This window comes from Buteo buteo, chromosome 23, assembly GCF_964188355.1.
Source record: "Buteo buteo chromosome 23, bButBut1.hap1.1, whole genome shotgun sequence".
NCBI classification, from domain to species: Eukaryota; Metazoa; Chordata; class Aves; order Accipitriformes; family Accipitridae; genus Buteo; species Buteo buteo.
This window is the reverse complement of record NC_134193.1, coordinates 2,206,865-2,459,551: the sequence shown is the minus strand read 5'-3', so window position 1 is coordinate 2,459,551 and position 252,687 is coordinate 2,206,865. Positions and strand designations below refer to the sequence as shown.

The 252,687-nt window shown below is 49.7% G+C and overlaps 12 protein-coding genes across 33 annotated transcripts; 7 read left to right on the top strand and 5 right to left on the bottom strand.

Moving 5' to 3' along the window:
* The first annotated feature begins 14,512 nt into the window (after positions 1 to 14,512).
* MAPKAPK2 (MAPK activated protein kinase 2) lies at positions 14,513 to 42,316 on the top strand. The gene is made up of 10 exons (XM_075055067.1): positions 14,513 to 14,980; positions 35,778 to 35,917; positions 37,616 to 37,680; positions 38,456 to 38,535; positions 38,644 to 38,770; positions 39,183 to 39,258; positions 39,435 to 39,559; positions 39,866 to 39,951; positions 40,327 to 40,407; positions 40,706 to 42,316. The coding sequence occupies exons 1-10, from the start codon at positions 14,732 to 14,734 to the stop codon at positions 40,847 to 40,849; spliced, it is 1,173 nt and encodes a 390-aa protein (XP_074911168.1). The 5' UTR covers positions 14,513 to 14,731; the 3' UTR covers positions 40,850 to 42,316.
* Positions 42,317 to 59,054: 16,738 nt separating this feature from the next.
* Positions 59,055 to 62,568, bottom strand: IL10 (interleukin 10). Its single transcript, XM_075055092.1, has 5 exons — positions 62,410 to 62,568; positions 60,961 to 61,023; positions 60,505 to 60,657; positions 59,698 to 59,763; positions 59,055 to 59,384 (listed from the first exon to the last, which is right to left on the bottom strand). Exons 1-5 carry the CDS (start codon positions 62,566 to 62,568, stop codon positions 59,292 to 59,294), a joined length of 534 nt encoding a protein of 177 aa, XP_074911193.1. The 3' UTR covers positions 59,055 to 59,291.
* Positions 62,569 to 78,446: 15,878 nt separating this feature from the next.
* LOC142043922 (interleukin-20-like) lies at positions 78,447 to 80,468 on the top strand. Its single transcript, XM_075055741.1, has 5 exons — positions 78,447 to 78,626; positions 78,737 to 78,802; positions 79,616 to 79,768; positions 80,175 to 80,249; positions 80,357 to 80,468. Exons 1-5 carry the CDS (start codon positions 78,447 to 78,449, stop codon positions 80,432 to 80,434), a joined length of 552 nt encoding a protein of 183 aa, XP_074911842.1. The 3' UTR covers positions 80,435 to 80,468.
* A 3,975-nt stretch (positions 80,469 to 84,443) lies between these two features.
* On the bottom strand, positions 84,444 to 99,747 carry PIGR (polymeric immunoglobulin receptor). 2 transcript variants are annotated; one of them, XM_075054889.1, is made up of 11 exons: positions 99,548 to 99,747; positions 92,097 to 92,192; positions 91,525 to 91,857; positions 90,553 to 90,882; positions 89,613 to 89,933; positions 88,826 to 89,140; positions 87,765 to 87,897; positions 87,126 to 87,241; positions 86,664 to 86,789; positions 86,485 to 86,543; positions 84,444 to 85,554 (listed from the first exon to the last, which is right to left on the bottom strand). In XM_075054889.1, the coding sequence occupies exons 2-11, from the start codon at positions 92,176 to 92,178 to the stop codon at positions 85,429 to 85,431; spliced, it is 1,941 nt and encodes a 646-aa protein (XP_074910990.1). In that variant the 5' UTR covers positions 92,179 to 92,192; positions 99,548 to 99,747; the 3' UTR covers positions 84,444 to 85,428. The 2 variants fall into 2 exon arrangements, with proteins under 2 accessions (XP_074910990.1, XP_074910991.1); XM_075054890.1 differs by having other exon boundaries at positions 87,765 to 87,891.
* A 2,290-nt stretch (positions 99,748 to 102,037) lies between these two features.
* On the bottom strand, positions 102,038 to 107,455 carry LOC142043571 (uncharacterized). 2 transcript variants are annotated; one of them, XM_075054891.1, is made up of 7 exons: positions 107,357 to 107,455; positions 106,930 to 107,259; positions 106,077 to 106,293; positions 104,613 to 104,725; positions 103,793 to 103,931; positions 103,324 to 103,369; positions 102,038 to 102,284 (listed from the first exon to the last, which is right to left on the bottom strand). In XM_075054891.1, the coding sequence occupies exons 1-7, from the start codon at positions 107,379 to 107,381 to the stop codon at positions 102,246 to 102,248; spliced, it is 909 nt and encodes a 302-aa protein (XP_074910992.1). In that variant the 5' UTR covers positions 107,382 to 107,455; the 3' UTR covers positions 102,038 to 102,245. The 2 variants fall into 2 exon arrangements, with proteins under 2 accessions (XP_074910992.1, XP_074910993.1); XM_075054892.1 differs by having other exon boundaries at positions 106,077 to 106,281.
* A 15,396-nt stretch (positions 107,456 to 122,851) lies between these two features.
* Positions 122,852 to 133,728, bottom strand: C23H1orf116 (chromosome 23 C1orf116 homolog). 6 transcript variants are annotated; one of them, XM_075055763.1, is made up of 5 exons: positions 130,732 to 130,793; positions 130,260 to 130,452; positions 127,097 to 127,227; positions 125,581 to 125,758; positions 122,857 to 125,064 (listed from the first exon to the last, which is right to left on the bottom strand). In XM_075055763.1, exons 3-5 carry the CDS (start codon positions 127,181 to 127,183, stop codon positions 123,848 to 123,850), a joined length of 1,482 nt encoding a protein of 493 aa, XP_074911864.1. In that variant the 5' UTR covers positions 127,184 to 127,227; positions 130,260 to 130,452; positions 130,732 to 130,793; the 3' UTR covers positions 122,857 to 123,847. The 6 variants fall into 6 exon arrangements, with proteins under 6 accessions (XP_074911862.1, XP_074911864.1, XP_074911867.1 ...); XM_075055761.1 differs by lacking the exons at positions 130,260 to 130,452; positions 130,732 to 130,793 and adding an exon at positions 133,509 to 133,728 and having other exon boundaries at positions 122,852 to 125,064; XM_075055766.1 differs by lacking the exons at positions 130,260 to 130,452; positions 130,732 to 130,793 and adding an exon at positions 131,443 to 131,642.
* An 824-nt stretch (positions 133,729 to 134,552) lies between these two features.
* YOD1 (YOD1 deubiquitinase) lies at positions 134,553 to 139,803 on the bottom strand. The gene is given in 3 exon segments (XM_075055768.1): positions 134,553 to 138,771; positions 139,304 to 139,706; positions 139,708 to 139,803. Coding segments are annotated over 3 exon segments (1,206 nt in total). The 3' UTR covers positions 134,553 to 138,064.
* On the top strand, positions 139,700 to 156,668 carry PFKFB2 (6-phosphofructo-2-kinase/fructose-2,6-biphosphatase 2). 12 transcript variants are annotated; one of them, XR_012654160.1, is made up of 15 exons: positions 139,700 to 139,911; positions 140,612 to 140,737; positions 140,859 to 140,955; positions 141,335 to 141,401; positions 141,555 to 141,629; positions 141,763 to 141,819; positions 142,307 to 142,431; positions 142,805 to 143,012; positions 143,213 to 143,359; positions 143,940 to 144,044; positions 144,701 to 144,830; positions 145,665 to 145,727; positions 146,299 to 146,372; positions 153,335 to 153,445; positions 156,059 to 156,668. XR_012654160.1 is itself a non-coding variant. In XM_075055756.1 (15 exons), exons 1-15 carry the CDS (start codon positions 139,836 to 139,838, stop codon positions 150,733 to 150,735), a joined length of 1,431 nt encoding a protein of 476 aa, XP_074911857.1. In that variant the 5' UTR covers positions 139,700 to 139,835; the 3' UTR covers positions 150,736 to 153,306. The 12 variants fall into 12 exon arrangements, 7 of the variants coding, with proteins under 7 accessions (XP_074911857.1, XP_074911861.1, XP_074911860.1 ...); XM_075055756.1 differs by lacking the exons at positions 153,335 to 153,445; positions 156,059 to 156,668 and adding exons at positions 149,969 to 149,991; positions 150,678 to 153,306; XM_075055755.1 differs by lacking the exons at positions 139,700 to 139,911; positions 153,335 to 153,445; positions 156,059 to 156,668 and adding exons at positions 148,164 to 148,343; positions 149,969 to 149,991; positions 150,678 to 153,306 and having other exon boundaries at positions 139,995 to 140,737.
* A 2,254-nt stretch (positions 156,669 to 158,922) lies between these two features.
* On the top strand, positions 158,923 to 248,379 carry CR1 (complement C3b/C4b receptor 1 (Knops blood group)). Its single transcript, XM_075055942.1, has 78 exons — positions 158,923 to 159,949; positions 160,468 to 160,662; positions 161,190 to 161,289; positions 161,836 to 161,921; positions 162,335 to 162,547; positions 163,141 to 163,323; positions 163,888 to 164,076; positions 164,544 to 164,735; positions 165,745 to 165,927; positions 166,282 to 166,470; positions 166,841 to 167,020; positions 167,167 to 167,336; positions 167,541 to 167,691; positions 177,118 to 177,306; positions 177,828 to 178,019; positions 178,662 to 178,761; positions 180,472 to 180,554; positions 181,054 to 181,248; positions 181,463 to 181,522; positions 181,641 to 181,769; positions 181,879 to 182,067; positions 182,392 to 182,475; positions 198,212 to 198,475; positions 198,611 to 198,796; positions 199,558 to 199,654; positions 200,390 to 200,472; positions 201,436 to 201,630; positions 202,059 to 202,241; positions 203,944 to 204,129; positions 204,266 to 204,359; positions 204,728 to 204,813; positions 205,469 to 205,900; positions 211,540 to 211,722; positions 212,419 to 212,601; positions 212,771 to 212,950; positions 213,145 to 213,327; positions 213,976 to 214,158; positions 214,331 to 214,510; positions 214,705 to 214,887; positions 215,152 to 215,376; positions 215,674 to 215,865; positions 216,120 to 216,219; positions 216,556 to 216,641; positions 217,612 to 217,806; positions 218,202 to 218,381; positions 218,486 to 218,677; positions 218,849 to 218,948; positions 219,131 to 219,216; positions 219,787 to 219,981; positions 220,216 to 220,398; positions 220,748 to 220,927; positions 221,462 to 221,644; positions 221,796 to 221,978; positions 222,166 to 222,348; positions 222,951 to 223,142; positions 223,316 to 223,415; positions 224,106 to 224,197; positions 224,429 to 224,623; positions 225,003 to 225,185; positions 225,371 to 225,553; positions 225,705 to 225,887; positions 226,174 to 226,356; positions 226,611 to 226,802; positions 227,055 to 227,154; positions 227,717 to 227,802; positions 228,556 to 228,775; positions 235,303 to 235,559; positions 236,673 to 236,864; positions 237,074 to 237,170; positions 237,825 to 237,910; positions 238,310 to 238,516; positions 239,307 to 239,489; positions 240,438 to 240,626; positions 241,249 to 241,440; positions 241,769 to 241,795; positions 242,494 to 242,560; positions 244,402 to 244,507; positions 246,442 to 248,379. Exons 1-77 carry the CDS (start codon positions 159,865 to 159,867, stop codon positions 244,490 to 244,492), a joined length of 12,378 nt encoding a protein of 4,125 aa, XP_074912043.1. The 5' UTR covers positions 158,923 to 159,864; the 3' UTR covers positions 244,493 to 244,507; positions 246,442 to 248,379.
* Positions 168,990 to 174,841, top strand: LOC142043975 (membrane cofactor protein-like). Its single transcript, XM_075055895.1, has 8 exons — positions 168,990 to 169,075; positions 170,777 to 170,956; positions 171,464 to 171,643; positions 172,147 to 172,329; positions 172,907 to 173,095; positions 173,411 to 173,590; positions 174,128 to 174,327; positions 174,580 to 174,841. Exons 1-8 carry the CDS (start codon positions 169,000 to 169,002, stop codon positions 174,739 to 174,741), a joined length of 1,350 nt encoding a protein of 449 aa, XP_074911996.1. The 5' UTR covers positions 168,990 to 168,999; the 3' UTR covers positions 174,742 to 174,841.
* LOC142043973 (uncharacterized) lies at positions 185,546 to 197,011 on the top strand. 2 transcript variants are annotated; one of them, XM_075055893.1, is made up of 15 exons: positions 186,050 to 187,948; positions 188,352 to 188,543; positions 189,197 to 189,388; positions 189,625 to 189,721; positions 189,890 to 189,975; positions 190,414 to 190,605; positions 191,199 to 191,270; positions 191,854 to 191,880; positions 192,562 to 192,625; positions 192,806 to 192,916; positions 193,184 to 193,375; positions 193,655 to 193,750; positions 195,019 to 195,135; positions 196,031 to 196,220; positions 196,391 to 197,011. In XM_075055893.1, the coding sequence occupies exons 1-15, from the start codon at positions 187,630 to 187,632 to the stop codon at positions 196,409 to 196,411; spliced, it is 1,968 nt and encodes a 655-aa protein (XP_074911994.1). In that variant the 5' UTR covers positions 186,050 to 187,629; the 3' UTR covers positions 196,412 to 197,011. The 2 variants fall into 2 exon arrangements, with proteins under 2 accessions (XP_074911995.1, XP_074911994.1); XM_075055894.1 differs by lacking the exons at positions 195,019 to 195,135; positions 196,031 to 196,220; positions 196,391 to 197,011 and adding exons at positions 194,658 to 194,799; positions 194,927 to 194,991 and having other exon boundaries at positions 185,546 to 187,948.
* LOC142043976 (complement receptor type 2-like) lies at positions 228,792 to 234,664 on the top strand. 3 transcript variants are annotated; one of them, XM_075055898.1, is made up of 9 exons: positions 228,792 to 229,208; positions 229,372 to 229,554; positions 230,482 to 230,664; positions 230,970 to 231,152; positions 232,815 to 232,994; positions 233,231 to 233,260; positions 233,425 to 233,500; positions 233,773 to 233,857; positions 234,550 to 234,664. In XM_075055898.1, exons 1-8 carry the CDS (start codon positions 229,091 to 229,093, stop codon positions 233,852 to 233,854), a joined length of 1,035 nt encoding a protein of 344 aa, XP_074911999.1. In that variant the 5' UTR covers positions 228,792 to 229,090; the 3' UTR covers positions 233,855 to 233,857; positions 234,550 to 234,664. The 3 variants fall into 3 exon arrangements, with proteins under 3 accessions (XP_074911999.1, XP_074912000.1, XP_074911997.1); XM_075055899.1 differs by lacking the exon at positions 234,550 to 234,664 and having other exon boundaries at positions 229,375 to 229,554; positions 233,773 to 234,359; XM_075055896.1 differs by lacking the exon at positions 234,550 to 234,664 and having other exon boundaries at positions 233,773 to 234,359.
* Positions 248,380 to 252,687: the final 4,308 nt, after the last annotated feature.

Here is a 252,687-nt window from a genome sequence, read left to right as displayed (position 1 = left end):
GTTTTTATACTTAGTGCTTATCAGAGATACTACTTGATTTTTTTTTTTAATTAACTTGAGAAGGGTTTGGGGAAATGTATACACTTCACACTTCCCATAAAAGAGCCCTTATGTGTTCTAAAACTCCACGGATATCTTACAGTTTTTTGACTCCCACCGTAACATGTAAAATCCTTGGGTCATCAGAGCAGTCTTGGATAGGTGAACATTGTCCCTGTACTCAGAGGGTGCAGTGACTTTAATCCAAATACAGTTCTTGCAGACAGGCTAACTAGGTCAGTAAGTCTGTGTTGCTAAAAGAATAACCCGTGTTCCCTATACATAGTACTGTGCCTTATTATTTTACCAGCCTACATCTGTCTCGGTGCAATCAAATTACTATTCAGGGTTTCTTATACATTGCAGGTATTCATAATAAATGTCAACATCTAAAGAATTTACAGGTTAGCCTTTTTATTATAAATATTGTGATGAGATGTAATATGGTGGAGAATGTAGAAAACATTTAAGGTGCATGTGGATATAACTCTCTGTGAAGGAACACTTTGGAAATAAGTCAGTCTCAAACTATGTATCTAAATGTAATGAACAGATATTTCCTAAAGTTGTATTTCAGTTCATTTTTAAAAGAAAATAAATACGTAATTTTCTTTAGCAACAGACTGTGCAAATTCCTAAAAGTGCTTGATTTAAAAAAAAAAAAAAAGTATTAATTATTTCCAGATGGTGTGACTTACCTTGTATTGCCAGACACTACCTTCTGTGGCATCTAACTAGAGATGAGTAAAAAATTTTCAGACTCTATGTGAATAGATGATTTCAGTGTGTCTATGCTAAACGTGATGAATGCTCTGAGAAATGTTCTTCTCATTAACGGTGCTGTAATTAGAACATATCGACGTTTTGCCATGACATTCTTCAGTTGTCACTTTCTTATTCAGCCCACTGGCGATCTTTTTAAAGCCCAGAATCCTGCTTATCCCTAGGCTGAAAGGAGAAATCCAGTAATAGCCACTTAAGGAAGATTTGCTTTTATTAGAAACCTATAAATGGGTAACCTACTGTACACAAGTGAATAGTGGAATAGTTTGAAGATGAAATCATGCTGCAATAAAAAGGTCTCTAGCTATGACCTATATGATTAAACAATGCATGTTACATGCAGAAAGTTTGCAGACAACACCGAGTGAATTTTTAATTTACTTGTTTTAATGTGGGTGAATGGCAAATATTTGATTAAAAAAAGTTTACAGTGTGAAAACAGTAACAAGTATGTACACGCAGACGTTTAAGTGTTCTTTGAATGTCTTTGTTTATAGTATATGTGTATACGTACGTGTAGCTATGTAGCCTGCAGGCCCAGTGCCTGCTCAGCCTGCCGTGGTTACTGATTTCCATGGGACAGTCTGTATGAGGGTTTTGTATGACTGAGTGGCATTTTCTCAGGCACAGCACCTCATTAAAAAAAAAAAAAAAGCTTATCTTGCCAACAATGCTTGTTGATGTAATCTGATAAGGTGTTGTATCACAAATTCTGTGTGATAGAGAGAATCACTGCTCTGGAGTTTGGAGCTGGACAGTGTGCTGTTGTAAAGAGAAGTGCTGCTTAATGCCAGCTAAGGAACTGGGGAATCCGATACTAAACCTGTATGCACATAATTCTGCCAGTCTAAATTATGCTGAGGGATGTCAATATAAAATCTGCATTTCTGCACAAAGAGTCAGACGGTGGGGCAGAAGCCTGGAGTCTGGCCTGTTGTTGCTCACGTGGTATCTTCCATCCATTATTAATTATTGCTGTTCATTAATTGGTGTGGTTTCTTGAAGGAAAAATTAATCAGGAGATTCTTGAATCATTTTGACAGGCAGAAGAAGAAGAAATTTACTTGCATTTAGCAATATTCCTTTTGGTTTGCTGGGTTTAACTTTTCAACCTTTGCATAGTAAGAGGGCGATGCCATTCCACATAGCAGATTCATTTAGCACAAAGTGCTTTAAAGAGCAGCTGCATCAGTCTAGCAAATGAGTTGTTGCTTGGTACAAATTTGTCCAGCTTAATTTTTGCCTGCTGACACCTTAAAGACACAGACTGAGGGCTTTTTTTAAGCTGCCTATCTAATTTATACTTGTAAGCCAAGACTTTTCAATGGTGGCTAGCTGTTACGGAGCTTCAAATTTGGGTCTTCTGCTTGCTACGTTTTAAAGGGACCTGATTTTTCTGAAAATAAGAGCCAAGAACTTCCTAGGGCCATTCCAAAGGGCCTCAAAATTACCAGACTGAAAACTTGGGATGTATCTTCTAGTAACAGTAATGGTATAAATGACTAACGATGCCTGGGCTCGCCATGTGCAGGATGTTGCCATGCTCTCCCTTCCAGAGGAGTGCAGCACCTGACCCTGCTGCGTATGCAGGGTTATAAGACAGTACCGAACACATCAGGCTGTTAAGCTAAATCTGCCAGTAGTCCTTACGCTCACCGGGCTGGAGCGAAGGGGAAGGATGTTTGTAGACTTTCCTTCCAAGAGGCGAGGCCGCTGGGTGTCCAGCGACAAGGAGCCTGTTCGAGGTCCTCGGCTGGGCTGGGCTGCATCTCCTGCTTGCGCTGGCGACGATGAGCAGCCTGGCAGGCGCTTTAGGGAGCCCTCGAGTAAATTGTCTGCTGGAACGGGTGGTATCAACGAAACGTCAGTCTGTAAGGGGAGTCTTTGCTGAGCTCTGTTTTCGATTCTTACGCACGCGCGCTGTTCTTACGGGTGTGGGTCAGCGTGTGGCTCAAGGCTGTGTGGACCAAAGAGGTGAATTTTGCCCATAATTAGGTTTTCTTTAAGCATCAGCTAGCAAGCTAGTGCTAGTCTTCATATGATTCGTGTAATCCTTTTTATAAACTAAGTTCTTTGCTGCACAGATGATATGAATGAATGGCAGGCAGCGTTGGGTTTGTTTTCTTTCCTCTTGTCAAATTAGCCTAACAGGCTTTACAAATGCTTTTTAGGACAACCACATGCACAGATGCTCAGAAGTGTCTTTTCCTCTGAAGATCATTTTCTTCTCTTCACATGAATTGCATGTTCTTCGAACAAAGCACATATGACGTACACTAAATGTTTTTCTGTGGTACCACTTCTGTCTCTCCCCAGCGTTTATGCAGACATCATAAATGTGCAGGGATATACTTCATGCAGTTGCAGCCAGCAGCAGCAATCTGTGCCCCAAGGCATCTGTGAAGTCTGAACTTACAAGAAGTCAAAGGAGGGTTTGGGATCTGGCGCTCTGCTCCACTCCAGCACTGCAGGGAGATGGGGTCATCGGCGCGAGCACTCCACAGCTTTTCCCTTGCCTCTCGCGGCAGGGGTTTAAATGAACCGTCCCTTAAGTGTGCTTCAGCTTCTGTGCTTTGTCTGCAGGGATGAAACAGTTGCCTGATTTAAGTCTGCCCATTCTTAACTGCTGAGAGGAGCTTTCTAAAGATGACAGAGAGTCAGCCCCAGCTTCTTGCTGAGGAGTGGAGCCATGTAAGGATTTGCATTCCTCCCGCTAGCTTGGAAACTCTGATATTTGCCTTTACCAGTGGAGGAGAGGCGTATCGGAGAGAATTGTTTTCTTGGGCAAGTGGGTTGTAGGTAAGAAGGCAGAGACCATGATTATAATAATTAAGAGTAATTAAGCATAGCTGAGAAGGGATTGAAAGAAATAAAGCACATGCCTGATTAGCCCACAGAATTTATTGTTGGAGGCTGTTGTAAAGACCAGTGACATTGTTTCTAAAACAGGTTGAATTTAATATGAAGTTCTTCACAATTTTAATTGCATTGCGAGAATACCTTGGATGCGCTGCGTCAGAGAAGGGTGCTGTTGAGCCAGGGGATCCCCAGATGAGAAATAATGCAGCCAGTTCTTGCCCTGGGCAGTTTCTGGCTGCAGGGAGGCTGCTGTGGACATGTGTCCCTGGAAATGCAAGAAGTCATAACCAAGGAGGAGCTGGGAGGGTGGACCATTGCACTCGGCTGGTGGCCTTCGAGGGCTGTGCGGCGGGAGGCCATGTGGAAGAAGGTCTTGTAGGGCAGGAAAAAGAATTGGAAAAATAGGATTTCCACTCTGCCCCACTCAGCAGGAGCTTCAGCAGCTCACGCTGCTTGTTCTGGCGTGGGAAAAGGATAAGGAGAGGACAAAAGAAGTATTTTACTCAATACTATCACAGGTCTGACCGATAATGCCCAAGGTCCTCATTCACGTCCTGCACTGCCCGGGGCGGCGCAATGCAGTAATATCTTCCAAGCCTGCGTGCGTGCCCATCTTCTGTCCAGCCACTGCCATAACGCTGGGTGACAGTAGCACCAATAATGTTAATGATAGAAGCTGCCAGCCTCTCCAGCAGGTGTTGATGATGGATGGCATAAATGAAATCATATTTGAAGTGTGGGCAGCCAGCTGTAAAGTCATCAAACAGGAAAGGTCATGCAAGTAATTTACACCAGAAGTTCTCTGCTCTCAAAGCCATAAGCACAGAATAAATATGTGCAAGCAAGCAGAGAGGGATATTTTTTTTGTCTGAGGCTGAATCTCTTGAGACATGAGCCATATATCCCCTGTATATCCCCTTCACAATTCCCTTCATTGCTGTTGCCCTGTGGGGAGCTCAGGGAGTAACAAGCCTTTGGCATAGTTTGGTCTTGATGACATGATGAAGCTCTTGTCTGAAATGGGATAGAAAGGGGCTGGAGACGGGCAGCCCCAGAGCTCGTGTAGCTCCTCGGCTGCTGCCTCAAGGCTTGAGCTTCTGAAGGTCCTGAAGAAGTGTGCTGCCCACCTTTTGCTCCATGCCAATAGGATTTAGGTGCTTAATTTCTTCTTTAGATGTAGATAAATGTGGAAACAAGGGGGGCGGTTTAAGATGTTTTTGCCTCTTTGCTGGAGGTGCCCCGCAGCCCCGCACAGCCTCCACGCGGGAGACAGGGCACTGGGAGGGAATAACCGTGCTTTCCAACACTTTCCACATACTTATACACTGATGATCTTCAAAAATGCCTCTTTAATCCAGTCACTTCTAGGGGCACAGGGAGGACCGGGCTGGGCACGCTGGCTGTGCCGGCTGCGGCTCCTGCTGGTCCCTGAATTGCTGGGGAAGGCAGGAGAGTGTGTGTGTTTGGGGGGGGGTGAGTATGGGGAAGCTGCTGGTTATTTTGGGAGGTGCAAGAGGGGAGCAAACAGCCCAGCTTTCATTTTCCAGCCAGCTGGTGCTGATTCAGGATGTTTTTTGCAGCGACAATTGCGTGGAGCTGAGCCACCGAGGGCTTGGTTACATGTTCTGGCTGCAGTTATATGTGCAGCAGCATTTTACCTCCCTCATCGTCTTATTTCTCGCTGCGTGGGACACTGGTGGTGCTTTTAGGAGGAGCAATAAAATGGCAGGAGGGTAAGAGAAAGCCAAGACCTCCAAGTTGGATTTTCTTCTTCTTTTCCCCAGTCCAGTGGGATCACATGCTTTGCTCTAACTATTTCCAGACCCCTCTTCAGCACTTGCTGGACTAAGCATGAGCCTTTGACACATCCCCATGTGATGGGAAATGCACAAGAATGACAGAAACTTTCATAAATATTCTTTGATGATTCTTTTTTTTTTTCCTATTAAACTAAAACCAGAGCTCCATGCATTGTTCACACTGTTAGGTCCAATTACACGCGGCAGATAGGGCAGCCTTTACGAAATGCTTTCTCAGGTTCTGGTCTTGCTCCGTGGCCCTTTCTACGAACGGGCAACATTACAGAAAGATGCTTTACTTTCCCATAGGACCACAACAAACGCAGGTTTTGGTGGACCCAATTTCAGGCGTGCCCCCCCCCCCCCCCTTTCCTTTCCCTGTCTCTGACCGCCTTGATGCCGTTTGCAGCGTTCTTCCTCCGTGGCACTGCTGAGGGATTAAGCACCGCCAGCAGCAGGGATGGCAGCCGTGGGAGATGGGAGGTTTGTCCCTGCTCTGCCCGCAGCCGCGGGGTGACCTTGTGCTCCGCTCGCCCGCCCGCAGCTCACGCAGGAAACCGCAGCCCTGCGAGAGCTGCCCCGAGCAGCAGAGCAGAGGGGCCCTACGCTTGCGAGAGGGTTATCTTCTTATTTTGCAGGCAACTGGTTTGGTCTCATTTATCAGGGCATCTGCCTCATTTTCTGTCTGCCGGCCGTGGTGCTTGCTCCTTCCACCCGGATCCTGCCACCGCGGGGGGTGCGTTGGCACACTGCTCAGTCCTGAGCCTGAAGTCAGTCTGAAGAAGCCCAAGGACTCCCTTTCCCTGTCCGTAAGGTGGGCATAACAGCTGGAAAGGGACTAGAACTCAGCAATGTAGGTGATGTCTTCTGAACATCGGCGTGCAGCCTCGTTCAAGCCTGTATCTGCATCCCGCTAGCTCTGTTTTGTGCTACATGCAGCATCTCCCAGTGTACGCCAGCATCCAAAAGCCTGTGGTACATGAAAGGGCAATGCAGGTGCTGCTGGGGCCAGTGAGTCCAGACCTGCATGGAAACACCCCCGCTGCCGCTTGCAGCACAGGGAGAGTCCGGGACACAGCCTGGGGAGCTCACATCCTAAGCAAAACCCTTTTGAATTGTAAACAAATCTCTTCCACGCAAATAAATAAATATTTCTGGCATCAAATAAATAAAAAAAAAATATATACACCTCACCTAGCTCCTGTTGCTATTTTTTTCAGTTGCTACACAAACAGTTTTATTTCTGGCCTGCACCGCATGCCAGGTCCCAGCCTGCTGCAATGTAATCTCGTGTTATTGGTTTAAGCACGCCGGGGCGGATACGGCGGTTTCAGAGCAAAGCCCTTCCAGCACGGCCCCCGGCAGCTGCTCGGCCTGACCCTGGGCACTTTTAGCCTGTTGCTCGGTGGCCCAAGTGTTTTTCCACCATCCGCAGAAACCCAGATAAAGCCCTGTCAGCACCCCGCTGCCGCCAGCACCCGTGCGGGAAGGCGAAGGGGAGAGGTGAGGGCTGAACCAGCGGGGTGGGAGGCTCAAGGTGAGCCACCGCCAGCCTCTTGCATTGCCCCCCCCGGCCCCTGACCCCGGCCATGCCCAGAGCGGGGGCTGCGGGGGTCCCTGCACCCCGGCTGCGGCTCTTCGCACCGGTGCTGACCCTCAGCTCTTTGGCCGCTCTGTGCTTTACGCTGAGGCATCGCTCACAACCCCTCTCGGCCACCTTTTTGTGGGGTTCAGGGCATCACACAATTTTTATTTTCTCATGGGTTGCATTCCCCTTTCCCCCCTCCCTGCAGGCAGGGCAGGCAGCGCTCGTGGCTGCCTGGGGTTCAGTGAGGTCCAGCTGCTGATTATTGGGAATTAATGGTGTTAATTGCAATGGAAGAAGCTTCCCTCCAGCAGTGCTAGTGCTCCCTCCTAGCAGGGAGTAACTGCTGCTGCGGAGGGCCGAGGACTGAGTCTCCGCTTGCTCTGCAGCTGATCCCTGTGAGCCCTTCAGCGCTTCGCTTCGGGCTCTGCTCGCAGGTAAGCTGGGCTCCCAACAGCGAGCCTTCGGCAGGTGAAAAAGTCAAGCAGTGGGGTGTAAAAAGCTGTTCCGTGTGGGATGCGTAACTGCCCAGGTTTGTACGGAAACCTGCAGAGAGCAGTCGCCGTCACGTGTGTGGGGCGTTTTTAGGTTATAGCTAGCTAGCACTGCCTTCGTTTGCTGTACAAGGCACCTGGAGAGGCTGTGTCAAAAAACACAGAGGGCAAACTCTGCCCTGAGGACCCTGCGCTCCTGTTAGAGCAACCGCTGGGCTGAGAGGCAGCCACGGGAGCAGAAAGAGCCACCCCGGTGTGCCCATCCTGTTAGCAGGGGCTGGGCTGAACTGGGAGCATCTGCGGGGTCCCCCCTGGCACACGGTGCCTGCCCTGACACAGAGACACTGGTGAAAATCGTCTCCTCCAGCCCACACAGGTTCTTCAGGCCAGGGAAGACTGCAAGTGGTGGCACATGGGCCGCATATGTTCCTCTGGATTAGGGCCAGCCCAGGAGCTATTTATGCTAATGAAGCTAATCTCTGTAATCTCGTCACACAAATGCCTCTTCTCTGCTGGCAGACCGGCGGGGATTTGGGTTATATGTGGATGCCAGCAGATGTAAGTGCACTGGGAGGTGGCACGGAGAGGAGGCACATCTGCAGCTCATGGGGGCCCCTCTCCCACGCTCTGCTCCGGGGGTCTCGCCCCATCGTCCCTCCGCAGCGCGGGGTGAGATGCTGTCCCAGGAAAATGCACCTCCGGATGCTCGGTTTAAAAGCAAGCCCCTTTGCCCCAGCCCAGTGCCTGTAACCCCTGCGTGCCGCCGTTCCTCTGGCCTTGCGCCCGTCCCATGTCCTTTTCCAGGTTATGCCATGTTTTTCACCCTTCCCGCTGGTACCCCCAAGGCGATCGCGAAGTTTCTGGGCGATCCTGCAGCGCGTCTTCCCATGGCTCACCTGCCCTTGGCTGATGGGCTCAGGCTGGGGGGCAAGACTGGGGAGACTGTCGGTCCATCTCTGGGTCTGGTTCAGCCTATTTCCTTCTGTCGGGCTTCTGGCAATCTTTGCAGGTCACAAATATTGCTGGCTGGGCCCCTGCGAGGGGTCTCTGTGCCGTGCAGGAGCACACGGTTGCTTCTGACCTTAGAAGTCTGACCCGCTCCAATGCCACCTCTTGCTGACGAGGAGCTGAGTCTGTTCAAGTTCATCCGAGTTATTCTGCACTCAAAGAGAAGCCTCTGGGCTCCCTATCTCTGCTCCAGAGCTGCCCATTAAATTGCATATAGCTATGAGTGATGTGGAGGCAGGAGGCAGGATCTGCCTTCCCGCCTGTCATCGAGGTGGCAGGCGGCGAAGCAGACAGCTCTGTCCTACAAAACGTGACACGTTTGCCTGGAGACCCCCAGGGACCACGGTGGCTGTGCAGGGACCCAGGAGCTGCAGAGAACTGGGTGCCTCTCCGATGGGATCCCTGGCACATGAGGGACCCATTTTTAATCAAATGATCAGAGGCTCTCTGTCTGATCGCTGAGCTGAAATCCCATCCTCTCTCCATCGTGGCATTGCTGTGGATTTTCTTAGAAAATAAATAAAATAAATCTGCATTTAGAAAAAGTGATGCGAGGGCTAGACATGAGATGCTGGTTGCTCCTTACTCCGAGGCCACAGGGTTGCTCTGCTGCTCAGATGTGCCTTAGGCAAGAACTAATATTTGCTTGCAAGCTCAGTTTTCCCTTGTGTGGGATCTGTGGTTTTGCTTGTCAGTTGGACTACATCCCTTTCAAAGCAAATTATTTTAGAAGATCTATATTTCTGTATTTCTGAGTAGCGGTTTTTGTGACTGTAAGTTAAGGAAGTACATTTGGCATCATCTTGTGGGCGATGAATCAGGATACAGTTTCCAGGTGGAAAAATCACCCTGTGTTGAGAAAAGCAGCGTAACAGGTCAGGGCTGGGGGCTTTTATGTATTTTTAATGTGCTCTTCCCTTGGGCTGAATGCTCCCTCAGGCAGCGGGGACGCTGCCCGAGGTGGGCGCGTGTAAGATGCACCCATGGCACGATGGTCTGTCCCGGGGGTCTCGCTGGGTGCTGGTCCGGAGTCCAGCGACCGTGGGGTGTGCTTCCTCCCCTGCGCTGCGTGTAGGGGTGGCCGACCGGCCAGGGAATGGGGAGGAAAATCCTCGTATGCATCAGTCAGACAGATATAATCCTGACCAATATTTCCTGACATGTCTTGCAATTATGGGCTCTGTGTGTCAGCTAGAGTATGTCCAGCGGGAAGGGTTTGCGGAGCCGTCCCGCTCAGGTATGCGAGCAACGCCGGAGCCTGCCGGGTGTTAATCTGCCGAGGGGAAGCCCAGCCCTGGAGCTGCTGCCTCGTCCCACCATGTGCCAAGGGGCCTTTCTCCTTCTCCTGCCACAGAAGGGTGGTGCCAGTGGGGAATATCCCTGGCAAGGGACTGATATTGCCAGCCAGAAACATCCCCTGCTCTGACAGGGTTAGGAGAGGGGTCTCCATCTAAATGCTACTGCTCAGGCTTGTCTCGAGACAAGCAAATGAAGGGTGAAATGGAAAAAAAATTCATGGTTACTTTTTGGGTAATAAATCCAGGTTATAATAGCTCCTTTCATCCTAAAGGATCCCACAGTGCTTTATAAATAGATATGCAAACCATGCACAAGGATCACTTCCAAGCACCGAGATGCAGCCGCTTCCTGGGAGAGCGGAGCAGCTGGTCGGAGCAGAGCTGGAGCTCCCGGAGCGATGGAGCCTGGTGCAAAGCAACTGGGAGAGCTGGGCTGGCTGCTCAGAGCACAGCGGGGCAGCGGCTCCTCGCATCCCACCACGTCTGCACGGAGCTCGTCTCCCTTGCCGACATAGAGAACTACACTACGCTCCCTTTGCATGGCAAAAATCTTGCAGTGTCATACTTGCAGTGCTACCTCCCGTCCTTATTCCAATCCTCCTCTTGCTTTACGAATGACATTAACAGCTGTAATGGGGATTAACAATATCTTTCCAATTCAATTACCCCTATCCTAAAAGCATGCGGGATTATTTAAAGGTATTATCATTTTTTAAGTGGGATAGCTTTTCGCCAGCCTTGTGCTCATACAAATCTACCCAGAGAGAACAGGATGCATACAGCCTTAATGATCATTACCCTAATCTTCATGGTCTATTTTTCCTGGTTACTCTGTTATAATCAAATAACAATCTAGTTTATTACTTGCCAGGGAAAGTGCGTTAGCAGATCAGCCACTTGTGTCATGTAGATGTAAAGGCTGAGCCTGCTGCTGGCCATTGCTTTTTCCTCTAATGGAGTCGGGAGTGGAAGGAGGGAAAAATCACTTCCCCTTCACATCCAGATGAATTTCCTCGTGGCTGAGGAGTGGAGGCCACTGCTGCTGGGTTTGGTGTTCGTAGGGGGTTGTTTGTTTGTTTGGTGTTTGTTGTTGTTGTTTGGTGTTTGGGGGGGGTTAATTTGTTTTGGGTTTTTTGGGGGGGAGGGTTTTTTGGGTTGTGGGTGTTTTTTTTTGTTTTTTGTTTTTTGGTTTTTTTTTTTAATCAGCAAAGGCTGAAGCAGCCGGATATGGTGGGCTGTGCAGAAGAGGTTGCTCCTGTGGTGGGCCCCGTATGGTGGTTCTTCCTCTGCCATGCAAAGCTGCGTGATGTGCTGGGAGGGGAGTGGGTGGATGGCAGGGGATCTGGCTGCGCTCCACACTTGCATCCCTCTGCCTCTGAAAGATCACGGGGGAGATGGATACCTCGGTGCTTCTGGGCCACATTTTAATCGGTTAATGGAGAACCTGGAAATAGGTCCCCAAATCTGAGGACTAGCCTGTTTCTAGCCCGTCTGCAGGATTAGGAGAAAGTGTTTGGCTGTGAATATGTGTGCCGGCGGCTGGGTGCTGCTCACCTCGGTGCTTCCACGTCCAGCCCAGACGGTCTGCAAAGCGTTTGGCAGGTCCTGCACAATAAATCACGCCGTTGGCCTCCTTCCTAGTAGGCCTGGGGAGCTGCCCTGGGAAGGGATGAACAGGGCGGCTTTGCAACCCGGAGAGATTTTCTCTTGTCTTGGGATGGGGGCAGAGACGCTGGGGGAGAGCAACCGGCCACGCAGCCCACCGGGACGGGGTCCCCCTTTTTTTTTTTTTTTTTTGGGGGGGGGGGGGGGGAAGACACGGGTGAGGGGTCCATCTGGATCCCACCCTGCCCCGGGGCTGCGAAGGGACGGGGACCCCAAACCTGCCGGCTGCCTCCCGGGAGGGCTCCGTCCCGCGGTCCACGCACCTTGCAAAAGTGGGTGTTGGTGCTGGGGGGGAGCGCAGCGAGGGAGAAGCGGCCGGACCCCCCCCCGGGGGTGGACAGCGGCCCCGCCGGGCTCCGCGGGGGCCGGGGGCCACCTCGTGGCGGCGGCGGGACGCGGTTCGGAGGGACGAGGTTTGCAGTCTGCTGGGTGTCCTCGCCTCAACACCCCCCCAGGGGTCACACCACCCCCACACGGGTGTCCCCCCGCCCCCCCCCCCCAGGCTGGACAAGCACACGGGGTGCCCCGGCTTTTTTTTTGGGGGGGGGGGTACACGAGGGCTGCCCTGGCCGGCACCTCTATGGGAGCGGGGAGCCCCCCCCTCCCGTCGGATGAGTCAATGGAAGAAGTTTCCATGAGAAACTTGGGACCCCGAAGCGTGCCTCCGCGGGAGTGGTGTTTATCTTCGAAATAGCTGCAGGGTCGGGTTACAAAGCAAATCTGAGCGAAACGAAAGGAAACGGAGGAGCGAAATGGGTCAGTCGCTTCCCTTTGACCAGATTCCTCCGTAAAGAAAAACTGGGGCTTAAAGGCTCATTTCCCCAGACGTGCCGAGACGAGCCCAAGTAAGGGGAGGCAAATGCTGGGAAAACCCCACAGAGTGCACTGGCAGCTTTAAAGCATCTTTGATCCGTGATCCGTCCTTACAGGGTACATTGGATCTAACTCTGAGCCCCCCCAAAGCCCCTTGTTAATTGGGGTGAAGGATGCAGGATCAGATTCTGGGAAGTGCTGCGAGTCCCAGCATTAATCCGCTTTCCCAGTAGGAAATTTTCCTGCTGCAAATGCTTACACCACGATGTGCCAGGAGCAGGCGAAGGCCTCCCGCTGCTCAGCGGCTTTCGTGGGGGAAATTCGGGACCCGCAGCTCGACAAGAGTTTTATTTATAAAGCTGCCAGCGCCTGGTGTAGGTTTACTCACTCTCCCATCTGGTGACTATCGCTGCCACCTCCCGACAGACGCTCTGTCTCTTGCTGCTAATGACGTACTTTGATTAGCTGGATCCGCTGCTTCACCCAGCTATTGATCAGTCTCTGGTTAAAAACTGGCTTTTGAAAAGCGTGAGCTGGCTTTTTTTAACAGGTGGGGTGGTTTTCTTGGCTTGACTAAAAAATCTGAGAGGGTGTTATTGATCACAGGAGGTGCTGGGATGGCAGACAAGGACTAGATGCCTCCTGCTCCGGTGCAGGCAGCTCTGCCTGTGTGTAGGGACCGGCAGAGATGATGGTTTGCCCTTCTCTGTCCTGCCCTTCTCTGTCCTGCCCCTTTCAGGCTCTGGATTCTGCTTTCTTCCGGTGGCAGCTGCTTGTTGAGGACTTGGTGTGGGTCTTATGTACCGTGGGCCTGGCGTTCCCTCTCCTGAATGCTGCGGTCATTTTATTTTGCTATCGCTTTCCTTTAGACAGAAGAGGGAAGTCCCACTTCCATGCCTTGCTCTGTCCTTGTGACACCAGTGAAACTGCTGACATGAGTGCAGATGGAGATGGTGGTTTCTCACCAGGACCCTCCATCAGGGCATCTCAGAGGGGCTTCCAGAGCTCTTCGTGGTTCACAGGGAGACTGGAGCCCGTGCGTGGCTTGGGGCTGGGGCTGCCTGTCGCTTCGCAGCCCCGTGAACGCGATCCGCAGGGCCTGGGAGCGTGTCCTGCCCCTCACTGCCCTGGCGGCATGTCAGCCCCTCGGCTGTGGCACGCAGGGTGGGCTCGTGTGCGGGGCTGGACGCCTACCGCCCGCCAAAAAGCAGCGGCTGGGCCTCTGGAGATTGCTCTAGGCTCTGCCGTTTGCTCCTGGTGTGGCTTTGGGCATGTTTCTTCATTTCTCTTCCCCAGGGCGCACTCACTGCTTTTTGTGGTACAGCTGGGTAAGAGAGGGATGAATGTCAAAACCCACGTGTTCTTTACTTGGAAAACAGGGATTATCAATGTTAAGCGGGCTGTGCTTTTTGTGTCCGTAAATGAAAAGTCTTGATTTCCCATTGTGCTCCAGCTGGAGAAATGTTCACTGGATTTTGCAGGATGCCGGGCAGCTCAACGGCACGTTGCACGTCGGCGTGGATCCCTTCTCCCTTAGCCTTGTCAGCGTCTTTATTGGATTCTGGCCTGAGCATGGAAATAGGGGCTAATTTGTTAGGGTCAGGAGGGCCTTTACTCTTTTTGGACTGGTTTCTCACCCCCTGCCTTGGCCCTGGTGCCTGTGGGGGTGTCGACACCTCTCGTCTTCCCGGGCATCGCTTATGGATGGAGGTACCGGTGTGTGGGCACCGGCAGAGCCACCCCGTCACCTTAGGGATGCTTTGGGGGCACCGGGAAGACGACAGACGCGTTAACCGGGGGTCACTGCGGGGGGGTGTGACTGGGAACGCCACGACCTGTTGACATCCCACCGCTGGTTCCAGGACACCCACCGGTTCTGGGGCAGGCGGCTGAGACCCGCACCCCACCGGGGCCGGGGGCTCGCCCCCCCCCGGCGATGTCCCGCAGCCCCTTTCAAGCACTAAGCCCCCCCCTCGCCAGCCCCTTCAGAACCGCAAGAACCCCCCTCCTTCATTCCGCAACCCCCCCGGGGGAAGCGGCGCGGCCGAGCCCCCCCCCCCCCCCAGCCCCGGCGGGCGCAGGCCCGGTGCCCGCCCCGCCCCGTCCCTCCCCCGGCGGCCGGGGCCGGCCGCGGCGAGGCGCTGACATCAGAGCCGGGCCGGGAGGAGGAGGAGGAGGAGGAGGAAGGAAGGAAGGAGGAGTCGCCGCCGCACCGGAGCGATCGCTCTTCTCGGGGCCGGCGCGCACCGGCGGGGGGCGGCGGCGGCGGCGACGCTGCTTCACCCCCCCCCCCCGCCCGCCTCCCGCCTCCATACCCGCTCCCCCCCGTTCCCCTTCTCCCCAGCCGAGAGTCCCGGAGCCCGGCCGGCGCGGCCCGCCCGCCCCGCCATGCTCTCCGGGGCTCCGCCGCCGCCCGCCGCCTTCCCCAACCCGCCGCCGCCTCAACCCCCGCCGCCCCCGCCGCCCGCCGCTCCCCCCCACGGGCCGCCGCCGTTCCCGGGGAAGGGAGGCCTGCAGATCCGGAAGAATGCCATCACGGACGACTACAAGGTCACCACGCAAGTGCTGGGGCTGGGCATCAACGGGAAAGTTTTGGAGATCTTCAGTAAGAAGAGCGGGGAGAAGTTCGCTCTCAAGGTGAGAAGTTGGGGGAAAGGGTTTTTTTTTTGGGGGGGGCTGCCCGCCCGCCCGCCGCGGTGGTGGAGGTGGGAACCGGGGGACCGGACGGACGGGCGGGCGGCTCCGGGCTGCCCCCGCCCCGGCGGCGGGCTGCGGAAGGGGCAGGAGGAGCGGGCAGAGCCGGCGCTGCCTGACAGTGATGGAAGATGTCTGCTGCGGGGGGGGGGGACGGCGGGGGGGCCGGGAAAACGGGCAGCGACAGCGGGAACCGGCGGCGGCGGAGCCGGGCGGGACAATGGAGCCGGCAGCTGCCCGTCCGTCTGTCCCGCCGGGCTTTAATTTTATTTATTTATTTGTTTTTTCCCCCCATTAAGAGCACCGAGACGTGGCTTTCCGGCTTTCTAATGTGAAACGAAGCAAAATGACATCTCGGTAGTGTGTCTGGGGGGGTTCGGAGCTGAGAGGGGCCCTCGGCCTGGCCGGTGTCACTCCCGGGGGGTTCACATCTCAGGATGCGGGGTCCACGTCTCAGAACGCGGGCTTCACCCAGTGGGGTCCATGTCTCAGAACGTGGGGTTCACCCAGCGGGGTCCGTGTCTCAGAATGTGGGGTCCATATCTCAGAACGTGGGGTTCACCCAGGGGGGTCCACATCTCGGGGCACAGGGTCCGCATCTCAGAACACGGGGTTCGTGTCTCGGAATGTGGGGTCCACCCCACGGGGTCCGCATCTTGGGATGCGGGGTTTGTGTCTCAGAATGCAAGGTTCACCCCATGGGGTTTGTATCTCAAAATGCGTGGTCTGCGTCTCGGAACATGGGGTTCATGTCTTGGAACGTGGGGTCCACGTCTTGGAGTGCCGGGTTTGTGTCTCAGAACACAGGGTTCACCCCGTGGGGTTTGTATCTCAGAACACGCGGTCTGCATCTCAGAACACGGGGTTCATGTCTCGGAACGCGGGGTCCACCCCGCAGGGTCCACGTCTTGGGACGTGATGTTTGTGTCTCAGAACGCGGGGTTCACCCCATGGGGTTTGCATCTCAGAACGCGAGGTCCGTGTCTTGGAACGCGGGGTTCATGTCTCGGAACACAGGGTTCATCCCGTGGGGGTCTGCGTCTCGGAACGTGGGGTTCACGTCTCAGAACGCGGGGATCCCTGTGCGGAGCCGCTCGTAGCACTTTGCGTAAACGCAGGCAGCTGCCCGGGTGTCCCTGTTTGATGGCAGGTCTCTCCTGGCTCCAGCCGTACGGAGCAGCGTGTAATACCGAGCGGCTGTCATCCCCCAGCTTCAGACAGGGAATATTTCATTGTTATTGTATTTACTCATCGTCCGTAACTTGCTTCTCTTTGAAAGACGCGTAGATAAATAGCGGCTGCAAAGGTGTATTTTAGCACACGCTAGGTGATGCGATGGTTTCCTTGTTTTCAAATGAGCTTTTTGAGGGAAGCGTGTCTCCCATGCCGGGGGGACTTGGGGAAGTTTGAATGGATTCACGACACGCCGAGCGCGGCGCTGGGTGACGCGGGTACAGGCAGTCTGCTCGGCGGGAGCGCCGTGTTCTCTAGCATCGATGCAATTTGCGCCCACGCGTGAGCTGTTCAAACCCACGGCGTTACCCTGAGAACTGCAAAGGCTAAAAAAACCCCACCTAAATCCGTAACCCCCACCGCTTTTGTTTTTAGTGCTGCCCATCTGTTGGTATCTGGGATTCCTAACCTGAATGAATGAATGAATGAGGGGCTTTGGAGGCACGAGTCGCGCCGCAGGGGTGGCGGGGTCAGCAAGGGACGGTGCTGAACGCCTGTGATTAAGTGTGTGGGGGGGTCAGTCGAGCAATAAAAGTTTGACTTTTCCTTCAGAAACGCAGGCATTTCTCGTGAGCCGCACCGCGTCGTACTCCAAGACGACATGTATTGTCATCTCGTTTGGCTGAAAATTAGTGAAAACCTCTTCTGTTTTGACAGACGGGCTCCTCCTCGCTTCTGCAGTTGACTCGCGTGTTTAAAGTGCAGATTCCAGCACTTCCCTTTTGCGCCCCTGAAAGGGGAAGGATGGCACGAGGAGACCGACCGCCGGCGGTTCCCCTCTGCCCCGGCACGGGTGGGATGGTGGGGGCCTGGGGTTGGTGCCGTCACCCTGCCCGGACCAGAGCGCGGGGCAGCCGCTGGGGTCAGGATTTGGTGCCGTGAGTCGTGTCGGTTCCTTAGCCGGGTTGAAAAGCATCCTGGAGCGCGGGACTTTGCGTTGTAACGTAGGAGGGAGGTGCAGAGTGTCTGCGCGGCTCTCGGAGGGTGAGGTGTATTCGATGCTGAATCGCTGTTTTGGAAAAGCGTTGGTCGTTTTCCCTGTCCCCTGTCCCGGCCTCTTCACACATCCCTGCCGGGGGGAGAAGAGTTCAGCTGAGTGGTTGGACGCATCTCTGGCTCTTCAAAGAGCGGCACAGCTGCTGCTGTGATTCCTTCCAGCACCTCGAAAACTGCTACGCTGTGAGTTTGGGCTCTTAGACGAGCCGGCGCGTACCTGGCTTGCCCTGGTGAGCGTGAGTTACAGGCTTGGGTTATTTGGTTACGGTATTTGGACTGAACTGCCGAGCCCAAATGTGGTGGGGGTGATGCCTTAGACGCGATGCGTGCTGACTTCATCCCCTCCTCTGGTACGCAGCTGGGATAACGCCTCTGTTGGAGACCTGCGGAGAGGTATTTGGATCCGAATTACTCATGGACTGCATCAGTGTGGAAAGATGACCTAAAGCAGGATCCGCAGAAGTGATTGCATCGAGTTGTCATGTTTCAGATGATGCTTAAAAGAATCCTGATGGCCCATCGCCAGAAGCCACAGCTGAAATCTCTCTGTGCTGCCTGCTTTGGTTGTGCAGCAAACCTTTCCATTTGGAACATTGCTCTTTACATTTACTATTCCAAAATCTTGTTTAATAATGCAAACCTCCACTGGAGGGAAACAGTTGTGTTTCTCCCTGACATTAACGGTGTCTTCTGGTTACCTTGTGCTTCCTCTTGGATTATGAGCAACTATTATGTTGTTAAACCTCTTTCTTGCAAACTGAGAGATGCATTTAGGTTAGGGTTTTACTGAGAGTCACTTTGCTTAAGAGAACTTTTCAGTGCTCCAGGAGAGTTTGAGCTTGGAGACAGTGTTCCAGCAGCAGTGAAAATGTTACAGCCAATTTTCTCCTCCTTCCAGTCCAATAGTCCGTGGCCGAGACGCATCATTAAATAAAATGGTGCTGCGTGCGAGTTAATGGATGGTAGTTTGGTTTGCTGTGTAGTACCTAGGTGAAAACAGGAGATATTCCTTGACTTTTCTTATAGATCATTATTGTTTATTTTGCAGTTTCCCACCCCCAATTTTATTTTATGTTTTGGTACCAAGCAATACCTGAAGTGTGGCATCCCTGAATTATCTGGTGGGAAGCAGGCCACCGACAGTCCCGCTCACCCGTGACCTGACTCTGTTTGATGCGTGGTGATTTACTGCAGGGTGGGACTATGAAGTCCGTGGAGAGGTGATGAATGGAACTGAAATGCGAGGTTTAGGTGTTTTCTCACCCCTTTCTTCCTTGTGCCTTGGTGTGATTTATTATTAGGCAAAATTAGGCTTGTAATTTCTGTAAAGCCTGCTGTATGTAGGTCATGGTTGACCTGACTTGGCGTTGTTCGTTGTGGTCAGGCTGTTGGCATTAGTGACGCAGGCTGCGACAGTGGGGCTGGGAGCGAGGTCTGTCTCGCCTACTGCAAATTCCACTTTTAAGACTAATCTTTAGGCAAGATACTGGGTAGATGGCTGGCTGCCTGAATTTGGTGAGGAAATCACAGGTAAGCCAGACCGGAGAGTGGGGACTAGTAATGGCAGGTGGCCAGTTTTTCTCCATCATGCACGTCACTCGATAGAGCTCTTTGTGGAGCAGGTTTCCCTTAAAACAAATTAACAAACCTCACTCCTAACCCCGACTTCAAAGCAGGAAATCCTCACCTGGATTGGTGAGCTTTGGAAGAGCTTCCCAGGGCGGTGAAGGCTGCTTGCAAACTTGCCCCCTCTCTGGCAGCCCTGTTTCTGGAGCATCCTCGGTGCTTTGGGGCGCGTTTGCGAAACACTCTCAGTCTCGCTCTCAGCCTCATCAGATAATCTGTGAGCGATGGTTCCTCTGATGGAGAAGGAGGAAGGAGGCCAGTACTTTTGCAGTTTATTATTCTTCCAAGATACCTGGCATGGAAATAGGGCAGGCATCTTGTAGCTGATAACTGAGCGGCTTTGTGGATGAGCGTGTTCGTGTAGCTGGTGGCCTCGTGCTCTCTCTGCCGTCATGGCTTGGGTGTTTTACAGAGATGTTTAGAGGAGCAAAGCACCCTGTTTCCCATGGCTTCCTGCAGCTTCATTTGAGACCAAATGCTTTGTCCCCCAGAACATCCAGCTGGAAAAATAACTCCTAAGTGATGGAGTGGATGAAGATCCTGGGCTCATGCTCCTGGGAAACAGCTCTCTGTGTGTCTGCTGTACTTCTGCTCCTCTCTCAGTGGGGGGATTTCTTTTTTTTTTTTTTTTTTTTTTTAACTCTGCCATGTATTTTATATAATCAGAAATGTCTTTGCTGTGGCATTCTGTGCAAGCCGTGGTTGAAAAGCTGTGGAAGTGTAGTGACATCATTGGGGCTTTTCCAAGGCAGTGGTTTATTATCTCATTGACCAAAGGAGTCTACTGACTTGGGGTTTGAGTTTGTTTAAACAATTTAGGATTTGCCATAATCTCTCCTAAATACATTACATGTTCTGAGCAGTCAAACCTACGACTGAGATGGACTGATAACGGCCTGGGAGCAGGGACTTGGTTTTTCCTTTGGCACGTGCTCAGCAAGTGGCAGGGCTCTTAATAATAATCTGATGCCATCAGCCATAGGTCTTGCAAAAGAAGATCAGTATTTCCCACGTTTTCAGAGGTGGGGAACTGAGATGCAGTGATTTACTGAAGGTCTTGCAGCCCATCAGAAGCGGTACCGGGCTTAGGAGCTGAGCTACTTGCTCCGGGATGAATCCTTCACGGGCAGCAGGACAAAAATACAGCCCCTGCGTGTGTGATTTCACAGCTGAATGCAGCCAGGTAAAACGATTATTTTATTATTCACACTGAGCTCCCGCTGGTCTTCAGCGAGGTTTCTGCCATCTGCCAGCGCACACGTCAGGAAAGCCCCATGTATAGGACAGGGCTCGTCTGCCGGGCTGCGGAGGTGCTGGCTCTGCCTCGGGGGAGCGAGCGGTGCAGAGCAGGCGCTGAGCTTTATCAGACACATGCTGCCTATTCCAAAGCATTTAAAGCAGTGTATAAATAATAATTTGAAGCTGTGCAGACTGAGCACCAGGTCTTCTAGCGCATTTGCTGGGCGATGGGTAGGCACCAGTCATGAAAACTCCCAGAAAGTTCCGCCTGGGAAGCCTGAAAGAGCAGATTGGTGACTCCTCTATTCCCAGAAACCTCCAGGATGTGGTCTGGGATCTGATGGGATGGATGAACTCCGGATGGGCGATGCCGGGCTTGCAGGACGGTGCAGGTACATGGGAGGCATCCGGAGGAGTGGCTGGGTCGGAAGCGGCACGGAGAGCAGAGCGGCTCTGGGTTTGGCGTCTGGCATCTCCTGAGCCTTCGTGGTGGGCTCGTGTGCCCCACACCGGGGTGGTCCGAGGGCTTTGCAGCAGAGGCAGTAGCTGATGCTGTTTTAAAACCCATCCCTTCGCTGGAGTTTGCGCTGTCTGCTGAGAAACGGGGAGGAAAGAGCCCTCCTTCACGAAGAACCCCTTTCCTCCTGCTAGCTCCCAACGTCACCGGCTTCCCGACCTGCAGACGGCCCTCGCTCGGCCGCCCGCTGCAGAAGTCAGGCTCCTCTCCAAGCACAACTGGCCCCGCGCGTCTGGCCTCAAGTTGCAGCATTCAGGCAGCATGACCTCACCTCCTGGTTTCCAAGAATAACGTGCTGCCTCCCCTCCGCCGCACCGGGGCTGTCTGCAGCGGGCGAGGGCGGCTGCCGCAGCCCGCCACGGGCTGGTTCTTGGGACCCCGCTTTTGCCAGATGCCCCCAGGCAGCCCCGTGTGTGCCCCGCGCCGTTCGGCTCCTCTGCCCTTTTTGTGGGGAGGGGTGCGGGCAGCAGAGACGGGGATGGAACTGGGAGAGGGTCTTCGGGACCCGGCTGAGCGCGCCGGCGGGTTTTGGAGGAGGGAGGGTTTGGGGGGGTGGATCCGTGAGGACCAGGGCAATCCCTCCCCACCGGCTCCAGAGGCTGGTACGGGAACGCAGCTTTGCCTGACCTCTCCCCAAGAAACCCGTTTCGAGCCTGGGCGGTCATGTTGAGTCAGCGTTTCAGCGTGGTCCAGAGCTGTTGAGCATCGTGGTCATCTCTGGTGGTGACATTGGCGTTGGGTTTTCAAAGCCCCTGTGACCTGTATCCCACTGAAAGTGGGTCCCGTCCCCTCCATGGATGCCCCTCGTCTTTCATGGCTGCAGGATGCTAAGATATATTCTTCTTTCAGCTCTGGCTGGCACGAGGACTGTGTGCGTGACCGGTGCCCGGAGGCTCATTTTTGAGAAGGTTCTCGTCTCAGCGGCCGATTCCCCTACGGAGATGGACGGGGAGCAGCGCGCGGGGGTTAGAGCAGGGCACGCAGGAGCAAGTCTGAATGCAGAGAGCTTTAACAGCCTTTTAAGCTGTTGTTTCATTGTACCTCGTGGCTGAGTCATTTCAAAGATTTCAGCCTTTTAAGATCTTACCAATTTGAGGTAGGGCTTATAGCAACTGGCGGGTTTAATGGTTGCATTAACTTGCTGTTTCCTTTGTGGCCTCAGGAAGGGACTAACGGCCACGAGTCTCTGCGTGTTGGTAGATCCCCCCTGACCCGAGAGGACCTGAAACACGAATATTGCTGGAGATGCTGTGGGCCACAAAAATGTCATTTGGGTAGGGTGGTGGGACGGTACTTGCTGTCAGGAGGGGGATACAGGATGGTGTGCCAGTGTGGCTCCTCTCTGAGCGCTGCTGGGAGCACGTGGAGCTCTGCTGTGTCCGTCTTTGGTCTGATGCTGCGGGGGAGGACGATGGCATCTTCCCGTGAATTAAGGTGTTACGTCAGCACGCTGCTTTGCTGTGACAAAATATGCTCTCCCAGCGGAGAGGGCAGGTGAGCACGCTGGCTCAAGCGGTCTGCAGCTGGCACAGCGTTTGCCGTCATATGTAATGAGATTATTTAAGCCATTGGCGTCAGGGCTGCATGTGATTATGTGCCTGGCTGTCCAGCGAGCTGTAGCCTAAACTAGAGATAAAGTTCAAAACGCAAACTCAGATCTGAATGTTCCTGGGGCGCCCAGCCAGGCTGGGACTTTGCAGCTCTGCCCTTGCTAGATATCCTTACCTGGTTTGGGCTATAGATTCGGGATCAGTGGAGGGATGGACTCCTTTCCTTCGTCATCATAATTAACTTTGCTGCCTTGCTTTGTGCCCCTGGCTGCAGCCACCTCCCCTGGGTGCCCCTCTTCGGTTCAACCTCTCCCTGGCCCCAGAAGAGGGGGGTAAGTCGGGCTCGGGGTCGTCATTGCCATACGCCTCTCACGCTGGAACGGGCTAAATCTGTGTAACGGCACGTCGGGACTCTGTGCCGTCCCTGTCCCAAGGGCTGCAGCACCTCCTGGGTTTCTGTGGGGCAGACACGGGTGGGAGCATCTTCTGCTGAGCGTTCAGAAATGGAGCGGCCGCTCTGCCCGTCTGCTGTCCTCCCGGCGTCCTCTGGCCCTGGTACGCGGCACCGAGCTAGGGCAGCCTCTCGGAAGGCTCCTTTGGACCTCCTGCCAAATGTGTGTTTTCGGGGAAATGCGGCTGGAACACAAGCTGAGGCTGCTGTGGAAATTTGGCAGCGCGTCCCGTCAGCCTGCAATTCCAGTAGCCGCAGCTCGTCGCTCCTCGCGCCCATAGGTGTGGGTGGGAGCCGGGTACCAGTGGCACCGCCCCGGGGTATCTCGGCTGGGCTGGGGGGAAAGCAGATGGAATTGGATCCAAACAAACCAGAAAGTATGCGTGTTACCCTCAACCTAATTTAACAAAAATAATGAATAAAATAAAAAGCGAGGGGGAGGTGGTCTGGTAGCAGGGATATGTTTTTATTTTCAGTAGTAATGACAGCCTTATTGCATCTACCAGCTGAGCGTTGAAGAACAATTTTAACTTCTTGTCTTTCCGCTTGTTTTAGCAAAAAGTAGGGGCTGTGCTGGCTCTCAGGCGGTGCCGCTGTGGGTGTCGGCAACTTGTCATCTGCAGAGTGCTGGCTCCCGTAGCCACCGCTTTCCGATACGGCCAGGCTGCAGGAGTCATCGTCGACTCTAACAGCCTCCTCTGGCCAGCCCGGTTCCCTCCGGGCTCTGGTGTGACTCTCTCTTCCTCTTCAGCCATTTCGCAACCTCGCTGCCCATTGCGCTGGGCAGATTGCTGAGAAAACCCGGGCGGCTCTTGCCCAAGTAGCTCTGCCGCGGTGCTGGGAAGGGCGGGCTTGCCAGGAAGTTTAAACCCAGGTTATCTGCTGGAAGTCACGGGAGCCCGCGAATCCGGTGGTTTTGGGTGGGTAGCTCCCGTGCCGCTGGCAGAGCAGCGTCGACGCGGGGGCACGGCTGTTTTGGGGAGTTTTGGGGGTGTTGCAGCCCTTGGCTGGGCACCTGCCTGGGCTCCGGGAGAGGACATCTTCCTCCTTGCTGTCCCAGGAGCTTGGAAAAGGCTTGCAGAGACCTGTGCTTTTGTCCTCAGTGCTTTTCCCTGCAAGGAACAACCCTGTTCCTGGAGTGAGGGGCTCTGCGTTTGTGTTGGAGCGGGACTGCTGACATCTCCCTCTTCGTCTCCAATCCCACCCTGCTTATTCCACTTCGGGGTTGAAACTCCCAGTATCTTTTGTTGTAAGGAAGAGTTGCTGATAAAGAACAACTCTCTGCCGGGATGCGCGATGCTCTGTGGGTGGTGGGACTCAGCAGGGAAGCACTCCAGGTCCTTGGGGGTTTTTGGAAGTGTCCTGATGCTCCTATTCCCCAGCTCCTCGCTGCTGGAGGAGACGACCGGCCCGGCCTCGGATGCATGTCGTTAGAGATGCAAATAGTGGCCTGATGAAGCCTGGGTGAGTAAGATGCTGGGGAGTTTATGAACGGATTAAAATGTGGTCTTTGCATGCTGCTGAGCAGCAGCTCCGGCGCCTGCGGGGCAGGAGGGCTGGGAGCTGGAGCTGCTCGCCGGGAGCTCCGGAGCAGGTCTACGGCTCGTGCCCTCCGCCGCTGTCTGGAAGAGTTCACAGAAGATGACGTCCTCGGTGGGCAGTGCTTTTGGCTGATATTCCTGTTTCTGGACTTCAACTCGAGGAGCTACAGGGCAGGGAGGGTTCCAGCCCTGTGGGGTCCAGCTAACGAGAGCAAGGAGAGTTTTCTGGCTGTTCTCGGTGTAGCCAGTTAACTCTGTTTTGCCGGGCTCTGGCAATAAGGGCAGCGTGGGCTTGGCAGGTCAAGCACCTCTGGCTTTTACCAAAACATCCTTTTCACATTTCTTTCTCCCCAAAGACTGCACTGAAACAACCAGAACGTCACTGGAAGGAGGGTTTGGCTGGGACCTGGTGGTGTTGCCTCGAGGGTTTTAGTGACTTAACTCCAAACTAGCGATGAACATCTGGCTGTTGTACCCACCTCAAATCCAAACCCTCCCAGCAGCCTTGGAAAGAGCCTTAAACCTCATTGCGAAAGAGGTGGGGGGCAATGCAATGGGGGTGCCATCCATACAGGCTGCTGAAGACTTAATTTCTCTCTCTCCCTTAGGAAACGGAGGCTCTGGTGACTCCAGGCGTTGCTCCAGCCTCTGTGGGGCCGCAGGGGCTGTGGTGATGCCAGCGCTGCTGCTTACCAGTGTGCTCCAGTCTGCTGGAGGGATCGTACTGGGAAACGTGGGGGCTACTGGAGCCCTCGGGTGGGCGGGCGGCCGAGCCGTACAAAGGTTGGCCTGTCTGCTCTTTGGCTCCCCCCAGCCCTAAGCCCTTTTTGTGAATAAGTGGGATTGAAAAAGCTTAAATTCATACAAAGCAGGACCCAGGAGCCCCCAGCTTCCCCCTGCCACCCTGTGCCCTGGGGCTGCCTCTGCTCCCCCGGCGGCTCCGATTAATGCTGCCCTGGGGTGAGCTGGTGACTGTAAAGCTGTCTGTCGGGTGAGGTTTCTTTTTAAAGGCTGGGTATGGGATGCCCAAGAGGAACAGCCTGGCTTGCCAGGGGAGCAGCAGTAGCTGCAGGAGTAGGGTTTTTTTTTTTGTTAGTTTGTTTAAATGTCCCTGCTTTTATCCTTTCATCCGCTTTCTGTTCTAATCTAATGGGCAAAATGCGTCCAAAGCGCTTGCTTTCTGTTGTACTTGGTAAGAAATCAAGGAGCCTGCTGGTAAACACTGTCTAGCAATGGGGTACTGGGCATCCGTGGGAGGATCAGCAAACCTTTCCCAGAGCGCGTGTGTTTTTGCTGTATATTGAAAAGATGCGAGAGCGTGAAAGCTCTGCTATGGACCCCTTCCTCTGTGCTGTTGTCTGTTGGGCAGGACCTTTTAATGGGAGATACTGGCATTTCCCTCTTGGTAACACCAAGGGGCTGAAGGCAGGTTTCTCCTCCGATGGTGTTTTCGGAGGCACGTGCACCCCGGCACTTCGTGATGAGTTTTGCACGCTTGTTGGCTGAGTTGAGGTATTTTGAGGTTACGGTGCTGACCAAGACGCTGGTGGTCTGGGCTCCATCCGGACTTCACCAAACCTCCTGGGCTCTGGGGCTGCGCGGCTGCTGCCAACAGATGCCACAGAGGCTCTCGGGGCTGCCCAAAGCCTGCAGGGAGCTAATAATAGCCACCGTGTCCTGAGAGCTTTAACGAGGTGCTAGCAGGATGCAAAGAAGGTTGTGGGTTTGGTTTGTTTTTTTTTTTTTTAAAATAGAAGTGCAACTGTGTTTTCCTCCCAGCTGAAGGAGGCTCAGGATGGCTGGTGCAGGGGGAAGAGGGGCTGGTGGAGGAGGAGCACCCTGCTCAGGCTTGCGGGGTGGCAGGAGGCTCTCGGCCTTTCATTGCATTGCTTCAAGGCCCAGGATTTCCCCTAAAATACTAACTGCTGTGGTGGGTAAAGTGGGAGCGCGTGACCATAGGTAGTGTCGGGTCTCGAGTCTGGAGCGTTGCTTGGCTCTTAACCCAGGTGGGTTCATTGCAAACGGGTGGTCGCACCAGCTCTTCGGCAGGTCCTGTTAAGCGCTGAAGATGCATAACAGCCGTGTGATGGGAGGAGGAGGAGGAGGAGGAGAGCAGCCTGCGGTGCAGGGACAGGCGAGTGAGAGAGAGCCGGGAGCAGCTCTGCCTGGGGGTGATGGTGGAGGAGAGGGTGGTGGGTGACTCGTACCCCCGAACGGCTCTTAACCACCCAGCAGGGTGCAATCCTCCCCTTTCCCTCTGCCTCTTCCTTAGCATCCCTTCTCGTTAACGGGTCTTGCTGTGGGTCAGCTGCAGCAGCCCCTCTCCCGGCCCCGTGCATGCCCAGGGGTGGGCTCGTTGCACCCTGCTGCATCGGAGCTGGCTGCACTGGAGGTTTTATACCTGTTGTGCCATGTCGGAGGTGGAGGGAGCAGCACCGGGAGGAGGGCGGTTGGTGGCTGCGGAGCCCCTGCCTTGCCGAGCACTTGCGTAGGCAAAGGCGAGTGACGAAATCCCCGTGTCGCTCCCGTCCTGGCCTTCCCCTGCACAAAACAAACCCCGCTGTCGACAAAAGCGGCGGCCACCCAGCGCGGGAACTGTTTTATCTCGCGCAGGGAAGAGCCGCAGTCCCCGGCAGCCTCCAAACCGCTTTGGACGTCGTGCCTGGTGCGGGTTCACCGTGCAGGAGCGCGATGCCAACCCCTTAGACTGGCACCGCTCGGGTGCCTCCGAGGTTTCGTGTCGTGGGTCCCGACTGCTGGGGGATGCTCCTCTCCGCAGGGATCGCCCGGCGAAGGCAGACCTGCTGCCTGCGGGGCACCGCGGCCGGGTTGTGCATCCCTGGCTTCATCTCAGGAAGGTGTTTGCTGTGCCCTGGTGTTGACAAAGCCCGTGACGGGGGTGAAACTCTATTAAGTAAACATCTGGGGAAAGGACAGAATGACGCAAAACGCGCTGTTGTCGCCGAGCTTTGAGGGCGCGTAAATGAAACCCTCCTCAGGCTTGGTGCTGGTGGAGGAAATGCATCCCGAGGCCGTACAGCTTCCAGCGCCGGGGGGGGAATGGTGCTTCCAGAGTGCTTGCCCTCGATGCGGCTTTGTCTTTTGGTTTGGGTTTTTTTCTTATTTAAATATATATATATATTTTAATAGATACTTATTTACACAGCTCTAAGATCTGTGTTGAAAGGCAGCAGGCGGGATCGCTGGGCTGGAAGGGGGTGGCAGCTGTCCGTCTGTCCCACGGAGGGTCCTGCGCATGGCTGAGCCCCGAGAAACTTCATTTTTGTGCAGAGCATGAACCCAGGAGCTGCTGGGAAGCGGCGGGTGTTTGTGGGGCTTCTGGCAGGGCTTCACGGCTCCTCCGCTCGCAGGTGTGGGTCTGGGCGGTCTGAGCCTCTCCCCTAAATCACTTCCAGCTTAAAAGTAAGGAATGGGTGGGCATGTCTAAAAATAAAAGCAGTTCTGGGATGTAGGTGTGGAGGATCCCCTCCCGAGCTGTCCCTGGGGCCAGAGGTAATGGCGAGGTCGGGCAGGGTTGTCCCCAGGATTGCTGTGAAGCTGATGGAGCAAGGGACCCAAAAAGATGCTTCGAGCACCCGGTGCCCTCCGTGGGCTGTGTGGCGGAGGCTGAGCCGGTCCCTCTGACCTGCGAGGGAAAGCCCCCAGCCACGGTGCAGAGGGCTGGCGGACACGGCACCGTACCGTGCCTGGGAGCGAGGATTCCAGCGTGACGATAAGGGCTTTTTTCAAGCTGTGCCTGCAGGAGGGAAGTGCAAAGGACATAGGTCAGCACCGAGTTAATGGTTTACATTAGTGTTTACTCCTGTATTAATCGCGCCTGCGCATATCAACCACTTCCTATCATAAAAGCACATATGCGTGCTTTTTCCGTTCACGAGCTCACCAGCTCCGGTCGGAAATCTGGCAAGGGATGGGGTTTGGGGAGGGGTGGGAGGAGGAGCTGACCCCAGCCCTGAAGCTTTGTGAGGAGGCAGCAATAAAGGGGTTTGTGTGTGGAGCAGATCCGCTGGCCGCAGCCGTGTCTCACATGAAGATATCCGCCCCTCCTGGGGTTTCTTATTTTCCTTTTACTTTGTATTGTGTGGATAAAAGGCCCCGGTGGCTGCAGCGTGTCCTTGGTGGGGGCTGCAGTGGAGGTGCGGGGAGATGCAGTGGTTTATTTTGCAGAGAGGGGTCCCTGAGCATCCCCCCACCCCGGAGCAGCTGCCTCCTTTCTCCACTCGGATCTCCCAGCCCGGCATCACCGTGGCTCCCGGTGGGAAGCGACATCTCGGATGCCCGTAGGAAGGGACGGGCTGGGCTGGGGCGTTTTGGCCGTGACGCCCCCCTTCCTCGCTGGATTCACGAGGAGGTCCTGGCCAGGGTGATGGCTCCATTGCTCCGGCCAGGTCTGCTCCTTGGGACATCCCAGGGTGTCCCCCTGCGTGACAGGACCATCACTAGTGCCTGGGCTGAGATTTTGGCTCCTCACGCCAGCCCCGGTGCCTCCTGGAGAGACGAGCATCGCGCGGGTCACCAACACCCAGTGCTGCTGCTGATGTACAGGGAGAAGGATGATCCCCAAAACAAAAACCTGGGACTGAATGGGTCCCTAAATTTGCTTTTCTTGGATAAGTGAGGCCGAAACTATTTATTTCTCTTCATTAAACACCAGCTCCAGCCTGCTGCCATGAGTCAGCGGGGATGCTTCGTGCTGCCGCCTTGTTGCCATTTACCTGCTTTGACTTTTCCCACGAGTTTCGCAGCCCCCTCCCGCCCGCTGCCTCCCCGTCCCCTCCCTACGCCCTCGTCCCCGATGTCCCCACCACGCTGGTGGCCCTCAGCATCCAGGGCACCGCTCCTGGTACCCGCTTTGGAGCTTCATCTCCTTGAAATCAACGTGCCAAGAATATTTTTTGCTGCTGGGCGATGGGCTCTGCGAAGCGGGGCTGCCTGGGGGGCAGCGCCCCGATTGCGTGGGGGGGCACGGGCCCCTGGCAGGTGGCTCTTATTTAAACCCGGGCCTCTCTTCTGCTCTTTGCCTTTGTGTGCCTGGAGAGGCTTTTGTTGCAGCCTGAAAAGGCTGAATAGCTGCAGCATCTGTCGCGGGGCGAAGAAAGGCTCAGCAGATGCCCTGGGGAACGGGGGGAACTGCGGGGTGGGGGGTCCCGAGCATCCCCCGGTGGGCATGGACCCCCGTGGGAGCTGTGGGCAGGGGAGCGGGCAGCACACGGGGCACGGAGGGTTGTGCAAGCATTGGGTCTCCTTGTGAAAGCGTGGTGCAATAGCCACCTCTTCCCTCGCCCCGTTTCCATCCTCTGCCCCATTGCAAAATCACCCGCAGGAGCAGGGACGAGGCTGCCCGCTCCGACATCTGCCTCCGTGAGCGTGCAAGCAGCTTCTGGGGGGGTTTTTAGTTCGCCCCTCGCGCGTGCAGCCTCTTCACGCCTGGCTTATTGCTTGTCTTGGGCCACACGGTGGAAAAGCTTTCCCTGCGCCTGCCGCGGTGGCTCCGGGTCTTCCTCCGAGCGCTCCAATAATTCAGACTCGGAGAATGCGGCCAAGCAGCTCGAGCGTGTGTGTCAGTTCGTGTTTGCTCGGCCTGAGTTGCGTCTCCAGTCTTGCTCCCCGTTTGTAGCTCTGTCTCATCTGAATAATTCTCTCTCGCTGGGACGCTTTTTCCAGCCTCTCCATCCTCCCCGAGGCAAGCGAATGTGGAGGATGACCTTTTGTTCGCAGCAGTGGGGGATGAAGCCGCTAATGCACGGAGCCTGCCCAAACTGATGGCATCAGCCGCCATCCCTCCAGAAGGCTGGTACTGTCCTCTCGCCTTGCAAACCGTGAGGCTTGGATGAAGCCATCTCCACCAGGGATCAGCAGCCACCCTTCTAAATAAATAGTCACCCCGGCACGGCAGGCTGGGGCACGCTGCGGGACCCACGCGCCGCTCCTCCTCCAGACGTGTCACCTCTGCTCTCCGGCTTTCCCTGGGCAAAACAAACGTGAGGATGAGGCTTTTGCCTGCTCTCTTGCAGCTTAAAGGTCTTCAAGCAGGGACCGACTGTGTCTCCATGTGCATGGGCAGAGCAGAAATGATCCCCAGCTTAGGAAAGTTCCTTTGCCTCTGAGCGCTGCTGGTCGTAGTGGATGTAAGCAGCGGGGATGGGGTTAATGTAAAGGTTTATATAAGAGCCACGATAATGTGGGGGAGGTTTCCCGAGCTGCACCTTTCTTTGTTACTGCATTGTGACCAAACCACAAATTTCCCTGCATTTGGTAACGTAATTCTTCTTACAGGCTTTGGAACTCGTGATTTTATTTCTCTTCTGGAGTTCGTAAGCAGTAAAAGTGGAACAAAGCTTTCCTGCTTCCATGCCCTTCTGCTGCTTGCTCCCTCCCAAGAGGCTGGAGCAGCTTCGGGACTGTGGGGCGATTAACCTGGGGGCTCCCCAAATGCACTGGCATTAAAGGCAGAAAAAAGACACGTGGGCGATGATCAGCTTAATGCAGGTCCCCCGGCACTGTGCCTCGTCGGGCGGGCGCTGGGGACCGGCAGCAGGGTGCGGGGGGCGAGGGGGCTTTGCCTTCCTGGCGCTGCGAGGTGGGAACAGCATGTGCAAAGCATCCAGCACCGGCTCGACAAATGTGTTAAGCAGCCGATGCCAGTTGGCAACCAGTTCGCATGGAAAGATTAGAAGAGGCAAATCTTTTGAAGAGATACCTTTTTGCTTTATTAGGAAAAAATGCTCCTTGCCCTGTGCTAGCCCGGCCCGGTGAACCCAGGTGTGCAACACAGGCAGGGGAACCTCTGCTTTGCTTCCCTGCTGATAACTTGGGAGGATGATAGCCTGCCTTTCTTCACTGTAGGTTTATTTTTATTGCAACTTAAGAAGAGTTTATTTTAACCCCCGTGGCGCAGATGGGTCCCGAGGGGAGCTCCTTGGGGTGGCGTGGGGCATGGGCACGCTCCTGCGGGTCCTGTTGCAGGCGGTCATCCGAGGGGTGGCCGCTGCACAGGCAAGGCATGCAGCGGGTGCTGCTCTGCTGGGAACCGAGGTGAATCGGGTCTGATCAAAATACATGGGGAAATAAAAATACCCTGCCTGCAAGAGCAGCTGGAGCGCCTGGGGTGAGCGTGGAGCCAGAGCAAAGAGGGGCAGCCCTGGAAAATGAACAGCTTGGCGTGCCGGTATGTGCCTGATCCTCAGTTTTCATGGAAATTGCCCGTGGGAGGTGAGTTTTCCCTTGCAAGCTCTTGGACAGGGATAACTTGCCAGTCTGAGCGATCGCGGTCTGTTCTCACGGCTCGCCGAGGGGCAGCACCCGTTTGGGGCTGCGGTGGCACCCACGGCGAGTAGCAGTGGGATGGGGTCATTTGGGGTGTCCTGCCGTGCCGGTGGAGGAGGGAGTTTCCTTTATGGACCTGCCACGATTCATGGCACGGCATCCCGGGAGGAGGAGGTGAGGCTGAACCAAGTGATGCCTGAGGACAACACGTGGGCAAGGGAACGTGAGCGCGGGTGGCTCCAGCCCCCTTGTTTTCTCCAGCATCTTCCTTCATTTGAGCTGAAGCTCATTTTCGATGACCCAGTAGAGCGACAGGGCTGGCTGGAGCCCGCTCGGTTTGCAGCCCTGCTTCTTGCACTGCAAAGGCAGCTTGCCGGGGTTTGGGTTAGGTGCGTGGGTGATGCCCACCTGCAGACGCCCCGACGAGCTGTTTTGTTTTCAGGAGCCGCTTCCAGGGTTTGTCTTTGAAAGGTGGTGAAAAGCTTAGAGCTGCTGCAGGAGCCCGGGAAGAGCCTTTGCTGCTGGGGGGGTCCCGAGCACGTAGGGGCTGGGCTGTGCCGTCCACTGACGGGGCCGGTTTCGGAGCCCTCAGCTTGAGGGTTTTAGTGAAGCTAATGAGTGTGTTTAGCTTTGCACGTAACTAATTTCTCTCGCAGCGTGTGATGGCTCCTGGGGCATCTGGGCTGAGCCAAGGCACAGGATGGCAGCAAGTGCCGTCTGCCAAAATCTCGGAGGTGTCAAGCTGCTGTAAGGAGAGCTGAAATACGGCTGAAACGCAGCTGAAATCTGAGTTTCCTCCCTAATTGCGATGAGGGTGGAGCGGCCCTTTTCCCTGCTCTCCCTCCTTTCCTGCGGGTAGGTGTCCCAGTGGGAAGCGGAGACGGGACGGTGCAGGGCCCTGGGGTGGCACAGCATTCCTGGTTGTCCCCTGTCCCGTGTAGCGCCGAAGGGATACCTGGCCACGGAATTGCTCTCTGACGACGAGAGGAGGTTCGGAGACCTGTGCTGGCTGCAACCACCGTAAAGGGAAATGCACGCCAACTCCTCCGTGCCCGAGACCCGGTTTTGGTCGGAGGGGGTGGCTGAGCCCCCTCTGCAGCGCTGCCCTTGGCCGGGGACACTTGTGTAACTCGGGGATCCGGTTACTGCCCGCTGCGGTGCCCGGGCTGCTGGGCTCAGCTGCTGCCTCGGTGCCGGAGCTCTCCGCTCCGGGGAGAGCGAGCAGGTAGTGCATCTGGAATGACGAAGACTTTGGCCTCCAAGGAGCCCTCCCTTGGAAGGGAAACGGGAGATAACAGAGAGGGAAAAGCTGAACTGAGAGCAGCGGTGGGCTGTCAGGGGTTTCTAGCAGGTTGTCCGTCTGCTGCCGTTTCCCCTCTGCGAAGGGTTAAGTCTGGTTGCGTTCCGGATTACTGCGGTTGCAAAATCTCCGACTTCTGAAGCCGGTGGGAGGGGACAGTGTCCCCACGCTGGTACCCTCGCCTGGGGTGGGATGGGGGCACTTCACCCTTGCTGAACCTCAGGGAAACCCAGGGTGCTTTTCCCATCCCAGCCTCCTCGCCGCAAGCCAAGAAATATAAATCTTGTTGCAGTCATAGGCTGCCCTGGATACCGGAGCTAAATTAGGGACTTGGGCAGCGTTCCCACACACCCCCAAATACGTTCGATGTGGAGTTCCCGTGACCGGAGCGATGCCCGTCACGCCAGGACATCACCCACCGGTGGTTTCACTGCTGACTGTGGTCAAGGAGGGAGCGGGAGGGAAAGTCGTCGGCTGCGGGAGCTGTCGGCTGCCGCCGAAAGAAGGGAAACCGGTGGAAGTGGTGCCGTGCCCGGACCAAGAGCAAACGGCGCTTTCCCACCCCGGCGCCGTGCTCCGTACATCCCCGGCTGCACGGGACGCTGGGGGCCAGCGCTTGGTGCCGCGGGCAGGATGGAGGTTGTGTGGGTGCGATGGGTGATGCCAGGCTTGTGGGTTGCTTCTACCGTGGTTTGGGTATCGCCGTGTCCCTCCTGCATCCCCCCGCGGTGGTAATGGCCACCCCCACAGAGCCTCATTGCATCCAGCCTTCAGCTCCCCGTCACACCGCTGTCACCTGCCACCGGGAACATTTCCTAAATAGACCAAATCGTTCTCTTAACGAGGTTTAATCTGCTCCGCTCCCAGCCGGGTGAGCAGCCCCTCCATCCCATCGCTGGCGGGGGAGCGGAGGGAGGCCGGCTGGTGGTGCGGCTGAATTGCAGCCAGCGTGTTTTGAGAGCGCTGGGGCGGTTGTTTGCTCGCCTGCAGGTGCCTGAGTACAAAAGCAAACGTCAGGGCTGTGCTGGTACAGGTAATCGAGGCTGCTGCCTCCTAGTTCATTAGGTACACAATTAAGCTCCTCTAAAAGCACTCTGAGTGACCTCTAAAAAAAATTGGATGTGTATTTCTGTACATCTCCTGTTTGTCTTGTGTAGAATGATGTTAACTATCTGCTTCCTGCTGTTCAATTTTTCCCAGCGCGTAATTACAAATTGTTTTTTTCTCTCCAGCTTCCTGGCTCCCCACGCCAGGCTCTTCGGAGCGGAGCTGCAAATAGCCAAGCTTTCATCCAGGCCCCTTCCCCGCCTGCGCGGCTGCTGGGGGGGCTGGCACTGCGCTTGCTTACGGCTTTGGCATTAGCAGGATCTGTTTTTTAGGGTAATTAAGTAACAGAGGAGCGAGGAGGGGCTGTCCCACCTCCTGCCCTGTCTTCCTTTCGCCCCAAGGCTGTCGGTGCAAATGATGTAGAACGGTTGTGCAAAGGGTGGCTTGGCCGCTTTGGTCTTCACGGAGCTTCCAGACGGTTTGGTGCCAGAAGCCGCCCCGTACCCCATCCACCAGCGCGGGTTTCCTCTGCTCCGGGAAGCAGGAGAGCCGAGGAGGTGGGAGAGGTGTGACCAAAACCCCCGTAACGGGGTTACGGGTGGGTGGCTGAAGCGCGCATCCCATTTATCCCTTTCCCTGTGGCAAAGGGCAAGCGCTGTTGCAGGCAGGAATGCAAATTGCCGTTATTCTGCCAGGGCTCACGCGAGCGCCGTCAGCGAGCGTTTCATTTATAAACAGGCAGTGTGCATCTTTTGGGGCTGCAGCAAGCGTTAATCCTTGTTCTTGTGAAATCCCTCCTGGGGCAGAGGGGTCCTTGCCGTGCGCTGGGCACCGTTTCGGGTCCTGCCAGGCCAGCGAAGCATCCCGGGGGCTGATGCTCTGCCGCTCGTCAGCTGGGCACTCGCCTTCACCCAGCAGCCCCGGGAGCTCAGCCGGGAGAGGGCAGAGGGGCAAAAAGTACATTTCTGTGTCTGTCTTGGTAAAATGCCCAAACCCGCTGTTTCCCGCTGATGCACACGGGGGTGGGATGCCTTTCCACGTGCCCCTGCTCGCTGCTGCACCGAGGTGCAGACCTGCTCCGGGGAGTTTTGCTGAGCCCGGCCCCAAGAGCTGCCGGAGACAGGAAGGAAAATGAACTATGCTCAAGATAGACACGTTTGTTGCTCTATATTTAGGAGTATAATAATTAAGGCTGGTTGTTTATCCTGACAAACATGGTAATTAATAGTCTGTGGCAGACGAGCAAATCCTTCCTGCACCTGGGAACTGTGAGTTGTCTCTGGGAAGGGCAGGGGCCTCATTAAAGAGCTGCTGCCGCTTGTGAGAAAAGCTGCTATTTTGGGAACATCTGGCTGTTTGCTCTGTCCCCTCCCCAGGCACAAGTGGCTGGGCGCCGGTGGCTTCCGATGCCGTGGTGAAGGTGCTTTTGTGCCCAACCTGTGCGTAAGGGCACAGAGCAGGGGGGTCCCGCCAGCCCCCCGGAGCGGAAGGCTGGTGAATGGGAGGTGGTGGGTGGGCAGCGCTGGCAGGGGACTGCGGAGAGGGGAGCGAGGATGCTTGGTGGCACCCAGGGGTGCAGTGGTGTAGGTACTAGCGCGCAGAAGCTTGCTCATAAATGCAGTAGGAGGTCTTGCTGGCTGGTGGCACGGGCTGGCTGGGCACCGGGGGAAGCATCTCAGAGGGCAGGGAGGTGGCAGGCAGCCGGGATAAACTTTTACCAACCTTGGAAAAGGAGGGCAAGAAGTTTATGAGAGCGGGCGGCTTCGCGCTGTTCCCACTAGATGGGGATGGAGGCATTGCACAGAGCGCGCCGGAGCTCGCCCGCGGAGAGCACCCGCTTGGCCTTCGCCCTCGCGTCTTCTCTGGGTGGGCACCGTGCCGGGGGGGGTATCACGACCCGGCTCCTCTTGGTGGGGAGGCTGGGGGCTGATGGGGGTCTCGCTTCTCTCGCAGATGTTGCAGGACTGCCCGAAGGCCCGCAGGGAAGTGGAGCTGCACTGGAGGGCGTCGCAATGCGCGCACATCGTCCGCATCATGGACGTCTACGAGAACCTCTACCAGGGGAGGAAATGTCTGCTCATCGTCATGGAGTGGTGAGTTCCCATCGGCACCGCTTGCGGGTGGGCTCTCCCCGCAGGAGCACCCGCAGCCCCGCGGGGCGGTGGGGTGATGCCAAAAAGGGGGGGACGAGCACCTTCCTGCACCCCTGCCGGGGTGCTGGGGACCCCGGGGAGATGCGGTGCCGGGGGATGCAGCCTGCGAGCCGCAGGGATGCGAGCCCTGGAAGGGATGCTGCGCTGCTGGCGTTGGAGGGATGGCGGGAGCTGTGCTGGCTCTGAGTCATTCTGAAAACTCGCTTGGCTGTTGAGAGGCTTCAGGCCTGTGGTTCTCGCTGCAGATAGATCATAACCAAACTCGCTCTGGCCATTGAAAGTCGGGGTAGGCAGCGGGTTCCTGGCACCCCGGCAGCCTGCGGTGAGGTCTGCTGGGCAGCGCGCAGCCAAGCCGAGCTGATGCATCTCTCGACGCCGTTGCACCTCTTGCAGCGGCAGTTGAGCGGCTCTGATTTGGGTAGATGTTTGATATAACCTGGGGAGGAGGAGGAATGAAGGGGAAAGTATTGAAACCACATCCCAACCGCAGCTGTGATTTGATGCAGCTTCCTTGCCAAAACCTCTCCTCTGGCAAGCCGGTAGGTTGCCTGGGGGGGCAGCGGGTGCAAGGACTGCCACGAACAGCACCGGGGCAGGCGGCACGGCAGCCGCCCGAGCGGCTCTTGTGTGGGAAGAGGCTTCTGAGAACCGCGCTAGGACGCTGGGCAGCCGGGGATGGGAAAGGTTTGTGCGGCACGTCTGCTTGCGTGGGAAGAAAGCGGTAGCTGAATGGTAGGAAACGAGTCCCCGGGGCAGCGACAGCTCCCTGCAGCGCGTCTCTGCGACGGGTCCCTGCTGTCCGAGGGATGCTCTGGGTGTAACGTCCTACACGAAGCGGCGTTTGACTCTCAGTATGAGCACGGTGTGTCTCCTCGCAAGCTCCGTGCGGCGGTTGGCCTCGGTGGCTGCGCGGTATCTGTATTGCAGATGTCCAGCGAATGTCAAGGGCGCTGGCTGGAGATGCTATCGGCGCCGGGAAAACCAGAAGCCGTTTCTGCTCGAGTTAGATAAGGCAGGGGCAGGAAGCACCGTTATCCCTGATCCCACCCCTGATCTCTCTGGGAGCCGAGTTTTTCCTTAGGGTACCGGGGAGCCTTTGGCTGGGGAGGGAACCGCGCCAAGGTTTCCATGGTCCTTCTCCAACACCTTGCGTGAGAGCTTGCTCTGCTGCAGGGGGATTCAGGCTCTGCCTCCCCCGTCCCATCGGTGAGCCCATCTCGGCGCCGCTGACACCTCGCCCGTGCCGCGATCTTTGCTCAGCACTTCTGCGCGGGGTTAGCGTGCCGGCGAGGTGGTTGGCTTGCGAACTAAATGAGGTCAGGCGCGCTGGGAGCGCTCTCTCCACGTTCGAGCCACGTTTGCTGTCTTTACTGTAAATGTGTTTCTGTGGGCTGGTGGGGAGACCACGTCCGCTTGCACCCGGCATCTCCGCCCCCAGCACGAAGCCTCTGCCCTGCTCATTTCTGGAAGGAGGAGGCTCTGTCACCCAGAAGCACTGACCCAAGGGCTTGGGTGAGGAAGGGGTTCGTTTCTTGCTGAGCTCGTGCAGCTCCTGGCTGAGCATCGGAGGTTTCGGTACCACTTGCGCCCGTGTGAGACGGATGCCGCAGCATCTCACGCCGCGTGCTTCTCTTCCAGCTTGGACGGCGGGGAGCTCTTCAGCCGAATTCAAGACAGGGGAGACCAGGCCTTCACAGAACGGGGTACGGAGCCTGCGGGGACCTGGGGTTTCGTCTTTGGATGATGTCTTGATGTTTATAGGAGTGTCTTTGGTCCAGCTCATTCCCTCAATTGCTCTTTTGAATCCTCAGCAGGGCTTTGCACTTGGGGAATGAGGAATGTGAGTGCGAGTATCCCTGCTTTTCACACTCACTTGAGAGCAGGGTTAGGGAATGTTTTCTCAGCTGCCCCTGCACCCCATCCATCCTGCTCCAGCACAGGCAGGAGCTTCAGCGACCTTCAGAAACACCCACCTCCCTCCAAAAATGAAGTCCAGGGGCTGTGGTTCTCATAGATCTCATTAATCTCATCCCCTCTGCTCCTGTGGCTGGGAAAAGTGCCTGTACAACCTAAATCCTGAGCCCATCGCCCTTTGGCTTCCCACCCTATGGGGAAAGCCTTCCCAGCTGGTTTCCCTGCAGATTTGGGGTCCCTAGTGGTGCTGGGGGCTGGGTCAGCCCCCCCACCCCAAAGTGAGCCCCAGCTTGGGGCTTGTGTGGTTGGGTATTGGGGTCGGAGGCTGGAACCTGCCCCATCCTTTCTCCTGGGAGCTTCTCTCCCGTTTGCTGCAGGCTCCTGACCTGGAGATGGGTCCCGGGGGGGCCCTGCTTGGAAAGGGGATTTCAGGTAGAGGAAACCCCTTTGGCCTCAGCCAGGCTCTTTGGCCCCTGGTTTGAAGAGTAACCCAAGGAGTAGTGCTCATTGTAACTTGCTTATAAGGGCTTCTGATTTTTTTTTTTTTTTTTTTTTCTGCTTCAGAGGCTTCAGAGATAATGAAGAGCATCGGGGAAGCCATCCAGTACCTGCACTCAATCAACATTGCACACCGGGATGTGAAGGTACCGTGCTGCACGCTCGCCCGGCGGTGCTGAGCCCTGCTTGGCCCGTGGCAGTGCCGAGGCTGCTCCGGCTTTTCGGCTCACTACTTCTTCCCTGTGTTTTCACAGCCGGAAAACCTCTTGTACACCTCCAAAAGGCCCAATGCTGTGCTAAAGCTCACGGACTTTGGCTTTGCTAAAGAAACCACCACGCACAACTCCTTGGCCACTCCGTGCTACACGCCGTACTACGTGGGTAAGTGGCTGTGGGGGGGGGTCTGAGCAACTCCCGTCCGGGGTGCTTGGGACTGGGGGCTGGTTTGGGTGCGGGTGGGTGCTGTGGTTCGCCGCTCGTTGGTGCGGTGCAGGACGGGCTGCTCGGAGCAGGGTGTCGGCGTGCGCAAGCCAATATGTTTCCTACCCGTGCTGCAGCCTCCCTGGCGTTGTGCTCGGGGCTGCGAGGCAGCACCTCCCTGCACCAATCCTGCCTCTGCTGCCTGCACCGCCGTGCCGAAACCCGCGCAGCAGCAGCGCTCGCGCTGCCCTGAGCAGGGCTGCCGAGACGGCACGGAGCTGCGGGCAGCTCTTTGACCACTCCATGGGATGGTCAGATCCCTCTCGCCTGGTGCTGCCGCTTTGACTCGGGATTGTGTTTCTTTCTTTACCAGCCCCGGAGGTGCTGGGTCCGGAGAAGTACGACAAGTCCTGTGACATGTGGTCCCTCGGCGTCATCATGTACATTCTGTGAGTCTGACGGGTCCCTCTCCATCCCGCCGGGCTCAGAAGGGGGGGATGCAGCTCTCGGGCTCGTCTGCGGGCTAACGGGGCTGAGTCTTCCCCAGCTGCACTGCTCCTGCTCCTGGCACTGCCCAGTGCTGCCGGGGCGACGCGCTGACTGTCCGCTCCCTCTCCCGGTGCAGGCTCTGCGGGTACCCCCCCTTCTACTCCAACCACGGCCTGGCCATCTCGCCCGGCATGAAGAAGCGAATCCGAATGGGCCAGTACGAGTTTCCCAATCCCGAATGGTCCGAAGTGTCGGAGGAAGGTAAACGCGGTCCCCGTGACAGCTTGTCCCTGGGCTGAGGTCTCCCGTTGGGGTCAGCCCTGCGTCCGGCAGCGCTGCGAGGGCTGGGGGAAGCCTGGGCACGTCATGGCTCGTCCCTCGGTGAGGCGGCAGCTTCGCCTCTTTGCTCAAGAGGCTTTTGCTGAAGGGTTTGATCAGGGTGAGCTCTGCGGCACGCAGGGGACGGGAGGCGCGTGCAGGCTGTTTTGGGGCTGCTGGCTCAGGTTGGAGTGTGGGGAGAACCCCCCTGGGACCTGCTAATGCCCAGCCCTCCGCGCATCCTTCCAGTTAAGCAGCTGATCCGCAACCTGCTGAAGACAGACCCGACCCAGCGCATGACGATAACGGAGTTCATGAACCACCCTTGGATCATGGTGAGTGCAGGGTTGATTGGGATGGGGATGGGGATGGGGATGAGGAGGGGATGGGGATGGGGATGAGGAGGGGATGGGGATGAGGAGGGGATGGGGATGGGGATGAGGAGGGGATGGGGATGGGGATTGAGGATGGGGATGGGGATGGGGATTGAGGATGGGGATGGGGATGGGGATTGAGGATGGGGATGGGGATGGGGATTGAGGATGGGGATGGGGATGGGGATTGAGGATGAGGATGAGGATGGGGATGGGGATTGAGGATGAGGATGGGGATGGGGATTGAGGATGAGGATGGGGATGGGGATTGAGGATGAGGATGGGATGAGGATGGGATGCCTGCAGCTCCCAGCTCACACTCTGCTCTCTCGGCAGCAATCCATGCAGGTGCCCCAGACCCCGCTGCACACCAGTCGTGTGCTGAAAGAGGAGAAGGATCTGTGGGAGGATGTGAAGGTAAAAACCTCCCTCCATTGCTGTCTGAAATGTTCTGCACCCCGGGTGCCATCTGGGGACGCTTCTGCCTTCTCATTGCAAACCGGGCTAATTCGGGCTCGCTGCGAGGGTGCTGGCTCCTGGGGAGATCTGTGCTTGGGAAGAGGCTGGAAAAATTGGCAGTGGGACACGGCCCCTGCTGCAATTTGTTCCCATGGGGGCTTGGAGGGGGACAGCTGCCCTGGGGGTCCCGGGGGGCTGGGGGCTGTGCCGGCGCAGGGGCTTTGCTGACGGCGCTGCCTGTGCCTCCTGCCCGCAGGAGGAGATGACGAGCGCGCTGGCCACCATGCGAGTGGACTACGAACAAATCAAGATCAAGAAAATCGAAGATTCCTCAAACCCTTTACTGATGAAGAGGCGGAAGAAAGCAAACCCCACCGAGCCTGCCACGCTCCCCCACTGAGGGTGCCCCGCGCCCACCGGCCCTTGAGAAAGCAATAACTATATATATATATTTTTTAAGAAAAAAAGACAAAAAGAGACAGACTGTTATATCAAGCGCATGGAATTCAGACATTTATACCAGACTAGTTATTTTTAGCTACTCACCTGTGTTTCTGGCCTTTCCGGAGCAGGCAGTAAAATCCCCCCGTCAGATCCACACGCTGCGGCCGGGGGTTTCGTCCTGTAGGTGAATGCCGCCGATAATTGGATTTTTTTTTTTTTTCTTTTGTGAAACAGTTTTGATTTTTATTTTTTTTTTTCCTTCCTTCCAAAGACATGGAAATTCCTGTGGTGACCTTTTTAGGGTATATAACGTATAAATATTTTTTAAAAACTACTGTAGAGCTGAAACCCAGACAGCCTGTTCCCTGCGTGGATGCTGGCTAGAGATGGGCTTTGGGCTGGGGAGTGGGTTGCGGGGGGGGGGAGGCGGGGAAGGAGAGCTGCCTTCTCCCCCATCCCGCCGTGCGTGGCAGGGCTGGCGTGGGGGGGGGGTCCCCGTGGCTGCCGTGCTTCGCTGGCCAGGAAAACCGCTGCTTTTAAAGCACGGTAGCCAAAAAAATCCCCCCCCCCCCACCCCTCCCTGACCTGGAAGCCTCGGCTTTACCCAGCGGCGCGCAGGGCTCCCCGCCAGCGCCGTCTGTGTCGCTGTCTGTCTGTACGTGGGGTGTGTGTCGTGTCCGTGGGTGCGGAGCTGCTCGTGGGTCGTGTGTCCCCCCCCCCAGCCCGCCGTGGCCACCGCAGCCTGTACCTGTGCCTGGAATCCGGTTCTGACCTCAGGGGTGGGCAAAGGGGGGGGGACACGAGCAGGAGGCCAGTGCCCCCCGTATCCCCCCCCCCAGTTCTGCAGGGACGTGGGGAAAAGATGCTCCCCTGCTGCCTCCCCCCCCCCGTCACTCCCGCAGCCCCCAATTCTGGGGGAGATGCTGTGCTGGGGCGTCCCCGGGGAAAAGCGGGTGGCATGGGGAGGGGGTGGAGATGGCGGGGGGCCCGGGACGGCAGCATTGCCCCCTCCCTGGCCGGGGCTGGGGGTTGTGCTGCTGCCCCCCCCCCAACCCTGCCTTGGCTCCTGCTGAGGGGGCTGCTCCTGCCGCCAGCTCCTGGGGGGGGTTGGGAGCGATCCTCCGCTCCCCAGGAGCAGGACGGCTGCTCTGAAGTCTTTAGTCCATGAATTATTATTATTATTATTATTTGTCACGATGTTTCACTGCGTTAAATGTGTTTGAATGGGGAAAAAAAAAATTTTTAAGGCAATGTTTAGTTTTTAGGTGATCTTTGAGACACTGTATGGAATTTTAATTTGTTTTAAAAACCGGTTTTTATCCCCCCCCTCCTTTTTTTTTTTTTTTTATGTTTGTCTGTTGGCTTATACTAATCTTCCCGGTCTGCTCTTCAGTCCTTTGGATTAAAGACACTTAATGCGTCACCCCAGTCTCTCCTCCTTGCTTGCGTGGCTGTGAAGAAACACCCCGTTGCTCCAGGCTGGGCAGCCGCTCTCCTGATTTCTCAAAATCACTCTTTTTTCCACCAAACCAGCTGAGCTCCCCCAGGTTGTTCTCTGGGGACACAGCATTTCAGTCCTCGCAAATTCCCTTGGCTTGGGGACAGTCACTCGAGATCTAGTGGCCACGTCTATCCCGGTTGCTGCAAATAGTTTTCTCCCCAGTATGTGTGTCTCCTCCCGGGCTGGGGCTCTGGGGACGTGGGACGATGTGGGACGATGTGGGACGTTGTGATGGGATGTGGGACGTTGTGATGGGATGTGGTGGGACGTTGTGATGGGATGTGGTGGGACGTTGTGATGGGATGTGGTGGGACGTTGTGGGACGTGGTGGGATGTTGTGGGACGTGGTGGGACGTCGTGGGATGCGGGTGCTGCGCCTGGGTGCCGGCAGGGGGAACTGCGCATCCGACATCGTGGCCCGGCTGTGGGTACTGGGACACGCGTGGCCCTTGGGGACTGGGGCTGCCACCGGCCGTGCCACCGGTCCCCGCTGTCCCCTCTGCGCCGGCAGCCCCAGGGCGCGCAGCGGGTGCCGCGCTGGGGTTTAGGGCTGCTGGGAGCTGCTGCTCGGACCAGCGCCGGCTGCAGTGTCTGCAGGAGAGGAGGAAGTGGTGAGATCCCCAGATGCCTTCCTCATCCTCATCACCCTCCTCCTCCTGCTCTTGTTGGTGTTGACGCAGTGGAGGGGCTGCCGGGGTGGGCAGCGCAGGGGGGTGCGGGGGCCACAGAGGGACAGGAACGGGTCCGGTTGGGTTGTTTGAGTCCAAACCATCGTTTCTCCACTTCCCGCACGTGCGGCTTTTCCCTGGGGGACTCGGGGCCGGGCTGGGGACCCCCGAGCATCCCCCCCCGGGGTGAGTTTGCAGCCCCTGAGCTGAGCGCTGGGCAGGTCGGGAGTACGGGAGCGCTGCCCACGGGCTTTGCCAAACCACAGAGCAGGAAGGCTCCGAGCGTGCGATACAAAGGGCTTTATCTGATTATTTGTTTCATTATTTCACGCTTGGAGCCGGGTTAGTTTTCTTTTCGCTCCGACCGATGGAGCTGTGTTTTCTGACAGCGCTGGCGGAACGAGCCTTGCCAGAGCTGCTGAAACCTCTCCGCTGAGCCGGCTGCGGGTTTTTGCTTCGCCTGCAGCACCCGGGTACCTCCGAACCGCACGAGATCCCTGGGGCGAAGCGGCTGCTGGTTCTGCTCCGGCACGTCCTGGGATGGGGCAGTAAGTGCTGGGGATGGGGACGGGGGGAGGGTAGCGGGGGGTCTCCCAGCCTTTCCTTCCCCTCTGGAAAGGGTCCCGGTGTTCCAGGTGCCTCTGGGCCTTTTGGGGATGTAGAAGTGTGGGGTGGGATGCGCGCCCCACAGCGCAGGTTGGCTGCAGGCAGGCTGTGGCGCGGACGATGCAGGTTTTTGGACCAGCGTGGTGAGCCGGAGGAGGGTGCCCCAATGCCGTCTCCCCCCCCCCTCCAGTTACTGGGGGCTCCTTTGCTCAAACCACATCTTCAGCCCTGACTCTCACGCCGCCTCTTGCTGGGTTTAATGGGATCGATGGGATGCAAGAGGCTCTCCTCGCCCCACCTGCAGGAGTGCCCGGAGGTATTTTCAATCCACATCTGGGTGAAATTCAGCCTGAATCTGCTCCAACACTCACTGCTGTGCCGTCGGGTCTGGAGAGCTGCACCAGACCACAGGGCTGTGCCCGGCTCTTTGTGCGGGACCCCCACCACTAACAGCAGAAGAGGGCTGATCCTGGGGGCTTCCCCGGCATCTCCCCAGTTCTGAGCAGCTCATCAAAGCCGTCACTTCCAGCATTTCTTGGCCTGGGAGGATCCCGCGTTGGCCCAGGTAAGACCTGCTCGCCCTGCCGGGCTGCCCAGCGAGCAGTGGGTCCGCGCAGCCCCTGCCCGTGGCGCAGGATAGCTGCTGCAGACGGACAGACCTTTTCTGTAGGTCCTACTACTTTTTCTTTTATACCTTTAAGTGTCTCCCTAGTGAAGTCAGCCCCGTGACCTCTTGCTGCTGCTGTTAAAATAGTTCCCTCTAGCTTACGCAGGGCAAATTTGGAGGCGCAGGGACAGGAACCCATGTGCAGGCGGTGGTGGGGAGGGGACGGCATCGGCTCCCAAAGGACCTGGAGCTTTGCGGTCCCAGCAGCTGCAGTTCCCGGGGCGGTACATGGCTCTGCTCCCTTCTTGCAAGCCTTCTGGTCCTGGGAGTCCCAGGTTTCCCCCCACACCTCAACTCCTTGTGACCTTGAAACGTTAGGTTTGCCAAGGGTTTGCTCTGTTTCTTGCTCAACTGAGTTGTGGTTTTTTTTTTTTTTTAATTTTATTTTATTTTTTTTGTTCCCCTTCTCTGTCGCCTATGGGGTTTAGCTGAGCCCAGCGCAGGGTGCTGCCAGGAGGGACGGGTGCAGGAGCAGCAGCTCGGAGGGAGAGTTTGGCCGCGGCGGTTCTGCAGGTCCCACATGGCAGCTTCCAGCCGCGGCCATGCGCCGGCAGCACAGTAAAACTGTCGGCACATGTTGCGGTTTGGAGATGCATTGACTGAAAAGCTTTCGTCTTTTCAACAAGTTAGCAAAACGCTACCACCGTGCAGCGGCGTTTGCGCAAAGTGTAACGTGAGAGGCTGAAAGTGGAACTCGGAGCTGCCGGGGTCCCGAGCTGAGCTGCCTCCGCCTGACGCAAACCCGCCCCTTTGCACTTCAAAATGCTTAAACAAGCACTTTTTACACACTGGTCCCTTACAGCTTGCTCTTGTATCTGTCGGGAGGAAACATTTGAGTTGTCTTAGAAAAGCCTGGTAGGCTGCATCTCTTTACGGTGCCTTTAACGCGTTTGCAAAACCTGACGTTGCGCTGTCCCTGTGCGGGTTTAGAAAAGCTCGGCTTAGTGCAAGTTTGCCCGTGTAATCGGTGGGACGCGGGGTGCACCAGTGGCCCCAGCCCAGCCTTGTGGGACCCCTCACCCTCAGCATCCCGTTATCGCCTCTGGTGCTCTGTCCCTGCGATTTTTATGCCGTGACCGCCGCGATGGCCCCCAGTTCCCTGCAGGCGGGACGGGGCAGAGCAAACCCTGCGATGGGCTTTCTGGCAGAGCAGCCTGGTCCCATTTAGGCAGCGCCATGTCCGGCTCTGCAGCTGATGGAGCCTGGACCTGAATGCCTCCGGATGCTCCCTCGCTGTCCAACGGGTGGGAGAAGAAATCCGGCTGGATTTGCGTCATGTTTCTCAAGGTGTAAACGATGCTGAGCTGCGGTTACAGGCTGGGGGCTGTAACCGGGGCTGGGCTGTCGAGGTGTCACCTCCTCTTGCCCCTGCGGGTGTAACGGGGGCAGGAGAGGCTGGAGCTGTGGGGTCTGTGCGCTGTGCGGAGCGGCTGGCACAGCATCCCAAAACCAAAAAGTCCCAGCTTTGCTTTAACCGCAAGGCCGTGCCTCTTGGATGGAGGGTGCAGGATGGCACGTTGCTGCTTTTGCTTAAGAAGGTGTTTTAACGCCGGGGTGTGAGCAGTGGTGGCACCGGCCGTGTGCCAGTCAAGCAGGGAAGGCTCGGGAGCGTTCGTCCTATTCCTGGAGGGTACGTGAGCTGCTCCGAGAAGTGCGGCTGCGGGATGCTGCTGTGCAAATGGGCAGGAAGGAACGAAGTCAAATCCCACGAAGGTGCTGCGAGATGGGAGCTGGAGACGGATGAGAAGAGGAGCTTCGGCCACCTCCTCCGCTCCCACTTGCAAAAGCCAAGCAGGGAGGAGTCGTGACTTCAGCTGCCAAGTTCCAAAACAGTGAGCTAATACCTAAAACCCTAACAGTAAATCACGTCTGTTTGCATGATGCCGTTCGCTCTACCGAAGTGGAAACACGGACTGTACAAATGTGCACAGCGCTGAGAGGTGTGAAGCGCAGGCAGATTTTTCCAGGGGCTCAGCCCGCAGCCACTGTTAGGTCTGACGGGCTTGTGGAGGTTCAATGTTTTGGAAAAAAAAAGATTTTCTAAACAAACATAGTCCTAGTAATAAAACCGTAAAGTTGCCTTGGGGGGTGGGGGGCTGAGGTTCAGGTTTCCTTTATTACTGAGGCTGTTCTGGAAATTACGGTGCTTACTGACACAAACCTCAACTCCGGCGGGAAGATTTGCGGCTTGAAATGTTTTCTGTCTGTGTCTGGGGAGGGAAGAGCAGAGCGGAGCGGGCACCGATGGCCACCCAGCCACCCGCACCACCCGCCCGGGGCAGGGGATTGCTCCCAGGGCTGCACGACCCCCCTAACCCCCCATTTTGGCATTAGTATTGAAGCCAGCAGCGGAGAGCAGCTCTCCCAAGGGTGGCCCTGCTGCAGTTCCCCTGGGCTCTCCTGCGTGTCCCTGCTCCCATCTCCAGGAGAGGAAAGGGTGGGCACGGTGTCCCCCCCTCCACCCACTGCTTCTCCCTCCTGCCCCAGCAGAAATCTCTCTTTGGAGGGGCCGCGCGCTCGCTGCAGCATGCGCCAGACTCTTTCTTTCTGTCAGTGCTTTCATAGCGTCTGTCTAGGTGGATAAAAACAGAGGTCTGTTTTCTGTAAAGCTGTTGATACTAAAAGGAATAGCTGGGTCAGTGTGGGCGTTGGGTGAGAACAGAGACTTACTCATACAGGGTGATGTTTTGTTGCCTCAGGTTTGAAAGCAAAATTTTTAGGCAGATTTGTTCACAAAGCGCTGTAAATAAATAGGCTGAAGAACAGAGGAGAGGGCAACTGCGAGCTGGGGGAATGCTCGGTGCTGTTTGCTCACCGGTATCAGGTAAGGATGAAAAAAGCAGCGTGAAGGAATCCAGTTTTGTTTGGGGAAGATGAGACCGATGCTACACATCGTGCTTAGGGAAAAAACACTCAAAGGGGAGCCAGGATATAAAATGTTTGAATCAGGCACCGAGCTGGGACATGTGAGAGACGGTGGCCACAACTCTTTGCACGCCCTGCCAGCTGCGGTGGGAGCAGGGTACGGAAACCTGGGGACGTGGGGCAGGGGCAGCACGGGGATGCTCTGGGCAGGGCTGGGGCCGGTGAAGCAGGTTTGGCTTTACGAGCACCCAGTGCCCCCCCCCACCTCCCCATACCCACGGTACAGGCATCCCGGGCTCTCCAGGGCTTTGGTGCGGGGTTAGGTCCTCGCGCAGGACATATCTGAGCCTTCTGCTATGGGTGGATCCCCTGTTACCTTGTGACCCAGCTAAGCACTGCCACTGCTGTCATTTCACAGCGATATTTCCAGTTTAGCAGATGGGGTTTTGCAGCCCCCGCGCCGCTCGTGCCAGCCCCGGGCTCCGAGGCTCCCGCGCCGTGAGCAGCCGTCGCTGCCGGGCTGGCAAAGAGGGTGCATCGGCGCGGGGGAAAAGCAGGTAAGCTGCTCTGCTTCCCCTGGGCTTTATCGCATCAGAGCTTCCTCCCCTGGGGGATCTGCGGTTTGTCTCTGCAGCCCAGAGAGCTCCCGTGGGGAGGGGGGATGCTGCGACGATGGGGTGGCCGGTGGGAGGCCCAGGGCACCGGCTGTTGTGGATCGGAGCAAGTCTGCCAGCCTGTGTGCTGGGGAGAGGCTGGAGCTTTGAATAAGGGTTTTTTCTTTTCCCCCTTTTTGCAGTGGAGATGCTCTGAAACTAGAAGTTGTTTGGAAAGAGGAGGAAGTTGACAGAACTGAATTTGTGAAGGTCTTAATCTCCTCCTCAGTAGCTCTGGCAGGTGAATAACAGCACTGCAATCTCTGCACACCTGTACTGCTGTCACCTGGTTCATCCTGACCTTTGCTTGACTTGAAATCCGCCATCTATGTCTTCTTTTAACTAGAAGCTGGAGATGAGCCACCAAGATAAAGGGCAATGAGATAAGCATATGAGAGTCTCTCTTGCTAACTCTTTTTGAAAACACTTCAAGCCTAACTGGAAATGAGGAGTGGTGATGCAGACAACGAAATCCCACACCCACCATCTGGACCCCGGTGACCACCGTCAGTGCTTTTGGGTGACAATGACGAACAGAGGCCGCTCTGGTGTGCGAGTGCCTTGGCAGCACGGGCACGTGTGCTTCCCCCAGCCTGACATGAGGGACCAGCTGGCTCAGCTTCCACCAAAAAGTGTGCCTCAGTGTCCCTTCTTTCTGCAGCAGCAGGCTCTTTGGCCATCGCTCTTGCTCCTTGGCCATCGCTCTTGCTCATTCCCAGAACCTGGACCCACAGCTGGACACCCTCCCCGGTGTCTGCTCATACAGTCCTCCTCCAAAGTGCTCTCCCGTCGCCCTGGGTTTGTCTTCAGCTTTGGAGAAATGCCACAGAGAAACTGCGAAGGGCATCCCTGGGCTTAAAAGGCTGTATTTTGTGGCTCTAGACACAGTGGATGCCTGCATCCAAGCAAAATGACAAAAGCAGCCCGCAGCTTCCTTCCTGAGGTTTCCACCACCCAGGACTTGCTTCTGAACTTCATTTAAGGTCTTCTGGGAGTGCTGAGGACCGTTGTCCTCTTGCACCTTTGGGTTATGACCTTGATGCCTCTTTCCCTGCTATGCCCTGTGCTGTTGTGGGACCTCTGACTTTGCTCTCATTCCTGTGATGCTGGCACTGGGCTGGCTTCGTTTTAGCCACGTCCTAGGAGCCTCCTGCTATGGCTCGGAATCGGGCTTGGAGAGCCTTTGGGCAGGTTCATCTCCGCACCTCGTATCTAGAGCTGGTCAGGAGGGCTGACCTTCTCCTCCGGGGAGCCCCAGCCGAGCCGATGCTCACTCGCACAGCTCTCCCTTTCCCCTACGCCGCCAGGCTGGGTGCCCCGAACGAAACACAGCCCTCCTGTCTGACGACCGTACTTTCACAATTACAAATGAAAGCTCTCAGGTATCCAACTGCATCCCGTGCTGCTGCAGATGCTGAAGGGATGTGGTTTGTGCCAATAGTTGTGTCTCATTTTGGAGCTGAAACTGTAGAATTCAACTTGAATTTAAATTTAATGTAACCTTTTAGCATCCTCGTCCACCACGTAATCCATGTACGCACAGGCTATGACGTAGCTGCCTAACGCTTCACACAAATCAAGGGGCTGTACGTGTGACCTGCTGACTCTGAAGGAATATGTGAAAGATTCACCACAACATTTTTAATTTTTAGTAGTTAGTAGGAAAATAAACCCTCTTTCCTCACCCCACCTTCTTATTTTTAGTAGCAAACTTCCTGCTAAGGAAAAAAAAATTATATTTCTCACTATTGAGGGGATTGGTTTTGATCAAAAGCCTGGCTCTGCTCCAGGTAGATCATCAGTGCTTACTACTACCTGAGAGATGAATCACAAAGATCTCTGTTTCCTAGTCTGTCAATGTGAGAAGTCTCTGCTGCTCTTGCAAGGACAGAGGCAAGGCCCGGAGAGCTGACAGCACCGCATCTCCCCCTCCTCCAGACATGGCTGCGGCGGCAGTTTGCTGCACTCCCATAGTGTTGGCCAACCCTGGACAACCCCAGAGGGACAAATTGTCCTTGGGGCCCTTGGGGATGTGTGGGACAGGAAGGCGCGTTGTGCAATTGAGACGAGAGGAGTACTAAGCGGTTGTGCATGGTTGCTATTTTGCTAGTGCCCTTAGTTTTCTAAGGACAAGGATTACGACTGAATGAGAGTAGATGTTTTCCCGTGCATGGGCTATCAGTGCTTGCAAGCCTGCTCTAAATGTAATGGAAGCGAACTGTAGTCTTCTGTTGGCCAAGCAGGCTTTGACTTAGGTTGCATTTCTGTCCTAGGTTGGTTTGTACCCCAGGTACAGCTGATGGTGAGATGTACAATTTAAAAAAGCAAAACTTTCTGTGAAAAATCAGATGGTGGTTGTATTTCAAAGAATCGGGCTCAGGCACGTCAGGGGGTTGTCAGGATTTCCTGCTGTGGAGCTTGGGATGAGCCGTGCACAGCTAAATTCCTTACTGCTCAAAAATGCCAGATTTGTAAAGGACCTGTTACCGTCAGGCTTGCTTGAACCTGGGGTTAGAGGAGTTCTGCTGAGGGTTTGCTGGAGCTGACTGTAAAATGGCAGGCGGAGATGGCTGATGATTTAAACCCAGCTGTACAAGTAAGGTGCCCAGGAACAAAACGTACTTTTCACTGACAGTAATGTGCTCTCCAGAAATTGTCCTATTAGGTTACAACAGGCCCACAAGAATCCTGCTCTAGGCTTTTGCAGCACCTTTTTCAACCAGGAAAGGCAAAGGTGTTCCTCGCCGCTCTGAAAATCAGAGCGACTCTGGCTGACCCAGCAGTGGGAAGCTGCGAGCAGGTTATGGAGAGGCTGTGCAAGATGTGCCGATCACAGCAGCTGGGGTCAGCATTGCAAAAGATTCAGGAAATGAAGTTTTAGCTCAAGGAGAAAGAAATTTGGCACTACTGCCAGGAAAGGAACCTTGTAGTCCAGCTCCATTGTCTGGAGCAAAGACGACTATTTTGTTGCTTCAGGGTGTGATGAAATGGTGGAGAGACCCTGCCAAGAGGCAAAAGGCAACAGACCACAGAAGGCAGAGGCAGAAAATGAGAACTGGCTGGGTTAAACCACTGAATTGCCGTCCCCATCCAACTGAGGTTTTCTCCCTACATTGTGGGCTGGAATCTGCATCTCCTCTTCCATCAGAAGGCCCAGGGAAGGGCTCGGGTTTAAGCACCTGAAGAGTGGGTATGGATGGGAACCAATTCAACAAATTCCCTTCCTTTCTCTGCATCTTCTAATAGCCCCAAGAGTGAGTCAGTGCATCTGTACCATGCTCTTTCCCAAATTAATAGACTGCCAGTTGGGATAGGACCCCAAAATGTCATGGGGTTCGTGCATCTCTGCAGCATCACGTTGTCAGTCTGCTGCTTTGCGCTGTGACAGCCGTCCTGTGAACCACCCTGGGGCTGAGTTTCAATATCAGGAGCCGAATCCTCCCCAAAGCCTCAGGAGGTATCAGGATAAAGCGATTTAGCGCAAAGGAGAAAGCAAGCGGCTGCTGTTCCTGTTAGGTGGCTGCTTCTCCAGCCTGCCATGGGTCTCTGTATTGCTGAGGGTAACCAGTCCTTAGTCATTGTGAAACTGCCTGTGTGCGGAGGAGATGCAGGCAGAAGGTGCTCGGCTCCTTGGCGGGCGGTGGGGCGCGCCGGGGGCTCGGCTGGCGGCAGAGCCCAGCACGCCGCATGGGAAAGGAGCTTCGCCGAAACCAGGCGCCTTTCTGAGAACCGGCCCGTTGGCTCCCAAAAGTCTCTGCAGCCCTGCACAACCCCCATTCACCAGCTGCAGGTGCAACCGGGGGAATTGCTTGGCTTTGCTTACCCCGTAGCCCCTTTTATCAATTTTGTTTGTAATTCACTTTCTGCTCTAAACAGTGTCTGCGGCAGCAGCAGAAAGGGTGCAATGCTTCCTCCTGTTTTGTGTGTTGGGGCTGCATCCCTTCTGCCGGCCTTGGATGCATCCCGCTGGGATGCTCATCTCCACCGGCCACGCGTGTAACCTGGGGGATTCAGCGACGGGGAGCGTGGGGTGCAGCCCCGGGGCTGCTCGGCTCCGGCTTCCCATCGCGGTCCTGGTGCTGCACCTGGAGAGGAAGGTGGGTGGCTCCTGAAGCTCTGCACTGGAATGCGAGACCCTTACTGGTGATGCCGGGTGGAAACGGCCGGGTACAGGGCCTGACCAACAATCAGTATGCTTGCTTGTTGTTAAAAGCTCTTTTTGCGGGGGGTGTTAACCTACACTTCTTTTTTTCTATTTGCCTTGTGTTCTCCCATGCTGTCGGAGAGTAGATGAGTTTGTGACGGGAACCTGCATTGCTCAGGAAAGGGCTAGGACAAACTCTGCTGCGTGGTGTTAGAGGAGAGAAGAAACGCTGATGTTGGGGCAGCTGGTGAAATCCTTCCTCCCAAATAATCTGCCCTCAACCTTTAAAGCCTGCAGAACACTGATGGTTGGGCTTTTGCAGGGGACAAAATGACAGTTGAACAGTTGTTTGACTTCCTAAAGGAGCAAGGCCTGTTCCTATATAACCCGTAGCTTTTGTGGGGTTCCCACCCTGCAGCGTGCCGTGCTCCGGGCTCTGTCCCCAGAGAGGGGCACGGGCAGGACCTGCACTTACTGAGCAACCGTTGTTGCTCCTTGAAAGCGGAGCACCCGCTCATCAGCCTCGCACGTGATCCCTGTGGGAGCCCCGCTTGCCACCCTCACCCGTGCGGAGACCAAAAAGGCTCCCGGCGATGCCGAGAGCGGGGCAGGGCAGCCCCCGGCCACCCGACGTGTGCCAGACCCCACGCGCGGGGCGGAATGCACATGCCCCTGCACGCCTCTCGCTATGAGACAGCCGGAGCTGCCGCTCCTCCACCTTACCAGTAAAGCCAGAGCACAGATGAATAGGTGTCGGGCTTAGATTTTGCTTGCTGAAATACCGAAAGTGGAGCCCCACGGGGAGGGGTGGGATGTGCCGGTTCCCCGGGCTCCAAGGGATGCTCGGGGCTGGCGTCCTGCCCTCTGGCCGTGCCCCAGTGGGTCCATGGGATGCTGGCCCTGGGAGATGGAGATGAGCCCTTTCCCAGAAACCGGGCCCCCAAGCACCAAAAACGTGGCTGCGGTGAGCAGGGTGCTGGTGGCATCACGCTCCTGGCTTTAGTAATCCTGCGCCCACCCGCACCCGGTATTAGTCAGGCTCTCACCACCCAGGCACAGCTGAGATAAGAAAGTGGCAGCCTGCAAAGCCAGGGCCGTGCCCACTTCCCCCTGCTCCCCTTGGGGAACGTGTGTGCCCAGCCAGGGCATGCCACCCTGTTTTCGCTGCTCTGCCTGACCTCTTTCATGACAAAAACCCCAATTTCAGTCACGTGCTGCTAAAATCTAGGACGCGGAGAGGCACGAGCTGCATGGGGCTGAGTGGTACAGCCAGTTAAAATTAAATAACAAGCATTAAATATAACCACAACCGAAATCAGGAAAGTTCTGAAAGCTTTTGCCATTTAAAAACAGTTAAAATAGAGTTTACTTTTTTTGATTTTGTCCCTTTAGTGCTTAAGGTCCCTCGTATCACTAAAAGCCAGGTTCCTGGTCCTCGTGGCACCCCAGGAGGCTGAAGGGTCCCAGAGAAGGTGTTTGTCTTCCTTGTGCCAAGAAACACGTTTTTTTTCCTGTTAAAAGAAAGAGGCCAGTGGGATTTTGTTCCTCATACGGAGCCCCTGAGAGGAGATATGGGTATCTTGCTTTGCTGCATTCAGGAGACACTTCCACCAGTTCAGCTGGGATCAGCTCATATGCCCTTGCTGTGTTGGCCAACAGGAGATGACCGAGAAGTTTAATTGCTTTATTGACAGCAAGTACATACTGTCCAGCACCAGGGGGCTTATGGCTTTCAGGAAAGTTTCTAAAGAGAAAAAAGAAAAAGCAGAAGAAACAGCTTCTTCAGGCAGCAGATGCTCTCATGCGTTGCCACTTTTGGCATGTTCCTTATTTGAAGTGAAACTTGCTTGTCTACCAGGGAGCAGCTGATGCTCTGGCACTTCTGGAGTCCTCAGGAGTTTTCTCCATCTAAAGCATTTGTGAAACTACTAACGTTTTCCCTGTGCAAACCCAGCATCCACATTCTCTTTTTCTCTGGCTGGGTGTTGCATCTTCCCACGAGCCAGGATTCTCTCCGATGGGGTGGAGGGGTGGAAGAATGGAAGAAGTGAGTGACTTGCCTGCACTGCAGCACTTTGCAAATGCCGTGCTGCTGGCAGCGGGGACGATCACCAATGCGCCTGCTCCGGCACTCGCTGGCAGTGATTCATCTGCTGCAGCTCAGCCAGTTTCACCATGAAAACCCCTGCCTGCGTGACAGCACGGTTAGGCAAGCCTGGACTTTGCCAGCCGCAGTGGGTTGTCCCCGTCCACCGGTCCGGTGCCGCAGAGCCCACTCGGGGCTCGCTGCTCTGCACCGGGCTGTCGGAAACGTGCGGCTTCAACCACAGATGGAGCTTCTGTTGAGTGAGCACCGACTGGACTTTCTAAAGAGGAAAATGAAAATCGGGCGGTGGTTCTTGGTGTTACCGTCTGAAGGCAGCAGCACCGGTGCCGCTGACCGATGGGGTGTGCTGGGAGGCAGAAATGGGATCTTTATGTAGTTTTGGCTGCATTCTAATGGGATAGATTGGCCACGCCGTTCCCAGAGGGTTTGTTTCTGGCCTGATGGTGATGCTCTGCTCTTCAACTGCCCCTCGGGAACTGAAGGTCTGATAATCTCCCTTCTCTGTATTTAGACCAAGTGTCTGATTCTTTTCCTCTAGGGTTTTGTATTTAAACATTTATTTTAACCCAAAATGCGGCTTAACCACATGCAACCCGCACCAGACGGAAATCTTTGTGGCGTTAGCAGTGCTCGGTTGAGACTCAGCGTTTGGCCCCGTGAGAAGCTCAGCCTTGCTTAGGCAGGCAGGAGCAGCCGAGGGTGGGAGAGTGACTCAGGCTCCCAGGTACCAGGGCTGCTGATCAGGCAGCGGGCTGAGCTCTCAGCAAGAAGATACCAAGCAAGGAAACCATTTGCTTCTGTAGGATAAAAAACCAGAAAACCACCACCTCTGATCTATGTGACAGTCTCGTGCTGTTACTGTAACACCAAGACTGACACTGAGATTGGCAGGAACTACATCAGCACTAAGCGATGGGGGATAATGCACCGCGCCGGGGCACGCAGCCTCCCCGTTGCAGCAGCTTTCAGGGTTGCAGGAGAAGCAGACAGTTGCACACAGAAGAGGTGTGCTAGGGGAGCGCTGTCCCGTTTCGTTTTGCAGAGGGGATGCTGAGCCTGGGGTCTTATCCTGCGGCTCGCCCAGCCCTGGCGGGATCTGGCACAGCAGAGGCAGGGCTGAGCACCGGCTCAGCTCATCTTGCCCACCGCTGCTTCAGTCAGCTTTGACGGCGTGCACAGAGCTCACACCGTGATGGCATCATGCTGCCATAGTAAAAGATGTTTTGTTTTTGTTTTTTTTTCCCCCAAACACTGATGTTTTTGGCACATGGGACCCAAGAGGGTCCAGCAGGCATCAGGTCTGGGCGCAGCCTGGTGAGATGCTGGGAGCAGGGAGCTGGGTGATGCTGGTGCTGTGATTCTGGTTTGAGGTAGGTGTCATGAGTCAGATGGATGACTTCTAATGGTGCCTTGGGTGCCTCAGCTCTGCAGGCTGCCCTTTGGGTTTGTGGTTTGTTTTTTGGTTTTTTTTTCCTTTTTTTTAAGCAGTGCGTCCTGGCAGGGAGGGACTGTTGTGGACAGGGCTAGTCTAGCAATGGGAAAAAGCTGCTTGAGGAAATGGCCAGAGATGAATCATGGCGATTGTTCCTCCACTGGAAATGTCATTTCTCCATGGTAGATGCTGCCTTTGGTTGCCCAGATGGCTTCTGCTGGGATTTCCAGAACACCCTTCCTAAAACTTCTTAGAGATGATACATATGTTTAGTCAGAGGTGTGTTTGCGTGCTTTTGCCCACCAGATCTGTGTCATGATGCAAACATCCCCGTGTTTTAGTGACAAATGGCACAGGCTTATTTGCACATGGCTTGCGTGGTGATCTAGCACTAAATGTCCCCTGGCCCTTGTTTCTCTCTCCTTTGAGAGAACCCGTGCCCCTGGTTGGGAACCCCGCAGAACCTTTCCGCAGTCCCTCCAGCTTTCCAACCCAGTTTTGGAGGAGCGGAGCTGCATCTCCCCATCGTGCCAGCTCCTCTCTCGCGCTGATGCCCTGGCGAGCAGCCAGCCCTCCCGTCCAGATCGCTGACTCACTCTGCCTCCATTTTCTTCTGAATCAAAGACTCCCGTAGCATCAGGTAGCTGGAAACCTTCATTCTCCGTACAGCAAGAGGCATCCCATCTGCTTCCTTCCTGTGGTTACTTTAACCAGAGTGACTGAGCTTTACTGAAAAACTCACCACAGCTGAGCTGATGCTGCCCTTTTCTCTGCGCAGGGCAGAGCCCAGGCACCGGTTTTGCTCATGAGGGTCCTTGGGCTCCTGCCTCGAGCTGGCAATGTGGGCTCCGAGAGCAGTTTCCTTTCTCCCTAGGGAAGAAAAGTTTTATAAAAGGGATGAAAATAGGTGCAGAGGGGTCAGGGGAGCACGCGGACCTGATCTGCCTGGAGTGAAGCTTCAAGCAGTGCTCGTAAGTGCAGGTTTTACTGAGAACACAAATAATCTCTTGGGATAATTCAGCAATTCCACTGACCAACGCCAGACTGAAGTCTGGGCAGAAACAGACTTTGAAATCACCATATTAACTGAAAAAACCTTTTGTTTCTAATGCAGTGAGGAAAGAAACCTGGAGTCTGCTGGACTTGCAACTAAAGGGCTAAGAGCAGTGAAAACAAAAAGGGCTTGAAAGTGAAACAGGAACGTGGCCGGGCAGGTACCTGCCAGCAGCCGCCCAGGCCTGTTGGTGTGAGCTGGAGTTTGGAAATGGTTACAGCGGTTCAACTCTAGGTTTGTTAGTAACAGAGCTGTAAATTCTCGCATGCACCCCTGCTCGGTTTTGTTTGGGATTCAGCTGCCATGCATATGGATCCACGTGCATAGATACATAATCCTCAGCCTGAGGAAAAGCAAGCGGTTCTGTTGTTATTTACATCAGTCTAGTTTTTAGCTAGTATCTACGATCTGATCTAGGATCAAGGCCTCATCCTGACTGAGAACAAATGAGAAGTTAAAAACTTCTCAGTAGATAAACAGAGGCAGCAGTGCTATCTCCTGTAAATCAGGGGCAGGGAGGCTCAGGGATGTGAAAGCGCTATTGATTATCGATGACGTTCAGGCACACGACCAGTTATTTAACTGTAAAGGCTGCTCTGAAAAGGGCAATGGCTGAAACACTTGCTAGAGTTAGAGGCTGAAGAGGCTGGAGTGACCCACAGAGTACCTTGGGGCCAGCATTCCTCTAGTGTAAGACATCACTGGCAGGTATTTTGCTCCAGCAAATTTTGTCAGAAATTGCGTTTAAATGTGAGGACCTCAATCTTCTCGCTTCCCTGGTCATTAATGCATGCAAGGCATCCTCAGTGGTCCTCCTCGCCCGGATCCGTGCCCACTGGGCTCTTCCCCGGCACGGTGACAGTGGGCACAGCCCCTATGCGCTGGTGCTGATTTACAGCCCTGTTAACAACTTGCAAGAACAGAACAGAGGCTTTGCTCATTATGAGGTCTTTATTAGCAAAAATAGAAGATTTCTTTTCAGACAGATAAACATGCAAACGTTCACACAGTGACAGAAGCCGTGTCCCCCGCCAACGTGACCCCCCCCTGGAATTGGAGACCCTGATGCTCTTGGCTGTCGCCACGGCTCCGGAGCCATCCCTGCTTCTCCTACAACACTGAAGTCAAGATGTTTGGTGGAAAAAGGAGTACAGACTTGGCTCAACAGGAGCTTAATGTGTCCTAGTAAGAAGCTTAATTAAAGTTTTACAGTGTTTGGCTCCCATACTGCACTTGAGCTGATGCCACCCGATTGCTTTCAGCAGAAGGAGCGACCCATGGAGCAGCATTCCTGCTTTGGGGCTGCCCTCGCTCTGGGATAACCAGCTCCTGTGCGGGCAGGCTGCCAGCAGGAATGCCCTTCTGTCACCATTAACTTAAAAATAGAATAAATCAAGTATAAATAACCTCTCTTCAGTGGTAACTTACAAAGCAAACAACAAACCGACAGTGTTTCATCACGTTGGTGCCCTAATGCTTCTAAATATTAGAAGCATATGCCTCTGGTTTATGGCATTTTCCTGCCATGGGGGCATGCAGGAGGCTGAGGCAAGGAGAAAGGGGAGCCCGAAACTCAGGAGCTCTCAGGGGCACCGACGCTGCCCTCTCCGCAGCCTCCCCTCCGTAGCACTCGGCCTCTGCGGCTCCTCGTGCGCAGGATTAGAAATAACACAAACCTGAATACTGTCAGTGCTGCGTGCAGCTTTATAAATTTGAATGCAAATTACCCAAGCCACCTTAAAATGGTGGTTAATTAAATATCCTCTAACTTCTAAAAGAGAAAAAAGAACCCAACAAAACAGCAAGTAAAACCCAATCAAAGACTGGAAAATAGTAAGATTAACTTTCGAAAGTGCAGGGTGGCCAACCCAGCAGCTCTGGAAGTCTGCCGTTAGCAACACTGAAGTCAAGTTCTATTAGAACCAAACATTTCATTCCTACTACTATTTTTTTCTTTAATCTGGACTAATATATAGGCTGAAGTATAGAGGTGGGGTTAACTGATCTATTGCTGTGGCATGATCGCATGTTGTTCACAGGAGTGCAGGTACTCCTCCACATTGCTTTGCATGCACAGGAGAAAAAAAATGTCCTTGGTTACATTTATGGTTATTTTTCTCAGTACAAGGCCATGGCATAATTTTGAATATTTCAGCGCCTAATTCCAACTGCAGAAACAGAGGCAGTGAGGTTGTTATGCATAAAACTATTTGATTGCATAAATAGAGGGATAGAACATGAGGAGATTGCTCATTTGCTTAAAATTAAACTTTGCTGAACTCAGAGCTGGAATTGCTCCTGATCAGGCCACTGTGCGCAGTGAAACTGCACTCAGGATAAGCACTGCTCATTATCTGCTCCCCAGGAGAGTGCTTCTTTGGGTGTTTTGAAGCTATGAATAAAACAGAACTATCATAAACAGTATAAAAATTTTGAACAATAAATAGTATTTCGTAAGCTCATCACCCTTTTCTTCAAAACATTCTGTAAACATAAACACTGAGGTATTAGAAGTAATAAATATTAAATTCAGTTCTTAAAAAAATAACTTTTAAATACAATACTAAGCTGGAAGTTATTGATCTGTAATTCTTGACTTGAACCCTAAGATAACTTAATCTCTCGTGAGCTCTTGCAGCCTAAAGTGATTTCTGAAAAAATAGAAGGATTTTGTGTGGAAGATGCAGACCCCTGGACGTTTTCACTTCCTTCTCTTCATCAGCAAGTACTCTTCGATGTAGTTGATGAAAATGTCAAACTCTCCCATGGCCTTGTAGATTCCGTGCTCGTTCATCTGCAGGTGAAAGCCAGCTCTGTTTAAGCCTGAATGTGACGATGTACGCGACGTACAATCGCTAGGCGTATTCTCCTCCCACCGACACCACCGACATCTCCAGCTTCTCTGCCCAACCCCTCAGCGGAACCCGCTGGCTGCTCCTTTGAGCATCGCTCTCTGGATTTCTCTGCCTTAAGTATTTATACAACTAAAGACTTTTTTTGGCTTCTGTTCTCTGTCCTAAGTTGAAGCCGGCAGTAAAACCTGCTGCCTCGCCCGAGACGGGAGGTTCCTCCCAACCTCAGCGCAGCCATGCGAGCGGGGACCTTACCTTATCAAACGTCTCCTTTATCTGCTTTATGGTTTTGCTCCTCTTCTCGCACGTAAAGAATCTGTGCTGCAGAGACAAGAGCAACGGCTTCAACCACACGGGTTTCCTTCCCGGGGCGCGCGGCAGCCGCCCTCCCCTCCTCCTGCCCCTCGTCACTGCCGCCCCACCGCTCTCCACCTTCCCCTTCCCCACGTGCGGCCGTGGGGCTCTCTGGGGCACCAACTGCAGCCACTTTTGCACCGACAGAAGGAACCCAACGTGACCCGAGCCCGGACCCCGAGCCCTTTCCCAGCCCCGTGCCCCTTGCCACCGGCCCCGGGTGAGGGCAGCCCTGCGGTTCTCCCTGCCCGGGGCAGGGTTCGCCCTGTCTGACTCAGCCTGCGGCGGCTGATGGGGTCACGGCCGTATCAGTCGCCGTTTCGGGAGGTTTCGTCGCAGAGCCACGCTGCTCCGGCACCCAGGTAAGGGACAGACCCTCCACCCTCCCTCCCCTTATCTCTTTGGCCAGACTCTGTTGGATGGGGCTGGCTGTAAATAAGCGGTGCCCCTGACCGGAGCCTCCGAGTCGTCGTGATTTAACTGATGGAGAGCAGGGGTTAGGAGAAACCCCATCCTTACGGGCTCTGCCAGCCCCTGCCTGCCAGGACCCCTGCTCCTCTGCACCATCCCGACACCCCCGCTCCTGCCCCCTGCTCCTGGGAAGACCCACCACCCACTCCCCACCCTGCTACTGGTCTGGGACTGGCCCTGCCTCACCGGGCCATTGGTTTCATCCCCCCCACCCCGTGATGCTGAGCCCCCACTCACACAGCGCCTCATCGTCGCCTTCAGGCTCAGCAGCAGGTTGCCCAGGTCGCCCATGCTCTGCCGGTGGTGCGTGGTGGTCTTCATGGCGCTGGGCAGGACCTCCTCCGTGTAGAACTGCATCATCTCCGACACCGACTGGCAGCCGAAGCTCCCCTGGGGCGAGAGGAGGTAACTGCGTTGGGGCCGGCCACCGGCACCGAGGTGCGTGGGTGTTTTTAAAAAAATCAAAATCGCGGTGGCGATCAGAGCGCATGCAGCATGTCAGCACCGCTGGCTGCAGCTGCCGTGGGGAGGGGAACCACGCGTCAGCCCTGCTGCAGACACACGTGTTACTGCTTGGCTGCAGAACTGTCCTTGTGTGACATTAGGAAATGCCCCAATTTCCAATCTGCTTCCTTTCTTACAAAACACTGGCCGAAGGATGAAGAAGGGTAAGGGACTTCATATAATTCTTACCTTAAATTCATCCAGCAGTTCGGAGCTGAGCAACTGGATGCTAAGTTCATCGTCTTTTGATTGCTGCAAAAGGATGCAATGGAAACATGAGCTTTACTTAGGCAGTCAACACTATTTTTCACTTTGCCTTACCAAACGATTGGTTTGCTTGTTTGCGTTTACGGTCTCCCTGAAGCGAAGGCTCGGAGCACCCAGCACTCCTGTGTGCATAGCACAGTAACACCGGACACAGGAGTCCCCAGTTCTTTGGTCCGTAACCTTGCAGTGCAACGACCATCAGGTCAAGACAGCAAGATAATGAAATCTCAAACCTCAGTACCGTCGATTTTGTTAGTGTGAAACTCCTCCCGCCGGCTGCCAGCGCTGCGCGCTCGCTTCAGCTGCAGAGGGTGTTTATGCGAGAGTGCTGATGCAAACCCCACCGCTCTTCAGATAGGCGTCAAATTTACGGCAGCCCCTGGAAGCCAGGTAATCCAGCCCAGCCTGGCTGCCCGCCGGCAGGAGGGGTTAATCCCCCTGGTTTTGTTACCTAAGTCTCCAGTCAGTGGGGGAAAAGGGATCGATCTGCAGAGGGTGTTTGTTCTTGTGGTGCCTCTGTTGCACCATCAGCTCTGGAAGCTCAGAGAGCTGCGGTGGGGTGAGCTGGCACCACCCAAAGCATCACCCCATGGCACCAAGGTACTTAAAAACTTTCCTCAGAGGTTAAAAAAATTCCTTCCCAACGTTAACTGGGAGATTTACAGCAAGCTTTAAATGGCCGTCACATTAGCTTGAGATTTAATCTGGAGAATTATCTTGTTTTCTTGCTAAAACACACTGACAACAATTAAAATAGTAACAAAGATGCGACCAACCATCTCTATCGGTACTGATGCAATGACAAATGCTCTGGCCACATCTTGTCCTGCTTTCTCAGCAACCCTGAGGCTCCCTTTAGCTGTGATGCAGAGCAGTGATCTTTTATAGGCACCAAAGCAAGTGCTAGTTACTGTAGCGTTTCACCAGTCATAAAATACCGTTTTCAGGCTTTTGTGGTTCTTTCAAAGAAAAAGTCTGTAGCAAAAGATTTCCCTTTCCACCTAGCATTGACTTCAGTGAGGCCGGACCTCGTTGCCCTGAAGAAAGGACTATTTCCTTCCGATTAATTCGGTGAATAATTTGGTCTGCAACATTTAGGAGGAAGTCTGACTAGTAAGGTGCACAAAGATTCATTATGAAATCTCTCGAGTTCATTGTAACTAAAACTAGGAAGAAAAGCCTCGCATGTTGTCTCTCAGCGTGCAATGAAACTGAACTTCTCTTGCTCACCCCCATCGGCCCGTTACACAATGCACGACCAAATCGTTTCTGCCAGGAGGAAGCTGTCTTCCCCCTCATCCAAATCACTGAACATTGCAAAAAAAAAAAAAGACCAAAACGAGAAGAAGAGACGAGCAGGCTTATACTTACAAAATAATCCTTAATTTCCTCAAACTTGATCCTCAGCTCCTTGAGCTTTGCAGGCAGGAGCTCCGAGAAGTGGAGGCAGCTGGGGTGGGCAGGCGAGCACCGGGCAGGCAGGGCGCTGGCAGCCAGGAGCAGCAAGACCAGGGCTGAGCAGGTTTGCATGCTGCGGAAGGGAGCTGCTCGCCTCTCGGTCCAGCCCTCGGCTGAATTTCACAGGAGGGTAAAAAGCAGATCTGCAGCCTTCACCTTGATGGAGCCCCTAATTTATACTCTCAAAACATCGCTCAATTTCCTCTCCCCATTTCCTGGCGAGCAATATTGGGGTTTTAAGTCATTCATTAAACCCAAATGTCACTTGGGTTTCCCGTCAACTTGGTTTCCTGTTCTCTTGACCCCCCTCCTCTCCTCACACCCCATCAAATCTTTTGTGCTTAGACTCTGCATTTTTTTTGTCATTGCTTGCTTCTTGTAAATTTAAATGTGGCTAAAGAGGAAAGCTTCAGATATAATGCGAAGAAGAAAAGGTGCTGTGTGAGGTTACTTCTGTATTCTCACAGTTGCTTTTTATTTTTAGATGAATGCCTATTGTTAGGGGAAAAAAAGTGTTTCTATTTTTAAACCTCCATATCAAACCTGCACTTAGGATCCCCAGCACCATGCAAAATTCAGCAGCGTTGCTTTTAATGAACCTGCACAAATACATTGTCACCTTCCTTGGCATTCTAATGCTCTACTGCAAATACAGATAATAATCTTAAATCTTAATTTTAAATTTTTTTTTTCAGTTAACGCATACACCTGTTGAAGTCAATGTGAATTTTCACTGCCTTCAGCAAACTCAAAGGCTGTGCTCCCAGACTTTGGCCGGTGTTGTGCCTGACTGCCAACGGGATTAGTGCTGTGATGTGCCGGGATGCGGTGGAGGAGCCCAGCCCGGCTGGGCTGTGCTGCTGCTCGGGTCCCTCCGGGCTCGTGCACGGCTGCCTGGCCGCTTACCCACAGCCGCTGGGTGGGAGCAGGGTTTGTGCCATGGGGACCACTGGTTTAACATCGGTGTGTGGTGTTAAAGTGTATAAGCAGGTCATGAACTCACGTTTCTGGCTTTTTAATCTGATTTCGTTTCCTAGAAATGGATGCGATCCCCATCCAAGCAACCCAGTGCTGGCTCTATGAACTGGGTGTACTGTCTTAACTGAGAGTTATTGTCCCAGCTCTGATAAAATTACCATTTCAGAGCTGAAGATAATTCCTCTGACGTGTATCGTTTTCCGCTTTCCTCTCTTTCATGCTCTCTTTGTATATATATCAGTACACACACCCTTGCTTCCTTGTGATAAAGATTGCACTGAGGAATTTGAGAATCTGTTGTCTGAGAAAGAGAAAGTGGAGATGAAGTTGGCCTTTCGGAAATCAGAGGGATTTCTTTGAAAGCTCCCGTGTTATTTTGAAATAGTGCATTCTTCCCAGCCTGCCTTCAATACATTGCTTTGGACAAATCACTTAAATTCTCATTTCCTTCACCGCATTGAACTTCTTTTAAGTAGAATTTGTGAACCTCTGTGAAGGACCTTGTTGCAAAAAAAATGCTGGAAAAATGCAAAGTATTGTTACCCTATGTTTAGATTTTTTTTGTTTCTAGGAGCAAAAGAGAGGAATGTTTGGTATACGTATGTATGAGTCAGAGTAAAGGGGATGAAACATTCGTAATTGAAGGGTTTGAGGTGGAGACAACGTGGGATTTTGTGTTCTGATTTGTTTTCCTTTTGTTGTTGATGTTGCCTCTTCCAGAGGAGATGAGGAAGCCTGCTCCTGGTGAATCACTGCAGGAACACTAGTTTATCTGAATGACAGTGTGTGTCATATTTGGTGACCCATTTTTCTTCCCCTGCTCTAACACAGCCGCCAACAGAAGCTATCAGAAAGGAGAAGAGTGAGCAGCAGCAGATGGCTTAGACAAAACCGAGTAATTTTAAACCCAACCCATTTCCACTGGTAGCATCCCACCTTTCCCCGCTTCCCCCTTGGCTCCCACCCTGGGAGATTTTTTTTTGCTTGTTTTGGATTAGCTCAAATCTGCCATGGGTTGATAAAGCTTCACTGCCAAGACCTGGACGGCTGCTTAAGTTTCATCGGGGCATCAAAACCAATGTGGTACGGTCAGTGGGTGCGATGCTGTCAGGAGTCAGTGCCCTGCGGAGGGTCCGTGGGCAGCCTGGCCCTCGACCAAAGCCCCCCGCTCCCTTTGGTGAAGGATGCAGCCCCGGGCACTGCTCTGCACATCGGGTCCCCTGCAGCAGAGGGGTCACTCTCAGCCTCAGCTGTAGGTTTGGGTGCTGGTATTTTTGTGGGATGCTAACAAAGGCTTTTTGGGCACGAGGGAATCTCCTCCGCCATCAGCGGGAGCCGGTGTGGCAGCGGCACGGCACCGGGAAGCCTCCTTTCTTTCTGCCGAGGAGCTGAGCGCTCGTTTCCAAACTTCTCTTATTTTGAGCAACCTGTGGGTCCCCATTAAGTCATTTTGGCTTGACACCAGAGCGTGCAGAGCGGTTCTCAGTCTTGTGCAATTCCCTCCTCTCTGTTTTGGAACCTGGTTTGTATTTTTTTTTGATACGAGCGTAAGCCAGATGTGTCCATTCCACAAAGGAAACTCTGGCCTGCGCACGGATGATACTCTGCTGTGTTTACCTGTATTTCCTTTGCCGTGTCAGAGATCTTGACAGTGCAGTTTCGCTCTGACTCACTCTTGCTTACTGCTGTGGAAATGCATTGACTCTGCAGTACTACGAAGTGGTTGCATGAATGAATAAAGCACCTTTTCCTAAAGAGTGTCCGGGGGACGTGGGTGTATTTCTAAACCTTTAGGAAGCAACTTTCATGTTTGCCAAGAAGATCGTTTCAGGAAGGAAAGAGTGTTACTCAAAAGCCATTCATACACTTTTACCCCACCTCCCACAAACTTCTAAGAGCTGCATGTTCACAAGAAATACTCGGCAGGACAGCAGAATTGCATTTCTGTGGTAAAACAGAGGCATTTAGGCAAATGGTTTTTCCCCCACAGCGTGGCATGTGGAAAGGTTTGTCCTGGGTGGGATCGTGGGCAACCTGCGCTGGCTGACCCTGCACAGGCAGGGCTTGGGCTCGGTGGTCTTCGGAGGTCTCGTCCTCTGGAGCAGGGTGGCATCTCACGCCTCTTATTAGAGGGGCTGCCTATGTGTGTAGCTTTTCTTATGTTGGCAAGCTTTCGTGTGGGTGGTTTTTACATTTTTTTGCCTTCTTGGTCTCTGTCATTGCTTTTGGACAAAGGAACACTGTGTATTTTATGCACTATCTATTCTAGATATAGCTTGAAGGATCCCCTAGTTCCAGGCTATCATAATACTGTGTTTCTTTCTTTCCTTTTTAAAAATTCCCCATTTCTCATCCCTTCAGGTTTGGGAGATCTGCTGTCAGTGACGCTCTGGGGGAAGCAGTGACTTGGTGGCCTTTTGCTCACCTTGTGTGAAGAGCAGTTTTGAAGCAATTGGTCTTTGTTCTCTCAGCAGCCTCATCGCTGATGACTAACAGTTCCTGATGGGTGAAGCATAAAGTGGACTGCCTTTTTTTTTTTTTTTTTCAATAATTTTTTTTGCTGGCAAGGCATGACGTTGGATTTTTCACTTCTGGAAACCTGCTTCCTAGCACCCTTGTAGCACCCTTGTCAGAATTCGCAATGTGACTCATATTGACCTCAACAGGTAAATCCCAAATTACTTTTTGGAAATTTAACCAATGTCATTGTTTTGTCTTGTAACGTCTAAGTGTCCAGAAACACTTACTAACAGGTTACTAATCATGAATAGAAGACGTTATTGTGACCTCTGATGTGACTTCTCATATGACATAGAGAGAGCCTTACATAAGAAGTTCTTAGCAGTCCCAGAACTTCCATTTGATCTAAATCAAGCTGCAGTCATCACCTAAAAGCATCAAGTAATGGAGACTTCCTCTCATCTGTAGATTCAGTGTTTTGGTGATTAACTTAGCTGAGAAATATTTGCACTTTTTTTAATTGCATACATAAAACTCCCAATATTTGGAAGCCTGCTGCAGTCTATAAGGCAGACAGAGAATAACATCCCTATTCAATATCCTGCGCTGGGATTTCAGGGTGCCCTCTGCCAACCTAGAAGAGCGAGCTCTGCTTTTTTCCCCCAGGTTGCATGTACTTTGCCATTTTAAGCCACTCTGCGAGGGGTGCACGGAGTGGTGGGTGAAGCTGGTGCTGCTACAATGTCCTCTTGTTGCTGGTTCTTCTAACGAGCCCATTGAAGCAGCATCAGGCCCCCTGCCAGGAGAGCGATGCTGCCCTCGTCCACGCGAGGCTGTTTCCTGCTCCGCAAGGCAGCAGTTACAAATGGAGGTGTTATTACCTTTCATTTCTTTTCTTTTCTCCTGAAATAAGTTGTTGGCAGGGATTTTCTGATGCTCACAGCCCTGTCCTGTTTCGGTCCTTATAGAAACCAATGAGATCTCAGCACTGGCGTTTCAGGGAGTCCATATTCCAAGTGAGCAGGGAGGATGAACGAGGCTTTCTCAGACAAGTTTGTTTGCAGGTAAGTTAAGAATGTAAAAGTATGCAAAAACCCCATGAATATATGGTCCGTTTTGACTTACCCAAATATTTCTTGCACTGCCTTTTTTTGAGCATCCTACAGAGGCAATTTTGAGTAACTCCTGTCTTGAACAAGTCATTTCACAAGTGCTGTTTTGATGAGTTTCTTTTTTCTAGTTTTGGTATTATTGGGGTGTGGATCTTCTGGAGAGTATTGTCTTTGTCATGATTTAGCATCAACGTGCTGACCGATGTAACAAATACAAACTCTTTATAGTTATGAATGGTCATAAGACAGAAACTAGTTATCATGGTTTGAGAAATCAGATAATGCAAACCAGCTGCTCAGAAACGTAACACGACCGTCGGGGTGAATTATGGAGGCAACCTCACTCAGTTTCCACAGCAGCATCAGGCCCTCGGCCTGAAGCCAAACGTCAGGCTGGGTCACTCACGCAGCGGAATTTTGGAATGTATTTTTTGCACGGTGCCAAGCAGTTTACACTGCGGCTTGAGAAATCCCGGGCTTTCTCTTCCACCCCCCAACTCACAGAAAAACACGTGCCACAGCTGGCGATGCTGCACGTGATGGCACGTGATGGCGGATCAACCCCGGTGCCGCAAGGGATGCTGCAGCATCACCGGTGCCGCTGGGGGATTTCCCACGCGTCCCCACTGTGGCTTTCTGCTCCGAAATCATTAGTGTGATAACGCCACGGCCCCTGGGACTCTCCTGCGAGCCGTTCCGTACAGGCTGAAGCCTGGGCTCTGAACCAACGCGTTACTCAACCAGAAAAGAAATAGCGATGGCCGTGCAAGGCTGTATTCAAATCTGACATTTCGGAGGCCCCTCTGAGAAGCCAGGGCAAAAGGAACAAGTTTCATCATGTGGATTCCCAGAATAATCAGCCTGGAGGCTGCTGATACTGCTGCCCTTTCAGAGAAAAACGCAATAAAACAGAATTGGTAGGGTTTTTTTTGTCCTGTTGAATTTGTTTATTTTAAGTTGAGGAATTTCTAATTAACAGCCTCAGCACAGGGTGCGTGTCCAGCTGTGCCATGGGTAGGGGGAGGAAGAATAACCTTAGCTGGACCTCACCTATGTAAGCAGAGATTTTTTGATTAAGAAATGATCCATCAGATGTGCTTTTCAGAGGCTTGGGGCATTTTAAATATTTTGTTTATAACTTTCTACCTCCATGTGTTCAGATCCCCCTTCTGTTGTCTCTCTCTTTTTTTTTTTTTTTTTGTTTTTTTACAGAGAGAATGGGTGATGTAACCTGGCTGTTTCTCCCATGAGGTATCTTAGTTACAGAGACCCACAGAAAATGTGAACTTGAGTTATGAAAGCAGTAGAGCTCAGCATTTGAAAAGCTATTACTGAAATCACATTGGTCCCAGGGGTAAGACCTGCTTCCCTCCATGGGAGCTGGGGTGTCTGCTCCGCTTCTGCTCAGCGCTGGTCTCACTGCACTTCTTTGGCAATTTGCCCAGGATTTATCTTTTTGTGGAAGTCTGAGGAAGGTTTACTTTGGTAACAGGATCAGGGACTTCTGTCCCTTTTTGGTTATTGTGTTCCATGTAGCTTTTGAGGGCTGTAACTAAGAAGTGGAAGATGAATCTGAATGGTGGAAAACCCCTCTCGCTGAAAATGGTGCTTAAAATAAAAGGAAAAAAAAGAAGAAGAAAAATTATCTGAAGCAAACTTCCTCTGCTAGCTGTCCCCTGCCTGTCGGGAAAGGAGAGATTGGCAATTCATCGCCTACTCCTTGGAAGAGTCTGGCAGCGCGTTTGCTGAACACATAAAGTCAAATGTAAGAGCTGCAATCCTTGCAATGCCCCTGATTTATATTTATGGCTAGAAGGGGTTTTGCCCGTCGCTTTGTGCAGCGGGGAAATGTGCTGCAAACGACCGAGTCTTGTTTTCCACCAAGACCAGTGGACACTTTGGTTAGCAGAGCGCTGCGAGCCGGGCTGCGGTGGGAAGACTGGTGTCCCGCGGCCAAACCGCTGCTCCCTGTGTGTGCTGGGATTGGGGCAGAACCATATGGGGTGGGGGTTGATAGCAGGATAAACCTCTGGAAAAATTAACCTTGCCTCATAGCATGATTTTCCAAGGATTTTGACCTAGAAGCGAACGGTGGCTGCAATGGATGGTGAAAGAGGGGGGTCTCCCAGCGCCGAGGACGGTGTGAAGCTGCCGTCGGCTCGGGGTGGGACAAACCCTTTGGTGCTTTTGGGACGTGCAGGTCCCAGTATACACCTTGTGAAGGGGGGGTGAGTCCTGGGGGGGCTGGCGGAACCCCGGGGCAGCCGGTGTGGCGGCTCCTGCTCATCCCGGGGCCGAAACTGTGTCCGTGGGGAATCCGGTGCTGTGCCCGACCCCGTTCCATGGTGTGTTCGCAGCAGCGGTGGGTCTGTGGGAGAGCACCCTGAACTGAACAGGAGGCAGCACTCTCCCCTTCCATCTCCCCCAGGCACCCTGCAGAGCTCAAAGAAGGAATCATCCCCATCAGTCTGGGGACGATGGTGCTCTTACCCCGCGGGTACAGCTCACGGGGGCAGCTTTCACCTCCTAAACCCTCCTCTGGTGCCCCAATGGTTTTGCTCCCTGGGCCATTTGCTTGGGACAGCGTTTGTCGTGCCTGAGCTCTGCCTTGTTGCTCGTTAGGCGAGCTGTAGCTTCGTTCGTTAGCCCACCGTTCTGCGTGAGCAGCTCCAGCGTGGGGAGGGATGCACCTCTGCCAGGGCAGCCTGGATGGAAGGAGTTTTGCAAACAGGGAAAACAGCACAGGAGACTTTCCAATGGGGGCTTGTCCTCGTGCCTGCTCCCAGGGGTTTGGTGCCAATTTGCCTGCTTTTTGCTCATTTCTGCAGGACGTGCATTATCAAATAAGGTAGGAAGGAGGGATGCCAAGCGGCTGTGACTTGCCAGCAAGAGCCCTTTTTGCTGTCCTTAACCCTCCCGTCTCTCTCTGCCCTCAAACCGGGGCCGGAGCAGGCAGAGCTCTCCTCCCTGCCCACTGTTGGCGTACCTCCATGCGGGTTCGCGTGCACCCAGCACCAACGAAACCAGCTTTGGCCCCTCACGGTTGTGAAATTGAGACTGATTCAAGTCCTGAGTTAATATGTACTCAAGGCAATATTAACCCAGCCAAAACCGAAACCTGTGTTTAAGAGCTGGGTTATGTACCGAATCCACAGCTAATTTACTGAAACATAAGTTTCAGTTTTGGTGAAAGCTAAATCTATGACAGCTCTGACTGGCTATTGGAGTGATTCATTTGCTCCCCAGATAATTCAAAAATTGAGCTGATAGCAGTGAGCACTCAGTTTCTCCTCTATTAGGCATCATTTATTGCCTGCACCATCAGCACATTTTACCCTCCCAGGCAAACCCAGGTGCCGTGTGGGACAGCCGGCTCGATTGCTTGCTCAAATCCCAGGCCAAGCCCAAATTTCTAAAAAAATGCCCTGCGCGACTTTTGCTATCACATCAGTTTTCAGTTCTTCCAAAAATAAGGATGGGAGGAACAGGAGAGCTGGTGGATAGGTCCACGCATTTCAGCAGACCGTGGTCTGGTATCTGCCGTGCTGCTGCCTGGAGCCCAGTGTTGGTCTCGGTGGCAGCGACAGCGTCAGTGTATGTGATGGATGTTTCTCTTCTCTCCTGGGCATCCCTGTGATTATTTGAAAAGCCGCGCCGTTCAAAGCTCTGCTGGAAGCTTTGGAGGAGGAAGGGGGGGCTGGTTTGGTATTTCAACAAGAAACAGCCCCTCTGCCTAGCAGTGAGCTTGCTTAGCTGTGCCTCGGGTATGTTAAAGTCTTTGCTATTGCTTACCTAGGAGTGCAGATGCTTAGCCCTGGTAAATCTGCGCACAGGCTAATGCTCTATTCTGTGTGTTTATCTTTCTCTTTAATATGCGCTGCAGAAAGCGCCGGATAGCTGATGCCATTTTCTGTGACTGTCCATTTGAATTTTCAAAGTAAAGAACTGACTTCAGCTTTGGTTTTCTGAACATTAACAAGCCTTTTCCGAAGAAGAGCCCGTTGGTGGGGAACAGCACCCCAGAACTGCCAGCACAAGCTCTTCTGTGAGTCATGGGAGCATCCATGGGCTTCAGCTGGGGAACCCCAGGCTCACGATGGAAAATCCCTGACCTTGGAATGAGCTATTTTCTTCAATTTTGGCTAATTTTATTTTTGTCTCCTCTTGGGTTCTCTGTCTCCTGTCTCTTTTAGATTGCCCACTTTCCAAGGTGCAAACTTGCTCTATCAACAGCATAACCCAGTGTCCACAGGAGACCCCAGGAGTGCAGGAACAAGTGAAGCATCGTGATGGCTGGTAATGCAAATTATAATGGTAGTGCTAATTGCAAGAGAGAAAAAAGTTTAAAATTAGAAGCAAGCGTAGTAAACAAATCTAAATTCTTCAGGGAAGATGTGCATGGGGGCTTCTTGTGGTTTTTGAAACTAGAAGTCTGACTTGCTTAGATCATTTTTCATATTCACTGATCACAGCTCTCTCCCTCAGAAAGACCTTTCAAGAAGGTTTCATTTCTGTGTGAAATATTGGTCCTCCCAGCAGCGCACAGCCTCGCAGGCCACCAGGGGTGCTTCTCAGGCAGCCCACAATCTTGACTGTACTTCAGCATTTTCTATACATTGGCATTATATTTGCTTAGAGAAGCCCAATTGCTAATATGTCAGATGCCCACATCAAAAATCTTCTGAAACCTCCTGGAAACTGAAAAAGCCTCATTCATTAAGCCTGTGTTTAATCTCGTTGGCAGATTTGAGTCTTTGAAATATATGCACATTTGAAGACCAGTGCAAAGCTTGGCACAGGTGCTGGGCTTTGCATCATTCTCTTGTGGACAATTCTCTTCATCTTCAATGGCAGGGCAGTGCTTTTCAGGCAACTATACCCCAATTTGTGCTGAAATAGCCAATTTCCTCAACATGGTGGGGAAAAAAAACCCCATCAAAATTCATTCTCTGACTGGGTAATCTTGCTGAAACGATCACAAACGAATGACGTGTACCCAAGCAGTGGGCTGCTAAACCTTTTGGATAACTCCTGAGCTATTGCAGTTTGGGGGTGAAAATTTCCCAAAAGCAATTTGATTCTCTAGCCAGTTCTCCTGATTTTAGCAGGAATGTGTTGAACTCCCCTGGGCTGGTCCCTAGCATCACACACAGCTCGTGCACTTGCCTGATTTTCAGCACCGTGGCACTTTGGCTGGACTCACTTTCTGAACACGCACGTTGCAGAGGAAGCCCCGGGCACAGAAGTGGCTGCTGAAACCCAAGGGCTGGACAGTTGAAGAAAAGCTAGCAGGAGCTGCTCTTTAGCTGTATTAGTAAACTGTAAAGACCTGAAATATGCATTTCCCTTTGGGGAAGATGCCATTTATGATAACCAAAATATGAGTTCATATTTTATCAAAACAGGAGAAGCAAGTGTCTAACCTTCAACACCCCCCAACCTGGTGACTAAATTAATGGTTTTCTGCAGAACAGATATGTCGGTGTACAAGATCCTCCACCACGCTTTTCCCCTTCCACAAAGGTGAATCTTCGAGGGGAAAAAAAAAAAAAAAAAAAAGCACTCTTTTTTCATTTTTCTTTACCCTCTTTGGTGAAATCCCGGCTTGGCAGCAACACTGCCATTGGTGAGTCATGCAGATGAGTGTCACATCTGCTCCGTGAAGGCGGTGGCTGAGGCAATGTCATTTTCTGTGACGTGCAGCCCTGCACAGCCGGGAGCTGACCATGACCCGGCCGAGGACATCCAGCGAGGACGGGATGAGCCCAGGGCCACCCACAGCAACCGGGGTGATGATCCCTGGGGAGATGGCTCTCTCCCATTTCTGATGAGGCTTGCACCTGGGGACGTCCTGGGCTGGTCTGTAGGTAACAAGAAACAGCAGAAACAGCCCCAGAGGGACAGGCATGGGCAATGCCCTAAACCAGGATGATTCAGATATTGTCATAGGGTGGGGGACATTCTGCCAGGCTCTCCCAAAGTCCCTCAGCCCCTCAGTGCTGGGAAAGTAGCCGCTCTGCCCACGAAGGGGGGTCCTAAAGCTGCTGAGAGCCCCGTGCACCGTGAGCTGCTCGGGAAGAGATCCTGGAAAAGAGCCTGAAGTTTTGCTCCCCTGGCTTCAGAGATCTTTTGAGCCTGACTGAATGAAAGTTGCATTTCATTAAGCTGAGCCGTGCTTAGCCTGTTGCTCCTTAAAAGGCAGTAGTCAGTGTTTGATTTTCAGAATTGTTCAAGTGGTTATGGTTAGAAACGTGAGCGAGAAGAGGGCACACAATGTACCACACCTATCAGCCCATAACTCCTTGCAGTTTTTTCTGAGTCATTTGTCGAGTTTACCGAGAAAAACAATTTTTTTACTTTTGTCAGCAGCACCACAGAGCTGGGGCTGAGCGAGTGGCAGGGCTGGCGAGCCTGCTCGTCCCTGGTTTCTGTTGATAATGAACTACACTAATTAAGAGGGAGAAGAGCAGCCAGATTTTTTTGAGACTGGGAGAGGGCACTGACAGCTGTGGAGCACGTTTCCATCACGAAGAGCAAAGCGCATTGGTGCAGAAGCTAATGGAAATAGTGACGACAGGGTGGGTGACACCCATCTGGGTGCTGCTGTGAATCCCTGGGTTTCAAGAGGACTGTGCCAGATTAGCACTTGTTCAAATGAGATTTGAAATGGGATCTGGATCGGAGGGCCAGGTGATTGCTTGACAATAAAACCTCTGACTTTTAAGGCGCTGAGAACTACTCAGAGCTGCAGCATAGCACCACTGCTGCAGTCGAACTTCCCATTAGCGCCCAGCTATGATTAGGGTAGGGCTGTCTGACAATGTACACCACTGCAGGTATGTAAGAAATTACTCTAGTGCATAAAACCCAAGTGGAAACATTTTCTTCTGCCTGTGGAAACAGAATTATGTTCCTTTGGCAGGGGTTTTGGTGAGCTACAGTATTACCAGGAGAGATGTAAAATTCTACAAGCATTTTTGTTTCACGCGGCCGAGTTAATTTTTGCAGATCTTTTCCTGATGGATGTCAGCAAGAGTTCCTGAGTTCTGCTATTGTTGCTGGACTTTGTTATTAAGTCTTGATTGTTCTTGTATTAAAATTACTGGAGACATTTCTATCATTCACGTTGTCTAGTTCTGTGGATCTGTGTACAAACCATTATCAACCTCATATCTGAAATGCTGGTATACCTGAAGCTGCAGTGAAATATGAGTAATGACAAAGAATGGCAAACCAAGAATGGTCTGTAAAGTATTATCAGATCTTATAGCATGCAGTTACATTGAAATGCACTATTGAAACTGGTACCTTATCACTCTGAAACACTTTACTGGAAACCTACTGTTAATGTGTGCGTGTGGTCAGTTCTTGACAGCATGGCTCCTTCAGATCTGAACAGCTTGATTTTTTTTTTAAGGATTTTTTTTTAGGATAAAAACAAAAGCTTTTGGATATTTGAAGTGAATAAATGTGGAGTTGGGTCAGCAGTGGATCACACCGAGCAGGACTGCAGTAACTCACGGTAAGTGGCGTGCACAGGGCATGGCTCTCCAGCCCCAACGCTGGAGCGGGCTGGGAACTGCTGCTGAGTTTCCTGATGTAACCGCTGTCGGTGAGTAGGTGTTTTGTCTCCCGTCATGCTCCCAGGCTCTCCAGGAACGTCTGCTGTGTTAGTCATTTCAACAAGCCATTTGTCTGCAGCAGGCTGGTGCTTTCTGCTGTTTTGGAGATGTTTCCATTACCACAGCAGCGATGCCAGCTCTGCACGGTGATGTGATGGGGATGCTGCTGCCTGCTTGGCAGGGTGAGGCTGAGCATCATCGGTCCTGGCAGCGGTCGGAGCTGCCGAGAGCTGGAGAGGTCCAAGAATCTGCTCCGACGTTTGTTTTCCAGGCTGCACCGGGAACGTTCCCTTTGGCCCCACTGGGCTGCTGGCCCCTTTTGTGCCTTTTCCAGTCGCATCGCTGCAGATGTGAGACGTGCAGGAGCTGTGCTGCTCACCACGGACTTTGTGTAAATGATTTCTCAGACAAGCTAATGATACACGGGGCTTAGTTTTTAATTCCCTAGCATGATGGCAGCTGGCTAACAACCCCCGATGCTGCCTTTGCTTGTTATTTGGGTGGTAACTACTTGTAGTGTGCCCTGTCACAATGTGCCTTCCATAAAATTCCAAGGGAGGAGCCCTCCCCCGTTAGCGGGGAGTTGCCTGGAAGGGTTCCCGGGGCAAGGACCACTTCCCCGCTCCCAGCACGCTCCCCAGCGCTGCTGTACGCAAAAGGCTTAATTATTCTGAGAGTGCCTGGGGGAATCAGTTCCCATTTTACTATCTGAGCTCATCTGCAGCATCACTCAGAAATCCCTATTTCTCCTTTTCCTCTTCCTTCCCAGAGCATATGAGAAATGGCTTGCTGTTTTATTGAGGATATTTTCATGTGGTCGTAGCTGGCAGGTAGATGACAGCCTCCCTTAGTCAGGCTGCTAGGGGAAAGCCAAGCCTGGGTGATTTCCTTCCCTCAGGACTTGGTCCAACACGCGCTGAGATCCCCGCTGATGCCATCCCATCTGCTCCAAAAAGCGAGGTTTTGGACCTCTCCCAGGTCCAGCACCTGGCGTAATCAATTGGCATCATTGCACACATACTTCAAAAATGAAAACCTATCTGGATTGTCTCCCCCCTCTCTGATGTGGTCATTCTCCTCCTTGCCCTTGCGGCGAGGGTCATGCTATTGCCTCCGCTTTGCAAATGGTCAGTCACGGGATGGAGAGGCCAAGGGACACCGGCCCAGGACCCTGCAGAGGTCTGTAATGGAGCAAGACCCTGGACTCCAACAATATAACATTTCTCTCCTGTTCCTGTATCACCCCAGCATCTTTCTTCCACCAGCCTGGTTGGTAATTTTTAACCCATGACTGTTTCTTGCCTGCTGGCATTTGGCTGACCTGTCTTGAGCATCAGTTCAGTTACCAAAAGGAAAAAAAAAAAAAAAATAGAAATCCCTTCTTCTCATCTGCAATTTACATAATTAAGTAAGAACTCATTGTCTCTTCCCTCGTTTCCTCACCAAAGCTGGGTGTGCGCCGGGCTGCCTGGGAACGCTGCTGGTGCCGCTTCCTCTGCTCCAGGCAAAACTTTTGCTGCAATTACAGGCAGCAGCTGGGAATTGGGGGAGGAAGGCAGAGATTAACAACCTTGCGCTGCTGAGGAACCCTCCAGCACCTCAGCAAGGGCAAGTGCAACCTGCTGCAGATTTGGACCTGCCTTTTGGCTGTTTTACGGTGTGGAGGCACGGGGATGAGGGAGGCATGTTTGGTGCATTTGAGGTAGTTTCAGCAATACTGTATGCAATACTATGACTAGCCTGGGCATAAAATCTATTTGCCTAGTCTTCCCCGATGACGGATATATGCTCAAGATTGAGCTTGGTTATCAATAAATTACTCACCCAGCAAAACTTTCTAGAACAGCCCTGGCCCACAGGCAGTGGCACACAAGATCTACCTGCCTTGCAACAGGCACAGGCTCAGACTGCTGCTCTCACCCAGAGCATCGTGCCGGCTCCGGAGGTTGGCTGTAGGATTAGAGGAGTGTCTTTGCCACCTCCATGCCCTCTAAGTCCATCTGACTTTCCCTCCTGGGTACAGGTAGTCCAAGAAGGTTTTTTAACTGCTCGTTTTTGTTTGTAGACAGAACTTAGCTACCTCCAGAGGGGTTACAGAAACAACCAAACCAGCCTCAGAGCCAACAGCATGGTGAACCACCTGGGTTTTGCACCAGTACTGCCGCATTCATGTGACAGCATGCCCCAGCTGGCAAACCCTGGTTCCCTGGGGACTGCCTGGATCTGAAATGTTGGTATGAGAATACGCCTGGTGTGCTCGAGGACCTTGACTGCATCAGTTCTGCTCAGCAGCTAATGCTTGCAGCAGGGTAATCACAGACTTTGCAGTCAAAGTCTTTGCTGGTGGGTAAAACTTCCCTGCTGCCGCTGGGCTGATGGGCTTGTAAAGGTCTGGGTGAAATTTCTGTCCTTCTGCAGGGTGATAGCTTTGGACTGTGCATAAGGATCACCTAAGTCACCCGTGCTCCTGAAAACCAAGTGACTTCTTCTGGCACCGCGGTGGGAGCTCTGTCATCCCAAAGGCCTGACCTCTCGGACCTGTGCACCTCTGGTCTCCAAACACCAGGGACGTGCCGATGGAGAGAAGTGTCCACCCACCCGAGGAGCAAGCCCGAGAGCAGGGTCCCCCGTACGCGGCGGGTGAAGGCCCCCTGTGCCAGGACAGTGATGGAGAAAGGTCTTGCCAACTTTCTGAGTCACGCTACTTTTACTAGCGCACCAGGTCCCATTGCCAGAAACCCTCCCACCTTGGGGCGTTGGGACCACTGGCATCCCGGAGGGGGTGATGCCGCTCGGCTTCCCACATCCCAGTGGTTCCATGATGAGCCGGGAACGGCCCCTCTCCAGGAGGGGCTGGCCAGTGCGGCTCCGTGCCGAGAGGAACACCCGAGCTTGGCATTTTGGGGACGTAACCCCCATGATGGTCCCTCCTTTTGGTCGCGTCCTTCTTCCCGAATGAAAAATGACACAGCAATGCCAAGATTTCCCGCCTCCATAGGTTAGGGAAACACCTGTGGGTGAGAGAGGTTGTCCCTTTCACTAGCTCATTAATTCAGTAAATTACAAAGGGAAATACATGCTGGGAAAAGCAAGAAAAATCCCAAAAGTTAATCCAAGAGTTATTTCCTCCCGATACCTGGATAAAAACGTGTTCTTTGGAGCTCTTCAGGTCAGACGTCAGCAAGACAGGTGAACCCACATCAAAGAACAAGGTAAAATACTGATTTTATCCTTTTGCTCTATGTGCTCATGCATATTTCCTTGTATTTCTATAATGTGTCTCTGAAATTTTTTTTTTCATTAGTAACTGTAAATTTCAGTGCTAACAGAACTTGCGTTTGAAGTAAGCTATTTCTGAGGAAAAGTATTTTCTTTTGTGATCAGACTTTGGGATCTGCTGCTTTCAGTCACAGTTACCTCCTGCTGCTTCTGAGTCAGTAGACTTTTAAAAATTTAATTTAGCTGTATTTATTTTCTGATCAAAATTTTTCAGAAGAACTTTTTCTATTTACATGCAAACTTTTACTGGTATTTTATTTTTTTTTCTTTCTTTTTGGATCTTCTGTTAAATATTTGGTTTTATTTGATTTTTTTCTCTTGCACATGGGCAGTAAAAAAGAAATGGGTAAGAGGTACTAGTCAGCATGGGGTTTTTTTAATACATGTGTACAAGTGCTATATAAATATGTATATTTTCATAAGCACCACAACTGTGTTATTTAGGAAAGATACCAAGGCAATATTGTCTTCCTTGAACAGGTCTCCCAGGCAGCTGGCCATGCTTGCATCCTGCCGTAGCATGAAGGGATCCCACTTATTCCTCTGCCTCTTCTTCATGTCCTGCTGGTTGAGTTTGATGCTGACAGCTGGGAACAAAATCTTCCACTTTGGACCCTGCAGGATTTCAATGAGCATGACTGAGATTAGGTCTGGTTTCACAGCAATTAAAGCCAACATCGTAAGTATTGCTCTGGGCTCTTGTGGAGCTGGGGAAGATCTTTAGTCGGCTGCTCCCGAAGCCCCTCCGAGCCAGCACGTACCTCACCGTCTCTGTCTTCTCCCGTGCAGCAAGCCAGAGACCCCATCAGGACCCTCAGCATCTTGTCTTATCCACATTCTCTGCACAAGGTTAAGGTGGGTGTCCTTAGCGTGTCTCCAGTTTTTCTCTGAATAATTTTGACCAGCTAGCATCCTAACACCGGCCATGAGGTGTACCAGCTGAGAGCGTTTAGGGAAGTTGTTCAGTACCATGGCTTCTTCTAAGTTCCTGCAAAACACAGACACTGAGCAGGTCAGGGAGGATAAAGTGATGCGGATCACATATACGAGAAGAGGTGGGTGTCCTACTGCCGGTTCCTGCCCCTGCGGCAGACTGCAGCGCACAGGGCTTTCACCCTGACTGGCTTTCCAGAAATGGTGGGCAGAGATTATTTTTTTTGTTGTGGCATGTGATGCTCCAGTTACAGGAGCTTTAGCTGCGGCTTCCCACCTCCTCCGTCAGGGGAGACATAGCGAGGTAAATCAGGATTTGGGTGGAAAGCTGTCAGAGAATCTGAAAGCAGGTGAATGTGGTCTTGGGACGTAAAATATATTATAAATAAGTATTTTACAGCTCTCTTTTACACTCTAAAGCACTAGACATGGGCCACTGCTTCAGGTCTCAGCATCTAATACCCAGCTACAAAATCAGCTATTTGTTGTGTTGACTCAATGAGACTTGCTGAGGATAGGTCTCCTGGAAGATCAGTCTAAAATAATTTCCTACATATATTATCAGTTTATATCAAGCATCACTGAAAAAGCTTTATGAGTCAAAACATCCCCCTGTGCTCAGCTACCGTGCTTGGTGTTAGAGATGTTTTTTTTCTAGAGGAAGGTAGAAAGGTTGGTGACTGCAGGTTTATAGCACTTTGGAAGACATTTTAAAAATGAAATTTATTCCTTAAGTCTTCAGATAGATGCTGCATCACCCATCACCTCTTCGACTTCTACGTGGACAAAGTTTTCAAGCACTGCAAGACCGAGGATTCATATGTCAACCGAAAAATCAGCAGCATAGCCAACTCCTTCCTCAGTGTGAAGAGGAAACTTGAGCAGTGTGTAAGTCTTGGGTATTGCTACAGTTTAGTTTAGTCTGTTAGTACTTGGTATATAAATAAACCTAAGCATTTTATAAAGTTACAAAATCTTTATTTATAAAAAAGGTTTTGACAAGAATACAAAGAAGCTTGATGCAAAAAGTGTGTGTGTCTGCTGAGAAATTTTTATACTTGCCCACTCATCAGCAAACTCCCATATTAGTTCTCAAAGAACAATACTTTTCCTGTCCCTCTGTCTATCGAAGTAAACTCTGTTCTTAGCTGAAGTCTGATTTAAGGACCGGCAGTCTTTTCCACAATTTAACAAGGTCTCAGTCTATACAGTAATTTCCAGCATAATTAGAAACTGATCTCTTATTTTTAAAAATGAACACCCAAAAATAATGAATTCTATCTTATTTTTCTAGCATGAGGAAAATAAGTGCCTGTGTGGAGAGGAATCCACTGAGAAATTTAAGCAAATACTTGCGAACTATGAAGGGGTGAGTTGATGACTAAGTCTAGTAATTAATGCAGATATTCAGATTCTTTTTACCTTGGATTGTACTCGCTATCTTTGCTTGCAACTTGTTCCTTTATATCATTTCAGCTGAATGTCACATCTGCAGCAATTAAATCCCTCGGCGAGCTGGACATCCTACTAGACTGGATGGAGAAATCTCATTAGAGAGCAGAAGGCATTAATGACCCACCAACGGCTGGGGCTAATGAAGCTGCTGGTACATTGCACATACCTGCGGTGAACGGGAAAATAATGTGCTGTATCAGTGCAGTTTCTCACTGATTGAGGATGCGTTCAGTCAAACACTGAGTGTTTTGTTAGCCAGGTACATTGGCGAATGCATCAGCAGAGTCTTGCATGGAAATATGGAGTTTGATCAAATTCTTGCATGGAAATATGGAGTTTGATCAAATCAGCATAGCACTCACTTAGCTGACTTCTATCAAAGGACGCTCTGCAAGGGAAAATCTAAAAGGGTTTCTCTTGCTAGCAGACATAAGCTGTGATCATTTAATAAAAGTATTGTTTAAATTATAAAATTTTTGTATAGGGAATGTACATTCATGGGTGCTGAGTGCCTGCTGGAACGACTCTGGTGTAGTTAATGCTGCAGAGCAGCGCTCCTAAATCTGGGCTCAGTCCTATGTGACTGCTCCTGCTTATTGATCTGGCTAAAACGAGGTGCATAGTGTGACAAAAGCTTCTAAGAATAGGTTCTAGTGGGTATGTCAGGCCTTAGAAATCTGTATTTCCTTTTGAGATTGTATTTTCTGCCTTATCAGTAAAAGAAAACTTTCTATGCAAGGTATGTGGTTGCTGAATAGAAAAAGGTTCTTGTATGTATAGTGTAATTTACTGACACTCGGTAGTAAGTTTTGTGGAAATCTGTTGCAATTACTGTAAATAAACGCTGCTTGAAACTGCTCTGAGTCTGTCAAAATTCTGAGGAATTATATGTTTCTTGTTGGCAAAACTTTCTGAATTCACCATGGTGCCCTTCCATAGCAGATACTGTCACTCCTAGTATTCCAGAAGTAATGCATCGTTCCTGGCATGCCAGAGAGACCAAAGTTTAGACCTGAGTGATACTAAATCAGCCCAGCTTGTCCCTGAGACCATTTTTACTGCACATTACATATATAGCTCTGGTCTGTTTTCACCCATTTGGGGCTCTTTTAGCCACCAGTGACTGCACACACCTTGCTGGTACCCACTGGTTCTGCATGCTCTAAATCCCTTTTCCACTGTGTTTTCCCACAAGGTGTTAATACATGTATCGCTGTAGTATTTAACAGTGGCAGAGGCCTAATGAGTTAGTACATGAACCCAGACCGCCCAAGTCATCTCTCCCTGCAGCCAGGAGGTGTTATGCACTCCTGGCATCAGGGCCCAGGTAAATGCTGCTTATTAGCACAAGCCAGAGCAGTCGGATGTTTATGTCCCTGGCAGCACTCTAGTCCTAATATTTCAAGAGATAAAGTCCTACTGTTGCATTCATTAGCCATAAGGCTTGAGTAAGACTAGAGGGTAGACCTCTGACTTGGTGCATTTTGCTCTAGGAATCAGCTAAGCTGAGCAAGGTGTACCGAAACTGCTGCCAGCTGTGGTGGCAGGAGCACAGCCAGGGTGCTGTGTGCTCTCCCCTGGCTCTGAGCAGCTCTTATTGCTGTTAGGGTCAAGACTTTGCTTCTAGGTCTGAACCATTTGGGCTTGCACAAACCTCTTCTCAGCACCTCCGATTCCCATGGGACAGCCCAACACTCTCCAGCTCCCCCTTTCCTGCCCGCGGACATGGCCAAGCTTCAGCAGCTGGGATGGCCGGAGGGCTGGCTGTTCCCAACTTGGGCAATTTCTAATGATGCTACAGAGGTGTCACAGGGAAGGCGTTAGCTGCAGAAGAGGCTCTTTGACAGGATTTTGTTATTATGGAATAAGGTCCTCGTGTCCTCAAGGAAAACCCAGTTACTGCTTTGGTTACATCCCTATCACAGCAGGACCCTGGTCAAGACCTCTGGCAGCACGCTGGCATCACCGGAGCCTTGCGTCAGTCCGATGGGTGCTGTGCCTTTCATCGGGCACCAGCACAATGAGGAGCTGCAGAGGAGGAGGAGACTCCTTGTCTCTTCCCAAAAAGGCCCGTTTGGTGACCTGGCTGGGTGAGCTCACCAGGGTTTGCCTATGGCGCATCTGTATGTGCTTCACGCTGAGCAGGATTTGGTGATTCACTTTTAAAAGAAAGATTTCCTTGATTGCTGACTATCCTTCCTCAAACATTTGCATATGCCAAAGGAAAGCCTCTCAGGGCTTTGATTTCTCTTAATTTGCTTTCTCATGGGTTTTTGCTGTGTGACTTTCATTTGTCCTGGTGCCAGGGCACGAACGGGTGAATACATCCCTCCACGTGCTGTCAGGGTGAATACATCCCTCCACGTGGATCTTTCAACACCATCACCTTTGAAATCAACCATTGAAGAATGACGTATCTTGCACATACTGTGATTTTCTGTTAAAGACAAACCATTAGGAATGAAGTGGTGATGCAATGAGATACCACAGCTCGTCACTGACCAAAAGTTTGACAGTCTGGTGAAGGAGATGGGGCTGCTTGGTGAGGTCCCTGTGGACCTTTCCGTTGATCGTGGTGGGCTCTGGATCACAGCTTGAGTGAGAAGTGTGGGTTTTATTCCACATCCTCAGCTTATGCTGTCACAATTATTATTATTTATCAGATTTCATTGATTTTGTATCCGGAGGGTTGCATGCCTCAATCCATGCTTGTTTAATTGCTTTCATCTCAAACTAAGTTTACACTTAGCACTGCAGCAGCCCAGGGACGTGCCTCTTTGGAAATGAGGTGCCAGATGGAAGGTGTCAGTGGTGGGAAGCAGCAGGAGCCGTGGGCAGGCAGCTGCCGGGGCTGAAGGGTGCAGGCAGAGCCAGCTGGCAGGATGCTCAGCCCACCCATGTTTCTTGGCCCTTGCACCGTTCCTGGGAGTTTAGCTCATTCTCGCTGCTCCCGACGCGGTGTGGGAGGAGCGGAGCTGAGAAAAGGATGCCGGCGGGCAGGCTGAAGAGGAAGCGGATTTGCAAATAGTGAGTGAAAGGGGTTTTCTCCTCCCAGAAATTTCCAAACCTTAGCGTTCTCCTGAAGCTTTATGACTGCTTACCCCTGGGGACACTTTCCAAGCACACGCCTTTCCTATTGCACCAGAATAATTCATCCACTTACAACAACTTTGGGCAGGTGCAGACCTGTCCTGGCCCCTCCACACCTTTTCTGATATCCAAGCCCCTTCCCACTGTGCTGCCGAGGGGATGCAGCCCGGGACATGAGGTGGATGAGCTATAACCTAACATTCGAGGTCTTAGCTTTGCTATCAGTAAGGGGATGACTATTGCCATGCGGATGCGAGAGCAGCCCTGAAAAAACAAATGCAGGGCTGGGAGGGGAAACACAAATACCGCTGGAGCTGCTGCCCTCGTACTCACAGTGAGCTGAGCTCATATCAGTGCTGCTTGTGGGGAGGTCCATGATTTAGGAATAATTTGGTTTTTATCCTTGATGAAAAGTCTGTGTTTGTAGGCTAATGCAAACAGCCGTTGCCTGACACCTTGCTCAGCTACCATACTGTTTTCATTTTAAAGTGTAGCTAATATTTTACTAAACCAGAAATATACTTGTGGTGTTGCCGTAAGACCATCAGGTCAGACCCTAGTCAGGGTGATGCTCTTCATTCTTTATATTTTATAGCTTGCTATCAGAGCTGCACATAACCAACACAGGCTCAGGAATTTGAATTTGTGCAGTTTCTGCCCCTTGTCTCCTGAAGAGCTCTGGCCCTGTCGGACACCTCTGCAGCCCCTCTCTTTGCCAGGTAGGCACCAGCCCATCCCATCCCTGGTGTTCAGAGAAAATTGCTTCTCTGCTTTGTCACAGCCTCTTCATTTTTGCTGCTTCCTACATTGCTTTATCTGCCATGTATTCAGCTTTCTGTACCCTCATCTCACTAACAGACAACAGTGTCGTGCTGCCGTTCGGAAATCCATGTATCAATAAATTGCTTTTCTCTGTTTAGTCATCCACTCTCGAAAATAAGACCATGAGACAACATTTAATTACAGCCATCCTCGTTTCCGCCTGGATAAACGTGAAGTCAACCAGGGAAAATGTGTGAGTGATGTGTGGTCAGGTTTATTAAGCAAAGGGTGGGTTTTCAAGGCCGCCCTTGGTGGGGTGGCTCCGTGGCAGAGAAGCACAGATTGGGCTTAGTTGTTGCGACTCCAAGTCAGAAAGGGGAGTCTGTTGGTTCAGCTGCTCTGGGGAATTTGGTCTGTGCTATGCAGTTGGATACAGTGCCAGTGAACACCGGTGCCTGTTGCTAATCAGCTATATAGGCTGCTAATAGGTTGTCATACTAATTAATGTCATGCTGTGGTCAATTCCTGCTGTTGATTAAAATGCATATGCCAAACATTACTCAAAATATTTCCCGTTTGTCTCCATTAACTGTGGGTTTCTTCTACCATCCTGTCCCGTTTGTAACACCAGATGTGATGCTATAATGCTGCAGTAAAAGGAGGAGAAAGCCCCCCCTAAGACGTGCCCTTACTGCACCTCTTCGGGTGAGCTCTCCCGTGCCCTCCCACGGACTGCGAGTCCCCCTGGTCTGCTGAAAGCCAGTGGTATTCTTTATTGCTTGCGCATAAAAACACTTCAGACCATGTCTGGTCTGCAGGTACTGCCCTCTGGATGAGAAAGCTTAGAGGAATCAAAAGTGCGAGATGTTGTTCTAGAGAGTTTTCCAGCTGCCTTTAAAAGAAAACGAGATTTTTCAAAATGCGCGTTCTGGCCTTTGAGAGCCCACTGTTTTGGAAGGGCACTGGTGGGGCTGGGGCTGTCGGTGGGCTAAGCCACTCCAGCTCCTGCCTTTCCCAGTCTGACCTGCTCGCTCAGACCCACGCCTCCAGCCCAGCCACCCCTCTTGGCATCAGACGATTCCTCCTAAATCACCCCTTGAAGCTGAATTTAAGCAAAAAAAAGGTCAAGCTATAGCAAATTGCGGTAGCAATAAACAGTGCTGCTTGCTGCTGTCTTGCTCTGATCCTCAAGGTAGAGCCGGTCCCAGTTGCTGCCACCTCTCAGTCCCTCACCTTCAGATCTAGCCCTCCCAGTTCGGGGGGGACACGTCCGGGGCAGCACTGTCCCCCCTGGCGTCACCCTGCGCGATGCTGTTGGAGGTGAGGAGGAAGGTGGAGTAGGCGAGGTCGGCATCCTCCTTGGAGCTCTGGGGAAGGACAGGAGGACGCTATTAGGTGACCGGGGACAGACAGCGGCCCATGGCCGGGGAAAGGGCAGCGTTTCGTGGGCTGTGAGCTTCTCGGGATGATGCGGGCAGACTGGGTGAGTGGGACAATCCGGTGGGTTATGCTGGTGCCGATCGAGAGCATCAAGCCTTTGCTCAGCCCCGGGAAGACCCCAAATATTGGTGGGTTTGGGACCCCGTGGCATGCCTGTCCCTGCGTGTTGGCACCCAGCTCACCTGTCCTAAAGCTGCTAGGTTTTACTGGTTTCCCGATAATTCCCTTTATTGCTCCAGTTCAGCTCCTGGCGCTTACAACACCTACCTACCGCCTTTGGTTAGGGACTTGTAAAAAGAAGGGCTTGCCTCCGGCACCTTCAGTTGATGCTGAGCTACTCAACCGTGATCTTACCCAAGGGGAGGAGAAGCAGGGGAAGGCAGGGGAAGGCAGGGAAAGGCAAGGGGAAGGCAGGGGAAGCAAGGGACTTGCCAGGGACACAGGAGCAAGTCACAGCCCTTGCCATGGCAGACACCTCCGTGCCTACCTCCATCCCCTGAAGCACAGCCCACACGGGGGGAAGGTTAGGAGGTGGGATGTGCTCCGGCTTCTGGCCATCTGCTTATCCCAGCGTTTCATATTTGTGGTAACCACCCAGCCCCGACCTTTCTGATGCTATCTGGGAGTTTGGTTTGAAGCAAGGCAACTGCTATTATCGTCTCTGCTAAAACATGGGGTCAGGAAAGGGTTAAGGTCCCCTCAGGGGGGCTGATCTGCAGCAGGTGGCCAGATCCAGGTGAGACGGAGACCACCTGGGTGTAAATAAGGCCCCCGGGAGAAGGCAGCTCCTTTGGCAGAGGCTGGAGGCTTGTGGTGGTGTCTCCCAGATCGGTGGGCTCTCTCCTGCCTTCTCTTACCCTTTTTGCCTTCTTCGTCTCGGCAGCGCTTTCCGGGGCGGCTGCGGTGGTGACAAACTCTGCAAGGAGAGAAAGGGAGGCGTCAGGGTGTGGGGGCGGGTGGTGGGCAGGTATTTCTGTGGCTTTTGTAGGGTCCTTCTGCAAACCCCTCCCTTGCAGCCCATCGGTCAGCAACCTACCATCCCCTCCTATCTGAGTCTCCTGGGTCTCTTTCATGCAGGCGTTATTGGTTGCGCTGTACTCCTTCCCGCTTTCGAAGTCCGACATGCTGATGTTCGTCCTGTAGCTCCCGATGGACACCAGGTCTGTTAAGAAGGAGGAGATAAATACCCTGCCCGCTCGCTCAGTCGGGGCGAGCGCCTTGGCATCTGAATTGCCTCTGTGCAAGGAGGCACGGTGCGAAGCCACGTGCAAAGCCCGTGGAGGGGTGGTCTCTGTTTCAGCCCGGGCACCCTGTGCGCTGGGTGTTGCAGCTGTATGGATGTGGTCAGGGGGAGAAGCAGGGTCCCTTGTCTGCCCATCGCATGGTGGGGTACTGGGGGAGCAGCTCAGCCCAGCAGAGACTGCGGCACGGACAAGGTATTGCCTGTGTCTTAATATTGCTGACGTTTCTTGAGAGACTAGAAAAGGCAGGGACTCACCAGATCTCTTCAGCTGCCTGTATTTAAAAACAGCAAAAGCTGCTGCAAGGATTATGAGGATGGCACCAGCAACGCTCACGGCTGAAATTGTACTGACGTTAGGGCTTTGATCAGAGCTGGAATGGAGGGAAAGGCATATCACTAAGCTGTGAAATAATTTTTTTTTAAAAATTATTCAAGGCTGAATAATGTATATGAATGTCCAGCAGTTTAAAATCTGTATAAGATGGTAAACTGATGCAATTCAATTAACAAACTGGATCCTAGCACATAAAACCCAAATAAGAATCTAGGACAGAGGTTGTGCCAAACCAGCTACATCAGCACCTTGGTTATAAATGTGTGAAGGAAAGCTCTCTAATTTTGACAGAATTATTTTCAATTAGTTTTTCTGTACTTGGAATCTCTAATCGTTCCCTTCTGGGACTGTATTTTCTTGAGCTAGAGACTAATTTCAAGTCATCTTGCCTTTTGCTGTAACTTTTTTCTTCTTTTCCTCTGATATTTTGAGCTAAGTTCTTTGGGGACAAGACTTTTTTGTTGCTAAACCACACAGACAGCATGCAAGCACAGTACCAACAATAGGTTAATATAAACATCACAAAAATTATAAATGACAGAGGCTTGGAGAGAACTAACCTTTCTGAGGCAGCTGGGCTGTCTACCCCAGCATCACTGTAGGCTCTTCCTTGGGGAATAAAGCCACTCTCGGCGGGGTTGGGGTTGTCCACGTTCAGGACATCCAGGTTGTGGTCAGCATTTCTTCCTGTGTCTCCCAGGGAAAAAGGATGGTTAGTCGCATGAGCAGCAGCATGGAGATAGTGACACAAAAACTAGTTGGATGTATTTGGTGTACGTGGAACCTCAGGGGACTTTGGTTGTACATGAAAGAGTCTTTAAAATGGGGTTTAGAGATCTGAAATAATCATTCCAGATAATTTATTGCAAAAATCACAAGTAGGCTCTCCCTGACTATATACTTTTAAAAGTCCTGCATTTCTAAGTTCTGCCTCTAGTATTTCCAGAACAGATTTTGAATACTTGGTTTACTTTTATTTCTAGCTCTATGTCCACCAAAGGCAATGAAATGAGCCTGTTTCTCTCTTTTCACTTTGGCCATCATCCACTTAAGATGGTTGCATATGGGATATCTAGCGCTATGCCTTTTCTCTGTTTCTAACAATATTCCTCCCTGAGAAAAACATCTTAATTCCAAAATGCTGCACTGAAACTGAGACTAAAAGTCCCTTGCTGTTGGTGATAGCCCTTCCTTTCCTGCTCCCTACTGTGTTCCTGTTTGCTAAGATAAGCTCCCTGGAGCAAGATGCACCCCTGAACTACATGCAGTCCTTCACCTGACAGGTGTCAGATGTTGCTTAAACTAAATGATGCTACAAAATGTAATAGCAATAATTAGTAAGGACAGGGTTAAAAGGTAAAAATGGTGTGGAAGGAAGTGATTTTTAGACCGGTGGGTTTTTTTATGGCTGGGAAGCAAAAGCAATGAGTGGATGAAGACACGCATGACAAGTTGTGCAAAATCAGGGTGATCTTAGCAGCTAGTCCGGGAGGCTGCCTGGATGAGAGCCCTTCTCTTTTGAGGTGCTGCAACCTAGTGGCTATGGAGAGGACTTTTTTCTCAGCAGAAGGCAGCCCTGACAAGCAGGAGAGCCCCTGCCTGCCTCTGCCTTGGAGCTCACCTTCAGTTACCCGCAGTTGCACTGCCATGGTTTCCCCCCAAAGGCCGTTGCGCTTCACTCCACACCAGTACCACCCTTTGTCTGACTTTGTCACCGAGTCAAAGCTTAGGATGACCGTCTTGTTGTCAGTGTCACAGGTAACGTCTGGCCCTGGCTGCTTTTGGTCAGAAGCAGGCATGGGAGTGCAGCTGATGCCGCCCCACTTGCACCAGTACTTCTGGTACGAGTAGTACTTGCATGGATAAGAGCAAGTTAAATCGACCCGCGAACCCACTTGCACCTCCACGTCCTTCTCTCCCTTCAGTCCGGGTTGTCCTGCAAGGGCGAACAGAACATCAAGGCTGGTGTTAGTGGTTTCGGTGGGGGGAACGGTAGTCAACAGGTGGTGGTGCTGCTAGAAATGGTGAAGCAGGAGATGCCTCTTTGAGAGAAAGTACCACTTGCGTTGCTAAATTAATGTTAAGGATGCTCTATATGCATCTCTGGGTGAAAGCTGAGGGGTTTTTTTGCAAGGCTAAAGAAATACATGCATGAGAAACTTTTGTGAACACCTTCCCATAAAACTGAAACCTTTCCATTTTAAAGGAACTGTTTTCCATAAACTGTTTCCATTTTAAAGCTACTGGGGTGTGGGGGGATTGGCATAATGTTTTGCCTTATGAGAGAAAAGTTCAGAGTTGGACCTCACAACTCTTCCCCAAAAGCCAGATCTGCTCTGTTGCAGTACTTAGGAGGCTGTTTTGCACCTACTGAGCAGGCAGAGAACTGCCAATGCCCAGGCTCGTACCATCTATGATCTCCAGCTCAGTTGATGATTGCTGCTCCTTCTCCTCATCTGTCATGCACCAGTAATAGCCTTTGTCACTGTCCTTCAGCTGGTTCAGGATGATGGTGATCGTCTTGTTATCTGGGTTGTCGAACATGGCCACTCTTCCTTCATACAAGGGTGACACATACCCGGAGTTATCTATGATCCGAGCACACCCGTTCTTTCTCCACTTGCACCAGTACTTTGAGGAATTCTTCAGAGAGTCATAGCGGCATTCAAAAGTTACCGAACTTTCTTTTACTCCAATTATTGTGGGCTTTCCTTGAGGAACATGTGACTCTGGAGATAAAGATGAAATGAACATGTCTAACTTTTGCCCATGTGGCATGCTCCCAAGAGAATAAATACCAGATCAAACAAAGCTGTTTTGGCTAAAGCAAGGCTAGGTGAAGCTCAGGCGTGCAGATGGTAGGAGACTGTCCTGGCACTGTTAGGAATTGTCCCCAAGGGGTCTGTCAGGCCTTTCTTTTTCCCAGATTCACTGGGTGGTTGTTTTTGTGTACCAACGTTTAAAAGTTTTGCTCCCTTTGCTAGGGGAAGGGCAGGTCTTCTCCTTTCTACATCCATCATTTTGAGATTTAAGGAATTAAGACTTGAAGAGACAGTTTGCTTGTCTCTAACTGGTAGGCAGAATTTGCCTTCTGGAATTTTGGGCGAGCCAGACTGGGGAAGATAACTAGCCACTGCTGGGGAAGTTAAATCTTGATACAAGCTTTATTAGTGATGGCCTAGTACATTACAGATAGTTAAATTAATAGAAAGAAGTATCTAGATGAGAGGATAGGATAATAGCACTCTCCAAAGGGAAATTAAAGTTTCTGTTAAATAAAGCAAGACTGCTAGTGATGCTTCTAAAGAGAAGCAGAGATGAAGGTGAAAAAAAGTGGGAAGAGCTTACCTTCATAGACATGCACATCCAGTTCCTTTGTTTCTCCTTTCTCCCCATAGACGCCAACCCCGCACAGGTACAAGCCAGAGTCTTCCCAGCCCATCTGAGTTATCACAATGCTGAATGAGCCTGGAAGGTCCTCATTGCTTAGCAGAGTTCTCCCCGTGTAATCTTTATCAACATTCCCATAACTATCGATGATGTTACGGCAGCCTTTTTTCTCCATCTTGCACAAGAATTTCCTCCAGCTCTCATAATCCTTCCCAAAGCTGCAGGACATGGTCAAAGTGCTGTGCAGCTTCACGTAGAAGAGCTCAGCTCCCTCGGGCACATGCGGACCTGCGCATACAGACACTGGTCAGTGTGTATTGCCTGCTTTGTCAGAAACTGTGTGCAACACCCCTATACCTCTGAAGGCTTTTTTTTAGCCTTTTTTAGCCTCAGTTTCAGGACTGAGGTCTCTATGCTGTATCACTGCCTGCTCTACAGCGGGGTTTCTCCCAGAGCCTTCTTGCCAGGGGCTGTGCTGCTGGGAGTTTGCACCGTGCTCTGCACCCCGGGCCTTGCCCAGCCGTGCGGTGCCATCCTGCACACCGTGCTCTCCTGGACTTGTGCACAGGCTTGGCTCGCACAGCCTTAGCCCTGGGTTGGAGGGTACATGGGAGTGATGGGCAGTTCTGCCCTCTGACTGCATCTCCCTAAAGTTTAGCAGCTGAGAGATGTCAGCAGCTTCTAAGCAATGTTTGTGACCTTAACATGACGTTCATTTAGTCTGATTTTTATGACAGATTTTTGGTCAAAAAATAATGTCATTCTGTTAGAAGACAGGGGAAAATGAAAACTGCTGTTTCCTGAAAGCATGAAGCATCTTGAGCTCTTAGACACTGGAGAGACTACCTGTGGAGCCTCATTAAAAAGAGTGTGCAGGAGGGAGGGAGTAAAAGAAAATAATACTTCAAGGAGCCCCAAGACTGTAATTACCTTTAGAAACATCCAGACTGACTTTGTGGCAGAGCCCTCTGCTATTGATACCAACACCGCACTGGTAGGTGCCTGCATCTGCCATTGTCAGCTCAGAGATGTGAATCTGGAAGCTTTCTGCCTGTGGGTCATCAGTGATGGAGGCTCTGCCTTTGTAGCCTGGAGCAGTGTAACCGCTGGTGGAGACAATGGTCATGCAGCCCGTGGCCGATTCCCTGCACCAATACTTTCTGTCGTGTCTGTTCACGCTGGTGGGAGGGTAGAAGCACTTCACGGTAACTGACCCGTTGAGCAGACCATACACCTGCCGTGGTCCGAACACAGGGCTTGAGACTGCAAGAGGAAAACACGTTGGCCGTAAATGTCAGCTGTTCTACACAACCCGATGGGACTGCGGAGCAGGTCGGGTGTACCGGGGCAAGCACGGCCCCAGGGCTGCGCAGCATCCTGTGGTCTGAACGGTCCCATGGCAATGATGGGCACCGACGCGGTAGAGACATCCCCCTCCTAGTAATGCCACCTCTGGCCTTAGGCCACCCACAAGACCGGTGCCCCAGACAGGTTACACTTACTTGCTGCCTTGGGGAGGTATTTGCTGCTTGCAGATTCAGTTGGGAGGAAGGCGAGCAGGAAGGTGAATGCTAGTAAAGTCATTTTTCTCGCATTCCCTGGAAAAGGCACAGAAGTTGGTGAATAATCAGACTTGCAAAATTATTAAGTTAACTGATCAAGTCATCTAATAATCCTCATGCCTGGAGGATACGAGGGTTGAGGCTACTTGAGCTAGAGAGAAATAGAGCATTTAATCGCTTCTGTCAAGCAATTGAATGGGAAAGAGGGAGATATAACTCTGTTCTTCCCCGTGTTGCTGCATGGCATCATGGCTGCCTGTAGGTCTCATCCCAACACCTCAGTCTTCCCTTCTGTAAAATGAAGGGAGTTGTTCTTACAGCAGACTTGGTTAATGCAATGCCTGCAAGCCACCAGTGTGTCTGTCGGAGCAGAGTGCCCAGGGACAGTGTCCCCTGGGCAGGCAACAGTGATAGTGTGCAGGGCATAAAAAGGGATTTTGGCCAAACTGGAAGAGACTTGATTCAAAATCAGAAATGGTATCTTTTTTACACTTGTAAATCAGAACAGCCCATCACAAGGCTGAAGTTCAAAAATGGTCCAAAAGCCGTTGAGCTCTGGCAGGCATGATAGTCAGGTGGCAACCCGGAGCTCAGCTGCTCACTTGACCCTTGCCAGCAGATAATGCTGCTTCTAATAGTTTCATAGCTGGGGTCATATTTTCTTTCAATGTTGTTCATGCTGTGAAAGGAAGGCTTGTTCACTTGTGAGCCTGAGTGCCAAAACCACTCCTTAGGACAACCTGCTCTCACGGAGTCACAGAATGGTTTGGTTTGGAAAGGACCTCTGAAGATCATCTCGTTCCACCCCCCTGCCATGGGCAGGGACGCCTTCCACTAGACCGGGTTGCTCAAAGCCCCATTCAACCTGACCTTGAACACTGCCATGAATGGGGCATCTACAACTTCTCTGGGCAACCTGTTCCAGTGTCTTACTACCATCATTGTAAAAATTTCTTCCTTATCTCATAGACCAGAGCTCCTGTCAGAAGCCTGTATTTAGATACTGCTCTTTGTTTCCCTGGTCTCTTCAAGGACATGCAAAAGAGAAAAAGGGTAATATTTTCACCTCTGCTTTTTTTCTTTCCTCAGCTGCTGTTAAGTTAGTGAGATGCAGGGATTTACACCTCACCCCCACCCCTCCAAGAATCAGACTTAAGCCACATAAAACACTGTCCCACCTCCATATCCACCCAAATCTACTGCACCAAAATTAACCCTTGGCCAGAACTCAGTGATGACTATTGGGGAATGTCAAACCAAACTGTGTGTCTCTTGAAATGTGTCTGTAGTCTTCAGGATGAGTATTTCTGACCTTCCCCTTGTTTTGGACTGAGTGATGGCTCAGAAGAAGCCAAGGTTCTTATTTCACTAAACTGTTTTCTTTGGCCTGAACTGAATGTGCTGTTGGACACTGCATGATGCAGTGGTGGGAATGTACATTTCCTGAGCGCGGCTGTTGGTCTACCTGCCCGAGTTCTAGAGAGGATGATAGGTGCCAAGAAAAGTCTTTATAAACATTCATTGGAATTTGATTTCAGGGTGTCAAGTGACACAATTTTATTAAGGGTAATTCCCGGTAGAAGAAAAAGGCTTTTATTTCCGTGTTAAGAAGAAAGGTGTTCTGTTGTGCTTTCTTCCTTGTAGAGTGATTTCTAATTGCTCAGTGGCCACTTGGCCATGGCTAATAATTAACTCGCTGAGCATGAAAAATGTTCTTTCATACATATCCCAGAAGTAGCCAGCAAGACAAACATAACATATCCTGCAGAAAGCAAACAATATGGCACAAAAAGGGCCTTGATATTTGCCCCTTGTTAACAGCAGTTCCGCTGGCTGATGGTCACCTCACTGCCCTCTACCCCTTGCTCTGCAGTGCAAGCAGGATCCCAGTTCAGCTTTCCCCTTCTTCGCAAAATTTGAATAATCTGTTAGTGTGATTCCTTCCCAAAGCCATTGGCTATTTCAGAGTTACAGACAACATGGTTTTGTCGGGTAGGGAAGGGTTACCAAGACCGCTTATTTGAAACAAAGCTATAGCTGTGTTCGGGAAGATGTGTGCAAGAGTGGTGGCATCAGGGTCTTCACATGCATGTTAGCAGGAAAGAATTTTTGCATCTCTATCTCTAAGGACACGCGCACTTGTGCCTACACAAGAACAATGGTTCCCGTGTGCTTGTGTGACCAACACCTGCAACTTCTGCCGCTCTGAGGTGCCTCTAGTCCGATTTTCTCAGATGCTGTTAAAACATTCCCCCACTCATTGAACGAATGGAGAAAACTCCCACGTATAGCAAGTCTGAGCAAGCACAGCCATCAGTTACGTAAAAATCTGTGCTGTACTTCCATGCTCATCCACCGAGCTGGGTGGCTGGAAACCCCCTCTCTGCTGCCAGTGCCGTGTTATGCTCAGTGACAATTCCTAGCCCACAGAAATGGTGCAAACGAGCTTTGTTGGTCACTCTGCAACAAGCAAGCGCTGTTTGAGATGCTGGAGGAGAATTTCATCAAGCTATTGGGAAAGGAGCTCTAGTTCCTTCTTGCTTTCAAAGAATATTTGCTGCTGGATTTGCTGTCTCTAGTCAGAGCACGAGGTTTAGACCTCAGAGCTCCAAGGAAGAAAAAAGGCTGCGGAGCTCATATGAAAGGGAGTGCAAGTAAGTGGCAGTGCAAGTGATTTGTATTCGTGCTTCTGCAGATGGAGGGGGAGTTGAAAGGAGAGAGGAGATGGGACAGCAAAGGTTTGCAGGGGGCTATAGAAGAGCCAAGAGGCTTGAAACCAGAGGGAAATGCTGTGTATGCTGCCTTCTCCAGAGCCCTTGGGAAGCAAGCTGATGGCAGATGTGCTGGTAGGTCTGCAGTGTTCTTATGCTGCTGCATGCCCAGTGACAGTGCCGGCTGAAGAACCGGCTGGAAAGGGTGAAGTGCCTATGCCCAGCCTGTACTCCTCCTGCCGCTCAGCTGCAGCTTCTCGCCAGTCTATCCTAACTTTTCAGGAGTAGAGAAAGGGGAAAAATAGTGCTCCTTTGTTATTGTATTGGTGAAATCTTTCCTGGAGCTAGCAGTGGAGGCAAGGCTTTGTTTTGGGCTTCGCATACAGATCTGCAACCATATCCGTATGTGCCCTCTCTATCTGGCAGCACCAGCTGCTTCAGAGAAAGATGCAAAAATCTGCCCTAGGCAGTGATGCCATGACTGGTGCTGAGGGGTTTCCCCTAAGTCCTGGTGTGAGTCTGGTGGTTGGCACAAAGAATGAGGCTTGTGCAGTGCTCCCAAAACCTTCCAGCAGCGGCTGTGTTTTGTCACCCTGTACGGGAACAGTTGCACTGACTTTGCAGATGACTGATGGTCCTCCACCAGTTTTGCCTGGGGGCTGCGTGATGTGGCTGGTTTGGGCTCAGTTGCTACATTGGGTTTCCCCCTGCTCGTGTCCACATCTCCTGCTTCCCCCTCTCGCAGGCACTGACCTGCGTGTCCGGGTGCCTGCGCTGGATTTCTGATCGCTTTTGGAGCGGGAAGGACTAAGTGCATGAGACCATGGTGTCCCCACGGACTGATGGACACTGGAAACCTCTCCCGCAGGGAAAACCTGGTCCTACTACACTGCAGCAGGACAGGTCATCGGGACCTTGTTTGGTAGCCGATGTGCATGGTATTGTGCAGGTTGGTGCCTGCAGCCCACTTTGCGTGGCCATCGGAGCTCCTGCCTGCACCAGAGCTGCCAGGCAGGAGGATCGTGGAGCCCGACAGGCTGAGGGAAACCTGGACACACGATTTGTGCCGCCTCTGCCCATGCAGGCAAAGGAGCTGCTGTCTTAAACCTGATATATTAAAAACCCAGTGAGAAATGACCTGCAAGGTAGTGCAATGGACTGGTCAGGAGGCAAAGCAGGGAGGGAACCCAGTTATTCCCACTGGGAAGGTGTCCCCAAGAAGCTGGAGTGCGGCATAGGGCAAAGAAACCGTGGGTGGGATGCGCAGGGCTGGCAGGGTGTGGGGACAGCTGCCTCCGTTGGCATTTTGGGTTTCAGCTCACCTGCACTGTTGGGCCGGTCGCTATAGACTGCCGGGCTGTCTCTGTGGTTGCTTTAAAACATTTTGATAGGTGAAGGGGGGGCAGAGCTTAACACCTTGTACTCGGTCTCCCCCTCTCCCCTCCCTGCACAGGACTTGCAGAGAAGCAGCCACGGGGAAAGCTTCCCAGTGTACCAGTGCATGTGTCTGGTGTTTGCAAAGACCCTGTTGCAACAGTGGTCCTCTTTGGGTTATTACCAGGTGGGGCTATACTCCTTTTTCTTGATTTTTTTTTTTTTAAGATACAACTCAAATCTTGTTTTTGTGTATTTACTTTCATTTTGCATCATCAAAACTGCTGGCTTCCTTCTCTTCCCCATCCCAACATAACAGGTTTTGAAAATTCTAGAGCACAAACCCAGTATTACAGCTGAACTCAGGAGATGGGAGTGTGCGTGCTGGTGCATGAGCTTCCCACTCTTAACCTGGGCCCCTGGACACCAGCGTCACCAAGATCAGGGCAATGGTGTTGTCTTGCCCGGGACACTCTGCCAGGCGGGGGTGGCTCCATGCTCTCTAGCTGTTTGCAGTATGCTGCTGTGTTTGTGTGTATAATGCAACAGGGATTTCAAAGAATTATATCGTACAAAACCAGAACAGGACAGGCTAATCATCAGCAAGATTAATACCAACAAATAAAAACATTTAGTTGTCATCTGCTGTAAAAGAGAGGAGAAGATATAGCCATTACCAGGTGAATGGCATTAACTTTCTCCTAACCGCCCATTTCCATGCTTGGCTTGAGTTGCCAGGTTTGTGGCCATGAACTTGGGAAGAGCTGCTGAAACCCCAGTGAGGGTGACTGTGCAGGTATGTGAGTGCATGAGAAACCTGGAAAGTGTTCAAGCATTAAAAAAACCCCAAATATATATCTATACCATAATGACAGGTAAAAACTCATTACAACTTGTAATATCCCAGGCTACCGTGTGCAGACATTTCCCTGGATTCCCCAGTGCCAAAAGCAGTGGGGGATTGGGATGGGTTGGGAACATCACCTTCCTCTCCAGCACTATCGTATGCCTAAATTTTGAAGTAGTGCTTTCAGGTTTCCAGCAGAAAGTGCTCTCTGACCAGGTTAGCTCTTCTAAACATCAATCATTACAGACTTTCTCTGGGTTTCTGTGGTGCTTTTGTGACTCTATCAGTCTTAGGGAGCAACATCTTCAGATTTATAATGATTTGAAAGAGATCAGGACCTGACCCCTGAGTTATGCAAACCTGAGCAAGCAGCTGCTCTTGCTGGGTATGAAGTACCAGAGTTCAGTTCCTAAATTCTGCTGACTCAGCTGCAAGGGTGAGCTCTGAGAAACCAATACACTCCTAATGCAGCTTGTCAGGGATCAGCACAGTCCAATGCATTAGCTATTAACTATTGCTCTTAACAATGACCAGTGTCAAGGCCGTGCTATGGGATCAATGAAACATGAAGATTTAGTTGTCACATTTGTGATTCTAGCCCAGGAGTCCTGTTTTGTAGAATATTTACTGTTATTCAAATACTTGGGAAATAATAACATACAGAATGGGGTATTCTTTTTTTCCCTCAAATCCTTTTAAAGCAAGACCCGCTAACACCACAAGGAAGCTCTACAGATGCAAACTGTTGTAGAGACAGGTGGTGCTGAGCAGCAGCATCAGGGGTTATACTGTGAAAGGAGCACTGGCACACGTGCTAGGGGTGATTTATGGAGGTGCTGAAGACTTCTGTGTCTAGAAGAAGGGCACAGCAAAGAATTCTTGCTGCACAGGACTGGGGCTATCTACATCTCTATGCTGCCCATCAGGATCACTGCATAGATGGCCTTACTGTGAGTTTTATTTACTGGAGTGCGATGGAGAAAACCGCCAATCCACTCCATTTTCATGGAGATATGAAGGAGCAATCAACTTTAAGATAAAAGATCAAGCTGACCCAAACACATACAGGGAAGAAATATTTCACATTCCAAACCAATGTCTCCTTTACAATGTGGAAAGAATAAACAGGAGGTGCTAATTTTGTGATGCAGTGAGCAGGAACAGCTAGGCAGATCCTATTGAAGATTATCAGTATTTACTAAGAAATCAGCAGGTTTTAGAAATTTCTGCAGTACTTGTGACCCTCCTAGCTAAAAATGTTTGTAAGTGCCAGTTAAACACTGTCCTATATGAGCAATATATTCTGGAAAACAAATGAAAAACAATAATCAGACAGCCCTCATGGCAGTGACTGAAATTCCTGCTGAGATTGTGCTGCCAGTGTAATTTTATGTTCCTTTAAGCTGTTAGATATACCATACACTAACTTGTGATGGAATTTTATGTTCCTTTAAGGTGTTAGGTACCCTATGCACCAACTTGTTGCTTTTCAGATAAGATGTCATGGTTCATTAGTTTCTTACTTTTTGTTTCTTGTCTCTTGGGCTGGAAAGTGAAATCAATTTCAACACTATTGAACTATTATTCTAGTTTAATACTACTCATATTGCAAGGAGCAGGAACTTACTATGATCCAAGAGCACTTACTGTACAGCCACAGTCTGTACAGCGACAGTTGCTGGCTGGATGGATAGTGCCAGTGCACATTTTAACAGCAGCACAATTGCTATGAGGTGATATTTCTCTGTACTTCAGATGAAATGTATTAAAAGTCCTATGTGAAAGCTTCCTTTGCAGAGTAAGAAATAAGGTGTGCAGAAACCCACCTCTTTGCTGTTGGTATAGATGTGAAAGGAGTCAGCCACCTTTCTCTTTTTTCAACTTTAGGACACCATGTACATTTCAGTCACTTATGCTTCAATGTCTATTTACCTACCTTCTGAATGTACAAACTTGGTAGCTTGTTCAGAGTTCATTTAGGACATAAGGGCATGAATTTTCTTTTTAAATTTCAAAATCTTCATCCCTATGATTATCTCTTTGTTGTGATTCAAAAGACTGTAATGACCACAGACTGAGTTGCAACAGTTTAGATTACTACAGTAATATTTACTAACATTTGTTATCTTCTAGGTTAAAACTTAATGCAAATATTGCAATGATAATTAGCCTTTTTTTTCCAGAAAGGAAAGATTAATAATCTACAGCAGAGAAGAAAACATAAACATCATAAGCCTGATCCTATGCTTCTGACCTTCTTTCAAAAGAAATCAGCCTCCCCACTAGCGAGACCTGCACACCTATTCACTGCTCTTTCAGAACTGCTGCTTCCCTTCCCACATGTGCGATAAAGAGTCCTTAAAAGTGTCTCAAGTCTTGTATTCTTCTCCTTCCCCATCTCAAAGCGGTAGTACAAAAGATTTTGCATTTCAGTAAGATAATGAAGAAGCATGACTTACACTCCCAGTTACTTCTGCAGAGTATTTTGTACCTCTTGCTTTTTCTTTCAGACTGACCGCTCCCAGTTTTGCTGGTGTCTCGGTGGGCGACCCCTGGACGTTCTGCAGGTGTCCTGCCTCCGTGTCACAGCCGGCCACAGGCTCTGGCAATGCCAGGCTCTTTTAAATACTCCTTGTCCCTCTAGCCCTGATTTCCACCTGTTGTGCCTTAAAGGAATAGCATCCAAAAACGCTGGCAGGTGAGCACCACCCCATGTGAGAGCCGGGAAGCCAATGCCCATCCCAGCTCTGCTGCCACTTCGAGGGTGCACGCTGTTATTTACCTCCTGATTACACGTCGCCATGGCACAACAGCCACCCCAAGGGTGGGCTCCCAGACGTGGTCCGGGGCACCTCTGCCTGCTTTAGGAAGGAGCCTGGTGGCTGCCTGGGGTCGGGTCCGTGGAAGGTGGTCTGCTCTGCTGGGAGCAGGGTACTTTTGAGACAGCCTTCTGCTTGGACAGGACCCAGGTAGCTAGGGCAGCTGTGATTCCTTGGTTTGAAGACGGGTGCCTACGCCTGGCACAAAGGCACTGGGGAGCCTTATGGGGTCTGAGTCTGGCTGTGTACGCGAGGGTCCAGCCAGCCCCCTCCTCTTTGTTGGCATTGCAACATCACCTTTGGGTTGTGACCGCGTTTCCCGTCGTCCCAGGCACGAGAACCCCATGCTGCGAAGTCTGACCTGGCTCCTGGTCTTATGATACCCCCAACCAAGAGTGGAATAGCTTTGTAGGGCAAAGCTGGACAAAGAAGGGTGGTTGGGTTTTTTTTAAGCTGTTGCAAACTTTTTGAAAACAGGTGTCCCTAAGAAGCCCCTGGTTGGCCATCCCGGTTGAGCAGGTCTGTCTCCCTCCTCTGCTCTCTCCAGCCCCTCTGCCTCCCCTCAGCTTTGTGGGAAAAGCAGGAGTCTGGGTGGACAAGGGTTAGTCTTGTCTGTGCAGACCAAGAACACTTAAATCTTTAAAATGAAAAATAATTAACAGTAGCTTTGCTGCCATCTTCAGCCTCATCTCTTTGCTCTCCTGCTGTAGGCATGTCAGAGGCCCAAATACAAATTCCCTCTGAAGTGTGGGGTTGTCAGAAATGGAACTGTATAAGAAAGTAAAGCTGATGAAGATGAAAATATTTTCATTATGTGGGATGAATCGTTAAGTTTTTTTACCTTGTACTAATGTTGCAAGAGCAGTAATTTCTTCTAACTAGGGGGTCACATGAAGCTTTTCTCATTTGCTCTCAGTGAAAGCTGATGAGCTTAAGCAGGATGGCAGGTCCAAGCGTTCCTGCTGCACCTGAGACCTGGAGTCGGGACGTTTAGCAAATTTGTCGGATCTTAAAGCCGGCCTTTGAAGTACCTGTCCTCTAGCTAAGAGCCTTGAGCTGCTTTCTTTCCACGAACGTGCAGCTTTCGTGGTGAGGAAGGCTGTTGCTGTGCTTGCACAGGGTGATCTGCTGGGGACCTTGAACAGAGAGAGCAGCCACGGTCTCTCCTAGATGGGAACAAAAGCTGATCCCCTTGCAAGCCGTGCCCTTCCCACCAGTGCTGTTTCTCCGGCCGCTCTTGGCATTACTTTTTATTCTTGGACATAGTTGCCCTTGCTTGGCCACAATAGGCACAGGTGTGTTTGCTTTCATATACCTCCCGCTCTCCCGGGTCCCTCTCCCTTGGGTGCCAGCATGTCAGCTTCCCTGTTCGCCTTGTCTCAGTCCTGCAGTCTGCACAAAAATGTGTTTTAAAGAGCCTGGGCTTGCGGAGGGTGCAGAGGAGGAAGATGGTACGGCCGCGGGCAGAGGAAGTCGTGGCAGAAACCAGCCATGGGGACCTGCAACTGCTGGTGCGTCTTAGGGAAGAAAAGTTAGTCCAGGGTGGATAAATGGTTTCTTTAACCAAGCCACTGTCATCACCCTTAAGGCTTCTGGTAAACCTGATCCGTTGTCTCATGCAAATATATATACTTGCCTTAACAGAGGAGGAAGCGTCCTCCTGCCAAGTCACAGGTTCCAAAGCAGTTTGGCATCTCCAGAAAACAAACAACCCTGTGCTTGCTTTTTTTTTCGGGCCAAAGCACAGTTTACAGCATGGCATGCAATCTGAGCATACAAACCAAAGCTAGTTTGGGTCTGGGCTGTGTTTGGGCTGAAATGATTTGATTTTGAAGCTGTGGATAGTTCTGTGGAAGAGGTGGAGGAAAAATAGCACTTGAGAATTGGGGTGTCTTTGATAGACTGAAGTCAGATACAGTTTATGTGTTGCAAAATAAGGATTTAAAAAAAATAATCAGAAAATCCTCCCTTTTTTTGCCTAGCACTAAGCAAACCTGCAGCCATGAGGGTCCTTCCTTCCCACACACCCTCCCCAGCTTTACCTTTCCCTCGGGGTGCTCTGCCTCTGCAAGAGATAGTCAGGGTTGCACACAAATAGCTTGATTACAGATGCATTATTTTATTCTCTCTTCTACAGACCACGTAGCAAGTGGCATTTGGGCAGCCGGCGGGGATTTGGCTCTCAACTCGGGACGTTCAGCTTCTGAGCAGGGCAGCGAGCAACAAGCGGTGCTGGGAGCTTTGCAGTTTATAGCCGTGCCTCGGCTTTCCGTAGGGAAACTTCCAAGCTCATGTACACAGGGGCTTTGACGGAAGGGGGTTCTGCCTCAAGTCTTCATCAGTCACCTTGAAAGGTATGTTTTTCCCCATAGGGTTGCTGTAAAAAGACCAAACAACAACAACAAAAAAAAATCCAGAAGAAAAGCTCTGATCTGGAATTGCGTCTCTACGATATTTTTACAAGTGATTTCGTGGGTGTTTCTGTTTTTATGCCAAACTTGATATTTTAGATGGGTCTGAGATTTCAGGGAGTCCTGAGAATGGAAATCTAAAAAAACCTGGGTTGGAGGGGACCTTTGGAGTCAGCCCCCTGCTCAGCTTAAGAGGAGAGTTATCCTGCGCTTTACCCCAAACCAGATATCTAGAAACAAAAGGCGTAATTAACAGCTTCTGGTTTATGTTCTCATTATTAGAAGTTTTTCACAGAATGTTAATTGTTTATTTTAAAGGTTTTAGGAGGGGGCGTACTTTTTCCTTTCCGTTCTTTATATTTAGGACTGCAAGAACCCTTCATACAGCTTCTTTTTTTTGTAAAGTAAAATCTCTCAATCAGCAATAAAACTTGTATAGTTTTAGCAAGTTGTATCACTCTCCACAAAGTATTCTAGATTTGAACCTTTATGGCCTCGGTTTTAAAGCCACTCTGAAGGCTTCTTTTAACATCTACAATATATTCCCTCTACATCTCTTAAAATATGATGTCTGTAGATCTGCTTCTGGTCGAGCCAGTGGATGTTTCAAATAGGATAAGAAATGCGAGCGTACATGCAGTACTGTGCACAGAGGTGGCAGATCATTCCAGGGGGTGCAAGTCGTCACGATTGCTTATTTCCCTCTGCTACTTTCTGACTTTAAAATATTATCACCTGCTTATATGATCAGAGAGTTTGGATCTAAGTGCATTGTAATGTGAATATGAAATGCCATCACCAAATTTTTGCACCACTATTCCGCTGTTTGATTTATTATTTTTTTAATGGAGAAGAGTACTTTTCACTAATATGAATTTCCACAAATTGGATATACTTTAAAATATTTGCTCAGATGTTTTCTGCAAGAGCTCCTCTCTAAAGAGTATTAGTACTCCAAGACAGGCCCACTGTTCTTATATTTTGCCAGAAGACATAGGCTCTTACACATGAGTTGGTCATCCTGAATCTTCCAAGGATATCATAGATTATCCTGCACGAGTAGGACAAAAAAGAATAAGATTGCAACACAGTGAACAAGAATTGCTTCTGTGTAATATTGCAAGAGGTCATAAGCAATCAGACTTTATTGAAACAAGCAGGAAAAGCGATAACATGTTTACAATGCGTAAGCAAAAATTATAATCAATCCTATAATAAATATATAAACGTCATATAGGATCTAATCCAAGTCTTTTGAAATCTCAACATCTCTTGGTAAGGAATAAAGGCAATAGTTTGGCACCAGAACATAAATCCTGGACTGTGGGATCGTAATTCCTGGACTGCAAACCTGGTGTCTATCCTGTTGAGGTATTTTACGTACTAAGCTGCAAATCCTCCACTTAAAATTTGGTTTTATTCTCTTTTACCAAGGGAGATGACATTTGCAGTGCCAATTCCAGAAAACACCCACCTACATCGGCTGGAGTCTGTCCGGCATTCGTGCACTTTTTCTGAACGCGGGGTTTGCTCCATCGTTTGCTCTTTTACAGGGTTCAGATCAGCGCGAATTGGCGTTGCTGTCAGGTTTCCTATGGCGCTTCTTTCTTCTCCTTAAAAGCAAAAACATATGCATGCAACAGAGGGAACACCTCCTCTAATGCCTGTTTAAATATACTAGCATGTCATAAGAGACACTGGATTAGGCCCATTGTTTCCCAATTTCATGCTTGTGAATAAGGTATTTCCACTCACTGCTGTCGTCGCTGAAGGTTTTTGTCCCTGGATTTATCTCTAGGGACACACTATGTTATAGAATAATATATATGCACGTATTTTTGAAAATCGGTCAATAGCAAGCATTTGTTGGGCAAGTCTTTGCCAGCTTTGCGCTGAGTGGGCTGGATTCAGCCCCAAGAAGCCACCCAGCACGTAGCTGCTCGTGCCGTGCAGGTCCCTGCCCTTTATACTTCAGGATTTCCGAGCACTCACGGAGCTATAAATCCTCTATACACAAAAACTCAACCTTGCTTTCAGCAGGGCTTCAGAATTTCCGTTTCCTTCATTTGCTTTTTGTTTAAGCCTTTTTAAAAAAAAAAAAAAAAGGCAACTTCTCTGCGACATTGCTTCCTTGCAAGAACAGTTGCACTTTCAGGCTGCACTGGCTGCAGAATGGATGCATGTCTCCAGAGATGGAAACCTTCAGTGGGTCAGACTCCAGCTCCTGGAAATCACGAGCAAAGCCATTGCAAAACAACAACCGCAACCCGAGAGGTGTTGCCTGGCCAACTTACCCGTCTCCTTTTGAAGCTTTATTTTGGTCAGGGCGAGAATAGTGATAGTGATGAAAATCAGTAAAATGAGAGCTGGTAACACAACTGGGAGCAGGTGTGAGTCACCTGATGAGCTGGAAAGATGAACCATCAGAATTAAATTGGATTTTGACTCGGCTACGGGGTGGCTGAAGTACCTTAATGCAGACTGTTGTTTTTACACCAAAGATTATAAAGGAGTTATAGACTCTGACTAGATCAATGGAGAACAGTCAATACAGTCAAGTAGAGGTGAAATCATCTGATCTGGAGCTTGGCTTATGAGGAAGTAATTTCTACAGCTACCTTTGTTCTACCTTGTGGGGTTTATGCTCCCAGCAGAATGAGCCCCTCCAAAAGGAAAATGAGCTATTTTCATCATACAAATTCACAAGCAAGGTTCATACTCTTTCTTTGTGAGTTGTTGTAGACTCTCATTCTGTTGGAGGGTATCTACGTGCCATCTCCTTGCAAAAAATGATACAAACGCTATCAGAGCTCCACAGGCAGGCAGAGCTTTGCCAGGAATGGTGCAAAATCTGACCCTTTATACAAAAGCATGATTTGTGACTGGTAACGTGCTCTCCCCTCCTCTTTCTGCCTTGACCGCAGGGAGATACAGCTTGAGGGAGGCTGGGGATGGAGAAGACTGTGCTTCTTGTGCTGGGGGTCACTGAGGCAGGTGTGAGTTCTGAGGTACATGGAGGGACAGCTCAGGATATCGAACTGGATTTGTGGACTTTGTGGTTTATCTCCAGTTATGACTGATACCGCAACATCTGATGCATCTGCACCAACTATACAAATCACTTCACCCGGTGCTGGGTGGTGGCCATAGCTGGGGTGAAAGGTGTAAGAGCTGCTCACAGCCATCCTGTGTAACAGGAACCCCAGAAGGTAAATTCCCTGGGGAAACCACTTGCACTGGGGTGAGCCACAGGGCTTGCTGTGGAGAAGTACCATGGAATAATTACTGGCCAAAATAACTCATAGCCTTTTGATTAGCCTTGTTCAAAGACAGCTTCTTACGCAACACAGAGCACCTAAATGCTACCTGGGCTACTGGCTGTCTATAGGGGCTTGGATAATGTGTGCAGTGAAGTATGTAGCAGCTACTGATTCACCAGCGTTATTGCTCAAGCCTAATGTTTCCTAATGTCCTGTCTCCCTACTGAACAAAGGAAAACAGACAGGAGCACATCTATTGACCCTGGCATCTGATCTACAGGAGTGGCCAGCACCAGAATATTTAGAGACGAGTTCAAAGATACATGCCACAGGTGGACATGAGATAACCTTGCCTTCTGCTTCTCTAATTTCTAATGCCTCCTATCGGTGTTTTCAACTTGCAACCTGTGCACAACCTATGTAGGGCCCAGGGAAATGGGGCAGAGAGGTCATAAACCACCAAGTTGGTGCCAGCGAGAAATGTGGCCGTGAACTTACCTCTCATGATAGATTTTGCCTGGGGAGGTTACAGAGGTGCTGGAGGGGGTAGTGGGCAGAAGGGTGCTGGTGCTCTCGGTCACAGTGCCCATTGCATATGCCAGGCTTGTGATGCTCCTCTGTGTGGGCGTGCTGTAGGTGGACAGACTTGATAAAGTGGGTTTCACAAAACTGGATGTTTCCGGGTGTTGTGAAGAGCAGGTTTCTGTGGAGAAAACTATTTGGAAGCTTGAATATCCATTTTTTGCAGAGGCAATGTGTTAGATTTACCAAAGATTTAGGCATTTCACCTGGCATCTTGGCATGAGAAAATGTGCTGTGTGATATGACCAAACACAAGCATTTCTATTTTCCTTTGAGTCTTATAGAAAGCAGCTTGGGCGTACTAATGAAAACGCATTAACATCTGGCAAACTTTCATACTTTAACCCCGCTATTTCTGTCTTTGCCAGCTGAACAGTTACATGGATCTGTGTGTTTACATGCCACAGTTTCTAAAGTTCCATGATAACCTTCAGCTTATCTTCAAAGCAAAGCACACGTCTCTGCCCTGCACTTGGTAGGATCAGGATATCATATGCTAGGGGTTTGTTTCATAAATAATCAATAATATAATTCAAACTAACTAAATTTCCTCGGAAAGCTCAGCTTACGTCCCTGCCTCTGAAAACCTTCACCATCACCTAAGTTACTTGCCAATAACTGGAAGGCAAAATGTATAGCTGATGTTTCTCATATTTATGCATAGTACAGAGGAGAGTCTATTCTCCTCATGTCCATGAAGGGGTAGAGGAAAGGCTGATTTAGAAAAAGCAAAGGGATTTATTGTGTTCCAAGCCACCCCACCACCTACCCTTCTGGATGCGCAGCTTCATGGAGGACGTGTGCTCTGTGTGCCCATTTTTAGCCCCGCACCAGTACCATCCTGCATCCTCCTCTCTCAGGTGGCTCATCACCACGGTGTAAGTCCCATTTTCCTGGTTGCTGCTGGCTATTTGTATTCGCCCTTTGTAGGACTCGTGCACAAACCCATCCCCATCCACAAGCAGTGAGCAGCTGGCTTCCTTCCACCTGCACAAGTACTTCTTCTCGTAGTTCCCTTTGGGATCATAGTGGCACTTCACGGACAGCGAGCCTCCGACTGTGCCGCTGAGAAATTTTGGTCTCCTGGGAAGGGTGGAGGCTGCAGGATGGAGAGGACACTGTTAGCATTTCACGCTCCTCATCTGGGGCTGCGAGGAACCCGCGCAGCACGTGCAGCCCCCAGTGCCCCGTCCTACCTGTGGTCACCTGCAGAGCCACCATCCGCGGGCTGTCCTGGCCGCTGAGCCTTCCTGTCCCGCACCTGTACAGCCCCGAGTCTTCCTTTCTTAAGTCATTTATCAAGACTTTGAAAGCTCCAGAGCTCTCCTGAGCAGTGATAAAGATTCGTCCTTGGTAACTCTTTCCTACATAGCCATCGGTGTCGGCTATGAGAGTGCAGCCGGTTCTCCCCAATTTGCACCAGAACCTCTTCTTGCTGCCTTGGGTGTCCCCAGGTGGGCACAGGACCGTGACAGAGCCGCGGAGCTCTCCCTGGATGAGCTCGGTCGACCCCAACGCACCGGCATCTGCAGGGAGAGAGCACGGCAGGCACCGTCGGGCACGCAGCCCCCAGGCAGGCAGGAGGGAGTTTCTTTTTACTTTTATGAACACCTGATTTGGCCAAATCTGGGTACTTTTATACCCCATCCTTATAAATATCTGGTTAATAGCACAGGGTAGAAAAAGTCTATATGCCTACTGTACGCTGATGCTTCAGCATTTGTCCCCAAACCGCTCCCTGCGAGCTGGGCTGACGGCGGAGCGGAGCCTCCCCTCTCCCCTGCCAGTTTCCTACCTGCCGAAATCGTCAGGTTCAGGCTGACGTACAGGTCTCTGTTGGTGGTGCCGATGCCGCATCGGTAGGTCCCCGTGTCGTTCTTCTTCAGCTCTGTCATTGTCACCGCGAAGGTGCCTTTCTGGGGGATGTCCTCGAGAGACACTCGCCCCGCGTGGGCTTTTGAGATGTAGCCGGTTGTAGAAATGATGGTGTAGCAAACTCCGTTTCCTGCTAATCTGCACCAGTATTTTCGGTCGTATTTGTTGGCTGGTATGATGGAGTAGAAGCACTGATGGGTGACCGATCCTCCAACCTCGCCTGTCAAAAACCTGGATCCATACAAGGTGCTTGAAACTGGCTCTTTTGGGGAAAGAAAGAAACAGAAGTTGTTGGTTACTCAGAGATAACCAGCTCCTCGCCTGGCAAGAACCAGCATAGCTCCTTCCAGTCGGGGCGTGATTATGAGTGGCACCAGTGGCATCTGGCTCAGAAAGTTCAGAGTTTATTTTGGATGTGGTGTGTTACCTTCCTTAAATGCCATATAGTCCACTTGAGGATAACTGGTGGCACAGAGCCACTGCCCTGTGTCACGGCACAGATGGGGAAGCCCTCGATGCCCCAAAGCCCCATCAGCCCCGACAGTCCTGCCTGGAGTTAAACGTCAAGGGCAGCAGTTAACGGCAAACATTTAAGAATAACCTTTGGCATTTGCAAACTCTGCCTGATCTGGCAACTTTCTTCTCCCTCGGGTGCATTGCACAGGCACAAGCGGTTCTCTGCAGTGCCGAGAAATTGGAGAGCTGGGATTCTCCCTCCCAGCTCTCGCCATGCCTTTGCTAGCTCTCTGCAGACTTCTAGTGGGCAGGGAGGTTTAACCAGTTTTCATTTTGCAGGTGGAGGTAACTAGTGTCCAAGTGAGGATTTAGCCAGGGACGTGGCCGTGTCCCCAGTTCCTGCTTTGCCTGTTCCCATCAGTGTAAGAGGCTGCAGACTGGTTTCTTGGTGACTCACCTTGCAGCAAAGCTGCTAAGAGAAAGAGAACCGCCATGTCCAGCCTTCACAAACGTTCCCTCGGCAAGCTTCAAAAACCTCACGTTGGGTACGGGATTTTGCTGATGTCTGTGTTATCAAACAGAAGAGAGAGGTTGTGGCCGGGATCTCCCAAGGTAAACCACCCCGTTCAGAGCAGAGCACCTGCGTCCCTGCTGGCTCCCAGCCCGTGCCATGGCCTAGCCCCAAGAAAAGGGAATTTTAAAAAGAAAAAAGGCGCTCATAGCGCTCTGCAGCTCTCGCACTCCTGCATTAAATCCTCCGTCGTGTGGGTGGGATGGTTACTAAAGGCATAGCTGGTAACGGCAGGTCAGTGGCAGCTGAAAGCCGGGGCTCTCTTGGGCTGGCGAGGGACCTGTTGAGGTGCTGCGGCTGAGCCGGGACCCCGTGGTGACCACGCAGCAGCCCCCGCCGGCACTGCTGCCGTCTGCTGCGCTGGGCTGCGACCCGCACAAGTGCCTGCATGTACAGAGGCATTCAGGGATTGCTTTGGTGGTTGCCAAACCCGGCACCGGGCAGCCAGCAGCAGCCCTGAGACATGGCACTTGGTCCTACCCGGCCAGCCATCTGCAGACCTGTGGCATCAAGCCCTGTTTTCTTTTCTTTTTCTTTTTTTTTCAGCTCAAGAAACAATAGGAAATGCTGCAGATCTCGGGAATGCCAACATACTTAAGCATCTCCTGCCACGCCCCAATTATCTTTCTTCCTTTTTTTATTTTTCTTCCCAGAAATTTATCTTTATACAGATTGTTGTTATCCATTTTCAGATCTGAACAGAAACAGTGGTTGGGTGTCTCTATTTCAGATAGGAATTACTTCCTTGTTTGAGTTAAAAAGTGACTGTTGATTACTGCAGTGTTTTATCCTAAAAAGTCTTTACTGATATTCTTTGTTTAAGATTTGCCTAACCCTCACTGCAGTTAAAACCTCGTTAGGCGCAAATCACGTGGTTGATTTCATGCTCGTTTTTGCATCAGAATCACTTCAAAGCATTCAGGAAATATGAGCAAGGAAACGACAGAGGCTCGGTGCCATACTGAGCCCTGTTCCCACCCGCCGTGGTGCCCAGCTGAGTCCTGCCAGCTACTGCTGGCGGCAGCATCCTGGGCTGGATGCCCACGGGAGCCCGCTGCTCGCCCACCCTCCATCCCTTCGTGCTGCAGAGGAGCGGGAGATGGGCTCAGCCCTCGCACCGCTCGCTTGCTGTGCCTTGCACGCCCTGTGTTGGGGACGATAGGAGGCATGTCCCCCAGCTGTGAAGTCCCAGCTTGCAAACTCAGCTCCCGTCCAGCTCTCCCCTTCTGCTGATAGGAAGGGTGGGACGGGACGGCAGAAGTGCTCTCTTCCCTTTCCAGCACGGGCTGAAGCGCTGCGGTGGTGCAGCTGGCACAGCATCCTCTTCAGGCAGGTTCCCCTCCGATTTTTCCCCCATGTACGAAGCAGTGGAGGCAGCTCTGCTGCGGGGTTGTGTGTGTATCTGTGCACAGCTGGCTGACCACATCTGCCTGCGCAAACCAGCTTTCTGTGTCCTCAGCAGACAGCAAAGACGACGTTCGAGTCACCCCAGCTCTGTGTAGCTTGACGCTGGGCAGTGGCTTCAGCAGAGCCTCGGTAGTTTCCTCCTTGCAGCTGGACAGAGACTGGACAGGTGACTTGAAAAACGGTGATTTTTATTTAATGGCATAATGCCCACCAATCTGGAGGACTTGAAGCAAGGAGGAGCTAACGAGAGTGCCCCTGGAAGAGCTGAAAGTCCTTATTTACATCCAGAAATCAGGAAAAATGTTATCCCTATGCTCATTGAATCTTTTCTGATCCACACCACTACAGCTCAGCCAGCGCACTCCCTCTTTTCCAGATTTTTGGGCTAGGGGCATGGGGAGAAGTGCTGCCATGCTGAGAGTAATGAACCAGTTGCCAGTTTGCCAGCTGCAGCCCAAAATTTCACCATGTGCTGGCCCAGCTGATGTGATCCTGATGTTCAGGTTAACATCTGAATGAGGCTTTTTTCCTAAGGAGATGTATTCTGGGCTGGCATTAACATGCTAAATTCTCCCCAGCATCAATCCATTAACTAAAGAGATGTGAAGTGCCTACAAGGTCCTTTCCTCGTTAGGTGGTGGGTGCCACGCTTAGACAATCACCCAGCTGCTGTCTTTTAAGATCAATTACAACTACTTCACAACCCCCTTAATTCACTCCTTTTCCTCCCCTGCAGCAATGAGCAGCATGTTAGTAAAAAGCCTTGGAGAGCATGAACTGTGCCTGCCATGACCACCACGAAGGGCTTTCAAGCTGCTAACAAGGAGATCTCACTTTTTCCAGGAGAAAAACTAGTCCAATTATCTTGGGTAACTTCAGCTGAGCCCTAGCCACACTCATCCAGCCTGCAGCAATAAAACGGCCTTTCCTGGGGCATTCACAGCATCCGCCGCGTTGGACGATGAGCGATTTGCCGGTAAGAGATGGTGGCTGATGTGCAGGAAGGTCTGTGAGCAGGTAGCTGGCCCACATTGCAAATGTTTTATGGGTTAGATGGAAGCTAAAATAAAGCATGTTCAGCTAGGTCTTTCTCACTGCGTGTCTGCTCTTGCAGCGTTGTTGGGTTATTGAGCTGCTTTACCCGAGCTCTCCATGGGCTCTGTATGAAAATGCCCATAGAGAGTGAGCACGGATGTAGGAGAGTGAACTTGGTTTTCTATCTGCAGGACAGAGCTGTCAACTAATTTTAATCTCATTTAATCTTAAGCTTTAGGCAAGGAGGTGTTTTGCATTGTTTTTTTTTTAACCAGCAAATAGGCATTTAAAAAAAAAAAGAGGCAGAAAGTGAAAAGAAAGAGCTAGAACTATATATCCCAGAAACACAGGCCTTACTAAGAAGTAAACCATGTATGGTTGCGGGTTTTTTTCCTGTTTTCATTTCAGTTTTGTATTGTGAAAATGTTTATATGATCAATTTTCAGCACCTGTCTCATTAAACCATTCTTCTGCCATGGTCCAAAGTAAACTAGCTGCTGCTACATAACTCTGTGTGGGCTTGCGTAAGACCTCACCTTGTTCACATCATTTTTGTATGTGTTCTTGGCAAAAAAGCCAGTAATCTAATTTATAACTTTAAAAAGGAAAAAAAAAAAAGGCACACTACCTTTAAAAAAAAAACCACCGTAAATAAGTTATACTACCTTTATTGCTATAGAAATAATAATTTTAAATTTCTGATCTGTTACATATCATAGATGAAATCCATCAAAGTAACTCATATAATTGCTGTACAATAGCATTGCAACCCAAACAATAGTATTTTAAGGGCAAATTGAGGATTACCTACCTTAGATTGTGATGCTTCTGTTGCTGGAAATTTTTTCCTGCTCTGCCTCCAGCTTGTATTTAGTTTAATAAAGTTTTCTTTGCAGCTTGCAGTTCAGTTAGTCTTTGCTTGGCTCTTGATGTTTAATTCTTTTTTTTATATATATTGATGTCCAGAGTTTAGAAACAGATGCACTAAAAAGTTCCTTAAGTCTAGATGTGCATTGCTGAGCAAATTGGAGATGGTCAAAATACTTACAGGAATAGCAAAGGTGCCACCAACATACTGCCTATGAAACCCAAAAATGGTCATTTTTAGCCACCTAATGATGTGGGTGACATATGTCATGGAAGGGGGGGAAAAAAAGCGAAGAGGCCAGGAGTAGAAATTGCAAAAGTTTGAGAGGAGTTCCCCTGCTCTATAGGCAACTTGCAAACTTTTAACACAAAGCAACTGTTTCTAAAGAATAGTAGTAAATTCTAGTTGCTGTGAACCGCTTCCAGGCAGAACTTCACATAAAGTAAGAACTTTGTGCATGTTTCCTCAAAATTCTGTGGTTTGAATGAACCTGAATGCTTTATGTAGCTCATGCCTGTCTTTTGATCCCATACGCTTTATGAAATACAGGACAAAAAGATGGTTTCTGCTTCGAAGTCTGTTGTAAAACGATCCCTGCAATGAGAACGAAGCAAGTGATAATGCCACGGTGATACAAGTGCTGCTTAGCCAACAAATACATTTTTTTTAGCCTGGTCTTGCTCTTCCCTGTAATACCTGCTTTGCACTGCAGAGCATGCTCAGGTGCCTCTTCCACAAGGACATCGCCTTCATAACCAGCAGAGCTCCAGTAACCCTTCGCAGTTCTATAAAATGAATGTTCAGGCTCCTGCCCAAGGGTTGGCTTGTTTGTGTTCTTGCACTGCCAGTCCCTGCTTGTGGGGCTTCGTCCCACAGAGTCATCTTCTGACTCTCGCTGCAATTTTCTCCTCCGGTGTGACAGTCCCCCCGCAACGTCTGGAAGCGGACAGGAACTGGTACTGGGAAGCTCCGGGCACTGGTGGTCCGCCGCAGCTTGTGTGTTACCCGAGAAGAACAAACCAGCCCAGCTCCACAGTGATAAACACTTGCAGGCATTCCTGCTGTAATTCCCAGGAAGGCAGTTTCGGTTATCATTTTCTCCCATTAGTGTGATTGTATCAGATCATCGCAGCATGGCCTGGTTGAGCTGAGTCGCCAAGCAGCTAAAGAGATCAAAGCTGAGAGATCAAGTCGGTGTATCATTAAGGCGCAGGGGGTTTACCTGAAAGTATCTTTAAATGCGGTCAATAAGTTGTCATTTTGTGGTGATTAATTTCTCTAAATTTAATCTTGCAGCATTTTAACCATTGCATACTTAAAGTTTGTCAGCTGGCGGGTTGTGTTGCCACAGGAAAGGCACCATCATCCATCACCAAACCCAGAGCTCTGCACAGGTACCACCAAAACCCAGGCATGTTTAAGGCATGTTCATCATGAGCAATTACGGTTTGTTCTGGGATAATGGCCCTGCTCGTTGCCTCACAGGATCTGAAGATGTAACTAAGGGCAGTTTGTTCATGCACACACACACACACAATTCCTCTTTTGCACTGACCAAATAATCTTGAGAAGTGTAGACATGGTGATAGTTATTCCAAAACTATGTAGGCATAGTAACAGTTGTGTTATTGCAAGGGACTTTGGTCTGGCTTTTCTTCAAATAAAAATGATTGATTGAAAAAAAAAAATCTACCTGTGGCACTTCTGAGAATGCCCTGGGCTGGTCCTAACACTCTGCCTATCTCCAGGGTTTGCAGAATAACACTCGCCGTGTGAGAAGAGGTGTGTGGTTCAGGGTGCTCACAGGAGAGTTGACAGAAACGACTTTGTTCTGACCTGGTGGTGCGCTGGGGGGGCCCAAAGGTCCTGCTCTCCCCTTCCTTGTGCGCAGGCATGCTTTGAAGACAGGTTGTGTTTAGTGTAAGTCAATCATTGAAGGACTTTGGAGCCTCCCTGGGTGAAGATAAATCTCTGTAAAACAGTTTTGCTTTCTTTATCACTATATGATTATTTATATTGGGGTAATTGTTGTTTTGTATGAAACCTGTGCAATAAACCTCCTAATATTAATTACGCTTCAGCAGAATTAATCTGTCTAAGGACATTTATTACCACATCAGTAGCAAAGCAATAAGATTGCCCTTGTATTAGCAATAAAATGTGATACATAAAACCAATAGTGGGAAACCCATAAAACTACTCAGCGTCATTTCTCCGTGCTGCAAATGTGGTTGAAATGTTCAGTCTGAAACCCCTGACTAATCCCCCTCTCCGGTGAGACCCCGCCAAGCGATGCTGAAGGAGAAGCTGATGGTTTGGGGTGTGCAGCTCCTTCCTTCGGCACTTGGACGTGCCTCTGCAGATTTGCGTTCAAAGGAGAAGCAGAGCTGATGCCGCTCCTGCGAGGCGGAGGGGGGTTTGCGAGGGTGAGCTGAGGACCAGACCTGAGCTGGTGGTCCTTGTCCTTGCCCTGGGGCAAGAGGGTTCTCTGGCAGCCTGGTCGCCCCAGTTGTCCTCTCCTGGGTGACAACTGGTGAAGCCCAGTAGCAGCATCACCGCAGGACCCCACGTGCCGCCGTGGGGTAAAGCTGACACCCGCAGCGGGGTGGTGCGGGGACCTGCAGCCACCCTGGGGAGACCTCTGCTCTGGAGACGTTTCAAAGGGTTTGGGGGCAAATTAGTGCCCCGGGTTTGGCAAGTGTTCTGTGTGCTCAAAGGTTGTTCTCATAATTGTTTTATTACTTCCTACAAGGCAAAGCCTCTCTACCTCCACAGCAATGTTAATAATTCATTTTAACTGTGGTATTATGTTAATTACCGCATATCCTGCTTCCTCTTCTCTTTTCCTAAACTATTTTTATGACCTTAGTACTGGGAAAGGTGAAGTTGTCTCCAGTGGGCAAGCGTGGGTAGCTGTGCCTTGTCCCCATCCCCACCAGTCTCAGCCCCTGGGTGCGGGTCTGACCTGGATACGGCCACGCAGGAGAAGGACCATCCCTGTGCATTATTTATTATTTACCTTGGGGATAAGGGGGGGTGTTTGACCCCGCTGCACCCCAAGGGAGACCACCCCGTTGGCGTTGCCAGCAGCAAACCCCCTTGCATCTACAGGCTCCGGGGGTGGAACCCCCCCCCCCCCCCCAGCAGCACCCCTTGCAGCATTTCCCCCTGCCCCAGCCACAGTGTCCCCACCGCAAAGGGACCCCCAGCCCCCGGGGTGAGGAGCTGTGACCGTGCCGGGCTGCGCTCCCCCGGGCACGCAGTGCCACCCCGTGTTGGTGTCACGGCCGGTCACCCGCCGCCTGTCCCCGGGTGGTTGACACCCATCTGCTGTTCCCATGAAGGACCTACGAAGAGGAGGGTGTGAGAGGAAGGGCGAGGGGTTTGCGTGGGGACAGCCGGGTTTGGGAACAGCCAAGGGTCCTCTGCTCAGCCCCAGCTCAGCTCTGCAAAAAAAAACCCACCAAAAAACGGCAGCGGGCTCATTTCCCAGCTCAGTCCGCAATCACTGCTCTTCACATCTAGGTTTCAACCCCGAGTAACGAGGCTGTTCTCCTTTTCAGGGCTGCAGAGGTTGCCCCTGGAGCAGGCTGGACCCTCTGCCCTGTAGCCCCGAGCATGCAAGCAGCAGGCTGAGCTACCTTCTGCTAGTTTTCTTGTAGCTCCGTTAGCAGGGGGACACCCAGCAGTTCCCAGGCCACAGCTGGAAAATGGCTATTCTAGCGAGTTATGTTGTTTTTTTTGTTTGGATGCTGACTCCAGAACTCTCTGGGTACAGGGTGGGACCTGGCTCCAGCTCTGCGTTTCCTTCACGTTATCGAAAGGGGGACAACCCAGCAGCTGCCAGAAAAGGGGAAAATAACGAACACATCTGGAAGGGAGGGAAGCCCAGCCAGGCAGGAGGACATCACACAGGTGCACAAAACCTGCTGCCCCCAGGCAGTGAGCTGCCAGGTTCTGGCATCCCCCAGGCTCCTTACGAAAGGTAACCGATGTGGCTTGGGATTGCTACATCCCCCAGTGAGGGCCACAGCCCCCGAGCAGATGGAAAGGAGCAGAATCGCTGGAGAATCGGGAGAAACAGGCAGCCCACGCCACGCAGCGCCGTGTTTTAGGAGGGGACCTCCTGCCTCAGCCGGGAGAGATCAAAGGCGGCGACAGGCGCAGCGGGATTGCCGTCAGACGAGCTCTCCCGAGAGGAGCCAGTCGGGCCAGGTACTACATCCCAAGTTGCTCTGAAGAGCAATGAGGTGGCAAGATATTTTGGGTGGAGGCAGATTGCCTTTGACAGAGATGATTCTAAGGGGTAGTAACAAGCAACCTTACCCGCGGCACCGCCGTGCACTGCTTCCTCGCCCATCCGGGGTGGGAACGCTCATCTTGGTCTCTGCACAAGGTCCCCAGGTGTCCCAAGCTGACCCCGGCTTTTGGAGCAGGGACATCTGGGGACCCCACTGCCTTTAAACAAAAAAAAATAATCAAATAAATCAGCAGGGGCAGCAGCGCTGGAAGCAACAAGGGCCATTTTCTCAGCATCGTTTACAGTAGGCAGCTAGCGGGGAGGAGGATGGCTCTGGCAGGGAAACAGCGACAGCAGCCCATGGAAAGAAACTCTCCTGTGGGAGTCCTGCTGCCTCGCACCTTCTCCTACTGCTAAAGGAGAGTTAACATGCAGACAAATTACAGAATTTGTTCTTCTGGGCTATGCTTGTTAAGCAAATTTCCTTCCTTTAATGAACACATGCTGGCCAGTGAATCTCTTCCCTGCGACCAGCCCAAGTGAGGGGCACGGTGGGCACCATGCAGCACCGGGCATCGCGCCGGGGCTCTGGCTCTGCATATTTTGCCAATACGCGGTTGTTGAGGTTGCTGTCAGCATCTCAGCACAGCTTGTCTGCAGTCAGAGTTGTTATTAATAAATCATAACAACCCCTGCTTGCTCTGCAGTGCCTGTAGGAGTTTAATCATTAACTCCAGCTAGGGCAGCGTTCTTGGAACAAGCCAGATATGTTATCACTGCGCATAAACCCCTGTGCAAGGAACAACAGTGACCCTTTCTGTCTCTTACTGGACTTAAAGGGTATTTGGAAACAAAGAACAGCTGAGATCTCTGGGAAGCAGGAGCTCACACCCCTGCCCTGCCAAGGGCGGTCCAGCGGCTCATGGAGGCTGAACTGGTGGTTGCAGTGGCAGAACCAGAGCACAGGTTTTAAGAGCAGGAAGGAGGAACATTAGATCTAGTTTGGTTTTAAGATATCAGGTAAATTTGCATTGCTGGCAAGTAAAGAAAAACAAACCCTGTAGCAGGAAAACCCTGGTCGTTTGAACACAGCAGGACTCGGCAGTAAAAGGCTTGAATGCGTTTGGTGGAACTTGTCTTTGCTCTCTGGCTTTTCTGTATCTGCAGGTCGTTAGTTCTCCAGTGCTAAGCACCGCTCACATGCGAGCGGCAGTGACAAGGTTTGGGGGTACGGATGCCTTTTTTCTTTTAAAATTCCATTAGAAACAAAGAATAGGAAAAAAAGTAATGGAGGGAAATGCAGACTATATTGTGTCAGTCCTGCACTAGGTTGCCCTGGGCATGGACAGGCGTCACCCAGGCCGCTCCTGGTGTTGACCTGAGCAGAACTGAGATTCACCTGAGGACACCCACTGCACAGTCACATTTTAACGTGACGGGACAGCTCTGTACATCAGGTAACCCTTGGCTGAGGGGAGTTAGGAGGACACCAATTTTCAGGGAATGTTGCTCCTGCGCTCAAGAGTCTGTCACACTGTTTTTTCATTATGGATAACCGTAAAGGACCAGGGCTTCCCTTGGTTGGTCGGTGTAACTGGAGAGATGCCCCCGTGATGCTCGGGGCTGATGAGCAGGCTGGGCTCAGCACGGTGCCTGGCCTTGGGGCGCAGGGACCTGGCACAGGGTGACACGAGCTGAAGCCCAGCAGCACTTCTACCATGCCTAACTCCACAAAGCCTTAGTTCATCATAACCCCCAAGAGGCTCGCAGGTTTTCAGCGTGCCTACAGGGATTATGGCATCGCCCAGAAGTTCAGCTGAAGCAGTAGCCTGTTGTATTAAACAGCACGCGGCTGGATGAGTCCCCACCCCGAGGTCCCGCGCAGACCCAGGGTCTGAGTCCCATTGCCTCCCTCCTTGTGTGGTCATTTGTGTTGGCTGGGGCAACACGACTACGAAGTGCCATTGCACCGGCACAGGAGCGCTCCCCACACCTCCTCTGTTTGCCATGCATTACTGTAAACACCGACACAAAGCACTGAATGGAAGAGAAACAGGTGGATCAGGCAAAGCATGGGGATTATCCTGGTGACTTTATGAAGCAGAGAGAGATGCAGCACTCCTTGAAGTAGGGGTAATTTATCCCTCCTTCATATGGGAGTAGTTGGAGTTGGAGAGGGTCTTTCTCTCCATGTGCACGTGAGCAGGGAAAAAGGGCAGAGCCTCAGCTACTGGTTATTGCCCAAACCCCTCTGGGACGTGGTTAAAAACCCTCGGACATCTACCGTCCCCTCCCGCAGAGCTGGAGCGACTCCAGCGGGACCCTGGGTCTCACAGCCCAGGTTTGATGTTCTCCAGCTGGAGACGTGTCAGGCCAGCAGTAACCAACCCACCTCCCCGACCTCCTGTGGGACACAGCCCCAAGGTTCCCTGCTGACACCCACACCGGAGCTGCTGCGCAGTGACAAAGTCTATTATTAAGATGACCAATTTCTCCTGGAGACTGTGGCCCCAGTACAGCTGACGTTCTTTGATATTGCCAGAATTTAACAAACCACTTCTCCTGAATTTGGTCTTTGTAATGAAAGATGTGCGCAAGAATGCTTTTGATTGGGATAGTAGGTCTTGACAGGCTCATGTAGACATGGAAATGATATGTCTGAGGCAGTATGGGACTGATAGTTAAGAAGTAGATGAATACTCCATGCAAAATGCAAAGCTGAGTGTTTTCTTTGGGTCTTTTCTAACATCATTACACCGCGTAAACACAGTTTGTATAATCTGCATTAAGGCGCTTGAGGGTACATTTACCAACTCTTCAGGTTACTTCTGAAATATTATGATCTCTCTTCATGACTGTTTTTTTGGCTGGGGTCTGCTGTGAATTTGCCTTCCAGGCACAAATCAAGTAAATTAAGCCCAGAATTAAGTAGTGCAGAGTCTGCTTTCAGAGGTACCCAGACAAGAGCCCGGGAACTCAGCTGGAGCTTGGTCGAACCCAGAGGTAGGTTTTGTTTCTGTTCTTGCTTTTCTCCCACCCATCTCCCAGGCCCCCCCAAATGCTATTAATAGGTGTTAATAGGCAGGAGCAGCCTTTCCCTCGGCCCTCTGTGAGAGGAGCAGCCATCACCGCAGCTCCTTGCATCAGCTGTGTCAGCGCTGGCAGGCTGGAGGAGCACAGCTGAGAGCTGGCAGCTCGGCTGACTGCCCACCAGCTTTTCCCCTTACAAAAGAGAGGCTCATCACCCCCTTCAGACTTCTGCCAGTCTGCGAATTGGGGCTGTTTTGGCTGTTCTTACATCAGGTGATGGCGGGGATCCCATGGGCACTTGGCTGAGGAGCAGGTCGTTGCTGGACGTTCCACTGATGTGGACGGGGCTAGAGCAAAGGTAAAACTCTTCCTTTGAGTCTAGGGATTATGGGTTACATCGGAGCAGGGGAGCTTTGCTCCCTGTGGTCCTTGCTGCCTGGTATGGAGGGAGAAGGACCAGCGGGACGGGGTTGGGGACCGATTGTCTGTGTGACTGTAAATGCAGGGCTGCTGCGACTGATGCTGCTCCCCGGCTCCTCCTGCAAATAAAAAGGGGGAATACCCGGTGCTGCCTCGGTGAACTGGCAGGCTTCAACTGGCCTGATGTGCAGACAGGCAGCAGGAGAGGTTCCCACCCAGCGCTGCGCTCCTCAGGCTGTAGACTTTCAAGTGCAAATGATTGAGTTTAAAGGCAGTGAGAGCACAGTATAAATGAAAGGGGAGAGGAAGATGCAAGATAAAGCTCTGAGTGAAGGGGTCAGCCGTCTGAAGCCAGCTCTTGCATGGTTTGATTGTGCGTTTTCATCCACATGTTCCTCTCTTCTGACCACTCCTTTTTACCCATTGCTGATTCTAGCATTACGCTACTTAATGTGCTGTTTTACTGCACATCACTTGCATAATGTAGATACATGACTATTGCAGTCTCAAAGGTAATCTCACCTTGTTTATCTAATGGGAAAGGAGGAGAGCATTAAGGTCTCTCTCTCAAAAGAACTTCTGGCCCGAAACAGAACCTTAAGTTCTTTTAAGAACAGGTTGTTTTGGAAACAAAGGATTCTCTTCCAATCCTTGGCTTTAGTCAAAACCAGGAATACTACGGGGTAACGTATGTGTCAAGCAGGAAAGCTAAGTTTTGATTAGACTTCCTAGCAGAAATCTCACTTCCAAAGATTGCTTATTAAGCCATGATGGGTTGCAGCGATGTTCATTAACAGGAGTTGTGCACATGGCCTGGTTGGTATGAAATGGAAACAAAAGAGAATAAATTGAAACAAGAGCCACAGGAGATCAGGGTCATTCCTCTGGGAGTGAACTCCTGATCTGTGCCTTTCCAGGAGGTGAAGTGCTTCTGCTGCTGCTCGGCGCTCTGGGTTGAATCACTCACCGTAGGCGAGCCCCGTTCCAAAAGCAGGCGTTGCTGTTTAATCCTGCAAGCAAAATACGGCATTTTACAGGCTGAATACATCTGCAGCCATTAGAAACGAAGGTGTTTATCCCCACGGGCCGTGTGGCTCCTGGGCTGGGACTTTACGCAAGAGCAGACACATGACTCTGCTTGGTGCCACCCAGAGTCGAGCCCTGCTGCCGAGGGACGGATCCAGCTCTCGCAGGGGAGCGTGGCCACCTCTCAGCTCTGCGGAGCTTTTTGCAGCACCTGGGGGTGGCTTCTTAAAACCAAGCTGCTCTTTCTGCCTTTTGCTTCAGCCGAGGGTGGCCCTTGCCCCAGGCACAAGCAGGCAGCTGGGGAAGAGGGGAACGGGACGGCGAGGCTGTGAGCACCCAGTTTGTGAGCACCCTTGTTCTCTGGCCATGCATTAGCCCAGAGGCAACTTCCCAAGGCCACATGGACCAGGTTGCATGGGGGTCCCTCAGCTCTGGCCGTGCTTATTATGACCCATGTGTATTGGGGCAGGCTCGCACCCAGAACACTGTGCGTAGGGCAGTGTCTGCGCCCTGCTCAGCTCTCAGGGCAAACAGCCTTAATCCTGCCTAACCCCCACCGCAAACCCCTTAAACTGCTGGTGATGCCCCAGGCACATGGCAGAGCTGCCTCCGCAGCCGTGCTGGGGTTAGAGCCGTCCCCATTGCCTGGCCGAGGGGCTCTGGGCTGCGGTTATCGCCCGCGGTCTGCAGCCATGCGGCGGCTTGCCAGTCCTGCCCGGCCACTGCTGACCCGGCTCCAGGCTTGAAATGAGGCGCTGGGCTCAGCCTGGGGGAGTTAATAACCCGCCAGGCTCCTTCTCCCTTTTGGAGCCAATGTAGGTGCAACACGGTGTTTGCTGAGCAACCTGCTGAGTTTTTGGTCAGACTTCAGCCCATGCAGCTTCTCCGAGTTTCCTCCCTGATATACAGGTTTGCATTACTGCTGGCCAGCCCAAAACTAATTTAGTTAATTGCTTAACTACAAACAAGCATTTCCCTGTTTTCATGAAGTGTAGCTAATCAGACATCATTTTCTTGCATTCCTTGGATTCTTTATGTGGGTCAGTACTATTCCCTCCACTTGTGCACACCTTTTATTATGTGGGGGTTTGTGAAATGATGCAGCTTTTGCAGAAGGGTGCCCTCTCCTTTCCATGCTGATGCCTGTTTGAAGAAGAATTAGAAGCCTGGCTCTGGGTTTTGTCAGTATGAGCCTGTTTAGTATTCACAACACTGAAAAAGCTAATTGTATTGCAAGGTCAGTGATGAAAACGATTAAGTGCAACTTATATTAATGCAGCAAGCAGTTAATTAACATCAGTAAATTGTTTAGTGCAATTGTCTCCAAGGGTCAGCCCCTCTCTCTAAAGAAAGCCTACATTAGTTTTGAAATTAAATTGCCTGTTAGGAACAAAGGTGCTTGCTTTATTAGCAGAGACTCTCTCTAGATGTTCAACACTGAAAGCCAGGATTGCATGAAAGATTTTTTTTTTGGTGAAGGAAATAAAATGATGCTTTCAAGCTGAGCTGTTAGTCCATCTTTTCAACTAACACAGCTGCTGTGGGAGATGTCCCCAGAGCCCCAGGAGATGATGTGGGTTGGAAGGGATCAGCTGGAGCAGCGGCAGGTCCCATGTCACCTGTCCCAGTCTGGCAGTGCCATGGCAGACTTCGCATCTGCTTATTGTACTGGAAGCACTTACACAAAATCCCATCTCGCATGGGTCCTGGGTTGCAGGAGGCCCAACCGAGTCTTTGGTTCAAACCTCATCATTTGCAATGCCCAGCTGCTGTCTGGGTCACCCATGCTGCTCAAGTCAAGACATACTGAAGGTTAAAATGCATTATTTAGCTTTACCAGAACTTTGACTGCAACATAAATCTGTATTACACAGTAATTTTCTGATCATATACAAGTTTATTACAGAAATAAACCACCTTTGTTATAAAAGGTGCGCAGCATAAACACCGACAGCATCAGCTGGGTCTCGCGAGGAGAGTTTGCAAGGGAATGCAATGGTGTTGTCTCAGACTTGCATCTCATTTTGGGCAGCACTTCTGGTTATGCCACCGGCACGCGGTCTGTTGCGTCTTAACTGTCACTTCGCGATGAACGCGGATGTTCGTGTGTCTTCTAAGGGCTACGTCCAGGTTGTCAGGGCTGGGTGTGAGAGGAGGCAGTGGGACGTCTGCGCGGCCATCCAGCCTCTCGCCTGCAGGCGCTGTACGAGGAGCACTCGTGCACGGGGGAGTGTTGCTGAGCCCGCACCCGTCTGACAGTTTTGTATGTGGCAGTGGTGGGTTTTGGGAGGCACTTGTATGGAGCAGGTGAGTGCTCAGCCCTCAGAGGCTTTGATAAAGTTAACAAAAATCCATAAAATCCTAAAGGAGCAGCAGAGTCCTGCAGTTCTTCCCAGAGAGGCTTTATCCACGGGCAACCCCTTTTAAAATAGGCCAAACCCCCAATTCCATGGCTTCCCTGTTTCGATGAATCCCCAAATGCATTAAAGACCTTGTAGGAGAATATGCCCCATCCACATGCTCAGTGATGCTTTATATAAATAGCTCATATACACTTGCTATGTACAAAATATTATGTACACGTGGTGTTACTTTATTTGGTGTAAAGCTCCAAATATCTCTCGTGATACCCCTCCCAAGATGCTGGGGCAGGTGATCACAGCAGAAGATGCTTATGGTTGTGGTGCCCTCGGACAGGCAGTGAAGGCCTAGATCTGGGGTGAAAAGCCCCTTTTCCAGCAGCCCCACTGCCCGCAGAGCTATTCCTTCAGCAGACCGAGCTTCTTCAGTGCCTCTCGCCGGTTCTCGTCGGTCGCACCCTTGGGAGAAATCTTCACGCTGATGCAGGAGCGGGATGGCCTGGGGAAGCTCTGCAGCGGGTGGGATCGCCGCTTGCTGCTCTTCTCCTGCTCCACCTGCCCGGCCTCCTTCAGACCAGCAAAGTCCTTCCCTGCCCCGAGGGATACCGGCCGGGGGCGGCTGCTCCGGAGGAAGCTCGGGGCGAGACGCTCGATGAAGGACATCTTGCCCAAGGAGCTGCTGGTCTTGACGCTCTGCTCCTTGGTGCTGGCCATGTAGCTGCTCAGCCCCACGCCGGAGCGCTCCAGGGTGTTGGATTTGAAGGTCATCTGCCGGATACCCGGCACCGACGTCTCCACTGCCTCACTTTGTGCCTTGGGCTCTCCAGGGACGGGGAACGGCATCTCCCTTGGCTGGGAATGCATGGTAGGTTGAAGATGAGTGCTGGGGTCCCTCCTGTCCTGTGACAGTCCAAGCTTCTCCAGTGCCTCCCGCCGGGCTTTCTCCCTCTCCTTGGGGTCAAGGTGCCCTGAATTCACCTTTTCGGCAGCAGCGTCGTTGGCAGAGCCGGGCTGAGAGCCAGCTGAGGACAGAGGCAGTGCTTTTACCTTCTGGCTGGCCTCTGTGGCGAGTGGCACTGGGCTGTTTTTGCTGGTTTTCAGGATAATATTTGGTGGCAGTTTTCGCGGTTTGGGGGCAGTTGGAGGCCCACGCTTGGCATCGGGGTCCTGAGGGGCCTCTTCTAATGTGGATTTCTCTGGCTGGCCCCATGGAGTCCAAGTCTTGGTCTCCTTGGCTGTTTTCCTCTTGGCATCTGAGTGATTGTTACGTGACCACTCGTGGCTCACCAGGTTATCCTGGAAGGGATCTGAGGGTTGGATAATCAAAGATCCCAGGGATTTCATGTGGCTTCTCGTGTTGGCTTGGTCAAGCCTGTCCTCCTTGGCCATGTCCTGTGAAGATTTATCTACTGGCACTGGGTCCTCCACTCTGCTGACAGTCGCTTTGCTGTCAGAAGCTCCATTTGCTACCATGATGCTCCTTGGAAGACTGTAATAGCCTGAGCTTGGAACTGCTGCTGGAGCCGAGCTTGAGAAGGCAGAGATGCTCTTACCACTCTTCTGTTCAGCTGCACACTGCTGACCTGCGCTCGGAGGGGGAGCCCCGTTCTTCGAATCTAGGTAGAGAGAGAGATGAAGTCATGCGCCGTTCTGCACACAGACACAGGATACCTTCCCATTTGCAAGCCACACTTCTTCACGTCTGCTAAGCCAGTGCAGCCGTGGCAGAGCACTGCACCCAGAGAGTTTACCCTGACTCCAGCTAATACGCTGTCACTGCTAAGAAAGTCAGATACTTTGGATTTGACAAAGCATGTGGTGAATGAGGAGCCTTTTTCATCTGTGTAAGCCTGGTCGGAGCATGAGCAAAGATGCTCTGCCCTGCAGTTCTGCTGACCTTGCTCAATAGCTGCTAGCAGCTCCGGCATGTGAGAACTGGGAAAATGCAGCTGGTGCCCTACCTACCTCGCTGCCTACAGCCACCACTCACCGCGGAGTGATGAAAACAAGCTGGCTTTAGCTTACCACGTGCATGAAACTGGGGCAATGCTCCTTCCCTGCCTGCAAGGGAACGCACCCCAGCCAGAAAGTCCCTTTGCAAACAAGGGCTGGAGCACAGGTTTCCAGCTTACCCTGGGGAATGGAGTTGCTCTTCAACCATGTCCTGGGCAACTTGGAGGGCTCCACGTAGTCAGTCTCATCGGTAGAGACCCCGCTGTCTGCTTCTGCATCCAGTGAGCCAATAGTTTCTTCTAAGAACATCAAACACTCTTTCTCTTCCACAGATAAGTAGTCGTAACTGTTATCACTCTGAAAAAAGAAAAAAAACAGTACATGTAGGAGGTATATTATTACTCACAGCCCTGGCAGTTAAGAGGAGACCCGTGACAGCTCCTGGCCAGGAGACTTGGCCAGTGGCTATTCAAAAATTGGTACTTACAGCTACAGAAAACTAGACAACTTCCTCAAAAAAAACCCCCATATATACTTAAGGACATTTTTTTATTACCCCACTATGAGCATCAGAAGATGGGTTATTCTTAACTTGGAAACTTGGCCTCTACCTTCAGTTCTTTAGTTTACTTTGAGAAATATGAGCAGATGGATAACATGGGTGCTCAGCAATGCTGAATCTTAGAAGCTTGCCTAAACATTGTAAATACTGAAGGCTTATCTGCGGTTAGTGGCCCCTCTCCTTGTTCTCTTACTCATATCCCAGCTTTGAAAGGCGTATGGCAAGATGCTGTTTAACTTCTGTTTGTATTTCAAGTATCATGAGATATGACTGCTTTGGAATTGCCAAGTTACAAGGGTGATACAAGCAATATATCATGAAAAAAAATGAAGTGCAGGAAAGGATGGAGTGTGTATCAGATCAACAAGCATGGAGGAGATATTGTCCCAGGAGGAGTTGTTTTGCAGGATGACACCTATCCAAATCTTTTACCATGCAATATTGCAACCAGTTTTTCCATCCCTAATAAATTTCAGAGGGTTTGGTTCTGGTTTGCAGTACATCAAATGGAAAACCTGTTCAGGATTGAGCGTTGCACTTGTACATATCAATTATGCTCCAAGTCAGACAGGATGTAATTAGTCCATCAATCTTGGAATCAGTGTTTGGAGACAAACAAGCTTTAATGGACAGATAGTGAAAAATTACACATCTACACCCATGGTCCAAACTCATCTCTGCCTTAACTAGGAAATTAATCTCTTGTCGGCCGGGAGGAGTACGGCTCACTGTCTCTTCCAGGTGAAGTCATCCTTGTTGGAGCCAGTCTGACCCAGTTATCCAACTGGTCTAATCCCTCACTGGGGAACTCACCAGGTTCCTCCTGCCCAGTGCCTGCACGACCTGCCTCCGCATCTTTGGGCAATGCAGGAGCCGCTGGGCTCTCAGTATCATTTCCCGGAGGAAATCTTGCAGGAGCAAAGGCTCCTGATGGCTGACACATATGGCAGGATGGAAAGTCTGGCAGCGCTTTGGGGCAGGAATTAATTTGGTGCACGGTGCTGTTTAAGGGCCCCCAGGTGCTTCCAAAGCACCAATGGAGAGTGGTTTCGAGCAGAGATCTGACCAAAATCCTTCCTCAGCTATCGAGAGGGGTGAGTTGAGCCCAGGCTGGGTACAACAGGGTTACTTACACGCTGCGAGTGGTTGGAGGCTGTGCTGGCCATGCTGTTGCAGCTGCCGGAGTTGCAGCCAGCCATCCCCAGCTCCTTCTTAGGCATATCACAGGCTGCCGCGGCGTCCGGTGCAGGGGGCAATATCCCGGCTGAAGTGGAAGAAAGAGGAGGCATTAAGCTGCGAGACCCCCCCCGCGGGGTGATGAAAATACACTGGCTCAGCCGGAGGGAGGACGGGCAGACTGTGAAAGCTGCCGGATGGATGCAAACGTGCTCCATCTTAGGCTGCTCTCTCCAGGAGAAGGGGCAGCTGGGCTTTTTTAAAGGATCCTTGGAACTGAGGTTTTCCCCACAAGAACTGGAAATATGGTAAGCTCTGGACCGCCCATCCCTGGCCATCTCATGCTGGTGGTTAGCTAATCATCTCGGAGTTGTGGATAAGGTGGTTCCTGAGTGAAGGAAGAGGCTGTAAGCCCAGCTCAGCCTCAGAGCTCGGCAGCAGCGATCCCAGCCCAGCTCTGCCTCTCGTGGGACCTCTCCCCCCCCCGCCACTGCCAGCTGCACAGCCACAGCGCTCTCAAACTTCTGAACGCGCTGACCCGAAATGCTGCTGTTGAGTCACAGCCTTGCTCTGCTGGGAGCTTCCCCTCGGCAAAGAGCTTTCTCGGGGGCCACGGAGGTGTCGTGGCTGTGGGGAGGTGTCCCTGTACCTTTGGGGCACACCTGGGTGTGTTTGGGCACACGCCTGGCAGAGCTCGCCCAGGGCAGCGCCCGCGCTGCGGCGATGTGCCGTGTCTCCAGCCACCCCGGGGGGGTTGCGAGCGGTACCCCAATGTCCCCCTCTGCTTGTGGCAACGCACCCCTGCTGCTCTTCTGGGTACCCCCAACACCGGCGGGGCAGGAACGTGGTAGCGGCTGGCTGACAAACAACCTGCCGTCGGCGTTCCCGACAGCGAGACCTTCCCGGGGCAGGGTCCGGGCGGTGGAGGGGCCAGTTATGCTCGCAGGGTGCGTGGCCGGGAAAGCTCTGCTGCCCGCGGGGAAAGGCTGAGTAGCCGACAAAAGGCATAATTACTTATGGATGTAAAGCATTAGCCTTCCAAAATTTACCGACACCAGCAATTATGTATTTTCTTTGCACGTACCGCCCCTTCTTCCGGAGAGAACTGGGCTGCGGAGACGAGTGAGAGCAGCAAAACAAACACCCCCTCCAACACACACGGACCCACGCGAGAGGATTGGCTCGTCGGAAGACAGAGGAGCTCTTTGTGCTCTAACCTGGCCATGGCACACAGGAACACGCTGCTGCTTTTTTTTTTTTTTTTTTTTTTATTGTAGCAGGATCAGGGAATTAGATCTAGCGATAAGTGAGCAGAACTGGCTGCTTGTTCAGAGTGTTAGACCCTGAAAGAATTCCTTTGTAATTGGAATATGCCGCAAAAATCAGATTTCAACACCCACGCCCTGACAGATCCAATCCTTCCACGCAGGAGGAGTTTAATATTTTGGTCTCAGCTTTACATTATTTACTGCTTAAATTACATTTGAGTAAGAAGTGGTTTTGAAACAGCAATACTCTTGATTCTTTGAATTTGGATAACTTTGTAGCCAGAGCTTTTAGCCGTTGGGAAGCAGAGATGCTGTCTAACTTTGGGGGTTTTTAGGCTTCTGCAAGCCGCAGAGTTTTACTGTGCACCCAAATATTTGCAATGTGAAATACGAATCTACTTCCAAGCAGCAAGAGACTACCGCCTGCTTGATGGAGATTGCTGCAATGCTCCTCACTGCCTTCCGCCCTGCCGCACAAATTCGAGAGAGCAAAACACTTCTGGGGAAGCGAAAGTCTTGCTCAAACTTGATGCCAGCAGCTGGTCGGAGCCAGTGTCCGCTGTGCAAGGCAGTTCCCTGGGTGGAAGAGCAGCAGCGTAGCCCCGCTCTAATGACGGGTCTCGACAGAGCTAATTTCTCCATGAGGATGCCCACCATCGTGAGCCCACTGGAAGAAGTAATTTGTTCTCATTCAAACAGCGTTTGCGGAAACATAAAGCAGCTGCCAAGGCTTTGGCACCTGCCGAGCCTCAGCTCGCAGGGAGGCAAAGTTCAGCTCGGAGCTCGTTGGATGCTGGAGAGGATCTACGCAGAAACAAGAAGTTCATTTTCCTGCCCACTAGTTCTCTGATGCGATTATGGCTCTAACGCATTCATCCGACTCGGAAAGGGGCAGAAATCAGTGTTGAAAAATCCCGGGGTTTATGATTCAGAAGGATTTTACAGTTCCTTCCTTTTGCTGAATGACATGGCAGTTCGGCCACAAACTAAAAATATGACTAAAAAGGCATGGTACTCGAAAAGCTGTTTTTCAATGCTATATATCTTCCCCCACTAAAAATGCTTTTAGAAGAAGCTATCCTTTATCTAAAATAAAAGGCCAGTTCGCGCAGCTTTTGTGACAGCTGCCATAACTGTCCTTTACAAAGCTTGCTGAGCCCTCAAACATCAAAGAGGTGCTGGGTAGCAATTAATGCTAATTGCTTTATATGAAGAGGCTACTTTCTTTTAAGCCCAGTCCTACTACAAGCACTCTATCACAGCTCTCCGGCAATGTCAAAGAACCTCGGTATTTTTTTGCTGTCTAAGGCAGAGCAGCCTTACAGCTGCCGGCAAAGGGCTTCATCCCGGCCAGCTCAAAACACAAACCAAAGCGAAACACAAACCAAAGCGAAACACAAACCAAAGCAAAACACAGTTCGCAGGTACCGTCCCAGCTGCTCCTGCTCTGCAGTGGCACAGCAGGACAGATCCCACCTCAGGGTGAAAGGAGACGATGGCGGCAGACCTATAGTTCCTCCTATTTAAACAAGTAAATCAAGTGCACACAGCAGTTGCCCGAGCTGTTTGCTGTCCTGAGCACCAGTTCTCCCAGCCTCTCGGCCGGCAGCTGCCGGTCTCCCCGGCTTTCCTCCCGCCACCACCTTCAAACCACCTCGTCCATCTTCACTGGTGCCACCTCCTGTGACAGCTCCACCACAATTTACCCTTCCAAAGCAAAGCACGTCCGTAACCCTGCAGGTACCCGTGTCCCACCCGCTCAGCCCCTCGCCCGCAGCCCATTCAGCAGGAAAAGGTCAGAAAGCAAAGGACAAGAAGGAATAGAGATAATTAATTTTTCTTCTTCTTTTACCAGGATGTCCGGCGTTCCACGCTGCACAACTCCTTGTCCCGGACGTGCCTATCCCAGGACTTCTTTGCTTTTCTGGGCTAACCAAACAGCCGGGTTACACATTAACTCACCTCCCCAGCGGAGATAAGGCTGTGCGGGTGCTCAGCAGCTACGTGCTCGTTGGGTGAACCCCCGGCCCCTCACCTGCAGCCTGCTGCACCGGGGCGAGAGAAATTCATCTTGCACCCATGCAAAGCAGTTTTCCCACTGCTCCGGGCTGGGGCGACAGCACGACCGAGCCCCTAAACCACCTTCACGTCCTGACCCAAAATCGGCCAGGCCCCTGCGTGCCGTGCTCTCTGCCAGCCCTGCCGGAGCAGCTTTGCTCCCAGGCGGCGCGGCGCAGGCAGAGGCGCAGCTGCAGAGGCGGGCGGCAGCGCGGGTGCCCGGGAGGCTGCGGGCAGCTCTGCTCGGTACCACCCAGCTCACTCACTTCCCAGCTTGGCTGGTGTCCTCCGATGTCCTCAGCCCGGGTTTCGCTGGAGACTCCTTAATCCGACAGCCTGTTCTGCCGCATAGCTGCTCGCTGACATTCGGAGGAGCCCAACGCGCAGCCCTGACCAAAGCGCCTTTGTACGTGGTAATTAAGTCCTGCGCTGGGCGTTTGCGCCGTGTGGTGCTGAAGGCATTACCCCACAACAGGTTTATTCTCTTAGGTGGTTTTGTGCATGAGGTCCCTCAGCTCAGGGTAGGACCCGGTTCCTTCTCGGCTCTAAAAACACAGATTGTTGCTAGAACAGGTATATACTTGCATATCGCCAAATCTTACGTCAAAAGTTTGCCGCCTGCTGCTGCACGCTGTAAGGAGATTCTTGTAAAGGTGGGTAAAAAGCCGTTTTAGAAGGGAAGCTTCACCCCTAAGCTTTACTTGTGTGCTAGAGGAGAGGGTGCCCAGGTCGGGCACAGCTCTGGGGCTTGTTCTGCACGTACTGCCCAGCTGCAGCTGCTCTTCGCCCCTCCTGGCACCGTTCCCTGCAGGCGTTGAGCCCCTCTGCAGGTTCATTCCCTGTCTCTCTAGTGCTGGAAACTCTTGTGCCCGGCAGCTTGAAGTCAAGTCCTAGAGCCTGGGTAAAGCTAAAGCCCCCGAGACACCCATCGCGCTCCTCTTCACCTCAGCCCCCCTCCTCACTCGCACCAACCCCACCTCAGAAACTGCTGCCGGGGCATTTCCTTCAGCAGCAGCCCCTCTCCGAGGACGAGGGTACTGCCTCTGCTGCCTCTCTCCCGGGGAAGGTGAAGAAAAGCCCAGTTACTCCGCCTGCAGCACCCTGTGCAGCACTGGGTGACACCGACCCCCAGCACCCGGTCTGCCCAGGCAGTGCTGCAGAAGCAGCTGAAAGAACTGCAGTGACTCATTATTACCCAGACTTTGGGCTCTCCTGTTAAAATTACAACTTTTGTCTCTGATAAACAATGCTTAGGCCATTGCTCCCCCGCCCCAGCATAGACTTGGATCTGCTCTGCAAGGTGCTCCTCACTGAGTAACTATAAATATCCAAGCAGAAACCCTGCAGCAAACTTCCAGAACTGATACAGCCACCAGATTCATTCAAGTTTTCATGCTTCAATTTTTTTTTTTTTTTTTTTCAGAAAAAGGTTGTGTTGCAATGTGTGTTCCTTGCTACACAGAACAGAGAAGTAGAAACCCAAGTTATTTAAAGCCACGGTAGGATAAAAGAAAGCAGATGAGCCAGGAAGCACAGAGGTTCCCAAAAGCGCTGTCGAGCCTCAGCTGCACGCTGTTACGAAAGGCACCGTGTGCCTTGAAGAGCAAATCAACAGACCAGCAGCTCCTGGGAGCCCCAGCCAGCTCCGCTCTCCCACGCTGGCCTGCAGCAGAGGTGAGAGATGCGAACGCAGCACATTCAGAGCAGCAGCCCCAGCTGCTGCCTGAGCATTGCAACAGCCGGTGATTGCAGAGCTGCGCGCAGGACTTAGTGCAAGCGCTTCTGGAAGCGTTAACTGGTGTCATGCTGGCCGGTGCAGTAATTTAAAGGGTCAGATGCGCGCTGGTTTTGTCAAGTTGCGCTTAGTTCCGAGCCTGCTTTAAGAGAGGGAGTGAATCAAACCCAGAGCTATTTTCTTATTGTACATGGAAACACTGTGGGAATGAGCAACGACTCCAGGCAGGGCAAGTGTCTCCTGAGAGCGCTCTGCTGACAGCACCAGAACTTCAATCTGTGCAATAAAACAGGTAGAGCTTGCTGCCTGCAGGGCTCTGTGTAGGTCAGGAAAATGTCATGATCCATTAAGAGAAGTCTTGAGCTTCTCTGAATCAGATGCCCAGAAAGAACCTGTTCTTTTTCCACATTCCTCTTCCTCCAACGCATATAAATAGCTAGAACTGAAAATAAAGTGTGATTTCATATATATGGCATGAAGTACGTATAAGTAGTCAAATGATGCAGACAAAACTACACAATGCCGTGGAAGGACTTTGGCATGTTAACAGACCCGTTGTGCCTCACCCTGTTCATAAACAAAAGAACACAAATGATTCAGTCCTGGCCCCGAAGGAAACGCATCCATACGGCGTCACCGTAAGATACCTGTTAACATAACGATGTTTATCTGACTCTGTAGGACTGTTGGACACTTTCCTTGGACCAAATTGTATGTACAGTATGTATGCTGACAAATCAGTTATGAAAAATACTAGGTAGTTAATACCTAGTATTACACAGCAGTTTAGAGAAATAATTAAATCTTAATATGGCTGTGAACTGAGCAAGGGACCCTATTTTACAGAAAAGAGGTAGAGAACTGAGGTGATCTGTTTCCATAGCTTGGTTAGCATTAACTCTACATCAGAAATAAGGAGTCAGCTCTCAAGGTATTACGAGTTCCCAACACTTTCCCCAAGGCTTTAATTAAAAATAATAGACAAGGACACTGCAGTCTTGGACAACCTAGTTTTGTTAACTGCCCTATTGCATTCTTTTGTTACAGACAGCACTCTGGTGCTCAGACTCAGAGGAGTGAAAAAGCAATATTGATTTCAACCTATCTGAAGTAATTTTATTCTGCCCAGTCCTAAGCAGAGCAAAATCTGATGGCAGTTTTACAACTGGACGCATAGCTTGATTTAAAATGCATTCAGACATTTAATTTGTATGATAAAGAGCTGTAATTTTCAAAATAGCAAGCTGAAAATTTTTTGTTCCTCTTATTAAAGAGTTTCCCTGCCAGGGAGAGGTTTGCAGGCCTTACCCACGGGTGGGTTCGCGCGGGGCAGGAGCCAGAGCCGCCCTTGGGTGCTGCCTGGGCTGTGAGCTGTGAAATCTGCCGAACGCAGATGCTTCAGCAGTTGTGCATCAGTCTGATTTCTCAAAAACTCCATCGATACGTGGTTTTCTGTGTTTAAGGCAGTCAGCAGGAGAAATTCTGCATTGTCTTCATTTGTGCCTGTCCCTTCCTCCTGCTTCCTCAAAAGCTGAGCAGGGCAAATGAGTAATACTGCTTAGGTCAAAAATGTTCATGAAAAAGAACGCTGTGTTCCTGTGTGGGGCATTGTTGCCCCAGGGCGGATCACGATTGTAGCACTGCTATATTCTAGAACAGGTCTCTAGAAGGAGCAGGATGGGTACAGGGGACTGTTCCCAAACTGTCACAGGTGGCCTCTGCTGTGACTGTGCACGCAAAAAGCTGCAGATTTAAGATACTGATTCTACACCATGTAACAAGACATTCCTTTTCTCAGTCCTCTCCCCAGCAATTGCTCTTTTTATGTAAATTTATCCAGAACTAAGGAATTAAGTTTGTCCTTCAGAAACTTCAGAATATTACTGATTTACTTCTGAGACCCGTCTTTCAGGCAATTGCATCCATGAAGTAGATATGTGTCCTATTGAACCCCACTCTTCCTAAAGTCTGTCTACTTAATGACTTGTATATTTAAATGCATAAAAGATTCTGGAGGTACGTAAAACTCTCTTTACAGTTGTTCCACTTGATACCTGACTCTAATTACACAGAGGAAATATTGTACTATTAAAAAAAAAAGTTACTGTTGAACAAGTTGAAAGTGAAGAAGCTTCATCCTGAACAGGTTGTGAGGCCACGTCCCTCTCTCACCATGATTGTCTCTTAGAGTCAAGGTAAAAAGGGAATGAGACAGAGGGGAAAGCAGATGGAAACAGCTCAAAGACCACACTGTGTACATGCGAAGACCTAGAAAACGCATTGGAGAACAGCAGCAGATAGAACACAAACCTGAAATTCAAGAGCTGAGGCACAGACTACACTAAACAAGTATGCATGCATCAGTCACGTTTATTGGTGCATCAACAACTTTTGCAATTCAGGGCATGTGTTTAAGGAAATAAGTTATACCAACTGATCTGCACTGATGATAGACAAACCAGAACGCTATACCACTGGATTACGTGGGTAGCTAAGACTTTCAGAAACGTTTGCTAACGCCACTCGTTTTACTGTGCTGGGAACACAGGCAGCCTGCATCGGTGAAAGTTCTTGCTCAACATGTAAACTCGGACAAGCTTTTAAAGTGCTATTATAACCACAAGATGGTGTATCTCTTCATACAATAGAACATGTTTGTAAAAGGCCACATGATTAGAGTGTGTTAGGTTTTTCTTTAATTAAAGAAGGAATTTAGTGCTGGTGAAACAGCCAGACTGGCACCAGGAAACCAGAATTCTTTATTTAAATGAAGATCCAGAACTGTGCAGATTGGTAAAATAATATCAATAACCCAGCTTTTAGTAAGCACACCTACAAGACAAAAATTTCAATTTCCAGGTTACTGACCTCTGTGCTGAAGTATTCAGCCAGGAATTTAATATTTATTTTAAATTTATGTGGGGATAAGTGGTGATGGTAAGGACATAAACCTGTGTCTTAGAGGCTTTCTGGATTGGTCTGCACAGGTGATGCTACTCCCTGCCAGTACCTGAGCTTATGTCCCACAACACCTCTGTTCTAAAATATCTGTAACTAACATCTTGCTGTACAATTAATAACAGTTCAGTGCAAATGTATTAGTGATGTTCAGAAGTTCATCTTACTAGTGCCAGGATGCCATTTTTTGTGATACTTCTGTAATTGTATCATTAAGGGCAGGCAAATGCTGATAAAAAGACAGTAAAAAAGCCTAACATTTACAAAAGAGAGTGAGTTGTACTTTAAAGGTATCCGTATCTTTTACATTTTAAATAATGTAGTTACTTTCTGTTTGGGAGAGTTTAGGAGAATCATATAAGGTTTTCTGACTCCCAGTCCATACCAGGGGTTACTTGTTCTTGAGTTTGTCAGCGTGTAACAGTATCAACTTTTACAAAGATGAATTACAGCAGTTCAGTTGACATTTTTTAACCAAAGAGATTTTATTTTCTAGGCAACGAAAGAAAATGTCCAAGCAGTGATATTGACACACTTTCCTCAAATGAAACTGATTCTCTGTTAGCAGGTTTCCAACACAAACATGATATAGCAAAGCTACACGCTCTGGTTTAAATAACCTAATTTTAAAAATACTGCAACTGAGAAATACCAAAAAAATATTTTTACACACCTTCAGAAATCCATCCTGGATACAAAGCTAACATCTATGTGTTGCTCCCCAAAGTCAATGCATTTGCAAACATGGCAGACAATAAATATGTATCTTCTGTTTCAAAGACACCCAAAGATAGTCACCTTGTACACCTCTCTGAGGTAGGTATTATGTCCATTTTACAGATGGCAAATGGTGAGGATCAGCTCCTTGTCCAAGGCATCTCACCGCTTCAGTGTGAAAGCTGAGAATACAATTTAGGATTGACAGTCTCTTGGTCTCATTCCTAGACAGTATTTCATCTCAAGTAGTTATAACACAGTGTAATCTTCAAGTTCCTTTGAACTGTCAGGTATTTCTTTAGGTTTATAAGCATCAGCTTCTAGAGGGCTGGTTTTCATGTTGGGGTTTGTTTTTTGTTTGGGTTTTTTTTTTTCCTAATGATAGGCTAAAAGCAAAGTGGGGTTTAACATTGGAAGCTAAGTGGCTTTCTACAGGAAACTCCCACCAGTGCTAATGTGTATTTTAATACTGAATTAAAAAGAAACCTGGTCCATAGTGCTCTTGGTGATTCTATTCTTTATACTTAATTATTCATGCCTCAATTCAACAAAGCACTTATGTAATTATGTTCCTTCCTCAGTAAGACCCTCCTGTATTTCAAGGTCCAACTCGGAGCCTCAGCTGAGAACTTCAGCGAAACGTGCTTTTTATCAAAAATAAGTTTTCGCTTCACCAGGAGTTTAGCCAGATGCCCTAACAATGGAGGCCTTTAAAACTAGATCTTAGATTCCACTTGGAAAGTGGGTTTATTTCTGCCTCAGTCCGAAGATGCACGTTCTTGCTCCCCATTTGTAAACGTGCAAGGAAGGTAACTCAGAACAGAGTAACAGAAAAATAGCAGGCTAAGAATATTTTAAAATTCAATAAAACAAATGTGTGTTATAGGCATTTCAAAGAAAAAAAAATCCCTTTCAGTAATATGCACCTTTACAGCACCTTTTAAAAGACCTCAAAAGCACTTACTGTTAAGCCTCACAACCCCGCTGTGAGGCAAAATATACTAAACCAATTTCAACTTCCCTGATTCTGAATAGTATGAGAAGTAGGGCAGTTTACGCAGCTTATTTTGTTCTGAAAATTAAACTGCACCCTTCATTATCAGAATTAAAGTCTTGCTACTGAGCAGTCATCGGTGACAAATGAAACACATTAAGGCAGAATGCAGATGAAGAAACCTCAAGCCTCCCTTCTGGGTTAGCACTCTGTCCTTCTTAAAAAGGGCAAAACTTTTTATCGGCAAAGAGTGAGAACTATACCTTAAAGTGCTAATTTACAGTATTTGGAGTCTGGTACAGATTAGTAACACTGTGGCCATGAGATTGGCTATACCCAAGTAAAGTCTGCTTAAATGTGTTTAACAGATGCAAATTAAGTTACTTCCCTAACTGCTCTATTTCCCTCTTGCCAGAATTTCTGATACTATTATGAAGAAGAATTCAAAGTATGTCAAGAAACATGCCTATGTTCTGATGCAGTGTAAACACCAGGGGGTTGATATAGTTATTTTTCAAGCAACTAAAAACTACCTACGGAGGATTAATAAGTTTATTCAACACTTAACCATCTACTTGTTAATTTAAAGAAGGCTATCTTAAAGCTTAGAGGCCATTTCTTTCTCTAAAGCCATGACTTCACATAAACAATACATTCTACTTCTGATGGTAACATAGTATAGGGCAGCTTTGGAGATACTCTTTCCATTAAAAATTGTGCACCAAATGAGCAGTTTCCCCTGCAAGAACTGCTTGTACGTGCAGAGTCTAATTCTTAGTATAAGTAATGCTGATACATGTGTTTCCCAAACCCTTAGATGAATTTAATTACCCTGAAAACATAATACGGAGATTAATTCAGAGGCTAGATTTTACACTAGTGTTGAACGAGCCTGGTTTTTTATGTCCGCTCAGATCGCATACACAAAGAGAATATTATTTCAGAAATCAAGTTTTAGCTGCCAGTGTATACCACCTGCCAAAGTACTATAAGTTAGCATGCGAGAAGATACCTATTTCAAATCTGTTGGAAAAGTCACTAACCATAACAAACCTGTGCATCTTGGCCATCGTTAAGTTAATATGCTTTTCAAGCTTTGTGAACGGAATTTTATGATTACATACAGCTTATCTGGAAATCCAGAATTTTATTCTGGATCGGTGAGGTAGTCGATGTAACCATCCTCATGCAGATGTCACACTTCCCCGAAGTTGGTGTGTCCAGTCTCCTTGGCGTGTTCTCTGGCTTCCACTTGTCCAGTTAGTCCCTTCTGGCACACCATGCACCTCAGCGTAAAGTGATTCACATCGGTAAACTGCCTCTTCCGTCTGGCTTCATCTGCCAACTCCAACGCTTGTGCAAGAACAATATCATCAGTTGTGGAGAAAATGGTCTGGGGAGGAATGTCCGAGTCAGGGATTTTACGCTCAAGTGGGTCGTAATGAATCCCATCATAAATTAAAAGGACCCGCTTAGTGTAACCAGCATCTTCCCCAAAACGGTCGATTCTGACTGTCTGTGTGTCCACCACACAGATTTCGCACTGGTAAAATTTGGATAAAATGGACACTTCGATGGCTCCTCCCCAAGTCTCTTCTCTTCTGATCCAGTCACAATACTCCCTGTTAGTTTTCCCTAAAACTGCCTCACAGTAAGATTCAGGATCACTTGCTACTATCTGGGCTATTAGACTGCGCATCTCTGGAGCGCAACCTGGGTCATAAACGCCCCCCTCCACCACATAGTACACACTGGTGAAGAGACAGGAGTTATCTGCCGGAACAACCCTCCTCGCAAGCACAGGCACGGCTTCCCTAACCAAGTTAGACATCGTTCTTTTCGCAACTACAGGCGAGTCGGTCTTGGGTTTGGACGTATCCTCTTCAACTATTAGAGTATCGCCTGTCAAACACAGAAGGAGGGAGAGTTGAGAGAAACATGCAGATGGCAGTTAAAGATGCTGCTGCTCCTAAAACAGAACAACACAGTTGCGTCGTTATTATTCAGGACGGCACTCGTTCGCCCCAGCAGCACGGTATCCTGATGGAAAACACCCTCAGCCAAAACAGCCGGTAGCACCGCGACTCACCGACCGAGTGTACACGGCGGGCTCCGGCCTACTCGCCTGCCGTGTACCGGCTCCCCGTCCCCGTCCCCCTCCAGCCCCCTGCTTTTTACCTCCGGACCCCCGGCGACGCGGGCAAAACCACCACCGGCGCTACTGGCGAGCAGGAGTCCCTCCCGAGCACGGGCTGTTGACAGCAACCCCCGGCAGGCGGAACCGGCCCGACAACCGGCTGATGAGGGGCGTGCTGGGCCGCAGCCTCTTTTAATTGCGGTAATTGCAGCCGGCAGGGCAGCAGAGGCCGCAAAGCGCCGGTGCCCGCCCCCTCCTCATCACCACCGCGCAGGCCTAGGGCGCCCGGCCGCTCACCCGAGTGGATCCCGAGGTCTCCGAGTCGCCGCTCGCCGTCGCTGAGGTCCAGGCTCCGCGGCGGGAAACCGAGAAGGAGACGCTGGGCCGGGACGGGGACGCCGGTAAGGGCGGCCAGGGCTGCCTGCATGTCGCGGAGGCGGGAGTGGGCCGTGAGGCCGGGCAGCGGGTGGGTGCCGCTCCGGGCCTTGCAGCGCAGCCGCAGCATCCTCGGCGGGGCCGCCGCCGCCGCCGCCGCCGCCGCCGCCGCCGCCGCCTCCTCCTCCTCTTCCTCCTCCTCCCCGACCGGCCGCCGCTTCCGCTTCCGCCCCGCTTCCTCTCGCGAGACCTCCCGCCGCGCTCCGCCATTGGCCGGGCTGCAGCCAGTCAGAGCGCCGCGGTGGCGGAGGGGCGGGGAGAAAGAGGAGACGCCCGGAGCGCGCCGCTGGCGGGCGGCGATCTCATTTGCATAGCGGAGCGCGCCCGTGACGTAGCGCCGGTCGGCGGCCGTCGATTTGCATGCGATTTGCATGTGGCGCGGCGGCGCGGAGCCATGTCGGCGGTGCCCCGGCACGGCGGACCCCCGCGGGGCAGGACCGGCGCCCTGCGCGGCGGCGAGAAGAAGTGCTGTGAGTAACCCCGGCCCGGGGAAGGGGAGGGGGGGGGGGCAGAGGGGAAACGTGACTTTCATCTATTTCAGGGGGAAAAAAAAAAAACAAAACCACACCCCCCCCCCCCCAAAACCATAAAAAGGGGGACAACGCTGGGCGTGCCGCTTAAAAAAGCGCGCGTCTTCCTTAAAACGCGTTTCCATCCCGCGCGGGGTCGCGCTCTCCGTCCCGGTGCCCTTCCCGCGTGGGTGCCCGGCGCTGCTCACCCCCACGCCTCTCGGTTTTTTGACTTGTGGGTGCTGCCATGGCCCCCTTCCCCTGCTTTTTCCCCCAAACCCCCTTCTCCCCGGGCCTTTCCAGAGCTTGCTGCGGCTGTTTTCTGAGAGAACGTGACCGTTTTGTTAAAAGCATCTTTCTTCTGCCCTTGACAGCTCCCGCCCAGTCGGTAAATAGTGGTAACGCTAAAAGCCCTACCTCGGTCCCATTAGGCGCCCGGGAGACCGGAGAGCGTCCAGCCGCCGCTCGCAGCGGTTAATTACCTTCAAGGACACGACGGCCAGCCCATTCTGGGATGCACAGCAGCTGTCTGTCCGTCCGGGAGACAGGGCACCTCCGCACGGGGGATGGCTTTGGGTTGGAACTCGCTTTTTTGCTCCCAGCTGCTCGGCAATGCAGCTGATGCTCCTGGGGTTTGGGGTTTGGGGTTTTTTTTTGGCAGCATGGGCTTCCTACATGACAAACTCCCCGACACTGATCGTGATGATCGGTCTCCCCGCGCGCGGCAAGACCTACGTGTCCAAGAAGCTCACCCGCTACCTCAACTGGATCGGGGTGCCCACCAAAGGTGCGTGCGGGGGCCGCCGGCTCGCCCCGGTGCGGGGATGGCTCTGCCCTTTGCCGAAAGCGCCGTGAGATCTGTCTGCAGAAAGCCGTCAGTCTCACGCGCTCGTCTTTTGTGTGTGAAGTGTTTAATTTAGGAGTGTATCGCCGGGAAGCAGTGAAGTCTTACAAGTCCTATGACTTCTTCAGGCACGATAACAAAGAAGCCATGGAAATCCGCAAGTAAGTCGGCGTCAGGGGGCTGAACCGATCCGTGGTGGTCTGGTTAGTCTCAGGTCTTGGCAGGCTCTGCGTTTGAGGAGCACAAAATAACGTGTAATGCCTGCGCAGGGATCCTGCCAGAGGGGCTGCGCGTGGGAGTTTTGTTGTTGCCTTCGGGCTGACACAAAGAGCCGGGGCTGCGAACGCCTGGTGGTGAAGCAGGTCGTAGATGCAGATGCCTTGTGATCTCCGCAGAGCCTCCGGGCCTCTTGGAAAGACGCAGGGGTGGGTGCTCCGTGGGCAGAGGGAGAAGGTGTTTAAATGTCTCCCCAGCGGTTCAGAAGCCTTGCCGTCTGAACACTTTATGTCAGCTCTGACAATACCCGTTTCTCTCCTGCAGACGATGTGCCTTAGTGGCTCTAGAAGACGTGAAGGCTTATCTCTTGGAGGAGTGTGGGCAGATAGCTGTAAGACTTTTCTGAACTAAACATAGTTTTACATCTGGGTAGTTCAAAGCTGCCCGGGGCGTTTGGGGACCTGATTGTAACCCCAAATGATTTGGGGCTGGTTAAAAAGCCTTGGGAAAACTTGCTCATTGCTCCTTACTCGTTTTCTGGTAGGTGTTTGATGCAACCAACACAACTCGAGAAAGACGGGACCTGATCTTAAATTTTGCTAAAGAAAATGCTTTCAAGGTAGTGCTCCTGTATTTAACTTGGAGTTGCTGCTCCAAGGGACATTACTGCTCCCTGGGGCAGGAGCTCTCGAGTTTTGATTCAGGGCAGAGTTCTTGGCTCTCTGAAATACACTTCCTTGCTGTCTTCGTAGGTGTTTTTTGTGGAGTCCGTCTGCGACGATCCAGAAGTCATTGCTGCCAATATCCTGGTGCGTACTGCATTTTCCAGGCTGAGCTGGCAGTACCTACTGTGGGTGCTCGGTGCAAGGTCACCAGCTGCGATAGCTTACAGGAATGTCCGCACATGCCTTGCTCTTACATTTCACCTTGGAACTAAGCAGCTAAGGTTCGCAGGTTTATAAATGCTGAGGATGCAGTTAGTTATGTGAGAAGGTGGAAATCAAATGAAGCTGAGAAATGTTTGACCTTGAAGCGTGATTCCTTGTCAAGGGAAGGCAGGCAGCGGGCGGCTTGCAGGGACAGCTAACAGCCAGCCAGCTGTGTCTGTCGCAGGGCCAAGCACTACAGTGCCTTCAGAGTCGCCCTTTGTTTCCTCTCCAGGAGCAGGTTTTTCCACAGGGCAGCGTTAAACACTGCGTATTTGTTTCAAAGGGGAAGAATAATGTTATTCAGCGTTGCTTTTGTTCCCTGTTGAGTTTGCTTAACTCTCACAAAGTGGCACTGTCTGTTGATCAGGAGGTGAAAGTTTCCAGCCCCGACTACCCGGAGAGGAACAGGGAGAATGTGATGGATGATTTCCTGAAGAGGATAGAGTGCTACAAGGTCACTTACCAGCCTCTCGATCCCGATGCGTATGACAAGTAAGCAAAGCCCCGGGGTGCATTTTGTCCTTGTACCCATGAGCTGCTTTGCTTTGTCGCTGCTGTTCTCTGGCTCAGGATGCTGTAACGCGTCTGCTGGAGTCTCTGCTCTCCCAAAGCACGACTGCTTGTGTGTGAAGGTGATATCCTCGGGTCCCAAGTGATTTGAAAGGATTTTTCTCTAGTGTACGGCAGTGTAACGCAGCTCCTTGTTTAAGCACGGCAGTTCAGTGTCTTTTCTGTCTGCTGGAGCGACCCAGTGGTAGTGCTGATGCCTTTACTAGAGGATGAATAGCTAGATTACACCCGCAGATGCACGTGCTTCATTTTTAAAACCAGTCGTGTGGGTGTTCTTATTTTATGTTGACTCCAGAGATCTTTCCTTCATTAAAGTGATCAATGTGGGACAGCGGTTCCTAGTAAACAGAGTCCAAGATTACATCCAGAGTAAAATCGTCTATTACCTAATGAACATTCATGTCCAGCCGCGTACCATCTACCTTTGCCGACACGGTGAGAGTGAATATAACCTTGTTGGCAAGATTGGTGGGGATTCTGGTCTGTCACCACGCGGGAAGCAGGTATGTGTTTGGCAGCACCCGGCTTGCTGTATTTGTCAAGTGTTGTGTGACCAGGGTCAGAGCCGGGCTCTGCATCCGACTCCTGCGAGGGGCAGCCCCGCAGCTGGATCTTGCCGCGACAGCCACAGCCCTTGAAATGATGCTTTTAACGGCGGCAGCAGCTCCTGCTCCCTCCTAACCTCCCCTGACTTTTTTTCCAGTTCGCTCAGGCGCTGAAGAAGTTCATCGAAGAGCAGGAAATTGTTGAGCTGAAGGTGTGGACGAGCCAGCTGAAAAGGACGATCCAGACGGCCGAGTCCCTGGGCGTCACGTACGAGCAGTGGAAGATTCTCAACGAGATCGATGCTGTGAGTGAAATGCTGATTGAAGCCTTTCGCTTTTCTAGATGGAAAATGATGTTTAAAACCATCACGATAAAATTGACCGTTTACTGTTCATCTCTAACCATGTCCATGTATAACGTACTCCAGCCATCATCGTGAGGTTTAGGGTGGTTTGGTACAGGGCTGACAATGCCTGGAGCTGCTAGACCTTGCTGTGAACATAGCTAGCTGATGTGGAGAAAGAAAATAACTCTGAATATCCCAGGCGTTTGTCACACCGTCTTGGGTGGACAAAGGTTACTGCTCCCACTCTAATTCTTTCGGGCAAAAGAAATTGCAGGGTTGTTGCTGTGGAAATGAATGCTCATTTTCATCCCTGGTAAACAAGGGGTTTGAAATAACAGCAAAAGCCCACCCTCTTCAAACCACCCTGGACGCGCGGTACACAAACGCTGAGTGTGTGGCCCTGTCGGATGCGATACCTGAAACTTTCGTCACATAAAGGGATTACTGATCTCAGCCACTTGCTTTTTCTTTTCTTCCTGTTGCATCGTTGTACCTCTGTTGAAACAAAGCCTGTTGTAACAAGTTCTTCTTCCCTCAGGGGGTATGTGAAGAAATGACCTATGCAGAAATTGAAGCCAAGTATCCAGATGAGTTTGCGTTGAGGGATCAAGAGAAGTATCTTTATCGCTATCCTGGAGGCGAGGTGAGGACCTCTAAGAAATGACAATAAGCTACAGTATACGTAAAATGAATACATATGTGTAGAACCGAAGGACTTAATTTTGATTTTTTTCTGCCAATGCTTGTGTGAGAAACTGAAAACATTAGGGTCCCAAGTTTTCTTTTTTAGAGGAAAGGTTTATTGCTTTCCTTTATTGTGGTGTGCAGATGACGCCTTTCAACCAATTAATTGGGCCACTTGCCTAGTCCCTTGCTGCTCCCCTCAGACACGGAGGGGTTTCTGCATCCCGCTCGTTTGGCCGAGGCCTGAATTGTCACTGTGAAAAAACACTTTGGGGAAGAAAATGACTGTGGGTGGGGTATGGAGTCACTTCTGGTTTTACTTCACAGCCTTGTTGAAATGTGTAATTTACTATTTTATTTGTTTTTCTTACTGCACTCAGTAGGAGTTACCAGGAATCTGAATCCTCCTGTAATCTGAGGGTTGCTGACACTAAATTCCACCTTCTGCTGTTTGCCTTTGGTTTTTTTTTTCCTGTATTTACCAAATCATCCATAACTTCTGCATTTTGATATTTTAACTGATATTTTCCTGAATGTGAAGCTGTGTTAATTGCTACTTCTGCTTTAAGCCTCTGTTTACAAAACCCCTTGAAAAATTCCTGTTTTGTTTTTCAGTCCTACCAGGACTTGGTCCAGCGCCTGGAGCCAGTAATTATGGAGCTAGAACGGCAAGGCAACGTCCTCGTTATCTCCCACCAGGCGGTTATGAGGTGCCTGTTGGCTTATTTTCTTGACAAGAGTGCAGGTACAAAAATAAATGCATGATGTTAGGGGCTGGCTTCTCTTGCTGCTTCCTTTACAGAGCTTTTGGGAGGGTGGCTTGTAATTACTGTTTTGATTTTTCACAACGGAAGAGCTGCTTAAAAAAGAAAAAAAGAAAACATTTCTGGAATACTTTAACCATTGCATTTCAGCAGTGCATGGAGCTTAGCAAGAAGCTCGCTTTGTGAGACATGCAGATGCATGTGCTGTTTGTTTTCTGCTCAGCCCTTGTTTCTGGTGCTGTTTCCACCAGTAGCATTTACATAATCTCTAGGGGATTATTTTTTAATGTAAAGAAGAAATTTTCTGATGCATCAGTAGCCTGTGAAGGGTTGGCAATAGCGCTACACTTCTGAGAAATGCTGATCCCTTGCATGGCATACTTGCCTGGAAGCTAGTTCCAGTCTGCTGCAAGCTCCTTTATGAAGCTCCAGTGAGTGGTACTGGAGTTTAATAAGACCTTTAATAAAGTTAATAAACTTTTAATAAAGTTGAAAGTAAAACTCCCGTGGGTCCGTGGCGGCTGTTGCTGCAGTGCTTTCCCACCTGTGTGCTGCTGGAGGGGTTCCCTCTGGCTGGTGGCCCCGTGTGTTGGAAATAGCAGGGACAGTCCCGTCCCGCTGCTGCGGGGTTGGGGAGGGTGACTGGGGGGTCCGGGGGGGCTGCGGTACCGCCTGCGTGGGCACAAGGCGCTTTTGCGCTTGGCATCCAATGTTTGCTATGTGAAAGGTTCCCATGAAGCCCGGGATGGGGGGGCCGGCGTGGGCAGCCCCAGCGTGGCCGTAATGCCCCCCCGTAACGCCTGCCTCTGTCCTAGACGAGCTGCCCTACCTGCGCTGCCCCCTCCACACCATTCTCAAGCTCACGCCCGTTGCATACGGTAAATATTGTCTTTTGTTTTTTTTTTTTCCCCTGGTTTGCGTCTGCGTGTGAACCTGATGAGCAAGTTTGTGTCCGTGTGCAGCAGCAACTGGACGTGCTGTAAAAGCTGCTGCTAATGTTTTTAATGTATAAAAAGGTTCTGGAGAGTGGGAGGGTTTTGGGGGGAGCAGCGGGAGGGGAGATGTGTGGGTGTGGGGGTGTTCTCCTGTGGCCTCTCTTTTAAACAAGTGATAATTGTCACAGGTGGGTTTCACCTCTTGATGGAGAAGGCTGTGTGTGCCTCCAAATTTGGCTTTGGCTCTGGGGTGCAGTCAGTTAAAAATGGCTTTTTTGTATAGACCTGTAGTCCACATAACACAGGGCTGCGCTCCTGCAGTGAAGGTCGCAACCAGAAAGTAGTCAGAGTGTAAAATTCTGTTAATAGGGTGAACTGTTTATTTATGAGCTGTTTTATTTAAAAAAAAAAAATCCTGCTCACTTTCCATGCTGTTCTCAATATTTAAACAAAAAAATTGGTTGTTTATTAAATTACCCTTCCTCATATAAACTTCTCTTTGTTTTTGGTAAAGGTTGTAAAGTGGAGACGATTACCCTGAACGTGGAAGCAGTGAACACCCACCGCGACAAACCCTCCCTGGACTCAGTAAGTCTTGCTGCACAACCCTGTTTTTTTCCCTTTTCAAAAATAAGTGCCTAAACTGAAACACTCCTAAAGACCTGCTAGAAATGGCCGATTGCTTTCAGTGACCAGAGAGCCTTGCTTCAGAAGTAATTCCCAAAAGCAGAATTGATTGTAAGCTGAATTAGTGTGCTTCCCAGGCCAGGAGCAGATATTTTTCAAAGCTATTGTAGGAAGCAGAATGGGCAAATTTAGGACTTAGATTTTAAATTCCAGGTCTCATTCTCAGTTTTCAGTTAAGTGTTTGTTGTTGATGCTTGTTTGCATTAATTGCGATCATTTCGAAAAGACTTGCCAGAAAGTTTGAAGTGAATTTTTTTTTTTTTTCATTGTCTTGATGAGCTTTCTCTTTGTAAAGCTGCAGACGGGTAAGGCTGGGCTCTGGGACAGGTTCGTGGTGGCTCTGGGCAGCGCTTGCAGCCCTGGGGGGCCCAGGCTGGCTGCCGTGTGCCGATGGCTGGGAGGAGTGGAGGCTTTTCCCTTGTAAAACACACAAGAAATCTGCAGAGACAAGTGTTTGGTGCAAGGCAAGACTGTGGCGTTCCTAAACTTTGTGTATGTTGGAGCTGAAGGAGAAGGGTCCAGTTTACCTCCCTTGCACTGGGAATCTTCTTACAGCCGCACTGGGAACACTTCAGACTTTGACTAGCTTTATTTACAAAGTCCTGTCTCTCCCATTACTTAAATAACTGTTTGGCCATCCACCTTGTTCAGCAAAGCACCTAAATACGTGCGAAATCTGTGGAAGTTGCTGCTATTTGAGGTGCTCGCTTATGCAAACGCTGTTTTGCAGAGGGACTGATCTGTCGGGGAATGCCGCGTAGCAGTTGTGTGTAATTAGCTCCCCCAATTAAAGAGAGCAAACCGACTCTCAGTTGTGCTAGCTCGCAGGATATCTAAGTGCATCACATTTTAAGTTCTTCTGGTACATTTAGGCTTTTAGTTGCCTCTTGTTGTTGTGTTTTGTCAAGAGCTATTGGCTGATTGCCTGGGATATGGTTATATTTTTTTTTGTCCCAGCATAAAGGAGTCCCCTATACTTGAGGGAACCATAAACAAGGGGTGGAGAAACTAGGAACCTGCTTCTGTGGCTGGAGGCTTTGCAGAGCTAAATCCAGTTGACTGCAAAATGCTAAACTGAGGATATTCGGCAAGACTTCTGTGGGTGGTCCCATGCTGGTGGTTCCCAGTCGGGTATTTATCGCTTTGCAACTTCTGCGCGATGCCTGTGTTGAAATTGTTGCTGCCTGCTCGGAGAAGTCGGAGGCCGTTTCTGTTTTTCTTTGCTTTACTTGGGCAACGTGGCTGCTTTGGGGGAGAAGAAACACGAAGCAGGGAAAGTTTTCTATTTTATTATTTTTATTTTGTTTTCCCCCCTAAATTGATTGCAGGGAGGAAAAAAAAAAATAAATTAAAAAAAACGATAAAAAGAAAATGCAAACAAACAAAGCCACCTAAGCAAAAAAAAAAAAAATCCCAAAGGGAAATAAAACTGCTAAAAAAGCAGCCTTTTCAGTGGACTCTGAGCCAGATTAGCTGACGGAGCAGGTCGTTTCCCACCACTAGCGCTCAGCCGGGGAAGGCACGGAGCGGTCACGCCGGCGCAGACCGATGCGGCGTTCACCGAGCCACGGCTGCCAGGAGCTTTGGGGTGCCTGCGGGTGGGAATGCCGGCGGTGCGTGCTGGTGCGCGATGTGGTTTTAAACTGTGGTTCCCCTTTTCGTTCCTTGCGATACCCCTCCGCCTGGGAGCAGAACAACCTTCCCGCCAGCCAAACCCCTGTAAGGATGAGAAGAAACAGCTTTACGCCGCGGGCCAGCGCGGACACGGTAAAGCGCCCGCGACATTACAGCGTCGGGAGCAAACCTCTTGACCTGCTGGGGGCTTTCCCGGCCCTGGAGGCTCAAGATGGGGCCGACCAGCCGCAGCTGCAAGTGGGTGTCCAGGTGGTACCTGTCCTGCGCTCCCCCTCCCCTCCATCACACCATCACCCGCGGCTGTCGGTGGTCCTCTCTGAAATACAGACCCTTCCCGGGGTCTTGAACACCGTCTCTGTTCCCACGTGAAAATCATTCTGGATTAGACTCCCTTTAAAAAAAAAAAAACAAAAACCAAAAAAACCAAACCAAAAACCCCACCCCAAACCCAACAAAAACAACAAAAAAAACCCCCAAACCCTACAAAACCCAAAAACATACCCCACACCTGCCCCCCAAAACTCAAAGTTGCCCCATTTAGACTAGAATTGTGGTGCCAGAGGCTTTCAAAGTCAGGCTCCATACAGGTGAGTTTCCATCAGTGCAATAGGGTTTTGGCAGGGTGGTTAATTCTGGGTATTACCTTGATTTCTGGCAAAACCTGATTGGAAAGAGTTATTAATACCCTCTTTGTCCTAATTAGATACTGCAGCCAAGTGTTGCTTTAGCCCCAGAGCGACTTGGTAGGAAATCTTTGTGCCCGTGATTTTGTTGGTGCCCGTTTCCCCGCAGATCCTGATGTCGGCAACTTGTTGAACAAAGTTTGGGCTCTTTGGGTGCCCAAATTCAAGCAGCCTGGATTTTGGGGGTTTGGCATTTCTTCTGGCTTAAAAGCAACGTAGGTCCTCATCAGTGTTGGATGCGAAGCCCCGTTTGTTTCTTTGCTCATTTAAAATAGTTTCTCTGCTAAATTAGGAGTTTTTCTGTGCCTGGGAGAGCGCAGACAGAGCGGGCTGCACGCTGCTGCTGCCTGGCAGAGGAGGCAGAGGTCAGGGGGGCTTTGAGGAGGTCTTGGCTGGGCCCCTCGTGCAGAGACAGCCATTGTTACCAAAGCTGTTTAAAAATAAAATAATCTTGGATACTTCAGAGGTTAATGTTTTCCAAGCCATTCAGTGAGCCCAGCTTCTTGTTTTCCTCTTCCCTGTTAGCAGAGTAAGTGGCCAGAGAGTAAAAGAAGGGGTGATGCTGCGCAGGTGAGCATTGCTGGGGTTTTCATACTCAGTGAAGAGCCTGAGGCTTCAGCATCCCCAAAATCCCAGAGCTCCGGTGGGAACTGAACCAGACAGGGCTTTGCGTTGGGCTGGGTTCAGCCCACAGCAGTTCTGGATGAAGAATCTCAGCTGGGGAGGACCCTGACTGCCTGAGGTCTTAATTTGTGGGTGTCTCCAGGTGGGCAGCCCCAGGACAGGGGTCCCTATCCTGACCGCTCCCCGTTTGCAGTTGTACCCTTCGTAAGCGTTATGTCGAAGCTCTGACAGCTCCGGGATGAGGGAGCATTCAGTAAATGCTGGGTTCTGGGGCTGTGTGGGCAGTAGGGAACCGTGCTGTCCTGGGACCTCTTGCCTGAATGGAGCCCATGAGATGAGCAGCAGTGGAGGAGGCGGCTGGGTGCTGCAGCACACGATGCCCACGCCTTGTATCAGCTCCTGCTGGGATACAAGCCTGCCCTGAGCTCCCTAACATGGAATCTTTGGGGTTGCTTCACTTCTTTCCCCGTTTGCTTTGCTGTTTTTACTATTATTTTTACATCTCCCTTAAAATGCACTATGAGCTATCCTGTGCTGTTTCTTTTTCCTTTGCAGCCTCAAGGGGGAAATGCTTGCCTGTGAGTACCACTGAGAGCAGCTTGTATGTACTCTCTTTTGGTTTAGTAAGTAGGACTTCTCTTGATTAACACTGCATGGAAACTACTTTGGGGAGAGACAAACGCATGGAGCAGAAGGAAGTCTTTTGCTGTATAAAAACCTGTCATTAAGGGGGACCTCAATCAGGGAGGAATATGTTACCAGGCTGAGCCCACTGGTCCAGGGGCTGCAGCTGGACTTACTGGTGCATTGTGCTTATGCTGGCTGCCTGCAAAAGTGCATTTCACTCCAAGCTTGCTCCGTCCCTGGACCAGTACGTGGGATGGCTCCGCACTGGGACTGCTGGGCTGAGCCGCATAGCTTGTACTGAGCAGTGCTGGGTTCCACGTACGTCTCCTCTCCGCCTGGGACGAGGTGCGGTGACGTTACTGATGGCAGGGGTTTTGCAGGAGTCGTTGGATCGTAGCCTGGACAGGAGCGGTGCTGCTCAGCCCCAGCTCCCCGTGGCTCAAGGGAGCCGGGTGGGTTTAGCGTGTGCTTGGAGAGCGGCTGGGTGGGCAAACCTCTCCGTGTGGGTGGCAGTTGTCACCTAGTTCTCACCATCACGTTCCCCTTGGAGGCATCCTTGAATGGGGGCAAAGAGAGCAGGACTGTCTTTCTCCCACTCTAAGGAGAGAATATGTCCTTGTCTGTCCCCCCTCTCCAGGGAGCCAGCAGCCAGCGTCACCCGTGAGACCTTGGCTTCCCTCTCGGCCTCGGAGTAAGGGGCTCGGATGAGACGTTGGCTGCTGCCCCGCGCAGAAAGGCCAGAGATGCCCTCGCTTCGCCGTGCTCCCGCCGGCCCCAAGTCCTGTCCCCGAGCCCCTGCTCCGCTGGTGGCTGCGGCAGACCCCACTGCAACCCCTCGCTTGGCTTATCGGGTGTTTCACCTCGCGCGGTACACGCAACGCTGGTGCTTTTTGTCTTGTAAAAAGTTTTTTGGGGTTGGTTTTTTTTTTTTTTTTGCAATTTAGGTACTCTGCCTGGGGGCTTGGCTGTATTGCACAACAGGTCCCTGTACGGGGCTGCGGGACGGCTCTCGACAGCGTGTGGCTCCTGCAGTGCCTGTGCCGCATCCTCGGCGCGGTCCTGTGCTCGTCCCCGTGTGCCGGGGTGACCCGCAGCACCCGGCTGCTTCCACCCCACCTTTGGGAGCGTGCTGGTCTTCTCCCGGTGGGAGCAGCAGGCTGTGCTGGGGAGCACCCGAGGGTGGTGGTCCCTAAGGGTGGGCTCGGAGGTGGCAAGGCTTGTGTCCTCGGAGGATTCAGGTCGCTGCGTGTGGGCTGCCGGGGTCGTTGCTGACCTGCTCTTGCTCTCAGCAAAGCTCTGCTCCCCCCTCGCCTCTGCCCTGGGGCTCTGGGCAAATCCTCTCGCTGCAAATCCTCTCGCTCCTGGCGCTCTGGCGTCAAAGGGAGAGCTGGGTTTAAGGCAACAAAAGTAAGGGTAGCTGGTTCAGTTTCCAGATGTTGGGTGTTAAGAGAGGTTTGGGTGGGGAGCTGCAGCAGGGTGGTCCCTGCAGCGATGGGGCACAGGTCTCGCCGCTGTGGGATGCGTCCTCATGTCTCCCAGGCGAGGAAGGCACAGCTCCTACCTCCACCCAGGTAGCATTCCTCCAGGCCTGAGAAACTCCCGCTTGAATGTATTTGGCCGTTTGGATGTGGGCTTTTTTTACTTTTCATTGCGCTTTGTCCTTGAGCGAAGCTCTTCCAGTGGTTTTCTCAATGCGACTGCTCTGTCTTTCTCCGTCACCGGTATTTACACACGTGTCATAGGACACAGGGGTATGGGATTGATCCTGAAGTAACATGCCTCAGTCTCCTATTCTCTAGTTTGTGGTAGCATTTTTAATAATGCTGCAAAGTTCTCTTACCGACTGCCCTGCCAAAGCTGCGGAAGCGCACAAAGCATCGAGCTCAGATATTGCTGTAGAGAATCTCCCACGTCAGGATGGGCGGCTCGGGGATGGTTCAGCCCCTAGCAATGCAAAAAGGGCGCGTTTCTCCTAAAGCTGCCTGTCTCCCTGGGTTTCAGAGGCCTTAATGTTGAAGATGAGGGGAAAAGGAGAAAGAACCTGAGCTGGGGGAGCTTGTGATAAATTTGATAAGTTGTTGTTCCTATACTGAGCAATATTACTTTAGAATCAAGTCAGAGGAAAATTATCCATAGGCTAAAAACCAAAGCCTTGCCCCTTTGGATTTGCCTTTACTCTGAGCCAAAAGGAGCTGTGTGTTTAGAAAATGAATGTATATGCCAGCTTTGCAAAATTACTTTTCTAATGCTGCGCTTCAAGTATTTCGTTTTCCCCTATGTTTAAACAAATAACACAGACTTCCTGGGAGGGTTTGCAGATAAATGAAGGTAACTTGGTCCAACTTCCTTGATTCCAGTACAAACCTTCTTCCTTCTTAGTGCTGGTGTTTTGCTTGAGAAAGTAGCATGTGAGCAGCTATTATGGATTACCTCTGTCTGATGATGTTCACTTTTTAAGTGTTAATGTCAGGAAAACTGTTTAGATAGTTATTGCAAATAGAAAATATGTAGGGTCCGAATTTCCTGACTGTTGGATTTTAAGTGTCAATGCTTACTGTTAATTGTCAGCAAACTGGCTCCATAGCTGTGCCATTTTTTTATTGCAAAACAGTGCTGGTTAGGTAACAAGACAAATTGCACATACCAATTTACATATCGGTTTGCAGTCAAAGTGCTGCAGCTGAGCAGAGCGGGCACTGGGCATTGCACAACGGGAGCCTTTCCAAGCATTTTCTGTGCTCTGAGATATTGCATGAACAGCAGCTGTAGGAAATCCTGGCTGTCGGATTTTAACTTGTGTGATCGTGCATTTGTAAATATGTAATTCCCTTGTACTGACCTGAGTGTGTTCCTGTTGTCTGCTGGACACTCAGTGAGGCAGTGGAAGGAATTTTATCAAAACTATAAGTATTGTGGTTTATATGCAAAATGGTTACTGTAATGTTTCTTATGTTTGTCCTGGAAGTGTACTTTCCTATGGAGAAGATAAATAAAAGTGAGTAACCCTGAGTAACCAGCCCGCTTCGTTATTGCCTGCCGACCTACGAGGTACTCCCGTGCAAGCTCAGCTTTACTGTCTCAGGCTGAGACTGGGAAACCCTTTGTCCGGAGCTTTGCAAGAGGTTAAAGGACGATGCAAAGTGTGAAGCAGCTCATTATTTGCTCGGGTAGAAGTCGAGCTGCAAAGCGTCTGTCTGTCCGTCCCTGGCACTGAGCTGAGCTCTGCTGTCCCCTGCTTTACCATCTCCTGGCTTGCCCTTGGTATAACTTGTACCATTTATCTCTTATTTGTAGAGGATGGCCAGTTTAACGGTGTAGAGGTTTGTGCTTTCATCTCGGATTCGGCTGGGATTTCCGTGGCTGGGAAGAGCCCTGCGAACGGGACGCGAGCATCCCCGGAGCACAGTGAGCCGTGCGCCGCTTTGGCCAGTATTTTCCTCTGAAATGTGTTTTTAGAGTCTGTCTGTGTCTTTTCTTTCTGAATGCTGAAACGTCTGCCAATGACATTGGAGAAAATTTATTATGGAGACTTTTCAATCTGCTTTTAATATGTCTGAGCTAATGTATCCCTGGGCCTTCTGAGGTGTTAAAATAGTATTCCGCATCTTCCTGGTTAGATGGCAAAATTAACTGCAGTATATGTGAGGACAAAATGGTCATATCCATACTCGCTGAAGCAGCTTTTCTTTGGAAGATGTGTTACTGGACCAAATCCCCAATTATTTTTTTTAACTGTTACCATTTCCAAGTTCAAACGCAGTTATTGTTGTGTTTAACCACTGAAAGAGCTCCAGGTATCACTTGAGTTTGCTTTCATGACTGCTGATTTGAATCCCATGACCTGAGCCTGTTCCTTTGCTTTGGGAAGGCTTTTTTATACAAGGTGTAACACAAGGCACTCATCAAGTCAGCAAATCCTGCGGGACGTCTCCTGTGAGGGGCAGAAGGGAATAAAAGCTCCTGTCGCTCTCTGGAAAGAGCACAGCTACCAGTGCTGTCAAATCTGAACTCCAGTCCTGCTTTAGCTTTGCACCCTGATCTAAGCCTCATCCTCTCACTCATTTTTCCTGGGCTTTGTGGATGCTTTTATCTATAAGAACAGAAAATTGGAGCATCGCTTTGCTTGGTGTCTGGGAACAGTGGGGCCGTGTGTGCAGAGTTTGCAAGAAGCACATGATTTTTACCAGTTGTCTTTTTAACATACCAAATTTTAGGCCCACAACAAGTTTTTAAACTTGCCTACGAATAAGCTGTGAATGTTACTGATGTATAATGCTGCCTTTAATAAGTTTAAGCTGCTGTAGTATTTAGTGCATAGACTGTGAGACTCCCCTGTGGCGCAGCTCGTGTGATGGCTCTGTGTTTAAGTCCCCACCGAAACCCCAAATTTACAGTGTTCTCCCACAAGTCTTGACTTGTGTTTTGCCAAACTCCATTTTACTCCGCTCCTGTTCTTGCACTAAGGGCAAAATCTTCAGGTTGGGCCAAGAAAAGAGCATTTAGGTACAAAGCAGGAGGCTGTTCTGAACCTGCTGTTTCTGGTGACTCCAGGACTTATATGGGCAACTTCTGGGACCCAGGTTGCTTATTTTAAATGTATTAATAAATGTTGGCCATACCCACAGTAGGGATCTGTGCTTGAGAAACATCAGCGCCCTGGCTGCAGATGAACTCAGCAGCCCTGAAGCCCTGAAGAGGTTTACCTGGGGATTTTGAGCTCAAACCTAGTTGTTTTAAACACTCCCAGAGCTTTAATTTGATAAAGCTGAGATGGAGAAGTCAATGGCGGAGGCCCAGGCTCTAATCCTAAGCCTTTTAGGATTTACGCGGAGCAGAAGTGTGTGTTGATCTAAAGCAATTGCGCCACAAAGGGAGGAAATTCAGTGGGTGAGAAACTGAGTTTTATTAGTTTTGTTCCTCGGGCTGTTCCCACTGGGGCACAGGTTTGCTGCAGCCTTCTGCAAGAGCAGCGCTGTCTGTTCTTTGGTTTTAAACGTTACAGTGCTTAGAAATAAGCCAGAAAAAAAAGGAGAAAAAATGTTGAAGGAAGAGATTTATAGCCTGTTGCATGGTAATACTTGCTGTCACTCTCCAGTAATGCTCTAAACGCACAAACCTGCACCGCATCGGGCTGGCTGCTCCTCCAGAGAAACCTCCCGCTCTGCGGTGAAAAAGGAGTAGAAATGTACTGTGGGATGTTTACACACAACATGCTGTAATAACTTGCTAAGGAGTTAATTATATTTGTATCATTGAGTAGTTAATGGTTGTAAGGAGACAAAATATGTATTTTTACCTGCCAGGTTTCATGAATGTAGCTCCTAATATGTTGGTGGTCGAAACTTTTTTTAATCACTGCTAAACATCAGGTCTGCAGTTTTGGATCACTGACTGTGGGTCCCTTATTCCTGTCGAGTAGGTCCTTGCTTTGGCCGTGGTCTGCTGGGTCGTGGGATGGAGCCCCTCAGCCGTCTCTGCAGACGGCAGCATTTGTGCCTCGGTGCTTTAATTAGAGCCTAACTACAGCCTTTTCCTCCTGCGTTTTAACTTTCAAAAGGCGTAAATACGCGTGTCGAGAGCAGAGCAGCAGCAGATTTGTGATCGTCATTGTTGTCGTGCGGGTAAATCACACCTGACGTGATGGGTCGCGGGGTCCTGCCGAGCCCCAAGCTCTCGGGGCGGCCGGGCTGGGGCGATGCCAGTGAGCCCCCGCATCTCCCCAGCCCTGTAACAGGCTGGCGGGTCCCCATGCCAGGTATTTCCTTGAAATCACCTGATTTCTTTGGCACCGTGCGTGCAAATACCCCAGAATAAACAACGATTGCACAATGTACCTGAACTGAGGATTAGCAGTGGCTTGTGCTGTCAGTCGTACCGGAGCTGGTGTCTCGGGCTGGGTGGGCAGAGGTGGTGAATTTGGAGGTGTGGAAGTGGGCTTGGTGCCTTCGTGAGCGTTGCACCACGAGTGGGGTTTTTTTTTCTGTATTTCCCTGACTTTCTCTCCATTTCTATCAGCAGAGGCGGCGGTGGCTGCTGTTACTTGCAGTGAGCAGTGGCAGGGCCACCCGTGGGACCTGCATCGCTGTCCCCTGCGCAGGGATGTCCTCCTGTCCCAGGGGCTGGCTGGCCCGTCAGCGTTACGGGTCGTTGTAGAGAAAAACGATGACTCGGGCAAAACCTGTTCCATCTCTGCTGCCAGCGATGGGGAAAATTGGAAAGTTGAGGGGAAAAGGCTTAAAACTGGGCTGGGTAGCTTGAGTTTGTGTTCGCTGGCTGTGACGTTAGAGCTGCCACCTCTCTGTAAGGCGTCCCCTTCCCGGCAGCTCGGCGGTGGGTGACGGGAAAGCCCAGCCCAGCCGCCTCCGCCGAGGAGCAGCCTTGGGAGGAGAAGCATCGCTGCCAGCGCTTCCAGGAACCGCCTGCCCCTGGGGTATGTCCCAAACTCTCACCCGTGCTCCTCCGAAGGGTACTGGGCGAGCGCTGCTGGTGCCACCTCCGCCTCTCCCGCTGCTCCTCTGTCTCTCTGAACACCGTTTGCAAACTGCGTCTCTGTATTCAGTGTTTACCGAGATGGGTGTTACGTGTCTACTTGCAATTTTGCAATGTTGCTGCTTTCTAATCTTTTTGTAGGCTTAAAAAAAAAAAAAAATGCAATATATGTAAACTTGTGCTGTATGTTGCGCACTCCGTGCACTTGAGCATAAATATCCCATCAGCACTTATTTACAATAAAGATATTTTAAAAAAAATAGATCTAGTTTCCTCTGTTTATTTTCCATTATTGTTTGCTATAACTATCTAATGTGTGCTGGTTTTGTGAGATAATGGTGAATTCGAGGAGTCTCTGGAAAGTGTTTGGAGGACAAGGGTCTGCAGGGGAGGGCAGGTGTCCCTGGGCTTTGGGAGTTGGGTTGCAAATGGTGACTCCTGCACCCCAGAGCTACTGCTGCCGTTCCTCTTCCCTCATCAATTTTAAGGGTGTTTTTATTGGAGCTGTTGGAATTCAGATTCTCAAGTTTTCAGTGGAGCTGTTAGGGTAGGAACACTCTTTTTAAAGCATGTCTCTTTCTAGGGAAAAAAAAAAAAAAAGTCAAGAGGAGCAACTGGTGTGACTCTAACTGGTGAATTCCAGCATCTGCAGCTGGAAACCAGCTGGTCCCGAAGGGACTCACCAGCCACAGCCTAAAAAGATGTGACCTTGGATGTGGTCAAGGAAAACCCCTTTTATCCCATTTATGCAGCCGCAAGCTGTGGGTTGAGGAGGTCTTGGGGGTGTTTAGCATCCATCGGGGCAGGAGATGGCTTTTGGTGCGGCTGTGCCCTGGCTGATGCTCACGGCCATGAGCACCCTGTGCGGGTTCTAAATAACCTCCTGCGTGCCTGTGAGGAAGCTGCTGATTTTTTTGGCATGCAAGTCTGCTTGTTCCCAGTCATCTGGAAAAAAATAAATCTAGAAAGCCTATGTTTGTGTTTACGATTAACTGGATTCTTGTAAATATTTAGTGGAGGTCAGTGCCTGCTCAGGAGTAACAAGGGGCTTGTTGTGAGCAAGCCCCTGCTCGTCGGGCGAGGGCAGGCAGCCTTTTGCCGTGTTTTATAGAGTAAGAACTAAATCTGTTTCATTGCATTTTGGCATAGACTCAGGTGAACTTCAGAAAGGTAATATATCCTGCTCAATGTAGGGACATGTTAAATTTTTCCGGCAAAACCCCTCAGATTTGGCAGAACACACCAATACCTGTGAGAAGCACAACCTGGGGTAAAAAGGCCATTGCCAGGTTCTCGATGGTGAGTCAAGCCTGGATGAAGCTGGGCAGCCAAAGTGCAAAAGGAGCAAATGGTTACAACTTTGGCCAAAACTCTCGTTACTGGAAAATGACCCACCAGTGACAGCTGGACTGGGGAACAGCTTTCAGTGAGACGAAGGGCGGCTGGGTTCCCATCGTGGACCTGGGTGTTCGGCTCCGGGTGATGCTCCCTGGGACCTTGTGTGCTGCGGAGCTCCTGCCGGTGGTGTTTTTGTGGGATTAAGTGGAGCTGGTTGAAGAAACCATATTTTGAATGCTGGCCAGAGGCTTTTGAGGTCAGAAGGGACGAGCTCATGGTTGACATGCCCCAGGGTGAAGCAGTCCTCTTGAGGAGGTCCCCAAAGTGTCCCCAGGGTCCCTGGGCATCGCTTGGGGACCGGCACTGGTTGGGTGCTGTTGCTGCACGGTGGAACGGGCAGCGTCCTGCTCGGCAAGGATCGTTTCAACAAAGTTGGCAGCTCCACACAGAAAACAAACAATTTCGACATCTGCTTGGGTTGCACTCAGTTTTCTAGTCTTTCACTTTGTGGGTTGAATAAACTACTTCCTTCTTGCTTAGAGAATGAGTTAATGATTTATGGGTCAACTGGCACAGCTCTGGTGTCTGCAGGATTCAAACTTTTCTGCGTGGAGCCGTGTCTGAGTGTGTGAGTGTACGATAAGATAAGTCCTCCTTCAGTGCTGCAGTGCCTGGAGCCAGGGGTGCTGGGTGAGGAGAGTCATCGCTTTGTCTTGCAAGAGCTGAAGAGGCCGGGTCTCTCCATCTCCTGCTGCCAGACCTCCAGGTAAGACGGCTTTGAGCAATACAGCTTTAGGTGACGTTGCTCTTCGGAACTGGATTGGAGCTTTCTTGCAACTCTAGCAGGTGCAAAGGTTAATAAATTAAATCAGATTAAACCAAGAGCTGTAACAAGGATCGAAGGAAAGCTAGAGAAATGAAACTGCCACAAGAAGTGTTGGGTTTAGGGTGGGAGCATCAAGAAAGACTCTCTTGTTCCCAGGAGGAAGGTAGGCACTTGGAGCGTACATAACATTGGGAGGATTTAGGCTCATAAATGATGATCCTGGATAACAAAGTCAGAGACGATTCTTGCTGATCTCTAGGGGTGCCAGATCAGTCCAAGCTGCGCTTAAATTCCATTTTGTAAAGCAATTCGGTCTCCTGAATGACTTGTATGCTTTATAGCTTTACTCCAGTTAATGTAATTTGCACAAAACTGCTGTATCTTTTTGGTTGGGTACTTTGCACTCTCTCTACATGTAATTTATTGTTAGGGAACTGTAGTGACTCCAGCAGGATTTCATCTGACTATGAATTTGCTTCCAAGAGATTTGTTACTAAAACAAAATATTTTACACATAAGATAAGTTTCAGGGGACTTTTTCCAGAAGGCATAGATAAACTTACGGCCCTGCAGGTATTAATTTGGCTGGTTGGCTGGGAAGAACACTGTTGGCAATACAGTGTTTTTAAGTGGAACCTGAAGAGCTACAAAGCATTTATGTTGTGGTTTGAGTGAAGCTTTTAGTCTTTCTTTTTTTTCTTTTTTTTTTCAAATTTTATTTTAATATTGTAATCAAAAGCTGCATTCCACAAAAATGCAAATAAATTAGATGAGTGGAATAAAGCCTATGGAAACTGCTTAACATCTGCACTCAGTTGTCCTGTTTACGTTGTATTTTCATGTCTCTGGGTCTGGTCTGCTGGACCCAGCCTTCCTCACCCAAATCTAGCTCTGCCCCAGCATCCCAGCTCCTCCACGCTGGGTATCGGTCCCGTTGGTCAGAGAGGAGCCAGCAGAGGAGCTGAGTATTGTAATAGCTCCTGCAGCTTCTGGTCCCCAGCCATGACTGTAAGAACGGCTTAGGGGTGGAGAAATGAGACCTGTCCATATGAGCTATGGTTATCCTGAGTGTAAATACCCCCATGCTATTTTTTACAGATATTTTTGACCTGGAAAAAGAATGTGGTAACTTCTGTGGGTTCTCCAGGCAGGGAGACTGGAATAAAGAAAGATGCCAGCTTTGGAGCTGGGCAGACAGAGGGATCGCACCGCTGTCCTTGGGTTGTTCCTCGCCGCTGCTCTTGTGGCTGTCCAGAGTAAGTGAACACGAGGAGGGAGCAAGTCCATCGGGATGAATTAAGATCCCTCAAAGGAAAACCTTCTCCTGGGGTTCACAAGACTTGGATCCTTCTCTTTTCCTCGTAGCCTTTGCATTTCGAGAACATTGTAAATCTTTGTGATCAGAATCCATCTTCCCTTGCCTTTTTTTCCCTTTCTGTGTAAAACAGATGTAAAATTATTCCAGCTGAAAAAGGTGCAATGGTTTATACTAATTGGGGAGAGGAAACGGTTAATCTGGACTTTGTGACCAGCCTTTGAAACTGCTGGATGAGGTGTGAGGGGCAGAGGACCACCTGGGGTGGGTGATGTTCCTCCCCTGTCCCTGCCAGCCTCAGCCATCCCCTGTCACAGACTGTGCTTGCCCTCTTTGCTTCTAGCTTTAAGGAGTTTTAAGGCCACCGAAGTGTCCTCACCTGGACCTTCAGAGTAAATCAGGCCTGAACACCCACTGCTTTTCCTCCCAGTGTCTTTCTGATGGAGTTTCTGTTGGTAGGTGTCTGCAATGCTCCGCCACGTTTCCCATCTGCAGAACTCAAAGAGGAATACCAAGGCATTACCTCATTTTCCTATAATTCAAAGGTGGAATACGTCTGTCGTCCAGGTTACATTAGAAATGTTAATGCCCGAAGCACCCTTATTTGTGGAAGGCACAGTATGTGGTATGGCACAGAACAGGATATCTGCGTACGTGAGTATATTTTGGGTTGACTTTTGATTTTGTTTTTTAATTTGCTGATGCAATCAGCTCATTTTGTTGGAGCAGTATACAAAGCAACCTCATGGGATGGTGGGAGATGAGTGACCTGACGTGAAGCACCAGTTGTACTGGCAATGATGGCAAAAGCTGAAATCTGCTTTGATGCTGGTTGTGTTTGCTGACTCAAAGGATGTTCTGCTCAGGCACTTTGTAACTCTTGGTTCAAAAAAGTATGTCAGACTTGCAGTAGGCGAATCCTTTAGCTGTGAAGAAACACTGTCGTGCTTGCCAGGGTTACTGCAAAACCCCACTTAGACTGCAGAGGCTGGCTGCAGGTCATGATGCAAGTCTTAACAGCATCATGAATTACGGAATAATTTAGGGTTGGAGGAGAAATCTGGAGGTCTCTGGTCTGTCCCCTTGCTCAATATTGGAGGAGTCTTGTGCTTTCCTGCTGCATTTTCCCAATTCTTCAAGAAACTGAAATAAGAACTAACTCCTTTCCTGTTGTCCCCCAGCAAAACCATGTGCCTACCCTGGAGAGCCGGACAACGGCAGACTTGTCGTAGCAGAAAATTTCAGTTTTGGTTCAACAGTGAGCTTCACCTGCAACACTGGGTAAGCCAGGAGCACTCAGGGCACGGGTCCGCTTCTTCCCCAGCCATTTTTCTGAAGTCTTTTCCCTCTAGATTAAAGCCTGTGCTGTCAGAAGCCTTACCAGTGTAGGTAATTGCAGACAGTGATTGAAATATCTTTTAAGCTTTCCTTTGAGAGCTTTAAGACTGATTGAGTTTTCTTAACCTCATACTTTGAGGCAGTTCTTCCTGAGCTCAAGTTCACTCTCCTGGCCCTTTATAATCCATTTCCAATGTTTCAGTATCTTTTTTAAGAAAATACATCAATACTAAACTCAGAGCTGTAGTGATAGCTACAGCTGACTGATAAAGTAGACTTTTTTCCTTAGAAACCATGTAGTGTTTTCTTTTTATTTAAAAAAATGCTTTTGTCAAAAGCCAGTGTGTCATTGAAAAAATGACATTGATGGCTAATTTCTGATCAGCTGTAATTATGATAAGGAAGCCAAAACCATCCTGATGGTGATGTCAAAGGTAATACATCAGAACTGAGTTGGTCAGTTAATTTCCTCTCCCCTGTTTCACACAGGTACAGACTGGTTGGAAATCCTCAAATTCAATGTGTGCTTAAAAATGGTGTTGTTACATGGGACAGAGATATTCCCATCTGTGAGCGTAAGTAGAGCTCCTTAATTGGTCTACTGCTTAAATGTTACTGGGGATGGATAAAGAAGCAGTCGTGTTGCCCTGCTGAGGATTTCAGCAGTTCAATGCATGGTGGAGTCTGGAAAGGCATTTTTTCTTGGTGTTTTTCTTCCTGCGTCATCCTGCAGAAAAAATTATTCACTGTCTGGGAGTAAGGCAGCTGCACGTAAGACCGGTATATCCCAAAACCACTCAGTGCCCGGGTCGGAGCTCCACTGCCTGTGGACTGGCTGCAACTCCTTTGAGACCTGCCCTTAATTTCTGACCCTTCTGGCACCTCGTTTTTCAATTTTTTTTTTACCAGACCTTTGGTTCAAAACTAATTAAGTTCCTTCTCTCTTGTTCTTCCCTCCCTCTAATGTTTCTCCCCGCTCCCTCGCCAGCCATACCATGTTTACCACCTCCAAAAATAGCTAATGGAGAGCACAGCGACGCTGACAAAGAGCTCTTTGAATACGGAGCATCTGTCACTTACTGGTGCCACACCGTCAGAAGGGGAGAGACACCTTTCTCACTGGTGGGAGATGCCTCTATTTTCTGTACAACCACAGATAACATAAACGGTGTCTGGAACAAGCCAGCCCCAGAGTGCAAAGGTGAGGTGCTCCCATGCACGGGGTGAGTGCACGCTTGCAAACTGCAGCAGCACCAGCCACGGCCCCTTCTCCGCTGCCTACTGCCCGGTCTGCTAGAGCTGTTTTCTTCTTTGGAGCTGTCTCTCTCCTTTATGTTGCTGGAATCACGTCCTGAAGATGAGACCCTCTGGGTTTGGTAGCAGTTAATGGGAATTAGGATCTCCCATCGCAGGGACCGTGACTGCTCACGGTTACCACGTCAGCAGGGGGTGTGGGAGTGGGATTTTATTAGTGTTTGCAGACCAGACGAGGCATCTTGCCTGCCAGCCTGTGTAAAACATAATGCCTGCAAAGAATTCAGAAACCTGCTGAGATACGTGTTGCCTTTCCTATGTTCTTTTTACACTTAGCCTTAATAAAAAGTGTGAAATGAAAAAACGCCGTAATATGGGGTAAGGAGTTAAAAAATATCACGTCAGCCTGCTACCTCGTCATGTCCATTTTCAGCCTTTTTGGTGAACACGTCTCATGCTACGAGAATGTTTTTAATACCCTCATCTCCCCTCTTGAGCCTAACTGCTGATTTCCTAAGTGGTGGCGTTTCCCTGACGCAGTGGTTAACTGTGAGTATCCGAGCGTGAAGAACGGAAAGGTGCTGAGCGGGTACCGGCACACATACGCCTACAGAGACACCGTCATGTTCGACTGCAATTTCCGCTACACCATGAACGGCAGCGAAACGTCCACCTGCAAAGAAAACGGCCTCTGGGACCCTCCGCTGCCGCTCTGTCAGCTCAGTAAGTGGGGGGGACCGAGCACTCCTCCACCTCATCCAGCAGCTTTGCTTCAGCCAAGTTCCAACCCATCTAAGAAGGCAGTAGGTCATGAAAGTGATGGCTCCAAGATTTAACTTTGGGGCTGTTTGGGTTTTTTTTGGCTAGTCTCTCTGTAGCACTGAAGGTGACTTTAGGAATTTATGACATGGGGCCGTAGAGACTAAGGCTTTGTCCCATTCAAGCTGGTGAGCGTTTCTCAGTACAATTCAAAGGGACTAAATTAACCTTTCTATATTTAATATTTTAAAAGTTTGTTGGTAGAGCCTCAGATAGTATAAACTTTATTAGAAATTACGTCTCATAACAGGGAAAATTACCATGCAGCCTGAAATTATTGGTCTGTTTTCATTTGTCTCCTTTGCATTCACTCTTTAGCATTACTGAACTCAGACGATTAAATGTATCTCAGAAAGAACAATGTGAGCCCACGATTTTTACCCAAATTCTCTCCCTTATGTTACATGTCATCATGGGCCTCACTGGTTTATCACTGGCAATGTCCCTAAATTGGTATTTCATTCCTAGGTAGCTGTGATGATCCTCCAGATGTGCGTAATGCTTTTAAAGCAAAACTTGCTGGCAATCTGTTTCCCGTGGATACTATCATCACCTACGAGTGCAAGGAGGGCCATCAGTTCAGCCCGGGAGAAAATACGTGGCACATTAAGTGTCTGCCGGGTTTTACATGGTCTGAAACTCCACAACCTTGCGAAAGTAAGTGTATGTTCCTTTGGTTTACTTACCCTTATGATTTGGCAAAATTATTACTGAATGAAGAGACTGTATGTGGTTTGCTGTTGTGCAGATCGCAGGGTGGGAGAGACAGGGGGGATGCTCCGGGGGGACGACTTGGCACATCTGTGGTCTTTGCTCTGACTCTTGAACTCCTTTGATTTATTCTCCAGCTGCAGAGTTTTCTTTGCTTTATTTACCAGCTGTGCTTTCTAGTCCCTTGAACCTGTGGAAAAAGTCATTGTGGTGTCAAGGGCCCCTTGCCCCATCCAAGGGGAGGTTGCAGTTGCAGAGTCCCTTCCAAACACCCCGTCCCCCAACAGCGCCCCGGGATGGTGTTGGGGCAGATTTAGCATTGTGATCTGTCTTTGTCTTACAAAGCACAAATCTGCTGTCATCCAGATGGCTTTGCTGTGGTTTCACACTTGCTAACATTTGGCATTTCTCAGGAATTCATTGCCCGAATCCAGATGTCAAGAATGGAAAGCTCTTAAATGCATTGAGAGAAAATTATGCATATGGAGACACACTGGAAATTACGTGTAATGATGGCTATGCTTTCAAAGGTCATGGCAATAGCATTGTGCTTCAGTGTTCAAGTGATGGTAGATGGGATCCAGAAGTACTAGAGTGCACTCCAGGTAGGTGAGAGTTGGTGAAGCATGTTGACTTGGCGACTACTTATTTTTGACCACAAAGGTTTGGGTCACTCTGTACAGTGTAGTTGTCTGCTGACATTCACAGAAAAATCTACCTGTGGCCTTAGATGATGGTAGTAGTAGCCAAGGAGAACTTTGCTCCACTGCCATGTATCCCTGGATCTAGTCTTCCTGTGTTAACCTGGAAGAAATAGGCAGCAAAAGATCCAGATGGATCATTATGTTGCCTGTGGTTTGCTGTATGGACAGGGGGCTGAGCTGGTGTCTGGGGAGGTGGGATGCAAAGGGTTGGGTGCTGGTAGCTTTTAAAGGCTTAGGAGGTTCCTAAGAAGCCTGGGAGATATTTGCCCAGCTGGAAGGGGATGTGGTTTGTGCTTTGGACAACGGCTGGGCTGGTTTGCTGACATGAAGCTTGGGAGCAGAGGATATTCTCAATGCATTTCCCCTCTCAGAAGAAAGTGCAACCATGTAAATAACTGACACTGCTGAAACTAATAACCTAGCAATGGGGCACCACAGCAATACCAGCAAGCTGCTGGAAGCAGCCTGAGCCCAAAAGCTCAGGAAAACCTTGCCAGGGGAAAAGAGCCTGCTCCACCTCACAGGACAGTCAGCCTTAGAGCATGGACGATCGCTTGTCCTGGCCCTAAGGCTGCCTGTGAGGTGCTCAGCAACTTCACGAGTGCAGCTCGGTGGGAAAGCGGGGGCTGCGGTCCCTGGGACGATAACGGTGTGTGGTGCTGAGAGCCCTGAGGCTCGGCTCGGTTGGGCATGGACCCAGCTCTGCAGCATGTGCCTTTCCTAATGGCCTCGGAAAAACGTGACTGTAGAATAGAGTGACAAAGGAAGTGTTGAGACCTGCATCTGTACGATAGTCACCTTTTTTTCCCAGGGTTCAGATGTTCTTGATAACTGTCTTCTCCATAGAAAGAATCTTCCCTGGTATTCTTTCTGAAAATACATGGTGTCCTTTATTCTCCATTGTTTCTAGAACGTCATTGCCCAAGGCCAGATACTGCTCATGGAACAGAGGTTTACAACAGCAGAAATGACTACACAGTTGGGACCCAAGTGAGGCTGGGATGTGATACAGGCTATGTCCTCAGGGGCCAGGACTTGACCGAGTGTCAGGCTGATGCGAGCTGGGCTCCCCCATTACCGTTTTGTGATAAAGGTATGTGTAACAGTGCTGAGAAGAGATCTCGTGCATTGGTATTCAGAAACAGCAGTCAGAAGGTGACCTGCCTTCAGCATCTGCTTCTGGGAATGGGATGATGATCACTGGCTCATGGGCTGAAAGCGTTCAGGTGTCCTCTCCCTGGAGATGTGACCCAGGTGGGAGCTGAGCGAGAAGTGGGTGCCTTGAGCTGGTGTAAGAGGCAAGAAGCCAGGCAGCGACTTCATGTGAATTTGCCACGCTACAAACATGAAGTTAACTCTTGTACTGATTTCCCAGATGCAGTTTTGATTCTCACCTGAGTATGATAACTGTGCACTTCTTTTCTTATCAATTCCTGTTATTCCACAGTCTGTGACCCCCCTCCGCAAATCACCAACGGGCAGCACTCTGGCTTGAGAACGGAGAAGTTCCCCTACGGCGCAGAGGTGACGTACAGCTGTGCGGAGGGTCTGTCCCTCATTGGGGACGCCTCCATCTACTGCACCTCCGACGACGGGGTGAACCTGGCGTGGAGCGGACCTGCCCCGGAGTGCAGGGGTGAGTCGTTTCTCCTGTATGGGATCAGACTGAAGCCAGGACCTGGGTACGATGCTGGGGCTAAGCCCCAGCCCCGTTACCTGCCCTGGTCCAGGAGCTCCAAACCCAGAGCAGTTTAATGACTGTGCAGCTCCTCCAGCTCCTGTGCGAAGGTCTCGGCACCATGAGCTGCTCAGTAACCCCAGGGACTGGTACCGTCTCCTTGGGGGCTGCTGCAGGCAGCTGAGGGTCAATTCTTGCATTTGAGTGTAAAACTGATGCAGAGAGCATCAGGAAGAGTGGCTCTGCCCCGCCAGACCTGGCTCCCCCTTGTCCCTGGGCAAGGGCAGCAGCTAAACCCACCTCTCCCATCTCCGCTCTCTCCCCGCAGTGGTCCGGTGCCCCAAGCCCACAGTCGAGAGGGGAAGGATGACTCCGCAGAGGTTCACGTTTCCCTACGGGGTGGCTGTGCAGTTCTCCTGTGACGAAGGCTTCGTGCTGCACGGCGATGCTGAGAGCCGGTGCCTGGCCGACAGTGCCTGGCACCCTCCCCTGCCCACCTGCCAGCCAGGTGGGTACCAGACCCGGGCAGATGCCCCGCAGCTGGTTTGCATAGGTGCTGCTCCTTTGGATCACCAGCGACAGGGGAATTGGCAGGGCGTTTTCACTTCCAGCTCCTCCCATTACATTATTTTTTGGCATGCATTTTTCTTGCAGTTCGGTGTCCCCCACCCCCGAGACAGGAGATGCTAGTGATTTACCCTACTAAATTATGGTACGAAGTGAATGAAACTCTGTCGTTCCACTGTGGACGTAGTAGCCGTTCACCAGTAAACTCAAAAACTACCTGCTCAGCTAAGGGCACTTGGATACCACCACCCACATGTGTAAGTACCACCACCTGCCCAGGCTTTGTCTGTATCTTGCCCCATTTGCAGTCTGGAATAGCACTGGTCCAACTTCATGAATGGGGTTGCTTCGTTACGGGAGGGCTTGGCCTGACTGAGGGGCTGCGGTAGGAGGGGGATGCTCAGCACGTAGGTCCCTGCAGCAGTCTCATGCCCTCTGTCTTTGTTTTGGTTCTTTTAAAGAAAAAGCGTGATACGTGTGAGAAGATTCTTCAAAATCGTGAAGCTTTCCAGTGTGGAGTTCCTCTGACAGAACTGAAAACTCTGCTGGAAGTCCAGAAACTGTACCTGGAGATCCAGAAACTTGAAAGGGATCTAAGAAGCACAACAAACGGCTGACTGTCATCACTGGTATCATAAAAACCGTCCTCTTTGTGTGTCGAATAATCATGCTGACTGAGGATTTTTTATGACTTCGTAATTCGTGCTAATATTTAAGTAGCCAGAACAAAATTTACCAATCAGCTAAGGAACAGATTTGGTTATATGGGGAGTCAGAAAGTGACTTCTGGCTCCTTCTGTCAGACCTCACTGGGTTAGGTTTGTACATCCCTTTATACATTTCAAAGCTTTGCATTTAGATATGTCTGTTATACTGACAAGTGCACAGTTTAGAAGGGAACTGAGTGGAAAGTAAGCCTTTGTTGGAGCCGAGCAGAGGCCGTACAGACAGGCATGAGCACGGTAAGAGCCACTGACCCACACTCGCCCCACAGCTGCTGCACCTCTTCGGCTGCAATCCAGCATAGCCCATTGCTACTCTGTTCGTATATGTTGCATTCATTATTGTGAACAAGCACTTAACTGCCTAATTAGCTGTGACCTTCAGTGCAGGCACAATGAAGAAAACTTCAAAGCCTGTCTTCCAGCAAAACAAAAATGCCAGGTTTTCTTCCCAAGCAGGACAGATGTATCTGAGGCCACGGCGGTGCCGCTCGCTGCATTTTTGTGTGTGCACCAAGAGCAGTTGTTGGAAATGAAAGTGTAAAGAAAAAAAAGGCTGAATTTTTTCTGCAACATCCAGTAAAAGGGAAGCGCTCTGTTAGCACGCATCTTGTGATCGGGCCAGTAATCCTCCTCCATGAGATTATAATAAAGCTGCAATTGTAATGACAGCTGTGTCTGGCTTTTAATAATTCTGTCCTATCTATAGTGAAGGAAAGAGGTGCTTCAGTAATCATTGCTTGACTAGGCACAGAGGGCTGCTATTCCCTGAGCGCAGTGCAGGGGTATGTGGGGGCTGTTTGCACAGCAGCCTGTGCCCCCCCTGCCTGCCACTGGGGTAAAGAGGCAAAGTGGATGCACGGCATTGCCCAGCACACCGATCAGCGGCTCCCTGTGCTTCAGAAACGAGACCAGGATGCTGCAGAGCACTTCTAGCTGTAAAAGAGCTTTACTCCCGCTGTCCCCACCAGGGAAGACGGCAGAGCAGGGTTCTCCACCATGGCACATCCTTGCTGGAGAGCTCAGGGAGGGCAAGCCCTCTCCTTGGGCAGGTCAGAAGGGCTGGGGGGTGGCAGCGTCGGCGCAGCTCGTCTGGCCTGTCCCCAACTTCCCACAGCTGCTTCCCCTTCCCCAGCGGGCTCTCGGTGGGGACAGGCTCTCGCCTTCTTGCGACGCTGGCCCGGCAGCTCCCGGCACCATGCTGGTGTTTCTGCGCTGGCCGGGGCAGCTCCTGGCAGCGATGGTGCTTGTGCTGCAGCCGGCTGGGAGTCGCGGTGAGTGTCGCTCCCCTGCTTGTTTTCTTTGCTTCTGTGGCTCCGCTTTGCTTACAGATCAAATATGTGACGATCGTGTTAGTAAAATTCAGTGGGAGACCTTCCCCTGGCTGAAGTCGCTGCTAATCTCTTGCTGTGCCTGATGTTCTTGTAAGGATGACTTGAGCTCAGCGGCTCCTGCGAATTGCCCGTTTCTCCTCTTTAAGCTGCACCTCTCGATACTTGCAAAGAGCCACCCCAAAATTCCCAATGTTTCTCAAAAGGCTTACGTTGGGGTACGGATCCCCCCCGGGACCGTTGTGAAGTACAGCTGGCTCAGAGGGTACGACCGTGTCGCTGGGACAGCCTGGCGCCAGGTCTCTTGTCTGCAGGACTTCTCCTGGTCTGGAGTTCAGAACTTTGCCTCGATCATCCGTGCGGTAGCTGAGAAGTTGTTCCCAGGGTCGGGGGATGTCCTTATGGTCTGGGGCTCAAGAAGAGGATGGTGGTAAGGTGGGGAGAGTCAATTAGACAGGTAATAGTTTTTACCATTTAATTAAAAGGGTCACAGTTAGCAATTTGAGTGGTATCAGGTTGGTACCAAGGTTGATGCTTAAGCCCTGAGGCAGCCTGTAGACGTGCTGAAGGTAGCTGGTGAATTGCCACGCATCCCACAGGCTGGCTTCAGTACAGGAGAAGTGGGGGTCTGCTGGCTAATGAATGTCTCCAGGAAGGTGAATAACTTGCAGTTTCTGTCTGGAAGCTGACAGTTCCTTTAAAAACAGGTCTTGTGAGAAACTTCCCCAGTGTGCACAGCCCCAGCACCTCCCTGCAGAGGCATCTGCTGTCCCCCAGCTGCCGGCACCGCCTTTACACCCTTTTTCTTTTTCTGTAATTCATGGTGGCTCTCAGGAGTCTGCTGTCCCAATCCAAACATAATACCTGATACCCATGTCCCAGTATGTAATACCCATGCCCCAGTATGTAATACTCATGTCCCAATACCTATGCTGGGGCCTGAGGAAGACACATATGGATACAGAGACACTCTTTCCACGGGTATCGGTATCGAAGGCAGCATCGCCAGCGCTGCTCTGGCAAGGTGCAGGCGTGACGGTGCCTGGGATGCTGCTGTCCCAGTGTTTGAACCGGGAATGTTTTTAACATAGGTGCACTGTGTCTTGGTGACCTGCCAGCACCTATTGTAAGGCATGAGGAAATCCCAGTTACAGCTGCCTTTAGTTTAGTTTTCTCTGTTATCACAGTTTGTGACCAGCCCCCAAAAATTTCTCATGAGAGAGAACAGTAGCTGGCCAAAGAAGTTTTTTGTTGGGACGTCAGTGGTGTATGTACGTGCTAGAGGTTAGGCAGTTGTTGCAGAACCTCTTGCCTATGGTAAAGCTGGAGGTGGGCGGCCAGCACCCTGGAGTCACCCCACCCCGAGTGCGCAGGTGAGTCGTCCTGCAATCTGCTAGAGCACGTGCTATTAGGAAAGGGCAGAAATAGCATTTGATTGTGTGCAATGGAAACACTACACATTTGGAGTCCTACTGACAGTGGCTGTTCGAGCACGCTTATTAACCCCTAATCTCTCAGCTGCTGCAGTGGTTAAACTGATTTGTCTTCTCATACTCACCAGAAGGAGGTGCAGTGGCAGTTGGTCACCGTAGCTGTATTCAGCAAGAATAACCCTGAAAAGCCCTGTTTTTTGGTGATCCACAGAGGTTCAGTGTCCCACCCCAGATATCACACACGGACAGCTGAAACCTGCACAGAACTTCACCTACGGCAGCACAGCCACGCTCGAGTGCGATGCCGGCTACATCCCCGTGGGTGCCACCACCATCGTGCGGTGCCTGAGCAACGGCAGATGGCATCCACGGATGCCCGCCTGCATCCTGGGTACGCACAGATCTCTCTTCTCATTGCCTTGTCTCCCACGTGTAATTGCCTGCTTGTATTTCACGTGCACGTGCAGCGTTGGCAGCAGAGGGGTTGGAGGGTGGGCACCACAGCGAGCTGCGCTGTCTGACGTTCGGTGGCAGGATTCCCCTCTGCTCTTTCATCACCCCTGGTAAGGCGGCAGGGCTGTCCTGGTTAGGCTGTCCTGCATTACTGCAGGGTGCACCCAGTGAGATACAAATGCGTACAAGAGTAAAGACTCTTGTTAGATTCGCGTCATTTGGTGAATTTGTCACCGTTCTTTTTTTCCGTTTCAGTTCACCCCCCCATACCCCACAGCGACGCTGAGGGTCACTGCTGTCCCTTGCTTCTTTCTGGGGTTTCTACCCTTGCCCAAGGGGCAGGCTGGGCTCCCCCAAAGGCAGGGCTCAGCGGCATCCCCAGCAGGTCTGGGGGGGAGACCCCCCCAGCTCTAAGGGTCCATGCTGTCCCCTGCTCTGGCACCAGGTCACTGTCCCTACCCTCCTGCCATCGACCACACGGACCGAAACCCTCAGCGTGAGTTTCCAGTCGGGACAACCGTGACCTACTTCTGCAGATCCGGATACACTTTGCTCCCCGATGTATCTCCAGTAACTACTTGTCTTAAAAATTTCACATGGTCCGAAATCCCAAAGCTTTGCCAGAGTAAGTACGCCATTTCCTTCGCTTTGCCAACAAAGCATCGATTTAATGATGTAGAAATAACATCGTTTCCAAAATACATGCTAGTGCTGCTGTGCCATAAGGACTTTATTGAGCAGTGCTTTGGCTCTCACGAATAATAATTTTGCTGTTCAAAGGGTAGCATGGCTGAAAAGAAATAGCTGCAACTCACGCTGATTATTTAGCTGTTCAAACAATGATGCAGTGATGCAGCTAGTAAACATATCATCCCTTCAGCACAATTTATAGCTAATCACAGGGCTCAGATCATTCGCCCTTCCAACAGAAATGGTTGTTATCGCATAATTACTGTCCCTGAACATGCCAGGTTTGGCTAGAGGTGTCTGTCAGCATTAACGGGCCACCTGGTAAGTTCTCTGGGTCAGCAAGCCACCACCATGGGAAAACACAGCTGTGCAAACGTCTCCTGCTCTCCCCTCCTGACCCAAACCATGGAAGCCCTTTCTGACGCCGGTGTTCCTCAGAGGTGCAGTGTCCCAACCTGACTATCCACCACGGGAGAGAGATCAGCCCCAGGAAAGCCGAATACACCTTTGGGAACCAGGTGGAATTGCAGTGTGACCCTGGCTATGTGCTGAGGGGCAGCCAGAGGATCCAGTGCTGGTCTGACGGGACGTGGAGACCCCCCGTGCCGTACTGTGACAAGGGTGAGTGTGAACGGCGCGAGCAAGGCGGCTGCCAGGAATTGCATCTCTGCAGCGGGTGGGAACAGCAGTGAGAAAATTGAGTGACCTGAGCATCGCTTCTCGGAGAAGGTGGTGTTAGGAGAAGGGGTCCAATTCACAGCATTAAATGGCTTTAACGTTTTCGTCTTCTGTTGAACTGTAATTGATTAAATGTGTTGAGGGATGGGACTTGCAGCCGTTTCTCAGAGGACTGTTCAAGGGGTTTATGATATTCACAGTTCCCTGACCCCATTTATGAGCAGGATCATTTCTCGTGGAAAAGAGGAAGGGATAAGGGAAGGTCGGCTGAAGGGCAGGGGATGGAGGCACATACCGAGGTACTGGGGCCGTGCAGTGCCGGCGGGATGGGGTGGTTAGCTGGGTCAGTCTGGGAACACTGGTAGAGGCAGGGCCAAAACTGGCAAGAAGCAAGGAGGACTTTGAAGAGAGCAACCCTAAATATAAACATGGAGAACTGGCTTCTGTTACTTCCCTGCACTTCTGTCTCTCTGACTGAATGAAGAAAATCTTAATTTTTCCTTTCTCTATTCTCTCACAGTTTGTGGTCCGCCTCCAAAAATCACCAACGGGCAGCACTCTGGCTTGAAAACGGAGCAGTTCCCCTACGGCTTCGGAGTAAAGTACAGCTGTGTGGATGGTCTGTCCCTCATTGGGGACGACTCCATCTACTGCACCTCTGATGATGGGGTGAACCTGGCGTGGAGCGGACCTGCCCCGGAGTGCAGGAGTGAGTTGTTTCTCTTGTACGGGATCAGACTGAAGCCAGGACCTGGGTGCAATGTTAGGGCTCAGCACAATGGGATTAAAAGCGAGCAGGGCTGCTGGGAGATCCTGCTTCCTTTGCAGGCTGCTTCGCAGGCTCAACAGCTCCGGACTGAGGAAGATATTTCCAATTGGAAATAGGAGATTCTGGTTCTCCTACACTGATGGCCATCAGGCGGTCAGGAAGAGCGGCTCTGCCCCGCCGGACCTGGCTCCCCCTTGTCCCTGGGCAAGGGCAGCAGCCAAACCCACCTCTCCCATCTCCGCTCTGTCCCTGCAGTGGTTCGGTGCCCCAAGCCCACAGTCGAGAGGGGAAGGATGACTCCGCAGATGTTCACGTTTCCCTACGGGGCGGCCGTGCGGTTCTCCTGTGACGAAGGCTTCGTGCTGCACGGCGATGCTGAGAGCCGGTGCCTGGCCGACGGTACCTGGCACCCTCCCCTGCCCACCTGCCAGCCAGGTGGGTACCAGACCCGGGAGCCGATCCAGCGGCCCCTGGGATGGTGCAGAGAGGTTGGGGTGCAGCACTGTTTCGCCGTGTCTGTCCTCGGGGGTCCCCCAGCACCCTCCTCTCTTTGCAGAAGAAACAAGCTTCCCGAAGCTGATGCTTACCAAGCAATAGCTGAATTTTTCTCAAGGGTCCTGTATAAAGGAGGCTCTAAGGCAGGTCAGGAGACACCATCGTTACTGACTTTCTCTTCAGAGTGCATTCTTACTGACAAACATCCATCTGCAGACTCTTGCATGGGGATGCCTGAATTGAGACAATGTCAGAAAACAGCAAATGCGTAACACCTCTCAGGGGCTGTTCTGACCTTCACCCTCCCCTCTTGAAGGGCCTCAGGAAGTAACTTTGCTTTAATATTTGGTTTCACAGCTCCACAGTTTTAAGTTCACCTGCACTGGCTCAGCCTTCACAAACTTCGTAGGTATTTTCCTACCGACATGATGATGACCCTCTTGCTGAGCTGCCTTCTGCTGTGGGTTTTCCTTTCAGTTCTGTGTCCACAACCACAAGTGGCCAATGGAATGCTGAAAAGCACTTTGGATGGTAAAATGTGGTACCAAACAAACGCGACTGTTGCTTTTGAATGCCTTCACGGATACCACTTTTCAGATGATGGAGACATGTCTTCAGAAGAGTCTCAGACAGCCACGTGCTTGCCTGATGGCAACTGGACACCGTTGCCCAAGTGTGTAAGTACCTTAGTCTGGCTGAGTTCCTGGATGAATGCTGCCTGGCTTCTAATATGAAAAATAACTGCCTGAACTTCTTAAAAGCTTTTGCTTTATGGTATGAATGAGGGGGGTTGAACTGTGTTGGGGCAGTGCCTGGCAAACGGGACAGCTCAGACTCAGAGCTGAGGAGTGGGTGGCTCTCCATCTGCTGCAGTGCAATCTTACATGCTTTTTTCTGGGTTTTGTTTGTTCTGTTTTACTTTTTAACAGAAGAAAGAAGGTGATGTTGATGTATGCGAAGAAGTTCATTATATTAAAATGGTCTTTCAATGTGGTGTGCCTATAGCAGAAGTGAAAACTCTGCTGGAAATACAAAAACTGTATCTGGAGATTAAAAAACTAAAGGTGGAACTAGAAAACCTGAATGACTGAGTCCTGTAATGATCACCGTTGGTGAACACGCAGTTTGCGTAGTCACAGTATCTATAAGAAGGCTCTTGGTGACTTTATGGCTCATGTTTGCATGCCTGTAACCAGCGAAATAATAACCAATGTATTGGAGATTGCTTTTGTCATGCTAGACGCTAGAGCATAGAGGGATTTTGGCTCCTTTCCTTAAATCTGACAAGCTTCATTCGCTATTTAACAAATGTTTTGTTTCAGATTTTATATTAGGAAACATAGTAAGAAATTAAATTGAGCTTCTTCAAGTCACTGCATAAGCTGTGCTAAGCTGAGAGAAGGGGGACCAAAGTCCACAGAAGTAAACTTCTAGCTGAGATGAGTGTCTGGCTCTCTGAAGGTGCTTCTGCTGTAATCTTCCAGCTGGTGGTTTGTGCAATGCCGTACCCTCTGCCCCTACCAAACTCAGCCTCTCATAGCATTAGCATACTTCTATGTAGAAATAGTAGTGAAGTGAGCATTTAACTATGCAATTTCCTGTTAATCTAGCTCATGATTTCTATTCATCTAGTTAAGGGCAGTTGCATATAAGAAGTCTATTTATAAAGGCTTCTATTCAGTTATCCCTGGATTTAAAAGAGGCAACAGGTTTCTGGCTGAGCACTGTACTTAACAGATATTTGTGGTGGTGTCATCTTCCACGTCCCTATTTCTGGCAAGCAAATGCTAAGAATAGACGTTGTAAGTGTAAGTGTAAACAATCAGACAGCATTGAATGTTTTTATTACTCTATAAACAATGATCAGTTTATGTTGCTCTGTGATGCAGCAATTACTCCTTCCCTGCAGGATTACAATAAAGATGGAGGTGTAACCCTGGGTGTCTTGTAATCTGTCACATTGGCTGTAAATTAGGCAGATTTCCAGTGTGGTCCAATGTTTTTTCTGATTGAGAGCTGAGCCCTGGCAGCCTGGCTCGGTCCTCAGGATGCTCAGGGAGCTGCAGTGGGCATGGAATGGGAGGCAGCCACAGGCTGAGGTTATATCATTGCGAGATGCATGCTTTACGAGTTATTGGAGTTGCTTTAAATGTTACTAGAGCCTAAGGCACAATGCCCGGGGAAGAGATGGTGTCTCCCATCTTTACAGAAAAATATTTTGATAATGCGTCCTGTGCTTCACGACATCCCGGTGAGGACATCTGCAATGAGAGGCACTCTCAGGTCCACTCCAGTTCTCCCTGTGCTACAAGGAGAGCGGGGCTGCACCCTCCTGGTGTGACACCTCGCTCCCCTCCACGCTGAGCTCACCTGGGACTGCAAACAGAAAGTGTCGTATCTCCCCGTGCAAGGCTTGAAACCCATAAGCATGAATAAGAACTGGGTGTTACAGCCCCTGTGTACCTAAGAGTGTGTTTGAGTAGCCTTGACTGATGTCACGCAGGATATTTCAGAGTGTTAGTCAGTACACAGATGTGTTTGTTCACACCCGTCCCTAATTACAAATGAGTCAATCAAGAAAAATTAACAAACAAAATGGAAAATGCTTTTGTTTTTTGTTTCACTAACTCTGCTTATGGAAGATCTGTGTTGCATTACCCTCAGGCAAATAACTAAGTAGGCATTTTCCTACCCTGGATACAGCTTGGGGCTGGGGGGGGTGGTGGTCTTTTCTGCTCTGGTAGCATTTGGTTTTGGTAAAGTTCTGCTAGTCAGCACTCGCTGCCAGTCTCAGGTCAAATAAAAGGGTTGAGTTATTCCCCCATTCCTTACGGTGCGGCAGGAGGACCGGGAGGCTTTACCCGAGCCTGTGGATGACAGTCGTCCCCCACCCATGGCTGCTGTCCGTGTCCCTGCCAGAGGCTTTACCTCCGTGGGTGTTCTGGAAAGGTTTCCACTGCTCCAGAAGCTTGGCTGAGTCTTCTGTGCTGCATCTCCTCCCAGCTTCAGAAACAGCTCCTTGGAGCCAACGGTTCTCAGCAGAGCAGCACAGAAATTGCTGCAATGAGGTCTGGAGAACCAGGACGGGGGAAGCACCCAAGCACCCTGAGCTGGGGGGCACTCGCCGGGGCATGGGGGTCTGACCACCTCGCACTGCTCCTGGCCTTGCTGGGGCTCCTAGGCATGCCCGTGGCTTGCGGTGAGTACCGGGGCACAGGGTGCGTGGGGAGAACCAGCGGGACCTGCCTGCGTCTCACCTCACTGCTTGGGGGCTGGGGTGGGTGATGCCACCACCCCCAAGCCTGGGGACCCATCGCTAGATGTTCTAAGGGATGCAGCCCTGCCCGGTGCCTTTGCCCGGAGGGGAAGCCTGGACCAGCCCAGCTGCCCACCTGGGATGCTCGCTGGGGATGGGGAAGGGGTCAGGGAACGGGGTCCTCACCCGAGGGGGTCTTCTCCTGCCGCAGATGACTGTGGGCCCCCACCTCGCATGACCCACTCCAGACCGTCCAGTGACGAGCAGGCCAGCAGCTTCCCCGTCGGATCCAGGGTGACGTATACGTGCACCGAAGGCGCCATCAAAATCCCCGGGAGGTCGGACACGATGGAGTGCCTGCCCGGCGCGCGCTGGTCAAAGCTGCCCGAGCCCTGTGGCCGTAAATACCTCCTTTCTCTGAAACACGGCTCCCTCGCCTGTCTCTCATTTGGCTTAAAATTTCTGCCCCTTACGGTGGCTGCTCTGCAGTGGCACCGTCCTCCTGGCGAGGTACAAACCCACTTCCCTTAGCCGCTGTTCGTCAGAGCTGCTGGTGGGTGCAGGATCCGTGCCTGTCGTCGAGGGGGTCGGTCCTGGAGCCCAGGATGCTCGCACACCTCCCGAGCCCCGGGCGGCAGAGGCTGTACAAGCGGCTGCAGCGTGTGCTGCCCCACGGCACGTGCATGCAAATTCTTATTTTCTACTAACAGCTTTGCCTGTGCAGTTAATGCATCTTCATCCGCGCTTTGCAAAAGATGCATTCAGCAGAATAGCAGCCTGGTAAGAAAAGAGAAGTAACCTGCCATGAATGTGAGGAGCTTTCCAAAAGCACCGTAGTGAGAGCTTTTCTGTGATTCCAAGGTTTATTTTGCATGCCTCCCGGTGGATGGCTCTTTCAGGCCCCCTTTCCTTGACTGCCAGGGAGCTGTGCTGCGCCGACAAGGTTGCGGTTTGCTGCCCTGTCCACGGTGGACGAGAGGATTAATTTCTTTCCCGTTGGGACCAATGTGAGCTACGTCTGCCGCCCCGGCTACGAGAACACCTCGGAAAGTTCCCCCACCAGCACTTGCCTTGAAAACCTGACGTGGTCGGAAGCTGCCGAGCTGTGCAGGAGTGAGTATCCGTGCTCCGCTCCACTTGCTGAGAAGCAGGTGTGGAGTTCAGAGCAGGTCAGGTACCTGCTCCCAAACTGCGTGCTGCGATGCAGCCGGCTTGTTAACATCCCAACAGCTACATGCTTAATACAAAATTAGGTGGATATTCCTTGACATTCATATTTAAGACTGAACAGCAGGAGTGTCAATAATGTTCTTTTTTTTTTCCTGCTGGCATAAACAGATCTGGTTTGATTTTCATGTTAGGAAAAACGTTTGCATCTGGTCAGGGCATATGCACAGGACAAATGCCAATTTGCAATTCTAGTGTTTAACTTCAAAATGAAGACAAAGCACGTTTCTCGGTGAAATCCATGTAATGTTAAGACTGATGATGCGGCAGCAATACATTTGTCACAGTCGAGGTACTTACTGCCAAACTATCGAGATGCAAATATCTCTGCAAATATTCTCCTCTGCCCTCCTGTGAGATGCTCACCGCTGTGAGCGTGGAGCCCTTACGGCGATCCACACCTCCCACGTGGGAAGTCAAATGCTTTGGCACCTTTGGGTATAACCCCCTAAGTCTGTCCCTTATTTAGCCTTTTTTATTTCTCCACCACTGTGTATTACCGCTAACACTGGCCTCATTCTCTGGCAGGGAGATCCTGCGGAGACCCAGGACCGCTGCCCGGTGGCAGGATGGTCGCTCTTACAGACTTGAGGTTCGGTGCAAGAGTGAACGTGTTCTGCGAAGACAGGTGAGTCACGGGGCAATGCCCCAAGCTCCGGTACACCGGTGCTGATGCTGGAATACAAACTCCAGTCCAGTGCGATGAACTTGTGGACACGGGCTGGGCTGCTATTTCACAACATATCACTCCTATGGTGTTGCTCCGCGTGCTGAGCATGGGTCTGCTTTTCCCACTTGAATCACAGCTTTGGGCTGGGAGGGAATAAGACACAGCTGGAGGGAAGGGACCAGGATCTGAATTTATGGCTGCCTTTTCCTTCAAGTGTCATCCAGAGGAAATTTAACTGCCCCAGGGTATCTATCCCAGCAGTACTGTCAGTTTATAACTGTAGACTTCAAAACAAGTTACTTAAAATATTTCAGCCTAACATATTTGAGATATATTGAATAAAAAGGGGTTCTGCTGGCATTTTTAAAATTCAGTGATGTTCAGCTAGAAAACTGCAGTGAAGCACACTTTCCGTCAGTCAGTGAGCTGACTCATGCTTTCTGCCTGCTTTCAATCAGGGCCCACATGCAGTAGACTGACCTGCAAAATCAAGCTCTTGCAACTCCAGCTAGTATTCCTCCCTCCCTAGCAGGAACTAGCTGGCATTATCTGGCTTGTTCTGCCAATCTTTGCAGCTGCTTCAAATATAACAGGGGTTTTTTTCTCCAGATATTCCCTTAGGATGGACTTTGAGGAAATGACAGCATGTCCCACCCTTCTAGGATTCAGCTTTGGAAATACGCATCAGGGTGGAGGGATAATATTATCCATCTAAGCATGATCAGATACTATCAATCATGTCCAAATGATGAATTTTTTTGAACAGGAGGATGTAATTCAGAGATTGGGGAAGGTGTCGGTGCTGTCAGAACAGGATGCATTAGCTTCCAGCAAGCCAATCCAAAAGCCACGTTAATGAAATCAGGATCCCTATTGCCCCTCACTGGTCCCTGCTCTATGTAGTGGAGGCATTGAGTATTTGCAGGGACCAGCTGGGAAGGTACGCAGGCAGTCTGCTGTCATTTGCTTTTCTGGCAAAACTTTAGCAAAACAGCTACACCCTTACAACCCAAAAGCAACGTGCTAGGGAGGAGGTGGGACTGAAGGGCGCCGGGCACCCCGCTCTCTGCCACCAGCACTGCGGGTTTCACAGATCCAGCTAACTGACCTCGGTAATGCAGCCCTGCCGCGAAGCGGAGCCGCAGTCCGGGCTGAGCCTTGGCCTTTAGAGATGCCGCGTGTGCTCAGGAGGGAGCTCTGCGCCTCGTCACCTCGTCCTGGTGGGTGACGGTGGCGTGGGAAAGGCACTGGATGCCAGCAGCCTGAACTCCAGCACTGCTCTCCGCCAGGAAGCAGGCAGGAAGAAATAGTCCCTGATTCAGCAAATTCAAGCCTGTTGCATCCATGTGGGAATCCACCCCTAACCTCAGCACTGTCTGCCATTCACTGTGTGCTCTGCTACCCACCAGCTGCGGCTTCTCCATGCTTGCAATGGAAGATACGGTCTGCGATGAGTCAAGGGAGAGAATCGCCTAAAAATAGATTAACAAGGATCCTGGCAGAGAGCAAGGTGATGGAGCTCTCCTGCTAACCAGTCTGTATCTGCGTGTCTGCTTGCTTTAAAACTGCTTTTCTACACTCCTGATCATACTGGTACTGGGGGAAAAAATTGTTCTTGGTTTCTGGATAGCTACACAATTTTTTCTTTTCTTGTGTATTTTCACTTAGGTACAAATTAGATGGGAGGCATTTCATCCAGTGTCAGCTCAAAGGAAACGACGTTGAATGGAGTAAACTTCCAACTTGTAAATGTAAGATTAATCCAACCTTGCTTTTGACTTCACTCCAGTAGATCCTGCATACTAGACTAGTCTAAACTTGTCTTCATACATTGTTTTTGTTGATATTATGTGGCAGATCTGTCACCAATGCTGCAGCTGAGAAATATCCATTTTGCTGCTGACACTGTATTTCAGCCGTTTTGTTCCCACAAGATCAACATATTTGCTCATGCCTTAAGGTTGCAGTGAAGGTGACAGGATGAGATTTTGAGGAATCCTGAGCCAGGGCATGGCAAGTTGCCTGTTTATTTTTGTGACTCTTGGAGTGAGAGGGGGAAAGATGTGATAACAGAAACCCTTTAGAAACAAGAAAGAGATTATCAAGACAGAAGGCAGTGCTAGTTACCTATCTTCAGTTGTCCACAAAGTTTATCGTCTTCAAGAATCTTAGGTGGACTCAAGAAACATTTTGCATTTTCAGTGTTACTGAAGCTTTTAGCAATACTCATGTTGACCTTCTTTCCTGCAGTAATTACCTGCTCTTCACCTCCTCAAATTAGCAACGGAAAGCATGATGGCGAAGGTGTAGAAAAATTTGCTTATAACTCAACCGTGACTTACAGCTGTGACTCTGGCTTCCAGCTCTTCGGAAATGTGAGCATCCGTTGTACGAGTACGGACAAAACAAATGGAGTCTGGAGTGGAGCTGCGCCTGAATGCAAAGGTGGTTTCATCTGAGTTTAGTATTTATTATGAGCTCAGTATTTAGTATGCACCAGCTTAAAATATTGTGAAAGCTTAGTACAGGGCATGTCAGGTGTAAGTCATACTGCAATTTTAAAGAGAAAAAATGCAGTGCTGCTAAAGTGAGTAAGGAATGTACGGTCTGTGCAAGAAAGGCGTAGTGCTCCTAGCAATACTTACTCTTTATACCCTAGAGAAAAGCACGTCTGTCAAACTTGGAGCAAAAGAAATGGAAAGGAGGCCTCCTCCCCAAAGTGAGTTGAAAAGATTGTACATTAAGTCCCACATTTCCCAGCTTAATTTGCTCCTTTATCACATTTCTATGAAAAAGCCACTCAATGAATTTCACACCACGATTTTCTTTCTTTTCAGATTCCCATGGAAATGGCATCCAACCATCTAAGAAGTCTTTCAAGTGGGAAATGAAGCTCAGCCTATACAAAAAGTCACTGCAAAATACCATCTCCTTCTCCCACTCTTCTTCTTTCTCCAGGACACCAGGTCAGTCCTGGAGGCTCATTTGGAGTTCGGGGGAACTCATCAATGGGACTCACTGGTTACTGCCAGTCCTGTAGCTGGAGTTTTCATTTTTTCCCACATTTCTTTTCAGTGTCAAGGAGCTGTGCTACCTCGGCATTCAGATTCGTTGTACCTTTGTACAAAACCCAAAACTACTATTCTGCTGGGACAAACCAAGGAGCCAAGTGTCTTCCAAAGTACATGGGCATCTCTGGCATCCTCCCACAAGCCGGCTGCTTTGAAAACTTAAAACGGTCTAAAGTTGCATCATTTTGTGGAAGTGAGTGATTTTTTTGCCATGTTCTTTTCTTATATAAGTTTTCTCTGTATAATTTATATTTTTTGCTGGTTGGACATCTGATTCCAAGCTCAGGTTTGACTGCATTGACCTCCCCCTCTTAAAAAAGCTTTGCTTTGTACGAAATGTATTTTCCTGTATCAGTTGTTTCCTTGCCCTTGCGTTATTACAGATTTTAACTCATTTTTTGCCATATTGCAAAGCAAGAGATAACTTTGTACCATGTAGCTTTAAGAGTGCCAGGGCTGCTGTCCTTGTTCCAGCAGTGAGAGGCAATGCACTAACACTAACCTTGTTCCACACCAGCGAGGTCGTGGGCAGCCCGGAGAAGCTGGACATGGCAGAAGTGCTGCTACAACAGATTCCCCATCCGTTGCAAAGGATTATTTTACCCATAAAAAGGGTGAGTGTCAGCTGTGTTGAAAACAGTGTCTGGGTGGGAAAAATAAGTGTGTAATGTTAAGTAACAAAGACAAAACGCCTGCTGGAGGGTCTCGCTACCCAGCTGGAGACTGGATGAAAAGCATTTCTCTGGTGTCAAAGTCCAGCTGAACTTGCCCATCCCTGAGCCATGTCTCGGGTCAAAACCAGAAAATCTGTCACCCCTGTTGTGGTGGATTTTGTGTGTGAACGTGCTGAGCCCGGGGCTGTACATGAGTGTGACGAGGCAGGTGCTTAAAGCCCAGGTCCAGAAATGCCCCCATCGCAAGGGCAGCATGGCCAGGAGGGATTTTCCCCATTTCCTGCATCATTTTGCAAAGGTGGGGTTTGTTCCAAACTTCTAGCATCGCCAGGCTGATGGCTGGGACCAAAACCCCAAGGTATTTGTCTGGACTGTTAAACAAGGAATCAAAGAATCCCACTTGCGGGGTTAAAGGCAGGGTAACAGGCTGCACGGTTGGGCACTTGTGGAAGTGTCTGTAGGAAAGAAGTCGCAGTGGTATCAGTGTAGGAAAAGGGCTCTGAGAAGGGCTTTGCAGGCCTTAAAAGAGATGAAGTGTGGTGATGTTGGGCCGTTGGTAGGAACAAATGAAGGCTAGAAGGATCCTGGATCATACAATACGGAAGGAAAGGGGAAAACTTTGTCCTTTGTTTTGGCCTAAAAGTTTCTACTTTGCTCTACTATGTAACTTCAGAATGAAGATTGATTTAAAAATCTCTTCCTGCTGATTTTTCTCTTTTTACTCTTTTGTCATTCTTGGCACTTCTTCAGGAGATCGTGTCAAAGCAGCAGCTTTGATCTCAAGTGTGAGGAATGCCACTTTGTGTTGTACTTCAGGAACTTGGCTCTCCTGCCCCAAAACACGGGTCCTGTAAAATCAGCCCCTCGGTAGCAGAAGGCTAGAGCAAGGGATGAGATGGGGGAAAATGGAACACTGCCTGAAAACTGCCTCTAGTGTTTGAAGGAGGAATTGTTTGGGGCCTTTTTAAAGTGCAGTGCTAAAATTCACCCCCAAACCTGGTGGGTTTTTAAAAATCTGGGCAGAAAGCTTCACTCTCCTTGAAGATACAGCCAGGCTAATCTTCACGTGAATGTTTCCTTCCCCCAGGCTGCGTATACGGACTGTGGCAAGTGCACAGAAAGGTTTATCTGCAGTTTTGAAGCAGTTTATTTGTGATGGGTCTCCCCTCCTCCAGCGATGCTTTGACGAAAGGATCCCCGTGGAAGGAACCCTGGGAGGAGGCATTTGCACTTTCCTTGCATGGTTGCAAAGACAACTGGCACGTGCTGCTCTTCCTGCCATCTCACTGCAGATGTAGACAAGACACGCAGTTAAATGGGATCCCACCTATCTAAATATATTGTTGTCTTTTAAAACAAAAATAGTACTGTAAGCATGAAGCTTGTAAACCCTTCACCGTGTTCTGTTTCTAAAGTGTCCTATGCAATGGTCGTACTTGTTAGGACTCTGACGCTTTGCTTTAAAACAAAGAATAAGCTAGATCAGGTCTGTCCCATGTACATGTACAAAATGTATTTTTTGAATTGTGATATGTTTTAATGTTCCAAGAAATTGATTGAAAATTACTTATGCAAGAGTTGGCTAATCCCCACAGTTCCTTCTCCCGAGTTTTTCTCTTTCAGCGGTTTCCTCCTAACATCCCAAATCCAGTTACAATTCCAGGCTGACCTGACCAGCCTTTCTTCAGGCTGGAGTTGGGAAGCGGCAGTTTCTCAGAAACCCCCCAGGCCTTCTGCAGAATTTCTGACAGAGCTCGGTTACGTCACAACTCGTCCGACTCGGTGTTTCCACAACCACCCATTTCCTTGCTCGCTAGCAACTCCGATGTGCTGCCATAACAGTCACTGTAAATACACAGACTCACAGGACAGGCTGTAAAAGACCCAAATCTCTCTGCTGAACTGGGCTACTCCCTTAACTTAGGAATTTCTGGCTGTAGCATGGTCTGGTTGCAGATACACCCATGGTAGCTGCCAGCAGGGTTGAGCTGAAAGCAAAATACTGACTTCCTTGTCTTGCAAACTTATGAGATCATTTCTTTTAGGAAATCATAGTATTTTACAGGCTAAATTGAATTTATATTTTTAGTACTTTAAGCACTTTCTTTAGCAAAAACTTTTTTTTGTATCATACATAAATTCTTTGCAGTTTATATTTCTGTTCAGATTACATGAAAGATAAAAGCCGTGAGTGGTCTGGGTATCTACTAACCTCATACTGTAAAGGAGCTACTTTTGCTTTCCAAACAGAGGAAGGCAGCTCTGTAATGCTGCAGTCTGTGAGCACATCAACTCCGCACAGACACACAGAAGTAATAACTAAACGTAACTCTCCGGCATTGTCATACTGCAACAGAGAAACTGGAAATGCCAGGTTTATGTTATTGGCTGCTTATAGTCTTTGTCCTATACAGCACACTAATTGCCATATATTTAGGTGCCGTTCTGGGGTTTTATTTACATTTAGTAATAAATGGTAATTGTTTATAAAGGATAACCTGTGAATTCAACTGCTTGCTGTTCCCTTTTCATATTTTATGCTCTTTTCAGGAAGGTATCAGCTTTTGGAGATATCTTGATAATGGTCAGATTTGCTGTTCAATCAGTTCTTTATCAGCACTCTTCCTTATTTATTTTCTAAATGGCCTCCTACACAAGTTTAACTTGATTTTAAAAAAAGCGGGGGAGAGAAAGAAAGAAAGAAAGAAAGAAAGAAAGAAAGAAAGAAAGAAAGAAAGAAAGAAAGAAAGAAAGAAAGAAAGAAAGAAAGAAAGAAAAAAAAAAATCCATGCAGTAATGTTTGGGAATGTGAGTGTTTCTAGCAAGTGGTCTGAAAAAGAAAGCTGGAGCGATGCATACCTGCCTTAATCCCATTTAGCCATCCTGGACGCGAGCTCTGCAGCCCCTCTGCTGCGGCTCCCCCAGGCAGCCCGCGGGGTCTGTCCCAAAAAGGCTTTGGGAGCTGTGGGCGCTGTCCCAGGCTGCTGCCCGGCACGGGGATGCAGGAGTGCGTGGGAGCGGACAGGGAGCCAAGGGTGGGTTTCTGCGGAAAGCCAAGAGCAACTCCGGCAGCTCAACCCCTGTTTTTCCTGGCTGGTTTTGCTGGAAAACCTCACGATGTTCCAGTCCGAGCCTGGCAGCGTAGGTGCAGAGAGCAGCACGGGTCAGGGTCCCCTCTGTGCATGTTTTCGCTTCTGCCATCGCCATCTGCTTGGCCTGATTTCTGCAGCATGGGGAAGGGATGTCAGAGCAAGATAAAGCAAGTTGCCCTCGGTGGCTCCAGCTGCGCAGATGTGGACCTGCTATCAGAGGGCTCAGCTGCTGGGGCAGCTCCTGCCTGGGAGGTTTCGGTGCTCAGTCAGTTACTGGGGCAATACAGGGCAAAATGGGACAGCAAGGGCGGGTGGCAGAGAGGCAGAGGGACGGGCTGGTCCGAGCCTGACGGTCGCGGCAGGTACAGATGTCTCCTGCGTGGCCTCAGGTAGGAAAGCAGCCTGGGTCAAGGGGTTAATCTGAACTCGCAGCAGGGGGATTTCGCCGAGTTGAAACTACAGCGGCTGGTTCTTCTGATGTACGTGCGAACCAAGCCGCTCCCTGAGGAGGCTCGATGTTACAAGAATTCTTTGCCAAATACTTCTTAACATCTCGCTAACCCGTGCCAAGGTCGCTGCTGTAAGCTATTACAAGAGAATTCCCCAGCATTTAAAACATATTTTTTCCTGGTAACAACTCCCTTTTGCATTATGCAGCCACCATCCCAATTCAGACCTCAGGTGACCAGTGACCTGTATGTCATTTGTCTGCATGTTCACAAGTATTTTAAAGGAATACATTATCCAGGCTGCTTGACTTCCCCCTTAAGAAAATGCTCCTTGGCCTCATTGCAAATGCTTTTGTTGCATATGCTTGGAGCTTAAATTGTACTGGAAAGGGAAATAAAGTGGGGGAAAAAAAAAACCCACCACAATAACTTTGAGCCTCTCAGTGGAAACATCACTGTTTCCTGGATAACAAAGGCAAACAGAGGGAGGCAGGAAGGCGCAGGCAGGCAAGCTGCTGCTGGCTGCCCTTTCCTCGGGTTAGGGTGACACATCCCCCTTATTGGCAGCGCAGCCCAGCAAAGCGGGATGACACAGCAGATATAGCCACAGCCTTTCCTTTGGCTCTCCCCATAAGTCCTGGGGGCAGGGGTCCAAGAGCGGCTCTGTTTTCCCACGCAGTCACAGAGCCAAAGCCACAGATCCTATGCCTGGCCGGGCCCAAGGATATCCCCAAGCCTCTGCGGGCAGTGCAGCGTCTCCTTCGAAGAGTTTTGTGTCTAACTGGGAGAGTTACAGTGGAAATGCTGGTATCCCTGTGGTCTTGGTTTGTGCATAGGTGTTAATAGAAACAGCTTAATTAGCAGCTTCAAATTATTAGCAGCTGATTAACGGCCCTCTGCTCTCCCATGCACCCCTCAGGCTGGAGGAGAGCCACCTTCTCTCCTCTCTTTTTGCAGAAAAACCTTCACGGAGGTCTGCTCCTAGGGTCAGGCAGGTGACACTTGAAGACAGTTTGGGGGGTCGGGTGGGGGGGCTGGTGCCCCCCAGCTGTGCTGCGCTGGGCTCCCTGGGCCAGACTCTGTGGGAGAGGACAGAAGGCACCGATGAAGATGCAGCTCTCGTCCCTGCACGCAGCAGAGCCAGGGCTGGGGGACGAAGGGGACCTTCTCTACTCCTCCCGGCTTTGGGGCATGCTGGAGGGTTCACAGCCGGAGACGACAAGACCCAGATGCTGCCCTTCTTGGGTTTTTTTGTTTGTTTGTTTGTTTTTGTTTGGGTTTTTTTGTTTGTTTTTTTTGTTTTTTTTTTCTTTTCCTTTGGGACTTGATGGCTTTGGAGGCAGGGGTGGCTTTAGTGGAAGGTGCAGAGAAGCAGTTTGAAAGAGAGCCGGAGGCAGCGGGTGTCTGGAGAGCCCCACTGCGTTCCTCTGGATGCCGAGCATGTCTCCTGGAGCAGGCGTGAGGAGAACCGTGTGCTTCAATTTAAACCCACTCCCGCTTCCAGCCGCGGGTAAGACATTCATCACAGCATTTCCCCGGGATGAGACCGCAGGGAGCAGAACGGGGCTCCACGCCTCAGGAGCCGCGCACCCCGTGGCCGAAGGAGCTGCCAGCGGCAGCCACCGCTGCCGCCTCGCACAGCCCACGGGTGCCAGCAGCACCCACGCGTGCTCTTGAGCAAGCTCTCCCCCTCCCTGCGGCTCCGGGAGCGTCTCCCCTCCCTCTTTCCTCCCCGCCCCGCCGTGGCTCCCTGCCCGATCCTCTCTGCCCACTCCCGGCAGCGATGGGCTCCGGGCTCCACCGCTCGCTCCTGCCCACGCTGCTGCTGGTGCTGCTGGTGTTGCTGCCCGAGGCGTGGGGTGAGTGCCCGGGGAGTTTGTGTGTGTGTGGGGGGGGGGGAGTTCGGTGAGCCCTGTCACCCCCCCCGGGTGGGCTCCGTGCGGGTGGGTGCGGGTTCCGTGTGCTCCGCTGTGCTGGGTGCCTGTCGTGGGTGCGTGTGCTCTCGTGGGGACTGGGAGGGTTGTCAGGCATTGGGACAGGCTGCCCAGGGAAGCGGTCGAGTCCCCATCCCTGGAGGAATTCAAAAAGCGCATAGACGAGGTACTCCAGAACATGGGTTAGTGGGCATGGATGGTGGTTGGACTCGATGATTATGAAGGTCTTTTCCAACCTAAATGATTCTATGATTCTGGGCTGTGCGCTGCCCGGGGAGCTGGCGCAGGCAGCAGAAGCCCCGCTAAATCCAGGTTTATCTGGCTACAGGTGACTGTGGGCCGTTGCCAAATATAACACACGCGGAGCCCCCAGAGGATGAGAAACATCGGGGAAGCTTCAGGGTCGGCTCCAAAGTACGGTACAGCTGCCTCGGAGGTTACGTGAAACGCCCCTTGCTGTCAGATACGATACAGTGCCTTGCAAACTCCCAGTGGTCCAACCTCCCGGAGTTTTGTGGTCGTAAGTATTTCACTTTCTTGAAACGAGTTGCTTAGAGACGCACGCTGCTTATGAAAACATTTACTGCTTTAGCAATCGCTGTTTCAAGGGTTTCCCCATTCAAAGTGACACACAATCGAGTTGTGGGTCAGAATGTCTCGCTGTTCCTTCCTCCTAACTCTGCTTAGTCTGATGGTGCCAGGTGCGAGCACTTGCATGTTAATAAAAATAGATGGGTAGCCTGGAGAAGCAGAGGAAAGAGGAGCAGAGCTGTAGTGGCGAGCGCTGGTGCAGCTGACTGCTGACACATGAGCTAAATAAGGGGGAAGGTTTGGCATTGGGGATTTGCAAACCTCCACGGTGAGAACTGGCTGCACTTCCCCACCTCAAATGCTTCATCGGCGGAATTGGCAAGGGAGGTAAGCACTGCACTTGTGAATGATTGAAAGAGAGCAAATATTAACATTTAAAATCTTTTTCCATTAAATAGTCATCTAGGAATATTTTTGAATTACACAAATTACCAATCACCTTCTTAAAAATATTTGTGGTATCCCTATTCTCAGGGAGGCTTGTGTGTTATCAATTAGATTTATGTTTATACATAGTTGAATGCAAAATATTGTTATTTTTACTTTGTAACTGTACACTTTGGTTGTCTTCGTTGTTGCTAGGTAGCTGTCCCGGCCCGCCACGTGTGCATTTCGCTAGCATATCACAAGAAGATGGGATGCAGAACTTTTATCCTGTTGGTGTCTCGGTGAAGTATTATTGTCGCTTAGGCTACGAGAATACCACAGGCCAGCTGCCCACCAGCACTTGTTTTGACAATTTAACATGGTCAGAAGTCCCCGAGCTGTGTCGGAGTGAGTGTCTCCACGTTGTTTCATTTTCTCCAGCGTCCTCCCACAGCTGCATCTGCAGCACTGTGTTCTGAGTGCCACGTCTGATTTGTATTTTAGGATCACTTTTTTTTAAAGACATTTAGCATGAAATACCATCAGATGCCTGGTTTGACATTGCTATACTGTCACAAAAAGTATGTCTGTGGGTTTTTCCCCCATCCTTGTAGCATCCCACGGATAATCTTATTCTTTTTTAGGGAAATCTTGTGGTATTCCAGCGAATCCAGAACATGGCAAGGTTATTACAAATGATCATCTGTTTGGTGCAAGAGCAGATGTAGTTTGTAACCACGGGTGAGTGTGAAGCCAGCTGCCCGCTGCATCCCGGTGACCTGGCCAGTCACTGGTGTGCGAGCCGGGACAAGGGGCTCTGCCTGTCGAGTCCTCGGCACTTCTGTGGGGTGACATGTCCTTGGTTGGTGACAACAAACTGATTTGGGGTTGTGCCCTTTACCCTTGCAGGTACACATTAAAGGGAGCGTCACGTGTCATCTTGTGTTCCCCAAGGGGAGATGGAGTTGCCTGGAGTCAAATTCCAGCTTGTCAGGGTAAGTGAAGTTGGCCAGCACTCAACTGGAAATACCAAATATTCCAACTCGGAAATACTGAACCATGTGTTGATTTTACTAAACGAAGTCAGGTAAGTACCTCTGGAAGGGAGCCAGCTGGCATGATGAAAGCGGGGACTAGCCAGCAGCATCGCTGGTGCCTTCTGCACATGAAAGACTGACATAAATGAGCAACCCAGGGGCCTTGGTGTCCCTGCAAGCTGCCGCTGCCCCTGTGTACGCAGGACAGCAGGCTGGGAGGCACCTAAAAGCAACTGCCTGCTGAGAGGGTGGCCAGTGCTCCCATTTCAGCCCCTGCTCCTGCGACTGGTGCAATGCAGCCTGTGTGCAAGCAGCCCTTGGGTTTTCCTCTCTTCACATCGTGGAGAAGAGCATCCCAGGGGTCACCTCCTGAACTCTTTTCTTTTTCTCCCCCAGCTATTTCTTGTCCTCCGCCTCCAGCTATTCCCAACGGGAAGCACGATGGCAATGGTACGGAGTTCACGTACAACTCAGTCGTGCTGTACACGTGTGACCCTGGGCTCCAGCTTGTGGGAAATGAAACTCTGCGTTGTACAACGGAGAACAGTGTCGATGGCATCTGGAGTAGACCTCCTCCCGAATGCAGGGGTGAGCGTTGCTGGATAATCATCCTGTTCTCAAGTAGTTTTTCTTGCTGTGCAGTTAATTAGTCCTAATTCCCTTCCCTCAGAAAGGGAAGGACCCCAGTTTGGACAGGCATTCCCGTAGGGTTTGTTGCCAGAGGAGCAGCATCTGCTTACAGCAGTGATGGTTAGCAAGTCTGTGCTTTGCAAGGTGCCGAGCTCTGCTGAAGAACACCGTCAGCACAATCGTACACAGTTTTACGTTTTTCCCTTCAAGAGAAAAAGGCAGAATTTTAATAAAAGACGTGCGAAGTGTATCAGTAACTGCAAAGCTGGTGGACTAAACCTTGGAATGGATTTATAGCTAATGTCCAACAACACCGGGGCAATACGGCCAAGCAGGACAGCAGAATCCCCTCTATCCATAAGGCTTGTATTGTCACCAAGAGCTCCCTGTGTGACTCTTCCACAGCTCTCACTGTTGTAGCCACAGATACACAAGTCACTTGCCCATGCTACATTTACTCCTCACTGAAGTATTATATATATTATGTATAAATGGAAAATTATATAAAATATAATTTCGAGTGGTTTTCCTTTATTTTTTTCTCTATATAGTGAGGACTACAGCAGTGACAAACCACACTGAAGCCCTGGAAGAGAATATAGCAGAGAATCGTTACTGGCTAGGTAAGAGTTCAGGAGATGCTTTCTGCCTCAGAGTCCTTTTAATTGCTGTAATTGCACCCACATTGGGTGCCTGTGACTCCACACACTGTTGGATTTCTGCTCTCACTGTGCCTTCTTCATTTCTTTTGGTGGGTCCATCTTCCAGTTTCTAAGGGGGTTGCACAGGCTTGTTCCCTGGTCTAATCCCCTTTTCTCTCTGCTCCCAGCTGAGTCACTCCCTAGCTGATATGATACAGGGTAGGATTTTTGATGCTTGAATCTCCCTCCATGCAGCCGAGCATCTCAGTAGAAACCACAGACGTTATCTTGGCTGTATTTGGACGTTGCTGAGGGTGGAGGTAGCCTGGAGTTACGGACCTCAGCTCCGTTAGTGGAGAAAGGTGGGGTGAGGGACTCAAGACAAGCATAATGATATGTGTGTAGTTAACGACCTCATTGTTTTACAGCATTTTGTCTTCTCAGCAGTGTTACGGTTATCTGGGTTTAAATAATATTGTTCTGTGGGCATAGATAAGGAACTTCCCTGTTTAGTTATCAGCATTGTTGGCTTCATTTTTTTAACATCAATTTTCTTCTTGTCTAGCAGGTATCCTCATCCCTAGTTGCATTGGTAAGTAGTTTAAAATTGAAAATATACTTTCCTAACCCAAAGCTGTTATTTGCTGTTAGATACCTGGAGTCGGTGGTTTTGGTTTATTCATTTCACTGCCCTAGTACTGAACGTCTCTGGTCAGGATTCAGGGGGTTCTCTGCTGTTGGGTAATGCAGCAGCATTCCAAGCAACTGGATGGATTGTCTATGTCTTAGTATAAAACATTACATCAGTTGAATATGAAATGAAAGAAGCCAAACCACAAAAACTGTATGTCCTGTCACTCTTTAATTGATAAATTTGCTTTAAAAGGCCTTGGCAGACATTGAGAGATGAGAGATCGGTGAAGCCTGCAACATCCTTGTTGCAAAAGAGATCAAGTACTAAAAATGGTATGTTTAAAATACAAAAGAAACAGGAGGCTGTCTATAAAAGCACTAAATAAATGAGGATCACACCCTTAACAAGTTCATCATGGCATCACACTTAGCAGCGGTCCCTGTGCTCCGTGTTCAGAGACACAAGAGGGTGTTTGCATTATTCTGGCTGAGGGAAAGCCTCTGGGTGGTGACAGGCAGCCCCAGAGCAGAGAATTTTGCTGCTAGTCTTTTACCAAAGTGCAGTATTTTTCTTAAATTACATACCAAATTTGTTGCTTATTTTGTTTTTGTTTTTTTTTTTTATTTCTGTATTTTTTAGTTGCTGCAATAGCCCTTGGAATTCTAACTGGGATCATTGTGAAATGGAAAGACAATAAAAACCAGTAAGCAAGCCTAAGCTGCCCCTTATAAATCATAAGTTTCCCTAAGGATAACTGGGTATTTCCTTTTAAGCTCTAAGTGATAGTAATTACCTTCAGTATATACTTGAACGGTTGGTACTATCTTTCCATGTTGCTAAGTTGCTTTTTGTTCTATGAATTTCTTCCTTTCTGTCTCTTCAGGTCTTATAATATGCATTTACAAAAGCACGAGATGAAGGGAAGGGATCCACCAATGCACCCAAAGATAACTGACGATGAGAAGCAGCCCGTGCTGTGGCGTTCCTATTTTTGGTAGGTTTGCTTGTTCACCTGCCCAAAACCTTGTGCCACTCTGCCGACTATACCCACGGATCTCACCGGTGTTATTTCTAGCTACGCCACACCGGCACGGCACATCTTTATGTATTTTTTGACTCTAAAATGCCAACGCCTCTGCCTCTGCGATGAACACGCCGCTCGCCAAAGAGGCGACGGCTGCTTCACACCGGGGTTTGGTGTTCGCCAGCTACTCTCGGGGCTCGGGCAGGAGGGATTCCCCCATCTCTGTCTCGCCCGCAGCCACGCGACGAGCTGCCACGTGTGTCCCACCTGCGAAGAGCAGCTGCACGCCGCCCTGGCCCCCCGCGCCGAGCCCGCGCGCGGCGGCTGCGCATTCTGCGAGGACTGGCTGAGCACCCGGCCCGGCACGCCGCGCACCTACTCGGTCCTCAGCATCGGCGCCGGGGAGAGCCGAAACCCGACAGGCACGAGGTACCGCGGCCGACCGGGCGCTTGCTGCCGCTCCCCTTGCACGGGTCCATGGGAAGCAAAGTGGGGGGAAAGGGGAGCTTCTTGCGGGGGAGAAAGCATCTGTACACGGCTAGAGCGGGTTTTGCGGTTTGAATTCCTTCGGTTCCGTTAAGTCCAGTTTTAGCAGTAGAAAGTATTTGCTATTTAGGAAAAAGCGGTTCCGTAGGGCAGTAGTCATTCTCGGAAAGCCATGCGTTCGGGTGGATTCAGGTTGTCTTCTCCCTCTTTCTCTGCGTGCAGCTCTCCTGCCAAAGCTGCAGGTGTGCTGAGGGCTGATGGCACAGGCGAAGCTGTTCCGGAGCGGAGCGAGGCAGAGCAGCCCATGGACCACAAAAGGTCTGTCTTCCATCTTCCACTTAAAAACACACAGATGCCACGGTGGGCTTGAATAAAAATCATTTCAGAGTAGAGTAGAACTGTATTTATTTGGGTAGAAAATAAGGGTATTGTACACCTCCTTGTTTATTCCCACCTGTCCTGGTCTCAGCTGGGATAGAGTTAATTTTCTTTCTAGTAGCCAGTATAGTGTTGTGTCTTGGATTCAGTATGAGAATTATGTTGATAACACGCTGATGTCTTCGGTTGTTGCTAAGTAGTGTTTAGACTAAGTCAAGGACTTTTCAGCTTCTCATGCCCAGCCAGCAGGAAGGCTGGAGGGGCACAAGAAGTTGGGAGGGGACACAGCCAGGGCAGCTGACCCAAAGTGGCCAACGGGGTGTTCCAGACCGTGTGGTGTCATGTCCAGTGTATAAACTGGGGGGAATTGGCCTGGGGGCAGATTGCTGCTCGGGAACTAGCAGGGTATCGGTCAGCAAGTGGTGAGCTATTGCATTGTGCATCACTTGGTTTTGTATCTTCCAATCCATTTATTAGTACTGTCACTTTATTATTGTTGTTTTCTTTCTTTCTGTTCTATTAAACTGTTCTTATCTCAATCCACGAGTTTTACTGTTTTTTTCCGATTCTCTCCTCCATTCCACTGGGTGGGGGAAGTAAGCAAGCGGCTGCACGGTGCTTAGTTGCCGGCTGGGTTTAAACCACAACACCACCTCTTTCCTGTCTTGATCCTGTGTTGAGTATTACAGCATTTACTTACTTTTAAAACACTAACCTCTCTGCTTTCCCCTCCTAAAACAAAGGAGCTCTGGGCAATTTTTGTGCTTTGTTCTTTCGGTGCTTTTAAAAGGCATTCTGCACGTGCACGTGTTTCTCGTATTTCTTTACTTGTGTTGCTTTCTGGCAGTTGCAGCGTACGCTGCCGTGCCCCGACGCTGCCGGCAGCGCTCAGCGTGCAGGGCCGGCCCAGAGCTGCCCTCTCTGCTTCCCCTCCGCTCTGTGAGAGCAACGCCGAACTGCAGCGTAATTGGGTTTGCAGGTTTGATGAGGTGAGAGTGGGAACCGGGGCCCTAGCTGTAAAGAGGCATAGAAACTTCTTGTACACTTTAGCAAAGCAAGGGAAGTTTGTGATAGAGCTAATTCCAGGTTTTCATCCTGCTTGGGACGGTTCCTCAGTACCAGGGAAGCCGGAGGTGCCCAACTTCACGGCGATTTTTGAGTCTCCCTTGAGAGACTCAATGCACATCCTCAACGGTGCTTCTCCACAGCAACCATCACGTCTGTCCCACCTGTGAAAGCTGGCTGCGCGCCCACCTTGGCCAGTGCGAAAGCCGTCCCGTGGCACCCGGGGAGCGGCCGGGGGGGCCCCGCCGGCAGGACGAGGGGTGAGTGCGCTGCGGCCGGAGCAGGCGATTCCTCTCGGCAGCCGGGCACCGCGGTGTGCACCGAACGTCCTCCAAACTGAGAGTTAACCGCTTAACTTAAAAATACAAATATGGCGGAGGTGCGTAAATGTGGTTCCGCTTGCTTACAGCTCGGTATCAGGGTAAAAGCGTGGGGCCTGCTTGCAAGCAAAGAGAGGTGGAACTGGTGTGAGGTTTATTTGGAAAACGCTTGTGCGGTTTCTTTGGGCATCTCTGAGCCAGCTTGTTCTCCCAGCTGTCCTCACTTGGCTCGGCGTCACGTCTTCGCTGGCCCGTGATGGAGCTCTGGTTTCAGTTAAGTAGCAAAGAACCTGAGTGCTGTAAGAGACTCTGCAGCGTGGGCCTTCTGTTTACCCAGCTGCCGAGTGCTTTTTCCATCTCTAGGCATGGTTAGTTTGCTCGGGGCAGAGCAGTGATGAGGTGAGCAAAGTGATGCTGTACGCTCAGGCAGTTTTTTGACACCTGCCCATGCGAGCCTTGTGCTCTCTCAGACCCACAAAGCTTCCTTAACAGAGTCATCACGGACAGAGGCAAATTCAAATAAATATTTGGTTAAAGCAAACATGGTTTGAGGTGTGCATCCACCTGCTTTAGCTTCTGTATGTACGCACTTCTTTTTACCAATAATTTATTTCATGCTGCTCCCACGAGTGCTTGCTATTAGCCCTAACCCTGGAGGAGCCATTTCAGTTCTGCAGTCGTGAATCACTACTTGTTTGAGTTTATAAAGTTAGTATTTTTGAAATTGCTAATGAAACTAGCTTTTGCGGGTGCCAGAGCCTGTGCGGTGTGGCTTGGCAAGGAGCGCTTTCCGACACGAACCCGTGGGGGCTCACCCCCGTCTCTCTCTCCACAGCCCCCAGGGTCCCGTCTGCCCTCCCTGCGCCGGCCGGCTGCACCTCTCCCTCATCCACCGCGACACGGCGAGCTGCCCCGTGTGTCCCCTGGCCAGAGAGGGGTCCCCGGCTCACCTCGTCCCACGCTGCACCCCCGGCTGCCACGTCTGCCCCGTCTGCACGGCACCCACCCACGCGCACCTCTGTCAGGTACCAGACGGTGGGGACCTGCGCGGGGGCACCCAAAATGCCCTTCGGGTCACCGCGGCCGGGGGCCAAGCTGCCGCAAACCAGAGGCTCCAAGGGTCATTCCTCCCAAATCCAAGGGGCTGCAGCCCACAGCAGTAAACCCTAATTAACTGCTCGTTTCCCTGTTGCAGGATAAATGGCGACAGCTGTAGCATCCTTAGCGGCACAAAGGTGGTCGGAGAGAAGGGAGAGTTGCTACACTAACTCCTGATGTCAGGGATGAAGTTCCAAGTGCAATAAGGCAACCTGAAGTCCAGTGTCTGACTTCACAATCAAGAATTTCTTTGTGAAGAAGCAGGAAAATCAAACATACTTCAAATCCAGCTGGGTGTTGGTTTAATGTCTACATTTTCATTTGTTTTGGTACGGAAAAACTATTTTTGCAGCTCTTAAAGTGAGGCTTTAAAAATTCAGTAAACGTTTCTTTCCACTAGGAAAATCATTTCATAGTAAACACTCTCTTTGCACAATCTTGCAAGATTCACTTATATTTTTAAAACTACTTTTTTACTGAGGTTCCTTTACCAGTGTGCAGATACGAGTGCGAAAATTGCAGTAGTTATAGTAAAACTGTTTTGTAATTAAAAGGAATATAAAATAAGCCATACTGGTATCCTGGCTTGGGTTTGGGTTTTTTTCATATTTACTAATCGAACCTTCTCATAGAGCACTTTAAATGATTTTGCAGTCTCATTCTTTGCTGGATGTAATCAGCTGCTCAGGTAATTGCTGCTGCTCAGATAATTGCTGCTGTTGTGTTGCACTGTTGTCTGTAGCAGCGTGCCTGGCCTTTCCTGGGAACTGCGATGACGGAGGCGAGGCACCGCTGCTGGAGCAGAGCCCATTTCCACCCCAGGCAGTATCGCAGTATCGGTGAGGTGCGCGCTCCTCTCCAGGTGTGACCTTCCCCTTGGTCAACCCCAGGTATTCTTGGACCGGTCATATTCTGTACCCAAAAACAACAGGGTGCGGCTCCAGCAAGGAGTTCAGAGGATTAAACTAGCTGCTCCCCGCTTGGTGTTTGCTGGCTTGTGCTCCTCGTTTTGCTTTGACATGGGGACAGCATTAATAGTCATAACACAGAAGCTGTAAAAATCGCCTTTCTTCTTTATTGGTGTTTGCCAAGAGATTGAGTTTATTTGTGTTCTGGCGGGAGACAGGCAGCGCTACGGGTAGCACAGACAGGGGCCGTGCAGTTATCTGATTCTGCTGTTGTATTTGTCACCAAACTGGGACACAGCACATTTCCGTGGGCTTGTGCCGACGGGTGCAACCTTGGTGCTGCTTTGAGGAGAGGGAGAGGCAAGGGCCATCGGAGCGCCTGAGCCCCCCCGTGCCCTGGCTGCCGTCCCTCACCGTCCCCTTTTGATCGTCCCTTCGAACCTGGGGCTGGGGGCGGCAGGGGCTGTTCCGGGGGTGCCAAGCGGTCCCCCCAGCGTGCCCTAAGCCTCACCGAGCTGACGCGGAGGGAGAGGTGCGATGAAAAGACGTGGGCATGGCGCGACGCGGGTGTAGCGGTGGTTCAAGCGCCCTCCGAGCGCTGCGAAATCACGGGGAGCCTGGGGTGGCCTCGTCCTGTCCTTGAGTGGAGGACCAAGGGCAAGGGCGCAGGGGTGGGCCGCCCGAGAACAAGCATCCCCTCCCAGGGCAGGCACTCCCGTGCTTTTACAGCATGGCTTAGGATCAGTCATGCAGATGGCGTGGCGGGTTACTCATCTCTCCGGGAAAACCTTTCCGTGGCACCGGCCGGGGGGGGAGGGAGGCCGTCAGGGGAAAAAAAAAACAAAAACGGGAAAGGGAGCTGCCCCCAGCGGCAGCCGCCCCGCCTCTGCTCCGCCGCGGCTGTTAAGCGGCATCGCTTCGTACGCGGTAAAGAAAAAAGCGGCCGCGCCGTGGGAGCCACCGCGCCCGCGGAGCTCGGCGGAGCTGAAGCCCCCGTTGACCCTCCACAGCCGGAAAAATCCTAATAATCCTAATCCTCCTCCTCCGCCCCCGGCTCGTCCCTCGGGCTGCGATACGAGGATACGGAACTCTCGGCCCGGCCCCTGGCCGCCCCGGAAAGGGCCGTATTCGGCGCTGCGCACCGCCTCCGCCCGGCCGGCACCGGGAGCGGCACTTGGCACCGGGAACGGCACCGGGAACGGCACCGGGACCGGGACCGGGCATGGAGGTGCGCTGGCTCTGCGCGATGCTGCTGGTGCTGCCCGGCGCTTGGGGTAAGCGGGACCGCGGTGGGGAGAGGGGCTGCGTGGGGCTGGGGTTGCGTGGGGAAGGGCTAAAGCGAGCTCTAGCTCCCCCCCCCCCCCCCGCTACACTTTTCCCCCCGCCATCATCTCCCCCCCTGCCCGCAGGTGACTGCGAGCAGCCGCCGAGGTTTGTCTTTGCGGAGCCCCCCCAGCCCCTGCAGGAGTCCTACGCCGTGGGGACCAAGCTGAGATACACGTGTCGCCCGGGGTACACGGTGGCCATGGGCAAGTCCCTCCTGGTCATCTGCCTCCCCAACTCCACCTGGATGGCGACCCCCGACTTCTGCATCGGTGGGTTCCCCCCCCCCCCCCCCCCCCGTGCGGGCTCCTGGGATCCGGAGGGGGGGGTGGGGGGTGGTCGGGGGGGGTGCATCCCCTGCTGTAGCCCAGAGCCCACTCGCGGCTCAGCACAGTTGAGAAGGATGGAAGGATGCTCCCCGGGTTACTGGTTTTGGGGGCAGTGGGGAACAAGCACGCGCCCTGCGTGCCTGCCCGGGGTTGCCCTTCCCACGTAGAAACGCTAATCTCTGGGAGATGATCTCTGCCCTTTTTAATGACTTTACCATCTCGTGATGCAGTGTAAATGCTATAATACATCCGCACAGAAACAACGTACGGTGTGGAAAAGGCTGTGGGAGCCTGTTGTCCCCGTGGTAATGCACCTGTACTGGCCCTAGGGTGGTCGGTGGGTCCCTCCCCGTCCCCTTCTCCTTCACGCTGTTTCCTTTCCTATGGACCAAGACATCTGCCCCGAGCCCGCTGGGGTCTTTATGAGTTGCCTTTCTCAGTAAGCGTATAAACCTTGGCTTTTGTTATTTGTCCTTAGCTCTATTTGTGCTCTTATTTCCTTTTTATTTGTGTTTTAACTTTCAGTTCCACAGAAGTTGATGTGGATCTTTTATCTTTTCTGAAATTGCTGGTACTTGCTCATGAGGGAAGTCAGGTGCCCGATAAGTGGTCAATTAGTCTGTAATGACACTGAACAGCGCTGTCACCTGCATTTGACGATCCTGCTATAAAATAAAGCTAATGCCGATCACTTGCCCTTCCAGGGAAGTCTTGCAGTCCACCGGATATCATGAATGGCAACTTTGACTACACGACCAACCTCCAGTTTGGGGCGACAATAACCTACACCTGTAACACTGGGTAAGCGTTGACCCAGGCTCCTGGTAAGTCGATGGAGCCGAGGCTGGGAGACAGCACCCGTGGGAGACTCGGAGGCTTTTAATAGCTGGGGGCTGTTGTCTTGGCAAGCACAGGCACAGCGGGAGATGTTCGGAGCGGGGAGCCGTGGGAGTCAGGCTCTCTCCTGCTCTTGCTGTCAAAACATTCTCTTCTGGGCATGAGAGAGTGGTCTTTGCAGATTGCTTTTCAGTTGCTTTGCAAAGAATTTTGTTCCTTTCCTGTTGACACTCATTAGTAATTCAGTGTTTGCCGAAGTGCAATGGGTCCGGCTGTCCACGTCTGAGCTAAGGGGTCTCAGGAACAGAGGGCTGCGGTGTCCTGGGGATGCTGGCAGCAGGGCAAGAGGGAAAGAGAGTGGTTCAGGTACGTCAGTGACACCTAGCTCTGCTCAGAAAATAAGTTGCTGTTTGGATCTACCACTGCACAGCACAGGCCTGAACAGACTCAGGGTAGGGATGCTGTCTTGCCCATGGTCCTGTGAGCTTGTATCCACCCACTGCAAGTATTAAGTTTCCTTTAACTGCATCATATATTGCATTTCTTTAGGTATTGAGAAAATTGTATTTTATAGGAGGGCTAGCTGTTTTTCCCCTGGGGTTCAGCTCCTCCAGAGAATACCATTAGAAACTGTACAACTTTCTGAATTTCCCAAGTTTTCTTCACTTTTTTCAGAGACTCAACCTTTTCTTTTCTTAGGTACCGCTTAGTTGGGAAGCCATCTGCGCAATGTGTACTTACAGGCAATGAAGTTGCTTGGGATCATGTTCCATACTGTGCCCGTAAGCAGATCTTAAATGTTTTGTGTACATCTCTTCCTAAAAAAGATTGTATCACTATATATCTGTTAGTTTGGGGAATGGCAGGTGGATACTGTCTTTTTGGCACCTAATGCAAATTACATTAGCCTTTAATGAGACTGACTGCTTACCCTTCCTCCAGACAAACACTCTCGGTGGAGCTGGGAATGAAAATTAAATACTAAGGGGGATCTGTGGGTGTTGGCAGCAGCTTTGTAGTCAGATCTGTGAGAAGAGCAGCTCCCAGGGCTGTTTGTTGGTATTGCCCAGCACAGGCACACAGCAAGCTTTCTGCCAAGCTGGTGCGGACGCTGCATCACTCCTGTTGTGTTTTCCGTCAGGCAACTGTTGCTGAATCGTTGATCGAGAGCTGTGCTTGACCGGGAGTGGGAAGCCTTCAGACATGATTGGACATCCAAAATCTCAAATTTCAAAGGGGAGATAAATGCCAAGAGTTTTGGTGGTGCTATTTGGGCCTTTTTAGCATCCTGTGGGATGGGCCTGACCATCAGCTGCTGATAGCTTAGGTGGTTTGCTGCTATAATAGGTATTCTGGCCTTATTCTTGTTACCACAACGAAGGTAGGAAATGCCATCAACAGTAGGTGAGGGTCCCAAACTGCTTAGTGAGACCATATTTATTGCCTCCAGAAGGCCTCTTCTGTAGCGTCTCCTCTTGGACAATAGATGCTGTTTTGCCGTTTTACCATTTATCCATTTAAAAAAAACCTGGAAAACATTCAGAATTTAAAGGCGCATTCAAGACTTTAGGTTGAGATGATTGCTTTAGGGTTGCTTCCCTGTTTTTTCTTCAATTTTTGTTTGTTTGTTTGTTTGGGTTGCTTTTTTTGGTTTGGTTTCGTTTGGTTTTTTTAAGTAGCTAGACCTCAGTTTTATGTTTGATGGAAATGTTCTTGTGTTTTCTTGCTGTTGCTTTCCCATGCAGCTATTTCCTGTTTACCACCTCCTGTAATCGAGAATGGGCAGCTCATCAATGAGAACACAGATTTCACCTTTGGCATGGGTGTAACCTACAGGTGTAACAACAACAGTTTTTCTCTTATTGGAGATGCCACGATTCACTGTATGACAAATGATAACCTCCAGGGAATATGGAGCGGTCCAGCCCCTGAATGCAAAGGTAAATGCTTTCTTTATCTCCTTATTCTTTTGACTTTGTTTCTTATCCTTCTCCAGATCCGTACTTTCCCGATGGGCTGCCAGTCATGAGAACGTTGATTTGAATCTAAAAGGATTCCCAGAAAGCTTAACACAGTGGTCTCCCAAGTCGTGGTCAGAGACAGGGCTTGGTTTAATGGATTCTTCAGCCCACAGAAAGCCTCCCTTTCCCTGCCCATGTCCAGGGCCTCCTGCAAATGAAAAATGAAGCTGTCACGTGTGCAGTTTCTTAATGACATCTCTGTTCACAGAGTACTTGCACCCCACTGGGGACCTTCCTCTCTCAAAGTGAAAGGACGGCAGCTCTCTTAGTAAGCTTCTCGCGTAATGCATCCGCAGGGCTTTTCCTTCTTGTAATAAATATTCTTATTGTCTTATCTTCACTTCCAGTGGTCGCATGTAAAAATCCAGAAGTGGAAAATGGGAGAAGGTTATCTGGCTTTGGCACTGCACACACGTATAAAAATACAGTTACCTTTGAGTGTAATCCTGGTCATTTATTGAATGGTAGTAGTGTAGTTACTTGTGAAGCAGACAGTACCTGGAAGCCACCTCTGCCAACATGTGACCCAAGTGAGTACAAACAAGTTTATTTCCTTGAGCAATTGCGATGAAGTAGGTCTAAGAGCTGTTGAGCAGATCAGCTTCTGAACCTTGTGCACTTGTAGCCATGCCCTTGCAGAGCATGCCAGTTTGTGTCCTCAGTGTGGCAGCCCAGGCCAGTTATATATTTAGACCTGAAGCTATTTTTTTATGAAGAGCAAATTATCCAAAAGTGCACTGAAAGGAGAGAGACCTGACAGGCTAGCTTCACCAGCTTCCAGACCTGTTGGGCATGTTTGGCTTCTGAGCTCAGCTGAATCGAGGTCCTGCAGGTTGGGTTGGTGTGGTAGGTTGACCCTGGCTGGTCGCCAGGTGCCCACCAAAGCCGTTCTATCACTCCCCCATCCTCAGCTGGACAGGGGAGAGAAAAATATAACAAAAAGCTTGCGGGTCGAGATAAGGACAGGAGAGATCATTCACTAATTACCGTCACGGGCAAAACAGACTCAATGTGGGAAAATTAACTCAATTTATTACAAATCAACCAGAGTAGAGTAATGAAAAATAAAACCAAATCTCAGAACACCTTCCCTCCACCCCTCCCTTCTTCCCGGGCACAAATTCACTCCTGGATTTCTCCACCAAGCCCCCCCAGCAGCACAGGGGGACAGGGATGGGGTTTATGGTCATCACACGTTATTTTCTGCCGCTTCACCTCCTCAGGGTGAGGGCTCATCACACTCTTCCCCCGCTCCAGCGTGGGGTCCCACCCACGGGAGACAGTCCTCCACGAACGTCTCCAACGTGGGCCATTCCCACGGGCTGCAGTTCTTCACGAACTGCTCCAGTGTGGGTCCTTTCCATGGTGTGCAGTCCTTCAGGAGCACACTGCTCCAGCGTGGGTCCCCCATGGGGTCACAAGTCCTGCCAGAAAACCTGCTCCATGGGCTCCTCTCTCCACAGATCCGCAGGTCCTGCCAGGAACCTGCTCCAGCGTGGGGTTCCCACGGGGTCACAGCCTCCTTCGGGAACCCACCTGCTCCGGCGTGGGGTCCTCCATGGGCTGCAGGTGGAGATCTGCTCCCCCGTGGACCTCCCTGGGCTGCAGGGGGACAGCCTGCCTCACCAGGGTCTTCCCCACGGGCTGCAGGGGAATCTCTGCTCCGGCGCCTGGAGCATCTCCTCCCCCTCCTTCTGCACTGACCTTGGTGTCCGCAGGGTTGTTTCTCTTACATGTTCTCACTCCTCTCTCCGGCGGCTGTTTCTCACTGTCCCAACTTTTTTTTCCTTCTTAAAAATGTTATCACAGAGGTGTTACCACTATCACTGATTGGCTCAGCCTTGGCCAGCGGCGGGTCCGTCTTAGAGCCGGCTGGTATGGGCTCTCTCTCTCTCGAACACAGGGGAAGCTTCCAGCAGCTTCTTACAGAAGCCACCCCTGTAACCCCCCCGCTACCAAAACCGTGCCACACAAAACCAATGCAGTTGGTGGTCACTGAAGGCGCATCTCTTGAGACAGAGATGCTACCCAGTCTCCATCTTTTCTCTGGTTAAGCAAACTGTGATATATGCTGCTGTTTGCTAAATGGGTTGTATGCAAACTGTATCGCAGAAGCTGATATTCAAACAGGTTAAAATGCTGTGTGCTCCAGAACATGCAGTTTGCTATCGTTATTGCAGACCTTTTGGGTGCTCTTCTGTAACTAACCTTGCTTTTGTCTCCAATCGTTAGTGTACTGTGGTCCTGCTCCACACTTCCTTTTTGCTGAGTTAACAACGGCTGTGGGTGACAGGTCCCCTGTTGGAACCAAGCTGAGGTATCAGTGTAAACCGGGTTATGCTGCAGCGAGTGGAAAGTCCTCTCTTGTCACTTGTCTGAGTGATACAACTTGGTCTGCAGACCCAGACTTCTGTATACGTGAGTATCTCCATTTCTCTCCTGTCCTGACTGACTGTGCGAGTTATCTGTACACGCTTGAGATGTTACTCTGAAATTTGGGTCATGCCCATCTCCGGGTTTGAAGTCATGCCTGTGCTGTTTTCTCTTCCTCTAGGACAGCAATGTACTCCTCCCACGATAGAGAACGGGGATGTGACTGCAAGCAGTTTCCTTTTTGAGTCAGTTGTGACATTCGCCTGTCATCCTGGGTGAGTGGATCACTGCTTAAAAGGGACCAACTCGGGGGTCACAAGACAGGGATCCCAGGCGGTAACATCCACCCCCCACCCCACCCCGGTTTCCCAGTGCAAGTTTCCAGTGAAACTGTATATTATATCTTCAGTGAGATAAGCAGGTGGCAACACACATGTGCTTGGTAATGCAGAGAACTGCTTCAGTTCGGCTTTCATTAGTGCCCTTGTTTAGTGGCTTTGATGTGGCCAGATCCTGTTGCATAGCAGGACAACTTCTGGTTAATAACTCGACTGCATGCAGTGGTGGGAAGGTGGGGCAAGGACCCTTTCTGGGTTGTCTTCTGGAAAGTCTGGAAAGTACTAACCTTCTTCTCTTTCTTTAGGTATGAATTAAAGGGGTCTCCGTCTGCCAAATGTGTGGTATCAGGAAATGGAGTTGATTGGGACACAGCACCTCCATACTGTGAAAGTAAGAGGGAAAAACCCTGCACAGAGCCATTAAGATAATAGTTGGAACTGCGCTGGTGTAGCTGCCTTGCTGACGGCCTTGGGCTGCTCTTACTTGTGCTTTCTTAATTCAGTCAGCTGTGAAATTCAGGATTTCAATCCTAACTCATGCTGTGAGGCCTTAGGCGTAATATTCTCGTACAATTCAGAGATTATGCTGACGAAGTGGAAGGAGCGAGGGGAGAGCAGAAATTATAGAAAAAAACAGTCACGGGAGGAAAGTTTTCTTTCTCTAGTTGCCAGGGAAAGATGAAGATAATTGGACGTTAGAACTCTCTCCACTCAATTTGGTATAATGCTGAAATTGGGTGTTATGAAGTCAGTGTATAGTGTTCTGTGAAGGTAGAAATGGCTGAAACATTTCTTCTAGCCTGATTAGGCACTTCAGCGCCTTATTTCATGGGGTGAGATCCTGAAGGCTATGTTGTGCAGTACATGCGGTACGTGTTGCGCTAACGTGCAGTAACTGAGGTCCAGTGCCACACAAGAAAGCTCAAAGTATTTTCAGTTGCTGCTAGATGCATGGTGTTTGGCTATGTCTCCTTCTCCCCATACACCTCTTCACCTTTTCAGTTAGGAGGAGCACTCAGACACTCTTGCTGATGTTCCTCCTGTAGGTCGGCTCCCACGCATTCTCTGCAAAGACCCCCCCACGATTGACAATGGGATGCACAATGGCACAAAGGGCACAGAATTTGTCTACGGCTCCGTTGTAGTTTATAAATGCAAGGATGGCTTCACCCTTGCTGGAGCGGCCTCTATTCACTGCAAAGCAGATCATCAATACCATGGAGTCTGGAGCGAGCCTACTCCTGAATGCAAAGCTGATGTTCCTCCTGTGGAACAGTTCCCTCACGTTTTCTGTGGAAAGCCACCTACCATTGACAATGGGATGCACAATGGCACAAAGGACACGGGCTTTGTCCGCGGCTCCACTGTAGCTTATAAATGCAATGATGGCTACAACCTTGTTGGAGCGGCCTTGCTTCAGTGTATGGCAGGAGATCAATACCAGGGAGTCTGGAGCAAGCCTGCTCCTGAATGCAGAGGTAACTGTCTCCTGTGTCTGTCTTGCTGGTTCCTCTCTGTCTTCAAAATACCTATTTTTTCCTTCCTCTGTGAATCCTCAAATCAGATAATTCTGCTAAAGGAGTAAGCCTTCGGTGCTTCCTGAAACAGCTTCAGTTAAAATCTTGTGCCAAAAGAGCATGATTACCTTGCAGCATGGACTCGCAGGCTAGTGGAAATGTATCCTGGTAAATACATCTGGGTTTTAATACGTAAATGTCTCTGGAGCTGGGCTGTGCAAGACTGAAGTTCTGTGTGTTGCTTGAATTATCTTCCACGTGCATTAGCTCTGATTTGAGATACTGCATGTCACATAGTCTGGTGAATTACTGTGCTGAATGGGTGCTGAGTTTCACATTTTGGCTCGCTTCCTTTCCAGGTGGAGCGAACATGATCATTGTTGGTAAGTAATACGTATTCCTGTACTGCACTCTTGCCTATCTTTGTGTGATTGTCTCCTGTGTGTTCGGCGTGAAGTAGGCTTAAAAGCCTTCTGCTCCAGGCTGTTGTCCTGTTTATACTGTTGTTGCTTTAAGATCATGCTGTGAAAAGGCGGGGTAAGGCAAAGGGGACCAGGGAGGGAAAAGATAGTTGAATATGTTTGGAGTGAAGACTGAAGCTTCTTATTTGTCTCTTGTAGGAATCTTCCCCCTCCTCCTGGCAATTCTCGTCATGAACGTCTAGATTAGGGAAGGGGCACGGTGGGAAGGCACCTGTAGACGTGTCGGACTTGATCACGCTGATCCCAGTGCTTTGCTTTTCCTTCCTGTGAAATTGGCCTTGAAGCAGCAACCAACAGACCTGGGCTGACAAAGCCCAGACGCTCTCTGCCGCTGCCCGGCAAGCACTCGCACTTTTGGCTGCAGCTGCGCCTCGCGTTGGACCCAGCAGCTCCTGCGCGGGACTGGGATGGGATGGATGGGATGGGAGGCTCTCCGCCGCCCAGCTGAGAATGCTCCTCAGAAATCAAGTGCAGTCATCCCCGTGTTAAGTCACAGTGATGCCAAAGAGCTTCACGCTGCAATAGAGTAGGCTCAAGAAAATCCTGAGCTCTGGGTAACTCCGCATGTTCAGTGTCTCAGCCCCACTGAGGGCATGTTGTGCCTGGTCCTGACCAGGATTTAGGGGTTTCTTAAGCATCCTGAGGTGGAAAGCACTGCCAAGAGGATTAATGGTGAATGTCTTCATGTGAGTGATACATACTTAAAGAAATTGTTTCATACAAATAGGAAGCGTAAGTTGGGTATTATCTGTGAGTACTGAAAGCATTGAAAATGTTCATATAAAAGCGCAGCTGTAGCCATTACTTCAAGGCAAGTCTGAATCATTCTGCAAATAGCAATCCTTACAGATCAGTAATTTCACCAGACAGAAAAAAATTTAAATGCCTTATTACAAAGAACTACTATTCTGACTCTTCCCGTGTGGACTAAAATTAGTTTTAAACTTCAGCTGAAGGTCTCTGCCCTGGTGCTCTCTTTGTGTCCCATCGAGGCTTTTCTGCAAGTAGCTGGTGGAAACACCCTTCCTGTCTCTGTGGTGACTTAACACTTCTTTTGAAGTGCCGAAGCTTTCGGTGGGCTGAAAGCCCCGTGAGGAACCGTGCCGGATGGGTGCTCAGGGGCAGTGGAGCTCATCCGCAGGCAGGTGGTGTCCGGGCCAAATGCAGAATTTGCAGGTGTCTTGGCAGATGCCACCAAACATCAGGAAGCTGCTGCATGTGAACCTTTTCACTTTCTGCCCAAACGCCACCTGCCTGGGGTGACTCCGATGCAGGGAATCGCTGTCTGAACTTGCACTTTAAAGGCTTTTTCAGGTGGTGCTGCGCACCCCGACCATGCTGGCTCCCACTGTGGGTCAGCTGGGTGCCAGCTCAGCCCCAGGACACCTCGGGGCTGCTGTGATGCTGGGGAGGAAGAGCAGGGTTTTGACTTCTTGCTCCACTTGCAGCAGGGCTGGTAGGCAGCTGCACAGGGCGACTGTTGCTCCGATGCTGCACCCAAAGTAGGCGCAGGTGCTCATCAAGCCAAAGCCTTAATTTACTCCTCCGTGGGGAACGGGACACAAAACCCCGCGTGTTTTGTGCCCTTTGTTTTCATCCTGTCTAACCTGACCTGGTTGATGGTTGTGTTGAGGACAGTTTGCGAGGGCGGATAGAGGTGAGGGAGGGAGCGTGCTGTCCCCAACTCGAGTCAGGCTTTGGCAGTGCCACGAGGACAGCTCAGATGACGGGACCTCACTCACCTTGTCTAAACCAAAGACACGGGCAAAAGTGCCCTTGATTTGTTTGGCTGACAGAAAGCCCACGTTGTGATGTTGGTGTCCCTTTCCAGTTTTAAGTGAGCCTTGCTAAATGATCACCTAATAAGCTAAAGAGGTAAGTAGCATCTCGTAAAATGAAGTAACAATTTGAAGGTTTCCTGGGAATCCTGTTTATAAGGGAAGCAAAACTGTGATGGGATTTAGACTTGTTAAGCCTGAATCCAGCTTGAGACACTAGGACTTCTAGCTGCTGGTAAAGCAAGATTTTGAGGTTTGGGGGTTTGTCTGATGCAGAGGTACATCACCTGTCTGTGAGTTTCTCATGATGCACAGTTGGGAATGGGAAGTATTCGAAATGTGCCTATCACATACTTTTTGTTTCTGCATTTTCATCAGTGCTTTCCTGTTAACAGGAACATGCATCTAATTAGAGGGAAAAACACACATAGCCATTTCCGTCAACATGTTAGTCTTGTTCCAGATAGACCCACAAAGTTCTCCCTTCCCAGCAGAGCACTGTCCTGTTCAGCTGTCACTGGGGTACCATGAGATGCTGTTTTCGGAAGCCAGTCTTGCAGAGCAAGCACTTGCAGATTGCCGGTTATTTTTATGTATCTCTTACTGTAAGCCATGTGAGTGACTAGATGAACAAAACACCAATGTAAAGCCTCATAGCTTAGTGTCGTGTTCCGTTCTGTTATTGTAGTTCCAGCACAATTGTTCCTACTGCATAGTCCAGAGTGGTTTTTCCAAATGATTTAACACATGATTTGGGGGTCAGCTTGAAATGATCTCCCTGCAACCAAATGGAAGGAACTGTGAATGCTGTGACATAGCTTACGGGTGTTGAAAAAGGCTTATCTACTGTGTTTGTAATTGAGTTGTACGTAATTTTGCTTTATAATCTGAGTGCAACTAAGCAAGTGCAATTCTGAAGAATAAATGTTGGATATGTAAATATTGGAAGCTCTTTGTCAATAAAAGCGATAAAAAGACTTGAGTAACGCACGTCTTGCTGCTTGTTTTAGGCTCAGAAAGCATCCTCCGCTATGTGAGGTGGGGAGCTGGAGGTTGCTGCAGCTGCTCCTACATCAAAAAGTCCTGTCTGGATTTTTATTCTTCCAGCCAGCGGCAAGGGATGATGCCAGCATGGATGAGTCCTGGAGCAGCCAGGGTCAGCTCAGGAGGATTCGGGTCCACAGCTGCAGGGCAGTGTGTGGGGCTGGGCCGGGGGCTGCGCATCCCGGTCCGAGCACCCATGGCCCCGAGGGACAGACGTGTCCCCAGCGGCCACTGGTCCCATGCATGCGGGAGGAGGGAATGGCCAGGAGGGCAGGCTGTACCCCTTCGGCTGGTTCGTGGGAAGGGCTGCCATCACCGCCAGAGCCCGGGCCACTTCCCCTAACCGAGGATGCTCTCCACGGAGGGCACAGTTCGGCTAACAGCACCTCTGTGCCTGCACCCCTCTTTCACAGATGCCCATGGGTCCCAGGGGTCCATCCTCCCCTGCCAAAAACAGCAGCAGAAGCAGCGTGTGGGACCTGCAGCCTCTCCGGGGGTGGTGGCTGTGCCCACCTTGCGCCGGGGAGCCCACGGGTTCCTGTCCCGCGGCCACGGGAAGCCCCACAGCTGCGGCTCCTTCCGCATGCGGGGGGTGGCGGGGGGAACTGGAGTGCCCATATCTTCCTGCAGGTCCCCGGGAGCCGCAGTCTGCGCTGGGGACCGGAGCATGGTGCTCGCCTTCGCCCTCCGCCTCCTCGGCAGCTCCGCTTTGCTCCTGGCCACCGTGGCTGCGGCTCGAGGTAAGGGAGACCGGCAGGTCTGCGGGTCTGGGGCCTTCATCCCGTGGCCTTCCTCTTCCTCATCGCTACTCTTCTCGCTGATCCTTTTGCTTTTCCCTATGGAGGCAGATAGGAGCCCTGTGCTGGTCCCAGGTGGACCCCGGCATGCCAGATCATGAGCATGAGAGAGCCTCTGAGCTCCTCCGCTAATGAAAAAGACCCTCTGGGATAGCACCAGGGCCACCTTGTGCCTTTCAGTGGGAAAAGGAGTTATAACCTCGCCGTGGGAGGCTATGGGGAGTCTTTCACAACCTGCCCAGCTTCTCGTAACAAGAGGCTTGACCTATGTGTTTAAACTGCTGAAGTAAAGCTGGTTATGAATACAACATCTTACAGCAGTGAGACGAGGAGCTTGTTGTAATTATAGATTGTGTTTGAGCTCTGGCGAGTTGAAACTTGCTGTGATAAATAGAAATGCGTTCGGATGAAGCAGGAGGGTAAAAAGGCAAACAAGCCTGTGCTGTTCGGCATGTTCGGTCTGAAAGCCCACAGGGGACGAAAGCCTGACAGGTAGCCCAAGGTGCCCTCTTGTTTGGGACAGGATAGCCAAAACATACAGAAACTCAGCTCCATCACTGCAGTATGGTTTTGTTTACTCCTTCCTGTCTTGTAAGCGTAGGTGCTGCGAGCTGGCTGCCCTGGCAAGGTTTGAGAAGTGTTTTGGTGCTGTATGGAGAATACTTCTACCTATATCCTCAATCATGTTAATTATTCACTGGCATCTTGAGAGACCAAAGGCTGACCCTCCTGCCTTAGCTAGCTGCTGTGACCCTTTACTCAGTAACCCAAAGGATATTACCAGTGAGAGGTGTTTCTTTTACCTTCTTTCTACATTCCCACATCAAATATTTGCCTAGTGAACAAAAAGCTACTTCCCTGTGGTTTTGGTTCTAAATGTCTGCCTGCCTGCCCGCCTCTCTGCATGCCTGCCTCTCCATCTCTCTCTCCAGCGGTTCAATGCAAATAACCCCCAGGTACCCCTGGAAGCCCACCAGCACATTCATGGGGGGGTGCTGTAAGGGGCAGCGCGGGTCCATTCCTGCACCGTCACGGTGGTCCTGTGGGCAGCGTGGTGCGGCAACCTCAGCCCACGCTGTGCATCCTCTGCCCAGCTCTCTCGTAAGGCCCCTGGTAGTACAGACCCCTGGACTGCACTCAGGTCGATCCTGGACGGTCCTGCCAATGTTTCCCCGGGTCAGATCGAACCCAGGGGATGTGCTTCCCAGCCCGTGGGTTAGAAGCATGCAAGAAGGCCGTGAAAGGCTTCTTGACCTCACCAGGTGATTGACATGAAACCCTGGACGCCCAGTTCTCGCCAGCTGAGGAAGCAGCGGGGTCCCCCAGCAGCGCAGGATGGAGTCCTGCAGCCCCAAGGGCACCCACTGCAGCCTCCACCGCGTCCCATTGCTCAGGGATCAACAGGCTGCGTGGACACCATCAACACAGCACCCATCGCAGGCAGGAACAGCTTGAGAGCTCTGTAGGTAAACAATGTTTTATTTCTGTCTCTTTTCCAGTTACCCAATGCCGGTTCCCACGTATCCAGCATGGGAAGAGAGTATCCGTTGCTCGCTATATCTACAGGATCGGGGACACCGTAAGCTTCGTGTGCAACACAGGGTACACCTTGCAGGGCTCCCGCACAAGCACGTGCCAAGCTGACTTCAGGTGGAACCCACCTCTGCCAGTGTGCAAAAAGGGCAAGTGTCCCAGCACGCGGTGATAGCCATGGGGGAAAGCTCCCTCTTGCATCCTCTCAAATTTGGTGGGAAAGCAAAGCTGGGATGCATCTGTCCTCCTCGCTTCTCTTCTCAAATGAAAGTGCTGCCAGCTTGGCTCTCAGAGAGACAGAAACGGCTCAGAAGAAATGAGTCGGGGTGGGACATGGGGACGGCTGCAGCCTGCCCTGTCTTGAGCTCTGAGAGGGATGGGGTGAAGTTAACCCTGGGGCTGAGCTCCAGTGTAGCAGGAGGCTGTAACCTCCCCGGCACAATCAGGAGCCGTAGGCCAGCCACAGGGATGACACTATCTGCTGCTCCTGGGGGATTTCTGTGACTTTGCTTGTGGTCAGGTGTAGGATGTCTTCATCTTCCTCCTGGATCAGGAAGTAATCATAAATTCTTGCTGCTCTTGCAGCTTCCACGTCAATGTGCATCTTCTGCCAAATCCCATGATGTGCCTGTGAGTTCTCCTGCTGGGACTCTCATTATTAGTAATAACTTCCTCTGGCTGCAATGCAATTGTCATCTAGTGCTCTTGTACTTTTTGTTAACTAATACATTGGAACAAAGACTGAGTAGAATTCCGGATCTTACCCTGATATTACACAAACAGTCCTAGTAGCATGCAAAAGGGCAAACAGCTGACCCACAGGGCAATTTCTTTTCCCTCTCCAGAGGTGACATGTCCTCGGGTACCAAACATTGCTAACGGGCTGCACAGCGGACAGTCCTTGACCAAGTTTTCCGTGGGAGTGACCGTGTACTACAGCTGCAAGGATGGCTACGCGCTGGTGGGGAACGTGTCCATCAACTGCACAGAGACCGGGGTGTGGAGCAGGCCCCTGCCCCGCTGCGAAGGTGGGTGGATGCTTCACTGCTCCGTGTGGGGCTGGCAGAAAGGATGCTGCATACTCTGATTGTAGGAACGGTGCAGACATGTTTACAGCAGTGAGAAGGGAGGGGGCTGTGTGTGCAGGATCTGGCCCATGCATTGAAGCGTAAAGGATGCTGTCCACACTCCCTGCAGCAATCGGCTGTGAGATACCCAAGGTGCAGAACGGGAAGGTCCATGGGCTGCAGAGCACCTACAAAGCTGGACAGACTCTGCACTTTGACTGTGACCCTGGTTACGCCGCAGAGGACACCTACGAGACTCGGTGCCAGCCAGGGGGGATCTGGGATCCGCCGGTGCTCATCTGTGAGAAGGGTGAGTGCGGGTGCCCGCTGCTTCCCCAAGGGTAGCCCTGCCTGGCCGGGTGCTCCTTGCAGGCAGGAACAGCGTGTGCAGGCAGAGCCGTTCCTGCGATGGGCTTTAACCCATCAACACAGCATCACGCTGACTCCCTTCCCCTTGCACCCTGTTCTCTGGCTGAGTTAAGACTTTCTGTCTCCCTCTTGCAGTCCAACCATGTCCCATGCCTCCAGAGATCACCAATGGAAATCACAACAGCCAAGGCAAGGCATTTTTTACCATGGGAATGTCTGTAACGTACACCTGCGATCCCGGCTACTACCTGGTTGGAAATGCCGTTGTGTTTTGCAAAGCATCAGGGAGATGGAGCCAGCCCATCCCTCGCTGTGAAGGTGCGTCTGTGGTCTGTCCCCTCGGGTGAGAAGCTCCTAGTGTGGCTCTGAGCACAGGGGACACCCTGAGCCTTGTCGCTGGGCCCTTCAGTGAGGGATTCAGTTCCCCTTAAATGGAGTATACAGTTTTATAATATGTATAGCATAAGCTTACATCTGTGAATTTTGAGCTAGGTATTTCTATAACTGTGGCTGCATGTGCCATACCTCTCGTGCTGGGGCGGGATGCTGGTGACCCCACACTGTATGTCTAGGAGCTGGTACATCACTTCACGTGAGACCAAGCGCAAAGGGGTGACTGGAGCCAGCACCCTCCTCCCGGTGCTCCGGCAGCAGCCCGGCTGCAGCATGCCCATGGCGAGCCTGGTGCTGGGGACCAGGCATGGGCATGGGGTGCGACACAGCTCTTGGGGGGAGACCAGCTGGATTTTTATGGATCAATTCAACCTTCTTTGTCAAGAAAAGTCAGAGGAGAGACAGGGGACCCAAAGGCTGGCTGTCAGGACAGATCCGGCAGTACCTGGGGTGCGAGCCCTCTGCCCTCCTTTGTTTTCCCACATGTCTGACATGCAGGAGGTTTGAGTTGGGCTGTCTCTTGGGCATCGCCTCTCCCAGACACTCTCATGGCCTTTTCCCCTCCCTCTCCAGAGGTGACATGTCCTCAGCCACCCAACATTGCTAACGGGCTGCACAGTGGACAGTCCTTGACCAAGTTTTCCGTGGGAGTGACCATGTACTACAGCTGCAAGGATGGCTACGCGCTGGTGGGGAACGTGTCCATCAACTGCACAGAGACCGGGGTGTGGAGCAGGCCCCTGCCCCGCTGCGAAGGTGGGTGGATGCTTCACTGCTCCGTGTGGGGCTGGCAGAAAGGATGCTGCATACTCTGATTGTAGGAATGGTGCAGACATGTTTACAGCAGTGATAAGAAGGGAGGGGGCTGTGTGTGCAGGATCTGGCCCATGCATTGAAGCGTAAAGGATGCTGTCCACACTCCCTGCAGCAATCGGCTGTGAGATACCCAAGGTGCAGAACGGGAAGGTCCATGGGCTGCAGAGCACCTACAAAGCTGGACAGACTCTGCACTTTGACTGCGACGCCGGTTACGCCGCAGAGGACACCTATGAGACTCAGTGCCAGCCAGGGGGGACCTGGGATCCGCCGGTGCTCATCTGCGAGAAGGGTGAGTGCGGGTGCCCGCTGCTTCCCCAAGGGTAGCCCTGCCTGGCCGGGTGCTCCTTGCAGGCAGGAACAGCGTGTGCAGGCAGAGCCGTTCCTGTGATGGGCTTTAACCCATCAACACAGCATCACGCTGACTCCCTTCCCCTTGCACCCTGTTCTCTTGCTGAGTGAAGACTTTCTGTCTCCCTCTTGCAGTCCAACCATGTCCCATGCCTCCAGAAGTCCGCAATGGAAATCACAACGGCCAGGGCAAAGCATTTTTTACCATGGGAATGTCTGTAACGTACACCTGCGATCCCGGCTACTACCTGGTTGGAAATGCCGTTGTGTTTTGCAAAGCATCAGGGAGATGGAGCCAGCCCATCCCTCGCTGTGAAGGTGCGTCTGTGGTCTGTCCCCTCGGCTCTGAGCACAGGGGACACCCTGACGGTTGCAACCAGATCCTCAGAGAAGACTAATCCCATGTAAAGGGTTGCATGGTATAAATTAATTTCAAGCCCTTCTATTGTGAAGGTGGGGCTGGGGAGGTTTATGTAGATGTTATGTTGATTTTGTTGTTGCAATATTAACAGGCTGTGGGGTTTTTGTTTTGTTTTGTTCCGACTCCTTTTGCACATCACTTCTGTACATCATCATTTCCAGTGACTGTCTGCGTAAATCCAGATATAGAGAATGGATGGCAAGTTGGTGGTCAAGGACTTATCTCTGCACCTGGACAAACAGTGACATTTCAGTGTCACACTGGTTACAGCCTGCAAGGCAGTGCTAAAATCTTCTGCCAGGAGGATGGCAGCTGGCACCCTCCTGTTCCCGTCTGCAATAGACTGTACCATTATCAGGAGTTCTCAAACAGGCCTGGACTTCCAGGTAAATCATGACATAGCTGCCTTGGTGTACACTACTATTTTATGTCCCCTAACCCTGTTAAAAAAATGTGGTTAAACCCTGTGGCGGAAGATTTATCTATGTCCTGGGAATAAGAACCTAGTCTTCTGGAATCCTTTGGTAAAACATGTTGTGTTTGTTTAATGATGGCTATATTAATCAAAATAAACAAATTTGCAAGGCAAACCAAACACCCTTCCTTGTAACAGTGTTCTTCCTGTGCTTGCACCCGGCATGTCTGTCCTGCCTGATTCTCATGCTTGTTTTCTTTCTCAATAGGTGGTTGTGGTGCTCCTACAAGGTTACACTTTGCTGAGCTAAACGAGGAGCATAAAAATGAGATTGATTTTTCTGTTGGGAAGACTGTGCAATACACTTGCCGACCTGGATACACTAAACACCCAGGAATGTCACCTACTATTACATGCCTTGAGAGCGGAGTGTGGTCAGAAGCACTAGAGTTCTGTAAAAGTGAATAGCTCCTTGATTTGGTGTCCGTTGTTCAAGAAGGAATAAGTACTAGGTTCTGTCCATGCTGCAAAAGCCTTAATGTTATTCTGGTATTCAAATAGTATGTGACTAGTAAAGCCATGTAACTTTATGCTATTCAAAACCCATTTGGGGATAAGTGGAAATGTGGACAGGTTACTGGAGTCATAGTTGTATCTGTTGTACCATGGTATGGACAGACAGAAGCCTAAAATGAGGGTTTTTTTCTCCCCCAGGGAAACAATGCAGTCATCCTGGTGAACCTGTGAATGGGAAAATTATTTTCCTAACAGATCTCCTGTTTGGGTCAACAGTGCTCTACAGCTGTGAAGAAGGGTAAGTCCTGGTTTTGGCCACTGCTTAAAAGAGCAAGGAGAGATGTATTAGGTAAGTCTCCCTTTTTTCTCCTATTCATTCATTCCCAATAAATGGATTCTATATGGAAGCCACTGTATAGAGTTCTGTACCTGTATAACACATAAGGTGTTCACTATCTTATGTATACATGTATATACTAGAAAACTGGTCAGGCAGAGTTAGGAAGGGAACTTCTCCTTCAGGGCCACAGCCTTGCTGTCAGCAGGGCTGATCACACCATCCGGAGTGCTTAGGAGGAGGTAGTAACTCCAACTGAAATGACTTGGGATGAATGTTCAATCCTTTTAACACCAGGCACAGGTTAATTGGACAACCCAGCAGACGATGTGAGATCTCTGGTGGACATGTTGCATGGAGTGGTGACATTCCCACTTGTCAGCGTAAGTAGCTTACAGCTCGGGGGGGTTCAATGGATTCGGTAAATATTTTCCAGCAGAGACTGCTGAATCTTTCCAATCAAAGCTTTCACAGAGAATTTCTGTGCTCTCTGGGCATGAAGAATATCAGAAAGTTTTGATATCATAAGAAAATGTTCTGGGAAAAGGTGTAAGATCTCAAAGCTTAATGGATTATAGGAAGCAATGTCTCAGCCAGAGCTTTTTCAGCAGTACTTAGGTATCCTGTCTCTGACTAACATCACAAGCCCATTACAAGAGATGAAGGGAGAATATTATCTTCATCTTAAGGGTTGTTACTGTTAGACACAGAGAGACCAAGGTTCAATCCCAAGGAGAGGCAGAGCACTGTGGGAGGCTCAGAAGGGGAATCCCAAAGTCCCAAACTGTGGGCTCTCTCTTTCACTCCGAGCACAGATAACTGGCGTGTACATGAAGAGCTGCTGGGCTGCACCTCAGCAGTTACACCCAGGTGTTTGCTGATTAAGTAGTGTTGCTGATTAGGTGACAGTCTCATAGGAAGAAAGAAACATACTGGTACATTCTGAGATTTTAAAGCATTTTACAGCTTCTCCAGGTACATAATAACCTAAGGTGACATACAGATTGCTGCCTGTGCATGCTTTTGCACTCTGTGCAGCTGAAAAAACAGGATTGTACACAGGCAATGCAAAATAAATATTTGCTCTTTTATTTCTTAAACAGTAGAAAAGATAAAGCATGTAGGTGTTTCCTCCATAGAGGTTTGTCTTACTGGTCTGCTTTCTAACTGTCATAGAGATTGCTGGCCAGGGAGATAGGATCCAGTTGCCTACAAGGCCTCACCTAGAAGATCACTTCATTGCAGTTACTCCATCTCTAGGACAACTGTTTATGCCCCACATAAGGGGCAAAGGGATTTCAAGTCCTTTGGTGCTGCTGTTGAATTTAGAAGCCTTGTTCTGCGCATCTGCAGGTATCCCTTGTAAGCCGCCTCCGGATATTCCCAATGGGAAGCACACGGGCAGGCTGCTGGATGAATTCTACTTTGGCACATCTGTAACATACACCTGCAACCGCGGGTACCCGCTCCATGGAGAGCCCTCCATCTACTGCACCACCCGGGATGGGAAGAACGGCGAGTGGAGCGGGCCCCCCCCGCAGTGCGGAGGTAGGGTTGTGTGTGCACGTGTAAATACTCGAGTGCAATCCTCCCGGCCCTACTGCTTCATGTTCGGAAAGACTAGGAAACCTCCAGGCAATTGCACTTCTTGCGCAAGTGCCTGCTAAGGGGGGACTTGCAAGGGGGGGATTTGCAGCTGAGGCCAGGCAGAGGGGAGGAGGCTGGAGGACCACCCGCTGCCTCCAGCATCCCCGGCCTCCCCTTTCAGCTTGGGTCTCTCCCTCAATGTTTGACATTGCTGGATGCAGGCAGTACATCTTCTACGGGAAAATTATTTTGAGACTTGTGTCTTAAAAGGAATTGCAACCCTAAGTGGCTTTGCAGTTGCACAGCTCTGCACTCTGTGTAAGGGCCTGTTTTGAGGACCTGCACTTCTTTTCCAGAGGCAAGATGTCCTGTCCCGCAGGTCCAGAATGGGAGAATAGTGTCTCCTAGGACTGCCTACACACACAAGGACACCATTGCCTTTGAGTGTGAACCAGGCTATGTTCTACACGGCCACAGAGTGGTACAATGCCAACTAAATAACACCTGGGAGCCACCCGTGCCAGTCTGCGAGCAGGGCAAGTGTTCAAACAGCACTCTGAATGTTAACCTTCCCCCTGCTCTCCCATATCTGCTTTTTCTTGACTCTTTAACAACTGGGCTGGCTTATCTTTCTTGGTAGCTGGCTGCAATGCACCTACCAGTCTGGCGTTTGCTGAGCTGAAGAAGCCGTACAGCAACCAGACCGTCTTTCCTGTGGGGAGCACGGTGGAATACGTGTGCCGGCCTGGGTATGCCCAGCACCTGGGGATGTCGCCAACCATCACGTGCCTTAGGAATCGGACATGGTCTGGGGCGCTGGAGTTTTGTAAAAGTACGTCCTGCAAGTGCTGAAACACCTATAGTGTCAGGCTTGGCTGGATTTTCACATTTTTCTAGCTTTCTGGATTTCTGTACTTTATGCAGACTGCTCTCTGTGTTAGCATCCCTGGCTGGGATGTCAGTGAGCAGCTGAGGGCTAATGGTGGCTGGCATCCCCTTCTAGGGAAACAATGTGCTAACCCAGGGGATCCGGAGAACGGCAGAGCTGTTGTCCTGACGGACCTCCTCTTCGGGTCCAAAGTTAATTACACTTGTGACAAAGGGTGAGTCTTGCAACTAGCTGAATTCAGCTGCCAAGCGAGAGTGAAGCAGATTTTCGGCTTTACATGAAGGAACGTAGTTCCCACATCAGAAGTCTTGGCTGACATTTACAAGGGTTGTAAAGAAATCTCAGCTTTCTTAATGTAAATTAATAAATTAATTAATAAATGTGCTATGACTCCAGGTACAAGTTGATTGGAGGCTCTCAGAGAACATGTGAGGTCTCTGGCACACGTGTCTTGTGGAGTGGAGATGCTCCTGTCTGCCAGCGTAAGTAGGCCACAACAAAAGGTCCTCGGAGATAGCTTGCAAGAGAAAGTGGTGCATCTTTCAAGACAAAGATTTTGTTGCAAAAGATTTCTCAAGTCACTGTATGCATATATCTGTCATTTATCTTTTCTTTTTTTGTTTGTTTTTGATGCTTCTGAAAATGTTTCCAAAGGTCTTTTATTTATCCTGGTCCAAACTGGGAAAACCATTAATATTTTAAACTCCCTGTTACTGGGGTAAGGATTTCTCACTAGTCATGTGTAGAAATGGTGTGGCCAGTCTCTCGCTGCGTATGTCACCAATCGTTATGGAAATGGAGGTAGGAATGTCCCACCACCTCCAGACATGGGCAGCAAGGAAGTGACTCACAGGAGGGCACAGGTTATCATTCCCACATGTGATTTTTTCCATACAAGGTTTGTCTCTGGATAATTCATTGCATCCAGAGAGCATCACCGCTGAGATGGGTTCAGTCCCCGTTGGTTCCCTTCCTGGGCAGCGTGTGTGTCCTGCAGACCCCAGGTGCTGCTGCAGCGCTGATGCTAAAAGCCACCTCGTACGTGCCTGCAGGTATCGCCTGCGATCCGCCGCCGGACATCCCTCACGGGAGACACAGCGGGCAATTGATGGACACCTTCTCTTACGCGGATGTGGTCACCTACACCTGCGACGCTGGTCACATGCTGGCCGGAGAGCCCTCCATCTTCTGCACCACGGCGGACGGGGAGCACGGCGTGTGGAGCGGGCCACCGCCGCGGTGCGGAGGTAGGGCTCGTCCGTCCCCGCTGGGGAGATTTGGTTGTGAGTAGCAGAAGGAATGACCGTGGCTGCAGTGGGGGCTGTACCCACTGATAGGAAGACAGCTAACAAGACAGATATGTATTCAAAGGAGTTAATGGAATTAATTGTCTTCCTCCTTTTGTTTTTGAAGGTTGGATTTTTAAAGTTTTTCTTCTTGCCCTGTCCATTTTTCTTATCTGCCTTTCCTTCTCCTTCCAGAGGTGAAGTGTCCTCCCCCTCCAGCCATTGCCAATGGAAAGCACAGCGGCCAGCCCTCGGACACCCACCTTCCAGGCATGGCTGTGCAGTACACCTGCTGGGACGGCTACTCCCTCATCGGGAACTCCTCCATTAGCTGTACCGCTGCGGGAACGTGGAGCCGGCCCCGGCCCCGATGTGAAGGTGTGTTTCTGTTGGCTTCTTTTACCTTTCCCCAGGCCCTTTCTTCCTTCTTGGCTTTCAGTCTAATCGCTGCAGACCAAATCTCCAGTGAGAGGCAGAAACCAAAGGTCCCACAGGCAGGAGGGGCTCCATCTGCCTCTGTGGATTTCCCTTTCTGTCCCCCAGTAAGGACAGACTCTCAGGAGCAGTTGAATAATGGTATTTTGTCTAAGAATAAGAGTCAGTAATGTTGACATGCTCATGAGAGTGATGGCAAGGTTCAGCAGCAGGTACTGCCCCCAGTCAGTGTCCCTCCACACCCAGGGTGGGCTTCATGTCCCCAGCGGTGCCTTGTGCTCTTCACTTCCAGCAACCGGCTGTAAAAGACCAGAGCTCGAGAATGGAAGAACGACTGGACTGGAGACCGTGTACAGACTCGCAGACACCATTGTTTTCGAATGCAATTTTGGTTACGCCTTGAAGGGCTCTCAAGAGTCTCAGTGCCAGTTTGGGGGCACATGGGACCCTCCTGTCCCCATCTGTGAAAAGAGTAAGTGTAATTGAAGCGGTGGTGGTAGCTGATTTCTTCTGAACCACTGTGTGACTGCACCTGGCAGGGTGCAACTCCCTCACATGGGAGTAAAGGGGCCACTCTCCAGGGCTGGGAAGGAAAACACATGCACATATCTGTCCTCCTGTCTTCATAATCCCCATTCAGACCCCTGTTATGTAGGGCTTTCATCTCTTCAAATGAATCCACAAAGAAACAGCGAGCCAGGCTGGTGTCTGATCTTCTTCACAAACATGGAAAGGCTAGAGCAAGCTGTTAGGGCCACAGACGGAAACTAACCACTGTAAATGCCTAAATAGTGAGAAATGATCATTCTTGATGTCAATAAGCTTGAAAAACATGAAGGCTGGAAGATAAGTGAGGGTAGGATGGAAACATACTTCAAACAGTGACAGCCCTAGCTATTTGGGAAAAGTTTATGGGAAAGAAAGAAGTTAAAAGGCAGCCTTACCCTACAGTGGGTGTTTGTGGTACCAGCTCTTCACCACTTATGACTTTTTCCCCTCCTTGTAGTGCTACAGTGTCCTTCCCCTCCAAATATTAAAAACGGTCAGTATGAGAACATGGATGTGAAAGTGTTCATCCCTGGAGTATCAGTGAAGTACTACTGTGACCTGGGGTACGTCCTCACTGGGAAAACAACAGTTTCTTGTTTGACATCTGGAACCTGGAGCCTCCCTTACCCCCGGTGTGAAGGTGAGCTGTGAATGCTGTTACCCACAGCAAAAAGGGAGACCATGGTGGTCGCACAGCCTTCCCTGAATTTTGGCCTCACAAAACCAAAGGGGGAACCCCTAGCTCTGGCAGCCACTTCCCCAGCCCATGCTCTGCTGCTTTTCGCTTCCAGTGATCACCTGCATAAGCCCCAACATCCCAAATGGAGAAGTGGCTGAAGGACGGAGCGCTGCGTACCGTCCCGGGGCCAATGTCACCTTCCAGTGCCACCCGGGCTACGTGCTGCGGGGCAGCCGTGAAGCCAAGTGCCAGCCCGATGGCCGCTGGGTGCCTGCTGTCCCCACCTGCGAGCCAGGTGAGTGGGGCACATCGGGGATTTAGAAGGAGGGTGCTTAGGGCCAGCCTCGTGCTGGAGGGGCCCTGAGCTCGTGCTCTCTGCCTTGCTTGCGCCGCTTCAGGTGTGACAGTCTTTTGGTGTGTTACATGTGCTCCTCCGATGGGCTAAACCACTCAAATCCCTTTCTCTGCTCCTGCCCTGTTAGTGCTGCCATGTCCTCCACCTCCCGTCATCGCCCACGCCACGCACAGCGCGGAGCTCGGGGTAAATTTCACCAGCGGCATGTCCGTGAGCTACAGCTGCCAGCCCGGCTTCTCCCTCCTCGGAGACCCCTCTGTCTTGTGCACAGCCTCAGGGAACTGGAGCCTCCCGTACCCACGCTGCACAGGTGCGGGTCCCCATGCATCCGTGGCTGGCTGAACATCCGTCCTGTGCTTGGCTGATGCTGGAGCAGGCAAACCTGCCAGTCCGCAGAACTGGCGTGTGGGGAGGGGGGAACTGAACGTCCAGTGACGCCCAGGGGTCCAAGCGTGCTTCCAGCACATGCAGGACGCTGCTGTGCTCATTTTGGTGGCATTGGGAATAACCTGGTGGCATTGCTAAAGCCCGTGGTTTCCTGCAAGGAGACAGTCTTGGGTGTTCTAATTTCTGAAATTGCAGATTCCTGCCCTCTACAGCCCAAAGATGACACGCTGTGTGGTGGCAGCGCTGCAGTATAGGATGTGCAGAGCGTGGAAACACCAGACTGGCTAAACTGGTTTTTTGAAGGCATTGTTTTAGTTTGGGGATTGTCTTTTAAGAGCATATAAATTAGGTGCATGTGTCCTTACATACTAAGTAAGTGCTAATTTATGTAGACAAATGTCAGACTACATAGAAGAGATATCAATACCTTGGGGTTTGTAACAGTGCCTATCAAAGCCCTTGTTTCTCTTTAGCTGCATTTCACAGCCAGGATGTATTTCTAGTCTGCGTTTTGTTTCTTGGCAGCTGGCTGTGGGACACCAACAATATTATCATTTGCTGAGCTAAACAAGGAGTATAAAAATCAGACTGCGTTTCCTGTTGGGAAGACTGTGAAATACACTTGTCAGCCTGGATACATGAAACATCCACAGATATCACCAACTATTACATGTCTTGAAAATCAAACGTGGTCTGAAGCCCAGGAGTTTTGCAAACGTATGTTTTGCAGATGCTTCTAGTTTGTTTAAACTGCAAGTGTGATGACTGAAGCCTTGTAATTTCTCCTTTTCAATTCCCTCCTCTGGGGTGTTTGGGCAGACTCCTAGAGTTAGTGTGCCTTTTCCTATGGCATTGAGTGAAAGCTTAAAATCAGGTTGTCTTCTGCCCAGGGAGAAGGTGTGATCATCCAGGAGAACCAGAGAACGGCAGAGTTATCGTTACAACAGACCTCTTCTTCGGGTCAACAGTGAATTACACCTGCAATGAAGGGTGAGTCCTAGCCAAGCTCCTTCGCCTTACTGAGATGAAGTCGGCAACGCTTCTGCTCTCCCTGCAACTCACAGGCAACGCGTGTCTTCCCACAAGAGACCAGTGCTTGCAGCTCTGAGCTCAGAGCACCCCAGTGTTGCCTGCACAAGGCAGTGCTGGAGGAGAAACTGGAATTCTCAGGTGCTGAGAGAAAACAGAAATGATCCAAATGATCAGGGGAAACCTCAGAATCCTTTGGGTGGTTTAAAACAGTTTTGGCACTAAATCAGTTCTGGTCTTCACAATGGTCTGTTTTTAGTCCACATGGCAACAGAAATTGGAGAAGGGGATTTATTTATAAATTTTAAACACCAATTAGAGGGCATGACCACCTGAGTCTGGTTGTGTGAGCGTATGAGGGGGAAAGGGGGGTTCATTTTGGAAGCTTTGGCTTAAATCAGACGTCATTACAGTGGACTTTTCTAGAGGAGAGAAGGAAGAGGAGAGGGCATGGCAGCTCCCTGAGCACCCCAGGGGTGTACTGCCTGTGCTGACTGAGGGGACCTGAGGGGACGTTCCCCATATGAGCTAAGGTTCACAGCTTGAAAATGGCAGTATTAGATCACAGCTAAGGCAATACTTGGTGGCTATGAAAGATGCGATCTCCAAAGACAGTCCTGTAGTGACAAGAGTGACTTTGTTTGACCCCAGGCACAGGCTAGTTGGAGCATCCCAGCGGCAATGTGTGATTTCAAGCTCTGGGCCGCGGGTGAGGTGGAGTGGTGATGTTCCCATCTGTCAGAGTAAGTATGTTGCGGCAGGAGCCGAACAGCCTGATAAGAAACCAAACACAGCACGAGAAGATTGAGATCGGTGCTTTCCTTGGGAAAGATCTTCCAAGGCAAAGACATGGAGCATCACCGCTGAGATGGGTTCATCCCTGTTGGTTCCCTTCCTGGGCAGCGTGTGTGTCCTGCAGACCCCGGGTGCTGCTGCAGCGCTGATGCTAAAAGTCACCTTGTACATGCCCGCAGGTATTGTCTGCGATCCACCACCAGACATCCCTCACGGGAGACACAGCGGGCAACTGATGGACACCTTCTCCTACGCGGATGTGGTCACCTACACCTGCGACGCCGGTCACCCGCTGGCCGGAGAGCCCTCCATCTTCTGCACCACGGTGGACGGGGAGCACGGCGTGTGGAGCGGGCCACCGCCACAGTGTGGAGGTAGGGCTCGTCCGTCCCCGCCGGTGAGGCTGCGGGCAGGGCAGGGTGCACACAGGGACGTGCTGCAGAGCAGTGGCTGTTCATAAGACAAGAGGGACCGGGGCACGACAGTGCCCTCATCGCCCCTGCTGCAAGAGCCCTTTGGCACTTGCTGGGGATGAACGCACAGAAGTAAATGCTCCTAAGTCCAGAGGGTTGAAGTATCTGGATGGACTGTGGCAGTGAGCAGCAGCCGAGGGATACCTGTCTGATACTTCCCCACCTCTTACAGGCTGGCACCTCTCAGCCGCAATGTTCCTTTGTACCATGTCACTCATTTTTCCATATTCCTCCTCCTTCTCACTAGTGACATGAGTTTGGTTTTGCCCTCTTCCCCCAGTGTCGCAGTGCTCTCACCCTCCAGCCATTGCCAATGGAAAGCACAGTGGCCAAGCCACGGCAGTTTTCATCAGTGGCATGTCTGTGAACTACACCTGTGATCCTGGCTACGTTCTTGTTGGAGAGGCACAGCTTAATTGTACTTCCTCTGGAGCTTGGAGTGTCCCTGCCCCTTGGTGTGAAGGTGCCTTTGCATGCCTTTTTCACTTGTGGATATGCCAGTGATACAAAGGGATTATGGGAGAAAAGAAGGGGAGAAAGTGAAAATCCATACTTGTACTTAGAGAGACTCAGTTCTCTAGGGCTAAGTGGGAAAATAGAAAACCCAAAAGCCCATCCTGTTCTCAGTGAAGATTTCCTTCCCTGCAGGGCGGCTGTGTCCCTCCCCATCAGCAATTGAACACGGCCAGCACGATGGCAAGGATGTGAAAATGTTTGTCCCTGGAAAGTCTGTGAATTACAGCTGTGACCCCGGCTATTCTCTTATTGGAAAAACAACTCTATACTGTACAGACAATGGAACCTGGAGCCTCCCTTACCCCCAGTGTGAAGGTGAGCTGTGAATGCTGTTACCCACAGCAAAAAGGGAGACCATGGTGGTCGCACAGCCTTCCCTGAATTTTGGCCTCACAAAACCAAAGGGGGAACCCCTAGCTCTGGCAGCCACTTCCCCAGCCCATGCTCTGCTGCTTTTTGCTTCCAGTGATCACCTGCATAAGCCCCAACATCCCAAATGGAGAAGTGGCTGAAGGACGGAGCGCTGCGTACCGTCCCGGGGCCAATGTCACCTTCCAGTGCTACCCGGGCTACGTGCTGCGGGGCAGCCGTGAAGCCAAGTGCCAGCCCGATGGCCGCTGGGTGCCTGCTGTCCCCACCTGCGAGCCAGGTGAGTGGGGCACATCGGGGATTTAGAAGGAGGGTGCTTAGGGCCAGCCTCGTGCTGGAGGGGCCCTGAGCTCGTGCTCTCTGCCTCGCTTGCGCCGCTTCAGGTGTGACAGTCTTTTGGTGTGTTACATGTGCTCCTCCGATGGGCTAAACCACTCAAATGCCTTTCTCTGCTCCTGCACATGCAGGACGCTGCTGTGCTCATTTTGGTGGCTTTGTGCAGGCATATTCCTGCATATTAGTCTGTCCTTGCCCTTTTTTAATTTTCTTTTGTCCTCTCTCTTTAGTGCTGCAATGTCCTTCACCTCCAAATATTGAGAAAGGAAATCACAACAGCCAGGAATTGGAAGTTTTCACTACTGGCATGGTCGTAAATTACAGCTGTGACCCTGGCTACAGCCTCCTTGGAGAGGCATCGATTCACTGTACTGACTCTGGAAACTGGAGCCTCCCTCTTCCTCGCTGTGCAGGTACACTGTGGTTCCAAGATGGGAGTTATGGATAGTCTGGGAATTTCTGCCACTGAAAGCCTGTAGGACTCATCCTTTCCCTTAGTCTTTCCAAGATTTTGAATCCTTCAGTCCTTCCCCTTTGTTTTCAGTTTTGCATGTAACCTTTTATCATTTTGCTTGTAAGCTTTTATCTGTGCATACTCAATATACATTTTAAAACAACTTTGTGTAGTCTATATCCCTATTTCTCCCTGTGTTTTCTTTCCTGATAGGTGGCTGTGGTGCACCTCCAAACTTAACCTTCGCTAAGCTAACTGAGGAATACAAAAATCTGACAGAGTTTCCTGTTGGAGACACTGTGCGATACAGCTGCCAGCCAGGATACATGAGACACCCTGGAGTACCCCCAACTCTGACATGCCTCAAAAACCACACGTGGTCTGAAGCGCTAGAGTTCTGTAAAAGTGAATAGCTCAATCAGTTTGATATTGGTTGTTGAAAATTGTCTAAGCTACATTTGTGGGTTTCTTAAAGAAATTCTTTAAAAAATGATTCATACATGGCTTCACTAGTCACATAGTTTGAGCAGCTATTGGCCTGTTAAAAAATCACATCTTTATTGGTGCCTAAATGTGGACAGATCCTTAAGATACCTTCTCATAGTGCCTTACAAAACTGCAAGTGAGGAGTTTAAACTCAGCCTTGTTCTTTCCCAGGGAAGCAATGTAAATACCCAGAAACACCAAAGAATGGCAGAGTTGTTGTTCTGACAGATCTCCTTTTTGGGTCAACTGTGAGACACACGTGTGAAGAAGGGTAAGTTCCATGCTGCCTTTGCTGACTTTCTGAGCTCGGTGTTAGGCAACTTACAGTAAAGGCTCAGAGCCCACTCCTCTGTGCGGGCCATTCTCCCACAGCAAGCCAGAATTTGTATTTTGGTTCCAGTTATGCCATAGTTGCTTGCTCAGGAAAGGAAGTGTCTCTCATTTTTCCCTGCCTGTGCTCAGTAGATTACTTTGCAAACTTGAGTTTCAGTCTGCCTTCTCAGATGGCCACCCAGCAGGAGCTGAGAGTGCAAGCAAGCATGTGCTGCGAGGAGGCTCCAGCAGTTTGGAAATCACTTGGGTCTGAGTCCCGATTTAGCACCTGACCAATCTAATCCACAGTAATTTGGGATCATTGCTGTTCCTCTTGGAGCTGGGAAGAAGGAGCTCGGTGTCCTTCATTCCCATGTGTCAAACCAACAGAAACACCTCGGTGACCAGCCAGAATTGGGAGGCTGCAGAAGAAAACCTCTGGGGGTAGTGTCAGACTGGGAGTGCAAAATCCAAGCTGAATGACTTGGTATCAATTGATATTTCTTTCTGTGCAACTCCAGGCACCGGCTGGTTGGACATTCTCATAGGCGATGTGAGATTTTTGGACCAGATGTTGCATGGAGTGGTGTTCTTCCCATCTGTCAGAGTAAGTAGGTCACAACCAGATCTGGCCCAGAATTGCCAAACTAAATCCTTAAAATTAAAAAGTGGCATTTCTTAAGATAACTAGAACCTTGAGGAATAAGACTTTTTAAGCATAATATTCCTCTAGGATTCTTTTGTTTTGCTTGCTTGTTTTGTTTCTTCTAAAAATCTTCCAGATGCTAGCTTTTGATCTTTCATAGTTACGTAGACTGGAGAGTTGTGAGATGCCTGCAGGGATTTGTCCCTTTTGTTTCACAAACATAAATAATAAATTAAGGAAGAAATGTGTCTTGCAGTAGAAGAGTGGGATATTGAGTAAAATTGAACTGGGATCTTCCAAATACTGTACGTTTATCCAAATCACAAGGCTGTTTTGCAGGGTCTGATCATTGCAATTAGTCTTTCCTTCAGATGGAATTGCTTTGGAAGGCATGAGCTTGGTATAGTAAAGCAGTCATGAGAATGGCTAACAGCACTTATGGATTTCTACACCATTTAATATATTTATTGGAATGTATTTGCATTATTCTGTTTAGAGACACAAAACTATTTTTATACATACAGTAATGTGGTAACCCTAGGGTACCAAAAGAAATTAAAAAGCCCTCAATTCTTGGAATTATTCTTCTGTGATTCTCCAAGTACTACCTGTGAAGCTCCTCTGAGCAGTGGCACATTAAGGATGGACTTTATATGTGCATTAATTACAGCACATATATGGCTCCCTCTTTGAGATGATGAATTTATTTTTCAGAGGTGGTATGTCCAGTCCCACAGATCCAGAATGGGGGAGTATCTGTTCTTAAATATCGCTACACATACAAAGATACTGTAAGCTTTAAGTGCCGTAAAGGTTTCACCTTGCGAGGCCATCGCACAGCCCAGTGCCAAGCTGATAAAACATGGGATCCACCTGTACCAGTCTGTGAGCAGGGTAAGTGTCAGTACTCTGACTTGATAGCATTGCAGATTCCTTCCTGACTGCTCCTACCCACTCACTGAAGCCAAAGTTGGCTTTATTTTTCCTGTTTGCTCCAACAACTTAAGGAAAAATCAGAAATTGTTCCTTTTATTTGCACCTCTTGTCTCACACAGGGGATGAGCCAGATTTTGGGTAATGCTGTAAGTATAAGCACGATTTGCACTTTTCTCACCCTGCTTGTTGCAATCCATAATTCACATTCTCTTCATTTCCTGAAAGTGAGAAATTTGGTAGTTTCATAGCAGGACACTGACTATCAGAGAGGAGTGAAATTTTTGCAGGAAATATAAAGGCAGGATGATGGAAAATGAAGGTAAATCTGTGCCTTGTACTTGCTCAACCAAATACGTATTTTAAACTCTTAATGCTGCATCTAGATGGAGTGGCAGAACACTATCATCATCCTGATACCACAACAAAGCCAGGTAGGTCTCTTATAAGAGGCAAGATTTACTAAACACTAAGTTCTCCTCCCAACCTGTCCTGCTTTTTGCAGGCAAGAGGGGTAATTGAACTTTTTTACTCTCTTGTTATCACCTTTTTTACAATTGAACATCACCTTCTCACCCTCTCCCTCTCCTCTTTCAGCAGTGAAGTGTCTGCCTCCTCCAAGCATTGCTAACGGGGAACACAGCAGTCATTTCTCAGACACTTTTGATGTAGGAGCACTTGTGCACTACCGCTGCAAACATGGCTTCTCCCTCATTGGCAATAAGACTGTTCGTTGTACAACATATGGAGTCTGGAGCCATCCCCTTCCTCGGTGTGAAGGTGTGTTTATGCTCTTTCCTCTGAATCTTCTCAACTTTCTAAATGCATTAAACACATAGTGACATTTGCCTAAGGACTTGCTGAATGAAACAAGCTGTTGCTTCAAAACACTCCACCACTAAAGAAAGAATGAGGTCTCTGTGAACTCTGTGGTCTCTATCCCACACAAATTTCACAGTCTAAAGGTTCTTTATAGCCTCGCTGTCCACAGTTGGCTGTGTGAGCCCAGGAGTTGGGAATGGAAAAGCGATCAGGTTGGAGTCCCTTTACAGGCCTGGAGACATCATTACAATGGAATGCAACACTGCTGTTGTCCCAAAAGACAATCCCAGTGCCATCTTGGGGGGCACATGGGATCCTCCACACCTCAGCTGTGAAAGAGGAAACCATGTGTTATCTGTCCTTGGATGGCTATCCTTTTTGACCTTATCACTCTTGGTCATGTGTTTTAACATGTTTAGGAGGTGAGACAAATCCAGAGTCTAGTGTTCAGATCTGAAGATCCATCTATCCTATTTTCTCCCATTCTTATTGCTGCAGTATCTGGTGCCTCAGTTTCTCAGTATGAACATGTTAAAAATGAGCTTAGGCCAGCTTTGCCAGCCATAAGGAACCTGTATGGCTGTTGTAATAAGACGGTCTTACAAGTGTGGAATTCCCATTATATATATATGAACTAATCACACTTCTTATCTGATAAACCAGGAAAGATGATGCTGGGTAATGTTCCTTTGTGTAAGAAGAAATGTGTGTGGTGCCATATGCTTTATAGGTGATTTGGGGTGAACTGAGTGCAGAGGGCTGGACAGGGCTGGCTCTGTGCATTGGATTCAATGCTGTGGGTGTAAGCGTACAGCCACTCACAGGTGCTCAAAAGTTTCCCCTCTTGCCTGTATGAGCTCTGTTTTGATCTGCACTTCTTTTTAGTGCTGTACTGCTCCAAGCCTGCAGAGATCGCCCACGGGTCTCTCAGTAGCCCAGCAAAAGTGTTTTTCACTCCTGGAACATCTGTAAGCTACATCTGTGAGCCCGGCTTCTCTCGCATTGGGACAGCATCCATTTATTGCACACAATCTGGAGCCTGGAGCCATCCTCCTCCGGTCTGTCAAGGTATGTTTTGGTTGCAGAGAGCTAAGAAGAAAGGACATTTAACATGACTTGCCTTAGGGAAAGATTTGTATAAGGACTAAATCCGAGTCCTTTACTACAGAATGTGTGATAAGAACAAGATCAAGTTTATACCCATTTCCAAGGCCTGATGGAGTTACAGGGTTACAAAATCAGTTGTTGAGTCTAGGTGAAGAAATTAAAGGGGAACAATCAAGGCTACAAAGGTATGGTGCCTTAGCTACTCTCTGGCAGTCCATCAGGATCCTCATGTCAACACTGTCATTTGTGTCTCCCTGACTTTCCAGCTGTGAAGTGTCTCCATCCTCCAAACATCACCAATGGGAAGCTCAAAGGCAACATCTCTGACACTTTTTCCTATGGAGCATCTGTGTCCTACAGCTGCAATCCTGGTTATTCACTTGTTGGGAATGCTCTCATCAACTGCACGGTGTCAGGCACCTGGAGCCAGCCTCATCCTCAGTGCAAAGGTGTGTTTGTGCTTAGTTTGCTCATGTTTTTTGGAATTCACCAAGTGTGGTATTGGCAGAACCAGAACTGGGCTGAGGAGATGTGCAGCCATGCTGATATACACATTTTACTTTGGGAAAAAATTAAATCTTCAGAGAGATACATGGGCCAAAATTTAAGCAGTAAAATCTTCTGCAGTGAACACTGAATTCCATCCCATTATTTTGCTTGGGAACCACTTTTATATCATAGCTAGACAGTGTTGATCTGTTGATTATGAATTTATCTACTCTGTGTCATCCCTGGGAAGAGTATGATATTGTTGTAAAGAAGCAGGACAGGAACCTCATGCTAAAAGTCAGAAGGATATGAGCACAATAGAGGCAATTCTGAAAGGCAGTCTTAATTCTTGCATGTTTTCCATCTCTGGTCTTGTTGCTATGAATGAGTTGCATACCAACTTTCCTCCATTAAAAGCTTTTTACTTTTAGTAGAAGAGAAACTTTTTCCCTTCCCTTTTCTTCTCTTTTTGTGTCTCTCACTCCCCAGTTATCCCTAAAAGGAAACAAAGGAAGTGATTACATCAGAAAAGTTGCCTCTGATGTAGGGTTTGTAGATTACATGTGAGCTTGCCTATTCCGTTCTCGGAAAATGCCTCTACACCTGTGACTTGGCACTTCTGTGTCACTCACTGTGAAGGTCAGTCATCAGGCAAACTTGCCTAATGGCAATTTCAGGAATGTCACAAGATTCCTAATGTGGGTGTTCCTGCATGGAAAACTGGACATTCACCGGAATAAATTCATTACCCACACAAGGTGCTTCCTTGGTGGAGTTGCACCCACCTCAGTGACTCAAGAATTGAAATGCGCTTGGATAACAATGAGAGGAAATAATGTACCAAGTGCTTATGTAAATAAGTCAGAGGCTACTTAAAGGAAGCACTGTCACAGAAAAATTCTCCCTGCCATTCCACATTCTCGTGGTTTTGAAGTGTCCTTAGTAACTATTACGTGTGAAAGTAAAAATAAATATTGAAAGAACAGACATGAAACAAAGGCGAAAAGTTACATATTGATGTTACCCCTTTGGTCTCCACTGAGAACCTTCTCCTCCAGAATTCTTGGGCTTGGACTGTCAAAGGTGATTAGACACATAAATTGAAGCAACTAACTCACTTCGTTGAAATCAGTGGTATAAATAGCTTAGATGGCTGGACTAATTAATAAATTAACTATTGATAAATAATATGGCTGGTGACATCTTTTAAGGGCAAGGGACTTCTACAGACTAGAAGAGGGTTATAGGCAGTTGGCTTTAAAGGTCCCACTGCATTCTTCCCTGCATTCTTCACCTTTCTTCTCCAAATGTTTTAGTAGCCCAGTATCAGAAAAATCTCTTTCTCTGGCAGACTTCTCCCAAGGTACCCCTACCACACATAGTTTTCCATCTGCTGTATCAGTGTGGAGTAGCTGATCTGCACAGATTTTCACACGTGGGAGTGAGACACCCACCTTCTTCTGCGGCCACAAAGAAAGCAATTACCCTGTGGAATAAGAATTAATTCCTGATTTCATTCAGAAAGAATTCAAGAACCATGTCTTAAATAACCCACAGTTGTATTTCTTGTATTTTATGTTCCCTCTCACTAAATGTCCTTTTTTTGTTACTTCTAATTTCAGAGATCAGATGTGTATTCCCAGAAGTTCAGGGTGTTAAGAAAGCCATAAAAGGAAATACTTATCGCTCTGGGACTAACATCACTCTTGAATGTGAAAGTGGTTACACTTTGGAAGGCATCAGTCAGATTCAGTGCCAAGAGGACTTCAGCTGGGACCCCCCTGTACCAGCCTGTAAACTGAGTGAGTGAAATGTGAACGAAGGAAAGATCAAACAGAAACATGCAAATGCATTTTAAAACATGCAAATGTCTTTCTGTATATATAAAAAAAGTATATAATGGTGTGTTTTTTAAGAAACCCTGTATTGTAGGCCTTAGCAGTAAAAGCTTTATTGTTAGTAGTGTATTAACTAGAGCTGAGAAACACCATATTTTGTTAGAATAGTTTGCTGATTTCTCTTTTTCTCTTCCCTTCAGCATCACACAAGTCTGGTTCAGTAGGCCTAGGTAAGCTGCTCAAAGATGGTTTTGTAGCCAGATCTTTAACTTTATGCAGTGACCTCAGTGGCACCATTTCCCTCTGCTTACTTTGCAGATCTGCCTTGTTATGTCTTTTGTGCTGATATGCTTTAAAACATACAGTGAGAATAATACATGCTTTTCTCTCCCAGGAGTCGCAGCTGCAGGAGTCCTGCTTCTCCTGGGGGCAGGCATTGTCTGGAAAATTATTTCTAAGCAGAAGCAAGGGTAAGGCGATCTTCTGGATGTTCATTCATGTCCTTTGTTGCCAAGTCCCAAGTTTTACACACTTTATACAATTGGAATATTTTCCTGAGTGTGCCTGGGTCTTGTAATTTTGTACCTTCAGCTCATGCTTGCAAACTGTACAAGGCACAGCAACCTGGAATCGATGGTGTGGTTGTGTTGCTTTATTTCAAGACTCTCTTCCTAAGAGGAAACCTACCTGAGTGTTCTTTTACAACACAATACAGTTCACTGTTTTCTTCTTTTTCACTTAGCTATTATCATACATATGAAAACTACAGTTACCAAACCCCTCTGAATGAGATTATGGAACAGAAATGTTCATGTGTTCCATAGAAGGTACGGATTTAGATTCCTCAACATAAAATACCAGTTATAGCTGCAAATTTGAGTTGTTCCAATATAGTCATTCAAGCAGAAAACTCCTTCCCCTCAATATTCTGGTAAGATGCTTTCTTTTGCTGAATAAAAGAGGCAGTTTTAAACATAATGGTTTTTTTAAACATCCTATTTTTCTTTCTGACACCACCCTCGATGAGTGTGTTACCTATTCCATAACCTGAATAGGTGGTGCTCACAGGTCAGACTTGCAGACTATGCCTTGCTTCTGACATAAAGCTGCTTTTGTATTATGAGGATTATGGGAGAGTTTACTCTCTAAATAACTACCTTAACAGCGAAGGACACTGAACTGGGCCTTTGGGGTTTTTTGCTTGCTTTTACACTTACTGCAATGCCATTTTTACTTATGGGTGAATCTACTTTCTATGCTGAATCTATTGCAGATAACAACAAATTTTCACTGTTAGCAGCACTCTGAACATAATCAGCTTTGACTGCAAAATGACACCTATAAACATTAGCTCTTTTTTTGTTTTTTTTAAAGGCTGGTTTGAGGCAATTCCCCCTTTGAATCAATGCATTTCCCAGAGGTTCTCTCCTCCCACCCAGAGTTACGATGTAATCTCTAGGCATCAGTGTGAAAAGAGGAAAAGTCCAATGTTAACACCAGGATGTCATCTTTCTCCTAGGCTGAGCATCCGTGCTGTCACTCACCGGGCATTAAACTTGTTCTCCGCACAGAGAGCGGCTGCAGGTTGCACGGAAGCGTTGCTCACGTCGAGACTGAAATTCTGTGGTGAAAAAAGGCACTTTAGGATCAATGTTAACGCTCCTGCTCCCACTAGTTACTGTAAGGATCTAACAAACGGCCCACAGTACAGGTGCCGTTTCAGAGGGATTTCTTCTGCGCACTGCTGCTGTCCGATGATGTTTCCCGTCACGATCTGCAAACCCTGTTACCACAAGACCCACCAGAGCGTTCCTGCGCCTGTGTGGAAGTCACAGTTTGTTAAACATAAGATTGCCTTAATGGCGACCGTGTTCACATCTGTCTTTTTCTTCCAGGAACGCTGCTTTGCGGTGTTCCTCTACGAACGCTTCACCCAATAAAAGCTGAATGTGGGACAGTCACTGCTTTAGGTTTTTGTCTCTCCTTTGGCGTCCGGCTAGCTTTCGAAGCCTTTTTGTTTATTTTTAAGACTGCTCTGCTGGGCAACAGGGGCGGTTTTTCTCTCAGAGGAGAGGCAGCCCCGCTGAGGGCTGTTCATCCCGGGGCCGGCACACCGCCGCCTTTATTCTTAATCAAGCCTTTGTCGCCGTTCCAAGCGCAGGATCTGCGCCACTCAACGCCCTTTGAAGCTTCTCCTCTTTCGCCGGAGACGTGGCGGGGCGACCCTGCCCAGGAAAAGATCGCGCCCTCGCCGCCCGCCCGCTTCCCTCAGGCCGGCCCAGCCGCCGCCCTTCCCGAGGGGCCCCCAAAGCCCCGCCGCGGCGGCGGCCCCCGCGGAGGGAAAAGGGCGGGTGGCGCAGCGCGCATGCGCCCCAGCCCCGCGCTGCGTCTGGGTTGACTGCCTGAGCGTGAGGAGCGCGGAACGGGCCGCCGTCATGGGGCCGCCGCGCCGGCCGCCCGCCCGCGGCCCGGGTCTCCTCCTCCTTCTCCTCCTGGTGCTGTCGTGGCTCGGTGGAACGTGGGCTCAGGGTGAGGAACGGGGGCTCGCTCCCTCCCCCCGGCCCGCCACGGCGGGGGGTTGAGCTGAGGGGCTCGGGGGGCCCACGCCGAGTCCCCGCGGCCTCCCGTCCCCCAGGGCAGCCGGGAGGAGGGAGGGAGCTCGGGCCCGAGGGTGCTGGTGGGCTGAGGGGGGGGCTTCCCGGGGCTTCCTCGGCCGGTGGGGAGGGAGGAGGAAATGGGTTTAGGCGGTGGCAGAAACAGCGAGATTTCCGGGCGGTTTCTGTGGGGTTTGGGGGGTGAAAAAGCTGAGAGAACGGTTGTGTCGCAAGAACAAGCTGGCTTTGGTGCTGAGGGGTGCCGGCTCTGAACCCTGAGTTTGGGGTTTAAAATTTCTTTTGCGGTTTGGTAAATCTCTAAACAATAATATAAATAGAGTGGAAAAAAAATTAGTAGGTATCGCCAGAATGGTGATGGCCTCTGTCGTGTGCAAGTCTTGCAAAGACTGAGCGGATCTTACATTTGTACCTGGATTGCAAGGTCTTGAATGTCTTTTTGTGAGTCCTCTGGCGTGGAGGAGTTATACATCTTCAGCGTTAACCGCACCTCAGAATGTCCCTGGGTCTGTAGGTCTTTGTTGGGTTGTGTAGCTGGTTTTTACAAACCCCCCCCCCCCCCTTTATGGTCTGCCAGGCCTTTTGCCTTACAAAAGAGAACTAACTATGCCGGTGTGGTTGGTCGGTTTGTTTCTCCTGCAGCAAGCTAAGCAGGCATTTTACTGCAGATGAGTATACAGTGAATTAAGTCACGTATTTAGCTGTAAGAATAAAGCAGACAAAAAATATGAACTGGAAGGAAATGCATTGTCTGGGTAGAATGCTAAAGAACTTGAGAAAACAAATGAGTAAGTAACCTGTACTAGTGTGGAGTTGGACACTGGATGCAATTAAAATATAAATTTAAAAAATTGAAACCTTGTTAAGTATACAGATAGCTCTGGCTCTTCAGAATGTCACCTCTTTGATTTACCAATGAGTCCTTAAAAACTACTGAATTAGCCTGGCTTCTATGCCATTATGCCTCAACTTGTATCTCTTCTTGTTGACAAGACTGTGTATTGCTTTTTCTTTCCTCTTACTCTGACAGACACATGTATGGCTCCAGACAGGCTGCAATATGCAGAGCTTGAGGAGCGTTTCAGCACAATGAAGAGCTTTCCTGTTGGAACCATGGTGTCATACATCTGCCGGCCGGGGTATATGAAAATCCCTGGAAAATCATTAGCTCGTACATGTGGTGAAGACTTACAGTGGTCACCCAGAGAGCAGTTCTGTACCGGTAATGTATGCATGAGCTCTTTTGCTTTTTCCCTTTGATATTTAACAAGTTTAGTTGTTTTTCAAGTGAGAATTAGTGTTCTGTAATATTTTAAATGAAGCTTGAAAATTGCTAATAATGGTAAGAGCAGTATATGCTGAAGACTTAGTCTTTGTATATAACTACAAAGGTGTAGAATTTTTTTTCCTTTTCTTTCCTGCTCCCCCTAGAGAGAAAATGTAACCATCCAGGAGACTTAGAACATGGTTTTATTAATGTGACAGATCTTACATTTGGTTCAAAAGCTACTTTTTCTTGTGAAGGAGGGTAAGTATTTTGGTGAAGTTAATGAATCCTTTTTTTTTTTTTTTGGGGGGGAGGGTGGTTCTTTTGTTTAGAACCACACCTAAATTTTCTTATGCAGGTTACATTCCAGTTCTGACTTGAAATGTCTCCTGAATTCGGACTGGAGCAAATGAAATTACAGTTAAATTTGATTTGATTCCCAGGTTTTACTTGCTGTTTGCATCAACCAAGGCTTAAGCTTTTTATTGAGATTCTGCAGAGTGAAAACTAGAGTGTTGCTTCTAATGACTTCTTTTAATGCTCCTGTGGCAGAAGGAATAAATATATATATTTATCATTCTTCATTTCATTCACCCTCTCCTTTTAACAGCTTATTTCTTTAGTATTAATAACTTTACAGCATTAGTATTAGAGGGTGCACATCTTAAAATGGTGAGACTTCCATCAGTTCCTTTAGGGATGTCTCATTTGCTTCTTGTTTGTTTTCAAAGTTGAGACTGTTAGCAAAATAAATTAAAAAAAGAAATAAGATACCATTCTCATTACAACGAAAACTTGGTATGTTATGTCCCCCTAATCACAGAACAGAATTATATAAACAAAGTTCCTAGGTGCTTGTTGGAGAAATAAGAGATTTCTTAAGTTTCACATCCTTAAAAATTTTTACCTGTCTAGATTCAGATTACGTGGAATTGCTGAAATTTCCTGTGTAATTAAGGATAAAGGTGTTGGCTGGAGTAGAGATCTTCCTTTCTGTGAAAGTAAGTAAATTACTACCGTGTTTAAGTTTATATTCAGATGATGGTAGTTCATTTAAAAACAGCTGTGCCATAAACCTTCCAGTATAAGAAATGATGGTAAAATAGAACTGATTTTTTTTTTATTTTTTTTTTTAACTACTTGGGATGTGCCTGAGGAATGACCACTGAAAAATAACAGTTATTGTGATAATTAGCTTATATTAGTTAATGTCAACCTCTTCTTGAAATTGAGACTCCCTATACTGAATAGCCATCGGTAACTCTCTGTTAGAACTGTAGCTTGTCTTAGAAGTAGCTATACGTCAAATTTTAAATGAGATGACTTGAAAACCAAGGCTTGCTATGATGAACAAAGTAACAGCAAAATTCTGTTGACTAATTTGTGTGACTTATTTCTAGGAATTCCTTGTGAACCACCTCCAAGCATAACCAATGGACGCTACACTGAAGCAGCTGTCTATGTTTATCAAACGTCAGTAACCTATAGTTGTAATGATGTACCAAAAGGCGCGGATCCCTTTTCGCTGATTGGCCCAGCTACTATTTTCTGCACATACAATGCACAGTCAAATGGAGTTTGGAGTGAACCACCTCCACAATGTAGAGGTTGTTGAGATTTTTAATATACTTCTTTATTATAGCCTATGGGACTCCAAGACTTCAGTATCTGTCCCATTTTTCGAAGGGGTGAGTGGTGGGACTTCCCTATAGAAAAGAAGAAACAGATCCTCTGGTACTAAATTTGATATAGTTCCTGCGGAGATCAGATCAACTGCATTATGGATATTGATTGATTATGACACAGAATATGACTAAAATTTAAGTTGACACTTTAAAAATACGTGTATGAGCATGCTGTTGGTAAAAGTGACAAAGTGAAGGAACTGAGAGACCATAAAACTTGGGTAGATGAGGAAAAATGGTGTAAAGAGCAAGAATGTGGAAGCTAGATTATGAATACTAAAAAGGTGAGGAACAACTCTTTCTAAACACAGCTACTGTCCAAGTGCAGAAATAAATGCAAAGCCCAGCCAACACAGTCTTGCTTTGCAGGCAGGGGGGAAAAATACCAGATGCTTGCATGTTGTCATTTGAACCCTAATCAATATCACTTTGTTTTCTGAAATTCTGCCACTGTACAGGAGTATGTCTTTTGGAAGTGGAATGTGATTATATCAATTATTACAATTTCTTATTTGACTGAGTACCGTTACAACTCAATACCTTAAAACCAGGACCTTCAGCACCTTCAAGAGAATAACTTTTTTATAGACCCTCTCCAAAATAGTTTGAGGAATTAGATGAGGAAACTTAGAAGCAGTAAAAGGATGCTGCATCTGTTACAAAGATACTGTTAACAAATGTTTCAGAGCTGGTTTTCTTTTACCTGTTTCAGTGGTCAAATGTGATAACCCGAAAGTTGAAAATGGAAGAAAAAAAACTGGATTTGGACCTTCCTATAGCTATAAGGACTCGGTCATATTTGAGTGTGATCCAGGTTATTTCATGATCGGAACGGAGGTAATTACCTGTGAAGAAAATAACACCTGGGTTCCTCCAAAACCAACTTGTGAAAAAAGTAAGCCTTTAAATAAGAATCCAACTTTTCTTGTATGTTGTGAATGTTCTAAGTCTGTCTTAGCTAAAATTTAAAATTGTAACGCTGTACTTGGAAATTGGAAGCTAAGAAAGTTGACATGGAGCCTCATCTGTGGGCAACCATTTTAGGTGTTCAAGTGACTCTTAACTCCAAAGAGTTTTTGGATGAGAGTGAGTTGTATAGAAGTGATGTGGACATACTGTAATAGCATCACGGTGTTTGTTCTAGTGACTTCATGTGTAAATACAGGAGAAAAGATGTGTTTCTGAATTCTGATAGAAAGAACTAGAAGTATGCACAATGAGGAAACCTATAGTGTCCTTGTAGAGTAATCAAAATCATTACGTGTCTGTGTTCTCTTACGCAGCTCTTCAACTTTTGCTTTCCAGGCATCTTGTATAGTCTGTAGTATGTTGTTAGATTTTGATCAGGCAAATTATTAAGTCAGGACAATTTTCAGGGCTGGGGACATTGCAGACGTCTTTCTGTAACCTTTCTCCTTCCCCTTTGTGCTACAGGGAGAGGAAATGTTGTAGAGAATTTTTTCACATGCACACACTAATAATGAGTTCCCAAGAATGAGAACCACTTCTACAAAGAATATGTTTGGGTGTTCCATAATGAATGGGTCTGATAAGGCACCTGGAAATGATTCTAGTGCTTACAAAAGTAATTAACCAACAAGTAAGAGTTCCTTAGCTACCACATCATAAGATCATATCACCTAATGAATACCTACAGTGATGTTTCTTCTAAGTCTTCTAAAGGAAACATTTATACTTAAAATTGTGGTAAAGTTAAACTATTCAGATATGCTGATCTATTTTTCTCATACAAAGGCAATTTATATTTTTTTGAGTGAGTTCATGAATTATAAAATATTTAAAGTTTATTATCACTAAACTTACTTTTAAATTCACGTATTAGCTACTGCAGATGCATGTGGTGCCCCAAATATCGCACATGGAGTAGTGATTCCAGCTAAATCTGTATATGAAGGAGGAGAGTCTGTTCAGATAAAGTGCGATACTTCTTGTACTTTTCCTGATGGCGCTGAAGAGATGACAGTAACTTGTCAAGGACAGAATATATGGAGTTCTTTACAAAACTGTGCATGTGAGTAAAACTCATAATTGGTAAAATCAAGGGCAGAGTGACAAGTTCCAAAGGTCTGACACAGAAGTGTGCAGACCCTAAAAGTTAGAGGTCTATCATCAGAGCACCAACAGGTTATGTTAGTAAGGTTGTGAGTGTCATTGGCTGGAGCTTCAGCAACTGAAGGAAAGTTTTCGGCGGAGTTGGAGTCCTTGTTCAGTCTTAGTTTTCTTTATGGAAATTGGTAAAGTTCAAAAGCCAGTGTGAAAGATCTATTTGGGGGTGTTTTCTGAAGATTCTTCCTTTGATGATGGCAGACTTTATTGTCCCCTCACTTTGCACCATGTGATTGCTTGTTATAATATAAACAGGGGTTGTCACTACTTTGATGCAACTGTTTGTCCTAATGAAGCTGAGACGTGCGTTTCTGTTAATGTGTCTGAAGCATGTCTGTCAGCAGAAGTATCTGCAGCCTCTAGGAAGCAGGAAGCCTTTGTATATAAAATGTCGTACGGATTGGCTGAGCTTCTGATATTTACACAAATGTAAGGACTTTCTGATGGCAGCTTCTTGAATCTGCTTCATGTACCAGCTCTCTTGGACTTAATTTCCTTTTTTCTCTGCACCCCCCCCCCCTTTCCAGGTGGGCCTAAAAGTTCTGGTTTCACTCCACACATAAGTTATGGTAGAGTAATTGATGGACAAAAATCTTCATATTCTGTCGGGGATATTATTACAATTGAATGTTATGCAGGCTACACGTTACATGGTGCAACTCGTATTGAGTATGTTGGAGAAAACCAATGGAATCCTGGAGTGCCAACTTGCCAGTTAAGTAAGTATGAACTGCAAGAATTTCCACTAGAATGAAAATACATGTAACAAAAGCTTTACTTCTTGGGGATGTTCTTTTGTATTCAGGAGAAATCATTTAATGCAAACTTCCTTCTTTATTTTGACACAAGAAAAATAGGTTTTGGTAAAATCCATTTAAAAACAGGAATATTTCAAGTTAAATAAATGCTATGATATAAACTGGCCTGCTGTAAGTATTGTATTGACAGAAGTGCTTGATCTATTTGAAATCACGGAATATTTTTATAATAATGTTCGAATAAGAAGACATGTGTTCCTCTTGTGATACTGATTCACTCTGTTTTTAGGTGCCTATATTACAGCCATCATCTGTGGTAAGTATGTTATAAAACCTGAACAAGATATGAAGTGGATTGTATTTTTTATGTGAAATTGATATTCTGGTCATCACCTGTGACTGCAGTAATGATTTTTGACTTTTGGCTATTTTAAAAATGCTTGTCTACTCCTGCATAGTTGGAGAAAAGTTAAAATTTCTTGGCAATTACAGATTAATTTCATGTAAAATGTGTATTTTTTTTCATGTATGTGAGACATCAGATTTCAAAGGCAGTCTTCCACAACTTAGTCGCTTTCATAAACTCTTAGAGCTTGGGTTTACTGGAAGTGTGAATAAATAACTGTGCCAGTGAACAAAAATGCTTAGGTCATCTTCTGTCCTTGCATTTATTACCCACTTTTGTAAGCCTCCTGCTTTCTTATAAACTTGTAAAAAGTAATGTTAGGATTTTGACATATCTGTTTTAATGTTACTGAGCTGGTGGGGTTTTGCCATCTTGGTGGTCACTGTTCTTGAGCTGAACTATCTTTTGAAAAGTCTTGAGTAAAGCATCAAATACATATTTGTGAAATAAGCCATGCAAATTAAGGTGGGGTTTTGGGGGGGCAGGGGGGAGGGTGTCTAGGACTGTGGATGAAGACAGTGCTATTTCTGCTAAAAATTTTTGAGGCTTTTTTGTGAGCTAGAGATGATCTTTATCACTCTAAGGCTTTTTTTTAATTCTTCCTAAAGTGATTGTGGCAATAGTGGTGTTCCTGGCAGCCTTCTGGGTCTATAAGAAATTCTTTTCACAAAATGGGTGAGTAAGTCTACCTTTTTATTATTATTATTGCAAATTTCTAAATGACTGAGCAAGAGCAGTGCTAATGCATATGTAAGTTTCTTGAGCTTTATCTGCCCTTTCTTTTTCAAATGTCTGATGACTATATGTGAGCTTATCACAGCAGCTGATGGGAAGCTAAAGTGCCTAACAATGTATTTGACTTTGTTTTTGTATCTGCTATTCAGATAAGCTGCTAATTAACACTTGCACTAACTTCAAGAAAGGAAAAACCTTGTTCTTAAGCTTGTATTTGGCATAGGTACACTTGCCGAGGAAAGTACTGATTCCATCTGCTCTAAAACATGTCAGTTTACCTCTTAAAACCAGTGGTAGTATTGGCTTGTGTGGGCTTGTGTTACTCTATTGCTTGGATACCCTCTGGCATCACTAGGTCTCACAGGCTTTAGGAGTCAGAATGGTTTACATGACCTGGAAGCCTTGGAGGTGAACGAAGGAGCTTTCTCTCTTCTATGTACGATGTACCAATGGTAGTGGAGGGTAACTGGAGAACCACTGTGTTTTGTGTTTTGGACCAGAAACACCTTGAATAAAATAATATGGGCTTAGTTACAAGGAAAATGTGAAAAAAAAATTGACCTAAACTGGTGCTCCTATGCTCTTTGAAAAAGCAAGTAGTCATCTTTGCTACTAGAATGTTTAACGTGTGGATCCGCTTCAGTTTTTTTTCTTCCTGCAGCAGCAATGATTGGTGTCCCTATGTTAAAGACTTGCAAAGTCAACTGTAAAATATTAGATGCATAAGTAGTAGCGTTCTTATGGTTTTTAATGAGACATATAGGGCCTTTTGAACTTTATCTTCAAAACAACTGATTGTTATGTATGCTTTTTCATGGAGGGGTGGCAGGAGATTTAAATGCCTCTTTGTGCATTGCTTCTTGCAGTGATGTCTTCTTGAAAAAAAGCCTGTTTTGTTGGAGAAATAGTTTGTAACATGCAAAATACTGAAAATTCAGAGCAAGTTAGGTGGTACACATAGAATGCTACCTTAAGCATCTTGTCAAAACTGACTTGCCTTTTAACAAAATTTGTTGGGATTTATCTGGGGTATGTGAAGCAAAGGAAGGGATGCTATAAATAAAGCAAACCAGAGGAAATGCTCCTGTAGTTTGTATTTGTAATGAAGTACACACAGTACTACTTGGGAGAACCCTGAAGCTAGCTTATGTCCAGTGAGGTTTTAGCCTCAGTATCTTCCACATAGGCAGTACAGTATTGTTACAAGGGCCAGAGTGGCCCTGTAAGGAGACTGACTGTGTACCAGCCTGCTGCTAAGTAATTCGGTGCATTTGAGCAATTGCTTTTCATCCATGACTTGGATAATCTGCAATCTGGATGGTCTGGAAAAGAGTACATAGGAGTTAATAGTATTAGGGCAGCATTTTCTGCCTTCATCTATGGAGAGACTGCTCAGGGTGTAGAAAGGAAGAGGGATGTAAATCAGCATCATCAAAAATTAAAGAAATGTTACATTCCTGAAAATTTTACAACATTAAAAGTCTTATTGCGCCCAATGCTTTCCTTAAGCTTCTTTGCTGTGAACATCTGACTATTAAACCTCTTTCTTGTCTGAAAACCCTGATCTAATCTCTTACTAAGGCCCAGATCTCCCTATTCGGTTTTCTGAGTTCCTGATGTAGCTGAGCCTTTGTGAACTGTTGTGCTTCCAGCACCTCATACTTGCTGGGTTGTAGTCTTAAAATTACAGCAAAAATCTTTTCTTGCCCTCTTTCTTGTGTGTTTAATCTGACAGTTTTATAGGACATTCAATTAGACCTTTTTCCCCTTCTGCTGTTCAGCTCGTATACAGTTGATGAGAGTTGCAAGGAAACATGTATTTTAAAAACTAATGTACCAGCTGAGATGGAAGAAACTGCACAAATGAATTAATTGAATCTTAAAAAGGTATATGCTTTCCACTTAATTTGGACTTTTGCAATGAAGCTTAAGTGTCTTTTTTTTATTATGGTTTACTTAGAATTTCAGGAGAAGTGTGGAATCTGGCTAGCTGTGAACCTCAGTTTCCTATAGGAAAGACGATAATAACCATTCATTCATTTTGGGAGAACAGGATATGTTACATAAATAATTATCGTTCAGTGTCGTAAATGATAGCTTCCAGTGATTGCATATCACAGATCTTAGTTTTGGGTTGTCTTTAAAGAATGAGTAACATCTTTTTCTGTAAGACAGAAACTACGTACATATTCAGTAGAATGTTTGCACCTGTTTCAGTAATGTGAAATGGATTCCAGTGATGTGTTGTTTTTGTTGGCTAATAGTATAATTCCCTGTAATTAGAAGATTGTTGGAGCTTTGCTGCATTACATGGACACTAGAATTATAAAGGTAGTGTGGATCCCTTCAGAGAAAACTGATTGCATATTTCTTAGAATTACTGATTCATCTGTGTTTTCAGCTTTCTAGAAGAAAAAAGTAAATGAATGAAGGTACAAACAAGGTGGTCTTTTTTTAAACCTTTTTATAAAAAGGTGATTTCTTTTTCAAATTCAGAGTTCTGTAGCCCTAAAAAAGGGTAAAAATGTAGTTGTTTGTTTGGAACTGATTTCCTCTCCTATATTTTAAACTAGTGGTTAGTCCAGTAGTCAGGAGCATTTGATGATAGTTATGATTGCTCCTGTAATTTTATAGGGTCAAATTAGCTCTTTCATAAACCTGGCTCTTCAAACCTTGTTAAAACAGAACAGATTTAAGACAGGACAGCTTAGTTTGACTGTTCCGTGTCAGTATTTTATCATCACTACCTTAATAGAATTTGCCCTACAAATACTGTTGTAAACTAGTATCTTCATTTGTATCACTTTTCTCCATTGCACAAATTCTGAGAAGGTAACGGTTGAAACATTATGTCTCTTATTCTAACTTAATGCAAAGGTCTTTTCAAATGCATAGTCTTGTACTTTAAATAAAATGAAGTGACTTTTCAGAATTTTTGATGCTTGAGATGGCATATATGAAAATTAAGCTTGGAGTTTCTTCCAGAATAATGTATGGCTTAAGGAATATTATCTTTACCTCTGAAGTAGGATGTTTCTAATTGAGATAGGATTAGGTTTCTGGGTTAGTTGGGCTTATTTTTGGAGAGAGAAGAAAAGGAATCAAGACATAAAATAGAATAGAGTTTTTATTTCCAATCTTACCTTTTCCACATGACAATGGTAAGAGAAATTAATGGTCTGGTATGTGTACACACTATTAACCCCTGAGTTTTTCTTACGATACCTAGAACTCCTTAGAGACTTAGAGTAATAGTGCAGAGGTTTGGTATGGTTTTTTTTCTGTAAAGCAAACCAGGAGTTATTCAAGAACTTGAAAACATTATAGATGGATGTAATTATAAATTTTGATCCTCATGTGTTCAAGTATTGTAAATTTGCTGTTAGTTGACTACAAAATGAAAATTCTCACAAACTAATATTCAGCTTCTGGTTATAAAATATATATTAAACAACATACTGTATTTAAAATACATTATAAGGGATGCTCCTAATGTAGTCTTCGTATAGTTAGGAATCCTGTAACTGTTATGTCTGGTTTCAGTTTTTGATAATGCTCAGGTGTGGTCTGTTCATCACTTGAAATGACCCATTTGGATCAAATGGTCTTCTACACTGTGGGTCATTCTTAAGAGTCTAGTGGATGAAATGAAGCAAAAATCTCCTCAGTCTAGCAGTTGCTTAGTAAGAAGAGGACATAATTATTTAGTTTAATGACTTTACCTGTTGATTTAATGATAAAACTAAGGATGTGCTTTCAGAATAAATGTAAAAACTATTTAAATGTAAAATCTCTGATTTGACTTGTTTTTTTGTTTGTAGGAAACGTGACAGCACTCCATGTACTGCCGAATATAAGATCTGTAAAGCATGAATTACCATTTTTGGGGGTGGGAGGGAATTTGCAGTTGAATATACCTATTAGAAATGGAAAATTATTGCACTTGGATTGAGTTTCTGTAGATTAATATTTTGTACTATGTGCTATACTACTGATTGACTGTAGTGGGAGATCATTAATAGGGTAAAAAGAATATATATGTGTATATATCTGCTTTTCCTTATGGGCCACTCAGACTGTCTTTTCTGTGTATGTGAAATGGTTTTAGAGGCACATACCTGTAGCATGCAAGATTGTCTGTGTCGGCGGGAGTACTGGATGTATCACTGTCATAGTACCAGCTGCTGCCGCCTGCTGCCTTCAGTGCTACCTCTTTTCTTACAGAAGACTATCCAATACTAGTTCTGCTCACTAAAATCTGAATGTGCTTCTCGTTCATTTTTGTGGTTGAGGCGGTATAAATGATTATGTTGTCTCTTGTATTATGAAATGTTTTATTATTAGTTTCCTTAAGAGATTGGTGCCATTTAAGGCTATGTCTTTTTGAAACTATCACAGTTTAGATCGTATATATACCACCTCTTTGTTTGCCAAAGTTGGTTTCTGTATATCTAACGAATTAAAATGTGCCTTTAAATCAGAGTTTTATAGATTTTCAATTGCCTTTAAGAAGGAAAAAAGCCATATATATTTCTGACTCTTTGATATAGTCCCAGAAGGACTACAGTGATTTGTTGGAATGGAAAACTGAAGGTTTCTATAGCAAAGGTATCCCCTGGCTTTGAATTTGTTGGTCTATTGACGGAAGGCACCTAATTAAAGGAACTGCTGAGAAATCAGTGGTAGCCATCTCCTATCAGGAGCACAGTGTAAGTTCCGTAGCATGCTTGATTTTTATTGAGCCTTGATGTCAGTTTCGGAGAGAATTTTGTTGCTTTTCAGGATAGAGATGGCACTGTGTGGATCTAGCTTCCTTGTTCTTTTTACTTGAAATCATATATTCCATATACAGGATTTCAAATCTCTGTATACAGACTACGATGCTAAAGCTAGCTCTGTAGTGCTAGATTTAGCATTGGATATCTGTTGAGAAGCAGAAGCCTTTCCCTGTCAGGCTCCCTTCTCTTTTCATGTTAAAGGAAGACCAAACCAGCTTAGTTATGAGAGCGAAGGAATAGCTATGTGGGCAGTGGTGGTAGATGTGGTCTCTGTTTAGGCAGCTGCTTGCTTCATGAAGTGTTTTGGTCAAGACTGTGACTCCAGGAGCTCCCATCACAGCGTTTGCCATGAATTGAGACTCGGATGTGCATTGATAGCTGTGACTTTAAATGCATACTTGCTACTTCTAATTCCTTATTAAAACCAAAAGCTTAATTAGGACAGGCTTTGGCTTTGTGAATCTCTGAGTTTGCTATCAACATACAGGCAGCTTATAAGAACCAATTTTCCCAGAAAAAACAAATTGCCTCTCTTCAAATGGCTGAGGCAGCATTTAAACTATTCATGCTTGTCTGTGGTAGATTGGCACGGCTCTCCACTGTAGTGAACAGATTGAATAACGTAGGACTATTTAGGGCTTTATAGGGCTTTTTGGGACAATCCCAGCAGTTGTATCGTCAGAGTTCATGATAGTCTGGTTATTAAAAAGGGGTTTTGACTACACAGAATGACATGCTGTTCATTGCCTAGCTGATACCTAGTTTGATAATTGTTTGTAAACACTATGATAATATACTGGGAATTGAGCGTGTTGGTCACTAGCTAGCTTGATTATGTATGGCATCTCCAATGTTTTAAAATACGCTGAAATGCACTTAAAGTGAAATAACTGTAAAAAATGGCCTTTTACACTTTTTTCTGGATGTAAAGACTAGTGATGACTTGTAATATTACAAATAAAAATGTTAAATTATTTAGCAGTAAGTGTTTGTCTTTCATTCGTCATGTGGTAAGCAGCTATTTTTCCGTTATTCCTAAGATGATTTTTCATGTACCAAACTTGCATTAGGTGGTAACTGCTGAGATTGAAGTTTGCAGTTTGTGCACAGAATTATGTAATGGTAGTGTAGAGAATGTGTGTTAATTTGCTGAGCAGCCTTTTGGTTTTCTTTTGGAATTGCAGAGAATTTCCCAGAACCTCCAAAACCTTACAGTGTTCACTCCTGAAAAACTTGGTAAAAACTTGGAGAAGAGGTAGATTATCATGTGGCTGTTCTGATGTAACACTAAGTCAAGAGCAAAGCCCAGAGAGTGTTCTGGCACTTTTGTCCAGTGTGTGACAGATGTCATCCTTGGGGAATATAGCTTAGGCGTTTTTAAGGAACATGTTAAGCAGAATGTGATTATTTTTAACTGTATGAGGTTCACACTCATAATGTACTCCACACATTTCTTTGCAAAGAAAGTTTGAGTTGGCTGCCTCATAGAATAATGCCTTTCAGAGGGTGGAATAGAAAAATAACTAATATGCTGTATTTTTTTTTAGTTTGTGGTTGTGATACTCAAAATCATTTGGTGTGGACTGCAAATGATGAGAGGTTGTAGACTACAGCTTCACAAATCCATGAAGTTCTGGGACTGCAGTGAGCATTGTTGGGATAGGCAGCTACTAGGCAATTTGATTTAAACACTACAAGTTAATTTGTCCTAATTGTCATGAATTCTGCACCATTTTTCTAAAAGTGAGTCCTACATTAATTATTTCATCTTAGAATCTGGAACTGATAATTGAGTCATGAACACATGAACTTTGTGCTAAGAAAAAGGCTGTATGTAATAAACGTGTTGTTGCCATCTACTGGTAAAACAAGTGATGTTCTCGCAGTGGGAGTAACAAAACATAGGTACAGCATTACCTAGCTTAATGTTAAGTAGTGTGAAGTGTCAGTGGTTGGTAGGCTTCTCAGTGTTAAACTTAAAATCTGTAAATGCTCGCTTCCGAGCGTAGTTCATACAGAGTGGTGAAAAAGGAGCTGGGGACTGAAATGAAGAGACTTGCAGCAATTAGATATTTTCCAGCAGGGAAACAAGTAATCTGTCTATGTGAGACAGAGCCCAATACCAAGTAGCACACAATTTTATTTACAAGAAAAAAAAAAAAATCTGAGTAAATAACAGGTTAAAGCAAACAAATAGCACATGGAATATAACTGGTCAGAAGGTTAGGTGGCTGTGCTCTCACACATGGGCCCTGGCTTGCTTGAGTTGAAGAATCTTAGTTACGTGTTTGAACAGATGCTTCGCTTTCTCTTTAAGCATCCCTCCTAGTTGAACGTGATGCTGACTGTCCTCCTTTTGTGCAGGATGTTCGGCCTGTAGGTGTAACTTCAGGTCAGAGAACAGAAAAGCAGACCATACGTGTTTGTGAAGCAAGATCGTGCTTTTGATGGTGTTTGCTTATAAAGACTTTGGGGGGCGGGGGAATGAAGTTTTCCATTACTGTTGCTTTACCCCCTACATCATAACCGATTTCAAATGGTGCTAGACAAAAACTGAGACTCTGAACACCAAGAGAAATCGGTCAGCCTGTGTAAGAGACATTTTCCTGGCTCAGAGAAGAATCCTCTTGTAGATGACAGCTATGCATTCTTTAAAGACGACTATTCAGTGGTCTGATCAAATGCTTCATCCATACAGCGATCGCCTTTTCTGTGTATAACAACGTTTGACAATAGTGAGGTCAAGCAAAAATAGCTTAGCTTAATTTTTGGTGGTTTGGATGCAAGGGTATAGAAGTCTACTGAAACATTACTAGAAGTTACCAGCAATAAACTTAAAATAATTCTAGAAAAAGGAGTGAATTCTGTGTGTACCAGTGTGACATCATCATGATTGCTGAAGGCACTTTTGTGTTTAACTGCTGAGATCAAATTATTGGAGGGAATCTCTGTGTTTGCAGAGCAAGTCTCTGGTAGCTACGGAATGATAATTCTATGGTGATAGAGTCCCCAAGCACAGAGTGGAAATACATTTGCTCTAAGTTAGTAAATTAAATGCTTGTTTGTATAATAAAGGAAAGGTACTCTGCCTGTCAAGATGCAAGAAGTACTACGTTGGTTTTCATGCAACTTTTGGATCACTTTACTCTGGACAACTTTAACTCAATATCCATTGTTTATTAAGTAGAAATACATTTGAAGGAATCTGTTCCTGTTGTGGCCCTAGCTCGAGAAGGGGTATACAGTGGTTGTATAAGTGTCTAGAAATCAGATGATGTTACAAAGTGGATGGCTGGCAAAAAATAACCATTGGAAAAAGTGCTGTTTTAAGGAGTAGAGGCTGTTGGTGAAGTTAGCAGCTGCTTGATCTCCTCCAACGCTGTAATTCTTGCTCCTAGAACACTGATTTCAAATGGTGCTAGATACAAAGTGGGAAAATCTAAGCCACCATGTGAAACCAGCTTCCAGAGGAAGACACATCTCATGCATGGCTGCAGGCTGAGAGAGAAAATCCATCTCCACCGTACCTAGAGAAAAATTCATTTATTTAATTTTATTAGAAAGTAAGACAGTTAACTTTGGGTTAGTTACTGTGTTGACACACTTTTTTTGGCATCTTATGAATAGTTGAGGCTGGTGTAGGAAAAATGAAATATGTGATGAAGAAACCCACCACTCTGGCAATGACTGTCACTTGCTTTCATAGCCAGGTGGAATATACTGAAGCTCTTATCAGCAAGCAGTGAAAAAGGTCTGACTTCTTTGTGGTGCGGAGTATGATTCTGATGGGGTGGAGGGTGGGAAGTTTGTGTTGTACACAAGGGAACACTTTTTCATGCTGTTGCAGATGGAACCAGGCTATAAACCTCATTCTGTTCAAGGTAGAGAGTGTTCTGGCTTTCCACCACTTACTGATCTTGGCATCATCAGAGAGGGCAGGACAGATCAGGTGCTTTTTGTGACAGGGAAAGGAAATGTGACTATCATGATGGAACTTCCTTTGTCAGCAGTATTACATGGCCTGTAAATAGCATGCTTTTAACAAGGAGGGAGTTGCAGATTTTTGTGAGACAAGGTTTAAATTCTGTAGGGACAATGAAAATAAATTGCATGGAAACTACTTCGAGTGTGGGTCAGAATGAAACCTAAAAAGGGAGTGTTTGCAAATCTAACTGTAAATGGTTAAACGAAAGTCGTTGAGGAAGTAAGAGAGTGTGAAAATGAGTGGCTGACAGTTATTGGAAATGGAACAGGTCTGAGCAGTGTGGTAGTGCAGCACAGCCATGGTAGTTAACCTGCAGCGTTACGTGTCTCGGTGCAGCGGGAATAGATGGGGTGTCTTGAAGCCTATGAATGACTACACACGTGCATAATTCAGGAACCATCAAACCCTGGCCACTGTGTCTAACCTGTGCTGATGCAGAAGTTGATGTAAAATGGAATAAAGTGCAGCAGAAGTGGAGTTGGGAGTTTCACTTATTGATGCCCTGGGTTTTTGGCAACTCGTTGCATTAGTTTTGTAACCAGATCCAAGAATCTGCTTCAGCGCCTACATCCTAATGCACACCCACAGGCAGCAGAGGAAAAGCTCAGAGAAAAGGAGCATGTCCTTCCAAGAAAGGGGAGTGGAGGAAGGGGAAAGAACTGTACTAGATTACTGTGTCTGGCTATTTACTGTAGTTTCTAAATCCATTATCTGGGGCAACAAGGTGGAAGACAAGTAGAAAGCAGGTTCCCTCCCCAGTGTCTGTCTTGCTGGCACAGTTATTTATGAGGCACCCTGTATTATCAGCGTAAGATTTACTACTGAAAAGCTGGACCGAGAGTTACTGCTGACAAGAGGTTAGCTGCAGCGCAGATAAAGTACCACAGCAGCACCTTTCAGAAACAGGCTCCCAGTGAGGGTTGCTTTGGTTTTTTTCTTATCTCAGTAATAAGTATGTGCCTTGACAGTAAAAAGAAATCTTTATTAGGGTTTTCAAAAACATTTGGTGGAAGCGTTGCTTACGTTTGTGCTGCTGAAAATGAGAGCTTCTCTAGAAGTATGAGATTTACAAAGTCTGAACTGGGTCTGAACACCTATGCGTGCCTTCCCCTCCCCTCTCCAAAGGAGACTAACCTTTCCAGAAATACCATGCAGCAGTTGAAGACCAATGGCTCATTCATTATTTATAGTTTGATAAAACCAGGTTTCACTTCAGCATAATTAAGATGATGCTGCCCCTTCTCTAGGCTACCTGAAGATTGTCCTGTTGCCTTAACAAGTTCCCCTTCCCTGCAAGCAGCCAG

Excerpts from the sequence above, each read along its gene's own strand:
- LOC142043976 (XM_075055898.1), top strand. The coding sequence starts at position 229,091 with ATGAAGGTAAATCTGTGCCTTGTACTTGCTCAACCAAATACGTATTTT. Across the intron at positions 232,995-233,230 it reads TGTACCAGCCTGTAAACTGA|CATCACACAAGTCTGGTTCA; the intron begins GTGAGTGAAATG and ends TCTTCCCTTCAG. Across the intron at positions 233,261-233,424 it reads GTCTGGTTCAGTAGGCCTAG|GAGTCGCAGCTGCAGGAGTC; the intron begins GTAAGCTGCTCA and ends TTTCTCTCCCAG.
- CR1 (XM_075055942.1), top strand. The coding sequence starts at position 159,865 with ATGCCAGCTTTGGAGCTGGGCAGACAGAGGGATCGCACCGCTGTCCTT. Across the intron at positions 211,723-212,418 it reads TCTGCCAGTGTGCAAAAAGG|AGGTGACATGTCCTCGGGTA; the intron begins GCAAGTGTCCCA and ends TTCCCTCTCCAG. Across the intron at positions 216,220-216,555 it reads CTCTACAGCTGTGAAGAAGG|GCACAGGTTAATTGGACAAC; the intron begins GTAAGTCCTGGT and ends TTTTAACACCAG.
- LOC142043571 (XM_075054891.1), bottom strand. The coding sequence starts at position 107,381 with ATGGTGGCTCTGCAGGTGACCACAG. Across the intron at positions 104,726-106,076 it reads GGCAAAATCTATCATGAGAG|CTCATCAGGTGACTCACACC; the intron begins GTAAGTTCACGG and ends TCATCTTTCCAG. Across the intron at positions 103,370-103,792 it reads ACAGACTCCAGCCGATGTAG|GATAATCTATGATATCCTTG; the intron begins GTGGGTGTTTTC and ends CTACTCGTGCAG.
- PFKFB2 (XM_075055754.1), top strand. The coding sequence starts at position 139,836 with ATGTCGGCGGTGCCCCGGCACGGCGGACCCCCGCGGGGCAGGACCGGC. Across the intron at positions 141,820-142,306 it reads TCATTGCTGCCAATATCCTG|GAGGTGAAAGTTTCCAGCCC; the intron begins GTGCGTACTGCA and ends TCTGTTGATCAG. Across the intron at positions 146,373-148,163 it reads ACAAACCCTCCCTGGACTCA|AACAACCTTCCCGCCAGCCA; the intron begins GTAAGTCTTGCT and ends GCCTGGGAGCAG.
- LOC142043922 (XM_075055741.1), top strand. The coding sequence starts at position 78,447 with ATGCTTGCATCCTGCCGTAGCATGAAGGGATCCCACTTATTCCTCTGC. Across the intron at positions 78,627-78,736 it reads CAGCAATTAAAGCCAACATC|CAAGCCAGAGACCCCATCAG; the intron begins GTAAGTATTGCT and ends TCTCCCGTGCAG. Across the intron at positions 79,769-80,174 it reads AGAGGAAACTTGAGCAGTGT|CATGAGGAAAATAAGTGCCT; the intron begins GTAAGTCTTGGG and ends TTATTTTTCTAG.
- IL10 (XM_075055092.1), bottom strand. The coding sequence starts at position 62,568 with ATGCAAACCTGCTCAGCCCTGGTCTTGCTGCTCCTGGCTGCCAGCGCC. Across the intron at positions 59,764-60,504 it reads AGGCGACGATGAGGCGCTGT|CACAGATTCTTTACGTGCGA; the intron begins GTGAGTGGGGGC and ends TTGTCTCTGCAG. Across the intron at positions 59,385-59,697 it reads TAAAGGAGACGTTTGATAAG|ATGAACGAGCACGGAATCTA; the intron begins GTAAGGTCCCCG and ends TTTCACCTGCAG.
- LOC142043973 (XM_075055893.1), top strand. The coding sequence starts at position 187,630 with ATGAGACCGCAGGGAGCAGAACGGGGCTCCACGCCTCAGGAGCCGCGC. Across the intron at positions 189,389-189,624 it reads AGTCCCCGAGCTGTGTCGGA|GGAAATCTTGTGGTATTCCA; the intron begins GTGAGTGTCTCC and ends ATTCTTTTTTAG. Across the intron at positions 192,626-192,805 it reads TGGAAAGACAATAAAAACCA|GTCTTATAATATGCATTTAC; the intron begins GTAAGCAAGCCT and ends CTGTCTCTTCAG.
- C23H1orf116 (XM_075055761.1), bottom strand. The coding sequence starts at position 133,638 with ATGGAGTTTTTGAGAAATCAGACTGATGCACAACTGCTGAAGCATCTG. Across the intron at positions 127,228-133,508 it reads CCGCGCGAACCCACCCGTGG|CCGGGATATTGCCCCCTGCA; the intron begins GTAAGGCCTGCA and ends CTTCCACTTCAG. Across the intron at positions 125,759-127,096 it reads CCTCCAACCACTCGCAGCGT|AGTGATAACAGTTACGACTA; the intron begins GTAAGTAACCCT and ends TTCTTTTTTCAG.
- MAPKAPK2 (XM_075055067.1), top strand. The coding sequence starts at position 14,732 with ATGCTCTCCGGGGCTCCGCCGCCGCCCGCCGCCTTCCCCAACCCGCCG. Across the intron at positions 39,560-39,865 it reads GTCCGAAGTGTCGGAGGAAG|TTAAGCAGCTGATCCGCAAC; the intron begins GTAAACGCGGTC and ends GCATCCTTCCAG. Across the intron at positions 39,952-40,326 it reads TGAACCACCCTTGGATCATG|CAATCCATGCAGGTGCCCCA; the intron begins GTGAGTGCAGGG and ends CTCTCTCGGCAG.
- LOC142043975 (XM_075055895.1), top strand. The coding sequence starts at position 169,000 with ATGCTGGTGTTTCTGCGCTGGCCGGGGCAGCTCCTGGCAGCGATGGTG. Across the intron at positions 170,957-171,463 it reads GATGCCCGCCTGCATCCTGG|GTCACTGTCCCTACCCTCCT; the intron begins GTACGCACAGAT and ends CTCTGGCACCAG. Across the intron at positions 173,096-173,410 it reads ACCTGCCCCGGAGTGCAGGA|TGGTTCGGTGCCCCAAGCCC; the intron begins GTGAGTTGTTTC and ends CTGTCCCTGCAG.
- PIGR (XM_075054889.1), bottom strand. The coding sequence starts at position 92,178 with ATGACTTTACTAGCATTCACCTTCCTGCTCGCCTTCCTCCCAACTGAA. Across the intron at positions 87,242-87,764 it reads AGCCCAGCTGCCTCAGAAAG|CTCTGATCAAAGCCCTAACG; the intron begins GTTAGTTCTCTC and ends CCTCCATTCCAG. Across the intron at positions 86,544-86,663 it reads GACTCAGATAGGAGGGGATG|AGTTTGTCACCACCGCAGCC; the intron begins GTAGGTTGCTGA and ends CTCTCCTTGCAG.